This window comes from Suncus etruscus, chromosome 15, assembly GCF_024139225.1.
Source record: "Suncus etruscus isolate mSunEtr1 chromosome 15, mSunEtr1.pri.cur, whole genome shotgun sequence".
Taxonomy (NCBI): domain Eukaryota; kingdom Metazoa; phylum Chordata; class Mammalia; order Eulipotyphla; family Soricidae; genus Suncus; species Suncus etruscus.
Genome location: NC_064862.1, coordinates 20,638,090 through 20,918,754, shown reverse-complemented (window position 1 = coordinate 20,918,754; position 280,665 = coordinate 20,638,090). Strand labels below are relative to the sequence as shown.

Sequence of the window (280,665 nt, the reverse complement as noted above, 5' to 3'; positions counted from 1 at the left end):
AGGCAAACACCATACCTACATGCTATTTCTCTGGCCCCTATTTTTAAATTCCAGTTGAAAATCATTTTTATTTGGGGCTGAAGAGTTAGTTCATTGGACAGAATACTTGCTTTACACAAGGTTCTATTCTCAGCACCCCAGATGGTCACCCAGACCCTGCCAAGAGTGACCCCTGACCACATACCCAAGATTAAAGCCTGAGTATTGCAGAGTGTGGCCAAAAGACAAAAAGGAAAATTTTCTTAGGAAAAAAAAAGTGTAAAAAGGGGCCCGGAGAGATAGCACAGCGGTGTTTGCCTTGCAAGCAGCTGATCCAGGACCTAAGGTGGTTGGTTCAAATCCCGGCATCTCATATGGTCCCCCGTGCCTGCCAGGAGCTATTTCTGAGCAGACAGCCAGGAGTAACCCCTGAGCACCGCCGGGTGTGGCCCAAAAACCAAAAAAAAAAAGAAAAGTGTAAAAACAGGGGCCAGAGAGATAGCACAGTGGTAAGGCGTTTTGCCTTGCAAGCATGACCGAGGACCAAAAGTGGTTCAAATCCCAACATCCCATAGGTTCCCCACCCCACCCCCTCACCCCCTACCCTACCCCATGCTGTGCAGAGAGCCAGGATTAACCCCTATGAGCTGCCAGGTGTGACCCAAAAAACAAAAACAAAACAAAGGAGAGATAGCATGGGGGTAGGGCATTTGCCTTGCATGCAGAATTTTTTAAACACCGGAAACAAATACTCATATTTAATATTATTATTATATATACTTATATTTAATATTATTTAATATTAAAACTAGCAACTATTCTTTGCACCGCAATCAAATTTCACACATCACCTCAATATCACATTTTATTACTTCTCTGTGATCCCTGATCTGAGATAGTTCTTCAATCTGTTTTTAGATTTTTTTTTTGGTTTTTGGGCCACACACGGCAGTGCTCAGGAGTTACTCCTGGCAAACGCCGCTGTGCATGTTTAGATTAAGTTTTTTTTTTTTTTTTTTTTTATCTTTAGGGGTTTTTCTGTGTGTTTGGTGAGTGGGAGGCCAGAACTGGAGTGCTCAGGTACTGTTTCCAGTACCATAGACAGAAATCGGGGCCTCCTTGCATGCAAAGCTGGAGGGGACACCAGCCCTGAGTCACACCTCCAAAACCCTGGTCTTCCTACTTCCGAAGGCTGTTAAATACACTAGCTGCTTATTGCTTAGAAAACCCTTCATTTGTGTTTGTCTGAAGTTTTCTCGTGATTAATGTCTTTTTTGGTCTAAGTACCACAGGAATTTTGCACTCATCGCAGTGTATTACTAGAAAGAAGTGGTGTGGCTCCAAATACAACAATTAAAAAAAGAAAAATTCAAAAAAAAATAAAAAAAAAAAAAAAAAAAAAAGAAAAATTCTCATTCCAAGATGCAATAAGGATCTTCATGGGCCCTGGGTGATAGCACTCAGTAAGGCATCTGCCTTGCACACAGCCAACCTGGGACTGACCCCAGTTCGATTCCCGGAATCCCAACTTGCCAAGAGTGACTTTTGAGCAGAGTCATGTAGGGATAGCGGAAAATAAGCAAATAGGTCTTCTGGGTTTGATTCCCGGCATTCCATATGGTCCCCTGAATCTGCCAGAAGGGATTTCTGAGCGAAGAGGAAGAAGTAGCCCCTGAGCGTCCCCGGGTGTGACCCAAAAACAAAACAAAAAAACCTTGAGTTGAGCAGTCAGAAGAACAGGATAGCATGCAGGGTGCTCGGCTTCCACGTAGCTGACCTGAGTTCGATCCCAGTATCCCCTAAGACCTCCAGAGCCCTACCAAGGAAGTGATACCACAGAGCAGAGCCAAGAGTAAATAAGTATGCCCTGAGCAAAATCAGCGAGTGTGGCCCCCAAACAGAAAAAACAGAAAAGCACTGAGATGCTATTTACAGAAGATTCTGGCCCAGCAAGAGGTCAGAGGGCAGGCCACTGGGGGAAATTCCCCTTCCAACGGCCAGAGTCATGACTGATCCGAAAGGCGCACACACACACACAGAGAAAGGAGGACTTGCACACACACACAAAGGGAGGACTCCTACTCCAGACAGACAGACAGACACACACACACACACACACACACACACACACACACACACACACACACACACACACACACACACACACACACAGGACTCCTACTCCAGAGTCTCACCTACCTTGAAGCCGGAGGGAGGAGGGACACTGAACAACTCTGCAATTTCCACAGGGGCCGGAGAAGACAGGAGCTCGACGACTCCCACTAGCCAACACAGGACACACCTGCGGGGATGCCCAGAGGCGGTTGAAGCCAGTTGGAGATTGGAGGGGGACAGCAGCTCCGTGTTCTGGGGTTGGGTGTAGGGGGGACGGAGAAACGGGGCACAAGGGGTGTAGCAGGCAGGCCCAGGCCACTGGAGATCCTGCCCCCGAGTGCAACTGGGCGGAGCAAACCTAGGGGAGGCAACTGGGGTGACTTGGGACGTCCCAGAGCTGGCACCGGGTCAGAACCCGGAGTGGGGGAGCGGGGGAGTGGGAGAGTTGGAGTTCCAGCCCATCTGACCCCAAGGGTGCCAGGCGAGGAGGCCAGGCCTGGGTGCGGGAGCAGAGGGGGGAACTGTCAAAAGTGACAACGGCTGGTGGCTCGGCCCGGAGCCCCCGTGCCCGTTAGAGGCGGCGGGATGGGACCCCAGGGTGTGGGTGGACAGTTACCCGCTGGCATGGGCCGAGCCGGAGTCGCCTGGGCCGGGTGCTCCTTCTTCCCCTTCCCCGCAGGACGCAAGGCCTCCTTGGCCGGAGGAATCTTACGCCGCGACCCCAGGAGTCCCCCTCGGCACCCAAGAGGGTGGAAGAGGGCCCCCGGCTGACTGGCACCGACCGGCGAGACACTCACCTGGAAGCCAAAAAGGCGCACTGCGACCCGTGCCCACCCGCGCTCCAGCTTCACCGGAGCCTCCTCCCCACTTCCGACTAGCACCGAGGATCGCTCCGATTGGCCGAAGTGCCACCCGCCTCGTCTCTCTATTGCTGGTTCGGTTGTCACTCATATCGTCCCGCCCTCCAGCGCGCCGATTGGCTCCCGAGACCCGGGCGGGACCTGCTCCTTGAAGTCTCCGCCCTTACACCGCAGGCCGGAAAGTAAGGGAGCGTTGGCTGAGCTGCTCCCTCCTCCGCCCCGCCCTGCTTGCAGCCTCTGGTCGGGTTTGTGGGTGACTCTTGCACGGGCATTACTAATGCACCTAATATATTAAGATGCATAATAGCTTTTGTTCGTGATAGGAGCCATTAATACTTCTGAGTCATTCCCTTTGCTCTTAATATAAACTCAGGACTTAAGCCCATCTTGGAGCAAGTTTTTTTTTTCTGCAAGTGGACACAGTGCCCCAGGGGCAGGGTAAAGCTACAATTTCTTCCCTAGCTGCTTATATAGGTCCTCTGAGCTCTCCCCTCTCCCCACCCCCCAACGAATTAAAAGCACATGTATAGGTAGGGGGCCGGAGAGATAATAGCACAGTGGGTAGGGCTTTTGAGTTGTCCCGGGTTCGATTCCTAGCAGCATCCCCAGAGCCTACCAGGAGCGATTTCTGAGCGTAGAGCCAAGAGTAGTCCCTGAGGGACGCCGGGTGTAGCCTAAAAATCAAAACAAAATAAAGCACGTGTATATTTAAGTTTCACTGGGAACTATTTATGACAGCTACTTGAAATCTTGCAGGCAGGGAAATAAATCACAGGGCTGGAGCTCAGGCTTTGGAGAGCGACTATGTTTGATTCCCCTGACAAGATTAGCCCCTGAGGGACTGGGGCGACAGCACAGAGGGTAGGGCGTTTGCTGCCTTGCACACTGCTGACCTGAGTTCCATCTCCAATATCCCATTTGATCCCCCACCCAGCCTGCCAGGGGCGATTTCTGAGCCCAGAGCCAGGACTAACCCCTGAGTGCTGTCGGGTGTGGCCCAAAATGAAAACAAAACAAAACAAAAATTGGCCCCTGAGCACTTCAGTACTGGGGGCACAGTTGTACAGCTTGTACAGCTCACAGGAAAGAGAAAAATCTATGATTTTATTGCATATTATAATTACAAATAGTTCATGATATTGTGCTGAACAACAAAGACATTATATAGGCATTATAAATAACAAAATAAAGGCGCCAGATAGCACAGGGGCGTTTGCCTTGCAAGCAGCCGATCCAGGACCAAAGGTGGTTGGTTCGAATCCCGGTGTCCCATTTGGTCCCCCGTGCCTGCCAGGAGCTATTTCTGAGCAGACAGCCAGGAGTAACCCCTGAGCACCGCTGGGTGTGGCCCAAAAAAACAAACAAAAAACAAACAAATAACAAGATAAGGATGGAGTGAGGGTATGGAGATTGGAATCCCTGCATCCCATATGGGCTCCGAGCCTGCCAGGAGCGATTTCTGAGCATAGAACCATGAGAAACCCCAGAGCGCTGCCGGGTGTGACACAGAAATAAATAAATAAATAAATAAATAAATAAATAAATAAATAAATAAATAAATAAATAAGATAGGACTGGAGCAAAAGCACAGTGATAAGGTCCATTTGCCTTGCAAGAGGCCGACCCCAGATGGACCAGGTTTAATCCCCAGCATCCCATATGGTCCCCTGAGCCTGTCAGGAGTGATTTCTGAACGCAGAGCCAGGAGTAACCCTTGAGTTCCAACAGATGTGAGCCAAAAACAAAAAGACAAAAGAAAGAATAAAGATAGACTGGGGTTTGAGGGATTTGAGCTTTGCAGGCTGCAGTACTTGGTTGGATGCCCAGCATTGTAAGGCTCCATCATGACCCACACTGAAAAAGCCCCGGATATGTCCAAAAAAACGTAATGATGGGGCCGGGCGGTGGCGCTAGAAGTAAGGTGCCTGCCTTGCCTGCACTAGCCTAGGACGGACCGCGGTTCGATCCCCCAGCATCCCATATGGTCCCCCAAGCCAGGAGCGACTTCTGAGCGCATAGCCAGGAGTAAACCCTGAGTGTCACCAGGTGTGGCCCAGCAGGTATACCAGCAGGTATGGTGCTTGCTCTCACTCAGCCAATCTAGATTCAATCCCCAGGTTTGCACATAGTCCCCTGAACATGTCCAGTTGTAACCAAAGAAAAATATCCAAATAAATATAAAGAGTGATCTCTGAACACCATAGAGTGTGACCCATAAACAAAAACATATAAATAGGGACTGGAGCAATGGCGCAAGCGGTAGGCTAGCATGCGCTAACCTAGAATGGACCGCAGTTTGATCCCGTGGCGTCCCATACGGTCCCCCAAGCCAGGAGCGATTTTTGAGCTCATAGCCAGAAGTAACCCCTGAGAGTCACAGGGTGTGGCCCAAAAACAACAAACAAAATAAATAAATAAAACTAATCTGAGCGAAGTCAGAATAATAGTTCTATTTGAAGGGACTGCAAGGGAATATAAGAAAGGATCCTATGTTCCTGAAATATTTTGTATCCATTTGCAGCAGGTGAACTGGAAAGTGTTCAGTAGTCAGGTTGGATTGATGGGGCAGTGGGTAGAGCAGTGGTAGTGGCTTTGATCACTGACACCCATATTGCAGCGGCTCAAGGCTGCCAGGGTCAGGTACTTCAAGGATTGCAGGGGCCTGTGGGGCCCAGCTGCAGGGTGGGGCCAACATATAGCAACTGCCCACCTGGGAGTAAGTGAGTGAGTGAGGATGAGTGAGAGAGAGAGAGAGAGAGAGAGAGAGAGAAGAGATGAAACCAAGTATACTTTTTTTTGGGGGGGGCCACACCCAGTAACGCTCAGGGGTTACTCCTGGCTATGCGCTCAGAAGTTGCTCCTGGCTTGGGGGACCATATGGGACGCCGGGGGATCGAACCGTGGTCTGTCCAAGGCTAGCGCAGGCAAGGCAGGCACCTTACCTCTAGCGCCACCGCCCAGCCCCTATACTTTTTATTAGTCCTGGTATCTGAGGCCTGCCAATGAGGCCAGATAGTTTCAGAGAGAGGGAGAAAGAATTAGATAAAAATTCACCAGTTATGGGCCCGGAGAGATAGCACAGCGGTGTTTGCCTTGCAAGCAGCCGATCCAGGACCAAAGGTGGTTGGTTCGAATCCCGGTGTCCCATATGGTCCCCCGTGCCTGCCAGGAGCTATTTCTGAGCAGATAGGCAGGAGTAACCCCTGAGCACCGCTGGGTGTGGCCCAAAAACAAAAAAAAAAAAAATTCACCAGTTATGTCTACGGCTATACCACCCTGAACACACCCGATCTCATCTGATCTCGGAAGCTAAGCAGGGTCGGACCTGGTTAGTACTTGGATGGGAGACCGCCTGTGAATACTGGGTGCTGTGGGCTAAAAAAAAAAAAAATCACCAACTAGGGGCCGGAGCGGTGGTGCAAGTAGTATGGCATCTGCCTTGCCCACTCTAGCCTAGGACGGACTGTGGTTCGATTCCCCAATGACCCATATGGTTTCCCCAAGCCAACGGCGATTTCTGAGCACATAGCCAGGAGTAACCCCTGAGCGTCAAAACCAAAAACCAAAAAAAATTCATCGGCTAGAGGTGGCCAGGGTAGGCCTGGGTTCAGGTTCAAGGAAGAAAGAAAGGGAATAGACACAAAGCAGGCAGCATCTTTTCGATGCTATGGTCACTACTCTGATCCCTACCCCAACCCATCCTTCACTCCACAACAGTCCAAGTTTTTCTTTCTATACCTGGCATGTCAAGGGGCATGTCCAAGGGCTGTCTCCAGGTTCGACAGTCATTACTTGGGAGTATCCAAGGGGCATGTCCAAGTCCAACTATCTATACATGTGGTTCCCCAAACAAGCCAGGAGTGACTCTTCTAATTTGTTTGTTTGTTTTTGTATTATACCCAGCAGCGCTCAGGGTGCCTCCTGGCTTTACACTCAGAAATCGCTCCTGACAGGCTCGGGGGACCATAAGAGATGCTGGGATTCAAATCACCATCGTTCTGCATACAAGGCAAATGCCTTACCTCCATGCTATCTCTCCGGCCCCCAGGAGTGATTCTTTAGCACAACTGCATATGGCCTAAAATAAACAAACAAGCCACATTGCATGTAGCAAACCAGGATTCAATCCCCAACATCCCATATGGTCTACACTACACAGCCTGCCAGGAGTGATTTCTGAGTGCAGAGCCAATAGTAACCCCTAGCGCCACCTGGTGTGGCCCCAAGCCAACGACATTGCTGCATTGCTGATGTATATTTTTCTTTTATGTGTGTGTGGGGGGGGGGTTGTTTTAGGGCTATACCTGGAAGTGTTCAGGGATTACCCCGGCTTAGAAATCACTCCTGACAGGCTCGGGTAGGGGGAACCATGTGGGATGCTGGGTATTGAACTCAGATTGTCTGGATACAAGGCAAACACCCTTCTACAGTACTATTGCTCGCCCCTGATGTATATTTTTCTAGTGGAATTTTTTTTTGTTTTGTTTTTGGGCTGGTGATGCTCAGGCTATGAGCATCCTGTCTATGAGCTCAGAAATCGCTCCTGGCTTGGGGGACCATATGGGACTCCGGGAGATTGAACCACAGTTCATCCTAGGCTAGCGCTGACAAGACAGATGCCTTACTGCTCTGCGCCACTGCTCCGGCCCCTAGTGGAATTTTTTTGACAAGCAGAAAAAAAAAAAAAAGGTGAGTCAGTGAGTGACTACAGTGACTAAAGAAAGCCCCTGCCTGAGCCCAGGCTGCAGGGCTGAGTGATCTGGCAGGCAGGCTGTGTCAGATTCTCTCAGGAAGCACCACAACCAGCTGTGGGTAAGCATATCAGCTATAGCACCCTCCCCTGATAAACAAGCAAGCACCACAGAAAAGGCCAGAGAGGGTCCAGAACGATAGCATAGTGGTAGGGTGTTGCCTTGCACGTATCCAACCCCTGATGGACCTAGGTTCGATTCCCAGCATATCATATGGTCCCCCCAAGCCAGGAGAAATTTCTGAGCCAGGAGTAAGCTCTGAACATCCCAGGTGTGACCCAAAAACAAAGGGGGAAAAAAAAAAAAGACCAAAGTGGTAGTATAGGTGTGAAGGTTTTGCATGTAGCCGCCCCAGCTCAGTCCCCAGAACCATGTAGTACTTCTGAGCACTATCAGGAGTCACTGCTGAGCACAACAGGGCCAACAGGGCTAGCTCCTGAGCACCACCTGGTATGGCCTCAGAGAGAAACACTTAGGACGGGGGAGATGCTCCAAGGTGCCAAGGCATATGCAGCAAACTCAGTCACCAGGTTCTGTTCCCCAAAAGGTCCCCGCAGCACCCACGTGTAGCCCCCACAAGAGAAATGTTAAGGATTGAGGATGTACCGTATTTTCCGGCGTATAAGACGACCGGGCGTATAAGTCGACCCCCTAATTTTGCAGTTAAAACATAGCTTTATGGGCCCGGAGAGATAGCACAGCGGCGTTTGCCTTGCAAGCAGCCGATCCAGGACCAAAGGTGGTTGGTTCGAATCCCGGTGTCCCATATGGTCCCCCGTGCCTGCCAGGAGCTATTTCTGAGCAGAGAGCCAGGAGTAACCCCTGAGCACCGCCGGGTGTGGCCCAAAAACCAAAAAAAAAAAAAAAAAAAAACATAGCTTTAGGCCTATATTCGCTGTATCAAACAGAACGTTCCTGTGCTGCATGTGCTGCATGTGTTCCTGTGCTCATGTACCACAGTGAGCCAATCACAACAAGCAAAGGTTCAAAGGTTATACTGTAATAGACTTCCTCTCTGACTCTGGCCAATCTGAGCAGGCTTTTGACAGTGTAGATTCGGGTCCAGAACATTGTCTAATTTGCATGCATCGAAAGCCTGCTTGGATTTGGCTGAGTTAGAGAGGCGGTCCGAGCAGCCTGGCAGTGATTGGTGCAGGACTGAGTTGGAAAATTCGTTTTGTGGCAATATTCAGACAATTTTCATTTAGCGGCATATTGAAACATTTTTCGAGATATACTTGGCATATAAGACAACCTTTTTTTGGTTTCAAAAGTCTTATACGCTGGAAAATACGGTAGCTCAAAGGAGCACATGAGTTTGGTTTTCTTTTTTCTTTTTTCTCTTTTCGTTTTTTGGGCCACAGCATTTGATGCTCAGGGGTTACTCCTGGCTATGCGCTCAGAAATCGCCCCTGGCAGAGGGGGACCATATATAGGATGCCGGGGGATCAAACCGCACTTGCAAGGCAGACAGACGCCTTACCTCTAGCGCCACCTCTCCAGCCCCATGAGTTTGATCCCTCAACTAAGAAACACCAAAATATCATTATGATCCACTGTTGCATTAAGTTGCATCATTGTCTGGCTGATTTAATTATGTTTTATAGTTTTTCCTAATTAATATTTCCAATTACAGGGCTGGAAAGATAGCACAGCAATAGGGTGTTTGCCTTGCAAGCTGCCGACCAGGACCAATGGTGATTCGAATCCCGGCATCCCATATGGTGCCCCATGCCTACCAGGAGCAATTTCCGGATTTCTGAGCAAAGAGCCAGGAGAAACCCCTGAGTGCCATCGGGTATGACCCAAAAACCATATATAATATAATATATGTTAGAAATATATATATATTTAAAAAAATAGAAATATATTTATTTCTAATCGCATAATATTTTATGATGTATCTTAATGTAGTAGCAGCTGTTGGGACCTGAATTCTGAATAAGGAGGGATACCATTTTGTAAAAGCCACATGGCAGGTTTCTTCTTAGGTTCTGAGCAGGGAGAAACACCATTTTGTAAGGACCACATGGTGTGAGCCACATGCTAGGTAGGACTTCATAAGCCTATTTCCATAGATCCCACTTTAATCTACCTGGCCATACCAGGTTGCCTATCAGGGAAGGACAAGAGAGAAGTAGAAAGGTACCCTTAGACAAGAGCCATTTTTTTTTTTTTTTTTTTTGGTTTTTGGGCCACACCCGGCAGTGCTCAGGGGTTACTCCTGGCTGTCTGTTCAGAAATAGCTCCTGGCAGGCACGGGGGACCATATGGGGCACCGGGATTCGAACCAACCAACTTTTGGTTCTGGATCAGCTGCTTGCAAGGCAAACGCCGCTGTGCTATCTCTCCGGGCCCAAGAGCCAATTATTTTAAGGATCATCAGAAAGTTGAAACCTCCCTATATCCCTTCCCTATATAATCCTCAACATGACCTTGGGCGGGGCTCATCTCCTTCAGGGGATGGCCCCTGCTGGCCAGGCTGGGGAATCTTGTTAGCAGACGGATTAAAGCAGGGGTCTCGGGGCCGGAGAGATAGCATGGAGGTAGGGCGTTTGCCTTTCATGCAGAAGGTCATCGGTTCAAATCCCGGCGTCCCATATGGTCCCCTGTGCCTGCCAGGAGCAATTTCTGAGCATGGAGCCAGAAGTAACCCCTGAGCACTGCCGGGTGTGACCCAAAAGCCACAAAAAAAAAAAAAAAAAAAAAAAAAAAAAAAAAAAAAGCAGGGGTCTCAAACTCAATTTACCTGGGGGCCGCAGGAGGCAAAGTTGAGGTGAGGCAGGGCCCCATAAGGGATTTTGCTTACCGAATATTCGCAATAAAAAATCGCATTAATAGGGCCCGGGCGGTGGCGCTAAAGTTAAGGTACCTGCCTTGCCTGCGCTAGCCTTGGACGGACCGCGGTTCGATCCCCCGGTGTCCCATATGGTCCCCCAAGCCAGGAGCAACTTCTGAGCACATAGCCAGGAGTAACCCCTGAGCGTTACTGGGTGTGGCCCAAAAACCAAAAAAAAAAAAAATCGCATTAATAAGAAAAAAATCGCATTAAACATTTACATACCCCGAACGGAACTGCTCCAGGTATGCGAATGTTTAATGCGATTTTTTTTCTTACTAATGCGATTTTTATTGCGATTATTCAGTAAGCGAATAATCGCGAATACTGCAATATTTGAAGGCTGGCTGCGAGCCACAAAATGTACGGAGGTCCACAAACAGCCCGAGGGCCTCGAGTATGAGACCCCTGGATTAAAATGTTAAACTTAATTCCAGTTGTGTGGTCTCGTCCTACTCTGGAGCCCTACAGTAGCCTGTTTTCAAACTGTTTTTCTTGCAGAGATGTTCTTGTAATTTTGTTTAAGGAAGGTTAATAAAAGGAACTATGGATGTTCCAGTATAAAAGTGCTTGGTTAATGGGGCCGGAGAAATAGCATGGAGGTAGGGCACTTGCATGCAGAAGGACAGTGGTTCGAAACCCAGCCTCCCATATGGTCCCCTGAGCCTGACAGGAGCAATTTCTGAGTATAGAGCCAGGAGTAATACCTGAGCCTGCTGGGTGTGACCAAAAAAAAAAAAAAAAAGTGCTTGGTTAAATAGCATTATAAATTTTAAACAACAGGTGTATTTTGCAGAAAAGTTCTGTTTATGAAAAAGGCTGATATTATAATTATACACTTTAAACTTTGTTGCTATGGGGATTAGGTTCCCACCTTTGGCTAGCGGAGGCCAGGAGCAATTTTTGAGCTCAGAGCCAGTAGTAACCTCTGAACACGGCTGTGTGTGACCCCAAAACAAAACAAAAACGAAGAACTCGGGGCCAGCGAGGTGGCGCTAGAGGTAAGGTGTCTGCCTTGCAATCGCTAGCCAAGGAAGGATCGAGGTTCAATCCCCCAGCGTCCCATATGGTCCCCCCAAGCCAGGGGCAATTTCTGAGCGCTTAGCCTGGAGTAACCCCTGAGCATCAAACTCAGAGATGTTACGCTTTCTCCAACTTCTTGCCTATCTCTCCTGGGAAGACATAGCTCGGAGGGATCTGTGATTGGTAATTTAAGGGGTTGTCTGGGGTGTGGGGGAAAAGCCAGCGACTCAGCAAGAAAAGCAGCAGGAAGAGAGGCAGGGGGTAGAGAGAAATAAGAGATATCATGGATGCAGAGGAGCAAGAAAGAGGCTATTTAGCTTAGAAGCCATGTTGAGATATGTACATGACAGTTAGGGCCCTATAAATAGAGCTAGTGTCTCCTGAAATCTGACTGCTGTGGGTCATTTCCCCAACATCATCCTGATGCCTACAGATTTGTTAGGCCAGAGGGGCTGCAGGCACTAGATTGTACTGAAAAAGGCCTCAGTGAGCATCCACTTCATGCTCTACTAGGGCTTATGAGTCAGGCGGTCAGGGGTTCCTCCTGGCTCTACACTCAGACATAGCTGCTAGCAGGCTTGGGGAACCATATGGGATGCCAGGATTCAAACCACTGTCCTTCTGCATGCAAGGCAAAGGCCTTACCTCCATGCTACCTCTCCGGCCCCTCTGCTAGGGCTTTATAATTAATAATTAATACAACAATCCACAGGGGCCAGAGCAAAAGCACAGCAATTAGGGTGTTTGCCTTGCACATAGCCCACCTGGGTTCAATCCTTGGCATCCCATATGGGATCCTGAGGCTGCCAGCAATGATTACTGAGCCCAGAGCCAGGAGTAACCCCTGAGCATTGCTAGAAGCGGCCCAAAAAAAAAAAAAAAACATTGTGGCCCTTAGTTATTTGGCCTCAAATAGGGGCCAAAGCAATAGTTAGCAGTTAGGGTGCTTGCCTTGAAGGTGGCCAACCTGGGTTTGATTCTCCCCCACTCACCCCTACATCCCATATGGTTCCTCCCCACCCTACCCCCCAGCACCGCCAGGAGTAATTCCTGAGTATAGAATCAGCTTTGATCATAGCCAGGTGTGGCCCCAAAACAAAACTCAAAACAATAGAAAAAAGGGAGTAGTTCCTGAGTCAGGAGAAACCTGAGCATAGCTGGGTGTGGTCCCCCCCAAACCAAACTAACAGGACTGGAACAAGGATAGGGCTTTAGCCTTACATGCAGTTTACCAGGGTTCAATCCCTGGCATCCCATGTGATCCCCTAAGCCTATCAGGAGTGCCACTCATTTTCTTTTGGGGTTCTATTTGTTTAGGTTTTGGAATCACACTCTGTATCATTCAGGAGTTACTCTTTTTTTTTTTTGGTTCACACCCAGTAACGCTCAGGGGTTACTCCTGGCTATGTGCTCAGAAGTAGGAGTTACTCTTTATTCTTTTTTTTTTTTTTTTTTTTTTTTTTTTTTTTTGTTTTTAGTTTTTGGGTCACACCCGGCAGTGCTCAGGAGTTACTCCTGGCTGGCTGCTCAGATATAGCTCCTGGCAGGCACGGGGGACCATATGGGACACCGGGATTCGAACCAACCACCTTTGGTCTTGGATCGGCTGCTTGCAAGGCAAACGCCTCTGTGCTATCTCTCCGGGCCCATACTCTTTATTCTTAACTCAGGAATTAGTCCTAGGGCCAGAGCAATAGTGGTAGGGCATTTGCCTTGCATGCGGCCGACTCAGGACAGACCCAGGTTTGATCCTAAGCATCCCCTTGTGGTCCCCCGAGCTTGCCAGAAGTAACCCCTGAGCGCTGCCAGGTGTGGCCACAAAGCAAATAAACAATAAAACAAAGCAAAAAGGAATTAATCCTAGCAGGCTTGGGGACCATATAGGATGCTGGGAATTGAACCTGGGTTGGCCACATGCAAGGCAAACACCCTACTCTTACAGGGAGGAGCCTTACAGGTTCAATCCCCAGCACCACTGTAGGAAGTGACACCTGAGAACCCCACAGGGTACACACACACACACACACACACACACACACACTAAACTTTGAGAATAAATCTTCCCCATCCACACACTGGAGCCACAGCATAGAAAAAGAAAGGAGGGGCGGAGAGATAGCATGGAGGTAAGGCATTTGCCTTGCAAACAGAAGGACTGGGGTTCAATTCCTGGCATCCCATATGGTCTCCCAAGCCTACCAGGAGCGATTTCTGAGCATAGAGCCAGGAGTAACCCCTGAGTGCTGCCTGGTGTGACCTAAAAACGGAAGGAAGGAAGGAAGGAAGGAAGGGAGGGAGGAAGGGAGGGAGGGAGGGAGGGAGGGAGGGAGGGAGGAAGGAAGGAAGGAAGGAAGGAAGGAAGGAAGGAAGGAAGGAAGGAAGGAAGGAAGGAAGGAAGGAAGGAAGGAAGGAAGGAAGGAAGGAAGGAAGGAGAGAGAGAGAGAGAGAGAGAGAAAGAAAGAAAGAAAGAAAGAAAGAAAGAAAGGAAAGAAAGAAAGAAAGAAAGAAAGAAAGAAAGAAAGAAAGAAAGAAAGAAAGAAAGAAAGAAAGAAAGAGAAAGAAAGAAAGAAAGAAAGAAAGAAAGAAAGAAAGAAAGAAAGAAAGAAAGAAGAGAGGGGCCGGCGAGGTGGCGCTAGAGGTAAGGTGTCTGCCTTGCAAGCGCTAGCCAAGGAACGGACCACGGTTCGATCCCCCGGCGTCCCATATGGTCCCCCCAAGCCAGGGGCAATTTCTGAGCGCATAGCCAGGAGTAACCCCTGAGCATCACCGGGTGTGGCCCAAAAACCAAAAATAAAAAAAAAAAAAAAAAAAAAAAAAAAGAAAGAAAGAAGAGGGCCCGGAGAGATAGCACAGCGGCATTTGCCTTGCAAGCAGCCGATCCAGGACCAAAGGTGGTTGGTTCGAATCCCGGTGTCCCATATGGTCCCCCGTGCCTGCCAGGAGCTATTTCTGAGTAGACAGCCAGGAGTAACCCCTGAGCGCCGCTGGGTGTGGCCCAAAAACCAAAAAAAAAAAAAAGAAAGAAAGAAAGAAGAAAAAAGGAAAGGAAGGAAGGAAGGAAGGAAGGAAAGAAAGAAAGAAAGAAAGAAAGAAAGAAAGAAAGAAAGAAAGAAAGAAAGAAAGAAAGAAAGAAAGAAAGAAAGAAAGAAAGAAAGAAAGAAAGAAAGAAAGAAAGAAAGGAAAGAAAGAAAGGAAAGAAAGAAAGGAAAGAAAGAAAGAAAGAAAGAAAGAAAGAAAGAAAGAAAGAAAGAAAGAAAGAAAGAAAGAAAGAAAGAAAGAAGAAAGAAAGAAAGAAAGAAGAAAGGAAAGGAAGGAAAGAAAGAAAGAAAGAAAGAAAGAAAGAAAGAAAGAAAGAAAGAAAGAAAAGAAAGAAAGAAAGAAAGAAAGAAAGAAAGAAAGAAAGAAAGAAAGAAAGAAAGAAAGAAAGAAAGAAAGAAAGAAGGAAGGAAGGAAGAAGGAAAGAAAGAAAGAAAGAAAGAAGAAAAAAGAAAGAAAGAAAGAAAGAAAGAAAGAAAGAAAGAAAGAAAGAAAGAAAGAAAGAAAGAAAGAAAGAAAGAAAGAAAGAAAGAAAGAAGAAGAAAGAAAGAAGAAAGGAAAGAAAGAAAGAAAGAAAGAAAGAAAGAAAGAAAGAAAGAAAGAAAGAAAGAAAGAAAGAAAGAAAGAAAGAAAGAAAGAAAGAAAGAAAGAAAGAAAGAAAGAAAGAAAGAAAGAAAGAAAGAAAGAAAGAAAGAAAGAAAAGAAAGAAAGAAAAGAAGGAAATTATTTTTCACCTCCCTAAAACTGTGATTATGGGGACTGGAGAAAGAGCACAGCGGTAGGGAGTTTGCCTTGCCTTGTACACAGACGATTCAGTAAGGATGATGGTTCGAATTCTGGCATCCCATATGATCCCAGGTGCCTGTCAGGAGCGGTTTCTAAACACAGAGCCAGCAGTAACCCCTGAGTGCCACAGGGTGTGACTCAACACCCCCCCCCCCCAAAAAAATACCTGTGATTATGTCTTGAACAAAACAACTTGATCTAGAAACTTCTAGGAAACATCTTAAAGGATTCCTCATTCTATATAATTAGAAAGATGTTGATTACTGTCTGGAGTTGGATAAAAAAAAATAGCAATAAGATGAGACGCATTCATTATACTTCAATAGTACCACACAAGTGAAAAGAACAGGGCTTGTAGAGAAAGCAGGGGGGTTCAGGCACTCACCTTGTCTGTACTGACCCCAGTTTGCTGCCCACAACCACAATGTCCTCCAATGCTGCTTCTGAGCAATCCCTACAAATAATAAAGAAGCATGGAAGAGGGACCAAAACGATCATTCAACCCTGGTTCAGTCCCAGCATCCCATAAGGCCGGTCCCCTGAACCTGCCAAGAGTGATCCCTGAGTGTAGAGCAAGGAGTAACCCCTGAACATCACTAGGTGCAGTTTCCCAAAAGAGAGACATGCAAAAAAGATATTTTAAATATATATATATATATTAATTATTATTATTTTGAGCCACACCCAGTGATGCTCAGGGGTTCCTCCTGGCTCTGCACTCAGAAGTCGCTCCTGGCTTGGAGGACTATATGGGACGCCGGGGGATCAAACCGAGGTCTGTCCTGTATCAGCTGTGTACAGAGCAAATGCCCTACCACAGCGCCATTGCTCCAGCCCCTCAATTATATCTTTTGTGAAGAATATGAAAATAAAACACAACAACAAATATACTAATAAGATTCTGTATTTGTAAATGCAATATTCAAAATAACAGTGTCGAGGCCAGAGAGATAGCATGGAAGTAGGGCATTTGCCTTGCATACAGAAGGACGGTGGTTTGAATCCCGGCATCCCATATGGTCCCCCGACTCTGCCAGGAGTGATTTCTGAGCGTAGAACCAGGAGTAACCCCTGAGTGCTGCCAGGTGTGACCCAAAAAACAAAACTAAAAATCAGAACAAAAAAGAAAAAAACAGTGTAGAATTTAATGAGGTATGTATACATGTTAGGAGGTTTTGTTCATTAGTTTGTTGTTTAAGGGGCTACCCGCAGCAATGCTCGGGAATTACTCCTAGCCTTGTGCTCAAGGATCACTTGGCACGGCTCTGGAACCTAGATGGGGTGCTGGGGGTTGAATCCAGGTTGTCTGTGTTCGAGGCAAGTGCCCTCTCCACTGGATCCAGCTGTTCTATCTTGACATATACATGTTATTTTTCAATGATGCATGCCTGGAACTTACTTTGGTTTTTGGACCACATCTGGCTCTGCACTTAAGAATCACCCCTAGGGCTGGAGCAATAGCACAGTGGTAGGGCGTTCTTGGTAACCTGGGAAAGACCTGGGTTCAATTCCCAGTATCCCCCGAGCCTGCCAGGAGCAATTTTTGAGAGCAAAGCTAAAAGTAATCCCTGAGTGCTGCCAAGTGTGGCCCAAAAACAAAAACAAAAACAAAAAATTCACTCCTGGCTTTGCAAGGAACCATATGGGGGGCTGGAGCCAGAGAGTACTATCTGTCCGAAATCCCTCCTTTAACAAAACAAACTTTTGGTGGGAGAGTACACAATGGCCAGGTTCAGGGCTATGCCTGCCTCTGTGTTCAGAGAACACTCTCAGGGGCTCAGGAGACCACATGCGGTGCTGCTGGAAATAACTCTTGTACATAGCTGGGTGTGACTCAAAAACAAAGTTTTAAAATATTAAATTAATAGTAGTTAGATTTGGCTTTGGAATGAACTGGAAGAATATTTCATTTCAAGTGGTGACCTCAGAAAGACCGAGTTTCATAAGGACTTTCACATCTCAAATACAAATGGGCTAATTTTTGTTTATTTGTTTTTGGGCCACCTCCAGCTGGGTTCAGGGCTTATTCCTGGCTCTGCGTTCAGGGATCACTTCTGCTGGTACTCAGAGAACCGTATCACATGCCAGGAATGGAACCTAGGTAGGCTGCATGCCAGACAAATGTCTTTGCCACTGTATTACTTGTGAATAGGTTATTTTTATAAGCAAACGTGGGGGAGGAGTACCCATAGTTTTCCTCCTGATATGGACACAATGTATTGAGGGTACTGGGTACCTCCTACCAAAAAAAAAATTATTAAATGAGATAAATACATAAATCAATTATAAAACCTAAAATATTCCAGTCTTTAACCATGGCTTTTTTGTTTGTTTGTTTTGGCTTTGTTTGGAGGCTACACCCACTGGTGCTCAGGGCTGACTCCTGGTTCTCAGGAGTTATGACTCAGGAATTATTCCTGGCAGGCTCAGGGGACCACATGGGATGCTCAGAATCAAACCCAGGTCTGCTGTGTACAAGGCAAATGCCCTACTTGCTGTATTATCTCTGGCCCCTCCAACTAAGTTTTTAAAACAAAAACAAAGACATTTTATTTTATTGAAACCGTTGTGATTTACAAAGTCCTTCATAGTTGGGTTTCAGACATATAATAAATTAGGACTAATCCCATCAATAGTGTCAACCTCCCTCCACCAATGTTCCCATTCTACACCCCCTGCCCTCCAACCTGCCAGTATAATAAGGCCAATTTTAAGTTTAGATGATTAAAGTTTGGGTCTCTGTTTTTGGGTCACACCCGGTAGTGCTCAGAGGTTACTCCTGCTTGTTAAAATTTCTATATGCCGGGCCCGGAGAGATAGCACAGTGTTTGCCTTGCAAGCAGCCGATCCAGGACCAAAGGTGATTGGTTCGAATTCCGGTGTCCCATATGGTTCCCCCGTGCCTGCCAGGAGCTATTTCTGAGCAGACAGCCAGGAGTCACCCCTGAGCAACGCTGGGTGTGGCCCAAAAACCAAAAAAAAAAAAAAAAAAAAAAAAAAAATTCCTATATGCCAGATTAACAAGATTCTTAGATCAATATACAACATAAATTCTCTTAAGAAATTTTCAAGGTTGCATTATAAAGGAATTATAAAATTCAAGACATGACCTTCCTCACAATTCTAATTACTCTGTTCTCCTTAATAACTTAGAACACTATTCATGATAGTTCTTTTTCTGTAACTATTTCAGGCATATCAGTTAGCAGTTTTTTTTTTTAATTTTCCTCACCATCTCTTACTGCTTTATTACTAGTCATAAGTTTACTACAAAATAACTCTGTTGATTCTCTTTATTAATCCAAATGCCAAATTTATGACAGTACCCAGAACATTTATCTTAAATCCCAATTACCAAGTGATTTAGGCTTTGCAAGATTATACAGCTCTAGCGAATGAGAAATAAGTAATGTGTCATCAAGGATAACTATTTTTTTTTTTTTTTGGTTTTTGGGCCACACCCTGTGACGCTCAGGGGTTACTCCTGGCTATGCGCTCAGAAGTTGCTCCTGGCTTCTTGGGGGACCATATGGGACACTGGGGGATCGAACCGCGGTCCGTCCTAGGCTAGCGCAGGCAAGGCAGGCACCTTACCTCCAGCGCCACCGCCCGGCCCAAGGATAACTATTACTTTTAAATCCAAGCATGATAGTAACTTAAGTTGTAAAGTCTTAGAAATATAGAATAAGGGGCCGGGTGGTGGCGCTGGAGGTAAGGTGCCTGCCTTGCCTGCGCTAGCCTAGGACACGGACCGTGGTTCGATCCCCCGGCGTCCCATATGGTCCCCCAAGAAGCCAGGAGCAACTTCTGAGCGCATAGCCAGGAGTAACCCCTGAGCGTCACAGGGTGTGGCCCAAAAAACAAAAAAAAAAAAAAAAAAAAAAAAAAAAAAAAAGAAATATAGAATAAGACTAATTTTACTCCAATTTTAAAAGGTCTGCAATTTATACAAATACTTAAAACTCTTATTTCTTTTATTCCAATTAAAAAACAAACTGCTAGAATTATTTCCATCTGACAGGACCAAGTTCTCCTCTATTATACTTTTTTTTTTTTGTTTTGTTTTTCGGTCACACCCGGCAGTGCTCAGGGGTTATTCCTGGCTCCAGGCTCAGAAATTGCTCCTGGCAGGCACGGGGGACCATATGGGACTCCGGGATTCGAACCAATGACATCCTACATGAAAGGCAAAACGCCTTACCTCCATGCTATCTCTCCGGCCCCTGCTCCTCTATTATACTTCGTAAAGACAATTTAAGCATTTTCACATTAAGATCTTAAGACCACATTAAATTTCATATTGTTATCTAAATTTAGTTATCTCAACAATATTAAGCACTCACAAAATTAACAATATTATCAAAATGCTAACCGTAACATTTTCAACAGTTTAGGCCTCTAAAATGAATATGGGTTTTTGTTGTTGTTGTTGTTGTTGTTGTTGTTTTGGTTTTTGGGTCACACCCTACAGCGCTCAGGGGTCACTCCTGGCTGCAGGCTCAGAAATTGCTCCTAAAAAAAAAAAAAGAAATAAAGAAAAATAAAAATAAAGAAAAATAAATCGCTCCTGGCAGGCTTGGGGATGCCAGAATTAGAACCATCGACCTTCTGCATGCAAAGCAAACGACTTACCTCCATGCTCTCTCTCCAGCCCCAATATGAATTTTAATAGAAATATAAAGACTCATATTATACCTACATTACATGCTGTTGTAACCTTTTTTTTCTTTTTTTTTGGTGTTTGGGTCACACCCAGTGGTGCTCAGGGGTTACTCCTGGCTGTCTGCTCAGAAATAGCTCCTGGCAGGCACAGGGGACCATATGGGACACCGGAATTCGAACCAACCACCTTTGGTCCAAGATCGGCTGCTTGCAAGGCAAACGTCGCGGCTGTGCTATCTCTCCAGGCCCTGTAACCAGTTTATTTATTTATTTATTTGTTTGTTTATTTATTTATTTTTTAATTATGAGAACAAGGATGCAAAGAAAGAGGACAAAGTAAAGTTACAGTGGAAGGACAATCACCCATAACATAATTCTCAGATGTCCCCTTGCTGATATCTTAACTTTGAAATTTCAGCCAAAGAACATTAGGATAAATAAGACAGAATCCATGTACAATTACTTTGTCCCTCAAGTCCCCAGATTGTAACACATTATATTTCTTAACAACACACAAGACAATCTAAAGCCATAAAACTTACGTAACTCCTTAAACATTACAGGCATAGTATTTTTTTACATTTCCATATACATGCATATTAGCTTAAGTTAACCTCAAATTTTAAGTGGGTTCTTTTTTAGGATTAGAGTCAAAGGAGCACAGTAAAAATGGTGTTAGAGTGGCATTTGTTGTTTGCATAGGCCCACCAAAATATGAGGGACATGGAAAGAAATAACCTTGGCCTAAATACAAAGAGACCCGACCCCTGAAGTTTCCTGGCACAAGACCAACTCTAGGCTCCAGGCAAGCTAGATCGTCCAATCCAAGACATTGTCTGTAGTGCCAACACACTTTTATTTTTCAACACAGTCTCTGTTGTTGGTATCATGTTTCTGTATTAAAGATCCTGGAATCTGCATATCCTACACTGAAGTCAGGATGTGGAGCGTCCTCTCGTTTCACCTCACAATCAAAGGGCAATGCAGGGAGCCCTGTCCTGTAAGCAGGTCGTTGTTGTTGTTAATTCTTCTCAGTGTTAAGGGAAGTCTCTTTTGAGCAGGTCAATGTCTGAGCAGTGTAGGGTCTTTCGTGGTAGAGGATTGCTTCCAGGTGATGTTATAAACCAGCCTGGATGTTTCGTGGATGGCTTCCCTGGTTCCAGGGGTGAATGGAAAATGCCCTTTCTTCTGAGGTCTGTGCCAGGTCGTTATGTCAATGTTCAGGGTGTAAGGTCCCTTTGCACTACAAGATTTGTGTGTTCCAATCTCTATTAGATAGGATCTTATTTGTATGTATAGTTTTTTCCCATTTTAATGTGCCTATGCAAAAAAGGAGCAATGCCATGTGGCATTGGCGCATATGGGGGCCATAAAAACAATTCCAACGATTCCCATGACATGGTTCAATCATAAGCATTAAACTGGGGGACTCTTTCACCAAAATTCCTTGTTAAACAGCTCAAAAAGAGAAGATAAAAAGTGGTTAGAATCGTCACTGTATAAGACAACATTTAGTAAGAATTGTAGCTGTCAGAGAAAAAACCAGTTTTAAACTTGCAAAAGTTTCCTTTTTTTTTTCAACTGGTAATCCTCCCTCCCCAGGGATTACTTGGGTGGATGGCACTTTTCAGTGTCTATATTAGAACCCAACCAGAAAAGTTAATCATGATAATTTGCAACATTACCCATAAAGTTATTCATTCTAAGAAATTTTTTTTCTTTTTTCTTTTGTTTGTTTAAATATAATGAATTTATTTAAAAAATGTGGAAGGCTCGGGCCCGGAGAGATAGCACAGCGGTGTTTGCCTTGCAAACAGCCGATCCAGGACCAAAGGTGGTTGGTTCGAATCCCGGTGTCCCATATGGTCCCCCGTGCCTGCCAGGAGCTATTTCTGAGCAGATAGCCAGGAGTAACCCCTGAGCACCGCGGGGTGTGGCCCAAAAACCAAAAACAAACAAACAAAAAAAAATGTGGAAGGCTTCACGAATTTACGTGTCATCCTTGCGCAGGGGCCATGCTAATCTTCTCTGTATTGTTCCTGTTTTAGTATATGTGCTGCCAAAGCAAGCACTCTAAAAAATTTCTTTTTTTTTTTTTGGTTTTTGGGCCACACCCTGTGAGGCTCAGGGGTTACTCCTGGCTATGCGCTCAGAAGTTGCTCCTGGCTTCTTGGGGGACCATATGGGACGCCGGGGGATCGAACCGTGGTCCATCCTAGGCTAGCGCAGGCAAGGCAGGCACCTTACCTCCAGCGCCACCGCCCTGCCCCTCTAAAAAATTTCTAAGTCAAGGGCCAGAGAGATAGCATGGAGGTAAGGCGTTTGCCTCTCATGTAGAAGGTCAGTGGTTCGAATCCCAGCATCCCATATATCTCCTGAGCCTGCCAGGAGCGATTTCTGAGCGTAGAGCCAGGAGTAACCCCTGAGCGCTGCCGGGTGTGACCAAAAAGCAAAAGACAAAACAAAACAAAAAAATATAAAAACAACAACAACAATAATTTTTCCTCTGGGCTCCCAGCCACTATCAAAACAAAAGGCAGTTTGCTCCTTTTCCTTCGATATGTAAAGGGCTCACCTGGATGCCTCTGCCTACCCCCAACCCAAGCCAGGGGAGCCTGGGATTAGACAGGCTATAAATTCTGGGTGGAAGGAGGCTGGGTGAGTTTCCTTTTTCCAGAAGCTCAAACTGACAACTTTTTTTTCTTTACTCTCCAGCTGTTTTCCTCTTCAGCCGTTTTCCAGCCAAAGGCAGCAAGATTTAAAGGGACCATTTTTTTCTTTACTCTATCATAAATATGGCAAAAAGCACAATACATTTGAACACACAACTTAAACAAAGATAGAACACAGACTGACATACTGTCCCAGTATAAACAAAAACACAGAACACAAACTGACATACTGCAAGCAAAAAGTCTGTAATTACACAAATGTCCTCAGAAAAGGCACACACAGAGGTCTGCATGCTTCACATCACAAGCTCCACTATCACCTGAGGTCTTTTATCATACACACCAAAAACTTGACAATAAATTCTTCATGAATACTGAGTTGCTGGGTCCTTTTTGATTCTGCCTTTCGGCTGAGGTGTTAGATCACAGGGTCATACTTTCTCCTCTAGGACAATTTCATACTGCTGGCCAGTGAGGGGATCTGATTTTGTGACCCCCCTCCCATGCCGCTCTCTGTCTTCTCTAACAGAACAATCAGACTTGTAAAAATAAAGACATCTACAAAGCACCATTTGTTTTAAACGGTTTTTTTTTTGGGGGGGGGGGTTTACACCGGGCAGCGCTCAGGGGTTACTCCTGGCTCCATGCTCAGAAATCACTCCTGGCAGTCTTGGGGGAACATATGGGATGCTGGGATTTGAACCAATGACCTTCTGCATAAAAGGCAAACGCCTTACCTCCATGCAATCTCTCTGGCTCCCAAAGCACCATTTTTGCTGAATTCATTCAAGGCAAATTCTACCAACACTGGTAATAAATACAAAGGGCTCCAAAGAGAAGAATGACACACAAAGCACACAAAAGAATCAGACAAGAGGGCCACAAGGATGGACATGAACGAGGTGGACCAGTCCCACTCTCACATTCACACTTCTCTTTTACCTGAATAATCCTGAATGGGGTCCACTTACCCCAAATCCCTAAAAGGGCCCTTTCCCTCATCTGGAGCCAGATTATCCAGATAAAATATTCTATCCCAAACTTTTGGAGCCTCCTTTCCTTCAGAGGACTCCTCTAAATTTCCACTGGAGGAAGATCAACTCCAACATCCCCTGGAAGCCTCTTTCCTTCGGAGGACTCCCTCTGGCCAGAAAATCAGAAAACCGGTTTGAAAATAAAACCTTAGGCCTATGGAAAATGTCTTCAGGGCACCGGCTGCGATTGCTCAGAGAGTCACAGTCCTAACCTGGCCGTGGCCAATCTCGCTGGGGCCTCCAAATGTTGGAAGCAGGCAGCCCCTTGACCAAGGAAAAACCAGAAGACTCAGTGACTCAAGCAAGCAGACTTTATTATTAGCATGCTATGGCCAACTCCTTCCCTTAGGTTAGAGAGCCTTGACCCAAGCTTTCAAGCAGTTTATATACTCTTCAGATTATTCCATTACATCATTTGTCAGCTACACAAAACTTCATGAAAGTTACATTTCAAACATTCCACAGGTCAACATAAATTTTAGTTCACACCATTCAATAGAAAAAGAGACAATCCCCCAGACCCCCTTCCTGGCGCCACTTATCTCAGCTCACATTCCGGTGGTTTTTTGGTGGTCTTTCAGAGATATGGTCTGCATTCTCCAAAATTCACTTTCCATAATTTCATATTCCACAATTCTTATAGATTTTTATTCCTTCAGTGCTCAGAAGTTGTTCCTGGCAGGCACGGGGGACCATCCGGGATGCTGGGATTTGAACCACCATCTGTTCAAATCAGCTGCATGCAAGGCAAATGCCCTACTGCCATGCTATCTCTCCAGCCCCAAATTTGGGTCTCTTTGTTTTTTGTTTTTTTTTTTTTTTTTTTTTTGGTTTTTGGGCCACACCCAGTAACGCTCAGGGGTTACTCCTGGCTATGCGCTCAGAAGTTGCTCCTGGCTTGGGGGACCATATGGGACACCGGGGGATCGAACCGCGGTCCGTCCAAGGCTAGCGCTGGCAAGGCAGGCACCTTACCTTTAGCGCCACCGCCCGGTCCCAAATTTGGGTCTCTTGATTTCATTATTGTTACTTGGATATTTAGTTCTGTCCTTTTTTAAAAAAATATTTTTTGGGGCCGGAGAGATAGCATGGAGGTAAGGCATTTACCTTTCATGCAGAAGGTCATCGGTTCGAATCCCGGCGTCCCATATGGTCCCCCGTGCATGCCAGGAGCAATTTCTGAGCACGGAGCCAGGAAAAACCCCTGAGCACTGCCGGGTGTGACCCAAAAACGACAAAAAAAAAAATATATATATATATATATATATATTTTTTTTTTTTTTTGTGGGCCAGAGAGATAGCATGGAGGTAGAGCGTTTGCCTTTCTTTTCTTTTTTTGTTTTTTTTTTGGGGGGCCACACCCGGCGGTGCTCAGGGGTTACTCCTGGCTGTCTGCTCAGAAATAGCTCCTGGCAGGCACGGGGGACCATATGGGACACCGGGATTTGAACCAACCACCTTTGGTCCTGGATCCGCTGCTTGCAAGGCAAACGCCACTGTGCTATCTCTCCGGGCCCGAGCGTTTGTCTTTCATGCAGAAGGTCGGTGGTTCGAATCCTGGTATCCCATATGGTCCCCCGAGCCTGCCAGGAGCAATTTCTGAGCCTAGAGCCAGGAGTAATGCCTGAGTGCTGCTGGGTCTGACCCCCCCCCAAAACAAACAAACAAAAAATCAAAAAAAATGTTTTGAGGGGGCTGGAAAGATAGCATGGAGGTAAGGTGTTTGCCTTTCATGCAGAAAGTTGGTGGTTAAAATCCTGGCATCCCATATGGTTCCCAGGAGCCTGCCAGGAGCGATTTCTGAGCATAGAGCCAGGAGTAACCCCTGAGCGCTGCCGGGTGTGACCCAAAAACCAAAAAATAAAATAAAATAATTTTTATTTATTTGTTTTTGTTTGGTTTGGCTTTTTTTTCAGGCCACACCCATTTGATGCTCAGGGGTTATTTCTGGCTAAGCGCTCAGAAATTGCCCCTGGCTGGGGGGCGGGGACCATATGGGACACCGGGGGATCAAACCGTGGTCCTGATCCTTGGCTAGCGCTTGCAAGGCAGACACCTTACCTCTAGCGCCACCTCGCCGGCCCCCTTTTCTTTTTATTTATTTAAAGAAAATGCATCACATAGTTCATATAACTGATCATCATACATTTCTTTTAGGAAAACCAAAAGCAACGTGATTAAAAAAATAGAAAATTGAAAGAAAAACTAAGAGATGGAAGAGAAAGAAAAGAAGTTCAGGGGCCGGAGAGATAGCATGGAGGTAAGGCATTTGCGTTTCATGCCAAAGGTCGGTGGTTCAAATCCCGGCATCCCATATGGTCCCCTGAATCAGCCAGGAATAATTTCTGAGCATAGAGCTAGGAGTAACCCCTGAGCGCTGTCGGGTGTGACCCCCCCAAAAAAAAGTTCAGTAAAAAGTATATTTTTGAAAATTATTGACTCACCAATGAACTCAAAGTATTAGCAGAAAGTTTAATAAGCTCTTATTTTTTTTTTTTTGAGAAAGGATAAGAGTTAAAAAAAATACATTAAAGGGCCGGGTGGTGGCGCTAAAGGTAAGGTGCCTGCCTTGCCTGCGCTAACCTTGGACGGACCACGGTTGGATCCCCCGGTGTCCCATATGGTCCCCCAAGCCAGGAGCAACTTCTGAGCACATAGCCAGGAGTAACCCCTGAGCATTATCGGGTGTGGCCCAAAAACCAAAAAAAAAAAAAAAAAAAAATACATTAAAGGGGCCAGAGAGATAGCATGGAGGTAAGGTCTTTGTTTGCCTTTCATGCAGAAGGTCCCCCGAGCCTGCCAGGAGCGATTTCTGAAGGTGGAGCCAGGAGTAACTCCTGAGCGCTGCCGGGAATGACCCCCCCCAAAAAAAAATACAATAAAAACAGTGTGAGTGGCAATCGTTGTTTGTATATGCCCAGCAAAACTAGGGGGAAATGGAAAGGAAAAGCCTTACTCCTGACATTTTCTGGCATAAGACCGACTCCAGGCTCCAGGCATACTAGGCTGTCCCACTAGGCTGAGTCATTCTCTGTGGTACCAGTAAAAATTTTTCACACATTTGCTGTTCTTGATGTCAGGTTTTTGTAGTTAAAGATTCTGGTTTCTGTGCATTTTCTTCATCGAATTCAGAATGATGTCGAGCATCCTCTCCAACTAAGTACTTTTAAAATAAAAATTGTGATACAGGGGCTGGGCGGTGGCGCTAGAGGTAAGGTGCCTGCCTTGCCTGCGCTAGCCTTGGATGGACCGCAGTTCGATCCCCCGGCATCCCATATGGTCCCCCAAGCCAGGAGCAACTTCTGAGCGCATAGCCAGGAGTAACCCCTGATCGTTATCGGGTGTGGCCCAAAAACCAAAAAAAAAAAAAAAATTGTGATACAAAATACTTCATTTAAAAATATTTCTTGGGGCCCGGAGAGATAGCACATCGGCATTTGCCTTGCAAGCAGCCGATCCAGGACCAAAGGTGGTTGGTTCGAATCCCGGTGTCCCATATGGTCGGTCCCCTGTGCCTGCCAGGAGCTATTTCTGAGCAGACAGCCAGGAGTAACCCCTGAGCACCACCGGGTGTGACCCAAAAACCAAAAAAAAATTTTTTTTGTATCATCTCTATAAAAGAAACATGCTTTGACAAGTCAAAAGATCAGTAGGGCCGGAGAGATAGCATAGTGGTAGGGTGTTTGCCTTGCACATGGCTGACCCTAGATAGACCCAGGTTCAATTTCCTGCATCCATATGGTCCCCTGAACCAACTAGGAGTGATTTCTGAGTGCAGAGCCAGGAGTAATCTCTGAGCACTGCTGGGTATAACACAAAAAATAAAAATAAATAAAAAAATAAAAAAAGATTGTGTGAGGCTGGAAAGAGAACATGGTGGTAGGGTGTTTGCCTTGCATGCAGCTGATTCAAACAGATGGTGGTTCGAATCCCGGCATGCCATATGATCCTCCATGTCTGCCAGGAGCAACTTCTAAGCACAGAGCTAGGAGTAACCCTTGAGGGCTGCTGGGTGTGACCCCAAAATAAAAACAAAACAAAACAAAAGATTTGTGATAGGTTTTTTTTTTTTTTTTTTTTTTTTTGGTTTTTGGGTCACACCCGGTGGTGCTCAGGGGTTACTCCTGGCTGTCTGCTCAGAAATAGCTCCTGGCAGGCACAGGGGACCATATGGGACACCGGGATTCGAACCAACCACCTTAGGTCCTGGATTGGCTGCTTGCAAGGCAAACACCGCTGTGCTATCTCTCCGGGCCCTTGTAATAGGTTTTAACCCCAGACTGGAGCAATACCACAACAGGGAGGGCTTTTGCTTTGCAAATTCAATCCCCGGCATCCCATATTGGCCCCTGAGTCTGCCAGGAGTGATTTCCTTGCACAGAGATAGGACTAAACCCTGAGCACCGCCGGGTGGTCTAAAAACAAAAGCTTATAAATCAAATTAACATATTTAAGATTAATTCTTATTAAGTGGATCATTAAAATATCTGGTTATGTGTTAATTATAAAGTAGTCCATCAAAGCTCTTAGTAAAATTTTTATCCCACAAAATCTCTCTTTTTTTTTTTTGTTTTTGTTTTGTTTGGGAGGCACCATCCTGTGGTGGGTCTCAATTTAGAATAAAGGTCTCAGTCATTAATACTCCCAGTGTGGATAGTTCCTGGTGATGACAGAACATAGATGATAAGAGATAAAACTCAGGGGCTGGAGAGGTGGCACTAGAGGTAAGGCGTCTGTCTGCCTTGTAAGCGCTAGCCTAGGATGTACTGCGGTTCAATCCCCCAGCGTCCCATAGGTCCCCCAAGTCAGGGATGATTTCTGAGTGCATAGCCAGGATTAACCCCTGAGCGTCAAACAGGTGTGGCTCCCCCAAAAAACAAAATAAAACAAAAAGGCAGGAAGGGCCAAAGCCATAGCACAGCAGTAGAGCTTTTGCTTTGCATGTGGCCAGCCCATGACAGACCCCGGTTCAATTCCCGACATCCCATATGGTCCCCAGACCAGGAACTATTTCCACTATTTTTTTTGGGGGGGGCACACCCAATGAATCTCTGGGTTATTCCAGGCTCTATGCTCAGAAATCGCTCCTCGGGGTTGGAGAGATAGCATGGAGATAAGGTGTTTGCCTTGCATGCAGAAGGACGGTGGCTCGAATTCCGGCATCCCATATGGCGATGCTTGCTAGGAGAAATTTCTGAGCATAGAGCCAGAAGTGACCCCTGAGCACTGCCAGGTGTGACCCAAAAACCAAAAAAAAGAAATCACTCCTAGCTCGGGGGATCATATGAGACACGGGGTATCGAACCCATGTCTGTCCTGGATTAGCTGCATGCAAGGCAGATGTCCTACCACTGTGCTATAGCCCTGGCCCCACCAGGAGTGATTTCTGAGCACAGAGCGAGGAATAACCCCCTGAGCACCGCCAGCTGTGACTCAAACCCCCCCTCCAAAAATATGAAAAGAAAAACCAATCAGGAAGGCTGGAGTGATTGATAACATAGCACAGTGGCGTTTGCCTTGCAAGCAGCCGATCCAGGACCAAAGGTGGTTGGTTCGAATCCCGGTGTCCCATATGGTCCCCCATGCCTGCTAGGAGCTATTTCTGAGCAGACCACCAGGAGTAACCCCTGAGCACTGCCGGGTGTGGCCCAAAAACAAAAAAAAAAAAAAAGAAGGTCATTTGTGGTGCTGTGCAGGAAGTTTCAATTCCCAGCATCCCATATGGTCCCCAAGTACTACTAGAAGTAATCCCTGAGTGCAGAGCCAGGAGAAAGCTCTGAGTCTTGCTGGGTGTGGCCCCCAAACAAACAGACAAATAAGTTGATGAATAAACTGAGGGGAGTTAGAGTCTAGGTTCCAGAGGAAGGCAGGTTGTTTTCTCTCGGTCTCTTCCTTTCTCCCTTTCTCCCTCCTCATTTTCTCTCTCCCTCTTATATAGTCCTCTTTCTCCTTTTTCTCTTCCCTCTTCTTTTTTTCTAGATCTGGCTGCCAACCTCCTCCCTCACTCCTGCTTTGTTTGACTCACAAGCTGCTGCAGTCACATACTCCTGGCTCTGAGCCCAGTGTCGGTTCTGACACTTAGAAGCAGACCTGAGAGTGGTACCAGGGGGCACCAGCTGGTCACCTCTACTGCAAGGTCATGGCTGCCTCCTTTCAGGGCATCTTCCCGACACACAGTCTGAGTTGTGTGAGCCAGAGAAATAGCTCAGTGGGTTGAGCAACAGCTGGTGGCTTCATTGATTCGAAGGCACTGATTTCTTTCAGGTGCTTTTCTGTATTGGGGTGGCATTTGGACCACACCCAGCAGAGCTCCAGGGAGTACCCTGAAGTCAGATATGGAACTGGGGTTGGTTGCATCCAAGGTAATTCCTTCCTTCCTTCCCATGCTATTTCTGGCCCCTCAGAGGGATTCTAACCCTCTATGGCTGGAATTTCCAAAGGCAGCCATAAAGATGCAGGGAAGGGGCTGGAGTGGTGGCGCAAGCGGTAGGGTGTTTGCCTTGCACGCTCTAACTTAGGACGGACCGTGGTTCGAATCCCAGCATCCCATATGGTCCCCTGTGCTTGCCAGGAGCAATTTCTGAGCTTAGAGCCAGGAGTAAACCTTGAATGCCACTGGCTGTGACCCAAAACAAACAAATAAAAAAAAAGATGCAGGGAGGGGACCTTCACACACAAGTTCCCACGAGTCAGTCTTTGGGCTGGGCGTCCCTACCAGTGATTGCACTGGGGCTCCAAGTTCACCACATAGCAACTCACCCATGTCTTCCAGGCTAGAGAAACAAGCCCGCCTCGACATGCCAGGCCTGGGCATCCTTGAGGCTTCATTTTTGGCTTCACTTCCTGCATCCAAATCCCCCAAATCCCCTTCCCCAGAACCCTGGGAAGATGGTTCCCCCGTGCGTCCCACTGGCTGCTGTGGTGACCAGGCCTGAGCCCTTCTGCGCTGCAGCCTCTCCCGGCCTGAGCTGACCCTTTCTTTTTTTGTTGCAGCCAAATGATCCCAGTGAGCCTGGAGAGCCTGGGCTGGCAGTTTGCAGCGGGTGTGGCTGCTGCCGAGAACAGGGTGAGGTACACAGATACCCAGTGAATGTGTGGAAAGGGAACAGTAATCTCCCGTGAATGAAATCATTGTAGGGCCAGAGGGATAGCTCAGCAGGTCGAGCACTCGCTTGGTGTGCAAGAGCCCGGGGCTGCATCTCTGGCAACCCTCCCATGTGGTCCCCAGAGCTCCTCCAGGAGTGGTCCCTGAGCACAGAGCCAGGAGGCAGCAGGGTGGGCTATGATGTGGCCTGGAGGTCACTGGGGTGGCCACGCGTCAAACCAGGGTCGTCCTTCCCGGACAGCCCAGGCGCCCACCTTCGGGCCTCTGGTTTTGGGCCTTGGATTTGGGCCCATCACCATCATTCTCCTTTTTGGAAACTATTTGGCACTCTTTTGCCACCTCGTGGGCAGAGTTGGAAGTGCTGGTGCAGACAAAGGACGTAGGGAGAGAACTCAGTCCATTCTTCTTCTGTGCTTAACAAACAAACAAACTATTTATTAGTACTACTTTGGGGTGGGCTTGGGGGCATTCCTGGCTCTGTTCTCAGGAATTACTTCTGGAGGTGTTTAGGACACCAGGAATTGAACCGGGAGGTACCAGAAATTGAACTTGGGCCAGTTGCAAGCAAGGCAAGTGCCTTAATCTTAGACATTCCAGTCCCTAGTGTTTTATTTTGTTTGGTTTGGTTTATTTGTTTGTTTGTTTTGGAGCCACACCCGATGACGCTCAGGGGTTCCTAGTTATGTTCTCAGAAGTCGCTCCTGGCTTGGGGGAACCATATGGGGCACCAGGGATCGAATTGAGGTTTGTCCTGGGTCAGCTGCAAGCAAGGCAAACGCCCCACCGCTATGCTATGGCTCCGGCCCAAAGGCCCTAGTTTTATTATTAAAAAATAAAATACTGGGCCCGGAGAGATAGCACAGCGGCGTTTGCCTTGCAAGCAGCCAATCCAGGGCCAAAGGTGGTTGGTTCAAATCCCGGTGTCCCATATGGTCCCCTGTGCCTGCCAGGAGCTATTTCTGAGCAGACAGTCAGGAGTAACCCCTGAGCACCGCCGGGTGTGGCCCAAAAACCAAAATAAATAAATAAAATAAAACAAAATAAAATACTGGGGCTGGAAAGATAGCACAGCATGGAGGGCATTTGCCTTGCATATGGCCCCCAAGCACAGCCAGGAATTACCCCAGGAGTAATCCCTGAGCTGGGTGTGGCCCCAAACCCTAAATAAATAAAGGCAAAAGCTCTGCCTCTGTACTATAGCTCTGGGCCCCCCATTGTTAACCCTCCTGGGGCAAAATGCTAATCTGGGAGGGGTCCATGGAAGGTAACAAAGGGGTTGCTTGAGGGGTTTAAGAGAGATTCAGCAAGAAGCCTCAGAAGGAGGCAGGATGGAGAGAGCAGAGACAGGATAGATGCAGGGCAGTGGAAGGAGGCTGCTTAAAAGGTTAGATTAGAAGCCACGTAAGATATGCACATGAAAGGGGGCCGGGCGGTGGCGCTGGAGGTAAGGTGCCTGCCTTGCCTGCGCTAGCCTAGGACGGACCGCGGTTCGATCCCCCGGCGTCCCATATGGTCCCCCAAGAAGCCAGGGGGGGGTTACTCCTGAGCACATAGCCAGGAGTAACCCCTGAGCGTCACGGGATGTGGCCCAAAAACCAAAAAAAAAAAAAAAAGATATGCACATGGAGGTTTGGGCCTTGTAATAAAGCTTCATGTCTCCTGACTTCTACTGACTGTATCATTTCCTCGCCATTATTCTGAACCTGAACCTCCAAATCCACCAGGCCGAAGAAGCTGCAGGGCTCACTATTCATCCGCCATAATCCAACTCCATCAAGGACTTATATTAATTTTCTTTTTTTTTTTTTTTTTTTGGTGTTTGGGCCACACCCAGCGGTGCTCAGGGGTTACTCCTGGCTGTCTGCTCAGAAATAGCTCCTGGCAGGCACGGGGGACCATATGGGACACCGGGATTCGAACCAACCACCTTTGGTCCTGGATCGGCTGCTTGCAAGGCAAACGTCGCTGTGCTATCTCTCCGGGCCCGGACTTATATTAATTTAATTAATTCAACACCCTATCTTTTTCGTTTTGTTTTGTTTTTGTTTTTGGGCCACACCCGGCGGTGCTCAGGGGTTACTCCTGGCTGTCTGCTCAGAAATAGCTTCTGGCAGGCACTGGGGACCATAAGGGACACAGGGATTCGAACCAACCACCTTTGGTCCTGGATTGGCTGCTTGCAAGGCAAACGCCGCTGTGCTATCTCTCCGGGCCCAACACCCTATCTTTTTCTTTTTTCCCTTTTTCTTTCTTTCTTTTTTTTTTTAGATTTTGCGTTGCTCAGGGGTTACTCCTGGCTCTGTGTTCAGAAATCACTCCTGGCAGGCTCGGCGGATCACATGGGATGCTGGGAATGGAACCAACGTCCATTCTGAATGTGCTGCATGTAAGGCAAATGCCCTACCGCTGTGCTGTGCTATCACTTTGACCTATCCCCAGCTCTTCTGATAAGGAAAATTATGCTTCAGGTTACATGGTAAGTTACTGGAGAAACAAGAAAACATCCCTGGTTCACTCAAACAACTTTCTCTCAGTCTCTGTCTCTGTCTCTGTCTGTCTCTGTCTCTGTCTGTCTCTGTCTCTGTCTGTCTCTCTCTGTCTCTGTCTCTGTCTGTCTCTCTCTCTGTCTCTCTCTCTCTGTCTTTCTCTCTCTCTGTCTCTCTCTCTGTCTCTGTCTCTCTCTCTGTCTCTGTCTCTCTCTCTGTCTCTCTCTCTGTGGTACTGGGGACTGAGCCCAGGGCCCCACATACATAAGGCATATGCTATGCTCTAACCCTAGGCCCTCCCAAGCCTCTCAGTTCTTGCTCCTGTTACTCTGCTTTAGTCTCCTTCTGGGAGTCTTTTTGCACTATTACTTCCTATCTTAGGCTGAGGTTTCTGGGGGGGGGGGGTCCTACATCACTCATAACAGGCAACATGTTGGTCTAAGAGAAATTCTTTTTTTGGGGGGGGGTTATTGGGTCACACATGGCGGTGCTCAGGGATTACTCCTGGCTCTGCACTCAGAAATCGCTCCTGGCAGGCTTGGGGGATCATATGGGATGCTGGGATTCGAACCACCATCCATCCTTGGTCGGCCACTTGCAAGGCAAATGCTCTTCCTCTCCGGCCCTATCAAAGAAACTCTTTCCTTTGTCCCGAGCTCTTACAAGAGGTTTCTGCAAAGTTTCAGGAGAAGAAAATCGTCCTACTACTGTTAGGAAAAGGGCTGGGCATGTGGGGATGATAGCCTGTGGCCCTGGGTTAGGTGCCCAGCTGTGCTGAAAATTAGTCACATTGAAAAATAGACAGAATGGGGCCGGGTGGTGGCGCTGGAGGTAAGGTGCCTGCCTTGCCTGCGCTAGCCTAGGACGGACCGCGGTTCGATCCCCGGCATCCCATATGGTCCCCCAAGAAGCCAGGAGCAACTTCTGAGCGCATAGCCAGGAGTAACCCCTGAGCGTCACAGGGTGTGGCCCAAAAACCAAAAAAAAAAAAAAAAAGAAAAATAGACAGAATAAGAATACAAGATGTTGGGGCTGGAGAGATAGCATGGAGGTAATGTGTTTGCTTTGCATGCAGTAGGTCAGTGGTTCGAATCCCGGCATCCCATATGGTCCCCGAGCTTGCCAGGAACGATTTCTGAGCATAGAGCCAGGAGGAACCCCTGAGCACTGCTGGGTATGACCCAAATAAACAAACAAACAAAAAGAATACAAGATGTTGTTAGAGCACTCTTTATGATCATTGGTGTATTTTTGTTTGTTTTGGTTTTGGGCTACACCCAGCAATGCTCAGGGGTTACACCTGGCTTTGTGCTCAGAAATCACTCCTGACAGGCTCGGGGGACCATATGGGATGCTGGGGATCAAACTGGGGTCCGTCCTGTGTTGGCTGCATGCAAGGCAAATGCCCTACCACTATGCTTTCATTCCAGCCCAAGCCCATTGCTTTTCTCTTATTTTTGGGGTTTTGGGGAGGAAAACCTTGCAGTGCTTGGGGGACTACTGCCTGATTTGTGCTCAAGGGTCACTCCTGGCACTTTTGGAGCCATGGGGTATTCACTGAACCCAGAACCCCACCTCCTCAACCCCATGTCCTCCCCTTGGCATCATGTCCCTAAACAAGCACTTGGAAGCAGAGGCAGGCCCTTTCATTCTGACAGAAACTGGAGGTTCTGGGGAGACCAGGGACATATTTGGGATCACATTAGTAAAAAATGTTCAGATTTAGACCCAGAACTTTTTAAGTTTTTATTTTGGGGGGAGGGTATTTGTCACACCTAGCAATGCTCAGGGCTTACTCCTGGCTCTGCACTCAGGGACACTCCTGATGTGCGCGGGGGACCATATGAGGTGCCAGGGATCAAATCTCAACCGGCTACATGCAAGGCAAGTGCCTTACCCGCTGGACTGTTGTTCCAGCCCAAGCCCCAAGACTTTGAAGGAAGAGTCTCAAAGGCTTTGGAAAGTACTGGACATCAGGTCAGAGAGAACACAGTAGACCCAGCAAGGACTGAGCTTGCAGGAGACTTGGGTGTAATCCCAGCTACTATCTGATGCTCCCTAGCCTTGCCTCAGTGTGGCCCCATAGTGAAAGAAAAATTCAAGAAATCAGCCCAGGGGCCAGAGTGATAACACAGTGGTAGGGCGTTTGCCTTGCACATGGCCCACCTGGGACAGACCTGGGTTTGATCCCCAGCATCCCATATGGTCCCCCAAGCCTGCCAGGAGTGAGTTCTGAGCGCAGAGCCAGGAATAACCCCTGAGTGCCACTGGGTGTGGCCCAAAACACAAAAAAAAACAAAACAAAACAAAAAATCAGCCCTGACCAAGAACACAAATGGTTGCTCTTGTGTTGACTCTTGGAAGGATCAGAGGCTGGTAAGGAGCCACACCCATCAAGACAAAAAAGAGAAAGCCAGGGGTGCCCTCAATGGAGACACCCATTGAGTCTATTCCAAGTGGCCATGCCTGACTCTGTTTCCTTTGGCTCCCCAGACTGGTGCATCAGGGGCCTCTCTGCCTGTTAGAGGCACTTCTCAGCACAGCATGTCTGCAACAAGGGCACACTGAAGACAAAACAGAGGGTGTCTCTGCACCTCTTAAACAGGAGAGCCCAGTGGCCTCAGCCAAGTACCCACCCACAGTAGCTCTTGGTTCCGATTCTGAATTGTAAGGCAGGAAGGATGAACTTTGGAGGCCCTTGAGCTCTCCTCCTTTGTAAGCTGCAAAGATTCAGTCCTGCCAAAGGGTATGAGAGGTGCCACTCAGGTGGCAGGGTAGGGCAGGCCCAGAGCCAGGTCTGTGGGCTCAGAGGACCAGGGGAGGGAAAGGAAAAAGAAAAAGGCCAGTTCTTCTCCGTGGTGCCAAACAGGTTTTCAGGGTGCAGGAAAACTTACTCCAGTGAGAGCAGTGACTCAGGGATCTAGAGTCACTTTAGAGACCTTCAACCTGCGAGTGACCCTGGGGCCAGGCCAGCAAAGGTAACTTAAGAGCCAAGCTGAGTGAACACAGTTCTGGTCAAGAACCCCCTTTTAAAGTGCTTGTGTTTTTCCATTCGGGCAAATTTTTGAAAGCAGGTGACACAAATTCTTTCATTTTTGCCCAAGATCAACCTCTGGTCTCCTTCGTCTTCTCCCCTTTCAAGCCCAGTCTCAGCCAGGTCAGATCAGGGACCACAGACTCTCAGAACCATCTTGGGGCTCACTTTCCTGAGGCTCCTGCTTCTGTGGCCCTAGGCACAACTGGCAGCTTTCTCCAATGAAATTGAAATATTTGGACCTCAAATGATAATACAGTGGGCAGGACTTCTGCCTTGCACATGACCGACCTGGGTTCAATCCCCAGCATTCCATATGGTGCACACCCTTCATGTCACCAGGAGTGATTCCTGAGAGCAGAGCCAGGTTGTACCCTGAGTGCCACTAGGTATGGCCCAAAAGCCAAAAAAGAAAAAAAAAATCAATATTCTGGAGCCAGAGAGAGTAGTATGTGGTTAAGACATTTAATCTCACACATGGAGACCTCTGTTTGGTCCCTGATCCCTGGCACTGCCAGGAACAAGACCTGAGCTCAGAGCTAGGAGTAAGCCCGGAGCACCTTTTGGTGTGGCCCAACTCACTACCCGTGCCCTCCCAGCTCCCCAAAACAATGTAGAAAGAAAATACAAGTTAAATTCAGATGTCAAGGGTCTGGAGAGAGAATACAGCAAAATAGCAAGCTAGGGCTTGCTTTTCCCCTCACCGACCCGGGTTCAATCCCTGAGTGCAGAGCCAGGAGTAAGGGAGTAAGTCCCAAATAACATTAGATGTGTACCCAAAACAGAACAATTTGGGGGGGAGGAGTTGGACCACAACTGGAAGCACTCAGGAGTTACCTTTTGCAGGCTTGGGGGACCATATGGGATGTCAGGAATCAAACCCGAGTCAGTCCTGGATTGGCTGAGTACAAAGCAAACACGCTACCTGCTGTGCTATCGCTCCATTCTCCCCCCCCCCCAATTGTAATGTCAAGTAATGACTATTATTTTATAATACATCGATCCTACATTGTATTTTTCTCTGAGGGCTTGGGGGGGCCTCTCCCTGTTTAGTGCTGGGGCGATGTGAGGGGGGCTTTGCCAGTAGCAGTGCTTAGAGTACTATGCCCTGTTCTAGTCCTTTGAAGTATCACCTCAGCTCTTAACCTGGAAGTGTTTAAATTCCTCCCTAAAGCTTTTAAATTAGCTCCTGAGGGGCTGGAGAGATAAGACAGAGGGTAGGTGGTTTGTCTTGCACTGGGCTAAAACAGGATGGACCCTCATTCGATTCCCGACATCTCATTTGGTCCCCCGAGCCTGCCAGGAGCAACTTCTGAGTGCAGAGTCAGGAGTAACCCCTGAGTGTCACTAGGTGTGCCCCCCCCTCAAAAAAAATAACCAAAAACAAATAGCTAAATTAGCTCTGTAAAGCAGAGTTAGAAAAACTATCAGTGAAAGGCCAATTAGTGTCTGCCCCTGAGCCATCAAGATCTTGCTAGCAATCACTCATTCAGCCATTGCAGCCTGAAGCTACCAGACACTGTGATTACAGGCTTGTAACAATAGCTGACTTCCAGACTTTATTTGGGGATTGCACCCCTGCAGTGCTGAGGACTATTTCTGGCTGTGCTCAGGTGTAATCCCAGAAGGCTCTGGAGACCACGTGGTGCTGTGAGTTCAGTGCTGGCTTCTCCTACCTGTGGGGTCTGTGCCTTGACCCCAAAGCAATCATGGACTTTTGTTTACAGACACCAAATTGAACTTTTTTGTTTGTTTGTTTGTTTGTTTGTTTTTGGGCCATACCCAGCAGCAGCACTGAGAAATCACTCCAGGCAAGCTCGGGGGACCTTATGGGTGGGATGCCAGGATCGAACTAGGGTTGGTTGCATGCAAGGCAAACCCCCTACCCTGTGTGCTAACGCTATGCCTCCCACCCCCCATAGGTCATAATTTGCCCATTTCAAATTTGGAGCAGAACCAAACCTTTTTTTTTGTTTTTGTTTTTTGGGCCACACCCAGTGACACTCTCCTGGCTATGCGCTCAGAAATTGTTCCTGGCTAGGGGGATAGAACCATGGTCTGTCCTGGATCAGCTGCTTGCAAGGCAAATGCCCTACCGCTCCAGCCCCCAATTCTTTTATTATTTTTTTTTTTTTTGGGGTCAGGGACCATATGGGATGCCAGGACCCGAACCACCTTCCTTCTGTATGCAAGGCAAAAGCCCTACCTCCATGCTATCTCTATCTCTCCGGCACCCTCCCCACCCCCTTTTTTTTTTGTTTTTTTTTGAGTCACACCCGGCAGCACTCAGGGGTTACTCCTGGCTCTACGCTCAAAAATTGCACCTGGCAGGCTTGGCGGACCATATGGGATGCCGGGATTCGAACCACCATCCTTCTGTATGCAAGGCAAACACCCTGCCTCTATGTTATCTTTCCGGCACCAATCTTTTTTTTTTTTTTGGGGGGGGGTTTACACCCAGCAGTGCTCAGGGACTACTCCTGGCTCTACGCTCAGAAATCGCTCCTGGCAGGCTCAGGGGACCATATAGGATGCCGGGATTTGAATCACCGACCTTGTGCATGCAAGGCAAATGCCTTATTTCCATGCTATCTCTTGGGTCTCCCAACCTTTTTGTTTTTTAACCAAAATTTTTTTTTTTTTTTGGTTTTTGGGCCACACCCGGCGGAGCTCAGGGGTTACTCCTGGCTGTCTGCTCAGAAATAGCTCCTGGCAGGCACGGGGAACCATATGGGACACTGGGATTCGAACCAACCACCTTTGGTTCTGGATCGGCTGCTTGCAAGGCAAACACCGCTGTGCTATCTCTCCAGGCCCCTTTAACCAAAATTTTGCCTAACCCAAATCACAAGAAAAAAACACATATATGTGTATGTGTGTATATGTGTAGTGTATTTATATATATATTCCCACCCTGACTTTGGGTCACACCTGGCAGTGCTTGGGTTTTGGTCCTGAAGGTGTTTGGGTGACCATGTGGTGCCGAGAATGAAACCTGGGCCTGTTGCATATGCTCGGCCCTTTGAGCTACTTTCCCTACCTGTTGAGAGAGAGTTTGTTAACACACAGGTTGTGGGGCTGGAGAGAGGGCACAGGAGATAAGGTGCTTGCCTTGCCTGTGCATGACCCTGATCCCTTAGTATGGCCAAAATTGATTCCTGGGGCCGGAGAGATAGCACAATGGTAGGGCATTTACCTTGCATGCCACGGATCCAGGACAGATAGTTGTCCAAATCCCAACACCCATATGGTCCCCTGTGCCTGCCAGGAACGATTTCTGAGTGCAGAGCCAGCAGTAACCTGAGTGCCGCCGGGTGTGACCCAAAAAAGAAAAAGAAAAGTTGATCCCTGAGCATACAGCCAAGAGTAAGCTTTAGCATCACTTTTGTGGCAGCAGGAAAGACCTGGTTTGAATCACTAATAGCAGGTGTGGCCTTGTTCTTTTAAGCTTCACCTGTCTGCCAGGTTCCTTCTGCAGCATTTAAGTCTGATACATTTTTTGTTTATTTTTGGGCCACACCAGGTTGTACTCAGACTTTACTCTTGGCCTATGCTCTGGGATTACTTGTGGCAGAGATAGGAGTTTGTGGGGGAAACCATATATAGTATTGGGGATTGAACCTGGGTGGGCTGGCCCCTACCCTCAGTTCTCTTTGGCCTAAGGGCCTAAGTCTGGTAACTTCCTGGGACCCAAGAAATTGTACAGCAGGGAGAGCTGTACATATCTATATGTACCTTATATATGACCAACCCGGGTTCAATTCTCAGCATCCCATATTTGCCGATTCCTGCCAGGATTAATTCCTGAGTGCACAGCCAGGAGTAAGCCCTGAGCATCTTCGGTGAGGCCCCCAAACAAAACAAAAAGTCTGATGAAGGGATGGGTATTGGAACATTGTATGGCTGAAATTCGGTCATGAACAACTTTCTTTTTTTTTTTTTTTTTTTTGGTTTTTGGGCCACACCCGGTAACGCTCAGGGGTTACTCCTGGCTATGTGCTCAGAAGTTGCTCCTGGCTTGGGGGACCATATGGGACACCGGGGGATTGAACCGTGGTCCGCAGGCAAGGCAGGCACCTTACCTTTAGCACCACCGCCCGGCCCCATGAACAACTTTCTAACTAAGTATCTCACAGTCAGTAATTCAATTAAATAATTTACTTTTAAAATTGCACTTCCTTCCTCCTGCATCCCCAGGTGAGATAAAGAACTTCTATTTCGTGGGCCTATGCAAACAACAATTGCCACTCTAACACCATTTTTACTGTGCTCCTTTGACTCTAATCCTTAAAAAGAACTCACTTAAAATTTGAGGGTAACTTAAGCTAATATGCATGTATATGGAATTGTAAGAAAATACTATGCCTGTAATGTTTAAGGGGTTTCGTAAGTTTTATGGCTTTAGATTGCCTTGTGTACTGTTAAGAAATATTATAATGTGTTACAATCTGGGGACTTGAGGGACAAAGTAATTGTACATGGATTCTGTCTTATTTATCTTAATGTTCTTTGGCTGAAATTTCAAAGTTAAGATATCAGCAAGGGGACTTCTGAGAATTATGTTATGGGTGATTGTCCTTCCACTGTAACTTTACCTTGTCCTCTTTCTTTGCACCCTTGTTCTCATAATTAAAAATTAAAATTAAAAAAAAAAAGAACTTCTATTTCTCAAAAGTATGAAGAAGCATTTAAAAGACTTATTTACTAAACCACCATCTCCAGCACCATCCCAAATAAAGTCAACCTCAGTCCATTTTATTGCCTTCCTCTGTGTTTTATTTATTTTTTTTTAGTTTTGAATTAACATTTCTTTCTTTTTTAAAAATATTCTTTATGGAGACCATGTGAATGACAAGTCTTGCACAGTTATTGAGTTGACATTCTCATTAACTTCTAGACTAATGTATAAGCAAAGTCTTTGACAAACACGGTCAAAATTTTCTCCTGTGTTTTAAAACGACGTATGTCACTTAAGCATCCCCAGACGGTCGATGCCTAGATGCCCGGGTGCCAGGGGACTTGATCCATGTGTACCCACCCCCAGGGAAAAACTCGACGGATATCCTTCGGAACCGGTTCTAAAAGAACTTGCAAGGCGGTACTTAGGCCCACGGACACTCCCTTCCAGCCCTGCGTGCAGAGAGCTCGGATACAGGGACATTTTGGGGGGCCGGCCCCCATGCCCCCAGGATCTCCATTCAGCATCACTTTCCCTGGATGACTGCCACCCATCCAGACAGGCCCAACTGGTCTTTCTCGGGCTCAGAGGATAAAGGGGGGGGATCAGCAGGAGACGCCGAAGAGCACCCACCCAGATTCGGGTGATTCAGACGCCCTTTTATAAAAAGGGCACCCGCCACCCCTGGGCCCTTCAGTCTAGTCTGGTTCCCATCACCAGGTGCCGGAAGCAGGGCAAGCAGCTCTCGCTGAAGCCAGAGCGGAGCAGGAAGGGCAGCAGCGCCTGCGCAGGCGCGACCGGGGCCGACCCGCACGCACTGCGCAGGCGCGTCCGGTCGCCTTTCGTCCATTATTTAATCTCCCCCTCCGCTACTATCGCGATAGTCGAGAGCGAGATCAGCGCTGGCCCTTTAATTGCTCCTGCCCGGGGGCCGGCCCCGCGCGTGCGCACTGCGGTTCTGCGCTTGTCATCATGGCGACGCGGGGCCATGTGCAGGACCCTAACGACAGGCGCCTCCGGCCCATTTACGGTGAGTCCCCGCGGGCCGCCGCACCTCCGCGCCGTGACTTGCCGAATGCGGCCGAGGCGTTTCCGACCCCCGGAGCCGCAGGCCGAGGAAGCGGGGGAATGGAGGGACTCGGGCGCGCGGGCCTCGCGGGGCGACTAGGCCGCAGCCTCGGGCTCGCGTAGTGGCCAGCCCGGCTTCCCTGCAGGCTTTGCGGGCAGGAGGCTCGAGGCGCCGCGGGGTGCCACCAGGCCTCCGGGGGGAGACGTGCATGCTCTCGGGCGCCTGCTAAGGGACAGCCCGACTTCCCAGCAGGTGGACCCTGATCTTTTCCCCCAGGGGACCCACCTTGCCCACGACCCAGGCTAATTCAATGAAGGCTCGCCTGCACCAGACCTGGCTGGGGCGTGCCTGGTTGGCTCTTGTGGCCCGGGCACTGGGGGGAACCGGGTCCGAAGAGAATGAGGAGCCGAAGCAAGGTCACCTAGATGGAGAGGAACCGGCCGGAGACTCGAGGCCCCTAGTCCCCAGGGGGTGTCTTGGGTGCAGAAACGGACGCCCTGGGGCCTGCAAGGGGGTGCGGGCTTGGACCCCATTGGAGGGAGATTGCAGCAGCGCCGGGGTAGGGGGGTGTGCTGTGCTTTTTGCTTTTGTTTTTTGTGCTGCTGCGGATCCCCGATTTTTTTTTTCTGCCTGCAGTTTGTCCTCCTCGTGCTAAGGCAATGGGGGTTCTTTCACCACCCCAATCCCCGCGCTCAAAGCTTACTTCTGAAGCCTCCGCAGAGGCTTTTAGACTCGTCATACATTTATTTTTTTGCATTTTTATTTTTGTTGCAAAAAAATCACAGATTCGTGTCATGGGCTAACACCTTGTCAGTGGCAGAGATGTCTCGTGATGGGACCGTGATTCCTTCTTGCGGTTTTCTTTCTTTCCCCCAGTGACTGGACACGTTTGGGTTTTTATTCCGTTATCAAGGTCGTCTTTTTTTTGTTGTTGTTGTTTTGTTTTTTACCCTTTTATTTGCGTGCAAAATTAGGCAGGTTTCTAGCGGCACTGTTACTAAACGGAGGTTTCCTTGGAGAGATCATTGAATTTGTGTGTGTGTGTGTCTGTGTGTGTGTCTGTGTGAATGATCCATGTTTGCGTTGCAGTTATACTTGGAGAGATCATTTTGTGTGTGTGTGTGTGTGTGTGTGTGTGTGTGTGTGTGTGTGAATGATCCATGTTTGCGTTGCAGTTTCCCGAATCCCTTTTCAGTTCTGGTTAGCAACAGACCTGGGCAGTGGTAATGACAGCTAATTCCCTTTGACTCTGACCTGTGTCAGTCACTGTCCTTGGTTTTAGAGCAGGATTATAGAATTCACACGTTTTCCTGATGTGGGTAGGTTTTTTTTTTTTTTTTTTTTGGTTTTTGGGCTACACCCGGCGGTGCTTAGGGATTACTCCTGGCTGTCTGCTCAGAAATAGCTCCTGGCAGGCACGGGGATCCATATGGGACACCGGGATTCGAACCAACCACCTTAGGTCCTGGATCTGCTGCGCTGTGCTATCTCTCCGGGCCCGTGGGTAGGTTTTTTTTTGTTTTTTTTGTTTTTTTTTTTTTTTTTTGGTTTTTGGGCCACACTCTGTGACGCTCAGGGGTTACTCCTGGCTATGCGCTCAGAAGTTGCTCCTGGCTTCTTGGGGGACCATATGGGACGCGGGGATCGAACCGCGGTCCGTCCTAGGCTAGCGCAGGCAAGGCAGGCACCTTACCTCCAGCGCCACCGCCCGGCCCCGTGGGTAGGTTTTTTAATCCCTCACCCCCACCTGCCTCCTGGCCTTCTCATACTTGAGGAAACTGGGACTTTTAATAATGTGTGATTTGCAACCCACAGCTAAGGTTTGGATTACTATGAACTCTATAACAGACTCACTCTACAAACCATTTTAGATACCACCTCACTTGTATTATCATTATTATTATTTTTGTTTTTTTGGCCACATCCGGCGGCACTTGGGTTCCTTCTGGCTCTGCGCTCAGAAATCACTCTTGGCAGGTTTGGGGGATCACACGGGATGCCGGGGATTGAACCTGGTCTGATCTGTCCCAGTCTGCAGCGTGCAAGGTAAACGCCCTGCCACTGTGCTATCGCTCCAGCTCTACTTGTATTATTCTTTAATTTTTGTTTGTTTGTTTGTTTTAGGGCACACCCAACGGTGCTCAGGTCAGACCCCTGAGCATCTAATTTCTTTAGGTATTGTTCTCAGGGGTCACTCTCAGTGTACTCCAAGGACCACATAGATTGCAGGGATGGAGCCTAGTTGGCAAGGCAAGTGTCCTACCTGCTTCTCTCTCTGTTCCTCACCCTTTAAAAGAAGACATTGCCAAAGGTCACACAGCTGTTGAGAGGCAGAGAGAAGACTCTGATTTCAGTTTGGGGCAGGGCCTAGGCCTGAATTCTAAAGCCTTCCTATATGCTTTCATAGGCCACTAATGAAACAGACAGAATCTAGGTCTCAGCCTGTAATATATTCCAGCTCTCAACAGTAGGACTGGGGAGAAGGCTTAAAAGGCTCTGTGTATGACCCATGTTCAGTGCTGCCATTGGGTTCCCTTGGACACCTCTAGGTCTGGCCCCAAGTCCCCCAACAGAAATGAAGCCACTCTGCAGTAGTTGCCTACAGATCTTTTTCCCTTTTCTTGAAACTAAAATGAGCCAGTATTTTTAAGAATAATTGAATTTTCAGAATTGTTCTTGGAGACCAAAGAAAACGCCTTTACTGTCCCTGAGTCATTTGGTTTAGTACTGTTTGGGGGTTGGGGAGGTAGCTCCAGGGCTGAGTACACACATGTTTTGTGTGCAGGAAGCCCTTGTCCTGTTGTTGACTGGCATAGTAAGTCCCTGGAGCAACGTGGGTCATCCCCAGCAGTGCTGAGATTGTGGTGCCTGAGAGCAGGCACCAAGCCTGGAACTCCTAAGCACTGCCAGTTATCCCCCCACCCCACCTCCTGTTTGCCATTGTCCAATAAAAGAAAGCTTGTCTGTTTCATATTGTTGAGTATCGGAATATGTCAACCAAACACGATTTGTCATATTCTTCAAATGAAAACCAGAATTATGGAGAGCTTTTGTTAAAGTGTCACCAGAGGTTTTCTTTAGGAATTCCAAGACCATTAATATAAACTGGTAGGAGGACTAGAAAAGAAGGGTGCAGGCAGTGCTTTGACGTCCAGATTTGGGGACAGCCCCAGATTTTCTTGTTCAGACACATTAAAGCCTTGGAACTACAATGGCTGCTTGAATTCACTAGCTGGCAAAGGAGCCGGCACACCTGTGTGCATGTGCTGCTTGCCCACCCATTGCACTATCTTACCAGCTAGATATGGTTACTGTGGTTCTAGTAGTAAGCAGGGGCCAGAGATGCTCTGGCTGAAGGTACATCCGTGAGCTGGGGTTTTTACACAGGCATTCTCGCTCACAGCAACGACCAGCCCTTCATCCAGTTCACATTCAGCAGTGTCTTATCTTTCCTGAAAATCAGTATCTGCAGCATTTTTCGTACTTGCAAGATTTGAAGATTTTATAAGCAGTTAAAAAGGATGTGTGACTGCAGTTCTTGCTGAGTGAATTTTGTGATTTTTTTTTTTGTTTTTTGGGGCCACATCCAGTGATGATCAGGGGTTACTTCAGGCTCTGCTCAGAAATTGCTTCTGGCAGGCTCAGGGGACCGTATAGGACACAGGGAATCGAACCCAGGTCCTCCTGGGTCAGCCGTGTGCAAGGCAAATGCCCTACCATTGTGATACCACTCCGGCCCCAAGCGTGAATATTGTTGAGGTCTACATTTTGTCGACAGGGTAATTCACTGTGAAATTATGGTGGGTTCAGCTGAGGTGGCTGCAAGTTCTAGTGTGTGTGCGTGTGTGCCCCCTCTCGCCTGCGTACTTATATTCTTCTCATGAGATTATTATTCAGAGCCCAGTGGTTCTCAACAGATGTTTCTACTCTCTCTCTGTAGCTCAGGGCTACTCCTGGCTTTGTACTCAGGAATCACTCCTGATAATGCTTAGGGACCAAACGGGGTACCAGGGATTGAACCCAGGTCAGCCAGATGCAAGGCAAACTCCCTACCTGCTATATTTTCTCTCTAACTCCAGTGACTTTCTGTTTCCTAAAATTATAAAAAGGTTTTTCTTCTCATTTTGATTTTGATTTCTTCTCATCATTTGATTCTCATAGAATCAAAGGTCATAAAGCCAGGCTCAACCAACCTCTGGCTCTGAACTACCAAAATTGAATCACACACAGTTAGGACTTGTTTAGCTCCCATGCTTGCTTCTACCACGAGGACATGATGGTTATTTTTAGGGCCTGGGGTGGGAGTGTGGATGTGTTGGAGGGCTGTGTGTATGTGGTAGGGTGCTAAGGAAATTTGTAGAGTGTGCAAGAATTGCTAGAAGGTCAGAAGTTGCAGTAGAGACATTTCAAAAAGAAATACCCCCAGAGCCTTAGGACACACATAGGCACCTGCAGCAGGGCTCTCCTGGTGCAGTGCTCGGGGTCATCTGCAGGAGGAATTGCAGGGGCTTCTCACTGGAAAGCGAGTGCTCCTTTTGAGCTCAGCGCACCTCTTCGGCCAGGTCTCAGGTTTTTGCTGTAGACTAACGGACCGTTCACAGCCCTACTCGGTCAGGATCAGGCGGGCTGCAGCGTTTCCACTAATCACCTCGATAGGTAAATCGGGTCATTTCTTCTGTTATTACCTGGCCACACTCATACACCCCCAAGTCCTCAGTTTCCAGCCTTCACCCCAAAAACTTGGGTCAGAACTGTCCCTGCACCCCACCCCCACTTGTGATGATAGGTTGTTTTTGTTATTTTTAGTGGTTTTTTTTTTTGGGGGGGGAGGTACACCTGGCAGTGCTTAGGCCTGTCCCTGGCTCTCCTCAGGGGTCACTCCTGGTAAGGTTGGGGACCATATGGCGTGGCAGGGGTCAAACTCCAACCTCAGATTGGCTAGTGTAAGGCAGGCGTCCTCCCCACTGTCTGTCTTTGGGACCCCTCGAATCACACATCACAGTCAGGGAGCTCAGGCTGCATTTTGCTGAGCTTCTGCCTCTGGGTGTCTCATCTTGGATGCAGTGAGTGTTCTTCGGGTGCTCACCACAGTGGTGGATTCTGCAGTGCCCACTGGTTTATACTCTGTAGTGCTCCCCTGGGGTGCAGGGACAGGACAGAGCACTGCTGAGTGCTCCCATGCTGCTGTGGAGATCTAACACATTCTGCCCCCTCCTGGAGCCCTGCTCCTGCACATACACGCTGGAGCAGGGATCAGACTTGGCAGGTGCTTCAGCTGCTTGAGTCACGCCCAAGACCCAGAGAAGATGATTTTGCCTTTTTATAGAAAAATCACTTGGCAAGACTGGCACAATCTTGGCGCGTCTCCCTCTCCCTCTCTCTCCCTCTCCCTCTCTCTCTCTCTATTCCTCTCCCTTTCCCTCTCCCTCTCCCTCTCCCTCTCCCTCTCCCTCTCCCTCTCCTTCTCCCTCTCCCTCTCCATCTCCTTCTCCCTCTCCCTCTCCTTCTCCTTCTCCCTCTCCCTCTCCTTCTCCCTCTCCCTCTCCATCTCCCTCTCCCTCTCCCTCTTCCTCTCCCTCTCCCTCTCCCTCTCCCTCTCCCTCTCCCTCTCCCTCTCCCTCTCCTCTCCCCCCCTTTTCTCCTTTTTGACATGGTAGTTTGCACTGTTGTTAATGACAGGGTGCCATGCATGTCACTTTATCCCCATTCAGTCCCCAGTTCTTATCCAGAGCGATCAGTTCTAACTCTCATTGTCACAGTAGACCATTCACTACCCTAACTGCATTCAGCACTTTTTTTTTTTTTTTTTTGGTTTTTGGGCCACACCCTGTGACGCTTAGGGGTTACTCCTGGCTATGCGCTCAGAAGTTGCTCCTGGCTTGGGGGACCATATGGGACACCGGGGGGATCGAACCGTGGTCCGTCCTAGGCTAGCGCAGGCAAGGCAGGCACGTTACCTCCAGCACCACCGCCCGGCCCCGCATTCAGCACTTTTGTGCCAAGCTTCCTACCAGGGACTGGTCCTCCTGGTCCTCATCTCTATTGTTTCTGAATATTATCATCATAGTGGCTTATTTTTCTAAACATTTTTTTTTTCATTGTTTTTCGGCCACACCTGGCAGCGCTCAGGGATTACCCCTGGCTCTGTACTCAAATCATTCCTGGCAGGCTTGGGGGAACATAAGGGATGTCAAACCTGAGTAGGCTTTGTGTAAGGCAAAGTGTGCTATCACTTTGACCTCTATGTTATTTCCACAGATGAGTGAGATTATTCCATATTTCGGGCCGGGCGGTGGCGCTAGAGGTAAGGTGCCTGCCTTGCCTGAGCTAGCCTTGGATAGACCGCGGTTCGATCCCCCAGCGTCCCATATGGTCCCCCAAGCCAGGAGCAACTTCTGAGCGCATAGCCAGGAGTAACCCCTGAGCGTCACCGGGTGTGGCCCAAAAACCAAAAAAAAAAAAAAAAGAGATTATTCCATATTTAGGGAATCGAGCTTCGGCCAGCTGTATGCAAGGCAAATGCCCTACCTGCTTAAACTTCATGTTTGTGATTAAAAAATATTTAAAAACTAATAGTTAAATTTTTTTTGGGGGGGGGGCCACACCCGGCGGTGCTCAGGGGTTTACTCCTGGCTGTCTGCTCAGAAATAGCTCCTGGCAGGCACAGGGGACCATATGGGACACCAGGATTCGAACCAACCACCTTTGGTCTTGGATTGGCTGCTTGCAAGGCAAACGCCACTGTGCTATCTCTCCGGGCCCATAGTTAAATATTCTTAAAAATATAATTTAAGTGACTTGACCATACCGATAATTCGTTCTTCCAGTTGTGACCCCCTTGTATATATGTGGCTGTTCTTCTGATAAACTGCTTATTTCTGGAAACTCCCACCACAGTCAACTCATTTATAGGTTTCTTACTGATTTTGGTTTGTTTTAGCTTTGGGTTTGTTTGTTTGTTTGTTTGTTTGTTTTTTTAGGCCACACCGAGTGGTGCTCAGGGGTTGCTCCTGGCAGGTTCGGGGCCGTATGGGATGCTGGGGATGGAACCTGGGTCTGTCCAGGGTTGGCAACGTGCAAGACAAATGCCTTACCATTGTGCTCATTCTGGCCCCCAGCTATTGGTTTTGAGACAACACTTGGCATTGCTTGGAGGTTACTTTTGGCTGTTTTCAGGGATCACTCTCGACAGGCTTGGGGGACCATATGGGGTGCCAGGGATGGAACCTGGGTTGGCTGCATGCAAGGCAAGTGCCCTCCCCACTGTATCGTCTTTTTGACTCTTATGCATTCCTTTCTTTATTAAATTTATTTATTGAGAGCCTACTATGTGTCAGACACAGTATGAAAGCTGGGACAAACAGCTGGACCAAACAGCGCAGATGTGATTCCTACTCCCTCCTCTTCCTTCTCTTCCCCTCCCCTTCTCCCTTCCTTCCCTAACTCTAACCCTTTCCTTTCCCTCCTTCCTTTTCTTTTCCTTCCTCTTCCTTCTCCTCCCCTCACTTTCCATCTCTTTTCCTCCCTCTTTCTTCCCCTCCCCCTTTCTCTTTCTTCCCTTCCCACATCAGGTGGTATTGGGGCTACTCCTTTTTCTACTTAGGGGCTATTCTCTGTGCTCAGTTCTCCTTTTTTTTTTTTTTTTTTTTTTGGTTTTTGGTTTTTGGGTCACACCCAGCGGTTCTCAGGAGTTACTCCTGGCAGGCACGGGGGACCATATGGGACACCGGGATTCGAACCAACCACCTTTGGTCCTGGATTGGCTGCTTGCAAGGCAAACGCCACTGTGTTATCTCTCTGGGCCCTCAGTTCTCCTTCTATTCTGTGCATTGCTGGGTGTGTCCCCCAGAAAAAACCCAAATGAACTTTCTGGAGCCTACACTGGTGACTTCCAACTCAGCATGTGTATCGCTTTCCGCAATTTTCACAGCAGTTTTGGAGCTCCAGCTTACCAGGCAGAAACCTAATTGATATCCCTGTGGGCCAGTGTCCACCTGTTGTCCAATGTTACAGACATTGTCATCTGACTTGGGCAGAGGTAGAAGCTCTTGCAGAAGAGGGCATGTGTATGTGGGGTTCACATCAGTGGTGCTGGGGGGAACTGCCCTAGCCCAATGCTCAGGGACCAAATGGTGACGGATATTGACTACAGAGCTTCTACTTGCCAAGCATGTATTAGGGTTCTTTGAGTTGTGTCCCTGGCTTGGTGAATTTTCTTTTCCTTCTTTGGGTTTTGCACATACTTCGCAGTACTTGAAAGTTCTGGGCCTGATTCCTTTCAGAACAGGGTTTGAGCACAATGTGGTGCTTTCAATAGAACCCGGGCTCCTGGGGCTGGAGTGACAGCACAGCAGAAAGGGCACTTGCCTCTCTTGCGGCTGCCCTGGGTTCGATCTCTGGCATCCCATAGAATCCCCCTCTACACTCAACTGCTCCTGTGTGCAGAGACAGAAATAACCCCTGAGCTTGCCAGGTGTGGCCACCAAAAAAAAAGAAAAGAGAACTGGGGTTCTAGCATTCAAGCATGTGCCCCTCAGCCCTTTTGCTTTCTCCCCTGCCTTTTCTCCTCCTTTCCCCTTCCTTTTGTTGCATGATTGAAGTTTGCACATACTTGATTTCAAAGCTCACTTTAGTTGTGGTGCTTACACACATACACGGAGTTTGTACCTTTGAGCTCCTGGGGGTCCCAGGCAGCAGAGTTGGTGAGATTGCACTCACGTGTCGTGGGGCTGGCTCTGGGGCTGGGTCTTGTGCTGAATTTGAGGTCTTGCTGACATCAGGCTTGCCAGGCGCTTTGCCATTAAGATATTTTTGCTCCACCCAGATCTAGATCTGCTAGGACACACCTGAAACTAGCCTCATGCAGTTTTCATATTTGTTGTTGAAGGGATAGAATTGTCAGAGTTCCTGTTTTCATGGCTTGCTTCTTTTCTTTTTAATAGATTATCTTGATAATGGTAACAACAAAATGGCCATTCAACAAGCGGATAAATTGTTGAAGAAGCATAAAGATCTTCATTGTGCGAAGGTAACTTCATTTGCTCTTTGTGACTTACACTTGCTGAGTTACTTGTAGACGGTGTATTATCTTTAAAGAAGCAGGATAAGGCCAGGGAAGGCAGCCCATCACTTTGTTGCGTGTACTAAATCCTAGGCTGAGTCTCTGGCGCCATCTGGTGGGAGAAAGTAAAGTAAAGGGAAAATATATGAAATGAATCAATGGGCTCTGTGCACAGGGTTCACTCCTGGCACGGTGACCATATGTGGCTTAAACCTGGGTCAGCCATGTGTAAGGCAGATGCCTTAATGCTCAGGCTCCTTCTATGTTTTTTTTTTTGGTTTGTTTTCGTTTTTGGGTCACACCCGGCATCGTTCAGGGTTCCTCCTGGCTGTATGTTCAGAAATTGCTCCTGGCAGGCTCGGGGGACCGTATGAGATGCCGGGATTCGAACCACTGACCTTCTGCATGCAAGGCAAATGCCCTACCTCTATGCTATCTCTCTGGCCCCTCCTCCTGTGTTCTTTTTTTCCTGTTGTTGTTTTTTTGTTTTTTGGGTCACACCCAGCGGCACTCAGGGGTTACTCCTGGTTATATGCTCAGAAATCGCTCCTGGCAGGCTCGGGGACCATTTGGGATGCCAGGGTTCAAACCACTGTCCTTCTGCATGCAAGGCAAATACCTTACCTCCACCTTACCTCCATGCTATCTCTCTGACCCCTCCTTCTTTTTTTTTTTTTTTTGGTTTTTGGTTTTTGGGTCACACCCGACAGTGCTCAGGGGTTACTCCTGGCTTTATGCTCAGAAATTGCTCCTGGCAGGCTCGGGGGACCATATGGGATGCCGGGATTCGAACCACCGACTTTCTGCATGAAAGGCAAACGCCTTACCTCCATGCTATCTCTCCGGCCCCGGCCCCTCCTTTCAGGTGTTACTCCTGGCTGTCTGCTCAGAAATAGCTCCTGGCAGGCACGGGGGACCATATAGGACACTAGGATTCGAACCAATCACCTTTGGTCCTGGATCGGCTGCTTGCAAGGCAAACGACGCTGTGCTATCTCTTCGGCCCCTCCTTCTATGTTCTTTTTTTTTTAATTTGAGTACCATAAAAGTAGAGGGACCTTCCGGTGGAGAACAGAAGGCCTGCAGGACAAATTCTAAAAGAGCTGTAACAATACCTTCTATGTTCTTAATATGATGAAATAGGTACAGTTTGCTGGATTGAGGGGAGGTGGTGATGAAGGGCTCAGGTCTGGCACTGAGCTTGGGGACCATATGGAATGTCAGGGCTTGAATCCGGGTCCACCACTTGCAAGACAAACACCCTCCCTGCTGTGCTGCTGTTCTGAACCTATTGCTGAGATCTTTTCTTTCTTTTTTTGTTTTGTTTATATTTTGGAGCCACAGCTGGTGGTGCTCAGGGGTGACTCCTGGCTCTGTGCTCAGGAATGGCTCCTGGGAGGCCATTTGGAAGCCCAGGGATCAAACCTGGGCCATCTGCGTGAAGGCAGATGTGTTCAGACAAGCTAGAGCTCTGGCCCCTGATGTGATCTTTTTTTTTTTTTGGGGCCACACCCTGTGATGCTCAGGGGTTACTCTTGGCTATGCGCTCAGAAGTTGCTCCTGGCTTCTTGGGGGACCATATGGGACGCCGGGGGATCGAACCGCGGTCCGTCCTAGGCTAGCGCAGGCAAGGCAGGCACCTTACCTCCAGCGCCACCGCCCGGCCCCACCTGATGTGATCTTTTCAAAGAAGACAGTGTATGAGAATGTTGGCTTTCCGACTGCCTTGTGCTTTCCGAAATGGCTTTCTTTGCTTTCTCTTTTCTGTTCTTTTAAAGCTGTTTTCTTCTCTATAGGTTTTAAAGGCCATTGGCTTACAGAGAACTGGAAAGCAAGAGGAGGCCTTCACCTTGGCTCAGGAAGTGGCGGCCCTGGAGCCCACGGATGACAACTCACTGCAAGCACTGACGATCCTCTACAGGGAAATGCACCGACGTAGGCAACCTTCTCTTGTTCCCAATCTGAGCTTGTCTGTTGCTGTTTCTCTCTGAGTTCCCTAGTTGTCTATCAGTCATGGTTTGAGTAGATGGCATTAACCTTTTTTGTTGTTGTTGTTTTTTTTTTTTTTTTTTGGTTTTTGGGTCACACCTGGCAGCCTCAGGGACTACTCCTGACTCTACGCTCAGAAACCGCTTCTGGTAGGCTCAGGGGACCAAATGGGATGCCGGAATTCGAACCACTGACCTTCTGCATGCATGACAAATGCCTACTTCCTTGCTATCTCTCCGGCCCTTCTGTTTTGAGAAGACTGACAGAAAAATATTTTTTCATGTACTTGGCTTCTTGAATTGTAACAACTTTTTAAAAATTATTATTCAGTAGAACATCCTAGGGCTGCTGGGTGTACCAGGTATATATCCAGTGTTGTCTGGAGTTTGTTGGGTGCTGGAGGGGAGTGGGTTTCTGTAGGACAGATCAGAGTGAGCCCTCAGGGGTTTTAGTATAGAAACTGAATCAGTAAACCAGAGACTAGTTAGCTGCCATCAGATCTTTTTGCCCTGGGGTTACTCCGCCCCAAGAGGACTTTCAGCAATACTTAATACTCTACAGTAGTTGATTAATGTTCTGGTAATTTTCTGGGGCACTTTGGGCCATACCTGGCTGTGCTCGAGATTACTTCTTGCTCCTGCTTGGGAGTTGCTCCTGGCAGTGGGAGGGCAGTGTCAGGGCCGAGGGAATTACTGCAAAGATTAAGGAGAGCAGCGGGGATGGTTTTCAGCAAAGGGCTGGAGGGGAGCATGCCTTTGGGACTGGTCTGGAGTGGTAGTTGCTGAAGAGAGGAAGTGAGGATTAGGCAGACAGTCCCTGTCCTGAGGTCCCAAGCACGGAGATAACACAACCCTGCAAGGTGCAGATGATCAAAACAGAGGATCCAACGGCCATAGGGAGCCTTGTGGAACTAGGCTGGATCAGAATTGTGCTGGGGAAAGAATTGTGGAGAACACGGAGCTGCAACTGGTGCTGATCTCCTGTTCTGTCAGCTGAGGAGACAGTGAGACTTTCCCCGCTGTGCCTGAGTAACACCTAACTAGGACAAGGCTACGTGATCAGAAGTTGCAAAGTACACGCTCTCTCTTTTTCCTCTTTGTTTCTTTTAGGTAGCACCCAGTATTGTATGGAGTACTCCTCCCAGCTCAGTGCTGTGGGGTCTCCAGCCCCCAGTTTTCTTGTTTAATGTAGAAGGCATCTATTTGATTTCTTCCTGATAGAGAGAAGGAGTGGGGTTGAGATTTTATTTATTTATTTATTTATTTATTTATTTATTTATTTATTTATTTATTTATTTATTTATGGGGGGTCACACCCAGCAGCGCTCAGGGGTTACTCCTGGCTCTACGCTCAGAAATAGCTCCTGGCAGGCTCGGGGGACCATATGGGGTCCCGGGATTCGAACCACTGTCCTTCTGCATGCAAGACAAAAAACGCTTACCTCCATGCTATCTCTCCGGCCCAGGGTTGAGATTTTTTTTTTTTTTTTTTGGTTTTTCGGGCCACACCCGTTCAATGCTCGGGCTAAGCACTCAGAAATCGCCCCTGGCTTGGGGGGAGCATATGGGACACCGGGGGATCGAATCGGGGGATCGAATCGCGGTCCTGATCCTTGGCTAGCGCTTACAAGGCAGACACCTTACCTCTAGCGCCACCTTGCCGGCCCCAAGATTTTAATTCTGTGTTAGGAATTAAGAAAGTCTGATTTCTTTCTATCTTAGCGGAGCTAGTCACGAAACTTTATGAGGCAGCTGTGAAGAAAGTTCCCAACAGCGAGGAGTATCACTCTCACCTCTTCATGGCCTATGCCAGAGTTGGCGAGTACAAGAAAATGCAACAGGTAACAGGCTTACAGCTGTCTGGGCACTGGGTTGTCTACCAGAGGCAAAGCCTTTTTTTTTTATTTGGGTTTTTGGGTCACACCCGGCAGTGCTTAGGGGTTTCTCCTGGCTCTACACTCAGAAACCGCTCCTGGCTGGCTCGGGGGACCCTATGGGATGCCGGGATTCGAACCACCTTCCTTCTGCTTCATGCTATCTCTCCAGCTCCCCCCTTTTTATTTATTTTTTGAATAAAAATCCAATTTTATTACTACAACATTAATACTTTTAACTGTATAAAAGGAAAACAACTTTTTGTTTATAAGGAATTACACTAATCTGGAGAAACACTAATAATAACACTAATTACCTGATATAAAAATTAAAGCAATAGTTTTCCTATCAGCGTTTTTTAAGCTGTAACCCTTTTTTATTTTTTAAACTTTATTGCTTGATTGATTGGTTTTTGGGTCACACCCAGCGTGGCGCTCAGGTGTCAATCCTGGCTCTGCACTCAGAAATCGCCCCTGCAGGCTAGGGGCCCGGGCTCGGGGACCATATGGGATGCGGGGAATGGAAGCTTGTCCCTCTCGGGTATGCCCATGCAAGGCAAATAAATGCTCTTCTACTGTGCTTTATGACATGCAAGCACATTTCTTAACCATCTATAGTCTGTCTGGCCCTCCATCTGAAGGTGAAATGCTGTTCCTGATAGCTTTCCTGATTAGCTTTCCAATAGAGGATAGCCATCAAATCACTGAGCACTTAAAGAAACAGATATATTTTAGGTCAGAGGCATAGTACAGTGGGCAGGGCACTTGCCTTGCATGAAGCTGTCCCTTGTTTGATCCATCCCCAGCATCTTATCTAGTTCTCTGAACCTGCTAGGAGTGATTCCTGAGTGCAGAGCCAGTACTAAAACTGAGCACCCCTGGATGTGGTCCAGAAATAAAAAAGTAAGAAAAGAAACAGAAATATTTGTCATTGCTACTCTTTGGTGGTGGCTCTGAATAGAGGATGGGTGACACTGGATAGTGCTCTGTAACTGTGCAGGGCTGGATGTTCAAAGTTCCTGTCCCCTCCAGCCTGAACACTTTGCTGTTCTGTGAAAGAATTGACCTCTGTGTATGTGCTCTGTATTTTAGGCTGGCATGGCTCTCTATAAGATCGTTCCCAAAAACCCTTACTACTTTTGGTCTGTGATGAGCTTAATTATGCAGGTGAGTACAGTGTTCCAAACTGGATGAGCTTTCTTTTCTTTTCATTTGTTTCCTTATTTTGTTTTCTGAGTATGTTGTGCGTGGTATGTTGCACCATGTCCAACAAGACTTGACATTTTGAAATTTGACTTTTTGATTGAGTGATTGCAGAATTCATTGACTTGGGTATCAGTTTATTGGTGTAAAGCACATAGGATTTCACCTTAATTTATAGATCTACTTTTTTTTTTTGTTTGTTTGTTTTTGTTTTTTTGGGCCACACCCGGCGGTGCTCAGGGGTTCCTCCTGGCTGTCTGCTCAGAAATAGCTCCTGGCAGGCACGGGGGACCATATGGGACACCGGGATTTGAACCAACCACCTTTGGTCCTGGATCGGCTGCTTGCAAGGCAAACGCCGCTGTGCTATCTCTCCAGGCCCTTTTTTTTTTTTTTTTTTTTTGCCACACCTAGTGGTGCTTAGGCTCAGATGTCACTCCTGGGATGCCGGGGGATCAAAACTGCATCGCCAGGGCCTGAGAGATAGCACAGCGGGTCCCCGTGTGCCTGCCAGGAGTATTTCTGAGCAGACAGCCAGGAGTAACCCCTGAGCACCGCCGGGTATGGCCAAAAAACAAACAAAAAAAAAAACAAAAAAACAAACAAACAAAAAAAAAAACCTGCTCCGGGGCCGGGCCGTGGCGCTAAAAGTAAGGTGCCTGCCTTGACTGCGCTAGCCTCGGATGGACCGCGGTTCGATCCCCCGGCGTCCCATATGGTCCCCCAAGCCAGGAGCGACTTCTGAGCGCATAGCCAGGAGTAACCCCTGAGCGTCACCGGGTGTGGCCCAAAAACCAAAAAAAAAAAAAAAAAACCAAAAAAAACCCTGCTCCGTACTCCTGCCCCCTGCTATGCTATTATTCTAGCCCCTGTTTTTTTTTTTTTGGTTTTTGGGTCACACCCGGCGGTGCTCAGAGGTTACTCCTGGCTGTCTGCTCAGAAATAGCTCCTGGCAGGCACAGGGACCATATGGGACACCGGGATTCGAACCAACCACCTTTGGTCCTGGATCGGCTGCTTGCAAGGCAAACACCGCTGTGCTATCTCTCCGGGCCCTATTCTAGCCCCTGTTGATCCTTTTTTTTTTCCCTAGTTTTTGGGTCACACTTGGCAGCACTTGGGTTGCTCCTGGCTCTGCGTTCAGAAATCACCCCTGTGTGTAATGCCAGGGATTGAACCTGGGTCGCTTATGGGCAAGGCAAACACCCTACCTCTGTGCTATCGCTTCAGCTGCTCTGTGCTCAGAAATCACTCTGGGGACCATTTAGGATGCTAGGGATTAACCCTACGTCTGTCATGTGCCAGGCAAATGCCCTATCTACCCACTGTGCCCAGGTCTGACACTTTTTTTCCTTGTTTTTTTTTTTTTTTAATTTTTTTCTTTTTGTGTGTTTTTTTTTCCTTTGATTTTTGGGTCACACCCAACAGCACTCAGGAGTTACTCCTGGCTCTGTGCTCAGAAATCACCCCTGGCAGGCACGGGGGTCATATGGGATGCCCGGATTCGAACTACCATCCTTCTGCATGCAAGGCAAATGCCCTCCCTCCATGCTACCTCTCCGGCCCCAAGGTCTGACACTTTTTTTTAGTGGAGCCAGTCGTTCATTCTGGTTCTGGTTTAACAGAGGGGCCTCACAGAGGGGCTGGAGTCAGATAAATAGAGCAGAAAGTGTGATTTGAATGAAACATCAGGTGGTTTTTTTGTTTTTGTTTTTTATCTCCTTCAGTCCATATCAGCCCAGGATGAAAACCTCTCAAAAACCATGTTTCTCCCACTTGCCGAGAGAATGGTTGAGAAAATGGTGAAAGAAGATAAGATCGAAGCTGAGGCTGAGGTGAGTGACTGAAGCCAGTGTTGCTTTTGTATCAGTGCCATTGGACCTGGGTTGCCCTTTGCTGTTTGTTTTCTTCTCATTTGAAGACCATGTTCTTTTCCCACTGTATAGTATTGAGAAGTTTCAATGGTTGTGTGTTTTGTTGGTTTCTTCTGTAAGGTTGAACTTTATTATATGATCTTGGAACGTTTGGGAAAGTATCAAGAAGCCTTGGATGTCATTAGAGGAAAATTAGGAGGTAATTTTTACATTTCTTTTCTCCTATTTAATATGAAAAATGTACTAAAAAAGCTTTTTTTTTTTTTTGGTTTTTGGGCCACACCCGGCTATGCTCAGGGCTTACTCCTGGCTGTCTGTTCAGAAGTAGCTCCTGGCAGGCACAGGGGACTAGATGGGACACCAGGATTCGAACTAAAAAAGCTATTAATGAAAAATTTCTTTATAACAGCAATGGTAAATAAAGTTCTAAAGAGAAGCACTGTGACTATTTACTATTTGTCAGACATTTCTATTATGTTTATGATTTTTTGGTAATTTATTTTTTTAATGCATTACTTTAAGTGAAGTAAAGTAGTTTTATTTAGGAGATACAAGAAGAGAGAAAGATTTCTATCTTCTGACCCGAGAGAAAGATTTCTATAAAATAAAGATAAATTTTTGTTTGTTTTGTTTGGGCCACACCCAGTGGCGCACACTTGGGTTACTCTTGGCTCTAAGTTCAGAAATCCTTCCTGGCAAGTTCAGGGTACCCTATAAGAAGCTGGAGATCTGGGGCTGGCGAGGTGGCACTAGAGGTAAGGTGTCTGCCTTGTGTCCCATATGGTCCCCCCAAGCCAGGGGCAATTTCTGAGCGCTTAGCAAGGAGTAACCCCTGAGCATCAAATGGGTGTGGCCCAAAAAACAAACAAACAAAAAAGATTCTGGGGATCGAGCCTGGGTGGGACACGTGTAAGGCAAATGCCCTACCTGTTGTGCTTATTGCCATGGCCCCCAGAAGGATAATTTTGAAAGTTTAAGCTTGGAGTAGCCCTTGCCTTGATTATGTGAGGTCCTGGATTCTGTCTCTATCACTGAAAAAACACTAGCAATCTTTTTTTTTTTTTTTTTTTTTTTGGTTTTTTGGTTTTTGGGCCACACCCGGTAACGCTCAGGGGTTACTCCTGGCTATGTGCTCAGAAGTTGCTCCTGGCTTGGGGGACCATATGGGACACCGGGGGATCGAACCACGGTCCGTCCAAGGCTAGCACAGGCAAGGCAGGCACCTTACCTTTAGCGCCACCGCCTGGCCCCAACACTAGCAATCTTAATGGTAATGAAATAGGAATGGCAGTAAAGACTGGGAATGGCTTTAGGCAGGATTTCCCATCTAGCCATGAGCCTTCGCTGTTTACCTCCCTCCTGTGAAGGCCTCTGAGTGTGGGACTTTTTGCTCTTTGTGTTCCTGCACTCCTTTGCTCTTGTTCTTTTTGTCTTTGTTTCCCGGAGAACATTTGTGTGTAGGGGGTTTGATGACACAGCTCTTCGTGGTAGATGGCACCCTGCCACTGCCACCACTTACTCTCTTATCTTTTTTTTAAAATTTATTTATTTTTTGTTTTTTTGGGTCACACCCGGCAGCGCTCAGGGGTTCCTCCTGGCTCTATGCTCAGAAATCGCCCCTGGCTTGGGGGGACCATATGGGACGCCGGGGGAACCGCGGTCCTTCCTTGGCTAGCGCTTGCAAGGCAGACACCTTACCTCCAGCGCCACCTACCCGGCCCCTTATCTTTTTTTTTTTTTTTTTTTAATTTATTTATTTTTTGTTTTTTTGGGTCACACCCGGCAGCGCTCAGGGGTTCCTCCTGGCTCTATGCTCAGAAATTGCTCCTGGCAGGCCTGGGGAAACATATGGGATGTCGGGATTTGAACCACCGTCCTTCTGCATGGAAGGCAAATGCCTTACCTCCATGCTATCTCTCCGACCTCCTCTTTCTTTTTTTTTTTTTTTTTGTTTTGGTTTTTGGTTTTTGGGCCATACCCGGTGACACTCAGGGGTTACTCCTGGCTATGCGCTCAGAAGTTGCTCCTGGCTTCTTGGGGGACCATATGGGACGCCGGGGGATCGAACTGCGGTTCGTCCTAGGCTAGCGCAGGCAAGGCAGGCACCTTCTAGCGCCACCGCCCGGCCCCCCCGACCTCCTCTTTCTATTCCAAGGCCTCTGAGATGCGAGGCCTGGGATCCCACTGCTGCTCTGAGCTCCTTCTCTGACGTCTCTCAGATGACTTTTCAGATATGCCTGTAAAGTTTACCTCTTTCTGGGCTGTAGTGATAGCACAGTGGTAGAGCTTTTGCCTTGCATGTGGCTGACCCAGGATGGACCTGGGTTTGATTTCTGCCATCACATATGGTCCTCTGAGCTTGCCAGGAGCAATTTCTGAGTGCAGAGCCAGTAGTAACCCCTGATCATCACTGGGTTTGGCTCAGAAAATAAAAAAAAAAAGAGAGAGAGCGAGAGAGAAAGAAAACTTTCCTTTTAGATGGGGAATTAATTTGTAGAAACTTCATAGATAGTTTTAGCTCTTTTCCTGTTTGGGGGCAGTTAGGATTTTTGGCTCAGAATATTCATACATGCCTCATGGTTCCCTTAGGAAAAATATTTTCTTGTAAGTGCAATTAATGTTTGAATGAGCTGGGTTCATTCTTAATTGTACCTTTATAGTCATTGGGAAAAATTAGATCTCATTGACTGCAGTCATCAAAGCCAGTTTTGGCCAGGATGTGACTCAGTGGTAAAGCTCACACCTTTCTCAACTGTTCCCTGGCAAAAATGAAACACTTAACTGGTGATTATTTCGTAACACAAAATGTAGAAGCAACTTATGCTTATTTGGAGGTTATTTGGGGCACACCTGGTGGTGCTCAGGGCTTAGGTTCAGGGATCACTTCTGATGGGACTTGGGGGACCATTTGTAGTGCTGGGGATGGAACCTGGCTTGGCTACTTGCAAGGCAACCACTCAACTCCTCTACTGTCTCTCTGGCCCCAGAAGTTACTCCTGGCTCTGCACTCTGGGGTCATTCCTGTCGGTGCTTGGGACCCTATGGGATGCTGGAGATCGAACCTGGGTCAGTCACATGCAAGGCAAACTCCCTACCTGCTGTGATCTTTACTTTTTTTGTTTTTGTTTATATTTTTGGGTCACACCCAGCAGTGTTCAGTCCTGGGTCGGCCACGTGCAAGGCAATACCATACTGCTGTGCTATCACTCCGGTGACTGATCTTTACATTTTACAAGAAAAACAATTGAACAAGTTGATATCAGAAATGTGCTTCTTTTTGGCAGTACAATTTTTTTTTTTCTAATATAGAAGTGGGGGTGTGGCACACCTGCCTCATAAGCTCAGGGCTTCCTCCTGGCCCTCCTGAAGGTGCACAGGGGACCAACCCAAGTATGGTGCCAGGAATTGACTCGGAGTTAGCTACAGGCAAGGCAAGTGCCTTAACTCCTCTACTCTCTCTGCTGCCAGAAGAATCTCTGTTCAACATCTGAGATTGGAATCTGAAAGTGATCAGTCCCCTAATGAAGTGAATGAGGAAGACGTGCCCCTTTTTTTCTTCTTGTGCTCGAGCTTTGTTCTGATGTCCGAGCAAAGAATGGCGTCAGCTTAGCCTCTTGTGTGACTTTCCCTCTAGAGAAGCTGACCAGTGAGCTCCAGAGCCGGGAAAATAAGTGCATGGCCATGTACAAGAAGCTGAGCAGGTGGCCGGAGTGCAACGCCCTGTCCCGCCGCCTCTTGCTGAAAAAGTGAGTAGATGCGGCTTCGTCTCTTGAGCCTGGCCTTGGACTCTGGGGACTCAAGCCTGCTTCACTCTCTCTGATTTTGGAGATGGCTGAGCCGAAAATCAAAGCTTTGCCTAGTGTGTCCTGGATAATTCTCAAAGTTTTGATGCTCTTTCGTCTTTTAGTGAAGGTTTAAGTCTTACGCCTTTAGGATGTTTCTTGTTAGAAGGAAATTTGACAGTCTTGTGAAATTCAGTATTGTCTGAGTGTGATGCCTTTACCTTCTCTGTAGGAAGTGCGGGTGTGAGAGTTTTAGGAGTATTAGTTTTCTAGACCTGGTCACTTTATTGAAGGAAAGTGTAATCTCTTTATTGGGTTTCTTTTTATTCTTTTGGTTTTGGGGCCACAGCCAGCTGTTCTCAGGGATCACATTGGGGAGCAGTATGGGGTGTTGGGATTGGACCTGGGTTGGTAGCATGCAAGGCTAGTGCCCTGTCTGCTGTCTTGTCCTCCTGCCCCCTTATAATTGGTCATGCTTTGAAAATACCTCTGCAGTGCTGCCCTTTCAGCACTGCTGGGGAGGGGTGGGCCTCTCCTTGTAAAAATGGGTACATGAGGTAGAAACTGGGTTGAACATCATGGCCCCTGACGCAGACTTGTCACAACTCTGGTTTAATCTTGTTTGCACATTCAATCTGATTTTAGCTCAGATGACTGGCAGTTCTATCTGACTTATTTCGATTCTGTCTTTCGACTGATTGAAGAGGCCTGGACCCCTCCTGCTGCAGGCGAACAGTAAGTGTCTCTTTCCCTGAGCCTTCGGTGTCACTGTCCTTTCCACTCCATTCTCCTTCTCTGAGAATTACGTGGCACTCTACGCCACTTCATTTCGTTTTCTTTCCTGAGAGTTCATGGCACTCCACTCCACTCCACTCCACCCTTCTTCCTATGAGTCTGTTTGTATGTTTTTTAGAATAATTTTTTTGGCTATACCAGGCTATGCCTAGGGCCTACTCCTGTCTCTGCGCTCTTGGATCTCTCCTTTTATGTTTGGGGAGGGGGTCACGTGGGATACCGGGGATCAATCTGGGTCAGCTGTATACAAGGCAAGCACCCTACTCAATGAATTATGACGCTAGTGCCTTGAATTTAATTTATTTATTAAATTAAATTATAATTTAATTTATTGGGGTTGGGGCTGAAGTGATAGCACAGTGGGTAGGGCATTTGCCTTGCATATAGCTGACCCAGATTTGATCCCCAATATCTCATGTGGTCCCACGAGCCTGCCAGGAGTGATTTCTAAGTGCAGAGCCAGGAGTAAACCCCGAACGCCACCAGGTGTGACCCTTAAGAGACCCCCCCCCCCCAAATATTATTTTGAACAATAGAGTCACTATTATTTTGGTGTGTTCGTATCCAGTTCTTTAGAAGGAGAAGTACATTATTCAGCAGAAGAGGCGGTGAAGTTCATAGAAGATCGGATCACAGAAGAATCTAAGAGTTCTCGCCATCTCCGAGGTCCACATCTGGCTAAACTGGAGCTCATCAGACGGCTACGACGGCAGGGCTTCAACGACGAGTATAAACTGGGTAAGAACTTGTAGGATATTTGGGAACATTGGGGAAGACACAAGGACACCCTGTTATTCAAGTTGAACATTTACTTACAAAGCCTGTAATGCCAGAGACATTTGGTTTTGGACATGCTGGGCATTCTTACCCAGGCTCTGTCCCATCACTGAACCTCCTCTTACCTTCTTCCTCGAGACTTGTTTTGGAAGCAGATGTTTCTATAACTTGAAAATACTTGCTGATAAATGAGTCACATAAAGTTAGTTCTTAGTACTTTACTTAGTTTAGCTTAAGATTCACATGTCTTGGGGTTGGAGTGGTGGTGCAAGTGGTAGGGTGTTTCCCTTGTACACACTAACCTAGGACGGACCGCGGTTCGATCCCCCAGCGTCCCATATGGTCCCCCAAGCGAGGAGCGATTTATAAATGCATAGCCAGGAGTAACCCCTGAGCGTCACCGGGTGTGCCCCAAAAGCCAAAAAAAAGGAGAAAAATTCACATGTCTCCCATTTCCTACAGTCTTTGTCATGCACTTTTTCTTTTGGTTTTTGGGTCATACCCAGCAGTACTCAGGGATTTGAACCATTGTCCCTCCTTAATCGGCTGCGTGCAAGGCAAATGTTCCACCACTATGCTGTCTCTGGCCCCTGTCATGCACTTTTTGCCGATCCAATGGCTATGTCAAAATCATTTCCATGGGCCAGAGAGAGCATGGAGGTAAGGCGTTTGCCTTGCATGCTGAAGGATGGTGGTTCGAATCCCGGCATCCCATATGGTCCCCCTGAGCTTGCCAGGAGCAATTTCTGAGTGTAAAGCCAGGAGTAACGCCTGAGCGCTGCTGGGTGTGACACAATAACTAAAACAAAATCATTTCCAAAGTAAAATAGCCAGTTTTCAAAGTTTTAGAATTCCATGAAGTGGATAAAAGCTTTCTTGAAGATCTACTTCAAATACTTCCAAGTATTTATTGGTTGTGGTACATTTACACAGTGGAATACTATGCAGCCGTCAGGGGCCAGAGAGATAGTTGGAGGTAAGGCATTTGCCTTGCATACAGAAGGACGGTGGTTTGAATCCTGGCATCCCATATGGTTCCCCCAAGCCTGCCAGGAGCGATTTCTGAGTGTAGAGCAAGGAGTAACCCCTGAACGCTGCCGGGTATGTCCCTCCCCCCCAAAAAAAACCCAAAAAACTATGCAGCCATCAGAAAAATATGAAGTCTTGAAATTTTCCTATACATGGATGGATATGGAAACTATTTTTTTTTTTTGGGCCACACCCGGCGTTGCTCAGGGGTTACTCCTGGCTGTCTGCTCAGAAATAGCTCCTGGCAGGCACGGGGGACCATATGGGACACCGGGATTCGAACCAACCACCTTTAGTCCTGGATCGGCTGCTTGCAAGGCAAACGCCACTGTGCTATATCTCCGGGCCCGGATATGGAAACTATTATGCTGAGTGAAATAAGTCAGAGGCAGAGAGATAGACATAGAATAGTCTCACTCACCTATAGGTTTTAAGAAAAATAAAAGAGGGGCCTGGCGGTGGCGCTAGAGGTAAGGTGCCTGCCTTGCCTGCGCTAGCCTTGGACAGACCGCGGTTTGATCCCCCGGCGTCCCATATGGTCCCCCAAGCCAGGAGCGACTTCTGAGCGCATAGCCAGGAGTAACCCCTGAGCATCACTGGGTGTGGCCCAAAACCAAAAAAAAAAAAGAAAAAGAAAAGATATTATTGTAATCATGCCCAGAGACAATAGAGATGAGGGCTGGAAGGAGCAGCCTGGATACGAAGCTTACCACAAAGAGTGGTGAGTGCAGTTAGAGAAATAACTACACTAACAACTATCCTGACAATGGTAGTGAGTGAGAGGAGTAGAATGCCTGTCTTGAAGACAGGCAAGGGATGGGGAGGAGGGAAATGGGGGGCATTGGTGGTGAGAAGGTTGCATTGGTGAATGGGGAGGTGTTATTTTTTACGACTAAAATCAAATAAAAACCAACAGAACAAATGAAAAATGATTATTTGTGATACTGGAGGAAGGAGGTACAGGATAATAGGCATCGTATAGCCAGTAAAGCATTCAGAGGGCCTTCAGAATACTGGATGGAGCCCTGGTGTGCTCTTGAAAATGATTGTCCTGCCCTGCTCCAGCTGGGTACCATACCATGCTGTGCCAGTTCAGAATTTTGTTGGGGAAAATGACGTCCTCCCCACCACCAAGGTACTTGGTGCTTAACTCATACTAAGAATTCACTTATAGTTCTGTTTTTATTCTGTTAGGGGGGAAGTCTTGGACCCCTTGCAAAAAATACATGGCCTGCTGCTGCCTGAGCCAGTAACACTGACTGCCTGGACCGCTGTTGTCATACACATGTGAAATCATTTTACTTTTTCCTTTTACCTTTTCTGACTTAGCACAAGTACCCTTAGGGTTGTGAACTCTGACCCTCAGGTAATTTATATTAAACTCTGGCTAATAAAAATGGCAAGGTGGGCCTGGAGTGATAGCACAACCTGGTAGGCTGTTTGCCTTGCATGTGGCTGACCCAGGTTCTTTCTCCAGCATCACAAGGGGGTAAAGAGGGGAAGGGAATAGATTTGCGCCACATCCAGCGGTGCGTTCAGAAATCACTCCTGGCAGGCTCGGGGCCATATGGGAACAAAACCAGGTTGGCCATGTGCAAACTCCCTACCTGCTGTGCTATCATCGCTTGGCCTCTTTTCCCATGACTGTTTAATTTTTTGTATGAAACAGCAAGCCGAGACTCTCACAGACACTGCCCCACCCAGCTTTACTGGGGGTCAGGTGATGTTCCCTTGGATCTCTTCATCTTTGAGCTATCACCACAGTCCCTCTGATACATTTGTTTGAATTTGAGGGTTGTTCAGGGGCTATTCCTGGCACAGTGGTTGGGGCTGTTCTTGTAGTGCTCTAGGGATCAACCATGTGTATTGGGATCAAACCTTTTTGTTTTTATTTGCTTATATTTGGGCTATACCTGGCAGCTCAGGGCTTACTCCTGATTCTGCACTCAGAAATCACTCCTGTGGGGCTTGTAGCCCACAACTATTTTCTGTATCATTTTTTTGGGGGGGGAGGGGAGTCATACCCAGCAGCAGTGCTCAGGGGTTACTCCTGACTCTGAGTCCAGAAATCACTTATGGCAGGCACAGGGGACCATATGGGATGCCAGGGATCGAACTGGGTTGGTTGCATTCAGGGCAAATGCTTTCCCTGCTGTGTTACCAATCCAGCCCCTCTGTGTCATTCTTTTGTTTTTGTTTGTTTTGGGTCACACCCGGCAGCGCTCAGGGGCCACTCCTGGCTCTATGCTCAGAAATCGCTCCTGGCAGGCTTGGGGGACCATATGGGACGCCAGGATTGGAACCACCATCCTTCTTCATCTAAGGCAAACACTTTACCACTGTGCTGCCTCTCCAGTCCCTGGTGTCATTCTTATTCAAATAGTCAAGCAAAGTTTTAGCTTAATTGAAAATACTTTTCAGGGGAGGAAGGGAAAAAACAATAAAAAAAGAAATGCTTTTCACATATCTACCCCCATTATATCTTCTAAGTTAGAGATTGTTGTGGCTGGAGTAATAATACAGCAGGTAGGGCTCTTACTTTGTATGGGGCTGACTGGGCCTCAATACACAGCCACCCCATATGGTCTCAACTTCTCCAGGTGTGATCCTTGAGCACAGAGTCAGGAGGAAGTCTTGTGTCTCACTGGGTGTGCTCCCCCCCCCCCCCAACAGACAGACAAACAAGTGGTTGAGTGATTTGTTTTTCCTTCCAGGTGATCCAGAAGAATTAATGTTTCAGTATTTTAAAAAGTTCGGAGATAAACCTTGTTGTTTTACGGATCTCAAGGTGTTTGTTGATCTCTTGCCAGCTACACAATGTACAAAAGTAAGTCTGGTTGGGGCTGGGAAGGTGGCGCTAGAGGTAAGGTGTCTGTCTTGCAAGCGCTAGCATAGGATGGACTTCGGTTCGATCCCACGGCGTCCCATATGGTCCCCCAAGCTAGGGGCGATTTCTTTTTTTTTTTTCAGGAGTGATTTCTGAGCACATAGTAATCCCTGAGCGTCACTGGGTGTGGTCCAAAAACAAAAAAATATTAACGTATTAATGGTTTTGTTGATGCTGCATTTCATTCAGCCATCTTGTTTGAGCATTGAGACTAAGGGGGGACAGTGAGTCACGTCTTACTGTTCTGCCATCCTGTGAGTTGAAGGAGTCATGATGGGGCTGCAGGACCGGCACAGGCGCTCTGCCACTGAGTTGTACCCCTCTCCTGACACTGCGTGTCTTAAGTCTTCACGATCTGACTCCTACACCAGAGACTCTGTTTTTCTAGTTGTATTTGAAAAATCAGACATCACCTCATGTGACCCATGTGGTAATAATATGGTGAGAGATCATAGTTGTTTTCTTGTTAATAAAAGAGAATTTGAAGCTATTAGGATGAGTGTTGTAGGCCTGTAAAGAGTTTCTGTTGAGTTAAAGGGTCCCAAGCTTGTCTTAGTAGGAAATAGGCCACTTGATGGGGGTGGGGGGGATAGGACTGGGAGGGGTAGTCTGTGATGGAGTGAAGCCTTTGACTAGAGGAAATGGCAGTGCAGAACTATGATAAAGAATTTTTTTTTTTTTTTTTTGTGGTTTTTGGGTCACACCCGGCAGTGCTCAGGGGTTATTCCTGGCTCCAGGCTCAGAAATTGCTCCTGGCAGGCACGGGGGACCATATGGGGCGCCGGGATTCGAACCGATGACCTCCTGCATGAAAGGCAAACGCCTTACCTCCATGCTATCTCTCCGGCCCCTATGATAAAGAATTTATCTTTAGCATTCACTCAATGAAAGCATTAATAACACAATATCAACATAAACGATGGTTGAGGAGGGAAAGAACAGATGTAGGAACTAGGTATTAATCAGAATCATAGACCAACACTACTGCTGTTTTTTTTTTGGGGTCACACCAGTGATGCTCAGGGGTTACTCCTGGCTGTCTGCTCAGAAATAGCTCCTGGCAGGCATGGGGGACCATATGGGACACCGGGATTCGAACCAACCACCTTTGGTCCTGGATTGGCTGCTTGCAAGGCAAACGCCGCTGTGCTATCTCTCCGGGCCCTGCTGTTTCTTTTTGACAAATCTAGTCATAGATTAAAAATTTTAAAATCATACAGTTGGGGCCGGAGAGGTGGCACTAGAGGTAAGGCGTCTGCCTTGCAAGTGCTAGCCTAGGATGGACAGCGGTTTGATCTGGTGTCCTATATGGTCCCCTCCCAAGCCAGGGGCGATTTCTGAGCGCATAGCCAGGAGTAACCCCTGAGCGTCAAACAGGTGTGGCCCCAAAAAAACCAAAGGAAAAAAAATCATACAGTTGTATTAAAGTTGAAGCAAAATTATTAGATGTGAACTGCATGAGTGGGATTTTATTTAATTTGATCTTTATTTGTATCACAAAAGTTGTTTTGGGGGGGAGGGCCACACCCGGTGACGAACAGGGGTTATTGCTGGCTATGAACTCAGAAATTGCTCCTGGCGTGGGGAACCATATGAGACGCCCGGGGGTGGGGGGGATCGAACTGCAGTCCATCCTAGGTTAGCATGTGCAAGGCCCTACTACCTGCGCCACTGCTTCGAGCCAATACTTCAGCTTTTTTTTTTTAATTATGTTATCTGCCTTTTCTAGTCTTTTCAATTAAATTTTTCATAGAATCATTAGGTTGGTGTACCATCATTTATATAACATTTTTATAAGTTTTTGATTTTTAGTGGGTATGGCCCATGGTATTGCCAAGTACTTTTGTGACCAGTAATACATAAATGTGCCAGTTTCACAGGAGTTTTACCAGCACTGTTGCCTGTTTGGATCTTTCTGTTTTAGCTATTTTGGGAGCTATAAAATGACACTGGTAGGGGGATTTGAGTTTGTCTCGCTAGACCACTGTAGTCTCTCTCCGCTGTATTTAGTTTTATTTATTTTTCGAATCTTTATTTAAACTGTCCGCTACAAAGGCAGCTCAGTTCTCTCATGTGTGCTCCTCTCTTTCCACTTTGCAGTTTATTAATCAATTACTTGGAGTGGTTCCTTTGTCGACGCCAACAGAGGATAAGTTGGCACTACCTGCCGACATCCGAGCTCTCCAGCAGCATTTGTGTGTGGTGCAGCTGACGAGGCTGCTTGGCTTGTACCACACGATAAACAAAAATCAGAAACTGGACGTGGTCAGAGAATTGATGTTACGGTACCAGCACGGTCTGGAATTTGGTGAGCAACCAACCTTTCAAGGGATTCAGAGATTTATAAGACCGGTTTCTGTTACTCAGAATATGCTGTGTAGATGAGTTTGGCAAGGCACAGCCTATGTTTGGTTAACTGGGAAGGCTCTCCAGGTATACTAGGCAGACCTCTGTCCAGTTTGGAAGTTCAAAGAATTCTTTTCTTTTTGAGGGGGAACGATTTTTGGGTCACACCTGGTAATGCTCAGGGGTTCCTCCTGGCTATGCACTCAGAAATCGCTCTTGGCTTGGGGGACAATATGGGACGCTGGGGGATCGAACTGAGGTCTGTCCTAGACTAGTGTTGGCAAGGCTGACACCTTACCGCTTGCACCACTTCTCCGGCCCCCCAATAATTCTTTTTTATTTTGGTTTTTGCGTCATACCCTGCAGCGCTCGGGTTACTCCTGGTTCTGTGCTCAGGAATTGTTCCTGGCTGGCTTGGGGGACCATATGAGATGCTGGGATTCGAACCACCGTCCATCCTGGATCAGCCTCGTGCAAGGCAAACATCCTACTGCTGTGCTATCTCTCTTGCCCCGAGTTCAAAGAATTCTTGTTGGCTTCCCGTGTTCTATTTTCTTCTGTGGTCTGCTGGTTCAAATCATTGATTGATGCTCTTAGAAATTGCAGATTGCTTATAATTGTCACATTTTCTGCTTATCATCCCTTTTGGGGGGGTTGCCACATCCGGTGACAGTTCAGGGGTTACTCCTGGCTCTGTGCTCAGAAATCGCTCCTGGCTCAGGGGTCCATATGGGACTTCGGGGATTGATCCTAGGTCCATCCTGGGTCAGCCACGTGCAAGGGGTGCTATTGCTCTGGCCCCTGCTTATAATCCTTGGTGTTTAATAAATACAAACAGACTGTATAAGTAAAAAAAAAAGTAATGGACTATTCTAAACTGAAATAAATATTTAATTTTAAAGTCATCTTCTAAATGAAATGCTTGTATGAAGCATGTCATTAGATAGTCTCAGTGTTTCTTTTTTGTTTTGCTTTGTTTTTGTTTTTTGGGCCATATCTGGAGGCACATACGAGTGACTTCTGGCTCTGAACTCAGAAACCACACCTGGCATGCACAGGGGTCCATATGTTGGTCGTTGGGGATTGAACCTGGGTCAGCCGCTAGCAAGGCAAATGCCCTACCTGCTGTACTATCACTTCAGCCCATTTCAATGTTTCTTAGACTCGATCCTAAGAAGTCAGCTGGGGGTTTAGCTAAGGTGGGTGCTTTTCATGTATGCAGCTCTGAGTTTGATCCTTGCCTGTGTGTTCACACAAATCCAGAAAATAACAACTCAAATGAAATAATGAGCATAATATTTAGTTATATATGGTCTTTGACTTGTTTTTATTTTCATCTATAACCAAACTTAGCTGTTCTCCCAAAGGACCACTGTGGGTCTATCTTTCTGGAACCCCTGTCTGCTCTAGTCTTTGTTGTTGTTTTTTTTGTTTTGTTTTGGTTTTGGTTTTTGGGCCACACCCGGCGGTGCTCAGGGGTTACTCCTGGCTATCTGCTCAGAAATAGCTCCTGGCAGGCACGGGGGACCATATGGGACACTGGGATTTGAACCAACCACCTTTGGTCCTGGATCAGCTGCTTGCAAGGCAAACACCGTTGTGCTATTTCTCCGGGCCCTTGCTCTAGTCTTTCTGAAGCTCTGATTCATGGCTTAAGTATTTTTTCCTGTGTTTACTCCATCTCACTTTTTTCTCTCCTGTCAGTTTCCTGCTTTAAGAAACCTCATGGGGGTGGGGGGACTGGAGAGATAGCACAGTGGTAGGGCGTTTTCCTTGCACACAGCTGATTCAGGATGGACTATAGTTCAAATCCCGGCATAAGGTCTCCTGTGCCTTCCAGGAGTGACTTCTGAGCACAGAGCCAGGAGTAACTCTTGAGCGCCACCGATTGTGACACCCCCCCCCCAAAAAAAAAAAAAAAAAAGAGAAACTTTGGTGGGGTCATTCTGATTGAACAGATATTCTAAGGCAATGTTACTGTTTTATTTTATTTTTTTAATCTCTTTTAGGAAAATCCTGTTTGAAAACCGAATTGCAATTTTCAGACTATTACTGTCTCCTTGCTGTCCATGTACTTATTGATATATGGAGAGAAACAGGTAAGGAACAGTGATTACAATTTCATTTTGTTCTTTATTATAAATCCTGAGACTGTATAATCCCTAACTTGACTTATGCTTTGGGTTTTTCTTTCTCTAGGATATACTAGCAAAACCCAAGTCTCAGTTATTTCACTGAAATCAAGGTAGTTCTAATTATTGATGCCTATTTTTTAATATTTCCAGTCAGTGAGAACTGTTAGCTTCCAATTATGAAGCTATAATAAAAAAGACTGAAGTAGTTTAGTCTCAGACTGTGTGCTTTGCAAATGTGGGACCAGTGAGGCTCAGTTCAAGCTGGCTCAGGAATTCTTGACCTCAGTCATGCAGAGCAAATGCTTTGTCCCTGAGCCATTTCCATAGCCCCAATATTTCAGGCTGCTGCTATGTGTAGTGTAGCCTTTTAAATTTTGGTAGACCAGAAAAAGATTTGGCTTTTTAGGGTGATGATTAATGAATAACGTGGGGTTTAAATGGGGGACTTTTAGGTCACACCTTGTTCTGCTAAGGAGATCCTAGCTCTGCTCAGGAATGGCTCTGGGCAGTGTGTAAGGGACTGTGGGGTCCTGGGTTGAATCAGGTTACTATCTCTTCATTCCCTGAATGAGCAAGTTTCTTTCCAATATCTTTTTTGACAATCTGTTCCTAGAATTTCATATGGAAGGAAAAAAAAATGTTTTCTTTTGGGTTTTTGGATCACACCTGGCAGCATTCGGGTTACTTTTAGCTCTATGCTCAGAAATTGCTCCTGGCAGGCTCGGGGGGACCATATGGGATGCTAGGATTCGAATCACCGTCCTTCTGCATGCAAGGCAATTGCCCTACCTCCATGCTAGCCCTCTGGCCCCTGGAAGAAAAATTTTGTAAAGATTGAGAGTGCTAGAGAAAAATCTGCCCTGCGAAATTCAAGTCCATATTTTCCTTTCTTTTTTGGTGGAAGGTTGGGCCACACCTGGTGATGCTCGGGGGTTATTCCTGCCTATGCGCTCAAAGATTGTTCCTGGTTTGGGGACCATATGGGATGCTGGGAATTGAATCGAGGTTTGTTCTGGGTCAGCCGTGTGCAAGGCAAGCACCTAATACTGTGCTACCGCTCTGCCCCTCAAGTCCATGTTTTCTTTATAGAAACTACTAAGGTGTTCTCCCTGTTCGGGAAATCACCCCTCCTTTTTTTTTTTTTTTGGGTCACATCCAGCAGTGCTCAGGGGTACTTTGGCTCTGCACTCAGAAATTACTTCTGTCAGGCTCAGGGGACCATATGGCATTGCAGGAATTGAACCCTGATTGCCCGCATGTAAGGCAATGCCCTATCCACTGTGTTGTCAATCCAGCCTTGGTAATCCCGTTTTGTGTCACATCGTCTCTAAATTCACTTGTAGATTGCGGGGAGAGAATAGTGTCTGTAATTTTCTGGTGTTTGGTTCTGAGAAACCTCTGTTGAGACAACACACATATTTCGGTTCTAGGTGACGAGACTGCTGTGTGGCAGGCCCTGAATTTGCTGGAAGAGGGATTGACTCACAGCCCTTCTAATGCTCAGTTCAAATTGCTGCTTGTTCGAATCTACTGTATGCTGGGGGCTTTTGAGCCAGTGGTGGACCTCTACTCCAGCCTGGATGCCAAGCATATCCAGCACGACACCATTGGGTTGGTAGTATACACTCTGAATAACAAATGGCCTTCCACTCCCGACATTAGAACTCGAACTGTTAGATTTTAGCAGCCAAGTTGTTCCTGGTATTATGATTTTTAGACTAAAAAGTAGCAATTATCCTGTTGAGTGGCAGTTTTCAAATTTGCACAATTTAGAAATGGTTAAAGTGTTCAGCAGAGGTGCTAAGCAGCTGTACTCTTTTTCTTAGCACACATGGTTTTGAACCTGGCATTAAGGTTTACTTAATGTGCTTTACGTTCATTTTGTTTTTCGTTTTGTTTTGTTTTTAGGCCACACCCAGTGGTGTTCAGGGATTGTTCTTGGCTCTATGCTCAGAAATCACTCCTGGCAGGCTCAGAGGCCCATATGGGATACCAGGAATTGAACCTGGGTCCATTCCTTTTGGCCACATGCAAGGCAAATGCCCTACTGCTGCTGTGCTTTCGCGCCCCCACCCCCCTGTTTTTTAATGTGCTTTACTTTGACCTTAAATATTGTTTTTATATTTTTGGTTTTGGTTTTGCTTTTGGGCTCCACTCAGAGGTTCTCTGCTCTTTACTCAGGGGATTGAACTCCAGCCAGCTGCATGCAAGGCAAGCGACTTAGCCACTGCTACTACCTTCCCGCCCCATCAGAGATCCTTTTAAACAATGTATTTTTCCTTTTCATTTATAGTAGTAAGACAACAATACGTTGTGTGAGAATTTATATCCCACTATCAGCATTTAAGAATGTTTTTAAGGGCCGGGCGGTGGCGCTAGAGGTAAGGTGCCTGCCTTGCCTGCGCTAGCCTTGGACGGACCTCGGTTCGATCCCCCGGTGTCCCATATGGTCCCCCAAGCCAGGAGCAGCTTCTGAGCGTATAGCCAGGAGTAACCCCTGAGCGTCACCGGGTGTGGCCCAAAAACAAAGAATGTTTTTAAGAAGCGTTGAAGAAATACAGAACTTTGACTCCCATAAAACCAAGTTTGCTTGACATTTTCCTTTTTTAAGGGGAACTAGATCATTCTAAGATGTGGCAGGATATTTCTCACTTTTCTATGTGGCTAAGTCACTCCTCCACTATAGTAATTTGAAGTGTATTTATACCACAGGTTGCCATCTAATACTGTTTTTCCACCTTCTTTTCCCTCCTAGTTACCTTTTGACCCGATACGCGGAGTCCCTAGGTCAGTATGCTGCTGCAGCCCAGTCCTGTACCTTCGCTCTCAGGTTCTTCCACTCCAACCAGAAAGATGTAAGTAGGAAAAAAAAAAAGATTGATTTTGTGTTTGCTTTGGGGCCACATCTGCCGATGCTGAGGCAATATTCCCAGCAGTGCTTGGGGGGACCATGTGGTGCTGGGAAGCGGATCAGGCCTCTGACACAGCAAAGCATGTATTCAGCCTAGAGAACTGTCTCCTTGGTTGCCCCCAGAACCCCACTTTTAATATTTCTTTACTGTTAACTAAACACCATTCGGAGGGCATTGTCTCTGTCATCCCTCCGTGGGGCCCAAGGCTGTATTGTAGGTATCCTTGGATGGTTGCTGACTGGACCAGGGTCATGTTATTTGGAGTTGGGGGGGGGAGGGCTCAGGGGCCACACATGGTGGTGCTTCGGTGCTGCTGGTTGTTGCAGTACTTAAGGGTCACTCTGGCTGGTGTTCGGGGACCATGCAGTGCTATGGATTGTACCCAGGCCTCAGGCATGCAAAGCCTGAGCTCCAGCCCTTAGAACTCTCTTCCTGGCCTGGTTTCACTAGAGGGTAAGGAGTCATGTGGTCGTTATGATGAGTTTAGGAGTCATGCAAAGGTTCATGTCAAAATTGGACCAAGTAGTCTTGATGTCTCTTGGATGTGTAAGTCTAGTTTTCTCTCTCTTTTCTGTCCTCTCCTCTCATTTTTGTGCTTTGTGCTTGGGGTGAATTTTGGCATTGGTTCAGGGGACCATGCAGTGCCTGGGATCCTGCATGCAAAGCGTGCGTGTGCTCAGCCCTCTTTTTTTGGGGGGGGGTCACACCTGTTTGATGCTCAGGGGTTACTCCTGGCTAGGCGCTCAGAAATTGCCCCTTGTTTAGGGGGACCATATGGGACGCCGGGGGATCGATCCTCGGTCCTTCATTGGCTAGCGCTTGCAAGGCAGACACCTTACCTCTAGCACCTCGCCGGCCCCGCGCTTAGCCCTCTGAGCTTTTGCGCTTTTTCTCTCACCTCATCGAGTCTCTCTCTCTCTTTTTTTTTTTTTTTTTTTTGGTTTTTTGGGCCACACCCAGTGGCACTCAGGGGTTACTCCTGGCTGTCTGCTCAGAAATAGCTCCTGGCAGGCACGGGGGACCATATGGGACACCGGGATTCGAACCAACCACCTTTGGTCCTGGATTGACTGCTTGCAAGGCAAACGCCGCTGTGCTATCTCTCCGGGCCCAGCCGAGTCTCTTTTAAGAGACTTTTCCAGAGGCTCCGAGCGTAGTCTTTGAGAGTTTATGGCTGTCAGGAATCTTTGAAGGCTCTGTGACTTGACGGCTCTCTGATACCTTTACACTATTCTGCTGTTTATAATCATTCTCTTTGCCAGCAGTTAGTGAGTACATGTTTCCTTAGATTATCAAACTGACTGGTTGCCAGACATTTCAAGAAACATGACTTTGATTATTTTTTTTTTAAAGTAGCAATAAATAAGTAGCTTCTGTGTGCCATTTGCAAGGATAGGGATTTGCCCCATATTTTTCACTGCAGACTTATTTTTGCTTGTCGGCTAAATGGAATTTTTTGTGGGAAATTCATGATTGCTAGACCAGGACCATGCATGGAGAGAAGAAGGTGTTTCTCCAGGGTGGTCACCACCTGCATGATTCTCCTCTTGTCCTTTTAAGAGCTGTTGCTCAGAACCTTCCATTTTGATGATCTAAGAGCAGAGAAGGAACCTGGCGAAGAAGGTGCTTCTTCGTTTCTTTTTTTAAAAGAAATAAAGAAACCTCTTTATAACTCGGTGGTGGATAGTATTTATTTATATCTGTTTCATATCTTTTTAGTAGTTGTGCTCAGAGCTTCTGGCTTGGTGCTTGGGGTCCCTCCCGGTGATGCTTAGGTAACCGGATGTGCTGCACACTGGGCCTGGGTGTCCTGTGTGCACACTGGGCCTCTGAGCTGTCTCCCTGAATCTCTTCGTTCTTTAGTGCCATAAACCAGAAGTCTGGGCAGAGGCATCTCAGAACATCCATGGAGGGTTGTTCTCAGCAAACCTCAGGGGACAGTGAGCTGCTTCTGATCAAAGAGAGAAGGAAGTATAGACACATTCACCAGACAACACATCTCCCACAACACACTCACCCATGACACGCCTACTCACAGAACACACTTGCTGTCACCCACAGAACAGACTCACCCACATCAAAACAAACCAATCCTGTGTATTGTAATCAAGTAAGGAGACTCCCCAGAGCCACTTGGAGAGAAGCTTTTTCCCCAAGGGCTTTTGTATCTGCTGTATTTTACTCCTGGTTGGTTGTGATAGGGATTTATCTGAGTATATGTTAACTTTATAAGTTTGTAGTATTTCATTGATCTGAATTAGAACTTGTAAATTATTTGCTATTTACTTGTAAATTTGACATACCCAACTGTGCTTAGGACTTATTCTAGGTGCTGTGCTCAGGGATCAGTCCTGGTGGGGCTCAGATATAGAACCTAGGACAGCCATATGCAAGACAAGGGTCCTACCTCCTTTACTTTCTCTCTCGCTTTTATTTTTATTACCACTAAGAAGAGGACATAATTACAGTAAGTGATTTGTGGGGAGACAAAAGGAAATCATAGTACAGCAAGTAGACCCTTAGTCCACGGATGCTGGATCCCTTTGTAGGTGTGGACCATTTCTTAGCAGTGTGCAAATAATCCTGTGATAGTATTAGAAATCACTTCTCTGGAAAGTTCAAGTGCTGTGCTCTGTTATTTTTATCCTTGGTGATTTGGAGATCTCCAAATGTGTTTTTCTTCAGTGACTGATGTATTTCCGTTCTTAATGAGCTCTTTAAAAGAAGACTTTAGTGTACACTCTGGTTTGCTTTTGTAAAGCTTTGTTGAGTTGAAGATTATATGTGGAAGGTCTAAAGAGGTCTAAACAGGGATTTTTTTTTCTGGAAAGGTTAGTGTCTGATGTCATCTTACTTCTAGTAGCTTTTTATAAAATAAGAATTAGGGCTAGATTTTCATATTTCCAAAAGTGTCGTATGTCTGTGCTTTAAAAATTCCCCTAAAAGTTTTCCCTCTATTAGGCATTCATGGATTCATGATCATTACTTAGTGGCAGATGTCCATAAATTTTTGCAGTATCTGACAGTGACCAGGGTTCATTTCAGGAATCCAGATAGGATCTCAGTCATTTATTTCTTTATAGCATAAATGAGTAGAAATAAGTACAGACATTTTCTGGAACTTGATAATCTGTCAAGTGTCTATGGCTGCGAGTTTTGCCTGCAGTTCTACTGGGGTCTTGTTTCTCGAAACTCTGACACCCTTTTCGCTTTGATCTGATTCTATGGGTAGTGGTTTCGGCCTGTCTTTTCTGTCTGCAGTGACACTTCATTACAGCCCTAACGGAGGACTCTCTAACACTAGACACCGGCACCTACACTGAGCCTTTTCACTTGTGAAAGGACTCATTTGCCTCTCAGTTGCCCTGGATTTTTCCATTTTAAAAGTTGTTGCCTTTTTTCTACAGAGGTATTCCATGTGCTACTCAAAATCAAAAATTGCTTCTACTTGGTCCCACTGGGGTTTTTCCTTTAATTGTAGCATTTTTAAAAATTTATTAATTGTTTGATTGATTGATTTCTGAGCCACACCCAATGGCACTCAGGGTTTACTCTTGGCTCTGCACTCAGAAATTATCCCTGGCAGGCTGGGAGACCACATGGGATGCCAGGAATCAAACCCTCCCAGGTCGGCCGCATGCAAGGCAAATGCCCTACTGCTGTGCTATCTGTCTGGCCCCTAACTGTAGCCTATTTTGGAAGGGTAATTTATAAGTTTGATCTGAATCTCCAACATCATACTTTTCTCCTCATTAACTGCTGGATGTGGGTTCCTAACCAGCTGGTTCTTTTCAAGCTTTGACTTCTATTGCAAAGGCTCTCAGTAAAGTTAAGCCTTGAATTGACTGCTTTGAGCATCCTGGCCTCCCCCCATGGGGCCGTACCTTTGTCCTTTAAGCAAGCTAGAAGGTGACTTGAACTTTTTACAGGTAGTCCTTCTTTAAACCTGCAGGATCACAAGTAATCTTTTTAATTTTCTTGTGTCCGTCCGTCTTTAATTTCTCCAGATACTGCAGGCAAACAGCTCGCCGAGGTGTCCCATGGGGGTTTAAAAGCCGCTTCGAATGCAGTTGAATTAGCGCCCGTGGCGCAACCCCGCGGCCTGAAATGAACCCTGCGAGGCTGTGTATCCGAGGGTACGTTGTTGACTATCGGCCTATTTTCCTACTGCGAAAATCATTTGGACTTGACTCAGATGGGGGCCCCGGGACTGGCTTTAGGGCAGAACCAGCTCTCAGTTCAGCTCTGTCTTTGGTCCAGAGATGGGTCTGATCCTCATGGCTAGGTCCAAGTCCAGAGAATGGTCTTTTCTGAGGCTTCTCTGGAACAGAATTTCTCTTTCGAATGCTCTGTCTTGCCTCTGTTCCTAGCATTTAGCGTTCCATATGTATTTAGTAGTGAGTCTCATTTAAGCACACATGTTGAGTGTTCTCTCTGTTGTTGATGGAATTTGCCAGAGGTCTTAGGTAGTTTGGAAGGAAAAGTCATGGTGTTTGTGAAGTCTTTCTGTCCTCAGAACCATAGAAAGGTCCGCAGTTTTCATGGGTCTTCTGTTTGGTGTTTTTCCTCTGCCCTGTGGTTTTGTACTTTAGTGCCCCATGCTTGGGCATCAGTTTTGGAAACCCAGTCCAAGAGCAGCTGTGGTTTTCTCTGAAGGAGAGTGTGTGGTAGTGGGGTGTGTTTAGGTCATGCGAATGGTTTGGGGATCCTTATAGAAAACAGAACTTACTTGAGATGCAGAAAAACATGGAGTATATCCCTGCCATAATGGCACATACCAAATTTTGAACAATATGGTGCAATTAAACCTCTAGTCATCTTAAATCGAAAGACACAGCTGCTGGCCGGAATGGTGGTGGCAACAGCAGATGGGTGTACATGATAATAGGAGCAGTAAAAGTACTCCTGACTCTAAATAGGAATGAAGGAAAAATAGACTTAAAAATTATTATTTTGGGGCCGGCGAGATAGCATGGAGGTAGGGTGTTTGCCTTCCATGCAGAAGGATGGTGGTTCGAATCCTATATGGTCCCCTGAGCCTGCCAGGAGCGATTTCTGAGCGTAGAGCCAGGAGTGACCCCTGAACGCTGCTGGGTGTGACCCCCCCAAAAAAAAAAAAAAACAAAAATTATTATTTTGATTTTGGGCCATCTCACAGACAATCAGGAATTACTTCAGGAGGGCAGGGGTGGGGGTGGGGATAGGTATATGCTACCAGATATCAAGCCAGAGTCTGCCACTGTACTATCTCTCCCATTCTCAAAAGAGATGTTAGAATGTTTTGGATTTTTTTTGTGGGGAGGGGGGGTCATACCAAGTGGCACTCAGGATCTAGTCCTGGCTTTATGCTTAGAGATCACTCCTGGCTTGCTTTGGGGGACTATATGAAATGCTGAGGATTGAGCCTCATTTGGTCATGTGCAAGGCAAGCACCCTAACCCTGTGCTATTGCTCCAGCCTCCAAATTAGACTTTTTTTTTTTTGGTTTTTGGGCCACACCCGGTGATGCTCAGGGATTATTCCTGGCTCTTTGCTCAGAAATCACTACTGGCAGGCGCGGGGGACCATATGGGATGCCGGGACTCGAACCACTGGGTCAGCGCTTGCAAGGCAAACGCGCTACCGCTGTGCTATCTCTCCGGCCCCCAAAATAGACTTTTAATAGCTGATATATTACTGTTCATCAAGAATTTTAAGAGACTAGATTCTGTATTTTAATTTAATTTGAGTGTTTTGTCTTGGTTGTAAAGGTTTGCTTTCATTGTGAAATATTCATACCAAGGTGATGTCTTTCCTCCCCAGACCTCAGAATATATTATTCAAGCTTACAAATATGGTGCATTTGAGAAGATCCCAGAGTTTATCGCTTTTAGGAACAGGCTGAATAATTCTCTTCATTTTGCACAAGTCCGTACCGAGCGGATGTTACTAGACCTTTTACTTGAAGCAAACCTGTAAGTACTGCCCAAATGCTCCAGAGGCGCCCAGGGATTAGAGTGCGTGCTTAGAGCCATGGGGTGGAGTTAGGGGGCCTCAGTTTGGGGGGGGGGGGAGAGGGGAGGGGGCTGGAGGAGAAGCAGCAGGAGGGAATGGGGTACACGGGAGCGAGCCTGGTCTGGTCATGACACTGTTGACACCTCCTCAGATAGGCCCCATGAAGCCACTTGCTTTGAGCATTATCACCGTCCCTTATTGGGATCTTTTAGGATCAGCTCCTGCCGTATAGCAGCCTAGCATGATCCATGCTACCGTATTTTCTGGCGTATAAGATGACTTTTTTTTTTTTTTTTTTTTTTGGTATTTTGGGCCACACCGGTGACGCTCAGGGGTTACTATGGCTATGCGCTCAGAAGTCGCTCCTGGCTTGGGGGACCATATGGGACACCGGGGGGGATCGAACTGCAGTCGGTCTGTCCTAGGGTCCGTTCTAGGCTAGTGCAGGCAAGGCAGACACCTTACCTCTAGTGCCACCACACTGGCCCCATAAGACGACTTTTGAAACAAAAAAAAAGTCAACCGAAAATCGGGGGTCATCTTACATGCTGAGTATATCCCGAAAAATGTTTCAATATGCCGCTAAACAAAAATTGTCTGAATATTGCCACAAAACGAATTTTCCAACTCAGTCCTGCACCAATCACTGCCAGGCTGCTCGGACCGCCTCTCTAACTCAGCCAATCCAAGCAGGCTTTTTATGCATGCAAATTAGACAATGTTCTGGACCCGAATCTACACTGTCTAAAGCCTGCTCAGATTGGCCAGAGTCAGAGAGGAAGTCTATTACAGTATAACCTTTGAACCTTTGCTTGTTGTGACTGGCTCACTGTGGTACATGAGCACAGGAACACATGCCCCACATGCAACACAGGAACGTTCTGTCTGATACAGCGAATATAGGTCTAAACCTATATATATTTTTTTTTTTTTTTTTTTTTGGGTTTTTGGGCCACACCCTGTGACGCTCAGGGGTTACTCCTGGCTATGCGCTCAGAAGTTGCTCCTGGCTTCTTGGGGGACCATATGGGACGCCGGGGGATCGAACCGCGGTCCGTCCTAGGCTAGCGCAGGCAAGGCAGGCACCTTACCTCCAGCGCCACCGCCCGGCCTCTAAACCTATATTTTTACTGCAAAATTAGGGGGTTGTCTTACAGGCCCGGTCATCTTATATGCCGGAAAATATGGTAGTTCTTGTTGGAGGGCCTGATCCACCCCCAACAAATGTTGGAACAAAGCAAACCCAGGAGGAAAGGTTCAGAGGCAGGATTATCCAACATCTAATGAGTCTACTGACATTCAGAGAGAAGACAGATGCACATACACTTGCATACACGACAGTAGTCAGGCAAGCAAGGAGGTAGGCAAACTCTTTCCAGACTTGATTTGCAACAGCATCAGGTTGGCTGGTAGATAGGTAAGCTGGCCAGCAGTCTGGTAGGTCAGCTGGGCCCTTAGGTCAACAGGCAGACTTTCCTTAAAACTTCCCTGGGGGCCAGAGAGATAGCATGGAGGTAGGGTGTTTGCCTTGCATGCAGGAAGGTGGTTTGAATCCCGGCATCCCATATGGTTCCCCGAGCCTGCCAGGAGCGATTTCTGAGCAGTGAGCCAGGATTAACCCCAGAGCACAGCTGGGTATGACCCAAAAAAAACAAACAAAAAAAACCCTCCTCCTCCCGAACTCCCTTTTATATCCTTGGTCCAACTGTCAGGAAACTACAGTTCGCAATTAATTTTTTAAACTTTATTTATTGATTGATTAATTGTTGGGCCACACCCAGCAGAGCTCAGGGGTTACTCCTGGCTATGCACTCAGAAATCATCCCTGGCAGGCTGGGGGATATGGCTGCCAGGAATTGAACCAAGTCCTTCCCAGGTTGGTTGCATGCAAGACAAATGCCCTATCACTGCTATCTCCCCAGCCCATGCAGTTCATAATTAAAAGGGAAGTCTGTTAACTGATTTATTAAATCAGTTAAAAGGGAGAGAAAGGGCTTATGACAGCTCTAGCTCACATTTTAAGAGACTTGTTTGTTTTTGGTGGGGGGCACACTTGGTGGTGCTCAGGTGTTATCCCAGCTCTCTGATCAGGGGACCACGTGATCCTGGGTTCAAATCACCGCCTGTCCCACAACCAGAGCATGCGCTTAGCCATTTGAGCTGTCTCTCATCTCAACTTTTACTTGCTAATGGTAAAGTTTTTTCTTCTTTCAAGTAAAACAAAGTCATGGATAAAATGTGGTTCATTTCGTGGCTTTTTTTTTTTTTTGTGGTTTTTGGGTCCACCCGGCAGTGCTCAGGGGTTATTCCTGGCTCCATACTCAGAAATTGCTCCTGGCAGGCACAGGGGACCATATGGGACGCCGGGATTCGAACCGATGACCTTCTGCATGAAAGGCAAATGCCTTACCTCCATGCTATCTCTCCGGCCCCCATTTCGTGGCTTTTATTCCCATTGAAATAATGCACAAATAAATTTTCGACTTTACAGATCAACCAGCTTAGCAGAAAGTATAAAGTCAATGAATCTTCGGCCTGAAGAAGATGACATTCCATGGGAATTCTTGCGAGACAACAGGGACTTAAATGTTTTCTTTAGCTGGGATCCAAAAGACAGGTAACTGGAACTGAACCCCAAGCTATTTATTTGTACAGAATTGGGGTAAATTGAGATTCAACATACAACTCCTCATCCCCCACCACAAATGAATAATGTGTTTGCTGTAATAAACATAAACTGGTGGCTGTTCAGACGAAGACAGTAAAGCTCTTCCCTGTGCTGGAATTACTGGCGATGAATTCCATCCTCTTTCACAGTTGGTTTGAGCTCAGATTCTAGAGGGATCAGAGACCATGTGCCATACAAAAGGTCAGATCTAGGGGCCGAAGTCAACAAAACCAAGTTTGGAGCTCTGCACTGGTGACATTAAAGGACATGGGGATGGTAGACCATGCTGGAGGGACGCTGTTGCTTTGGGGGTGGGTGAGGGTGATAGTACACACACAGGTGAGAAACTACTCTTAAAACATAGTCTTGTGGGCCCGGAGAGATAGCACAGCGGTGTTTGCCTTGCAAGCAGCCGATCCAGGACCAAAGGTGGTTGGTTCGAATCCCGGTGTCCCATATGGTCCCCCGTGCCTGCCAGGAGCTATTTCTGAGCAGACAGCCAGGAGTAACCCCTGAGCACCGCCGGGTGTGACCCGAAAACCAAACCAAAACAAAACAAAACAAAACATAGTCTTGTGAATGGCAACTTTGCCTCAGAAAAAACTAAATTAAGAAAAAGATTGGGGGGGCCCTGGAGAGATGCATGGTGGTGGGGCGTTTACCTTGCGTGCAGAAGGACGGCGGTTCGAAATCCCGGCATCCCATATGGTCCCCTGAGCCTGCCAGGAGCAATTTCTGCGCATAGAGCCAGGAGTAACCCCTGAGCACTACCGGGTGTGACCCAAAAACCAAACAACAAAAAAAAAAGATTGGAGCCAGAGCGGTGGCACTAGAGTTAAGGCATCTGCCTTGTGCACGCTAGCCTAGGACAGACTGTGGTTTGATCCCCCGTTGTCCCATATGCTCCCTCCAAGCCAGGATCGATTTCTGAGTGCATAGCCAGGAGTAACCCCTGAGTGTCACTGGGTGTGGCTCCAAAAAACAAAAACAAAACAAAAAAGATTATAGGTAAGTGTGCTGCTGAGTGCAGTGTGTGGCCGGCCCCTGCTTTTTTCTTTGTTTCTGAGCCACACCTGGCAATGCTCAGGAATTGCTCCCTGGACAGTTTCTCAAGGAACCATATATGGGGTGCTGGGAGTCGAACTTGGTTTGGCTACGAACAAGGCAGATACCTCTCTCTGCTGTGCTATAGCTCTAGCCCCAGTATCTATCTCCTCTTTTGAGATGGGGACTTTCTTCCTTTCCTACTTTAATACTGGGATGTTACTGTGGTTTTCAACACTATGTAGAAGTCTATGTTCTCTCTTGAATCTCTCTTCCCTCTTCCCCTCTCTCTCCCCCCCTCTCTCTACTCTGTAGAAGTCTATGTTCTCTCTTGAATCTCTCTTCCCTCTCCCCTCTCTCTCCCCCTCTCTCTCTACTCTGTAGAAGTCTATGTTCTCTCTTGAAACTCTCTCCTCCGTCTCCCCTCTCTCTCCCTCTCTCCTTTCCCCTCTCTTTCCCCCCTCTCTTTCCCCCCTTTGTTTCTCTGTCTTTCTGTCTCTGTCTCTGTCTCTGTCTCTGTCTCTCTCTCTCTCTCACACACACACACACACACACACACACACACACACACACACACACACACACACACGGCTGTGAGAAGAGATTACTTCTGGCAAGGCTCAGGAACATATGGAATATTAGGGACCAAACACAGGTCAGTCACAGGCAAGGCAAGTACCCTATCTGCTGAATTATCCAGCACTTTTATTACTTAAACATAAATGATAAGGATATTTATATGTTCTATTGGAAAAATGTCTCCCGGGGCCGGAGAGAGAGCATGGAGGTAAGGCATTAGCCTTGCATGCAGAAGGACGGTGGTTTGAACCCCGACATCCCATATGGTTCCCCAAGCCTGCCAGAAGCGATTTCTGAGTGTAGAGCCAGGAGGAATGCCTGAGTGCTGCTGGGTATGACCCCAAAAACCAAAAAGAAAAAAGAAAAATGTTTCCCGTAGGACAAATGGTAGGTTATCATTTGCAGTTTTGTCCTCTGAGGCAGAGGGTCTCCCACAGGTGCTGTTCAGGTCTGTAGTGCTCAGGCCCTCCAGGGCACATCCAGTAGTGCTTAGGGGACTGTGGTGCTAGGACCGCATGTGGGTTGGACACTGCCAGGAAAGCTCCCTCACCCCTGGACTAGTCGTCCAGTCCTCCCTTCCATGTTTGGATGCCAAAACAGGCCTTGGTTGAATCAGGTCTGGGAAATGGAAAAGCAGGGACCACCTTAAGGTAATGACAGCCAACTCTAGGAAAGATTAGGGGGGGGCCGTCGGTTCCATTCTGATGGGTGTTTGGGAATGTTTTTCTTGTAGGGATGTTTCTGAAGAGCATAAGAGACTCTCTCTGGAAGAGGAAACCATGTGGTTGAGGATTCGCTCCTTAACGCTGAGGCTGCTCAGTGCACTGCCAAGTCTGGACCACCCCGTGGAGTCAAAGAACTCGGAGAAGACTACCGAGAACGGTGTGGCCTCTGGCATCGACATCCTCCGTCTGCTCCTGCAGCAGCTGGAGGCGGCGCTGGACAAAGGAAAGCGGTTTCTAGAGAGGGAAATCCAGGTACCCTTGATGTGCGAGCTGCAGGGAAAGGTGGTGACTTTAGAAATAGGAATTTGGGGCCCGGAGAGATAGCACAACGGTGTTTGCCTTGCAAGCAGCCGATCCAGGACCTAACGTGGTTGGTTCCAATACCGATGTCCCATATGATCCCCCGTGCCTGCCAGGAGCTATTTCTGAGCAGACAGCCAGGAGTAACCCCTGAGCACCGCCGGGTGTGGCCCAAAAACCAAAAACCAAAAAAAAAAAAAAAAAAAGAATTTGTGGGTATGTCACTTGCCTCCCATGATGACCTGGCTCCACTCCCCATGCTGTCTTCGCCCACTTCCCCACACTCCCTAGTGTGATCTCAGGACCCCCATTCTGGCACTTGGGTACCAAAATTAAAACAAAAAGACAAAAACAGGAATTTGTGGGGCTGGAGAGATAGCACTGCATTCAATCTACCTATGTTTGATTACTAGTATCCCATGTGGTTCTCTAAGCACCACCAGTATTGTTTCTGAGTGTAGAGCCAGAAGTACCCCTGAACATCACTGGGTGTGGCCTATCAAGAAGGAATCGGGGCTGGGAGTAGGGGAGTGGGGCACGTGTTGGGGCCATACCTAGTAAGCTCAATGAGGCTTACTCTTGGCAGACTGAGGGGATCATTTGGGATGGTGGAGATTGAACACACGTCAGCAACATGCAGAGCAAGCTCCCTCCCCGCTGTACTAACAACTCCTAATAACTCCATCCCCGAAATAGGAATTTGTGCAGGGTGAATAGTAAAACAATATACCCCTTTCTGGCATTTATAGGGCAAAGTATTTAGAGAGATTATAAATTGCACAAGCAGGGGCCGGCAAGGTAGCGCTAGAGGTAAGGTGTCTCCTTGCAAGCGCTAGCCAAGGAAAGATCGCGATCGCGTTTTGATCCCCCGGCGTCCCATATGGTCCCCCAAGCCAGGGGCAATTTCTGAGCTCTTAGCCAGGAGTAACCCCTGAGCATCAAATGGGTGTGGCCTGAAAAACAAAACAAAAAAACAAAACAAAAACAAATAAAAAATAAAGAAATTGCACAAGCATCCTCAGTAAGAAAGAATGGAAAAGCAGAATGATGTTCTTAATAACTATGAACAAATTAACAGTATATTTCAGTGTTTAGAATTTAGTTTTTAACTGACTACTAATTGATTATTAGCCTATTTTCTTATTTGGCCTGGTTTCAGGTAGACATAACACGTTTCTCTTTGTTTTTCCAGTATCCTTTCCTTGGCCCTGTACCTACCAGAATGGCTGGATTTTTCAGTTCTGGCTGTGCCCTCTGTCAGACCAGCTCTTTTTATCTCCTTAGTGATATTTATGAGCTGGATGCCAATGGCTTAGGTAAGTGCACATTTGCAGCAAGGTTTTAATCAAATCTTTGTCAGTGAGAGAGAGCTCATTAAGTGTGTCCAGATAAAGCCACTTTGCCCTGGAACACTTCGGAATGGAGTCCAGAGGCTGGACTTAATACAAGTGAAAGTACAAGCGCAGATTAAAAAAAATGCTGGAGGGGCCAGAGAGATAGCGTGGAGGTAAGGTGTTTGTCGTCCCCCAAGCCTGCCAGGAGCAATTTCTAAGTGTGGAGCCAGAAGTAACTCCTGAGCACTGCCGCTGTGACCCAAAAACCAAAAACCAAAAACAAACAAACAAAAAATGCCGGAAACCCTTAAGGAAATCCTTTTCCTTATGGAATATCACTTGTTAGGTCCAGAAGTTGAAGTGTTCATCGATTTGTTGAAGTATTGTTGGATTCGGATTTGATTCTTTACTTAAGGTGAATTCCTAAACTTCGTGGAAGCGAGTGATTTCCAAAAGCTGTCAAACCAGGAAGAATATATATATTTCCCCCCCCCCCCCCCCCCCCCCCGCCCGCACTCCTGTTACAAGCCAGCCGAAGAATATATCTTATTGGCCAGTATTTTTCATCTTGGGCCATGTTGTGGGCTCTTAAAATATTCCAAGAGGAGCATAGGTGAAAATCACCCAAATAGGGTCCACAGCATGAGACTAGTGGTTACAGGAAGGAAGTAAGGTAGGACAGGACGGGACTGGCATGGTGGTTTTAGGTTGAGGGACCTAGTCGGAGACTGGTCTGTTTTTGAGTGATAAGTCTTGGAGGGCAGCCAGCTGTCTTGGTCACTTAGAAATCCTAAGATTTCTCTCTCCTAGAGAATGTCAGCCAATGCTTTGGCCAGAAAGATAGCCAGCATATTTCTTCAGAAAATATCATAGTTCTTTCATCTTTCTGCCTCAGCAGTGGAGTCTAGGCCTTAGGGTCTTAAGAGGAAAGAGCATGTCTTTGTCCGAGTTGCTTCAAAGAGTGGAGCTTGTGTTCATCTCACTAAAAGCCTCCAAGGGCCATGTTCCATCGGGAAGCAGTGGCCAGGGCCCTCAGCACTCCTGGGAGGGTGCTGTACCCCTCCCCTGCTAAAAGATTTTATTTTAAGTGATATTTGAATCAAAAACTTTGTATTGTTATTTTATTCTAGAGGATACAACGGAGATCCAGGATCGAGTAGAAAATAGGCTAAAGTCTTTATTAGAACAATTAAAAGGTAAATCTTTATTCTCTGGATTCCATATTGTATCTGATTGTCTGATATTAATTCATTTAAAACTAAGAATTTACAAGGTGGGGTTGGGGGGGGGGAAGAGAGGGAGAAAACAGGAGGTGAAGTGCTTGCCTTTTATGTGCCCCGCACCATGCAGGAGGAGTTAGAACTAATCAAGTTTTAGCTTTTTGCTTGTGATTTTTGGTTTGGTTTGCTTTAGTTTTTTTTTTTTTTTTTTGGGGGGGGGCTACATTTGGTGGCGCTTCGGGGTTATTCCTGGTTGTGCTCAGAAGTCACTCCTGGCTGGCTGGGGGTGGGGCGGGGCCCATGGGATGCCAGGGATGGAGCCTGGGTTGGCTGGGTCCAAGGCAGTTGCCCTACCTTCCTGCTGTGCTATTGCTCCAGCCCTGGAAGGTGGTATATTATTGTGAAACAAACTTTGGTTCTTGCACATATTCAAGGCATAACGTCTTAACTCCTGAGCAAAGTCCTTAGCCCCATCATTTATATTTTAAAGATATCAGAGCTTTTTCAGTGTTATGAAAACACGTTTCTTTATTTTTGTTACTTAATAATCCCTAGTGATCAAACCTAGGAATTGTACTCGTCTCGCTTCTGCCCTTTAATGGGAGAGATCTCCGGCCAGCAGCTTTCTCTCAACCAGGACAGAAGGTAGAAGGCGAATACAAATAATTCGCAAGTGTTAAGCTCTTTTGTGAACACCTAGAAAATTAAGCCGTAGAAGTTAATAAAACGCTCAAGCTGAGTTCCTGTCAAGAGGCTTTAATGATGGAGCAAGCAGAGTTTTTATGCCCTGCTTCAGTGGGAGGAGCAAAAACATAGGATTGAAATTTAAACCAATCAGATTTGTACAGGTACAACGATTTTAACCAATGGGAGCAGACACATTTTGATGGCGGGAAGGATAAGGAGAAACCTGGCAGGATGGGGGGAGGGGAAGCAAATCCTTAATAGATCTTACAGTTTAAACCTTACAAAAACCTATCTATAATTGCGTGTATGAGAGCAGTTACAAAAAACAGGTTCCATGGAAAGATTTAAGGAATCTAGTTAAGCCAGATTCTCTGTGGTGAGCTAAATTTATTTGCAGGGTTCTTTTGGCTCAGGGCTATGCAAACTTATGGCTTGAATCAGGCAGCGGTGAAAAATCCATTGAATATGTGGGTGTACGGTCGCCCACAAGGAATCTCACATGGAAACCATTTATTCTATAACTGTCCAGCAATTGACCTTTAGCTGAAGCCCTTCCCAATACCTTTCTTTATTTCATTTTATTTTATTTTATTTTGGTTTTTGGGTCACACCTGGTGTAACTAGGGGTTATTTCTGGCTTTGCACTCAGAAATCGCCCCAGCAGGCTCAGCGGGGGCATATGGAATGCTGGGGATTGAATTGGTTTGGTCCTGTGTTGGCTACATGTAAGGCAAACATCCTACCACTGTACTAACCCTCTGGCTCCAATACCCATTTTTTTTAAAGGTCTTAAAATAGGGGCCGGGCGGTGGCGCTAAAGGTAAGGTGCCTGCCTTGCCTGCGCTAGCCTTGGACTGACTGCGGTTCGATCCCCCGGTGTCCCATATGGTCCCCCAAGCCAGGAGCAACTTCTGAGCACATAGCCAGGAGTAACCCCTGAGCATTACCGGGTGTGGCCCAAAAACCAAAAATAAATAAATAAATAAATAAATAAATAAATAAATAAATAAATAAATAAATAAATAAATAAAGGTCTTAAAATAGATATTCTTCTGGTGCTAGAGAGAATCCAAGGTTCATGCCTTGGATGTGGTCAGGTTTGATCCTCAGCACCCCATATGGTTCTCTGAGCACTGTTGGGAGTGATCCCTGAACATCGCTAGAAGTAAGCCCGAGCACAGCTGATGTGTCCTCCTTACCCCAAACCAAAAACCAAAACAAAACAAAACATTTTATTCAGGGAACTGACTAAGTGGTAGAATATTGGCTTTGCATGTGGGAGGCCCTGGGATTGATCCCTGACTGGACCAAAAAATATTTGGAAAAGATCCATTCTTTGCTGTTTGTTTCAGTGTGGGAGAATACAAGGGCTTCTCAATTAGTCTTGTAGTTTGCTTATTCTTTTTTAGAAAATATAACGGAACTTATATTTTTGTTTTCAGATGTCTTCACTAAGTGTAAAGGTGACCTTTTAGAAGTTAAAGATGGTACCTTGAAAACACACCCCGCGCTTCTAGAAAATCTAGTCTTCTTTGTTGAGGTGTGTTTTTTGTTTTCTTCCTTCAAATTTTTATTTTCCTTAATTGTATACGGGTTTTCTAAAATAAATACGTTGTTGAGGGGCTGGAGTGATAATAGTATAGCAGTTGGGGCACTTGTCTTGCAGCCAAACTGTGTTCACTCTCATTTCTTGGCTACCGATAGGGTCCTTCAAACCCACCAGGATTGATGAGTGAGCAAAAAGTCAGAAGTAAGCCCTGAGCACCACTGGGTGTGGCCCAGAAATAAGTAAAAAGAATTTTTGGATAGTATGCCTAGGAGTTTGTTAATTTCTTTCTTTGGTTGGATTTTAGTTTGTTTTGGGGCCACACCTGGCAGTGCTCAGTGACTACTCTTGGCTTTGTGCTAAAGAATCACTTTTGGCAGTGCTCAGTGGACCATACAGGGTGCTGGGGATCAAACCTAGGTGAGCTGTGTGCCAGGCAACTACCCTACTTGCTGTAATATTGCTCTGGCCTCTGACTAGGAGCCTGGGTCCTCTCCCCTCTTCCCTTTCCATTCCTTTCCTCTCCTCTCCCTCTCTTTTTACTCTCTTTCCCCCTTCTTCCTATCCTCCTTCCTTCTCGTTTCCTCTTTTCTCCTGCCCTACTTTCTGAATCACATCTGGAGGTGCTCAGGGGTCACTCCTTGGCAGTGCTCAGGAGACATTATCTTATCTTGTGCCAGGAATCAAACCCAGCTTAGCCTTATACAAGGCAAGCACTCTATCTGCTATACTGTATCTCTGTGGAAATGGAAAGGAAGGAAGTTGGCCAGGGATGTGAGTTGGTGGATGGTTTAAGACTGAAAGAGTCAAAACAAAACAAAACAAAAAGGGGCCCGGAGAGATAGCACAGCGCGTTTGCCTTGCAAGCAGCCAATCCAGGACCAAAGGTGGTTCGAATCCCGGTGTCCCATATGGTCCCCCGTGCCTGCCAGGAGCTATCTCTGAGCAGACAGCCAGGAGTAACTCCTGAGCACCGTGGGTGTGGCCCAAAAACCAAAAAAAAGAAAAAAGACTGAAAGAGTCAGAAGAGGATAAAGACAAGCCTGTTGTGATCATATTAGGAAGGTGTGGCTCATGTAAATTAAAGAGATTGGAGCCAGAGTGATAGCACAGTGGGGAGGGCATTTGCCTTGCACTAAACTACCCTGACCTGGGTTCCATCCCAGGATTCCTTTTGGTCCCCGAGCACTGCCAGGAGTGGTCCATACTGCTGGGTGTGGCCGAAAAAAAAAATTAATAGATGTGAAACTGAATGAATTTGCATAGAACTGTCAGAATTTCTTGCTTTAATCTATTACCTTTAACTGATCCCAGTAGTAGATATTTTGATTTATTTAGTCCTTATTGGTGAATTTGCAATTTTCTCTTTCAGACTATTTCTATTATCCTTTGGGTATCTAGTTACTGTGAGAGTGTCCTGCGACCGTATAAACTAAATCTACAGAAAAAGAAAAAGAAGAAAAAAGAAAGCAGCCTTGTCATGGTAATGAAATAAGACTGAGTAATGATTGTCTGTGTGCTGCTGTTTCTTTTCACTTTGTTGCCTGTTGCAAGACCCTATGCTCCACACCTGCTGTTTATCTTCATTTCTCATCCCCAAAGGCTGTGTTTGTCTTTGTGTTTTTGCTCACACCTGGCACTAGTTAGGTGGAGGACCATGGGGGACTGAGATTTAAATCTAGTTTTTCTACATGCAAAGCACATGCTCCAGCCTCTCTGAGCCTCTCTCTGCATTCTCATGCACCAGGTTGTCAGACACCTGCAGGTCTGGGGTACTTTTCCCCCCTGATTTATACTCACTGTGTGAGGATGTTGAACCTCTTGAGTAAGGTGCTCACCTCACTAGTTGATTGGCTAGATTTCCCCCCAGAGGTGGAGTCAAAGTCCTGGGGTGGAGAGCGCATGGGGAGGGGTTTGAATTATATAACTGGCCCACTAATATGATTTTGATTTAGTTTTTAGTCTTTCAGCTACACCCAGGGTTGTTCAGGCTTACTCCTATTCAGGGTCACTCTTGTTGGACTTTGGAGCCCAAGTGGGGTGCTTCAGATCAAAATCAGGTTGGCCGTATGCAAAGGCCTTATCTGCTGTGCAATTACTCTGGCCCAGCTGTTCCTATTTTATATTTCCTAAATAGCTAATTATCCCAGTAGCATTCATCTATTTGAAGCACTTTGAAATGCATCATTTAAACATCTTGATACACTTTATATTCAGTCTGCCTTGAGACTTGATTCTCACACATACAGTTTCTCTTTACTCCCAGAATTTTCGTATCTTGTCACCTGCTATGCTATTTTCCTTTTTTGTTTTCTCTTTTTTTTTTTTTTTTTTTTTTGATTTTTGGGCCACACCCGGTAACGCTCAGGGGTTACTCCTGGCTATGTGCTCAGAAGTTGCTCCTGGCTTGGGGGACCATATGGGACACCGGGGGATCGAACCGCGGTCCGTCCAAGGCTAGCGCAGGCAAGGCAGGCACCTTACCTTTAGCGCCACCGCCCGGCCCCTCCTTTTTTGTTTTGTTTTGGTTTTGGGTCACTCCTGGTGGCACTCAGGGGTTACTCCTGGCTTTATGTTCAGAAGTTGCTCCTTACCGGCTTGGGGGACCATATGGGATGCCGGGAATTGAACCAGGGTCAGTCCTGTGTTGGCTTCGTGCAAGGTGAACTTCCTACCGTTGTGCTGTCACTCCTGCCCTCACTGCTATTTTCCATCAGAACTTGACGATTGCATTTTTTGTTATTAATAATAGTCCCAAATGAAATAATAGTTCCATAATTTCTTTTTTTAGGGGGGGGGTTTGGGCCACACCCGGCAGTGCTCAGGGGTGACTCCTGGCTATCTGCTCAGAAATAGCTCCTGGCGGGCACGGGGGACCATATGGGACACCGGGATTCGAACCAACCACCTTTGGTCCTGGATCGGCTGCTTGCAAGGCAAACGCCGCTGTGCTATCTCTCCGGGCCCGTTCCATAATTTCTCACCTATTTTGTTTGGATTTGGTTTCTGGACCACGCCCAGCAGTGCTCTGGGGTTACTCCTGGTTCTGCACTCAGGGTTCACTTCTGGTGGTGCATGTGGGGACCATATTATAGGATGCTGAGAATCAAACCCGGGTCCACCAAATGCAAGGCAAACACCTTTTCCCCTCTCTGCCGTACTATTGCTGCAGCGTCCCCTTCTTTATTATTTAAAAGAACTACCACTCGGGGCCGGCGAGGTGGCGCTAGAGGTAAGGTGTCTGCCTTGCAAGCGCTAGCCAAAGAAGGACCACAGTTTGATCCCCCGGCATTCCATATGGTTCCCCCAAGCCAGGGGCAATTTCTGAGTGCTTAGCCAGGAGTAACCCCAGAGCATCAAACGGGTATGGCCCGAAAAACAAAACAAAAAAAAAAAACTACCACTCTTGAACCAACTGAAATATTTTCAGTTTGCTATTCTTCAATTTTCCAGAGTGAAATAAAAACATCATAGAAAAATTTTGTCATTGTTGAGGTTCGCATTTGGTGGCAATTAAATCACTTTGGTTTAGAGACCGTCTTAACATCTGGAACTATTTTGTTTCGTTTTGTTTTGTTTTGGGTTCATACCCAGTAGTGCTCAGGGGTTACTCCTGGCTCTGCATTCAGAAATCGCTCCTGGCAGGCTTGGGGGACCATATGGGATGCTGGAATTCGAACCACCATTCTTCTGCATGCAAGGCAAATGCCCTACCCCATGCTATCTCTCCAGCCCTGATCTAAAACTATTTTTTATTGATCCTTATTAACTGTGAATATGGCATCAAGTAACTTGTGACAGCATAGCGTTAGTGGCTTCTGTGATGATGCATGCATGGTACATACACCCAGTGCTCTCTCATCTGTCCAATCTTTTTTCCAGCCACCAGTCTTTACCAGTTTTCAAGACTATGTCACTGGGCTTCAGACTCTGATTTCCAATGTTGTGGATCATATTAAAGGGCTTGAAGCACATCTAATTGCACTTAAACTTGAAGAACTTATTTTAGAAGACTCTTCTCTCTCACAGGTAAGAGGATAAAGGGGATCCCCAGTGTTGAATGTAGATGCTCTTTTCATGATCACGAGTTTTCCGTTTGCCATTCTCTCTGTAGAGCTCTTCTGACCGAAAGTTGTGTATGATAGTTTTTTCTTGTCTTAGTAGCAGTTGGTGATGGGTTATTTCATTCTCTAGTATTTCATTTTGTTGGTTTTTTTTAAAGCCCTCTGTTGTCTTGGAAAATATAATTTGCACATGGAAAGAACATTCGAAGGGAGGCCAGAGCTATATCACAGTGGGGACGGCTTTTGTCTTGCATGCAGCCGACCTGGGTTGGATCCCAGGCACCTCATATGGTCCCCTGAGCCTCTCAATAATTTCTGAGCATATAACCAGGAGTAACCCCTGAGCACTGCTGGGTGTGGCTCTAAAACCAAAAAGAAAAGATAAAGAAGAATGAAACAATATACAGTAAAAATGCCCCCACTCTTTGTAACCCAGCTCCTCCTGGAGTTTCCAAGGCTTTGTGTGGTTTTGTCTGTTTGTTTATCATTCAAACCTAACAGAGTTCAGAAATTACTCTTGGCAATGCTCAGGGGATTATACGGGTTCTGGGGCATGAACTTGGGTCAGTCATGTGTAAGGTGTTGGCCCTTACATAATAGTGTTTCTGGGTGAGGTCATTTATCTTTTTCATACCCTACCCTTCACCATTTTGAGGGCTAATGGGGCGTGGTGCTCAGCTCTGATCTCTGGGGTTTGCTTCTGGCAGTGCTCAGGGACCATTGGTTCTGGTTATTGAACCCAGGACTCTTGCATGCAAACCTGCATTTGCTTTGCTGACCAACTCCCCTAGTCCTGCTCCCATAGTGACACAAATGACACGAGTTCGTCACTGTCGTGTACCGTCTTTGCCTTTTTGCACTTCCGATTCTAGGAGAATATGAATACTTAAGAATACTTAAGATCTCTTTATTTTCTTTCTTTTATTTTTGTGGGGGGGATTGGGTCACCACTGCCAGTACCCCAGGAATTACTCCTGGCTCTACTCTTAGAAATCACTGCTGAGGCTCAGGGGTTCATATGGGATGCTGGGGATTGATCTTGGGTCAGCAGCGTGCAAGGCAAAACCTATCTTCTGTGCTATCACTCCAGCCCTTCATTTTTATTTATTCCTTTGGTTTTAACTCCTGGAAGAGATAGGGGGAGCATCCTGGGTGCTGGGAATTGAACCCCATCAGCCACATGCAAAGCCGGCACCCTCCTATCTTTCAGGTTCCTGGGTCTAAGGTTTAGGCACCAAGAGCTGAGAAGGAGCTGGAGAGGAGAGGGCTGTGTTGAGTCCTGCAGATTCAGCGCCCAAGGCTGGGGATTGGTCTATAGGCCGGCAGAGTCCGCAGTACCCAGTGCCTGTGTGTGGGTGACCTGCACTGGGCAGTGAGGACTGGTATTTGGTGCTTCCTCGAGAGAAATGATATCCCTGTAGTGTTCTGAAGGCTTCTCCTTGACCTTCCTGCTCACACTTACATGTCTCTAGCACTGGCTCTGTCCTTTTCTGTTTGTTTGTTTGTTTGTTTGTTTTTGGGTCACACCCGGCAGTGTTCAGGGGTTATTCCTGGCTCCATGCTCAGAAATTGCTCCTTGGCAGGCACAGGGGACCATATGGGACGCCGGGATTCGAACTGATGACCTCCTGCATGAAAGGCAAACACCTTAACTCCATGCTATCTCTCCGGCCCTTTCTGTTTGTGTCTGTGTTCAGGGCTCACTCAGCGCTCTGTCTACTATACCCTCTCCCCGGCCATGTTTGTACACTCGCGATCTCTTTCCCCGCTCCTTTTCTCTACCTCTCCCCCTCTCCTCTGTCTCTCTTCTCCTACTGTACAGCTCTGACATCTGGTCATCAGGAGCACTTGCCCTTCTCTCACTGGTCTTTGCCCCTTCTGTTGTTCACACACCGGCTGCACTTAAGCCCTGCACCATACCCTGGTCCCTAGAAATAGTGACTTCGAACTTTCTCTGCCTTTTTTTTCCTTGAATGATAGCTAGTAACCAGGAATCTGGTTTTCTTCTTCATCACTTGTAACAAAAACTACTTGAAGGAATGATGCTAAAGCAAAAGGTTCTCAGGAGCAATTCGAGGTTTTTTTTTTTTTTTTTTGGATTACACCCAGCAGCGCTCAGGGGTTATTCCTGGTTCTATGCTCAGAAATCGTTCCTGGCACACTCAGAAATCGCTCCTGGCAGGCTCGGGGACCATATGGGATGCCGGGATTCAAACCACCGTCCTTCTGCATGCAAGGCAAATGCCTTACCTCCATGCTATGTCTCCAGCCCCGCAATTTAAGCTCTTACAAACATCTTAGGAGATGGAACATGTCTGTTCTGTAGCTTGCACTGAGACTAGATGATGGGCTTAACCTGTTATCTGAGGAACTAACCCAGGAATGTTTGTTCAGCCACACTAATTTTTGTTTCCTTTGTAGGAGGAGAAAAAATTTTCAAAGACTGTGCAAGGAAAGGTGCAGAGTAGTTATTTGCACTCACTTCTAGAAATTGGGGAACTGCTGAAAAAAAGACTTGAGACCACAAAGAAACTGAAAATTTAAGGAAGTATGAACTCCAGGCATTGATTTTACAACTGAAATGACATCATCTTCCCAGGCAAAAAGCTCCATCTGATTGACCATCATTTTAATCTAGAACTCCCTCATAAAATGCATGAAGGACTTTGATTGTGAATTACTTTTTTTAGGTATTAAATGTATACATCTGATTAAATTATTGTATATAAACCAGAAGCAGAACCCTCACTGGGGTTTGACCACTTTTTATACATGTTCATACGCATATGGCAGCCACAGAGAACCCCACTTTTCTCCTTCACCCCACTGCCAGAAGCTCTGGCTGGTGTGGGGGAGGTGTCCCAGAAAAGCAGAAAAGTTCCTAAACAAAAGCATCGACCTCAGAGCAGCTGAACGGCCTGGCCATTTCTCTTGCAGCAACAGGCATTCGACCAGGTCCAGGGACCTCAGAAGGCCAAAGTGGAGCAGCCCCTGGCTGGGAGCTGCTTTTTCCTCAGAGCAGCTGTTTTGAGGTTTCCTCAGCTGCTTGGTTCCTGCAGCACCCAAGGCAGTCGGTAGCCAGAGGGCCTCTGAGGCAATTGGGCTTAAGCATCAGCCACCACAGGCACTCCTGTGGAGGGCCAAGACCTTCCATCCTAGGTCCTGGGAGAGTTGGGTCGCAGGTGGCCTCTGTCATTTCAGCTCGCTGGAAGGGAGCAGTGCAGGCTACAGAGAAGCCTGTGAGGCTTCCTTGCCACCGTACACCCACATGAGGAAGATGGGAATCACTGTTTGAAAGGAGAGGTGTACATACTTGGTGCAGGCAACTCGAACACCGATGCCTGGTTTCGTGGGAGATATATATATATTATATAATATATGTGTGTATGTGCTTTTACATACATATTTTCAAGCATATGTGTGCTTGAAAATAAAGATTTAATACTTTAGCATTTTTTAAGGGGCGGGCTGGGAAGGAAGAAAATGTATAGTATGGACTGAACTTAGTTTTAGGCTGGCAAAAGGAATGTTGTCATCCATTGGGTTTTGAGGTTCAGTTGTAACTGAAGCATTCTATCAGGCGATTACATTGTTCATCTCCAGCTGCCCCAAAAGTACAGCTTTTTCCAGAGGTTGGTCTGACGAGAAAAAATAAGATGCTCTTGAATATATTCAACAACTTAAACAGTTGCTTTGATCATCCTTTTTGCGTTTGTTCTTTTGTTTTTGGACTCCGTTACTCAAGTAAAATTGAATGATTCTATAAGAGCACAGAAATGAGATGGAGGAGGCAAACCCGGAGGTTTATTTTTGAAGACCATAAGGCTCTCGCTAATTTACTCTACAATGAAATGTGATGCTTTTTTCCTTTTAAATGAAACAGAGTTCTGGAAAATCTATATGCAAATTTCACAAGTATTCACATTTTGTTCCTTCTCAACTTCCTACCAAACTTACATGACTTTTCAAATTAAGGCTACTTGGATCCTAGGGGACTGGGACACAGTGACAGTAGGTAGGACTCTTGCCTTGCACACAGCTGACCAGGGTTTGATTCCTGGCACCCAAAATGCCCCCCAAGCACTGCCAGGAACCCTGAGCAGCACCGAGTACAGCCCCAATACAAACACAAAGCCCAACTTGGATCTTAGACCAAGTCATTGCGAAATGTTATTTTTGATATAAAATGGTAGGGACAACGTGTCCACCCCATTCCAAAAAGAACTCCCTGAATGAGATGAATTGGAAAAACCTGGTTGATCCCGATCTAATTTCATACAACGTAGCATCTGTTTCTAAATCCATTGTTTATTTCGATGGAACTTTGTGATGGCATGTATTGTTGAAATGATGTTTCTTGGAATATTCAGAAATACTGTACATAGAAATAGAAATGCTCTTTGAAAAGTCTGTCTGCTGACTGTTCCATGTAGCATATGAGTGTGTGCCCCCCACTAGCCTTCACGCTCAGGTCCCTCCTGGACCTAGTCTCACTTAGAAGGCACCCAGAGACGCTTTTGTTTTTATTAGCAAACAGTTTTTGACATGGAGGTTATGCTTCATTTGTTCCTTGCTTATTGTCTCACGAACTGTTGCATTTCCTTTAGATCCAAACTCTTTGAGGTAACTGGGGTTTGATTTTTAGGGGTTTGGTTGGATTTTTCTGTTTTATTTTGGGGCCATACCTGCCAACATTTCTGGTTACTCCTGGCTCTGAACTCAGGAATTACTCCTAGTGGTGCTTGGGAATAAACGGGATGCTGGGGATCAAACCTGGGTTGGCTGTGTGCAAGGCAAGTGCCCTCCCTACTATATTATCGCTTCAGCCCCTCAAGAGAATTGTGTGTAAAAGATGAAATTATGCAGAAATGGCCAATATCGTTTATTGATCTTTTCTCTTGGCAACTGTCATGCACTATAAATTGTGTACAGTGGAATAATATACGTATATATGTATATATACATATATATATGAGTGAAAAAAATACCCTCTCTAGCAATTATATGTCATTGCTATTTGAAGAAAATTCCCAAATAACCCATTGCTGCTGCTCTTGTTTTGGTCTGTGTGGAAATTAGTATTTAAAGAAAAAAATACCTGACTACTGTTTACAGACTGAAGAAGTAATTGCTTTTTATACTACTGAGATCCTAAGTTAATATCTCCAAAGCAAACGTTTAGTTTAGATCATTTATCTGGTGTGGATAAAGGTAGAGGAATTTTTAGTGTTCTCCACATAATGGAAAATGTACAAATGCCTAGCTGTGTTCCCATCAATTTTGTATATTTTCATAATTTTAATGTTCAAAATTGCATTATATTTTGCAATCACTGTTCAATTTGGATGTCTTTCATTTTAACTTTTAATATAAAAGGGGTTTCAATGTATCTATGGCCTTTTTATTGAAACTCTTATATGGGAAGTATCTTAATTTTTCTTCAGAATTAAGCGAAGCTTATCAAACACTTTAAACTAGGTGGGTTATTTATATAAACACATTTAAGTCAGCATTTCTCCCTGGTTCTTTGGGGGGGGAAGGTTGGGCTGGGGCCACACCCAGTGAAGCTCAGGGCCTATATGGATCTGCACTGAGGGGTCTCCTGGTGGTGATTTGGGGACCATTTGAAATAGCAGGCATCTGACCTGGGTCAGCTGTGTGCAAGGCAAGTGCACTGTACTATCTTTTCCAGCTCCTGTGCCTGGTTCATTTTTGTTTGAATTCCTAGAAGGTTGTTTTTTTTGTTTGTTTGTTTGTTTGCTTTTTGGTCACACCAGTTGGCACTCAAGGGTTACTCCTGGTTCTGCACTCAGAAATCGCTCCTGACAGGAGTGTCCTGGGTTGGCTGCCTGCAAGGCAAATGCCCTACGCTGTGCTCTCTCTCCAGCCCCAGAAGTTGTGGGGTTTTTTTTGTTTGTTTGTTTTGTTTTTGGGCCACACCCGGTGATGCTCAGGGGTTACTTCTGGTTCTGCGCTCAGAAATCGCTCCTGGCTTAGGGGGACCATATGGTACACCTGGGGATCAAGCCATGCTCTATCTTGGGTCAGCCACATGCAAAGCAAACGCCCTACCACTGCACCACTGCTCCAGCCCCAAGAAGTTGTATTTTTTATTTATTTATTTATTTTTGGTTTTTGGCCCACACCCAGCTTTGCTCAGGGGTTACTCCTGGCTGTCAGCTCAGAAATAGCTCCTGGCAGCCAAGGGGGACCATATGGGACACCGGGATTTGAACCAACCAGCTTTGGTCTTGGATCGGCTGCTTGCAAGGCAAACACCGCTGTGCTATCTCTCCGGGCCCAGAAGTTGTATTTTTTTAAATGTATATTTCATCTCAGATTTGTTTTTTCTTTTGGTGCTAACCTGGCGGTTTCGAGGGTCGTGCTGAAGACTAAAGCTGCATTCAGCCCAACAACTTGCTTATTTCAGCTACCCAACGAAGTGATATTTGTGAAGTTTGAATTTTTATTATATGGCAAATTTTTTTTATTAGGGCAAGAGGTTTGGGCCCCACCCAGTGAAGCTCAGGATTATTCTTGTGCTCACTGGACCGTATGGGGTGTTGGGAACTGAAGCTAGCTGTGTAAGAGAGACACTGTACTTGTATTATCTATTATCTCTCAAGTCCTCCACCTTGGCACATCTTTTGTATAGTGCCTTGTGGGCCTAGTTACTGCACATACCTGATGTGGCTTGATCCTCAGTACCATGTCTCTGTCCCCAACACTATAAGGTCTAGCCCTATAGACCCTGGAGCACTCGGGTGTGGGCCTGGAGTGCCAGCAGTGATTGGTCTTAAAGGTTCCCTTCACGGGACCCCATGCAGCACTAAGTCCTGGGACAGTCACATCATCCTAATGTCCTAATTAAGAATTGCTCATTCTAGGAGTGGCTCTCGGGTCCCTGAGTAACACTTGAGAGGCTCCCCAAGCAGTGCCTTGTGTGTCAGCAAGGCATGTGTTCATCATGTATATTGGATGCTTATTTACATGTGCCAGATTCACTTCAGATTCTGTTGATATTATGAGGCCACTTAATGACTATAAATGAAACCACTATATCCTAGTCAGTGGCTGAGGTAAGGAAAGAGATAAAATAGTTTGTAATAAAGACCTATTAACTGTAGGATTTGTTGCTGTTAGTCTGGAGGGCTGTGATCAGATGCCCAGGCTCCATCCTAGCTTTTTTTTTTTTTTTTTTTTTTTGAGGGGGGGGGGGTGTGTTAGACCCGGCAGCGCTCAGGGTTACTCCTAGCTCTACGCTCAGAAATCATTCCTGGCAGGTATGGGGACCATATGGGATGCCGGGTGATCGAACCCGTCAGTCCTAAGCAATTGCCAGCTCCTCTTGCCAGGTATTTTTATTTATTTATTTTTTTTTTTTGGGAGGTATCAGGTTTATTCCCACAAATCACATGGAAGATGTTGATGCCTCCCCAGTAGCAGCCTGGGCCCCTGCTCTGGGAGAAGCGCTGAGCACTGAAGGGGGTACAACCAGCAAAATCGGCTAAGTCCAAAGTCCAGGAAGATTGGGGGGGTGAGGGGTGTTTGTTCTCAACCAGAGCAGCCACGGCAGCCACAGTGCGTGCATTCGATGATCCGGCCCACTTCCAGCTTGCTTTTGGGGACACGGCAAATGCAGTTGGTGCCAAAGTTGGTGTCACGGGTCTGGATGCAGCGTAGGCAGCAAAGGTTCTCATAGCCCTGCTTCTTCCATTTGGCAATGAGGTTCTTGTCCGCATAGCCTTCTTTGATGCAGTACTCGTACAGCTCTCTGCTAATGGCTTTCCGCTTATAGAAGAGGTCAAAAATGTAGCGGGTTTTCTGGTGGTGGATCCTGAAGATGGGCCAGAGGGACTCCACCTTCCTCTTTCCCTCATGAGGCTCTGTTTCAGCTTCTCTCATCTTCTGATCTAACTCGTCCAGAGTTGGTTCAATCAACTCCCAGCCATCTGGGGGTGCTTTTCTGCTTCTTTTGACTTTAGGCATTTCTTCCCTGAGAAGGAATCTTCAGGCTCTAAAAGGAGAGACGCAGACCTCAAAATCTGGCTCTGAGAGTCCAGCTGCAAGACCTCCGTCTTCTGTCACAAGCTTCCCGTTTCTCGTGCTTTCCCGGACTTCTTTTATAGTCCTGGGCCTCCTCATTCGTACATTCAGTCCCTCCCTGCCGGACAGCGTCTGTTTACAGTAAGGTTTACACCTTACTGTTTACAGGTGAAGGTTGTCACACAGCAGGAGTGAGCCTCGCTGAGATAAAATCGGGATGCAGGGCCCCGAACTTGCGAGAGAACTGATTCCGAGCACCTGACTCCCCAAAACTTCTGTGTATTTTATTTTCCTTGGGGTGGGGCACACCCGGTGATGCTCAGGTCGTACTACGGGCAATGCCGAGATGGATCCTAAAGGGACTCAGGGCACCATATAGGGTGCTGTCACTTTTTTCCTTTTTCCTTTTTGGGTCACACCCAGCTGCGCTCAGGAGTTACTCCTGACTTCTGTGCTCAGAAGTCGCTCCTGGCAGGCTAAGGGGACCACATGAGATGTCGGGATTGGAACCACTATTTGTCCAGTGTTGGCCTTGTGCAAGGCAAACGCCCTACCGCTGTGTCATCGCTCCGGCTATGTGTACCCTATATTGTATAGTGTACTCCCCACTCCCCCGCGTCCAATCACCGTTCTCCACGGAGATACAGCGGGATGGAATCCGGGGGGCGTGCCAGAGCGCACGATCAGGGAAGCCAGGTACAAGAGTGACCCCTTTTCTGGGACAAGGGTAAAAAAAAAAATCGAGAGTCCCGGTCCCGTCGAAAAATGTAGGGGTACAGAGGAGCCCGTGCAGGGGAGGCAGCCAGAACGGGCATTAAGAGACGGGGATGCGTGCACGGCAGGAGCGAGGGGGAAGGATCGGCATCAAGGCCGTGCTGGAAGGCCGGAGCGGTGGCGCAAGCGGGAGGGCGTTTGCCAAGGCGCTAAACTAGGACGGACCGCGGTTCGATCCCCCGGCGTCCCTTAGGGTCCCCCCCCCCCCCGAGCCTGTCAGGAGCGATTTCTGAGCGCAGAGCCAGGAGGATCCCCTGAGCGTCACCGGGTGTGGCCACAAATGCCAAAAAAGAAAAAAGTAAAGACCTTTCTAGAAAGGACAGAAAATCGTCCAGGCAGAGAAAACAAGGCGGGAGATCATGCAGAAAGCAGCCAGGAAACGGCGAATCCCCAGGGCGGTAAGAGCCATCTCCACCAGGAAACCTCACTCACTCACTTACTCACTCCGGGCCCGTCCCCGTCCGACGGTCCAGCTTGGTCAACTACTGGCCAGCAAGTCGTAACCAAGGCAGAGAGAGGGGGGGAAAAAAAACACAGCGACTTCCTTCCAGGACCGGGAAGCGTCGCGATCAATCAAGGACCCCCGCCAGGTATTTTTTTAAGACAAGGTTTGACTTTTTTACCTAGTTTGCATGGTCAGCCTTAGCGATCACAAATCTTTGTTCTATCCAATTCAATACAGGGTTTTCTTTTTTTTTTTTTTTTTTTTTTTGGTTTTTGGGCCACACCCGGCAGTGCTCAGGGGTTACTCCTGGCTGTCTGCTCAGAAATAGCTCCTCGCAGGCACGGGGGACCATATGGGACACCGGGATTTGAACCAACCACCTTTGGTCCTGGATCGGCTGCTTGCAAGGCAAACGCCGCTGTGCTATCTCTCCGGGCCCTAATACAGGGTTCTCACGCCTTTATTTGGGGAGCAAGGGGGAAGCAACAGTGCATGCAAGGAAGGTACTCTGGCTGGACAATGTACCCAGTCCCTACTCAGTCATTCCCAGTGATTCCTAATCTGGCAGACAATAATTTCAAAGTTTTATATACCAACTCTTCAAACATTTTTTGTGTAGGTGCCATCATTTCAGAAGCTGTGATTTTGTATTTTCTGTTTTGGAGCCACTCCTGCTTGGGGGACCATATGGGATGCCAGGAATTGAACTGAGGTCCATCCTGGGTCAGCCACGTGCAAGGCAAATGCCCTATCACTGCGCTATTGCTCTAGTCCCAGGTGGCTTGGTATTTTTAAAGTTAAATCTGGAAGTGGGCTTGTTATGATGAAACTTACCACTGAAAATTGCTCACCATGCTCAAAAGATGTGTCAGTTCAATGCTATCTGAACTCTTTAAAAACTGGAAACTGGCAGTAACAAATTCGATAGAAAACATCCCTTCCCACCCTTTTTGTTTTTGGGCCACACCTGGCTGTGCTCAGAAATTGCTCCCAGCATGCTTGGGAGCATAAGGGATGCCAGAGATTGAACCCAGGTTTGTCCCGAGTCAATCACATGCAAGGCAAACGACCTACTGCTGTGCTATCGCTCTGGTCCTCCACCGTCCTTTTAGACTTCCCGACTGGGCTCAATCATACCATTCACTTTACTAAATCCCATTTCCTCCCTTTCCCTAAATCCTAGAAGCTGGGGACACAGCTTACCTGTGTCCACACGCTAACCTGATTAAAAAAAAAATTTTTTTTTTTTTTGGTTTTTGGGTCACACCCGGCAGTGCTCAGGGGTTATTCCTGGCTCTATGCTCAGAAATCATACTGGCAGGCTCGGGGACCATATGGGATGCCGGGATTTGAACCATTGTCCTTCTGCATGAAAGGCAAACGCCTTAGCGCTGTGCTATCTCCCCAGCCTCTAACCTGATTAAATTAATAAAATAAAATTTACTATATTCAGCTCATTAAGTCTGAAATATAAATGATTTTTGGGGGGTGCCAGAGAACAAATTTAGGGCCTCATACATGCAAGCTAAGTGCTCTACTACTGAATTCCATTCTTGCCCTCGTACAAAAATGGACAATGTGGGGCCAGAGTGATAGCACAGCGGTCGGGTATTTGCCTTGCACGCAGCCGATACAGGAAGGACAGTGGTTGGAATCCGGGTGTCCCATATGGTCCCCCAAGCCAGGAGCAATTTCTGAGTGCAGACCCAGGAGTAACTCCTGAGCATCACCCGGTGTGACCCAAAACAAATAAAATGGACAATGCATTTGTCCAATTAGTATGGTTTATTTTGGGGCCACACCCAGCAATGCACAGGGGTTACTCCTGACTCTGCATTCAGAAATCACTCTTGGCAGGCTAGGGGACCAAATGGGATGCCAAGGATCAAACCTGAGTCTGCTGTGTGCAAGGCAAATGCCCTACCTGCTGTGCTATTGTTCCGGCCCCTGTCCACTTCAGACGAATGCTAGTGGAGAAACAAACTTTCAACGGGGACCAGTTTTCAGAGTGTTCCCAGGATCATACATTGCCCTGGGAAAGTGCCATCCATACCACCTTAGAATGATTCATCAATTCAAACAAGGAAGTCCATTATAGGCCCGGTTTGTAAGAAAATGGAATTGCTTCCAGTTCACTTAACAAAATGGTGAAACTTTAATAGAATCAGAACCACAGTGAACCACAGTGTCAAAGACCTGGACTGTACACTCATCTTAATAGCACCAATTCCTTCTGAGTGCAGGGGGAGCGAGGAGTCCACAAGTGAACTGATTTTAGTGTCCAGCCATGCCAACCTGTTCCAGGGACATCTGCCCTGAATGTGATCACGTCACAGCAAATGGCTGGGCAGAGTTCTGTGCCCCTTCTACCACTCCCAGAACACAGGAGGGCCTCACAGCTAACAGGTCACTTCCCCCCACCCCCACAACACCCCATCAAACTGGAAACTTTGGGACGCCTTTATAGTTCCTCCTTCTCGGCCCCCTTCTTCTGAAAGGCGGTCAAGATGTTTAGGCTCTTCTGGAGCTCTTCCTTCTTCCCGTCGCTCATCTTGTTCTTCTCGATCAGCTTGGTGATCCGGGTCATCTCAGAGGCTGGGAAGTCCTCCCCTTGGTCTAAGATCTTCCCCATGATCTTCAGGTACTGCTCTGCCCACTTCTTCTCTGTCTCCTTTACACTGGCAAGGTTGTCCTGGCCTTGCTTCAAGAGGGCCTGGCGGGCCTCCTTACCAGAGGCCTTGATGAACTCACCAGCAAGTCCGTCATATACAGGCAAGCAGCCGGGCATGCCGAGGTAGACGCCCTGCCCCTTGAGCCAGCGCTGGATGGCTCCAACCTTAACGGCCCCGCTATATACGGTAGGGTGCTCAAAGTCCCCGTCCCGGAAGAGATAAAAGACCGGGTAGTCCTCTTTATCCAGTTTATATTTCTCACTCAGCTCCATATTCAGCTTGTCACCGTAATCTGTGAATAGAAAACAGACATGAGGGGCAAAACAGACCATAGGGAGCGTAGGACAGGTGGCTGCTATGACGCCTGAGTGGAGGGGAAGAGTGGCAGCTCCCCTGCCGGGTGCACTGTGCATGTAACTTCTGAACTTTCGCTTCCTCATGGAAGGGTTTATACTAGATACCCACTCTGTGCAGGCAATGTGCTAAGTGCTGGGGGGGATACTTGTCGTTAAAAATATCAAGCTCTGGGGCCGGGCGGTGGCGCTGGAGGTAAGGTGCCTGCCTTGCCTGCGCTAGCCTAGGACGGACCGCGGTTCGATCCCCCGGTGTCCCATATGGTCCCCCAAGAAGCCAGGAGCAACTTCTGAGCGCATAGCCAGGAGTAACCCCTGAGCGGCACAGGGTGTGGCCCAAAAACCAAAAAAAAAAAAAAAAAAAAAATCAAGCTCTGGGCCCGGAGAGATAGCACAGCGGCGTTTGCCTTGCAAGCAGCCAATCCAGGACCTAAGGTGGTTGGTTTGAATCCCGGTGTCCCATATGGTCCCCCATGCCTGCCAGGAGCTATTTCTGAGCAGACAGCCAGGGAGTAACCCCTGAGCACTGCTGGGTGTGGCCCAAAAACCAAAAAAAAAAAAAAAAAAAAAAAAAATCAAACTCTCTGGCCACTAAAAGCTTCATCTAATGGTGAGAAAGGAGATAACAGATGGATATCAATGAGCAGACCATGATGAAAATTAAAAAACTGGGTGAGTGGAGAAGGCACCCCAGTTCAGGTGGTCACAGAAGGGCGTGGAGAACTTAAGAGTGGAAGAAGGTAAAAAGGACTGTCAAGTACAAAAGGACCCCTGCTCTAAGGCATCAAGCTAGTTGGGTGCATTTGTGAGCTAAAAGGTCAATTGTGTGTTGCTTAGTGCGAGACTGTGATAGGGAACAGAGACAAAAATGAAGGCACTTAGAAGTATGCAATGAAGGGATGTGCTTTTAACCTGGTACATTTAAGTGTAACACATGATACCCCGGGGCACAGATGGACTCTGTATATCAGTCTTGCTTGCCTTGCATGTGTAAGGTCCTGGGTTCAATCCCTGGCACCAAGAGGAAAAAAACAAAAGTGATAGCTTCTCATATCTGCTGTGATGGTTAATGGTGTCCAATATACTGCAAGGATGATGAGACAAGCCTATTACTGGGTATAGCAATCCCAGTTCTGCTGCTGAACTAGCTAATCCCTCAATGGAAAAATGGAGGTCACCGGGGCCAGAGTGACAGACAGCACAGTAGGTAAGACATTGTTTGCCTTGTTCACGGCCGATCTGGGTTTGATCCCTGAGTGCAGAGACAGGAGTAACCCCGAGTGCTCCAGGTATGGCCTGGTCAAAGCACAAGAGAAACATTTGATAAACATCAGTAGTAATTATCATAATTATTATTAGTATAATATATATAATATAAAATAGTATATATATATATATAATATAAAATTCCCCCAATTGATAGCAGAACAGATTCACACTCTGGAGAAGCACGCCAGCTCACTCTAACAAAAGAGACCAGTGTGTTCACTGTGGAACAAACATGTTTGTAGGAGACCATTTATTTCTTCGTTTGGGGCCATACTGAGCAGCACTCAGGAGTTATTCCTGGCTCTGCATTCAGAAATTACTCCTGGGGCCGGAAAGATAGCATGGAGGTAAGGCATTTGCCTTGCATGCAGAAGGACGGTGTTTCGAATCCCAGCATCCCGTATGGTTTCCCTGAGCCTGCCAGGAGTGATTTCTGAACGTAGAGCCAGGAGTAACCTCTGAGCTCTGCTGGGTGTGACCCAAAAAGTAAACCCCCCCCCCAAAAAAATCACTCCTGGCAGGGTTGGGGGAACTGTATGGGATCCCAGGGATCAAACCCAGGTCTGCTGGCAGTATGCAAAGCAAATACCTGGGGCCGGGAAGGTGGCGCTAGAGGTAAGGTGTCTGCCTTGCAAGCACTAGCATAGGATGGACCGAAGTTCAATCCCCCGGCGTCCCATATGGTCCCCCAAGCCAGGAGTGATTTCGGAGCGCATAGCCAGGAGTAACCCCTGAGAATCAAACGGGTGTGGCCCCAAAACAAAACAAAAAGCAAAGCAAATACCCTCCCGTTGTGATTGCTATGGCCCCAGGGACCATTTATTTATTCCCAAATAAATGCTAAGAGAATTCTCAAAGAGCCACCTCTCTTACTTAGTTCAAGTGAAGACAAGTTCAGAGATTATTCCTGGTGGTCCTTGAAGATCAAACCAAGGTCAGCCAAAGGCAAAGTAAGCACCTTAATCCCTGTATTAGGTCTCTGGTTCCTTTTGTGGGGGGTTTGGGACCACTCCCAGGTAGTGCTTGGGATCCAACTGGGGCTACACATACAATTCACATGCTCTAGACCTCTGAGTTTCAGTATGGGAGCAATTCTTTTTTTTTTTTTTTGGTTTTTGGGTCACACCCGGGAGTGCTCAGTGGCTCTATGCTCAGAAATCGCTCCTTGGCAGGCTTGGGGGACCATATGGGTTGCCAGGATTCGAACCACCATCCTTCTGCATGCAAGGCAAATGCCTTACCTCCATGCTATCTCTTCGGCCCATGGGAACTATTCTTTTTTTTGGGGGGGGGTTGGGTCATACTTGGCAGCGCTCAGGGGTTACTCCTGGCTCTACACTCAGAAATCGCACCTAGCAGGCACAGGGGACTATATGGGATGTCGGGATTTGAACCATCATCCTTCTGCATGCAAGGCAAACGCCTTACCTCCATGCTATTTCTCCGGCCCATGGGAACTATTCTTAAAGCTGCCTCAGTGTTCTTAGAGCTAGTCTTGGTTCAGCCCTCTCCAGGATCCCTCCTAGGAGAACCCCTGATCTCTCACAGAAGTCTGACTACAGTGTGGGGTGGCAGGTAGTGACCAGCAGTGCCGCTGAGCAGAGGTTTGGGGGCCACGAAATCTACTCAATCTAAGCTAATCAAAAGTACTGGTTCCTGGGAAGGTCAGAGTCCATTTATACCCCTGCTCTGTGGCCCAGAGGCATTGGGTAATGCTTTACCTTGCAGATGCAGAGGGAATTCCTAGCGTCCCCCCACTCTGCCCTCCCCAGTTGTCCTGGACTTGTTCATACCTGAGATCCCCACCTCTGCCACCAAGAGATCATCGCTGGAGGCCGAGTTTTCAGCCAGACGCTTGAACTCATCCTGCTTCTCACCGTAGGGGTACTGGGTGTCGAACTTCACCAAGACGAACTTGCTTTTGGGAATGACCTGAGGGCGTATAGAGCTGAGCAAGTGGGGGTTCCAGGGAAACTTGAGGGGCTTAATTCCCCTTCCCAAAGGGCCCTTGTTTAATAAAGTGGAAACCAAGCCCGCAAAGACAAGCTCTAACAGACTAATACTCATTCATTCATCCACTGACTCATTTCATAGCCTGGAGGGGCTTCTCACATGTTGACTACCCCATTTGGAACTTGCGCCCAATCATAGAAGACCAACTCTGCCAATACTAATCAGCTAGAGGCCTGTTTCTTATGTAGTACTAAGGCCTACTTAGTTCTGTTTCTTCTGAAGTACTAAGGCCTACTTCTCTGATGGTTCCGCTGAAACAAGGGAGATCCCGAGTACCAATCATGGTGGCCCATCACACTCTCATCCGAGGGAGCCTTTCTTAGCAAACTTGAGTGTGAAATATGACATGGGCTGGTTATCTCAAAGAGCCACCACTTAGGAGAGTATTGGTTAGTTCAGAGTTTGCACTCTGCCATTTCAGGGCTCATATGGAATTGCTGAGAAGGCAGGAAGGGGACAAATCTCTCTAGTTTCCTCTGCTTAGATCTCCCAGGTCCTAAACCATCAGGGCCTAGTTTCTAATAGTGATAAAAATTCACCATATTACAGCGCACACTTGGGGGGGGGGGCTTTGTATGTTAATGTTCCACAAATATCTAAAAAGCACGCAGACCACCAGACATTTCCTAATCCTCCCTCTGCCTAGGCGCTGGCATCCACTACTGCTACAAAATGTGCTCTCTCTCAGCTTTGCTAGATGGACCAACACAAGATGTAGTCTTAAACCAGTTTCTATACTAAGTATGTCTTTAGGATTCTTTCATATTGTAGTGGGTGCCAGCACTTCACTCCTTTTCAGGTCAAATTCCACTGGAGGGACTGACCACAACGATCTATGCATTGATTCATAAACACATGAGCTCTTCCTTTTGTAATCTTTTGGCAACTTGTGAATAATATAGCTGTGAACATTAATGTGTAAGGTCTTGTTGGGACACTCCATTTCTCTGGGGTATATGCCTTTGAGGGAACTACAAGATCACATGATAATTCCAGGTTTTATTTACTGAGGAATCCCAGGACTTTCTTTTGATTTCTCCTAGTACATAGGTTTGGTTTGGTTCTTTGGTCACAGCCGTGCTCAGGGGTTATTTGGCTCTGCACTCAGGAATCACACCTGACAGGCTCAGGGAACCATACGAATGCTGGGAACCAAACCCAGATTGGCCACATGCAAGGCAAATACCCTACCTGCCGTGATATTGCTCTGGACCCAAAGTTTTTTTTTGGTGGGGGGCTGGGCCACACCCAGTGGCACTCAAAGGTATCTCCTGGCTCTGTATTCAGAAATCGCTCCTGGTAGGCTCGGGAGATCATATGGGATGTTGAGGATCAAATCCAGTCAGTTGGTCCTGGTTTGGCCATATTCAAGGCAAACACCCAACCCATTGTGCTATCTCTGGCCCCCATACACAGGTTTTTATCCAACAACATTAGTCTGTAATACATTCTTTTCTTTCTTTTTTTTTTTTTTTTTTTTGGTTTTTGGGTCACACCCGGCCATTGCTCAGGGGTTACTCCTGGCTGTCTGCTCAGAAATAGCTCCTGGCAGGCACGGGGGACCATATGGGACACCGGGATTTGAACCAACCACCTTTGGTCCTGGATCGGCCGTTTGCAAGGCAAACGCCGCTGTGCTATCTCTCCGGGCCCACATTCTTTTCTTTCTAAAATATTTCTTTTATTTATTTTCTTTTTGGTTTTTGGGCTATACCTGTGCGCTCAGAAATTGCTCCTGGCTTGGGGGACCATATGGGACACAGGGGGATCTAACTGGGTCCGTCCTAGGTTAGCGTGTGCAAGGCAAATGCCTTACTGCTTGCACCACGCTCCAGCCCCTGAAATATTTCTAATCAGTGTCCACTGCTGGTCAGTTTTTTTTTTTTTTTTTTTTTTTTTTTTTTTTGGTTTTTGGTTTTTGGGCCACACCCGGCGGTGCTCAGGGCTTACTCCTGGCTGTCTGCTCAGAAATAGCTCCTGGCAGGCATGGGGGACCATATGGGACACCGGGATTCGAACCAACCACCTTTGGTCCTGGATCGGCTGCTTGCAAAGCAAACACCGTTGTGCTATCTCTCCGGGCCCTTTTTTTTTTGGTTTTTGGATCACATTCGGCAGTGCTCAGGGGTTACTCCTGGCTCTATGCTCAGAAATCAGTCCTGGCAGGCTCAGGAGACCATATGGGATGCCAGGATTCAAACCACCGTTCTTCTACATGCAAGGCCTACCTCCAGGCTCTCTCTCTGGTCCCTCTGGTCTTTCTGATCAGTTTTATATCAGAGGTTATTACTGTCCTTAGGCAGACACAAGTTTTTGATAGTCCTTATTTTTTATTGTGTTGATTTTATATAAGCCAAATTGATAATAATAAAAAAACACAACCCAAAACAAACAACACTGCCTAGAGGCCAAAGAGAAAGAATTACCAGAACAGGTAATCTTCAAGTGGTCATTGACCTCAAAAAGTCTGAGCGCTGGAGACATTTAAAAATCAGGGAAGACTTAAAAATATAAATCAGATCATATCCCTATGGCCCAGCTGGCCTTATTTCAGCTCAACACATCACACTTGTTCCCACTATTGGCACTTTTTATTTGCTATCCAGTTGCTGGAATGCCCTTCCCATGGTCCTTTAAGCTTGGTTTCACCTTTCTAAGGGAAAGGCCTCTTCTACCCTGGATTCTCTATTGCATTATCCAACTCTTTCTTTACTACACTAATTACTTCACTAATCACTGCGAAATTCTCATTTGCCGGTTTGGTGTCCAACTCTTCACTGAACGTATGTTATAAGGTCTCTGATCCTGTTTTCTTACATAGGCCCAGTGCCGACTAGCATGTGGCAAATGCTCCAAATTCATCCAGTAAATGAACAAAATTAGGGCAGGCTTTGGTAGCAGATGCTACATGTCAGGGATGGAAATGGCTTATGGGGAGAACACTGCGCTTGAACCCCGGGAGTGTCAAATCAAATGCAAAGTATTCTGGAACATTATAATCACACAGTGGCCTAACATTGGAACACAATGAAGGTGTCCTTTTGACGTTCTTATCCATCATCAGCCAGCTTTGAATCATCAAACAATTGTATAATGAACTGTTTCTTGATCTGTTTGTACTGCTTTAGAATCTTTGTGGGGAATTAGTTCCCTCATCACAAACATTTGTGGAATTTGCTTCCTTTTTTTTTCCTTCTTGGGCCAGCCACGGAGGAGCTTAAAGAAATAAGTGGTGCTGGTGCTGGGCATTGAACCCAGGGCTCCCACATGCAAAACATGTGCTCCAGCCCTTGAGTTCTTTCCCTGGCTCTGGAAACTTCTTCAATGTCCAGATGAATTCATTATTCATTCAGCTACTAACTTGGGGGGGGGGGAAATAGTAGGCTAAGGTGGGTAGAGTGTTTGCCTTACAAGTGGCCAATCTGAGTTCAACACCTGGCACCCAAGCACTGCCAGTAGTGGTTCTGAGTGCAGAGCCAGGAGTAAACCCTAAAAATTGCTGGGTGTGAAACACCCTGTCCCACCCCCAAAATGGACACTCAACAGTCCATTACCTGCCAAGCACTGTTGTAAAGAAATTCAAGTGGCTGGAGAGATAGCACAGCAGTAAGGCATTTTGCCTTGCACGAGGCCAACACAGGACAGACTCCGGTTCAAATCCCGGCATCCCATATGGTCCCCGAGCCTGCCAGGAACGACTTCTGAGTGCAGAGCCAGGAATAACTCCTAAGCGCTGCTGGGTGTCCCCCCCCCCAAAAAAAAATCAAACAAACAAAAAAGAAATTTAACAATTAAGAAAACAGGTTCTAGTTAGGGAGAAAAGATAAAAAACAAATGACACCCAAAACACATTAGAGATCACTGAAAGCAAAGGAGGGAATAAGGACTTTAGGAGGAAGATGCTCCACTTCTGTTGGGAGGGAGTGAAAAGAGATTTAGAAGGGAGCTGCAGGAGAGATTTCTTCATTCACAAACCCTGTCCCTAAGTGACAGACGTGCTGTCAGCAACAGGCTGTGAACAGACAAGGCAATTTTCCACAGGTTTATAATATTTAGTGTGGGAGAGAGGAAAAGGGAAATCTGTAATGAGCACTGTACAGTGAAAATTGAAGGGAAATATGACTGCCATTTTGGATTGGGGGAGTTGTCATCAGGATGGGGAGATAGCCAGCAAGTAATTAGGGAGTTATTGGCTTTCCTCCCCACACCCCTGCCTCCCAGACAGCATGACTCTCGCTATTAGATGAAAGGTTTCTGGACATGCTTTCCAGTTAGGGGCCACATCCAATGATGCTGCCAAGTGGGGGCAAGGCTGAGAAAGGTTCAAGCCTGCAAGATGCATCCTGAAGCCCTCGTATTGTCCCCCTAGCACCAAAAACCTGCCACCCTGCCAATCAACAGTTTCCCATCAAGTCATCCAGAGTCTCTCCCCTCCCCTCCCCAGTTCCTGCCGCTCCCAGGGCGGCTAGGCAGGGAAGCCACTTCGCCAGTAACGGTCCAAAAAGACAACAGGTGCTGGTGAGTGTGAGGCAGAGCCGGGCCTCCACCCAACCAGCCATACTGACACCTCTAAAAAAAAAAAAAAAAAATCCTGGAGACTTGTGCCTCAAAGTGAAACGAGTGTCCAATTCATAGGAAAGCCGTTAAAGAGAGGCAAGGTTCCCCTTCTTGAGCTCGATTTAGAGCCCCGCTTTTCTGGTTTCATTTCCCAGAAAGATAAAAATGTTCTGTAAAAAGAACAGTTTCGCCCATCTGCTGGGGGGGAGCCAACGGCCGGCAGAAGGCAGAAGGGGGCTGGGACTGCACTGGGCCAGCCAACATTTCCAACGTCCGTCCATTCAATCGGGCAGGGATCAAGGACATCCGCCCCCCAATTCTGAAAACAGGAATTTGGGGTATATGTGTGTGTGTGTGGGGGGGAATAGGGGCTGAAATCCTTCCAGGGTCTTGCTCTGGATTCTGTCTGGGCCCAGGATACTTGCGTCGGGCTTCTTAACGTCCAAGAGGCATCAACCCCGGGTCTCCCACTCCCACTTGGGGACTCAAAGATACGGGGGATCGTGGGGTACCTACCTCCTTGCTCTCTCCCTGGGGGGGACTCTGGGCGCACCCAGTCTCCCATCAGGCCTAGAAGAAATGCTGGAGACCCGTCATCAGAGACGATCGTGCGGGCTTCGGATCCCCGGGGACCCCCAACCTGGGTCCACTGGGCCCTGTGCCCCAGGCAGGTCTGTCTCCCTCCCCCAGCCCCGTTACCTTGTAGAAAGTGACCGTATCCAGGGGGAGGGCGCCCTTGGTGTGCAGGCTGCTGCCGCCCGGAGGCGCGGAGAGGAGCAGGAGCCCCAGGAGGGGGACCAGCGGAGCCAGGAAGGCGACGCTAGGCATGGCGGCCGCCTTAACGCCGGATTCCGCGAGCACCAAGCGGAGGCGGCGCCCGGACTGGCCGGCGCGAGCGAGGCAGGCAGTCACGTGACTGGCGGCGGCTGTCCGTCACGTGACGACTCTGGACGCCGGCTCGGGAGCGCGCACGTAGAGAGACACCGCCCCCGGAAGCTCACGTCCAGCCTCGAGGGAGTGGAGGGGGAGATAAAGGGGAAGTGGGAGGAGCTACGGAGGGAAAAGTGGCGGGAAGTGGCGTGCTGCGCCTGCGCAGTTTTTTTTTTAATTCGTGCGTGCGCGCGCTGCTGAGGGAAGGGGCGGAGCCTCGAGAAGGGGGCGGGGAAAGAGCGCGTGACTGGCCGCGCAGGCGCACTCGCAGGCGCACGGCCTGAGGCGCGCTCTGTGTTCTTGTGGCGGTGCTGCTGCTGCCTTTGCTTGTGGAAGATGAGGCGCGAGGCGAGGCGAGGCGGGCGTCTTCGCTTCTCTCAGGCCCGCCTGGCTGTGTGTGGGACCCTCTGCGGCCACACAGACTAACAAGATCTTTTGTTTTGTTTTTTTTGGGGGTCACACCCCATGGTGCTCAGGGGTTCCTCCTGGCTCTGTGCTCAGAAATCGCTCCTGGCAGGCTCTGGGGACCATATGGGATGCCAGGAGTTGAATCGCCGTCCTTCTGCATGCAAGGCAAAGGCCTTACCGTTGTGCTATTGTTGGGACCTGAATTCTGAATAAGGAGGGACGCCATTTTGTAAAAGCCACATGGCAGGCTTCTTCTTAGGTTCTGAGAAGGGAGAAGCACCATTTTGTAAGGACCACATGATGTGAGCCACACGCTGGGGCTTCAGAAGCCTATTTCCATAGACCCCGCCTCAGTCTACCTGGCCATACCAGGTATCCTATCAGGGAAGGACAAGGGAGCAGTAGGAAGGTACCTAGACAAGAGCGAATCATTTTAAGGATCATCAGAAAGCTGGAAACTCCCTATATCCCTTCCCTACATTATCCTCATCATGACCTTGGACGGGGCTCATGGCCCCTGGCTGGCCAGGTTGGGGAATCTTGTTGGCAGACGGATTAAAGTGTTAAACTTTATTCCAGTTGTGTGGTCTAGTCCTTCTACTCTGGAACCCTACATTATCACTTCGACCCCAACGAAGAAGGCCTCAAACTACATCTCAGATTTGTGGTGTGTGAGGCGATTCGGGATGCCTGGTGCTTCTGTGGAAAAAGATTATTTCTGGAAGCGGGACCCGCAGCCTACTGGGTACTAGATGTTCCTGACGTGAAAACAAAATGACAGACACCAAAGCCGACCACACTGTGCTCAGAACACAGTTGTCCGCACAACCCACCTCGCCTGAATCTGTGTTGGCCAGGCTCTGACAGACCGTCCGTCTGTCCAGGCCTGTTCTGGAGAGTCAAGGATGTAGAAGACGGAAGACTTGGGAGTGGTCAGGGACAAAAACATGCCAAAATGCCAAAGGAGAGAGATGTGGAGCCAAGTGGGGAGCTCCATGGCGCCTGTGAGGCTGAACAGGCCTTTTCTGTCTTGTTTTGGGGGCCAGACCCGGGAGTGCCCAGGAAGCTCTCCTGACTGGGCTCAGAGATCATTAAATCCCTGGAACACGCGAGAGTTTTTTTGCCCAGATTCTCTGCTAGTCAGGAATGGAGAGGACAGATGGAAGGGGAGAAGGAACCGACTGCTAACAGGTTTATTTATGAGTGCTACTTTATTTAGTGCTTTACTGATGTGACTTGTTTCACTCTAAGGCGTGGGTTCGTCCTGTCAGGTGGCTGAGTCTGTCGTGTGACTCGTCTAGGTGACTACACACAGAAGATAGACAGTTTCTGGTGCATGTAGGACACAGTCCGGGAAACCATTCCGGGAAATACCTCAACAGTCAAGCTAATCACAAATGGGCACCTGAAGTCGCCTGACTGACTTCCTCCTCCGACATTTCTAGCAGTTGGCTTATGTCTGGCTGATGCCATTCGCAGAAGGAGCTATAGACTCATGGAAATCCCCTAATTCCCTAAACTGCAAGCCCATTAAGGGGTCGCCACCTTGTAAGAGGTGTGTGGCCTCTGCTTGCTGATATCAATAAACTCCTATGCTCTTGCATTGCTGAACATCTAGTGGTTTCTAGGTCCGATCTCGAATCCATAGTTGACACAGGGCTGAAGGCAAGGACACCCAGTTAAATTTCTATCACAATGATCACAATTTCTATCACAATTAGGGAAGAGGGTACCATCCTTCCATGAAGTGTAGAATCATGTAGAATGGCTGTTTTAGATTTCTCGAAATCCCTCTTGTCCTGAGAAACTTTTACTAGCAATCCTAGACATAGAAGGATTCCAGGGCCAGAAAGTCTTTTGCCACGTAAGTAGCCAGCTAGGTTCTATCCCTGGCACTACAAAAGTTCCCCCTCCCACCCCCACCACGAATGATCCAAGTGTAACATTCCTGCACCTTGTCCTCAGTTTCCCACCACTACCAAGCTTACCCCCTTGCCAGGCACAAAATAATTTCCTATAAATTGTTTGTTGCAATTAAATGGTAATGGAGAGCAGTGGCACAGGTAGTAGGGTTTTTGCCTTGCACGCACTAACCTAGGACAGACCACAGCACAGTTCCATCCCCAAGCGTCCCATATAATCCCCCAAGCCAGGAGTGATTTCTGAGTGCATAGCTGGAGTAACCCCTGAGAGTTACTGGATGTGGCCCCAAAACAAAACAAAACAAAACAAAAAACAACAAAATAATGGTAATGGAATTACCGAAAAAAACTTAAGAAATAGGAAGTTTGTGAAAATTTTAGCTACTATGAGTCATTAAACCTTTTTTTGTTTTGTTTTGTTTTGGGACCATGCCAAGCGATACTCAAGTTACTCTTTGCTCAGTGCTCAGGAATCACTTCTGGTGACTCCAGGGACCATATGGGATGTCCGGGATCGAGCCCAAGTTGGCTATATGCCTTAACTACTGTCCAATTGCTTCAGTCCCCAATTAAATCTTTTTTTGTTTTGTTTTGTTTTGTTTTGTTTTGGTTTTGGTTTTGGTTTCTGGGTCAGACCCAGCAGTGCCCACGGATTACTCCTGGCTCCACGCTCAGAAATCGCTCCTGGCAGGATCGGGGGACCATGTGGGATGCCAGGATTCGAACCATGCAAGGCAAACGCCTTACCTCCATGTGATCTCTCCGGCCCCTAAATCTTTTTTTTTTTTTTTTTTGGTTTTTGGGCCACACCCGGTGTTGCTCAGGGGTTACTCCTGGCTGTCTGCTCAGAAATAGCTCCTGGCAGGCACGGGGGACCATATGGGACACTGGGATTCAAACCAACCACCTTTGGTCCTGGATCGGCTGCTTGCAAGGCAAACGCCGCTGTGCTATCTCTTTGGGCCCCTAAATCATTTTCTTAAATGTTTACTAAGCTCTTTGTTGCTAGTTGTGCATTCTGTGTTATTATTTTTGTTTATTGAACATAGGAGGCATATATGTTACTTTCAGATCTAATTTTGGTGTGTTCCTATTGGGGTATCACTAATTTGGTGTATTCCTATTGTGATGCCAGTATTGAGGAGTTTAGAGATGGTCCACAGCTGCATATGAAGCCACATCCTCCAGAAATTCCAGAATCTGTGGAGCTGGGTTTAGAGTCTACATGGGAATGGGATGCTGTGGGATGTGGTTGTGGCTGCTTGGACTTCAGGAACTGTAAAGGAACTTGGGGAGACTGCCAGCCCAAATTTGAGTAGACTGAAGAGTTTAGGTAAGAGACATTTAAAGAAAATGAAAGCTGGAGATTAGTTCGCAAATTGGAGAGCAGGCTTCGTGTGCAGAATATTCAGGTTATAATCCTGGCACCACATGATCCTAGGAGCAATTGTAGAGTACAGAGTTGAGAGTAGCCCCCGAGAACTGCTAGGTGTGTCCCAAAATCAAAGAGGGGAAAGAGAGTGAGAGAGGATTGGAAAAGTAAATTGCTAAATGTTGATCAAGAGGAACAGACTGATTTAGCTTGCCAGTTCTCTGGACAATCTGGTATTTGTTATTGACTGAGACAAGGGTCCTTTGTCCAAAAGCATTCTCTTATCACTTTGTGAGGTTCTCCTCAGTCCTCTCATTCTTATTAAATAGTCTGGAAGATCTTAATGGTAGCCGTTTCTGATCTAGAAATTTCTTGATATTTTTATCTGAGAAGCAAAATCACTGTAACCTACCTCTAACAATGTTCCATATTCTAGGGTTTTTTTTTCTTTTTTTTTGGTTTTTTGGGCCACACCCGTTTGATGCTCAGGGGTTACTCCTGGCTAAGCGCTCAGAAATTGCCCCTGTCTTGGGGGACCATATGAGACGCTGGGGGATCGAACCGCGGTCCTTTCTTGGCTAGCGCCACCTCACCGGCCCCCTTTTCATTTTTTTCTATTACCAAAATTTATTGATTGTATTGGTTGAAAGAATATTGAAAATTCCCAGTGTAAAATTCTGTCCCTAAACAGAAATCAATTTTAAGCGTATTTTCCTTTTCTCCGTTTTTCTGTTCCACTTCTCTCATGTAGCTCATTTTATCTTTTCATTATGACTCAATCTTTTTATTATTTCTTCCTCTTACCACTTCTTATGCTGCTCAATGCTTTTTTTTTTTTTTTGAACTGGTTTCCTAGTCACCTGCTCCTTCTACTCTCTCCCCCCCCCCCCCCCACTGCTTAGTTTTTCTCTCACGTCACCACCTTCTCTCCTTGCCCTCAAGGTACAGGGTAGGATCAAGTAGGGCGGTGCCTAACGGAACTAGGGGTGGAGTTACCTGTTCATTGCAAGGGAATTCGGAATCTGAAGAATTGAACTGTTTGAGTGAGCTAGCAGTGAACTCCTTATGGCCTTCCTACAAGAGATTAACATTTTGGCAAACAATTGGGACTTGGTAAGATTGATTAGAAACTGACTTTCTTTTTCTCACCTTTCTCCTTTTTTGCTTTCCCTTTCTTTCTGTTCTGTATTTTTTTGAGGATTGTGGTGGTGGTGCTGGTGCCGGCCGCTCCAGGTGGTGCTCAGATGCCCATGTGGTGCCAGGATCAGTTTATATTATCCACTCACATTACCTCTCAATGTACTGTTAGCTTTCATTCTAATTTCTCTCTTGCTCTAATGCCTGTTATTCTATTTTTTCTGTTTGGCTTTCTATCAGTCAAGTGTATTGCTTGCTTTTCCTGTTAACCTGTTCTTTCCACACCCTGCCGATTCTCTCTCAAAACCTAATCTTTTTACATCTTCTTCTTTTATTATTCTCATTATTAATTTTTTATTCAGCTCTCATATTTGATTTATTTTCTTTCCTCTCTCTATTTCTTTTTTAGTCAAATAGTTTACCCAGATATGTAGTGACAATAAGGAAGGACCCTTCTTTTCAGGGGCCTACCTACTCAGCCTTTAAACTCATTCTCAGTCTTGTAGTTTGTTTTGATTTGCCACTGAGGAAGAATTTATGTTGCACAGGTAGTTAATATAACACTGAAATTGGAGCAAGGTTGAATATTCAATGTGAAATATTTAATATTATTCTCTTGTTTTATTTAGTTTTTTCCTGCAATAGAGTGGATACAATTTGTAATGGCTACTCTGAGGTAAGCTAATTAAATCTCATGTAAATTGCCTAACCTAATGAATAAAATTTTAAAATTCTAAAGTTTTCTATATTCCCTATATCCCCAGAATAGAATTTTGCTTTTAGTTTTAGTTAGAGATAATGCTATTCTTTACATGTTGGTCTTTTATGATTAATGAAATGTAACAACATTAATAATAATCAGAAAAATAGATTAAGAGGTTATATCTTAAAATCTAATGACAACTTGTTCAACAGAATTAATTTGCAAAATGTCTACTTTAATGAAAAGTAAAGAAAAAAGGACAACACACAAATTCATGAAATATTTTATGTTTTAAAATATACAAATAGCAAAAATATATATACAAATAGCTTATTTGACATTAGTTATATGTCAGCAAAGCTATAATAAAAGTAAAATTAGGGCTGAAGCAATGGCGCAATGGAAGGGTATTTGCCTTGCATGTGACTGATCCAGGATAGACCTCAGTTCGATCCCCGGTGTCCCATATGGGGATCGCCAGAAGCGATTTCTGAGCATCACTGTGTGTGCCCCTCCAAAAAAATCAAAATAAAAAAGTAAAATTAATATAATAAATGAAGGATCCCATATTGTCATGTTTTGATAATCATCTTTTCATCTTTGTCAGTATTATAGGGTCAAGTTCACTTATTGCTTATACTATATTCCAGAATATACAGAAATCTCTAGAGGTAAGCAAACTCTTTTTGTTAGATTTAGACCTTTTTAAAAGTAATTTCAAAATTGATTTTTAGTGGTGCTTTGGAGTCATTTCAAGTGGTGCCTGTTGTGGTACAGGAGAATAGACCTAGAGTTCTTCTTTTGGGGGGGGGTTGGGTCACACCCAGCATTACTTCTGGCTCTACACTCAAAAATCGCTCCTGGCAGACTTGGGGGGGGGTACCATATGGGATGCCAGGGCTCAAACCTAGCTCCTTTCCAGGTTCATCCATGCAAGGCAAATGCCCTACTACTGTGCTATCACTCTAGCCCTTCCCCCCACCAGTGATATACTTCCCAATAAGTTAGGAAAAATCTTAACTGCTGTTCTCAGGCTAAATGGTAAAAAATTATGTAAAATATAGCTCAGATAATGTATGAGTTTTATCATATGGAAAAATATCATTTTTGGGTAGAGATGCAGGGATTAGAAACATAGCCTAATGCAAGGCAAGTCCTCTACCATTGAACTGTCTCCTGACTTTCATTGTGTTTTATTGGGCCCACTTTAATAGCAAAAGTAGCTTTGTATGTCATACAGTTACTGTTTTTAAACTATGCTGCATGCTTTATATACTTTACCATTTGTCCTCATAACTTTTTTTTTTTTTTTTGGCAGCGGGCCATACAAAGAGGTGCTCAGGAGACCTGGAGGTTGATGGGTTAATGCCAGGGCCTAAGAATATGGTGGTGTTTGGACTTAACAGGTTCTGGGAGTTATCAGGGTCATCCAGGAAGTACTGGGGGGCCTCCAAGGCCCCCTGTGCTAATCACTCTTCTCTGGAAAGAATAGTGTTAGCTCCATTGTATAGATGATGAAGGGCCAGAGCAATAGTACAGTGGGTAGGGCACTTGCCTTGCACATAGCTGATCCCACAGAGTCAGATCCCACAGGTCTAACCCCCACAGATCCAGAAGAAAACCCTAAGCAGGGCCAGGTGTGGTTCCAAAATATATAGATAATGACCTTTAGAGTTGCAAAATAACTTGTTAATACTTGAAGTAGCAGAGCAGGTATATTAAAAAGTCTACCTTGTTTTTAAAATATAAAATGGTTTATTTAAAGACCACCTATCACAGAGTTGGCATAGTTGATCATAAAAAAGATAATAGTTGGGTCGGAGTGGTGGTGCAAATGGTAGGGCATTTGCCTTGCGCACACCGACCTAGGATGGACCACAATTTGATCCCCCGGAGTCCCATATGGTCCCCCAAGCCAGGAATGATTTCTGAGCGCATAGCCAGGAGTAACCCCTGAACATCACAGGGTGTGGCCCATAAAACAAAACCAAAACCAAAAGATAATAGTTTTGTTTCTAGGTAAGTGGAAGAAAAATTATTAAAAAAAGAGAAAAGGGCCGGGCGGTGGCGCTAAAGGTAAGGTGCCTGCCTTACCTGTGCTAGCCTAGGACGGACTGCGGTTCGATCCCCCGGCGTCCCATATGGTCCCCCAAGCCAGGAGCGACTTCTGAGCACATAGCCAGGAGTAACCCCTGAGCATCACCGGGTGTGGCCCAAAAACCAAAAAAAAAAAAAAAAAAAAAAGAGAAAAGAGTGCTCGCTTCGGCAGCACATATACTAAAATTGGAACGATACAGAGAAGATTAGCATGGCCCCTGCGCAAGGATGACACGCAAATTTGTGAAGCGTTCCATACTTAAAAAAAAAAAAGAGAGAGAGAGAAAAGAAAGAATAAGAGTGTTATAACAATAAGAAAATTTGTGAAAATTATTGTAATTCATAATGAGGTCATTAAGTCATTGTCAGACAGCTTAGCAAGCTCTCTTTGATAGTTGATCATTCTGCTACTTCTTTTGTTTGTTTCTGGACATTAGGTGGCTTCAGATACACACTGGCATCTAAACTGGTGTGCTCCCAGTGGTAAGGCATTTGCCTTACATGCAGACCTGGGACAGACCGATTGATCCCTAACTATCCGTATGGTCCCCCAACCCTGCCAGGAGCAATTTCTGAGTGAAGAACCAGGAGTAACTCCTAAGAGCTTCCAGCTGTGGCCCAAAAACCAAAATAAAAAATTATTTTTGGTGTGTCCCTATGGGGGGGGATGATAGTATTTAAAAAAAAAAATTGAAACTGTTGCGTGACTGCAAATGTGGCCACAAGTCCAGGAGTTCAAAGCACTATTGCTGATACTGCAGTTTTTATGGGCCTGGTTTTGGCTGCCAGGGTTTCCAGAAGTATAAAAAGGGGAGGGGATGGTACCTGCCCTCACTCCTGGTGATGCCAGTCCAAATACTTGCATGCCTGGAGTTTTAGTCAGATTGGTGTCTTTGTAGAAAGCAGTAAATGAATGGTGAAGCATGGCCATTGGTAAAACTGAGATTGTGGGTGATGAGTACAGCAGGCATGGCTTCAGCAGGGCAAGGACTTGGTTCGCCCTCTCCTCCCAAGATCACCAGCTTTCAGCGACATGACCAGTGCACCCATAATTTTTCACAACTTGGTTTGCATCTCCTTTGAGAACAAAGTGAATCTATGGCGCTACCTGGATGTATGTTAGTATTATTTTGTTATTGTTCACATCCGATGGTGCTCAGGGGTTACTCCTGACTCTGCTCGCAGAAATTGCTCCTGGTAAGCCCAGGACCATGTGGGATGCCAGGATTTGAATCACCGTCTGTCCTGAATTGGCTGTGTGCAAGGCAAACACCCTACTGCTGTGCTATCTCTTCGGCTTCAACCTGTTAGTGTATCTTTTTTTTGTTTGTTTGTTTTTTGGGTCACACCCAGCAGCGCTCAGGGGTTACTCCGGCTCTACTAGAGCTCAGAAATCACTCCTGGCAGGCTCGGGGAACCATATGGGATGCCGGGATTTGAACCACCGTCCTTTCGCATGCAAGGCAAAATGCCTTACCTCCATGCTATCTCTCTGGCCCTGACCTGTTAGTATTTTTATATTATTTTTATGTGTTTATGTTTTAAATATATCTGTATTAATCCTTAATGCTAATCTGTGAAGTAGATATTACTAGTTTTATGTTATAAATGAGGAAATGGAATCCTATTAAATTTGAAGGATTTCTTTTTTTGATTTTTGGGTCACATCTGGTGGTGCTCAGGGGTCACTCCTGGCTCTGTGCTCAGAAATTGCCCCTGGCAAGCTTGGGGGACTATATGAGATGTCACCATCTGTACTGGGTCGGGTTGCATGCAAGGCAAATGCCCTACTGCTGTGCTCTCTCTCAGGCCAATTTGAAGGATTTCTAAGGTTATAGTTAGTATTACAATAGAATTTTGTGTCTGATTCCAATGATTTTCCCCCAAAATGCTTTAAAAACACTTTCAGGCCAGGGAAGTATCTCAAAGGGCTTGAACACATACCTGGCATGTGAAGGTCTGAGTTTAAAGATTTCAAGCACTACATGGCCTCTGAATACTGGGCTAACCCTAGTGAACCTCAAAACTGCTAGGCTCGGGCAATACAGGCCAAATATTGCTGAGAGTGCCCCCTGGGTTCCTTGAGTAATGTCTGGCAAATCCCCATTAGAATTTTTATTTTTAGGGGCCAGAGAAATAGCACAGTGGTAGGGCGTTTGCTTTGCATGTGGCCGACCCAGGACAGACCTGGGTTGGATCTCCAGCATCCTATATGGTCCCCCGAGTCTGCCAGGAGCGATTTCTGAACGCAGTCAGGAGTAACCCCTGAGCGCCACTGGGTGTGGCGCAAAAACCAAAAAAAAAATTTTAGGGGTCAGAGTGATAGTACAGTGGGTAAGGCACTTGTTTTGTACTCATCTGACTGGGGTTTGATGCCCAACATTACATATGGTCCCTCAAGCCCATCAGGAGTAGTTCCTGAGTACAGAGCCTTATATGTTGTATTATCTCTCCAAACCAGTCTTTGTGAATTTAGAAATCTTTTATAGTTGTCAAATTTTCCAAGTCTCCCATATTCAGTTACAGTACAATACATTTAGAATTGGGGATTCAGGGGGCCGGAGCAATAGCACAGCAGTTATGATATTGGCCTTGCACTCGACCCACCCAGGATTGACCCGGGTTCAATCCCCAGCATCCCTTAAAGTTCCCCAAGCCTGCCAGGAGGGATTTCTGAGTGCAGAGCTAGGAGTAACCCCTGAGTGCCACCAGCTGTGTCCCCAAAACCAACCCCCCCCAAACAAAACAAAACTAAAACTAAAAAAATTAGAGGGAGAAGAAGAATCGGGGGGCTGGAGCGATAATACAACATGTTGGGTATTTGCCTTGCACGCTGCTGACCTGGATTCAATCCTCAACATCCAGATAACCTCAAGCCTGCCAGGAATCATTCCTGAGTACCACTGGGGCACACACACACATGTTACACACACACACGTTACACACATACACACGTTACACACAACACACACACACGTTAAAAATCTAAAGGATTATTTAGTCAAAAGCTACCTGATTAGCTAGCAAAGATTATATTAGTACGCTCTAAATGAAGTTCAAGTGAAGAAGGGGAGGTGTAGTTATTTGTCCAATTTGATAACTTATTACTAAATTACTCTTTATCTTTTCATCGCTCTTTTAAATAATAACATTTTAAAGTATTTGTATCACCTTAAATTTTGCATATTTAATCATTGTGACAAACATTTAGATGATATTATTGTAATACATTTAATTAGTTTTTAGGCCTACTCAGTGGTACTCAGGGGCTACTCCCAACTTTACAATTGGGGTTTGACCCCATGGTGTTCAGGGAATCATGTTCTGCCAGAAGTAAAACTGGGGTTGAGGTGTTAGAGAGACAGTATGAAAGGTAAAGTGGTTTGATCCCCAGAATCTTTTTGTTGTTGTTTTGTTTAGTTTTTGGGTTACATCCGATGGCGCTCAGGGGTACTCCTGGCTCTGTACTCAGAAGTTGCTCCTGCCAGGCTTAGGGGATCATCTCTGATGCTGGGATTCGAACTGGGGTCTGCCCTGTATTGGCCTTGTGCGAGGCAAATGCCTTAACGCTGTGCTATCGCTCTAGCCCCGATTCCCAGAATCTTACACTTGTGGCAAGCTTCCATGGACTGGTCCACCTGGCCCTCCACTATATTGTCTTTGAATATTATTACCATCCTATCTTTTATCTTTCTTATATCCCATAAATGAGATTATTCTATATCTATCTCTCTCCGACTCATTTCACTCAGCATAATACTCTTCATATACATTCATGTATAAATTTCATGACTTCATTTTTCCTAACAGCTGCATAATATTCCATTGGTAGATATACCATAGTTTCTGTAGCCACTTATCTGTTCTCGGGCACTAAGGTGTTTCTAGATTCTAGCTATTGTAAATAGTGCTGCAAAAACAAGAGTGCAGAGAGGGCTTTTTTGTATTGCGTTTTTATATTCCTACTATATATCCCTAGGAGTTGTATTGCTGGATCACATGGGCTTACTCTATTTTTATAGTTGAGAAACTCCAAATATCTATGTTTATCATTTTGAATATAAATATACTATAAAATTAAAATAATATAAATACCTTTTTTTTTTTTTTTTGGTTTTTCGGGCCACACCCGTTTGATGCTCAGGGATTACTCCTGGCTAAGGGCTCAAAAATTGCCCCTGGCTTGGTGGACCATATGGGACGCTGGGGGATCAAACCTCGGTCGCCATCTTTCCTTGGCTAGCGCTTGCAAGGCAGACACCTTACCTCTAGCGCCCCCTCGCCAGCCCCATAAATATCTTTCTTAATCTTTTTTTTTTTTTGGGCCACACCCTGTGACGCTCAGGGGTTACTCCTGGCTATGCGCTCAGAAGTTGCTCCTGGCTTCTTGGGGGACCATATGGGGCGCCGGGGGATCAAACCGCGGTCCGTCCTAGGCTAGCGCAGGCAAGGCAGGCACCTTACCTCCAGCGCCACCGCCCGGCCCCTCTTAATCTTAATTTAAAAATAGTTTTGTAGTACCAGAAAGATAATAGAATGTAGGGTGTGTTTTCCTTGTAGGTGACTGATCCAAATTGCCATCCTAGCACCACACATAGTTCCCATGGCACCACCAGAAGCAATCTCTGATAACAAAGCTGAGAGTAATCGTTGCACACCACTGGGTATGATCCCAAAATCAAAGTAAGTTGTGCAATGTACTTATGTCAACGAAGCCTGAAATTTAAATTATAAATGCAAAAGTAAAGTATATTAAAAATTTCCAAATGCCTGTTACCATTTTACTGCTTTTGTTTGTCTATTTGAAGTACTGAGAATTGAGTCTAGGTCTCATATATACAAAATGTGTTCTTTTTTACTGAGTCATATCCCTCTCTCCCATTACCATTTTAAATTCTCCCCCAAACACTCACATAGACAGTATCATTTTGTGTTTCAATTTTTAATTCATTTCATGTTTTTGGTCACACCTGGTGATACTCAGGGGTTAGCCTTGGTTCTATGCCCAGGAAATATTCCTGACGAACTTGGGAACCATGCAGGGTGCTGGGGATTGAACTCAGGTCAGTCGCATGCCAGCTAAGGCCCTACCTACTATACTAGTTCTCCAACCCTAATTTTGTGTTTTTGTAAGATGTTGACTGTTCAGCTAGTGAATTTTCATGATCCTTTTTGTGGTATGTCTTCATCATAAAGTCTCTCACCACTTTATTCTTTATTTTTTAAATTTTTGTTAAACACAATGATTCATCAAAGTGATTTCATTTCAATCATTTCAGGTATTCAAACACTAATTTTATCACCAGTGTGCTTTCCCTTCACCAGTGTTCTGAATTTCCCACCTACCACCCTAGCCTTCCCCCTTGTAGGCACAAACTTATTTCTTTTTATATGTTACAACACAAAGACAAATGGAATTATCAAAATTTAATCAAATAAGAGTCAATTTGAAATGCTTGTTATATTTCTCCACGATATTACTAAATGAATGTCTAAAGATTTACTAGGCTGTGGTTCATATCAGTTGAGTATTCTTTGCAACTATTTAGGTTCACTGAGCTTGGGATATTTCTATATAACTTTCATATAATATAATTATGTATTATATCATATTATAATACATTATAATGTTATATATTTTTTTTCTTTTTTGAGTCACACCCGGCAGCGCTCAGGGGTTATTCCTGGCTCTAAGCTCAGAAATCGCTCCTGGCAGGCTCGGGGGACCATATGGGATGCCAGGATTCGAACCAATGACCTTCTGCATGAAAGGCAAATGCCTTACCTCCATGCTATTTCTCTGGCCCTTGTATTATATTTTATAATATTTTATTCCTGTGAGATTACTAGGCTGACAATGATAAAACATAAAGTTTTGTGGGGTCAGTGGCTATGGGATCTAGGATCTATAGATCTGAAACAAATATTCACCACTTCATTCTTTCTTTAATTTTTGTACCTGAGAAGATTTTCTCTTTAGAAAAAAGGTCTGATGCTAATTCATCCATAATTATGTTGAACCCAGAACAGTTCATATAGTTGTTGTTACAGATTCCATACAGCCTGGAATATATATTGGTTTTTGGTTTTTGGGCCACACTCGTTTGATGTTCAGGAGTTACTCCTGGCTATGCACTCAGAAATTGTCCCTGGCTTGGGGGGAACACTGGGAGATCAAACCGCGGTCCGTCCTACACTAGCACTTGCAAGGCAGACAACTTACCTCTAGCGCCACCTCTATGGCCCCAAGTCTGTAATATTATTTTACATTCCACATAGTTACCTAGTGGTAGAATTACCATATAAATTATGCCAAGTTTTCTACTAGAAAAGTAAAACACAAAAATTGACTGTTACATTGTCCTTCATACATCATTTATGAAATGAGATTTTTGTTGCTTTGACAGATAAAGTCACTCTTTTATCTGAGCTGCTCAGACCTCCTCCTGGGAATATACAGGCTCATTGAAGTGCTTCTCCATGGAACTTTGAAAGCCAATAAGGACATTGTCTGCTATAACCTGCAATCAGTTGGTCAGGTGAGTTCTACTAGATTGTGATTGTACCTTGCACACAACTGACATCTAAATAGCAAAGATAAACCATTATGGAATGTAGGACCTTTTCTGTTTTTGTCATATCTTGAAATAATAGGCTTTATTTTTATATAAATTAATATTACTAGTTTATTATTAAAAATAGCTATTGTTGGGGCCAGAGAAATAGCATGGAAGTAAAGCATTTGTCTTGCATGCATAAGGACAGTGGTTTGAATCCCGGCATCCCATATGGTCCCCCAAGCCTGCCAGAAGCGATTTCCTCTCAGGAGGAACCCCTGAGAGCTGCCAGGTGTGACCCAAAAAACAAAAAAGAGATGGCTATTGTTATAGGCACTGCTGATTTTTGGACCCGATATATAAAAGAATTCCCTTGGAGACAGCTGCAAGAATCAAGATTTTTTTTCTTTTGGTTTTTGGGTCACATCAGTAGCGCTTAGGGGGTACTCCTGGCTCTGTGCTCAGAAATAGCTCCTGGCAGGGTCAGGGGACCATATGAGATGCTTGAAATCAAACAGGGTCTGTCCTGGGTTGGCCACATGGAAGGCAAACATCCTACCACTGTGCTATTGCTCCAACCCCAGAATCAAGATTTTTAGATAGCATGTAATCTCCTTTCTGGGTAGCAAGCTCTAGTGGGGCCAAAGATGAAAACAAAGATAATATTCCTTAGTCTATTTTTTCTTTTCTTTTTTTGTTTTTGTTCTTGTTTTTTGGGGTCACACCCGGCAGCTCTCAGGGGTTACTCCTAGCTCTATGCTCAAAAATTTCTCCTGGCAGGCTCAGGGACCATATGGGATGCTGGGATTCAAACCATCGTTCTTCTGCATGTAAGGCAAACGCCCTACACCCATGTTATCTCTCTAGCCCCTAGTCTACTTTTCTCTAAGAAAAGACTTTTCTCGTCTTCAACAGGGCCACTACCTACTGCATGTATGTGCTAATCATGCTGTGCTCAGCAGGGCCCCAGTGATATAGTGGAGACAGCAATGGCAAGTCCACCAGTTCTAGGAAGATGGGGCAAGTGCAAAATAGCACTACTAGGCTCCAGTTCCAGTAATGTAGAGTGAAATGAATAAAAAAATGGTATTTTATAGTGTGTAGAGAAAGTTTGAACAGACACTTGCCCCTATGGATGAATTAATAATAGCAATGGGTCTTTTTTTCATGTGTGAATTTTTGCACCTTTTAAATATCTAGGTTTATGTTGGGTCCTGGGTAAATAAGTCTACACATGCTCTTTCAGAGCAGACTTTCCATTCCCTACCACATTTTGTAGCCTACTGGTAAGTCCCACTGATTTTATTATTATTATTATTATTATTATTATTATTATTATTATTATTATTATTATTATTATGGTTTTTTGGACACACCTGATGGCGCTCAGGAGTTACTCCTGGCTCTGCACTCAAAAGTCACTCCTGGCAGGCTGGGGGACTATATATAATGCTGGGATTTGAACCGGGGTCTGTCCTGTGTTGGCTGTGTGCAAGGCAAACGCCTTACCGCTGTACTATCACTCCAGATGTCCCACTGATTTTTAAAGCTACACATTTTTTGTATGTGTGTGTGTGTGTGTGTGTATGCATGCGTGTCCCCTGTCACTGTGGGGACTCCCCAGAAGATTTTGTTAAGTGCAGAATATAAGGGTGTTGATGTCAGTGTAGGGGTGGAATGTGGAGGAAAACATAATGAAAGAGCTATTCTCCCTCTACCCAGCTCTAGATAGGAAGATTCTCAGTTGATCTTGAGAGTTTCCCAGTGAGAATGGAAACATACAGGGAAGATTTCTTGGAGATAATAGAAACAATCTAAGGAAGGAGAGGACATTATATTTTTATTTTACTTTATTTTGGGGGCCATTCCCGGTTGTGCTCAGGGCTTACTTCTGACTCTGTGCTCAGAATGACACCTGGTAGACTCAGGGTGCCAGGGATCGAACCTGTGTTGTTTTTGTTTTTTGGGGTCACACCCGGCAGCTCTCAGGGGTTAGTTACTCCTGGATCTATGCTCAAAAATATTTCGAACCTGCAAGGCAAGTGCTTTATCTGCTGTTGTATTCCTCTGGCTCTGAGAAGAACATTATCCTTTGTTCTTCATGCCGTCACAGCTATTTGATTTACCTTTGCCTTGCATAGGTTCCTTTTGACAAGTGACAAATCATGGTACAGTGGAGAAGCCTATCACTGCTAGCTAGCTTAGCTTGTTCAACTGGTTTCACTAGCTCAGTTAATTTTTGCTAGCCTGCTTTAGTAAGTATGCAGCTTTAATCCATATTTCTAACCCTGTCCCCATGAGTGTTTTCTTTGCAATTGATTTTCATTATGCACAAGCACTCAAAGAACTTGCAGCATTAGAGGCACAAACCCCGCTCTCCTCAGGAAAAGGCCCTTCCTGATTGTGGGTTGAAACTCGGGTGAAGTTTCTTGGACAGACCCAGTCTGCATCTCCTGCCATTCTAATGCAGTCTTTTTGTCCCAGAGGGAGCTGTTCCACGCACACTCTCAGCTTTTTTTTTTTTTAGAGAGGGTTGTTTCATATGTAAGTAAGTTTGATGTGATTATGGGAAAAATGAATTTCACATATTGGTATGCTCTTCATTATGAACTTGACTGAGTACCCTAAAGTGTGTGTGTATGTGTGTTTGTGTGTGATTGTGTGTATCTGTAATGTCTGTTCTTTTTTGGTTTTGGGCTTTTTTGGTTTTGGGATCACACTCCCTGGTGCTCAGAACTTATTCCTGGCTCGGGGCTCAGGGGACCGTATGGGTGCCAAGTATCGAACCCAAGTCAGCCACATGTAAAGCAAGCACCTTACTGACTGTACTATATCTCAGGTCCCTATGTTTTTGTTGATGGTGGTTTTTTAAATTGGGTGTGGGGTCAGGTAGGGCACTTGTCTTACATATAGCTGACCTAGGTTCTATCCCATAAGGTTCACCAAGTTCCCTCCAGGACAGATCTCCAAGTGCAGAGCCAGGAGTAAGGCCTGAATACTATTAGATGTGACCTCCCGCCAAAAAATATTTTTTGTTCTAGTGTAGGTAATATGACTTTGATTATGTGGTGAGAGACTTAAGTGAGTGGGGGAAAACAAGTGATAGCCTCAAGAGGGAAGTCTGCTGCTTTCTTCTCTTCCTACCTTGGTCACAGTCACCTGGGAAGGCACCAGACTGCGTTTGGACTTGTAAAGTTGGCTACAAGTATCTATATGGCATGGTAGATATCATCCCACCAGTCCCACAAGGCAGCTGACAAGCTGTACCTAAATTCCACTTGGCTATCCACTGAGTGAAAAAATGGCTCAGACCTACTCTACTCAGGTATTCCAGGAGCATCAACATCCCTCAGAAAAAAGAATTTCATGAGGATAGGAATAGTGAAGTAAAATGGGTTTATTTGGGAGCTTTGGGGAAGGAGAATCTACATCCCATATGGATCTGCAGTGAATCCCCTAGATGGAGAGAATACATGCCAGAGCTTAGTTAGGTTCAATCCCAGAATGTACCTCTTTTATCTACCAGGTTAGTTCACATACAGTTTTTCCTAACCTGCAGCCCCATGTCTGTTGCTAGAGTGGTTGCCAAGGCAGAGTTTGGAGCTGTTGATCATCTTCTGTGATAATTTAAGCATAGCCTTGGCCTCTTCTCCCAGCGGGTCCAACCATGTTCTCTGGTCCTGAAATTCTACATCTCAAAGGTGGGCTCTTCATGTGGGTTTTGTGCCTCAGAGACTTTTTTGCTTTAGGGCTAGTAAAATTTCTCAATAGTGTTTTTCCTTCAATGTACATTACCAAGGCATCCCTAACTTTGCCTATAACACTAATGTCAATATAATGTTTGAAACTTTAGCTCCAAGTGAAATAATGTAAATAATCCAGGTCCTCAAATTACATGGTTTTCTTTTTTTTTTTTTCTTTCTTTTTTTTTTTTTTTTTTTGGTTTTTGGGTCACACCCGGCAATGCTCAGGGGTTATTCCTGGCTCCACACTCAGAAATTGCTCCTGGCAGGCACGGGGGACCATGTGGGACGCCAGGATTCGAACCGATGACCTCCTGCATGAAAGGCAAACGCCTTACCTCCATGCTATCTCTCCGGCCCCGGTTTTCTTTAAAATCAACAAGATTTTATTAACATTATAACAAAACCATGTTGAATTAAGCACATTTTTGAGGCTTTCTATATTTTGACTGACTAAACACCTTACCAGTGAATTTATACTGGTTTTCATCATCATTAGCATAATCTTGAAGAGAATTCTCTTTTTGCTTTGATACAAGGCAAGTGTCCATGATGCAACCTTTTGCAATCTTTTGTTCAGCTTAAAGTTTTTTTGTTTTTTTTTCATTGCTGTTGCAGTAAAACATCTGTGAGTGGCACATTTGATTGTGGTGCATTGAAGGGCACAGTTGGTGAGATTGGGCAGTTATGGCAATCAGAAACAGGAACTCATGCATATAAGGCAAGTTCTGTATCGCTGAGACACATTCCCAAGTATCAGGAAATGTCTTTACATCTTTTCTTTGAAGGGAAGCATTTTTGAGAAAAGCATACTCAGTTGATAGGTTTTTTTTTTTTATCTTCAGTGCTTTGTCTACTGTTTTGTTCTCTCCTGACATATAAGTATTTTGCTAAAAACCCTCTTTTGGCCTCTTATGGCTTAATGACAGTTCCATTATAAGTTATGTGTCTTGTTTGGGAAAGTTCAAGGAATCAGGATTGCAGCCCAAGGAGGGTGGAAGAGAAAGGAATTTATTCTTGTGGACCTAGAGTTCAGGTATCTCTACCAACTCTCAGCCCTGAGCCAAAGGTCCACTCCTATTTTATGTCTTCAGATGCAGAAGCAAGTGAACGAGCAAGAAAATAGACTTATATAAGCTGAATTGTGCTTAAAGCTTCTGTAACTCTGAAGAATAACTCACAGAACTATTTTTCCAAAGCTGTTTTGGTCTGGTGACATGGATACTTGGGGGACTATATAGGATACCGGGGATCAGTCCTGGGTCGATTGCATGAAAGGCAAGTGCCCTACCTGCTATACTACTTTCCAGTCCCCAGTTTTTGGATTTTGACAATTTGATTATAATGTGTTTTAGTGAAATTTTGTTTAGGTTGCATTTCGAAACCTTTAAGTTTCATGTCTGGAGATTCATATATCTCCTCAGATTTGGAGCATTTTTTTTTTTTTTTTGGTTTTTGGGTCACACTCATTTGATGCTCAAGGGTTACTCCTGGCTATGCGCTCAGAAATCGCCCCTGGCTTGAGGGGACCATATGGGACACCGGGGATTGAACCTCGGTCCGTCCTAGGCTAGCGCAGGCAAGGCAGGCACCTTACCTCTAGCGCCACCTTCCCGGCCCCAGATTTGGAGCATTTTTTTTTTTTTTTTTTTTTGGTTTTTGGGCCACACCCATTTGACGCTCAGGGGTTACTCCTGGCTATGTGCTCAGAAATCGCCCCTGGCTTGGGGGGACCATATGGGACGCCGGGGGATCGAACCGCGGTCCTTCCTTGGCTAGCGCTTGCAAGGCAGACACCTTACCTCCAGCGCCACCTACCCGGCCCCAGATTTGGAGCATTTTTAACCATTATTTCTTAGATCTTTTTTTTTTTTCTCTTTTGGGTGGGGTGGTGAGGGTGGTGGTGGTGTCAGAAGTCAAATTCAAGGCTGCATATATGTACTGTAAGTATTCTACCATTCTCTAACCCAGCAATAATAATTCCTTCTCCTCCTCCTTCTCCTGCTGCTCCTCCTCCTCCTCCTCCTTCTTCTTCCCAAGCGGCGCTCAGGGGTTACTCCTGGCTCTGTGCTCAGAAATCACTCCTGGCGGCTTGGGGGACGCCGGGATTTGAACCACCATCTGTCCTGGATCTGCTGCATGCAAGGCAAACACCCTACCACTGTGCTATTTCTCTGGCCTCAGCAAATACATATATTTGGTTTTTGGGTCACACCCGGCAGCGCTCAGGGGTTACTCCTGGCTCTATGCTCAGAAATCATTCCTGGCAGGCTCGGGGTACCATATGGAATGCCAGGATTTAAAACACTGTCCTTCTGCCTTACCTCCTTGCTATCTCTCCAGCCCTCAAGCAAAAAAAATTTTAATAGCTTGTTGTAGTTTGGCATTTTTTGAGCAAAACCAATGGTTTTTAGGGTTTGCTCCTGGCTCTATACTCAGGGATCATTCCTGACGGGGCTCCAAGACAATTTGGGGTATTAGAGATTTAAACCTGCCTGAGTCAGCCATGTCCAAGCACTTATCTATTAACTATCTCTTTATCCCTAAATAACGTTTTTTTTTCTTGTCCCTAAATAACTTTTTAGTTTTTGTTTTTGGGCCATACTGAACAATTGTCAAGGCTTATTCCTGGCTCTACATTCAGAAATCATTTATGGGGCTTCAAGATCCATATGGAATGCTGAAGATTGAACCCAGATCTGCTGCAGGCAAGGCTTCGTGCCTACCTGCACTATTACCATTTCAGCCCCTACAAGCTCCTGTAGCCTTAAATAAATGCTTACCCTTTTCTTTCCCTTCGCCTCTTGAAACTCTCATGATGCAAATGTAACTCTTGTGTTGTTATATAAATTCCATAGATTTCCTTCTTTTATTCTTTTGTCTCCTCTGAACTTTTTTTTTTGGGGGGGGGGAGTTTATTGGGTCACACCGGGAGCGCTCAAGGGTTACTCCTGACTTTGCACTCAGAAATCGCCCCTGGCAGGCATGGGGGACCATATGGGATACTGGGATTCGAACCACCGTCCTTCTGCATGCTAGGCAAATGCCTCACCTCCATGCTATCTCTCTGGCCCCATCCTCTGGATTTGTTTGTTTGTTTTGGGGCCACATCCTGTTGCACTCAGGGATCACTCCTGGCTCAGTACCCAGAAATCGCTTTTGGCAGGCTCAGTGGACCATGTGGTATGCTGGATATTAAACCCGGGTCTGACCCAAGTCAGCAGCTTGCAAGGCAAACACTCTCTCCACTATGCTATCACTCTGGCCCCTACAGATTTATTTTCTACTTAAAAATATAATATTGAGGGGCCCGGAGAGATAGCACAGCGGCGTTTGCCTTGCAAGTAGCCGATCCAGGACCAAAGGTGGTTGGTTCGAATCCCGGTGTCCCATATGGTCCCCCGTGCCTGTCAGGAGCTATTTCTGAGCAGACAGCCAGGAGTAACCCCTGAGCACCGCCGGGTGTGACCCAAAAACCAAAATATATAAATATATATATTTATATATATATAATATTGATTATCCCTTTTGCATGTCTCCATCTCATTTATATATATTAAACACCAAATCCAAAGACAATGACAACAGAATCGATACTAATCTACAACAAGCTAGACACAGAGGGGACCACTTATACTAGCAGCTTGGGGGGTAAGGGAGGGAGATATGGGAAGCATGGTGGGAACAGGTGGTGGAGGGAGGACAACTTTGGTGGTGGGAATTCCCCTGATTCAATGTCAGTATGTACCTAAAATATTACTCTGAAAGATATGCAATCCACTTTAGTCAAAATAAAAATTATTATTATAAAAATATGTATATATATGTATATATACTGGAAAACTATGCAGCCATCAGGAAAATGAAGTCATGAAATTTTCCTATATCTGGATGAACATGGAAACTACTGTGCTGAGTAAAATAAGTCAGAGGGAGAGAGATAGAAATAGAATAGTGTCACTCATCTGTGGAATTTAAGAAAAATAAAAGAATAATACCCAGGGCCCGGAGAGATAGCACAGCGGCGTTTGCCTTGCAAGCAGCCGATCCAGGACCAAAGGTGGTTGGTTCGAATCCCGGTGTCCCATATGGTCCCCCGTGCCTGCCAGGAGCTATTTCTGAGCAGACAGCCAGGAGTAACCCCTGAGCACCGCCGGGTGTGACCCCCCAAAAAACAAAAACAAACAAACAAACAAACAAAAAGAATAATACCCAGACACAGTAGAGATGAGGACTGGAAGGACCAGCCCATTATATGAAGCTAACCACAAAGAATGGTGAATGCAGTTAGAGAAATAACTACACTAACAACTATCATGGCAATAGTAGTGAGTGAGAGAAATAAAATGTTTGTCTCAAAGACAGGCAGAGGGTGGGGGAGGAGGGAGATGAAGTGTATTGATGATGGGAAGGTTGCAGTGATGAAGGGAAGGTGTACTTTTTATGACTGAAACACAAACACAAACATGTTTGTAATCATAATGCTTAAAGATACTACAAAAATATAAAAAAAATGTCTCCAGGCTTTTTTACTTTCATATTTATTTTAAAAAATATGGGGCCGGCGAGGTGGCACTAGAGGTAGAGCCTTGCAAGCGCTAGCCAAGGAAGGACCGCGGTTCCATCCCTCGGCGTCCCATATGGTCCCCCCAAGCCAGGGGCAATTTCTGAGTGCTTAGCCAGGAGTAACCCCTGAGAATCAAATGGGTGTGGCCCGAAAAAGCAAAAAAAAAAAAAAAAAAATAGGGGCTGGAGTGATAGCACAGTGGTAGGGCATTTCTTTGCACACAGCCAATCTGAGACAGACCCGGTTCAACCCCCAACTTCCCATATGGTCCTCTGAGCCTGCCAGGAGCAATTTCTGAGCACAGAACTCAGGAGCATGAGCACTACCAGGTGTGGCCCCAAAACTATAATAGGTATGATTCTTATTGTAGGAAACAATTAAATAAATTGAAGAAACATCTGGGTGGGATAGTTATTAGTTGTTTTGATTTTTTCTTAGGTATTCTACATTTCTTCATTTTTCTACACCACTAATTATATTTGGTATCTATGCAAAGAAATGTGGTTGAAACATAAACAAAATGGACAGATCAGAACTCCATTGGTAAGTTTTATGTCAGAGCTAATAGGTAAGACCAATATGTCATGGGACTGGAGCGATAACACAGCAGGTAGGGTATTTGCCTTGCATGTGGCTGACCGAGGTTCAATCCCTGATATCCCACATGGTCTCCTCAGCCTACCAGGAGTGATTTCTGAATGCAGAGCCAGGAATAGCACCTGAGTGCCTGCCAGGTGTGGCCCAAAAACAAACAAACAAATAGAACCATATGTCAATAGCTAACATTTTACTCAGTGTTAAAAAACTAAAAAATGTTGTTCTACTAAGATTAGAGACCTACTCTTATCATTATTGTTTAACCTAGTACTAGAAATCCTAGCCAGAACAATTATACAAGAAAAATAAATAAAAGGGATTCAAACTTGAAAAGAAGAGATAACAATTGTCACTGTTGTGACTTGCACAATATTATCTATAGAAAACCTTAAGGCTCACCAAAAACTATTAGGAAATAATAAGCAGATATAGTAAAGTTACAGGCTACTATCTATTGTATTTATATATACAATAATATAGCAGAGAGAGAGAAACCAAAAAATTATATTGGACCAGATATGTAGATGAAATGGTAGAGCACATGCCTACAAGTGGTTCCAGGCAACTGCACATTGCCAGATAGGACCCTTAATTTTTTTTTTAAAGAAAGAGATACTGGGGCCAGAGAGATAGCAAAAAAAAAAAAAAAGAAGGAAGGAAGGAAGGAAGGAAGGAAGGAAGGAAGGAAGGAAGGAAGGAAGGAAGGAAGGAAGGAAGGAAGGAAGGAAGGAAGGAAGGAAGGAAGGAAGGAAGGAAGGAAGGAAGGAAGGAAGGAAGGAAGGAAGAGATACCATTCAGAATTTTATTAAAAGGAATATGGTGCCAGGATCAGATCCAAGTTAGCCCCATGCAAGGTTAAGTGCCCTATCTACTATACTGTTGTTCTGTCCCAAGTTGTTCCCCCCCCCCATATTTTAGGCTATACCCAATGATGCTCAGGGGTTACTTCTAGCTCTGCATTCAGGAATTACTCCTAGTAGTGCTCAGGGGGCCATATTGGAATGAACCCAGGTCAGCACATATAAGGCCTGTACTCTATTCATTGTACTATCACTCCAGCCCACCACCCCCACAAGTATTTCTTTCTGTGTGTGTGTGTGTGTGTGTGTGTGTGTGGTTTTTGGGTCACACCCGGCAGTGCTCAGGGGTTATTCATGGCTCCAGGCTCAGAAATTGCTCCTGGCAGGCACAAGGGACCATATGGGACGCCGGGATTCGAACCGATGACCTCCTGCACGAAAGGCAAACGCTCTACCTCCATGCTATCTCTCCGGCCCCACAAATATTTCTTGACAGACCAAACTGTGTGTTGGAATTTTTTGCCTATCCTAGTATTATATTTTGGTTGTCAATACGCTCAGGACATTAATCACAAGTATTCTTTTCATAGATTATAAATTATACTTGTCAGATTGGTCAAATAACCTTCATTTTGTCCAGGTAAGTTTGTAAATATTCATTTATTTCTCTGGGGGTGGTTCAGGTGGGCGCAAGCAAGAGGAAAGGGTTTCTTTGTTTTGTTTTGGTTTTGGGGCCACACCTGGTCATGTTTAGGAGTTACTCCTTGTGGTGGGCTCTGGGCTTAACTTCATGGGATGTCAGAATCAAACCTAGATAGGCTGCATGCAAGGCAAGTATGATACTGTATGATGGCTCCAGTTCCAGAAGAAAATTTTTTTTATTATTTTTTAATTTTTTTTTTTTTTTTTTTTTGGTTTTTGGGCCACACCCGGCGGTGCTCAGGGGTTACTCCTGGCTGTCTGCTCAGAAATAGCTCCTGGCTGGCACGGGGGACCATATGGGACACCGGGATTCGAACCAACCACCTTTGGTCCTGGATCGGCTGCTTGCAAGGCAAAAGCCGCTGTGCTATCTCTCCGGGCCCTATTTTTTAATTTTTATTGTGACCAAAGTGCATTACAAATCTTTCATTGCATCATTTATGGTACATAGTGACAATGAATGAGGGGCATTCCCACCACCAGTGCTGTCCTCCCTCCGCCCCTGTTCCCAGTATGCATCCCATATCTCCCTCCTTTACCCCCCAGAATGCTAGTGCAACTGGTCTCCACTTTACAGCTTGTTGTAGATTGAGCATCCATTCCACTGTCATTGGAGATAAAAAGGATAAGAAAAAAGGGAGAAAAAAAATTTGGTGACAACTACCAAAAAAAGAAAGAAGAGAGAGAAAGAGAGAGAGAGAGAGAGAGAGAGAGAGAGAGAGAGAGAGAGAGAGAGAAAACAAGAAAAGAAAAATGGAAGAAAAAAGAAAAATAATGGACCCGGCCAATAAAAATAAAAATAAATCTCTAAATAATAACCACAAGAGTGAAAAAGAAAGAGAAAAGTGGAAGAAAAAAGAGAAGGAAAATAGTCAAAAACTAACAAATCAAAACAAAACAAGAAAAAGTGTGGGTGCTGGAGTGGCAGGGTTTGGCGTTCCCCCCACTTTTTTTTTTTTTTTTTGCATAGGCACAGTAAGCATTGGGGAAGAAAGGAAATTCCCATGACCTAAGAGATTCAGGGTTTCTCCATCCTTGAAGCATACCATCATGGGATCAACTCCTGGCTCCATATATACTCATTACCCCATCCCAAAGGCTTTTTTGTGATGCCAGGAAAGTTTCCTCTCAGTTGTGTGTGAGAAAATCAAGCCACTGTAGCTAGCGATCTTGGTATTTACTTATCTTCATTGAGTCCATCATACCTAGATAGATGCTCACGGAGCCTTACTGAATAGGGAGCGATGAATATGTGATAATTGGTTCCACTGGTTATAAATTAGGCAAGTAATGTGAAGATACAGATTTTTTAGTTTAGGCCCAATTCTGTCATGAACTTTTTGTGACCTTCAATGAATACTAGGATTCTAAGTTTTTGGCCTCTAATTAATTTTCTTGAACCACAAGATGCTACATGAAAATAGACCTGTGAAAATGGGCACAGAGCTCCTTGGAAAGATCTTTCCTCTCACACTGACTGCATTTTCCATTTCCTCTTCCCTTCCTTCTGTTGATGTGCTAGGGTGGGTTGATAGCGCAGATGCTTGTGTAACACTTGCATATTTAGCTGCGTGCTTGTCAGGAGTTACACTCCTTTAGTTAGTGCTTGGACATAAGCTTTCTCATTTAAATTATGGTGTTCTTACCAAGATCACTCTAGTGTTCACGCCTATGTTCTTCAGGGGTCATACTGGCTGTAGAGCTCAAATGTCTTTTTTTGGTTTGTTTGTTGTTGTTGTGGGGCTGGGGGCACATCCAGCAGTGCTCAGGAGTTACTCCTGTATCTGCACTAAGGAATCACTCCTGGAAGTGCTCAAGGGGCCATACGGGGTGCTGGAAGTTAAACCCATGCCAGCTGTATGCAAGCAAGTGCCTTACATGCTGTACTATTACTCTAGTCCCTCAAATATCTTTTAACTTCCTTCCTTCCTTCCTTCCTTCCTTCCTTCCTTCCTTCCTTCCTTCCTTCCTTCCTTCCTTCCTTCCTTCCTTCCTTCCTTCCTTCCTTCCTCCCTCCCTCCCTCCCTCCCTCCCTCCCTTCTTTCCTTCCTTCCTTCCTTCCTTCCTTCCTTCCTTCCTTCCTTCCTTCCTTCCTTCCTTCCTTCCTTCCTTCCTTCCTTCCTTCCTTCCTTCCTTCCTTCCTTCCTTCCTTCCTTCCTTCCTTCCTTTTTTGTTTTTGGGCCACACCCGGTGATTTCCAGTGCTCACTGTGCATCATACCTTTTATTTTCAGTGCCTGTGTAAACACTGACTGTGTTGCAACTAGAAATCACTAGTTGTTCTAGGGATCACGGACATGAGAGTTTCCAGGTTCAAATGACGGAACCACCAGGATTGGGCTTGGTATCTGTACCAGCACCAGGATGAAGCATGTAGCCTTGAGCTTACAAGACAAGCTCTATGGGGCCAGGCGGTGGCGCTGGAGGTAAGGTGCCTGCCTTGCCTGCGCTAGCCTAGGACGGACCGTGGTTCGATCCCCCGGCGTCCCATATGGTCCCCCAAGAAGCCAGGAGCAACTTCTGAGCGCATAGCCAGGAGTAACCCCTGAGCGTCACAGGGTGTGGCCCAAAAACCAAAAAAAAAAAAAGACAAGCTCTAGGATTTTTTGTTTGTTTATTTTGTTTTGTGGGTTTTTTGTTCTTTTTTTTTTTTTCCATATCCAGTGATATACAGGACTTTTTCCTCACTCTGCTTTCAGGAATTATTACTACCAATGTTTCCAGCAACCATATAGGATGCTGGGGTTCGAACCCATCAGCTGAATGCATAGCAAGTGCTATCTCTCCAAGCCTTAAGTTTTTTTAAATGTCTCTAGCTTTAACTGTCTACCCGTGTTTATGGAGGCAAAGGTTAAAGTTATTTTATTCTCCTCTGCCCCCACCTCCTTCTCCTTTTTCAATGGCAAAAACCTTTCCTTCCTTCCTTCCTTCCTTCCTTCCTTCCTTCCTTCCTTCCTTCCTTCCTTCCTTCCTTCCTTCCTTCCTTCCTTCCTTCCTCCCTCCCTCCCTCCCTCCCTCCCTCCTCCCTCCCTCCCTCCCTCCTTCCTCCTTCCTTCCTTCCTTCCTCCCTCCCTCCCTCCCTCCCTCCCTCCCTTCCTTCCTTCCTTCCTCCCTCCCTCCCTCCCTCCCCCCCTCCCTCCCTCCCTCCTTCCTTCCTTCCTTCCTTCCTTCCTTCCTTCCTTCCTCCCTTCCTTCCTTCCTTCCTCCCTCCCTCCCTCCTCCCTCCCTCCCTCTCTCCCTCCTCCCTCCCTCCCTCCCTCCCTCCCTCCCTCCCTCCTTCCTCCCTTCCTGCCTGCCTGCCTTCCTTCCTTCCTTCCTTCCTTCCTTCCTTCCTTCCTCCCTCCCTCCCTCCCTCCCTCCCTCTTTCTCTCTCTCATCCTCCTTCCTTCCTTCCTTCCTTCCTTCCTTCCTTCCTTCCTTCCTTCCTTCCTTCCTTCCTTCCTTCCTTCCTTCCTTCCTTCTTTCTTTTTTTTCTTTTTGTCTTTGGGCCACACCCGGTGATGCTCAGGGGTTGGCTAGGCGCTCAGAAATCTTTCAGGCTTGGGAGACCATATGGGACGCCGGGAATCTAACTGAGGCCTGTCCTGAGTCAGCCACGTGCAAGGCAAATGCCCACTGCTGCGCTATCGCTCCAGCCCCTATTAATGGCTTTTAAGAAATTTTTCTTGGGGCCGGGCGGTGGCGCTAGAGGTAAGGTGCCTGCCTTGCCTGCGCTAGCCTTGGATGGACCACGGTTCGATCCCCCGGTGTCCCATATGGTCCCTCAAGCCAGGAGCGACTTCTGAGTGCAATAGCCAGGAGTAACCCCTGAGCGTCACCGGGTGTGACCCAAAAACCAAAAAAAAAAAAAAAAAAAGAAATTTTTCTTGGAGAAATTAGATGTTTATATATTTGTGGAGAATGGAGTTGGGAGAACAGGAAATTATTCTTCAAAGGCATAAAAATGACTAAACCAGATATTTTTCTTCCTTCATCATACGTTTTATTTTCTCCTAGCCTGATACCTGTACTATTGATGACACCTGTGTTCTCTCTGGGCAATGTGAGTGAATGTTACTTCAACTTCAGTCAGAGCCACAGGTGACTAAAGACCAAGTATATCATTCACATGGTAGATCATATTTATTTTATTCTACATAAATTGAAATACCTATACATGTATTATGACCAAAGTATTTTATTAAAAATTAAGTATGGAACAAAAGTAGTCAAAGTTAAAACAGACACCAAGTAACTAATAAATATTGTACCTAGGAAAGAAACAACAAGGTGCTATGAGCAAGAAGTAACAAAAAGAAAAGTAAAATTTCATACTTTGATTTTTAATCATATAAAACGAGCATTTCTGTAGTATTTTATCTATAGCAGTACTTGTCCATTCTATTCCTAGATGTATCCTGGTGCCATCACCATTAGCCATGAGTGAACTACTGCCCTCAGCCAACTCATCAGCCTGTGGCACCCTACATATTTATAAAGTTTCCATTTTCCTGGCCAGTTTTCTACTCAGCCTCATCCTAATTGTGGTATGTAGTTGCTACCTGCATTTTGGGAGAGAGGGAAGATTGGAAGGGATAGAGCATTATTCCCAAAGCCTAGGAAAGATGAGGTGGCTAAGAGATCTTGACAATTTGAGCATCACCTTGGTCTTTTTGACTTCACAATCAATTTGACGGAAAGACCTGTGATTATTTTTTTGTTTTTGTTTTTGTTTTTCAACTTTTTGGGCCACACCCGGCGGTGCTCAGGGGTTACTCCTGGCCATCTGCTCAGAAATAGCTCCTGGCAGGCATGGGGGACCATATGGGACACCGGGATTCGAACCAACCACCTTTGGTCCTGGATTGGCTGCTTGCAAGGCAAACGCCGCTGTGCTATCTCTCCGATCCGGGCCCTATTTTTTGAGAATTATACTAGCTCTGTATCTAAAGGATGACATTTCAAAACATAAAATATATACTTTAATTTTCCGAAAATGAACCTTGCATTTATACTATCCCTAACTGGGATTAATGTAAGTAGTGCAGAGATTTATTTAATTTATTTTAATTAATTTAATTTTAATTTATTTTTTTAATTTTGGGTCTCCCAAGCAATCAATATTCAGGAGGCACAGGGGCCCCATCCTGGCAATTCTCAATCACCTGAGTTAGTGATTCATTCGAGGGCCCAAGAATGCAATGTTGCTGGGACGCTGTGGTGCTGGAGATTCCCTGAGCCATCCCAGAGGGACCTAGAAGCTCCCAGGGCCACACATGTTGGTACTAAAGGGTCTCTAGGGGAGTTATGTGCTAGGGATCAACTTAGCAATACTATATGTTTAAGCCTGTACTATTTCTCCAGCTGCTGTAGAGAATTAAATATTCATTTGATACCATCAAATTATTATACAATTGTTGAACAATCATCCTCAGGGCAATATATTATCCATACATAAATAGACAAAATCAGCAAGCAAATATGTCTTTTTCTTTTCTTTTTTTGGTTTTTGGGTCACACCTGGCAGCACTCAGGTGGCTCTATGTTCAGAAATTGCTCCTGGAAGGCTCAGGGGACCATATGGGATGCTGGGATTCAAACCACCATCCTTCTGCATGCAAGGCAAACGCCTTACCTCCATGCTATCTCTCCGGCCCCATTCTATATATACTTTTTTTTTTTTTTTGGGCCACACCTGGTGACGCTCAGGGGTTACTCCTGGCTATGCACTCAGAAGTCGCTCCTGGCTTGGGGGACCATATGGGACACCGGGGGATCGAACTGCAGTCCATCCTAGGCTAGTGCAGGCAAGGCAGGCACCTTAAATCTAGCGTCACCACGCCGGCCCTATATATACTTTTTAAAAAAGTTTTGGCTACCCCTGGTTGTGTTGGGATTACTCTTGGTTCTGCACTTAAGAATCACTCCTGGCAAGTGCTCAGGAGACTATGTAGGATGCTGGGGATCAAACCTGGGTCGGTTGTGTGTATGCTTATACTTATCATATGCTAGTTCAGAGACTGAAAGATATCTTCTTTTTTTTTTTTTTTTTTTTTGTTTTTGTTTTTGGGTCACACCAGGCGGTGCTCAGGGATTACTCCTGGCTGTCTGCTCAAAAATAGCTCCTGGCAGGCACGGGGGACCATATGGGACACCGGGATTCGAACCAACCACCTTTGGTCCTGGATCGGCTGCTTGCAAGGCAAACGCCGCTATGCTATCTCTCTGGGCCCTGAAAGATATCTTCTATCAGATGCAATTTATCTCACAAGTATGTTTGGTTTTGTTAGCACATGACAACCAAATATAATTTAGAGAATTTCCTTTGACAATTAAAACTTATATAAATACTACTTATCTGGCAAGAGAGATACCATGGTTATGAAGGTAGTTTTCCCAGGGCGAGGCTTATCCATTGCACTTGGATGTGCTGACCTCTGTGACTTCCCCAAATATGGGAAAATCAACTGCATAATTTGTGGTAGTGGGGACTGTGTTCATGGTCTCCCCTGTAAAAAAATATATAAATATATGTATATATATACATACATACCTATCTTAATTCAATCAATAGCTTCTAAAGAGAGAACAATGACTAGTTTATATTAAAATGAATTTGTGGGCTGGAGTGATAGCACAGTGGGTAGGGCATTTGCTTACCTTGCCCGAAGCCAACTTGGGATAAATACCTGGCATCCCATATGGTCCCCTGAGCCCACCAGGAGTGATTCCTGAACACAAAGCCAGGAGTAACCCACAAGCACTGCCTAGAGTAACCTCCTGAGTACCCTCCATTAAAGAAAATGAATTTGATGGTTTATATTTAGAACTGATGAAAGAGACAAATTTGCCAAAACCTATCACTGGGCCTGGAGAGATAGCACAGCTTGTCTGCTTGTCTTGCAAGCAGCCGATCCAGGACCAAAGGTGGTTGGTTCGAATCCCGGTGTCCCATATGGTCCCCCGGTCCTGCCAGGAGCTATTTCTGAGCAGACAGCCAGGAGTAACCCGGAGCAATGCCGGGTATGGCTCAAAAAACAAACAAACAAACAAAAACTATCACCATGGAAATTTTTATTTGTTTCTTCAGAGTAACCCAGATGGGGTCTTGCACCCAAGCATCAATATAAATTCAGAATTGACATCTGATCCTTTTTTTTTCTGATCCTTTTGTGGCCAGCAGGTGATTAATTGCTATTACTAGACATAAAATTCTCAAATTAGTTAAAGTCCCCTTTTGATTCTTGTATCTGTGGGGAAAGGAAACTACATGGATACATTTAATTAAATAATTAGATATTAAAATGTATTTTTTTTGCCCACACCCAGGAGTGACCAGGTGTTACAGCTGGCTCCACGCACAGGAATTAGGCTCAGGGGACCTTGTGGGGTGCCAGGAATAGGATCTAGGTTGGCTATAGACAAGGCAAGCACCCTACAACTGTCCTCTCTCTCCAGCCCAAATGATTAGCTTCTTAACTTTGAGAGCAGAACTTAAATACTAGGGTAATTTTCAAATATGGTCATATTTGTTACCAAGAATATTAACTAAAAATGCATTTTGAACTTCTGAACTGAGGTATGGTTGCTTCATTAGCTAAACCTTATTCAGATACTACCAAAAGAAAGGAAAAATCAATATCATGCATCTAAGTGCAAGAAGACACTGTAAATTTTTTAAATTAATTTTTGCTTAGAATTGGTAACAGGCTGTCAGAGTGCAAATAAAAGGAATAATCCCGGTGCCAGAGAGATAGCACAGCAGTAGGGTGTTTGCCTTGCATGCAGCCAGCCCAGGACAGATCTGGGATCGAATCCCGATGTCCCATATGGTCCCCGAGCAGGGAGCAATTTCTGACCACAAAGCCAGGAGTAACCACTGAGCGCAGCAAGGTGTGCTCCTTCCCACAAAACAAAACAAACACTCTTTATTGGGTGGGGTGGGACATTTGAGACACACTTGGCGGTGCTCAGGGCTTACTTCTGGTTCTGTGCTCAGAGATCACTCAGCAGTGCTTAACCATACATGGTACCAATTGCCATGTACAAGGAAAGTGTCTTATCCCCTAGACACTCTCTCTAGTTCCAAGTAGCCCACTGTTATCCAAAGGGCTTGGATCCTAAGAGCCCCAGTGCATTTTGTTTTGACTTTTGACTTTTGGGTCACAATAGGCTGTGCTCTGTTCTCAGTCCTGACTCAGGCTCAGGGAACAATATGTAGTGCTGGCAATTAAACCTGGTTAGGGGCATGCACAGCAAATGCCATACCCACTCTCTCTATGATCTCTCCAGCCCTCCAGTATATGCTTGAAACCATTATTAGTATCAAGCCCTATATACACAATGTTTTTTCTATGTATGTATGTATACCTATGATAAATTTGTTTTGTTTTGTTTTGTTTTTGAGTCACACCGGGCAGCGCTCAGGGATTACTCCTGGCTCTATGCTCAGAAATCACCCCTGGCAGGCACAGGGTACCATATGGGATGCCGGGATTCGAACCACCATTCTTCTGCATGAAAGGCAAATGCCTTACCTCCATGCTATCTCTCCGGCCCCATCCTATGATAAAGTTTAATGCATCCAGTAGTAGTAAGAGATTATTTTATTATTTTTGGGACACACCGGCAGCACTCAATGGTCACTTCTGGCTCTGGGCTCAGAAATTGCCCCTGGCAGGCTCAGAGGACCATAGGGGATGCCAGGGATCAAACCCAGGTCTGTCCCAGGTTGGCCGCATGCAAGGCAAATGCCATACCACTGCACTATCACTCTGATCCCATGGTAGTAAGAGAATAACACAAAATAATAGTGCAGTAGAAAATTTGTTCCAAATTTTCATAAAATTTAAGTGATTGTGAATCACTCTCAAAATATCTTTTTGTATACAATATCTTCATGCCATACTTGACCACTGGTAATTGAGGACAACCAAATTGAAACCACAGATAAAGGGGAACTTCCTTGAAATATTTATTTCAAGGGTATTAATTATAGGCTACTTCCAATATAATCTCTAGTGAGACTTAATTTTTTGTTTTGTTTTGGGGTCACATCTAGCAATCTCCAGGGCTTACTCCTGGCTCTGTGCATAGGGAACAAGTATGGGATACAGAGGGTTGAACCTGGGTCAGCTGCATGCAAGGTAAACACCTTACCCACTGGACTTACTATCTCTCTGTTCACTCTAGTGACAGAGACTTTAAAAGCGGGTCTTGGTAGACTTTTTTTTCTTATTTTTAACTTTTTGGTTTGGGGCCACACTGGGTGATGCCCAGGACTTACTCTTATCTGTGTTCACAGAACAGAGGAAATACTGGGGACTGAATCTAGTTAGATCTTAATTTTAATTTTTGTGCATCTTACAAGTGAGGAAAAGACGTGAGATTATTGACTTAAGTTTCACTTATTAGTTTGGTTCATATCTGTGCATTTCCCCTACCAAGCAAAAATTCACTCTCAAGAAAACTTTCACTCATGAAAGCTTGATTTTCTATTCTCTGGGAGAATGGTCCTGCTGTGTGATCCTAAGAAACAATCCCTCTAAAATGGTAAGGGGCCTGGGGGGTAAGTCATAGAGCTGGAGCATCTATCTCATGTGAATAAAGCCTCAGGTTTATCTTTGGTATCATATGGACCTCTTCGGACCTTAGCACTGCGCAACACAAGCAGAATCTAATAGGCTGAGCTCTCAGACTGTACTATGGGGATCCAAGAACCCATAGGGAGGTAGCTAAGAAAGTAAGTCAACCAACCAACCAGCCAATCAACAAAAGAAAGGAGGAATAACCTGGGAGGTCTTACTTAGCCTTAAACAAATTACTCACTCTCATATCCCTATTTAGGTCTTATTCATCCAAACCCAAGTTTTATATAAGACACTGGTGAAATCAGCTAGTTTTCTGGGGAATGAACAGTGGGCAGTTATTCAAATCATGGAGGAGCGACTGTGCTTCTATTCAATAGCTTTCTTTTGCTGCTGGCTCCCAGGTAAGTACCTTAATGGAAAGAGCTAGTAATGAGGACAACTATTGTTGCTGTTTCTCTAGCAAAGTGGTCTTCAAAAAGGATGATGGCAAATTCCTGTCCAAATTGTATATTTTACTTTGGTCTTACCTATAATCCCAGTGTTTTCTAACTTCCTTAACTTATGGGGTTGTTTTTGTTTTTTGGGTTACACTCAGCAGCACTCAGGGGTTACTCCTGGCTCTGTGCTCAGAAATTGCTCTTGGCTGGCTTGGGGGACCATAAGGGATGCCAGGATTCAAACCACCATCTGTTCTGAGTCAGCTGCTTGCAAGGCAAACACCCTACCTCTGTACTATCTCTCCGGCCCCCCTCCTTAACTTTTTTTTTCTTATGTTTTAGAAGTTAATAATTTAATGTAATAAACTACCTTATAAAATGAGAAAAGTCCTGATAAAACTTAGAGATATTAACATCTATCTTTCCTATTCCATCACATTGCAGTAAGAACCAGATTAGATAATGTTTATGCAGCCAGAACGATAGCACAGCAGTGGTAAGGCATTTGTCTTATTTGTAGCCAACACAGTATGGACCCAGGTTCAATTCCCAACATCCCATATGGTCCTCCGAGCCTGCCAGGAGTGATTTCTGAGTGCAGAGCCAGGATATCCCCTGAGGACTGCTGGGCATGGCCCCCTCAAAAAAAAAAAACACAAAGAAAAGATAATGTTTATGCAAAGCTTGGTATACTATTAAAAGCTACATTAATTTTTTCCTATATTATACCTTGCCACCACTGTTAAATTAATACTTGGTGACTTGGGGCCCGAGGGATAGCATGGTGGTAGGGTGTTTGCCTTGCACGTAGCCAATACATGATGGACCAGGGTTCAATCCACGGCGTCCCCTATGGCCCTCCGAGCTTGCCAGGAGTGATTCTGAGCATAGAACCAGGAGTAACTCCTGAGCACTGCCAGATGTGGCCAAAAAAACCCCAAAACAATACAGAAAAACTTTGTAACAATTAGGAGCCAGAGAGATAGTACAGTAGGCTTGCTTTGCATGTAATCAATCTGGGTTCAATCATTGGCTTCCCATAAGAAGCCCAGAGCACCACGAGGAGTAATTCCTGAGCACAAAGTTATCCCTAAGAATCTCCTGGTGTCATCCAAAAACTTAAAAAACAACAACCTAGAACAAAGCAATATGTATAGCAGGTAGGGAATTTGCCTTGCACATGGGTGATTCAATTCCCATGTAGTTCCCCGAGCCTGCCAGGAGTGATTCCTGAGCACAGAGCCAGGAGTAACCCCTGAGCACTGCCAGGTGTGGGCCAAAAAACAAAACCAAATCCAAAACAAAAACCTCAACCAACTTTGTGACATTTAAACAATAATAAGTAGGTTGTAGATGTGTTGCTTCTATGATTGGTTAATTTCCTTATTCTCTTTACTATATATAGTTTTCATTTTCACAGTATGTAGGCTTATGTACTGAAGATTATTTAGCCAGGGTTGAAATTTATAAAGTTGGGTGGGGGAAGTTTTTGGGGAGACCACACTTGGTAGAGCTCAGGGGTCACTCCTGGCAGGGCTTAGAGGACTATATCAAACCCAAGTCAGCCACATGAAGGAAAACACCCTACCTGTTGTACTGGTCCCTTGGGATTTAGAACATATATAATTTATAAATTATAAATGTAATTTTGATTTGTTTAGCAATACAAATTATACTTTACATTTTTATAGGTGTCATTCTGATGATTACAAAGCTGACTGAGCAACAGGACACCAAGCTTCACCTGGCCCTCTATGTTCTTCAGGTAGTACCTTCAGGATCTCTGTTCTCATTCCCCTTAACCTATTCTTTTGCTTTATCATTACTTAGTAAGTACATTTTCCCTCCTCGGGGCATCATTCTTTACATTGGAAAATAAAAAAATCTATCTTTGGGGGTCTGCCAGGCAGTCCTCAGGTTCTCCAGTCTACCCCAGTGGTACTAAGTCTAGCTCTGCAGGCCCAAAGGCTAGTACTCAGGCCCAGAGACTCATACTGGGGGCCATCTTAGCCACCTCATCAGTGCTCAGGGCCCACTAGGCCCACCCAAATGCTGTTGGAGACTCTGTGATGATAAGGATTCAATTTAGGAACTCAGAGTACAAGGCAAGTTCTTGAGTTCTTGCAACTATCTTCCCAAGCTCAAAATGTAAACATTTATTTATTTATTTGGAGCCACACCCATCTTTGCTCAGGACTTACTCTAGTCTGTACTGAGGGATCACTCCTGGCAGGATTTGGGGGACCATATAGAGTATTAGAGATTGAACTGCAGTTGGCTGCGTTAAACTCTATGCTTTCTCTCCTCACAGAATGTACATCTTCTTTATATTCAGTTGTGAAGAATGGGTCGCTTCCCTAACAGATGAGATAGATACTTTTGAGAAAGTTTTTCCATGCAGTCCAGAGCATATGTTCCTTCGGTTAACTTCACCTTAATGATGTGATTTTAAAGAATGGGTAACAAAAGACAAGAACTACTAAATAGGGGCCGGGCGGTGGCGCTGGAGGTAAGGTGCCTGCCTTACCTGCGCTAGCCTAGGAGACGGACCGCGGTTCGATCCCCCGGCGTCCCATATGGTCCCCCAAGCCAGGAGCGACTTCTGAGCGCATAGCCAGGAGTAACCCCTGAGCGTTACCGGGTGTGGCCCAAAAACCAAAAAAAAAAAAAAAAAAAAAAAAGAACTACTAAATAATATTATTTTAAAAATAAATAGAAAGGTTTATTGGAAAATAAAAGAAAAAGAAATTCTCCAGGGGTGGGCCAGAGATGGCAGAGAGGTAGGGTGTTTGCCTTGCATGCAGAAGGATGGTGGTTCAAATCCTGGCATCCCATATGGTCCCCTGACCGTGCCAGGAGCGATTTCTGAGCGTAGAGCCAGGAGTAACCCCTGAGCGCTGCTGGATGTGACCCAAAAATCAAAAACCAAAAAAAAAAAAAAAAAAAAATTAAAAGAAGAAATTCTCCAGGGAAGAACTTAGTATGGATGAAGTTCCCAAATAACATTCTTTTATTATTTGGGGGGGGGGTTGGGACACATCCGGCAGCACTCAAGGGTTGGCTCCAGGCTCTGCACTCAGAAATCGCTCCTGGCAGGCTCAGGGGACCATATGGGATGCTGAAAATCAAACCGGGGTCCTTTTTGGGCTGCATGCAAGGCAAATGCCCTGCCACAGTTCTATTGCTCTGAGCCCCCAAATAACATTATGAAACACTGATAGCAAGGTGATTTTATCTTACCCAGCTAGGGTGTATTGAATAAGATAAATTAGTTCTAGGGGCCAGAGAAATAGCACAGGGGTAGGCGTTTGTTTGCCTTGCAAGCGGCTGACCAGGACCTATGTTGGTTTGAATCCCGGTATCCCATATGGTCCCCTGTGCCTGCCAGGAGCAATTTCTGAGCTCAGAGCCAGGAGTCACCCCAAGCACTGCCAGCAGTGACCCCAAAACCAAAAACCAAAAAAAAAAAAAAAAAAAAAGGATAAATTAGTTCTAGTTTATATAAAATTGGAGATAAATGAAATTACTTTCCACCCAAGTCAGATTAGATGGCTTTCGGCCTTCCTGATTATGCTGACAGAGTAGTCTCAGTAAGGCTACCTCAGAAATTGGGCAATAAGTAGGGGCATTGGACCAGAGAGATAGCATGGAGGTAGGGAGTTTGCCTTGCATGCAGGACAGTGGTTTGAATCCTGGCATTCCATATGGTTCCCCGAGCCTGCCAGGAGTGATTTCTGAGCATAGAGTCACAAGTAACCTTTGAGCGCTGCCAGGTTTGACCCCCCCCCCAAAATATGTAGGGGCATTGGAGGTGTTTTGTCATCTTTATGTATATGCTCAGAATCATTCATGGATCTAGTCCAATGTGGAGTGAAGAATAAATAGTACAGCAAGAGCTAGAAAAATAATTAAAACCTTGTGCCAGATCTTGGTATTTGAGATAGAGGAAATAAAACACTAGCTAATCACTAAGGGACATGAGGCCCATTCTATGAATCTCTGCATACCTAAAGAATGGGTATATTCATTCCCTCCAGGCTTTTTCTGCATCATCCCAGGGTCTACTCAACTGTGGGGCGTATGGCTGGACCCAATACAAGTTCTACCAACTAAAGCAAGACACACGGCGTGATGCAGACACCCAGACACCATTGTTATGCTCACAGAAGAGAATCTATAACAGAGGCCTAGAGCCCCTGGAGTCCGCTCTTGCTTTTCCTACAAACACCTCCACCGTTCTTTGAAACAACAATACTGGACTATCTAGAAACTAAGTTTATTCCATGCTAATGGACTGGGAAGAGTGTTGGGGACCAATAATCTGGTTTCTTTTCTTTTTTAATTTTGGAACCAAGGAATTAAACCCAACTTGGCCATGTGCAAGGCATTAAATGCCTTACCTGCTCCAGCCTCTCACTCTTTATTATTTACCCTTATCGGATCAGATCCAATGGTGCTCAGGATTTATTCCAGGCTCTGCACTTGGAGATCATTCCTGGCAGGACTGAGGGATCATATGGTGATCGACCTCATGCAAGGCAAGCATCTTATCCCTATATTGTCTCTCATACCCCTTGTCTTTATTTTACCTATGCCATAAATTTTGAAAGTGAAAGTAGATATTCTATGTGAATTGGACAAATTCCTCTAATATTACTTCCTTCAAGTCTTTGTACAGGGAGAAGCAAACACTTTCCATTAAAAATAGATGAGGGCGGAGAGATAGCACAACGGTAGGGCGTTGTTTGCCTTGCAAGTGGCCAACCCAGGTTGGTTCGAATCCCAGCATCCCATATGGTCCCCTGTGCCTGCCAGAAGTGATTTCTGAGCACAGAGCCAGGAGTAAACCGAGCGCTGCCAGTTGTGACCTAAAAACCAAAATAATAATAAACGAGGGGCTGGAGAGATATAGTACAGTGGTAGGGCATTTGCCTTGCATGCGGCTGACCCAGGACTGACAGTGGTTTGATTCCCAGAACCCCATATGGTCCCCTGAGCCTTCCAGGAGTAATCCCTGAGCACTGCCAGGTGTGACCCAACCCCCCCCCCAAAAAAAAAAGAGACTCATGTTGGGGCCGTAGCAATAGTCTAGTGAAGGTGTGCCTTGTACGAGGCCAACCCAAGTTTGATCTCCAGAACCACATATGAGCCCTCACTTCTTGCCAGGAGTCATCATTGAGCATAAGTCCAGTAGTAAACCCTAAGCACCAGTGCCAGCTGTGCCCTTGAAAAAACTAAAATAAAAACCTCACAGAATATTAGATTTGTCTGAGTTTCTTCTAGAAAAAAATTTTTGTTAGTTACATGTGCCTTTTCCAGGTTCTCTACTTCATGACTGGGGAGTAGTCAGGGTGTTATGTAAGTTTATCAGATCTTCCCATTACTATACCACTGAGGTTGAGCAAAGAATGTTCTGGGTTTCTGTTCCTTGAAAAGACTTGGGAACTCCGAAAAAGCAAATACAGCTGTCAAATAATGATCCCAAAACCACATCCTAGTCTCTATGTGTTAAGTTCTACTCCGGGACTAGCAAAATTTATTTCAAGAACTGGAGAGAGAGACAGCAGGTAGGACACTAGCCTTGAAGTCATTCCTGCCTGCAGAGCCAGAAGTAAGCTTTGAGCACAGATGAATATGGCCAACAACAACAATTTTTTTCTACTTTGTGGGGTTTTTTTTTCGGGGGGGGGGAGGGCACACCTGGTGACACCCAGAGGTTACTCCTGGCTATGCACTCAGAAATCATTGCTCCTGGCTTGGGGGACCATATGGGACACTGGGGGATCGAACCCAGTGGTTCGTCCTAGGTTAGTGCGTGCAAGGCAAACACCCTACCACTTGCACCACTGCTGCAGCCCCTCTATTTTGTGTTTTGAGAACAGGGATGTTTATTCTAGAAATACAGGATTAATCCTCTGAAGTTACAGAGGTAAGTTTAAGAGAAATCAAGGCTAAAAGAAACAGAAGTAAAAAAAATCCTCAAATTTTATTTACACATAGCAGTCCTATTTATATTTCATAATACCTAGATATAGAATTAGGTTGCACTATATACATTTACCTTTATTGTTGATGTTGTTTTTGTTTTGGCGGCCACACCAGCAAATGCAGTTTTACTTCTGGCCATGCTCAGGAGTAAGTGATGCTTGGGAATTCCATATATTTAGTCCAAGTAGATTCAGTTATTTGCAAGGCAAGTGCTTATATTCCTGCACTATTTCCCTGGCCCAGACTTTACAATTTTTGTAAATAAAATGTTATAATGTAGGGGCCAGAGAAATAGCACAACGGCATTTGCCTAGCAAGCAGCCGATCCAGGACCTAAGGTGGTGGTTCGAATCCCAGCGTCCCGTATGGTCCCCCGTGCCTGCCAGGGGCTATTTCTGAGCAGATAGCCAGGAGTAACCTCTGTGTGGCCCAAAAAAACAAAAAACAACAACAAAAAAAAAGTTATAATGTAATCAGCTTTATATAGTTCAACCTAATAGTAAATGCTAAATACATGTGTTGTTTGTTTGTTGGTTTGGTTTTTGGTGTTTGGTGTTTGGGCCACACCCAGCAGCTCTCAGGGGTTACTCCTGGCTCTTTGCTAAGAAATCACTTCTGGCAGGCTCGGGACCATATGGGATGCTGGGGATTGAATCCGGGTCTATCCTGGGTTGGCAGCATGCAATGCAAATGCCCTACCACTGTGCTGTCACTACAGCCCCCTACATGTTTATAGAATAAATGAATAAGTGTGTGAGTAACTAAAAGGTAAAGTTGTTTTTTTTTGTTTTGTTTTGTTTTGGTTTTGGGGTCACACCCAGCAGCACTCGGGTTACTCCTGGCTCTACGCTCAGAAATCACTCCTGGCAGGCTTGGGAGGACCATATGGGATGCCGGGATTTGAACCGCCATCCTTCGTCCTTCTGCATGCAAGGCAAATGCCTTACCTCCATGCTATCTCTTGCTATCTCTTTGACCCCTAAAAGGTAGAGTTTTAACTTTTTGGGAAAGATCTCAAGTTGCAGAGTCTTACAGGAAGAAATGCCTGTTAAATCTGTTTATTTCTCTTTACTCACATAAAAAGTGATGTTTAGAGGTCAGAGAGATAGTATAGGAGTAAAAATGGCCAACCCCAGTTTAATTCCTGGTACTACATATTGTCCCTCAAGTATTGCCAGGAGTGATCCCTGATAATAAAGCCAGAAGTAATCCCTGAGCACAGCTAGCTGTGACCTCCCCAAAAATAAAACAAAAGTGGCTTTTAGTTTCTCACATTATGAACAAATAATCTCATTACCAGGGAATCCAATACTTTAATATCAAGGAGACTCAAATGTTCAAAGACACTGAAATGATAATCCAATAAAACACCTGGAACTAATGTCTCCCCTAATAAATTTCAAGGTAAAGAATTTTATTTTTGGACTGGTCCTAGTGGGCTCCGGGTGCCAGGGGTCAAACTCAGGTCTGCCACATAATAGACAAGCACCCTAACTGTGGTTCCAGCCTAAGGAAAAAATATTTTTCAAAAATTTCATTTCCTGGGGCCGGAACAATAGCACAGTGAGTAAGGCATTTAACTTGCAACTGGCCAACTGGGTTCGATCCCCAGCATCCCATATGATCTTCCGAGCCTGTCAGGAGTAATTTCTTTTTTTTTTTTTTTTTTTTTTTTTGGTTTTTGGGCCACACCCGGCGGTGCTCAGGGGTCACTCCTGGCTGTCTGCTCAGAAATAGCTCCTGGCAGGCACAGGGGACCATATGGGACACCGGGATTCGAACCAACCACCTTAGGTCCTGGATCGGCTGCTTGCAAGGCAAACACCGCTGTGCTATCTCTCCGGGCCCAAGAGTAATTTCTTAGCTTAAAGCTAGGAGTAACCCCTGAGAGCTGCTGGGTGTGGCCCCCTGCCAAAGACAAAAATGTACCCCCCGCACGTGCTATATTGATAGTATTCTATGTATATATTTTACATATGCATAATATCCATCTTGTATTGTGCCCTTGACACTGCCCTACAAAGCTCATTTCTAGTCCTTTACTGCCTCAATCCCAACCATTATTTCCCCCCCCATTTACCCTTTTTACCTTCAATACCATACAGGTCAAATCACAGACCAAAGTGGTCCATTGAATTTAACATTCCACCCACTATTTCAAAATTTCCTCTCTATGTATTTGTTTTGTCTGTCCTTCTCTTTGTTATCTGTTTAATAAGGAAGTCTGTAGAAGTGTCCCTCCATTTAAAGTTTATGTTAGAACCAAGTCAAGGGGATTGTTGGACTTGTTGTAGAGCCCCATAGGTACCAATCACACCATGTGGCATTGTTCTTCCTTTGCATAGGCACATTAAAATGGGAAATTACTACATATACAAACATGTTCTTAACTAATAGAGATGGGAACACACAAATCTTGTAATGCCGTGGGACCTTACACCCTAAACATTGTCATAATGACCTGGCTCAGGTCTCAGAAGAACGGGCATTGTCCATTTACCCCTGAACCAGGAATGCCATCCACAAAACAACCACAGTTGTGTACAACATCACCTGAAAGCAATCCTCTACCAGGGAAGACCCTACCACTGCTCTGGCATAAACCTACTCAACAGAGACTTGCCTTAACACACAGAGACTTAACAACAACAACGACCTGCTTTCAGGACTGAGTTCTCTGCATCACCCTCTAATTGTGAGGTGAAATTACAGGACGCTCCACATCATCCTGACTTTGATGTAGGATATGGACATATTCCAGGATCCTTAGCTACAGAAACCTGACACCAACAACAGTGACTGTGTGGAAAAAGTGTATTGGCACTACAGACAATGACTTGGATTGGACAACCTCGTATGTCTGGAGCCTAGAGTTGGTCTTATGCCAGCAAACTTCAGGGGTTAGGTCTCCTTGTATTTAGGCCAAGGCTTTTCCTTTCCATATCCCCTATATTTTGCTGGGACTTTGCAAACAATTGCCGCTCTAACACCTTCTTTGCTGTGCTCCTTTGACTCATCCTTAATGAAATAAATGTATTATGATCAACTGTGTCAACAATACTATAGCCTTAATGTTAAAGGAGTTACATAAATTGTGTGGGTTTAGATTGCTTTGTGTACTGCTAAGAAATGTTATAATGTACTACAATCTGGGGACTTGAGTGACAAAGTAATGTGCATGTGTTTTGTTTTATTTCTCTTAATGTTTTTTGGCTGAAAATTTAAAAGAGAATTCTGTTTATGGGTGATTGTCTTCCCACTGTAACTTCACCTTGTCCTCTTTCTTTGCATCTTTGTCTTCATAAAGTAAAAGAAAAAGAAAAAAAAAAGCCAGAAGCACAAGTTTATAATTTTTGTGATTTATTTTTATAAAAAAAATAAAAAAATAAACCGTCATTTTCAAAATGGGCAATCTCACCATCTGGGAGGCCACTGGCACAATTCAAGGGTTTATTGTTAATCTGAAATCTGGGAAGAGTGCTGTCTGTTTGTTCTCTTAAAGAAAATAGGTTTCGGGGCCGGGCGGTGGCGCTAAAGGTAAGGTGCCTGCCTTGCCTGCGCTAGCCTTGGACGGACCGAGGTTCGATTCCCCGGTGTCCCATATGGTCCCCCAAGCCAGGAGCAACTTCTGAGCACATAGCCAGGAGTAACCCCTGAGCGTTACCGGGTGTGGCCCAAAAAACCAAAAAAAAAAAAAAAAAAAAAAAAAAGAAAATAGGTTTCCAGGGAGGTACTGAGTAATTTTCTTAAAATGGGTTGGTAGGCCAAATAAATTTGGGAATCTCCAGGTTAGAGAAAATACAGTAAATAATAATAAGGGAACACACAAAATGCACTGAAAATAAGTTTCATTGATTTCTTTTACAAGTATTCTCTGTAGAAATGATAGGAACCTTCATAATGGTGCTTTAGATTTTAGGCCTAAAACTCCCGGCTATGGAAGGTCATCTTCCAGCTTCTGTCAATACCACATTTGAAGATCTCTTTGCCCCCAGGGCTCCAGAGAAGCAATTTCTGGAAGGCCCAGAAAATGAAAGTTTGCCACAACTAAGGAGACAAACTTTTTTCATTTGCTTTTAAGAATCACCCCTGGAAGAATTGGGGGACCATATAGGATGCTGGGGATTGAACCCTTGACAGAAGCATATAAAGCAAGTACCCTTTTCACTGTACTATCATTTTGGCCCCTAAGGAAAAAAAAACATTTTTTTGAAAATAATTTTTACTATCAATTCGCTATCAATATAAAGTTTTGAGGAATTCCAGGAGATTATGTCTATAGGTATATAGGTGTTACCACTTCCACAATGAAATGTAGAGACAGGGAGAGGGAGAGATCTCCCAACAAATGGTCAAAGTCACGAGAACTGAAGATATTGTCTATAGAAATTAACTTGCATGGGGGTGGGTTGGAGGGGGTTCTTGGGATGTTGGTGGAGGGAAGCAGATTTTCTGGTAGTGGGTGTGACAGTAAGATGATATATGCATGAAAAGTATGATTAATACAATCCTAGCACCTCAATAAAAAGTCAATAAAAAGGAATTGTGCCTTTTGGAATAACATGAATAGACGTTAGGGTAATTATCCCAATGAAATTCGTAAAAGACAATATTTTCACTCATAAGTAATACTAAAGCAAACAAAGTGGCAAATAAACCGAAGTAACTCCTAGACTTGAAGCAAAGTACTTTGGTATCTGGAGGACCAAGGGAAGAAAGGTAGGAGGGCTGGATGGAGGGATCTTTCTTGTGGTGAAATGATATTAAAACTTCAGTGGTGTGGTGGTGGTATGGTGGATCCTATACACACTATACCTGTGTTAACTATACCCCTGAAGTTCCAAAATATTATAAACCTATTAAAAAATTAAAAAGATGGAAAATAGGGGGTCAGAGAGAGTACAGTGGATAGGACATTTGCCTTGCACACAACTGATCCAGGTTTGATTTCTGTCATCCTCTGTGGTACCCCAGCCCTTCCAGGAGAGAACCCTGAGCACAGAGCAAGGAGTAGGCCTTAAGCAATGCAGACTCTGGCCAGAAACAAAAAAGAAAAAAAAGAAATAAAAAAAGAAAGTAATTTACCTGTAAATGCAGAATTCCCCCTGATGCCAGTCAACAGCTTATTAATTTCAATATGAAGAACAAAGAAATTAGTTTCATTTGCATACTCAGCACAATAGTACAGTCATAAAATCAGTATAAATGCATTTCTTTTTCTCTCTTTTTTTTTAATAAATGCATTTGTTTTCTTTTTTTTTTAATAAATGCATCTTTTTTTTTTTTTTTTTTTGGTTTTTGGGTTATACGCAGCGGTGCTCAGGGGTTACTCCTGGCTGTCTGCTCAGAAATAGCTCCTGGCAGGCATGGGGGACCATATGGGACATCGGGATTCGAACCAACCACCTTAGGTCCTGGATCAGCTGCTTGCAAGGCAAACGCCGCTGTGCTATCTCTCCGGGCCCAATAAATGCATTTCTTAACTTAAGTGACATTCATCAGACAAAATAATCTGGAAGTGTGAAATTCTATTTCCTTTTTTTGGGGGTGGGTCATACTCAGCAGCGCTCAGGAGTTACTCCTGGCTCTACGATCAGGGGTCTCTCCTGGCAGGCTAGGCTTGGGGGACCATATGGGATGCTGGGATTCGAACCATCATCCTTCTGCATGCAAGGCAAACGCCCTACCTCTATGCTATCTCTCCGACTTTTGAAATTCTATTTCTAAGGAAAACTATTACAAAAAGGGTTATGAAAGCTGGACCATAAAATGAAATATTTTAGGAAAAAAGTATAACAGAGAGACAAGATAGTCTATTGGACTTCCTTGCACATCACGGACCCAAGGTCACTCCTCAGTATCCCATATAGTCCCCCAAGCACTGCTAGGAGAGATCCCTGAGTACAGAGCCAGGAGTAAGCCCCAAGCACAGCTGAATGTAACCCCACAATAAACCCCAAAAAGTGTGATGAGGAGGAACTGAAAATTTTTAGGAAGTAGTAAATTGAATATATCTACATATTAAACCTTTATCATATTTGAAAAAGTGATGATTTCAGAATAGCTCTTGATCTGAGCCAACAGGATTTTCTGCCTTAACAGACACTAATCTGAGGAACAGATTAGTTCCTCAGAACAACAGCAGCAAAAAAAAAAAAACCCACATGAAATCTGATCATGTGAATGGGGTTGTTTCCTTTTTTTTTATTTAAGAACTCCACATTTCATGAATGCACATTCATACATCAAATTAGAACAATTAGTCATGTTGGCAAATATCCTCATAATATCACATAATGGTAGATGTTACTTGAAATAAAAATCTGAGAATAATAAGTTCAGATCGCGGTGGGTTGAACTTAGATGAAAAATGAAATAGCTTTAAAGTTTCCAACGACTGACAATTCTGGTCTAAGATGAGAGCATTCATACGAAAGATGTTTGTGAAGAGTTTAAAAGAAATGTGGAAAGGCAAGATGCAGTAAAACATTAATATATTGATAAATACAACCTTAAATACTACCATGAGTAATAAAAAGATGAGGACCCCTCCTCACGCGTTGGTAGGTTTTGAGACTAACAGCCACCAGAGCTGCTGATTCTCCTTCACCTTTGCTTCATTGAGGCTCGGTGCTTCAGGTGTGGTAGATATATGGCTGATCCTCCACCATTTTCTTATGGTTCCTCCTCTCCCTCTTCCTCCTCTGCTTCTTCTGCTTCTTCTTCTTCTGCTTCTTCTGGTTCTTCTGCTTCTTCTTCTGCTTCTTCTTCTGGTTCTTCTTCTGGTTCTTCTTCTACCTCTTCTTCCTCTTCTTCCTCCAGCACTTCAGCCGCTTCTGAGGGTGGTGGACGAGGTTCGCCACGTTTAGAGAAGCAGATGACACAAATAATTATGATTAGAATCAGCAAAAGCAAAAGGATGATGGCACTCAGGACTGTCAAATTCCACCCTTGATCCTCCAGGTCGGGTTGTTTAGTAGGTAGCTGTGGATTTACAGGACTGGGTTCTGTTGCGGCTGGGGAACCGCCGTCCAGACTGCCACCGTTTCCTGGGTTTGTGCAGTTAGGGGGTGCAAAGCCTGGGGAACAGTGACACTTATTTAAGTTGTTACAGACGCCATTCGAATGACACTTTTCTATGCCACAGTCTGAGGTTGCTCTGGAAGGACTGCAGAGGAAGTTTTTACAGGCTTTATTTTTGGCACAACCAATATCTTCCATCACATCTCCCTTATCAGGGATATCAGTATCCGTGAAGGCATCTATGGTCCAGCAGTAGCTGTTTTCATGCCAGATACTACTCACTGTATAATGCTCCTTGATGTCTGGCAGCTTATTAGTAGTGCATACAACTTTCCCACAAAAGATGCTTTCCCCTGAACACTTAGCATAGCTCGTGTCGGCTGAGGTAGGCCGGCCACAGTTCCCAAACCTGTTCCCGAGGGTGTTAACTTTGGTAAAACAGTCATCTCCAGCACGCTGAGCAGAACTGCCAAACAATTCCCTGCACTGCGTCCCGTGGCTCATGCATTTCCTGTCAGAACAGACATACATTCCTTCACACATAGTGCCATCCAGCTTGTAGAGGTCTTGGGGACACTCAGCGCTGACTCCGTCACAGTACTCGGGGAGGTCACAATCTGACTCTTCAGGGCGGCACCTGTACCCTTTGCTTTGAATCTGACAGTTGCTGCTACAACACTTCCCCTGCGCACACTTGGCCTGGGCCGAGAGTTTACAACTGGTGTCACAGCATTTGGTACTGTCACACTGATTACCACAGTCACACTCCTCAGTCCCCTCCCGCACCCCATTTCCACACTGGGCTTGCCGACGCCCCCGGCTTTGGCTTTGTGGCTTGTTGAACAGGCACTCCCCTTTGTGCTCCTGGAGGAAACGGGAATAGTAGTAGGAGCTACAGTTGCTGAAGGCTGTGTCTTTGGAGATATTTTGATGCATGAGGCAGGAGTGTTTCTTCTGACAGATGCAGGCCGTGTGGTCGTGCTGCATTCCCAAGTTGTGCCCAAGCTCATGGACCATAAGCACTGAGAACAAGAGAATGTCTTCATGTTGAAAGGACTCAACCGCTGCTGCAAACTCACCTGAACAGGCCCCATTGAGAAACGCCTGTCCCGTGTCCCCTCCAGGACGGTGCCCCACAATGAGGTGGGCCACGTCATGCTTTGCACGGTGGAAGAGCTTCTGTTGTCTCCAGGTGTTGAAATTGTGCAGCGTTTCCTGCAGGTCTGCCAGGACCTCGACGAGGTTGCCCTCAGTCCAAACCTCTATTCCAGTCAGCACCACCTCTGTGTTTATTCCCTTCGTGAAGCTGTTGGCCAGGGCAATAATGTCCATTACTTTTCGGACTGTCTCACTGACGTCACTGTGCCACATCTGGAACCGCTGGTGGCTGACCACAATAAACATCTCCACGTACTTGGGGTGTGACCACAGGTCAGCCTGCACCTGGGCACTGCCGGGCTTCCTGTCCCCCTCCTGCACACTGCCAGCCTCCTCTCGGATGCTCTCACCATCTTGGTCGTGGGAAGTGCTGCTACAAGAGATCTGAGTTTGCTGGGCCACGGGGTACAGCACATGTTCTAGTCCTTCCGAAGGATCTACAGGCTCAATGCCATAGGATTTTCCCTCTTTGATCAGGATGCCTCTCAGGCCAGAGCAGGTGTTGACAGAAATGAAAGAATCTGGGTCTCCTACTAAGTAGCCTTCAAAGTAACAGTTGTCTGGAACGAGAGGCAGTTCTTGCTGCAAAATGCCTCTCTGGTAGACAAAGACTGGGAAATCATTCACAAAATAATCCCTCTTCACTTCCAAATGAACGAGCTGCTTCTGGCCATGCAGGAATAGCTCATAGGATGCCTTACCCACTGGGTCTTCGCTAGCATTAACTGTCAGTATTCTGGGAATGACTTTTTCATAGGCATCTGGGGCTGATCGCAGGTCACAGGACAAGCATGGCAGGAAAATCAGCATAACCCATGCCAGCATGATCCCCATCCCGATACACGAAGGTCCCAGCGCTGCCTACTCTAGTCTCCAGCCCTTCATCCAGGTGGTACAAGCCTGAAGCACTCGGCCCAGACTCACACAAACATACTTGATGTTTCTGAAGAGAAAGCAGGAGGCTGCCACTGCCGTGCCAGGCCTACTCCCAAGGATCAGCTCCGAGACTGTGCCAGCCTGACTGCCGCCTACCTCAACACCGCAGCCTCTTGAGTGATTTCTCCTGGCACTCCCTTCCACTCCTCAGCTCCAGAGCTCTTCCTAAGGGCCTCTTGACATCACAGAGTGGGGTGACCTGGAAGAACTGAAGATGCCATATTTCCTGCTATAGTTCCTGGAGAAATCAAATCTCTGAGCCCTTTTCAACTGTGCCACATGACACCCCTCCCCCGCCTCCCGTCTGTTGTCAGTTGATCTGAATATTCCACAGAAGGGCTCAGTGCACTGGGCTGGATGCTCTCGGAAGCCTTTTCCCCTTTTCTCCTTTGTGGTTTTTTTTCTCTTTTTTTTTTGGCCACATCTGGGTCACTCAGGGTTACTCCCAGCTCTGCACTCAGTAATCATTCCTGGAGGGCTTGGGGGATCTTATGGGATGCTGGAGATCAAACTCAGGTCAGCTGCTGCATGCAAGGCAAGCACCCCACCCACTGTGCTATCTATCACTCTGGCTCCTTTCTCTTCTTCCTTTCTAAAATTTAAACACTGTAATGTATAAGATTGCCAATAATGGGTTTTCCTCCACTTCCTCCAAGACATTCCAGCACCACCCCAAGCCCTCCACCGGAACAACTAACTACCCCTTCCCTCCACCATTGTCCATAGTCCCAGCCCTCTCCCCCCACAAGCTTCTTAGTAAAGGTCCATTCTCAGTTTCTGTTACCTTTGCACATGTTATTCCCTTACTGGGTCTCTGTTTGAGATCATTCTGTGTCTGTCCCTCTTAGACAAAGCAGCAAATTGCATGATTTCATCATTTTGGGCCAAACTAGGCAATGTTCAGGGGAACTCCTGGCTCTGCTCAGAAACTACTCCTGGGTGCTGGAGCGATAGAATAGAGGGTAGGGTGTTTGCCTTGCACACTACACCTGGGTTTAATCCCAGACAAGCCAAATTGGCCCCCCAAGTACCACTAGGAATGTTCTGAGTGGAGTAACCCAAGCACTGCTGGGTGGGGCTTGAAACTAAAATAAGAAAAAAAAAAAAAGAAATATTCCTGACAAACTTGGGGACCATATGGGAAGCTGGGATTAAACTGGGCTGGCTGCATGCAAGGCAAATGCCCTCCCTGCTGTGCTACCACTTTAGCCCTTATTTTTTTTGTTGTTGTTGTTTTTTGGGCCACACCAGACAGTGCTCAGTTACTCCTGGCTCTGCCCTCAGAAATTGCTTCTGGCAGGCTTGTGAAACTATATGGGATGCTGGGGATCAAATCCAGGTATGTTTCGGGTCAGCCGTGTGCAAGGCAAAATGCCCTACCACTGTATTATTGCTCTGCCCCCCCCCCCCCCGTTTGTTTTTATTTTGTTTTGGGGTCACACCCAGCGATGCTCACGTGTTACTCCTGGCTCTGCGCTCAAAAATCACCTCCGGCAGGCTCAGGAAACCATATGGGATATTGGGAAATGAACCACCATTGTTTTTGGGGGTTGGCCACATGAAAGGCAAATGCCCTACTGCTGTGCTATTGCTCTAGGCCCCCCACTTTTTTGTTTTGGGGCCACACCTGGTGATGTTCAAGGAATACTCGGCTATGCGCTCAGAAATCGCTCCTGGCTTGGGGTAACCATATGGGACGCAGGGGGATCCAACCGCCGTCTGTCCTAGACTAGTGCTTGCAAGGCAGACGCCTTACCTCTAGCGCCACCGCTGTGCCACCCTCCCCCACTCCACCCCCGACCCTGTTTGTTTTTAATCGTCTTCTATTGCTTCAGATTTTGGCTATCATGAATATGCTCCAGTGGGGGTATAGGAGCACAAATGTCTTTTCTTGATCTCTTTCTAAATAAGTTTCAGAAAAAACTGTCTTGCTACACACACACAGTCAAGAATTCTTTCTTTACACACACACACACACACACACACACACACAAACCACACACACACACACACACACACACACACACACACACACACACACACACACAGAGTCAAGAATTCCCTTTCTTTCCCTCATCAGCCCGAGAGGGAAAACACATGTCTGATTTCTTTGGGCAGGAGGAGGGAGGAAGGGAGGAGGGGAGCTATACCTTTATTTAAAGAACTCTTGGCATTTTCTTTAGGGAATCGGAGTTAAAAGCTGCCCTTGCCTCCTCCAGCACAGCAACTGATTCCCTGTGAGTTAGTTCCAGCAGTCTGCAACATAAATCCACAGAATCTGCATGGCACCACAGCTAATCTACATTTAGTGCAGAAAGCAAATGACAGGGTGAGTGAAAACACATTCTGCAATACTTAATTCAAATGCTCACAGTGGAAAGTCAGTAGAGTTGGTCTTTTGTCAACTACTGGCACATCATTTTTGTATACTTTATTGCAAATAAAGCAATTTTGCTAAATAATACCATCTGTCATCTTACAAATATATGACTAAAACAGTCCTAAGGTAATAAATAGTATAACTCTAGGAACTGAACTTTTCTTTAAAACACACAAACTATACTATGAGTAAATCCTGTATCTAAATGTATACAGCATCTTTAAACAGTGTGGAAATGAAATTAGGATTTATTCATTTACATAAAAATTACTTTATACATTAAAGAATAATTTTTCAAATTGTTAAAAAACAAAGTCTGATTTCTCATCATTGGGATTCGTGGGATGTGGTCTGTTCTTCTATCACTTGCTTCACAATTTCTGCCAGCTTTAGCCGATCAACTTTGTCTGTGAATCCACGACCTGAAATCCAAGAAAGAAAATTGTCAGTTTTCACCCCATTTGGGTTCCAGACTCCCGACAGAGACCACAGTTCAATCCCCAGCATCCCATATGATACCGAGTCCTGCCAGAAGTGATTTGAGTGCAGAGTTGGGAGTTAGATTACATTTCTGTATTGCTACCTCAGCTCCTTCTTTAATTTTATAGTTTTGAGGTCACACCCAGCAATGCTCAAGACTTACTCCTGGGCCCGGAGAGATAGCATAGCGGTGTTTGCCTTGCAAGCAGCCGATCCAGGACCTAAGGTGGTTGGTTCGAATCCCGGTGTCCCATATGGTCCCCCGTGCCTGCCAGGAGCTATTTCTGAGCAGACAGCCAGGAGTAACCCCTGAGCACCGCCAGGTGTGGCCCAAAAACCAAAAAAAAAAAAAAAAAAAGACTTACTCCTGGATATGTGCTCAGGGATCTCTCCTCGTGGGGCTCAGAGGGAGCAAGTGGGGTGCCAGGGATAAAGCCCAGGCAAGCATCCTTGTACTATCCTTCAACATCTTTTTGAAATCTCAGGAAAGTGAATCTACACAGGAAAGGTCAACTAGGACTTTCAATTTCTCATGTTCAAGAACCATTCCAGAGAGTGAAGTCCAACTGTTTGTTTTCTCTAAGATGCCACAGTTTAAGTGGGTTATAATGTCTGCAGAATCAGAAACTACAGCAAAGCAGTTCAGGCTGGGGGCCACCTCTGCCCTCCTCCAGACTAAGTAGATCAGTCAACTCCCTGGTCCTCTGTTCCCGAGCACCCTGTGCCTCAATAACAGGTGAGCAGCATAGCTACAGTAAAGACACTTAGATCTCAGGGACTTCTGCTGCTATTTTAACAGAGGTGCCACTGGAGGGCTCGGGAGAAGGGGTGGACATAGTAGAAAGAGCCAGGCCCTCCAGCATTCCACTCCCAACTCTGTTCTCAAGGGACTGAGACTAAGTGGAATGAGAGAGGTTATCCAGTGCTGAACACACAACACACAATTTTTGGAACTCCAAAAGAAAAACAAAGGACCAGAAGGCTATAGGGCCAGAGCAGTGGTTCAAGCAGCAGAGCTTTTGCCTTGCACATGCTAATCTAAGATGGATCGTAGTTCGATGCCCCAGCATCCTGTATGGTCCCCCAAGCCAGGAGTGATTTCTGAGTGCATAGCTAGGAGTAACCCCTGAGTGTCACTGGTGTGGCCCAAAAACAATCAAACAAACAAATAATAATAAAGGACCAGAAGGCCAGCTATGTCTGGGTAGTTACTGGAGATTAATCATCTGCTCTGCTCACTCTTCACAGGTATTTCACCTTAACCAAGCCGCAGCTCTGGCCCCAGAGATCCTGCATATTCTGGTTTGTTTTTGGTTGTTTGGTGTTTCGGTCACACATGACGGTGCTCAGGGGTTACTCCTGGCTGAACTCAGAAATCACTCTTGGCAGGGTACGGGGATCATATGGAAACTAAATCCATGTCAGCTGTGTGCAACGCAAGCTCCCCACCCGCTGTGCTATGGTTCTAGTCCCAACCCTGCAGTTTCTGAGCCTAGTAAGTTCTCTGCATTCTGTAAAAAGACACGAGCAGGTGCTTACCATTCCAGCTGAAGCTCTGCAGAGTATCTCTTAGAAGTTTGCACTCCCGGTTATACTTCCAAGCCTCCTGCATCACTTCATTCAGTTTCTCGTCTTCATTCTCTCCTATAGGCAAAGGTGAGGAAGATATTTTACTTGCCAGCCCCTATTTCTCTCTGAACTTCACTACTCTGCCAGCTTTATGTGGACCCAGTCTCAGCTCTGTAGAATGTTAGGTGTTATTTATTACTCAGCAAATGAAGAGGCTAACCTAAAAGACCAAGAAAGGGAAGAAGAGAACAAGGTTCATTGTGTTGCCTTCTTTCACCAAAGCTTAGCTTCTCCTCTGAAGGCTGCCTGTGGCATGGGAGCTCGCCTGAAAGCCAAGGGGCCCAGGGTGAAGGGAGTCGATGTTGGCTGACTGGGTATGAACATCCTGAATTTATCTGCTGAGGAAACCCCAACACATCTCTCTGAGTGGAGAGTGGGAAGAAGTTCTCATTGCAAAGAACCCTGGGCCACTCACACTTGGGCCTTTAGTGAGCAGGAGCAGGGGTCACTGCTGACCCATGGAGGCATTCTCTTTAAAGGCGCAAATGAACGGCACTCCGGCCATCAAAGGTTCTGGAAATTTATTTCACAGCCTAAAACCACATCCTGTCTGTATTTATTCCCCACCTTCAAAAGAAAGCACCAAATGGCATGTGTACTTGTGGGAAATCTGAATGAAAAATTTCATAAAATTCAAAGGGCAGAACTTCTTGTAAACTCCCTCTCCAGTCTTTTCAAGGCACAGATTCAGTTCTATGATACCAGAATTTTCTTAGAACACAATGACAAACCAAACAACCCAACGCAAAGCTTTCAAGCAGGCGCGCACACACGCATACACACACAGAGGCACACACAAAAGAGTTCATAAGCGGTGTGACCTTTACCAGCCTGTGGGAGTATACATTGAGCGATCACATCTCGGAGCTTTTCCAAGGCAACATTGGAATCCTCAGCTCCATTTTCACGGTCATGGATGTACACACCATCCTTTGGCTTGGTGCTTTGAAAGTTTGGGGGAGAGGGAACAAGGTCAGACCCCAAAACTCAACTTTTGACAGATGTTAACTCTAGACAACGTGGGCCAGAGAGACAGTAAAGGGCTTGCCTGGCAAGTGTCCAACCCCAATCCGGGCTCAATTCCCAGGACCCCAGAGCACCCTGAGCCCACTAGAATTAATCCCTGAATGAAGAGCCAGGAGTAAGAAAGCTCTTTGTACCACCCAGAGTAGCTCCCCTGAGAAAAACCTCAAGGTAACGGACTTTTCAGATAAGTAACTATAGAATCAAATGGTTCCTGATGTTGTTCCTCATCCACTCCCCCCTTAAGCAGCAGGAGCAGGGCAGACCCCTAGCTGACCTTTGAGAACTCTGCACTCAGCCAGATCAGCCATGAAAGAGAGTGATGAAAGCTCAGTTACCCGAGTAGTTTCCTCTTTCTCAGAATAGGGTTGTTCACAGAGTGCAAGGGTTTGAGGCTGACTTTCGGGTCCTGGATTCGCATGTTGGCCAACTGCTCAGCGTGAGCCTGCTGGATTCCGGCAACCACTGCCTGCATGTAAACATGGTGTCAGTCTCCAGACATTTCTGGGCCCCCTGACAGCCCATCTCAGAGAGTGGAGAGAAAAAGCTAAAAGAATGAAGGGTCACTTCATGCTTATAATGGCACTATGCAAATTGGGGCTGGAGGGTGGTAAAGTGAGGACTGGGCCACATCCGAAGATGCTCTGGGGTTACTCCTGGCAGTGCTTGGGAGACCCTAGGGGATGCCAGGATTGAACCCATGTCCATGCCCTCCCAGATGCACTATGGCTCCAGCCCTGGAAGTCTGGAAAGCTCCAGGCTCAGCACTTGCAAGAGCTCAGGAACTGCCCACAGTGGTTAGGGAAGGGTTTATCTTCAGGCTTACCTTCTTTTAGGAACCTAATTACGACTTTCAAATATGTTCTCCTGGGGTTGGAGCAATAGTACAGTGGGGAGGGTGTTTGTCTTGCATGCAGCTGACCATAGTTCATTCCCAGCACCCCAAGCCTGCCAGGAGTAATTTCTGAGTGGAGGCAAGAGTAGCATTGGTCGTGGCCCCAAAATCAAGTTCTCTTTGTTCTGAATTCTTACCACATTTAAAGCTAATGTGGGTGCAAAGCTGTCTGAATGCTCTCCCTTTGGCATTTCTGTCTTTTCAGTCTCTCCACTTATGGAGGAGGGACGGAGGGTATTATTCTGGTCTGTGTCCTTAGTCTACTAATCACAAGGGGAGACATTCATGAGTATTTCCTTCGTGTGAATGAACAGAGCCTGGATCTAGGCTGTAGAAAAAACAGCTCTTTATTTCTTTTTTTTTTTTTTTTTTTTTGGTTTTTGGGCCACACCCGGCAGTGCTCAGGGGTTACTCCTGGCAGGCACGGGGGACCATATGGGACACCGGGATTCGAACCAAACACCTTTGGTCCTGGATCGGCTGCTTGCAAGGCAAACACCGCTGTGCTATCTCTCCGGGCCCTAGCTCTTTATTTCTGACCATGAAATTTTAGTATATCAGCCGTTCGTTTTCAGGGAAAGCCCATGTGCTCTGCAATGTCTTGCCTTTAACCCTCCTAGGATGGAGTCCCAATCTTTCCTTCCCCACACAGCCTTTTCAGTCAGCAAAATCAGCATTGTTCTACACCTTATCCATCATCAGCTGAGCAGAAGGGAGCACATTGTCCAAGGCCTCGGTGGAGTTGAGCCAAGGGTGGTCCAACACTCCCTCGATGGTCAGCCTTTCCTCGGGCTTCACCTTCAAGAGCCTGTGGAAGAAAAGGTCAAAGGGCCGTGGTTACACTCTGGTGGGCCCAGAGGTCTAAGGGGCCCAGATTCTAAAGGCATCAGTTTTTGTTTTTGTTTTCGTTTTGGTTTTTGGGCCACACCCGGCGGTGCTCAGGGGTTACTCCTGGCTGTCTGCTCAGAAATAGCTCCTGGGACCATATGGGACACCGGGATTCGAACCAACCACCTTTGGTCCTGGATCGGCTGCTTGCAAGGCAAACGCCGCTGTGCTATCTCTCCAGGCCCAAGGCATCAGTTTTCACTTTGGACTTTCCATCAGCTCCACTATGCCTAGGCCTTCCACCTGCGAAGCGGCTATGGGTTCCGACCCTAACCACTTGCTAGAGGGCCCTGTGAGCTTGGGTGGCCTGTTCAATATTACAAAGACCAATGAGCTTTCTGTCATAATGACACTTTAAGGTAGCTCCTACCTTGGAATAGGGTGGCCCTACGCAGAGTTCATGGTAGTGATGTTCTGTGAACAGTGGCTCTAATTCCCAAAGGGAACTTGAAGCACCCCTCTGGCAGGGAGAGATTATAGAATTAGTTGAGGGGCTTGTTCAGTTCTGGAAACCCAGGTTGAAACTTCTGATGACATTCTTAAGATGTCACCAAATGGCAGAATATGAACCCTTTCCTTTATTTCCAAGACATTCATAAGCTGAAAATCCAACTCCTTGAGGAAGGGGGTGGTGTTTCCTCCTGAGGCCTGTAGGGAACTGTGCTTCTCTTTGCCATCTGCTTTTTTGATCACGCTGCTTTGCATCTTATCTCCTCTTGCTGGTAGAACTCCTAGCTCACCTCAGCATGTCCCCTCAGCTTTTTCTAGCACCTCCTTGCAAATGTCTGTCAGTCAGGACAGCTCGTCTACTTGCTCTTTCAGGTTCTCAACACCAACAGCTTCAAATTCTAAAGAACTATTTAGAAAAGAATCCAAAAGCTCAAAGAAGATAACCAACGCTGCTCTAGGGACAGGTTATAATTGTACACTACAAAGATCCACATATAAAGGCACTGGTGGCTTTGGTTGAGCAGCTAGGAAGATAGCACAGAAACAGTAGGGGCATCTTCCTGAAACAAATGATGGTTCAGTACTGCCCAAGTACTGCCACCACCCCAAGTTCTGGTACTTCAGACTTCAGAAACCTGTTCCTTTTTATTTACGCAGACCTCTAGGCCACAATATAAGCTCGCCTTTGAATCGTACTCACTTCCAAAGACATACTGTACTATCAAGAGCTACATTTCCAAATATTGCCCCTTTGATAATCGTTTTCATTCCTGTTATGCTTGGAGAATACTTAGTAGTGGGACTTGTAGGGATAGTGTACAAGTCTCAGGTGGCGAAGCCTTCACACAGGAGAAGAAAAAGCAGAAATGCCTCACATTTAAAGATTTCCTATGCAGTCTGCCTTCTATCTGCTGAGTGACCTCACTGGTAGTGGAATGGCTAGAGGACTGACAATGCACATTGACACACACCCACAGCAAAGAACTGAATAGGCCACCAGCAGCCACCCTAGTATCCCAGTTCAGTTTCTGGAGCCAAAACTGGTTGGATATAGGGACAGGACACACCAGAGGTGACCGTTCCAGGACCTGGGCCTGGGTTCCCAACTCCAGAAACACTCTAAGGACTCAACAAGAGGAAGCAAAGCCCTGTATCACTGTGGGCTTTGTGGGCTTTGGTGCTCTCACAACAAGAAACCATCTCCCTTTGAAGGCTAATGTTTCCAAGCTATGAAAGAGGAAGTAGAGAGCCTAGGAAACCAGAAACTTCTCTGCCCACAGCCTGGGCACCTTGGTCTCCTGTTCTCGGACTTACTTCCGCACAACATCCTTGGCCATCTCTGAGATCTGGCTCCATTCCTCCTCCGGGAACTCAAAGCTGCCCGTCATGATCTTTTTCCGCATGTCCTTGGGGATAGTCCGGCTGTGGTGTTTGGAGTAAAAGGGTGGATATCCACATAACATCACATAGATAATCACCCCGAGGGACCACAAATCACAGCTCTGAAAAAAGAAAAAAAGAAAACTGTCACTCATGGCTGAGACAGTCCCCAAATCAAAGCCTTGGGGACTGCCCCAAATGGACACTGACTTAAAACTCCCAGACACTGAGTGGAGACAAGAAGAGCCACATGTATAAGAGAACAGTGTATCTTGCCATATTTTTTTTTCTTTTTTGGTTTTTTGGGCCACACCCAATGATGTTCAGGGATTACTCCTAGCTCTGCGCTCAGAAATCACTCCTGGCTTGGGGGACCATATGGGACTTGGGGATTGAACCCAGGTCCATCCTGTGTCAGCCATGTGCAAGGCAAATGCCCTACCATTGCGCTATTGCTCCAGCCCCTCTTTCTGTATTTCTAATATGCCACTAATTCCAAATAAACATACATAATATCTCGTAGACATACCTAAATTAAAAAATAAATATAACACACCCATAGCCACATCCCATTTGAGGCCATCTGAGATTAAAGAGTCATTTTCATTCGTACTACTTAGGCTAAAGCTCTCCAGAAATGTCATTCCCAACCAGAGAAATAACAAATGAAATGGCTTCCATCTGGATGGGAGACAAGTACTCTTATTAAACTGGGCAGGACTAAGGATTAGGAAGAAAGCAACTCAGCCAAATAGGCTGGCCCTGGATTAACAGCACAAGCCATTTCATGAAGACCTGACCAAAGCGGTCTAGCAGAGATCAAGGACTGGCCTGTAGGTTGGAACAGGAGGTGTGAGAGCATCGATTTGTCCGACAAGAACCCACGCCACCTGCAAGGCCAGGCCTCATTCTTGGGAAGAAATTTTGACAAGAAAAAGACTGTCCCAATTATGCCAGCAGGCACTGAAATGACACTGTATAATTAAAGGCAGAATGACTAATCAAGTCCCCACCCCCCGTTTTAGTCAAATATGGTCCTCTCAGCCTCAGAAACTGGCCTCATTTCTGATTTCTCCTGAACTGTGGACAATAGCAGTATCTGCCCCAGAAGGGTGCTTCCCTGCACTTCAACAGCTGAGAGACTCAGAGAAAGGCCTAGAGGGTGGAGGGTCTCAGGCATATGCTCCCTGGTTTGACACACGATGGCAGACTCTTTCAGCTAACATGGGTTCTGCTGAGACATGATCATACAATTACAGAGCTGGAAAGGAATCTTCAAGATGGGGCAGGGGGACCAGAGAGGAAAGTACAGCAGGTAGGTCACTTGCCTTGAATACCCTGACCCAGGTTCAATCTCTGGCACCGCAATGGATTCCCTGAGTACTGCCAGAAATGGTCCTTCTGCACAGTACCAAGAATTCAACACTTAAGTACCTCTTGGGATTACCAAGGTGGGAGGGGACAGCAGAAAGCAAGCACAGGGATTAAGTCGCTTGCTTTTGCCTGTGGTATGCCAGGGTTCAAATCTGTGAACTATCCTGGTCCCATTAATACCACCAGGGGTCACTTCTGAGCACAGAAATAAGAATAGTCCAGGAAAGGCTCAAACATTCCTCACCCCCAAATTTCAGAACAAAGGCTAGGGAGACGGCTCAGGAGAGCTGAACAGAAGAAGGCAGTGGTGGGATACGGTGACAAACTCAATGAAATGAATGCTTGCCTAGAATACTTGCTTGCCCAGCCAGACTCACTTTCAGGTTTGAAGAAGTATAAATAGCTTCATTGATAAACAGCAGCTCTGAAACTTTAGACTCAAAACTAGCCTTAAAAAGAAAACCTGAAAGACGGACCAGGGGCCGGAGAGATAGCATGGAGGTAAGGCACTTGCCTTGCATGCAGAAGGTCATTGGTTCGAATCCCGGCATCCCATATGGTCTCCTGTGCCTGCCAGGAGTGATTTCTGAGCGTGGAGCCAGGAGTAACCCCTGAGTGCTGCCGATGTGAAACCCACCCCACCCCCCCAAAAAAAAGACAAGACAGACCAATAGACACACCAAACATCAACACAAAGATGGCACTAAATCCTATGACAATTATCTCTCAACGTCAATGAGCTAAATATACCAATTAAGAGACACAGAATGGCAAAATGGATTAAAAAGCTGAAACCAACATTCTGCTGTCTACAAGAAATACACCTGAATACTCAGAGCAAACACAAACTCAAAATCCTTGGAAGAAAATCATCTAAGCAAAAAACTCTCTTAAAAAAGCTGGAGTGGCCATATTAATATCAGATGACATAAACTTTAGACCTCAGAGGGGCCAGAGTGATAGCATAGCAATAGGGCATTTCCTTGCATGCAGACGACCTGGATTCAACCCCCAGTTCAATTCCACATGGTCCCCCAAGCCTGCCAGGAGCAATTTCTGAGTGCAGTTGTCAGGAGTAACCCCTGAGTGCTGCCAGGTATGGCCTCCCACAAAAAACTTTAGACTCAGAAAAGTTATAAAGGACAAAGATGGACATTTCAAATAATCAAGGAGTATGTACAAAAGAAAAAAAATCACACTCCTAAACATATATGCACCCAATGACAAACCAGCAAAATATTTAATATAACTGTGACAAATCTGAAAGAAGGACATCAATAACAACACAATAATATTGGTAGACTTCAACACTGCCCTGTTACCCTGTGATAGGTTAACCAGGCTGAAACCCAACAAGAATAACTAGCTCTGAAAAAAGAAATGGAAGATAGTGGATATATATGGCACTCCATCCCTAGAACCTGGATACATTCTTCTCCAATGTACATGGGTCATTCTCTAGAACAGACCCACATGCTGGCACATAAAACATACCTCCATAAAATCAAGAGGGATAGAAATGTTGCAGACTACCTTTCCATATCACAAGGCAAAGAAATAGAGAGATAGCATGAAAGTAAGGCATTTGCCTTACATGCAGAAGGACGGTGGTTCAAATCCCATCATCCTATATGGTCCCCGAGCTGCCAGGAGCAGTTTCTGAGCGTAGAGACAGGAGTAACCCCAGAGTGCTGCCAGGTGTGACCCAAAATATCACAAAATCCCAAAAACCAAAAACCAAAAAAAAAAAAAAGAAGTGAAACATACAAAGGGACACAGAAGAAAACTTTAACACCTGGAAGTTTAAACAGTTCATTACTGAACAAACCAGTGGGTCTAAGATGAAATCAAAGAGGAAATCAAAAGATTCCTGGAAACAAACACGAATGAAAACGCAAATTATCAAAATTTGTGGAGCACAGCAAAAGAGGTACTAAGAGGAAAATGTAAAGCTTTAGAGGCACACGTCAGGAAGGAAGAAGGTACATACATAAATAGCTTAATGATACAGCTTATAAAATTAGAAAATGATCAACGAGGGGCTGGAGCAATAGCACAGTGGTGGGGCATTTGCCTTGCACGTGGCTGACCCAGGATGGGCCTGGGGTTTCCCAGCATTCCATATGGTTCCCCAAGCCAGGGGCGATTTCTGAGTGCAGAGCCCGGAGTAACCCCTGAGTGGGTTTGGGCCAAAACCAAAAAAAATAAAAAGAAAAAAATAATCAACAAAATGAACTCAAAATAAGTAGGCAGAAGAAAATAACAAAGCTTAGAGCAGAAATGAATGAAGTTGAAACCCAAAAAACAATCCACAAAATCATAGAAAGCAAAAGTTGGTTCTTTAAAACAATAAAAAAGACTGATAAACCACTAGCAAAAGTCAGAAAGAAAGGGAGCAAAACTTAATAAACTGATTAGAAATGAAAAGGAGGGGACCAGAACAGATAGCACAGCAGTAGGGCATTTGCCTTGCACACAGCTGATCCAGGACGGAGGGTGGTTCGAATCCTGGCATCCCATATGGTCCCCAGTGCCTGCCAAGAGTGATTTCTGAGTGCAGAGCCAGGAGTAACTCCGGAGTGCCACTGGGTGTGACCCAAAGAAATAAAAAAAAGAAAAAAAAAAGAAAAAAAGGAAAGAAATGAAAAAGGGGAGATCACTACAGAGAATACAGAGACCCAAAGGGTAATCAGAAACCAACTTGAGATACTCTGTGCCATGTCTGAAATGTGTTCAACACTGCAAACTGTTGCAAACTTAAATTGGAAAGCTTATTTCATGTCATCAGATAAGAAATTGAATTCCAGGGCCAGAGAAATATCATGGAGGTAGGGCATTTGCCTTGCATGCAGAAGGACGGTGGTTCGAATCCCGGTATCTCATATTGTCCCCCAAACCTGCCAGGGGCAATTTCTGAGCATAGAGCCAGGAGTAACCCGAGTGCTGCTGGGTGTGACCCCCCAAAAAAAAAACAAACAAAAAAAAAGAAACTGAATTCCAAAAACTCCATTGAATGTGTGGTTGCTTCCAGCCTTTTGAGCAAAAACTTTTAAGAATAAATTGGTCGCCTGGAGCAGGATTTTTAGCCGGCACGGGCGGGCAACTGGCAGACCTCCGCATGTGCCAGGGGCCTCTTGGCCCGGCCTAGGGTAGGGGGGCCCGGACCTGGGTCACCCAACTCCCCTCTCCCCCTTTCCTCCGGATCTCCAGGTGGGTTCCTGGGAGGAGCTGATGGGGCACCCTGGGTTTTCCCCACTCCCAGGCCAGGTCCAGAGGTTGGCTTAGGGGGTGGAGTTTGATCTGGGGGGTGGCAGATAGCTGCTCAGCTATACTCAGGCTGTCACTGGCAATTTCATACCAGTCTACATTTTGCCCCCGCGCGAACATATACTCCTCCCAACCATCAGTATCCCAGATTTACCCTTCTTAACTTCAGTAACACATAGTTCTAATCTCTGACCAAAGACATACAGTAGATCTAACAAATCCCAGAACTATTTAGAGGGACACAAATTGAACACATATTGAACACATATATCTTTTGAATATTTTATGGGTATTTTCTTTAACTGCTGTAACTCTCTAAATATTCTTCTACCATGATGTTTCTATCCACTTTTCATCTTGTCTTTTCTTTGTAAGCTGTTCAGTAAGGATTGTTGGTGGAACTGTCCCTCAGTTTGATGCCTATGATTGAACTATGTCATGGAAATTGCTGGTCTTGTTCCTATTGCCTCCAGATGCACCAATAACGCTTCATGGCATTGATCCTTGTTTGCATAGACACATTAAAATGGGAAAACATTATACATACAGATAAGTTCTTATCTAATAAATCTCAGTACAATGTACCTTACACCCTGAACATTGATATAATGACCTGGCACAGGCCTCAGAAGAATGGGCATCCTCCATTCACGCCGGAACCAGGCAAGCTATCTACGAAACATCCAAGGTCTTTTATAGCAACAGCTGGAAGCAGTCCTCTACCAGGAAAGACACTACCAAGGGTCTGACATCAACCTCCTAAAAAGAGACTTCCGTTTACACTGAGAAGACTTGACAACAACAATGACCTGCTCTACAGGACATGGTTCTCTCTAGTGCCCCTTAAGTGTGAGGTGAAACGAGAGGATTCTCTGCACCATCCTGACTGCAATATGGGATATGCAGACTCCAGGATCTTTAATACAGAAGCATGATACCAACAACAGAGACTATGTGAGGAATGGAGGTGTACTGCCACTACAGACGATGACTTGAATTGGACAAACTAGTTTGCCTGAAGTCTAGAGTCAGTCCTGTGCCAGGAAACTTCAGGGGTAGGGTCTCCTTGTATTTAGACCATAATTTTTCTTTCCATGTCCCTTATATTTTGGTGGGCCTATGCAAACAAATGCCACTTTAACACCGTTTTTTACTATGTTCCCTTGACTCCAATCCTTAAGAAAAACAACCCACTAAAACTTTTGAGGTTAACTTAAACTAGTAAGCATGTGCATGGAACTAGATAAATGTACTTTGCCCTCAATGTTTAAGGAGTTACATAAGTCTAATGTCTTTAGATTATATTGTGTGCTGCTAAGAAATAGTATGTACTACAACTAGGGATTTGAGGGACAAAGTAATTGTATTGTACATGGGTTCAGTTTTGTTTTTCTTAATGTTCTTTGGCTGAAACTTCAAGGCTGGGATATCATCGATGGGACTACGGAGAATTCTGTTTATGGGTGATTGGGCTTCCACTGTAACTTTACCCTGTCCTCTTTCTTTGCATCTTTGTTGTCATAATTAAAATTAAAAAAAAATAAAAAAAAAAGAATAAATTGGTCACAGTGCAGAGGGACTCTACAGCAGATAAGTCCATTGCCTAGCATGAGACTAACCCAGGTTCGACCCATTCAGTCCCCTGAGCACTGAAGATGTGGCCCAAAACCAAAAACAGGAGAGTGACTTGGTCCCATCCCAGGGGACCATAGCCTCCACCCAGAGGAGGGGCTTTGCCTACCTTATTATAAGTATAGGGTGTGGGCGAGGTAGGTATGACGCCAGATCTCTCCTTTTGATGCCGTCTTTGTGCCTCCAAAACCTGTGAGAATCAGAAAGAATCAAAGAGGACAAACTGCTGAAGACCACACTGCCGCCCCCCACCCAGGGAGCAGGGATCGATAGAAGGCAGAGACCACCATCCTGCCACTCCCTATCTGCACGACAAGTTGCTGCTTATGCTAAGCTCACAGGCAGTGTGGTGTTGCAGCCTGACAGAAATGGCAAAAGCTCACCTGAGGTGCTACATAATAAGGGGTGAACTGGGGTGTCATCAAGTCTCCTTGGTCAATTTTGGCAAACCCAAAGTCACACAACTTCACTGGGGCATCCTAAAGGGAAATAGAGGAGAAATAGAGGAGAGTTATTTTTGCAGTTCTCAGTCAATATATACTAGAAATGCAAGTGCAGGAAGGTCCCTTAAGCTCTCTCTGGGTTCTAGCTATGATCTGAGCCCACAGATCATGTCTCTGGGTCTGGAGACAATGATTCCTACCAGAAACTGGTTCCAGGGAAGAGAGAGGTAGGAACTCTTCTCACTCACAACTCACCTTTCCTTGGAGAGAGAAATCTTTCTCAGAACACTCCTTTCTTGGAGTTCTGGAGGCCACTCTAGGTAGTTCTTGGAGAACCACGTGGTGCTGGAGATTGAACCCAGGATCCCTCACATGCAAATCATTATTGAGCTGCATCCATAGACTTTCTTTTGTCTTGTTCTTTTTATCCCTTTGTTTCATTTTGGGCCATACCCAGTGGTCCTCAGGGCCTACTCCCAGCTCTGTACTATCGAGTACTCACTCCTGGCTGTGCTCAGGGTACTCTGCAGGAGGGACTGCCCAGGCTTTCTGCATGCAAAGCATGTACTCCATCATCTTTCTGAGCTATCCAGCCAGCTCAAGAACTTAATCTTCTACTTTAAAATTTTCTGATTACAGAAGCTGGAACGGTGGCGCATGCAGTAAGGCTTCTGCCTTGCGCACTAACCTAGGACGGACCGTGGTTCGATCCCCCAGTATCCCATATGGTCACCAGACCTGATTTCATAGTGCATAGCCAGGAGTAACCCCTGAGCATCACCGGGCGTGGCCCAAAAACCAAAAAAAATAAAATAAAATTTTCTAGGGCCGGAGAGATAGCAAGGAGGTTGGGCGTTTGCCTCGCATACAGAAGGATGATGGTTCGAACCCCGACATCCCATAGGGTCCCCCGAGCCTGCCAGGAGCGATTTCTGAGTGTAGAGCCAGGAGTGACCCCTGAGCGCCGCTGGGTGTGACCCAAAAAATAAAATAAAATAAAATAAAATTAAATTTTCTAATTACAGAAGCTGAAGCAATAGCATAGCACGTGGCTGACCCGATTCAATCCCTAGCATCCCATATGGCCACTTGAGCCCTGCAGAAGTGATCTCTGAGCACAGAGCCAGGAGTAACAATTGAGTACTGCTGGATATGATTTATCACCAATAAACAGTTGTTGCTCTAATTACATCCACATGACTAGTAAAGCAACACTAAAATCAAAACTAACCAAATGTCCCAACTCTTGGTCACCATATCCCAGCCTTTTAGGAGGCTGCTTCTCTCTAAACATCAGCCTCATGGTAACCAGAGCAAAACAGTTGTGGACATGGTACTTAGGAGTCAAAACTGGGTAGAACAATGTACCTTACCAATGCTCACAACAAATCTTACTATTAAGGTGTTTTGTTTTTTGTTTTGTTTTGGTTTGGTTTGGTTTTGTGGCAACACCCAGTGGCACTCAGGGGTTACTCTAGGCCAGTGATGGCTAACCTTTTGAGCCCGAGTGCCCAAACTGCCGCACAATGCCCGGTCCTCCCAATGGCCAGTCCGGCCCTGTTGCCAGCTGAGCTGCAAAGCAGATACCGGCACACTCGCCTCCAGCCACACCGCATATCTTAACGGCGGACCTTTCCGTGTGCCACCGCTGGCACACATGCCATAGGTTCGCCATCGAGGCTCTAGGCTCTGTGCTCAGAAATCACTCCTGGCAGGCGAGGGAACCTATATGGGATGTCAGGAACTGACCCTAGGTCTATCCTGGGATGGACATGTGCAAGGCAAACACCCTACCACTGTGCTATCTCTCGGGCCCTTCACTATTAAGTTTTAAATACATAACAGCATTTAGGTTCCTGATCTTCCCAAGGGATAGTAACTTCCTCTAAATAATATCCAAAATATCGGGTCTTACAAATACATACAAGGTGTATCCCAAATAAACAACAACAGGGCTGCACTGCAACTTCCCTGAGACCAAGCCAAAGAGAAGTGAGAAAGAGAAGTGTTCGAAGCACCCCAGCCTATACTGCGTTAGGGGCTCAAGAGGATTCACCCATGCCTGCTCGTTCCTCAAAGAAATTCGGGGTGGCAGCACCACAATGCAGTGCCGATCTCCTTACCAAAGAATTATCCTTGAAGAGCAGATTTTCCGGCTTGAGGTCTCTGTGCGCAATGTTTAAGGAGTGACAGTGCTGCAGAGCCAGAGCTATCTGTAAAGGACATAAGGGCAGGGTGTGTCTCAGAGGAGGGAACTCCACGGCCAGAATTTCCACACTGTAGGGCTGTCCTGAATCAGTCAACCCAGGCTGTGGCTGGCTTGCGGTTGGCACTTTGCATTTGTGCTTTTCATAGGCCTAGCCCACTGAGAGATCTCTCCAGCTCCCTGGTTTTCCATTTTAAGGAGAAATTAAGCCTTTGACGGTCAAGATAGAAGTGAGAACAAGCAGAAGTGAGAATATTTATGTTTTTTATGAAACACAAAGGAAAATGTGACAATAAGTCAAGTCCTCATCAGAATCAGGAACAGGGAAATTCAATGTTCCCACTGGAATGTATGTATCTGAACCCTTGACAAGCGTGAGAGGCCAGCACTGTCTCTGATCCATGATGAGCTCAAGAAGCAAGCACTGCATCTGACTTGTGATGAGTAACAGGTGAGCACCACATCTGGCTGTGATGGACACCAGAAGAAAACATACTCTGGGGAGCGCAACTTCCAGCTCTGCCTTCAGAAAAAGTTGAGAGTTTTGCACCTGCTGTTCCAGTTTTTCATCCTGGAAATGCTGCTGAATAGGTAAACCTGAAGGTTGTGTTACTTCGGGAGAAAATGGGGTGTGGGACACACCAGGTAGTTGTAAGGGCTCACTACTGGCTCTATGCTCAGGGATTACTCCTGGTAGCCTTTAGAGGATGATAGTGATGGGGGGGGGGCACGATTTGAATCCAGGTTAGTTCACCATGTGCAAGGCAAGTATCCTTCCCACTGTACTATTACTCTGGCCAAAGAGTTTGTATTTTGTTTTTTGGAGGGTGGGCTATACTCAGCATTAATTAGGGGTTACTCCAGGCTTTGTAGACTCTGAAATCACTCTTGGCATTGCTTAGGGACCATACGGGATGCTGGAGATCGAGAATTCATGTTGGCCATATAAGACAAATGTCACACCAGCTATGCTATTTCAGTGATCCCCCAAAGGGCTTATTCTAAAGATTCTCAGATCATCCTTTAATATCATAAAAAAGGGGATCCAGAAGCCGGAGCGGTAAGGCATCTGCCTTGTCAGCGCTAGCCTAGGACGGATCGAAGTTCCATCCCCTGGTATCCCATATGGTCCCCCAGGCTAGGAGCAATTTCTGAGTGAAGAGCCAGGAGTAATCCCTGAGCGTCACCGGGTGTGGCCAAAAACCCAAAAATAATGGGTGGGGGGATTCCAAAGAGATAGTAGAATGCATAAGGTATTTTTGCCTTGCATACGGCAGACCCAAGGTTTTTTTGATTGTTTTATTTTTTTTTTTTGGATTTTGGGCCACACCCAGTGACACTCAGGGGTTACTCCCGCTATGCACTCAGAAATTGCTCCAGGCTTAGGGGACCATATGGGACGCCAGGTATAGAACCATGGTCCATCCTAGGTTAGCACATGTAAGGTAGGTGCCCAACTGCTTGCACCACCACTCTGGCCCCAGACCCAAGTTTAATCCCTGGCATCCCACGTATAGTCCCCAAGCCAGACAGAAGTGATTTCTGAACACAGAGCCAAGAGAAACAAGTGAGCACTACCAGGTGAGACCAAAAGCAACAAAATAAAACAAATCCATAAAACCTAAGTGAAATAAGTTTTACCTCTTCTTCAGCTCTCTCAGTGTGGAATTGATGTCACATTCCAAATCTCAAAAAATGCTTAAAACTCAAGGAAAATTCCTTCCTACTACTTTCCTTCCTTTTCTGTGTGTGTGTGTGTGTGTGTGTGTGTGTGTGTGTGAGAGAGAGAGAGAGAGAGAGAGAGAGAGAGAGAGAGAGAGGACAGAGAGAGAGGAAGAGGGAGAGAGGAGAGAGAAAAAGAGGAAGAGAGAGGAAGAGGGAGAGAGAGGAAGAGAGGGAGAGAGAAGAAAGAAGAGAAAAAAGAAATAGAGAAGGGAGAGGAGAGAGGAGGAACGAGCGAGCGAGCGACTTCAGGGCCAACCTGGCCCTGAAGAAGTGAAGAAAGAATAACTGGGACCATACCCAGTGGTGCTGCAAGAAGGTCACTCTGAGATTAAGAGCCAATCCAGGGGCCAGAGAGATAGTACAGTGGGTAGGCACTTACTTGGCACATCACCAATTTCAGTTCAGGACCCAGCACCCGTCTGGTTTCCTGAGCACTGTGGGAGTGATCCCTACGCAGAGACCCAGGAGTAAGCCCTGAGCACTGCTGGATATGGCCCCCAAAATAAATAGAAACAAAGAATTGACTGAGTAACATTTCCTGTTTGTCTCTGACTTGCTTATTTATAGCCTGAACACAAGTTGTTAAATTTTTTTTATTTTTTTTGGGTCACACTTTGTGGCACACAGGGGTCACTCCTGGTGGAACCAGAGAGAGCATGGAAGTAAAGTGTTTGCCATGGGCCTGGAGAGATAGCACAGTGGCGTTTGCCTTGCAAGCAGCCGATCCAGGACCAAAGGTGGTTGGTTCGAATCCCGGCGTCCCATATGGTCCCTGAGCTTGCCAGGAGCTACTTCTGAGTGTAGAGCCAGGAGTAACTCCCGAGCACTGCCGGGTGTGACCCAAAAACAAAACAAAACAAAAAAAAAGAAGTCACTCCTCGCAGGCACGGGAGACCATATGGGATGCTGGAATTCAAACCACCATCTGTTCAAATCAGCTGTGTGCAAGGCAAACACCCTACCGCTGTGCTGTCTCTTCGGCCCCTGTTAAATTCTTTTTTTTTTTTTTTTTTTTTTTTTTTTTTTTTTTTTTTTTTTTTTTTGGCCACACCCGGTGACGCTCAGGGGTTACTCCTGGCTATGCGCTCAGAAGTCGCTCCTGGCTTGGGGGACCATATGGGACGCCGGGGGATCGAACCGCGGTCCGTCTCCTAGGCTAGCGCAGGTAAGGCAGGCACCTTACCTCCAGCGCCACCGCCCGGCCCCCCTGTTAAATTCTTTATCTAGTAATAAAATGTGATGTCAAATTGGAAAAAAATATACTCAGAAAATACTCAGAATCGCAAATATCTCAGAATATTATAATCTTTAGGAATGCAAGAAAAGTAAGTCACAAATTAAAGTATCTTAGGCACAATTATTTCAAAACATGCTTTTACACCACATGATCTTTCAGGTGAAATAGGCATTTTACCTCAAATAGTTCTTGGAAGTTCTAAGATATCTACAACCTAACTACAAACTGTTTGTAATCATGGTGCTTAAATAAAGATATTTAAAAATAAATAAATAAATAATATATCTACAGTCCACGAAGGAGCTCAGATTATCTTTCTTCCACATTTCATTAAAAAAAAAAATGGGGGGGGGGCATACCTGATAATGGTCAGGGATTGCTCCTGGTAGGTTCTGGGACCACATGGGGTGCCAGGGATCAAACCCAAGCCAGCCATGTGCAAGGCAGATATCCCACCTGCTGCATATACTGTGGCTCCAACCCCCACTTTTATTTAAATCCCCCAGGGGCCTGAAAGCCATTTCAGAGCACAGTTCATACCCTGCCCCGAGCAGAAAGGTAGGGTTTTCTCCTGTCAGCATCTTTTCTGATCGCATAACAAAGCAGGCAATGAGAGATCAAATAGAGCTTTCTAGTAAGCTTTCTTTTATTCCCCCAAATGAAATTGTGCTGGTTAACCAACACAGTTGGCAGCTTGGTTGGTACCCGGGGTGAACTTGCCTGCTTTGTTACTTGGCTGGCTTGCTTCTCTGTAAAGTGCCGGTGCTGGCTGATTCTGTGAAATAGCTCTCCCCCTTCCATCATCTCCATTACAATTAAGAGTCGAGCCCTGTTTGAAAGCATTTGATTTCGTTAAGTTTTAAAAAAAAATCTTTTTAAAACCAACCCCAAGCAGTAAGTAGCTAATCCAAAGGTATCCCCAACAGTGTATAACTAGTGCACAGTCTGGCCCTCCAAAGCCTTCTCAGAGTTCGAACACCAAGTAATTAATTACCAATGGGGCACTAGGGATAAAGAAAAGCCATAACCTAAGCCCTTTGATGAAACTGCAGTTGGAACAGAAAAATGAGCTCTGAACAGTGATTCCTTCCTCTGAAGACTCTCAACTTACTAGATGCTCAGGTGGTGGTGCTCTTGTAAGTGCAGTGTTGTTTCGTATTTGTCAGTCAAAAGACTGACAATACAGTATGTTTCTCTTTGTGTAGAAGTGAACTCCATGTCACCTGGCCATGTGCTATACACTGTTTTGGTCAATTACTCGTCCACTATGTCTCTGTACTCCCCCACAACACAAGTTTTCAACGTGGCCCATAAAATGCCCAGCAAGAACTAGAGAGGGTTACACAATTACTAACAGAAAAACTTCTCATAGTCTAAAAAGAAAAAGAAAAAAAAAAAAAGCTGTATTTGGTTACCATTCTTTGATATAAACGTTTCCAGCTTCCATCCAAATGCTTTCACCAACAGAGCAGTTACCAGAAATAATCATTTGATTTCCCATTGTTTTTACAAATCCACCTTCTTTCGTCCACCTAGAAAACTAACAGCTCTCTTTAAGTCCTTGCACCCTCATAGGGCTACGAGGACACATCAGCTCCACAGCCCAGAGCTAGTAGCTCCCTTCCTCCTGCCGATGCCAAAGTCCTTTATAAAGGTTCTCCTTGGGGTCTACACTGGTATTTTGGGTCAAAGTTTATTTACCCTCTCAGTCTCCCCAAATGCCATCATCAGGGCTTGCCAGACATTTTCTGCTGTTTCGTTTGTTTGAGGGGGCCGACATCCAACAGTGCTCAGGAAGCTACTCTTGGCTCTATGCTCAGGGGACCTATATGTGGTACCAGGGATCAAACCTGGGTGGGCTACAAGTAAGGAAAGAGCCTTCCTCCTATATTATCTCTCCAGCACTGATTTCTTCTTTCAAAGGAAGAAATATGGGCTCCTTGTCACAATACTCTCTCAGACTTTGCCTAGAATAATATTTGGTCTCCTTTCACTGATTTGAAATAGAATGTGCTTTAATTCCACACTGAATGCGTTTAAAGAAGACAGAGTGGTCACAATAATCACGAGGACTAGAAGCACAAATAGGGCATAGCTGAAATAATACTGGCAATGAATGGCTTAACTGTTGAGACTGAGTGCTGGCTACCTGGGGAGTCATTATTTATTCTGCTGGTACAAATGTTTGGAATTTTCCAAAAAGTAGAGGAAAGAGAACAGGCAAAGTAGGTAGTAGAGAGATCGAGAGAAGGCGAGCAGAGGAAGAGTGAGAGCAGTTATAGGGGAGACAGGTAGAACTTTCCACTCAGCACCAGACAGCATGTGGGGAAAGGGACATATGTCAATGCCTAAAGGACCTTACCTGGGGCTGGACTCATGAGGAAACTGTACGCTGTTAGCAAAGACTTCAATAATTTGAACAATATTCGGGTGTGAGGCACACATCATGTGAAGGCGAACCTTTAAAAGAACAGAGGGCATTTCTGTGAGGAGAACATCGGCATTATTTCCCCAGACCCTACCCCAAAGCTGAAGGGTACTATGCTGAAGGGTAAATACCTCTTACTAGAAAAACCCTATCATATTGAGGAATTGAAAAAAAAAGTTAAGGGGCCAAAGTGATAGCACAACAGGTAGGGCATTTTCCTTGCATGTGGCCAACCCAAGTTTTGATCCCCAGCATCCCAGATGGTCCCCCAAGCCTGCCAGGAGTAATTTCTGAGAACAGAACCAGGAGGAACCCCTAAGAGCTGCTGGGTGTGTGTGGTCCAAACACCCAAATATTAAAAGTTTTGACAAATGATTTACTTAATTTCTGCTCTTCATAAATAAAACTTCCCAACAGATTTACTTTACATTCTCATTAGTAAAATTAAAAAAATGTCAATAATCCATTCTATTTCAAAAATGATTGCTTCCTCTTGGCAAAAGACTACATTTTTCGCTGTGCATGCTATTAATACAGCACAACCAGGTAACTTAAAACAAAGGCTTCCTACTACACATTTTCAAGGCTTTGCTCACTGCTCTCTTCCCTGCATTCTTGTCTCTAGCCCTGCAGGACCTTTTCCAACAATCAAAAGTGGAAATGAGCCTGAATATTTCAAGATACAAGATCATGTTGACTGAAAAGCATAAAAAGCAGCAAAAGGAATCAAGAGAGATGAAAGAATGCTTCATACAGAATACCAACACGAATAAGGAAGAATAGTTAAATGTGGGGACAAAAATCCTGTGTGTGTCTGTATCCTCCCCAGGAAGCTGCCTTGCTGGTGAAAAGAAGAATTCATAGGCACTTCAAATATTTATGCAGCTAGGCAAAGAAGGGTCATACCTCATTTCTAGCTTTTGGACGATCAAGAAGAATTTTTAGAGCAAACCGTTCTTGGGTAGATTTCTTCACACAGACTCTAGAATTGGAGAAAAAAATTCAATCAGCCATCATTTAGGTCACAGTAAAAGCTGATTTAAAAGCTTTTCCTGTAAGTAAGGAACCATGCCTGCATGTGACCTTGCAAGCATACAGTGATGAGCTCAAGTCCCTGGTGTTCCTTTTGCACCTGGGGAAATTCTGGCAGCTCTGCCACAAAAGCAACCAAGTAGAAATAAGGAAGAAGAAAGGAGGAGGCGAAATAAGAGAAGGGCAAGAGGTGGCAGAGAACATTTTGGTGCATAGGAACAAACAGACCTCCAAGTGTGGAGCAGAGGCAGAGAAAACTCAAAACTGGCCGCAAAGAGGGAGGGGTCTGTTCTGTCTACAGGCGACTGAGTGACTCCACCGCCTCAATAACTTTTATTCTATTGTAGACAGCGTAACATGGATGCTTTTAGTTCTTATTTAAGACACATTTCAGGGTCAGGGAGCTCTATCAAGCAGTAGAGTACATGCCTAGCTCATTCAATTCCTAGCTCCAAATAGTTCCCAACAAGGCCAGGTGTAGCTCTGGTGGCCTCCGCAGTAGCAGTGGGCCTGAGAATTAAAAGGGGAGGCCATGTGACCCCTCTCTACATGTGCCTTATATTCATATACATGTCTCATATGCACTGACCCTTCTCAGGCTAATTCCATCAGAGCACAATGGTATCTTCTGCGGGGAGGGAGAGGCAGAAACGGCCAGGCTCAGAGGTTACTACTGCCCTTGCTGCACTCAGGAATCAATCCTGGCAGGCTCAAGGGACCATATGGGATGCCACGATCGAACCCGGTCAGCCGCATGCAAGGCAAGCGCCCTCCCCGCTGTATTGTCACTCCAAGTTATCTTACCTGACTGGCCCACTAATTCCAGCTCCCAGCTTCTGAGTCCAATTGATACTGTATTCCTCTAAAATGGAGGTTTCCTATTCAAATGAAAGGAGAGGAAAGATAATGAAATTCATCTACTGTAAGATAACAGAGAATCTAGAGTTGCTATCTCATCTATTGAGAGAACCTGCTAATTAAGCAGTTTGTGTTATATAAGGCTTGCAATTAGACTTTTTTCCTACAATTATAAAATTTATGTCTGATGGACTTCATTTTTTCATAGATACAAAGTTGCTTGTGATTAATTTTCAGTCACACAACACACAACACCCTTCACAAGTGCACATTTAATATCACCAAAGTCCCCAGAGTCCCTCCTGCATCACATAATGAAGACATTTTTGTCTGAATGACAAAGTTAGTCATTCTTTTTCCAGGACACACCTGGTGGTACTCGGGGCTTGCTCCTGGCTCTGTGCTCAGGGATCACTCCTGGTGGGCTTGGGAGACAGTGTGGGATACCAGAGATTGATCCTGAGTCAGCTATAGGCAAGGCAAATGCCCTACCTGCTGTACTAGCTCTCCAGCCCATAGTTAGGCTTTTTCTTTAACAAAGAGAAAGCAAGGGGCCGAAGCGCAGCGGTAAGGCGTTTGCCTTGCACATGGCCAACATAGGACAGACCCCGGTTCGAATCCTGACATCCTATATGGTCCCCTGAGCCTACAAGGAGCAACTTCTGAGCGCAGAGTCAGGAGCAACTCCAGCTGTGACCCACACCAAAAAAAGAGAGAAAGCAAAAAAAAAAAAAAAAAAAACCACTTCAGGATAAAGAAGAATTGCAGTTCATCTATGAGGTCCATTTACATAGGAAGTTTTTTGGGGGTAGGGCAAAGAGGAAGATAAGCTGTTTGGGGGACTGAAACTGGGTGGACTGCATCCAAGGCAAGTGTCTTATCTCTGAGGCAACCAGTTAATCAATTCTTGACAAAGATTCTTATCATATAACAAATGTTCAGTGACTAGAAAGGCAAACTAAAGTGCAATGACAGATAACTGACTTGGAAAGAGCCAGCAAACTTACACAACTATCCTCCTGACAACCAGTACAGTGAATTCATAGGGGTTCCTCCTGGCTCTATGCTCAGAAAGCATCCCTGGCAGGCTGGGGGACCATCTGGGATGCCGGGATTCAAACCACCGTCCTTCTGCATACAAGGCAAACACCCTACCTCCATGCTATCTCTCCAGCCCCAAGGATCACCATGAACTTGAACGATACAAAATCTATGGCTCTGGCCCTTTGTGCAACACAATATAGAGTCCAGCATAAAATTAGGGAACTATCAGGAGTTCCTGTCTCTTAACTCAAACACTTCCTAAAACATTTCAAAGGCTCCACTGTCCAGTCTGTCTCTGTCATCTTTCCACTATACAGCTTGCGAGATTGACAAGCTTCTGAGAAGAGGGGCAGGACTACGAAAGGAAGTTTGAGCAGAGCCCAATAGTCACAGTAGAGAGGGAACATCTGCAAACCTCTCCTGTCTTCCGAATGAAGAGACACTCATGGAAGAATAGACATTTGTTCCACCATAATCCAGGTACCATCCATGCCCTTGGGATGTAAAAATAATCTTAGAACAAATTCTTCACCATACAGCATGACCCAGGCTCAATCCCCAGCATTCCATATGGACCCCCCAACCACCACCAGGAGTTTTTTCTGAGCCACAAATAACATCTAAGCATCACCAAGTGTGGCCACAAAACAAAACAAAACATCACAGGTTTGAAGCCAGAGCAATCTTATACAGGAAAAGTACTTGCTTTACACAGGCCGACCCAGTTTTCAATCCCTGGCATCCCATAAGATCCCCCGAGCACTTCCAGGAGTAATTCCAGTGAGAGGAATAAGCACTGAGCATCACCAAGCATGACCCTCCTCCCCCCAAAAAAAACCAAAAAAATAATAAATGAATAAAATTAAAAGAAATGAAAGTGCCTGCTATGCAGAGGGCCAATATCCTGCAATACACAGCCTCTCAACCACTTTGGGGTACAGCCCTGGTGGACCCCAGCACCACGGGCAGGTCCCCCAAAACAAAACAAAACATGGACCATCATTCATGAGCCAATAACCTAAAACAACAGAACTCAGACCGAAGTGATAGGACAGCGGGTAGGACATTAGCCTTGCCAGGTTGGTTTCAATTCCTAGCTCATATGGTCTCCCAAGCATAGCTAGGAGTAGTTTTGAGTGCAGAGCTAGGAGTAACCCCAGAGTTCCACAGGGTGTGGCCCCCAAATAAAACTAAAATGAAAAAAACTCTTAGAGGAAAGCACAATAGAAAATTCACAGTATTTATGGGAACGGAGAGATAGCATGAAGGTAAGACATTTGCCTTTCATGCAGAAGGTCAGTGGTTCAAATCCCGGCATCCCATATGGTCCCCTGGGCCTGCCAAGAGTGATTTCTGAGCATAACTCTGAAGTAATCCCCCCAAAATTCACAGTATTTGAATTGGCAAAGAGTGAATACGGCATGAAAAGCTCAGGAAATAAAAGACATGCAAAAATGAGTGTCATTTAAAATGTAAAGTGTTTGTTTTTTCATTTAAAAACACTACCACTGAGTAAAAAAGGCAACCCTCAGAAAGGAAGCAAAAGTTGTATTCTGAAAATGATTTAATATTCACAACATAGAGAACTTGGATAATTCTACCACAGAAACCCAAACAAAACTCAGCTAAGGTTTCAGATAGAAGTTCCTACAAAGATACACAAATGGTTCAGTTCAATAAGTACTTGGGAAAATATTCAGGAGTAACACAAAAACAAAAAAACCCATAACAAGACAATGAGATACAAGCATACAACCAAGAAGATGACTACTATTTTTTTGTTTGTGGAGCCACTCCTGGCAGTCTCAGAGGACCGTACACCAGGTAAGAAGCTTTCCTGGCACACAGCCAAACCAGGTTCAATTCCTGGCACTACTAGGAGTGATCCCTGAGCAGAATTAGGAATAAGGCCTGAGCACCACTGGGTATAGCCCCACACCCAAATAAATTAATTATATCTCAAATCTGAATAAACCTACAAAGTGTTATACTAAGTAAAATAACTCAAACACATATGATTTTATGTTATGATTAAGAGGCCAGAGAGAGTACAGGTAGGGTGCTTACTTTGCATGCAGCTCCAGGTTCAATCCTCAGCATCCACATGAGTCCCTGGAGCCTGCCAGGAATGATTCCTGAGTGCCAAGTCAGGAATAACCCCTGAGCACCACCAGGTGTGGCCCAATAAGACAAAACCTATATATATATATATATATATATATATATATATATATATATATATATATATATATATATATATGTTGGGGCTGGGGCAGTGGCGCAAGTGGTAAGGCATCTGCCAGTGCTAGCCTAGGACTAACCACGGTTCTATACCCCAGCATCCCATATGGTCCCCCAAGCCAGGAGCGATTTCTGAGCACAGAGCCAGGAGTAACCCGAGCCCCACTGGGTGTGGTCCAAACCCCCCCCCCAAAGTGTGTGCGTATGTGTGTGTGTGTGTGTGTGCTTGCGCGCATGTGTGCTGTATAAATCAGAAATCCCAAGGGAAGACAGAAAGCTGAGCAGAATCTGAGATGGGGATACTGAAGCTAATGCTAGAAATGGTCTGAGGGTATGTAGGTACAATAAGGGGGGCACTTGCTTTGTACGCAGACACAGCCAACCTGGGTTCAATCCCCAGCATCCCAAATGTACCCTAGCCTGCCAGAAACAATGTCTCAAAGAAAAAAAAATTCACTGGATGGAATTCTTTGGGTCAAAAAAGTGCCACAGAAGGTGAAGCAGGGAGCTGGGGAAGCAGAGGCCAGACTGAAGCCAGCACGTACTGGGGATCCTCTCTCCTGGCACTTCTGCCAAGAGCACTCAACTAGGCGGATGCAGTCCAAGTGCGATGGACAGAGACCAGGAAAACGGACTTTCCATTTGAACTCTGGACGACTCCGTTGCAACATGTAAGGAGCAGCCTCAAAAACTAAAAACAATGGGGCCAGAGAGATAGAACAGCGGTAGGGCGTTTGCCTTGCACGCAGCTGATCTAGGATGGAGTGGTTTGATTCCCGGCATTTGCACGTGGTCGCCCGAGCCTGCCAGGAGCAATTTCTATGCGCAGAGCCAGGAGTGACCCAAAAAACAAAACAAAAAAAAATGAAAACAATGATTCTAATACAATACTACAGATCAAAAGCTTTATATGGGATGCTGGCTTGCTTCAGAGCCAGTACTGCCCGTCAGTACAAATATTTCCCAATCCACGGACGTGTACTGCTTCTGGAGAACCCGAATCAGTAGGGAGAGTCAACGAATGGCCTGCCAAGTATGTGAAGAAAAACTAACATAATTTTAAGACAATTAGATTGGGAAGTGGTGGTCAAGTAAACTAGTTATTCTGCAACAATATACTTTTTTTTAACCAAATGTTAGTATCCTAGAGTAGTTAGCTAAGCCTTTGTCCTTCGTCATCCCCAGGATTTGCAACACCAAATCCGCAGATGCCAAAGTCCCTTATATGAAACAGATTACTTCTAAGATTATTTAGAATTCTACATTACTTCTAAGGTGAATACCTTGCAAATGTCATATAGCTGTTATACCCATTGTACTATCTCTCCAGCTCATAAGTCTTTTCAGTATGTGGATAACCCGTAGATGAGAAAAAATGACTGTATTTGCTCTTTACTATTTTTCTGGTTTATGGGCCACACCTGGTGGTGCTCAGGGGTTACTCCTGGCTCTTCGCTCAGTAATCACACTTGGTAGGCACAGGGGACCATATGGGATGCCAGGAATCGAAAACAGGTCTGTCCTGTGTCGGCCACGTACAAGGCAAATGCACTACTGCTGTGCAAATGCTCTGGCCCCTGTTCATTAATTCTGGGTTTTTGGGGCCACATCTGGTGATGTTCAGGCGTTACTCCTGGCTAGGCGCTCAAAAATCGCTCCTGGCTTGGGGGACCATATGGGACCCCAGAGATCAAACCCAGGTCTGTCCTGGGTCGGTCCCATGCAAAGCAAAGGCCCTATCACTATGCTATAGCTCCAGCCCCCTGTTCATTAATTCTTAAATAAAATTAAAATAAATTGGAGTATTTTGGTAGGTGGAAAAGGCCACACCAAGTGTACTCAGAGAACACTCCTGGTGGTGCTGAGGGCATGTGGTACCAGGACCAAACCAGGGTCAAAAGCATGAGTAGCTCCAGGTCTTGGATGACTCTCCCTGAAAAGGGGTCTGTTCCTTTAAGCACGGAGAAATCTCTGGAAGAGACCCCTAGGGGTAACTAATTGAGAAACAGTTGGGGGGAGGATAAGCCTCAGCTGTAGAGCAGAGGAGGACTGGTGGTTGCTGGTTGGTTAATTGGCTGATGCTGGTGGTTGCTGGTTGGTTAGTTGGCTGATGCTGGTGGTAATGGCTGCGGCTTCTGACATTTACTTGTTTCTCTTGGCTGCAAGCTGGATTTCCCAAGACTTTTCTTGTGATTTCGGCTAAAAGGATTCTGGCTTCTCTATCTTGCCTATTCCCTATTAAACCCCGTACCAAGGAAAAGAGATAGCACAGCGGTGGGGCATTTGCCTTGCACATAATCAACCCAGGACGGGCGGTGGTTCGAATCCTGGCTTCCCATATGACCCCCCCCCCCCCCCCCGTGCCTCCCAGGAGTGATTTCTGAACAGAGCCAGGTGTGACCAACACAAAACAAAACAAAACAAAACCCTGGACAATTAGGAGTAAGCCCTGAGGACAACAAAGTGCGGCCCAAACAAAACTAGTTTTCCACATTTGTTGTAAGCAAGCAAGTGAGTGTATGTCTTCAGTCTGTTCCTCACAACTGTGCTTCTTGGGCTAGAGAGGTACAGTACAAGGAAAAGCACTTGCCTTGCATGTAAGTCAATGAGGCCCAATCCCAACATTACCTTTATTGTAGTCCTACCAGAGGTAAACCCAGAACATTGGTTTTGTGTGGCCCCAAACAAACACAAAAGAAAATCAAGTGCTTCTTACCAGTCCCCCTTGCCTCCCAAGGGTCTGTCTAGGTCTTTAACTGAATCTGGCTGTTTTTTACATAGATTGGCTTGGTTTTGAGTTTGGTTGTTTGATATTGTTTTTGTTTACAGGCACATAGAGCTGAGGGTTTACTCCAGGCTGTGCCCAAAGATAATTCTGGGTAGTACTGGGGGGAGGAAACACATGATACTGGGGATCAAACCAGGCTCAGCAGTATGCAAGGCCAGTTTAATCACTGTACCATTTCAGACCTGATGTTGAAGCAAATACTGAGGTTGGGAAATAAACAATGCCCTTCCTGAAACCCTCCAGGATATTCTGGGTCTAATTATGTCCTCTCAACCTTTAAGAAGAGAGAACGGCAGGTTCTTTTTTTTTTTTTTTTTTGGTTTTTGGGCCACACCCGGCAGTGCTCAGGGGTCACACCTGGCTGTCTGCTCAGAAATAGCTCCTGGCAGGCACGGGGGACCATATGGGACACTGGGATTCGAACCAACCACCTTTGATCCTGGATCGGCTGCTTGCTGTGCTATCTCTCCGGGCCGGATGGCAGGTTCTTTTGTTGTTTTGCTTTGGGGGACCACACTCAACAATGTTCAAGGTTTACTCCGGGTTCTATACTTTGGGAAAACTGGGCATAGATGGTTCTGGGTGAGCCAGTGAAAGGCAAGGTCCCAGCAAAGGCCCACCCTGATGCACTCTCTGGCCCCATAGGCCCTCAGGAAACTTAGACAGATGTGTCATCATGCAGATGTCCAAAGCAATATGTCATCCTCCAAGGATTCTTTCAACACTGACATGGGTGTCTGCAGACATGCTCAGGATCACAGGATCTATTTGTTTGTTTGTTGTTTTGGGGTCACACCCGGCGGTGCTCAGGGTGTGGCTCTGCACTCAGAAATCACTCCTGGCAAGTAAGGGGACCATATGGGATGCCGGGATTGGAACCACCATGGGTCCTGGGTAGGCCACTTGCAAGGCAAAAGCCCTACTGCTACGCTATCTCTCCGGCCCCAGGGTCTTCTTACTTTCCCTGTCAGTCCACCACATCCCATTCCGGGCTTGAGTCCATGAGCCTGAACATCTTCTCGCATTGCTGGTGCCTGAATCAACTTTCCTCACCATCTCGGAAGCAGCAGGTGGAGCAGAGATTTGGGCACCAGAACTTGGGATCAACCACATGCCAAGCCTTAGGCTAGTCATATGTATAGTATTAGAGCAGTACTTTGTCACTCACAGTGCAGCCATCCACAACGTGCATGTCTGCTTTTGATACCTCCACTGTTACAACTTTTGTTAAGGTGAAGGTAGAGGAGAGATCCTAGATGTCACATGTGAGGCATATACCACTGAGCCACACTTGCAGCACATTTTTTTGTTTTTTTTTTTTTGGGTCACACCCGGCAGTGCTCAGGGGTTCCTCCTGGTTCTATGCTCAGAACTCGATCCTGGCAGGCTCGGAGGACCATATGGGATGCTGGGATTCCATCCTTCTCCATGCAAGGCAAATGCCTTAATTCCATGCTATCTCTCCAGCCCCCTGCAGTACTAGTTTGACTCCTTCTTCAAATAGGAGAGAATACAGGGTTTAAGACCTTGCAGGAGGCCAACTCTACTCATCTCAGGGCACCCAGCATCCCCCAGAACTTATGGGCTTAATCCCTGAGAACAGGCCAGAAGTAGACTCCAAGGGTTGGGTACTGGGCCAGAGAGATAGCATAGCACTGCAGGCAGAGCGCTTACTTTCATGTGGCTAACAGGGTTTGATTTCAACACCACATATGGTCCCTTTAGTGCCACCAGGAGTGACTGCTGAGCATAGAGCAAGGTTAAAGCCCTGGGCAGTGCTAAATGTGTACAGCCAGGTGTGACCCAAACCATTTCTCAACAAAAAAATTTTTAAAGACATTTCTCTGGCCTGACAATTTCTACAAATTCCCTAGCTCAAAAAGACTGTCAGACTGTAAGATTCTGGGAAGTACATTTCTGGTTTTTGTCTCCCAACCAGTGCTCAGGGGCTCCAGCACTAGTCAGAAACCAGTTTCAATGCTATGGTGAGATTAGGCCAAGCCCAGGGGTGTGGGGGGGCCTCCAAGCCACCCCCACCCCCCATTATACTAGAACTATATATACCTGGATCCTTACCTCTTAAGCTCTCACCCTCCCTGCTAGAAATCTAAAGTGTTTACCATTTTGTGTGTCTGTGCCACACCTGACTGACTCAGGGATATTGGCTCTGTACTCAGGGATCATTTCTAGTGGGACTTGAGGGACCTTATAGGATGTCAGGAATCGAACCCTAGTTGGCTACCTGGAAGGCAGGGGTCTTATCCACTATATCACCTCTCCAGCCCCAGAGACTGAAATTTTTAGTTACTGTTTATTAGTGAAGTTGTCTTTAAAGGAAATAACCTTTATTTCTGGGTGCAAGATGACACCCAGCTATTAATCCAAAACAAACAAACAAACAAAAAAACATTCCCCCCTCTTCCTCTTTCCTTTAAACCTATCCCTTTGATATGTAAAAGCCCACCTGGATGACACAACTTTGGCCCTCCTGGTGGAATCTGTACTGGGAGACTAAAGAAAGGTCAGTTTGGCTTGGTGCAGAAAGGGACCACGAGGTGAGAAGCAAACTCACTCCATGATTCTTTCCTGACAGTCTCGGTTTATTCATCCTTCATGGCTACCCGTCCACCTGAAGTTGGAAATGAGGTGTGTGTGTGGGGGGGTGATTTCACAACGTGCAGATTTATTTATTTTACAACCTCAAATTGCTAAAGGATGCCACAAAGGATTTGAGAAAATGACCTTCTCTGTGTTTTCTGCCAGCTGTGAAGTCTTTCAAAGCTGTGTGCGCAGTACCAAACTTTCTGCTTGGATGTCCAACCCCACATGGAATGTCGGGAGTGACAGCCAGCTAGTTCGCTTGTTGCTTTAAGTGCCTCACCGTCTGGCCTGATGTCTTTTTCTGTTTTTTAAAAGCAAAAGCAAAAAAAAAAGAGGGATGTGGGTTTGGGGGAAAACGTACATCATACATGCTTATGGGTGTCCATTCCGAACAACACACGACGGACTTCCTTGAAACTTTTGTGAATCCAAAAAAATTGAGAGGAGAGCAACATGGAAGGACAGGCTCCCTGAAATCCACTCAAGGATCAGAGAGAGGCCAGTGGGACAGGGACTGGGACCTAGCGGGATGAGGAGAGGAGCCCCATAGCACCACCTCCATTAGGAACTGCAGATTCCCAGGGTTGGGGGTCCCAGGCGTGACGTGTGTGTGTGTGTGTGTAGTCAGTGACGTGTGTGTGTAGTCAGTGACCCTCACATCCAGTGTGTGTGTGTGTGTGTAGCCAGTGACCCTCACATCGTGTGTGTGTGTGTGTGTGTGTGTGTGTGTGTGTGTGTGTGTGTGTGTGTGTGTGTGTGTGTGTGTGTAGCCAGTGACCCTCACATCCAAACTCCAGAAGTGCTCACCACAGATCTCCCAGAAGCCAACACTGGGGCAGCACTTGGGGGCAGCCCCCGAAAGTGGGGTTTTCTTGGCCGGAAGCATATGGAGCCTATCCCAGGCCCCTTCCCATTTGCTCGGGGTGCAATGCAAAGCCACTCCCCGCTTTGCTTTTTTTCTTTTTTAGTTTTTGGGTCACCCCTGGCGGCGCTCAGGGGGTTCCTCCTGGCTCTACACTCAGGAGTCGCTCCTGGCAGGTTCAAAGGGGGGACCCTAGGATTCGAACCACCGTCCTTCTGCATGCAAGGCAATCGCCCTACCTCCGTGCATCTCTCCGGCCCCGCTTGGCTTTTTCTGGCCGTGCCAGGAGGGGGCCGGGCGCCCCAAGACCTCAGGAGCGACCGGGCGGAGAGAGCCGGGGGGGGGGGCCTGCCCCTGCTTACCCTGATGGCTTTCTCCATGTCGCTCTCGCCCGGAGCCGGCCGCGGCCGCGAGGAGTGCCCGGGGGGGCTGGCGGCGCGGGCGGGCGGCTCGGCGGGCTGGGCGTGAGCGGGCGGCTCTAGGGCCGAGCCGGGCTGCGGGGCCCCGCGAGGAGGAGGCGGCGGCCGCCCGGCCTCATCCCCGGCCGGAGCAGCGGCTTCCCGGGGCAGGGCGAGTCGCGGAGGGGCCCTGCCGGGGACGCCGGGCCGGGGCCTCGCAGGGCCGCCGCCGCCAAAGCCTGGGCTCGCCAGAGCCGGAGCCGGAGCCTTGTCGAGGCCGAGTCGCTCGCTCCCACTCCCACTCCCGCTCTCGCTCCCTCTCCCGCCGCCGCCGCTCCTCCAGCGCCGTACATCGCCGGGGCAGCCGCGCCGGGGCAGCCCCACCGACCGCCTGTCGCCTTGCGATTCCGAAGCCCCGAGCCGCCCTAATCGTCGCCCGCTTCCGAGTCCCCATGACCCCACGCGCCCCGCGCCGCGATCCGCTGGAATTTCCGAGCCGTCCCCGACCCACAGGCTACGTGGACAGGCGTTCGCCAGGACTGCCCTCGACTGCGCCGAGACCAGAAAAGGACCCCCACTCGGGAGCGGGGCCTTCCGTGATGCGGGCGCGGCGGTGATGACGTCTTCGGTGGTGGGCGGGACTACGCGTGCGCGTTGGGTGAGTGGCTGGCTGGCTTAGTTGAGCGCCGCCCCCTTTTCTTCCTTTCTGGCTTAGGGGACTCTATGGGACGCCCGGGGATCGAACCGCGGTTCGTCCTAGGTTAACGCGTGCAAGACTGACGCCCCACCGCTTGCACCACCTCCCTTCCTTCCTTCCTTCCTTCCTTCCTTCCTTCCTTCCTTCCTTCCTTCCTTCCTTCCTTCCTTCCTTCCTTCCTTCCTTCCTTCCTTCTTTCCTTCTCTTCCTCCCTCCCTCCCTCCCTCCTTCCTTCCCTCCCTCCTTCCTTGCTCCCTCCTTCCCTCCTTCTCTCCTTCTGTCTGTCCCTCCCTCCCTCCCTTTCGGACCACACCTGGTAATGTTCAGGGGTTACTCCTGGTTATGCTTAGGGGTTACTCCTGGCTATGCTCTCAGAAATCGCCCTTGGCTTAGGGGACCATATGGGATGCCGGGGGATAGAACTGCAGCCTATCCTAGGCTAGTGCGTGCAAGGCAAATGCCCTACCGCTTGCGCCAACGCTCTTTTTCTTTTTGAAGCTGCGGAAAGACTCACTCCCCCCCCACACACCCCATCTTTAGAAAAAACCTGGGGGGCCGGAGAGATAGCATGGAGGTAAGGCGTTTGCCTTTCATGCAGGAGGTCATAGGTTCGAATCCCGGCGCCCCATATGGTCCCCTGTGCCTGCCAGGAGCAATTTCTGAGCCTGGAGCCAGAAATAACCCCTGAGCACTGCCGGGTGTGACCCAAAAATCACAAAAAAAAAAAAAAGAAAGAAAGAAGGAAGGAAGGAAGGAAGGAAGGAAGGAAGGAAGGAAGGAAGGAAGGAAGGAAGGAAGAAAGAAAAGAAAAAACCTGGAGGCGTTGACTAATGATAGAGGGAGGAAATACTAACACACCAGTATTCATGCTAGAGATATTTCTTTGTACAAAATAAGCATATGGCACCAGAGGTTAATTAAGTATATTCTCATCCCCCACGTACCGGTTGGAAACAGGCTCTGTGAGCCCAACTCACATGCGAAAAGTTGACCCGTGGCCAAGGCAGAATTGGAGCCTAGGTTGGTAGGACTCCTCACTATTTGTCCAAAGCTGTTTATTTTCACAACTATTTACTGAGCACTCATTAATAGACAGTGTTAATAGACATTGGGGAAATAGTCCAAACAAACAAGACAGTACTTCTTCGAGGATCTTCACTTTTAGGAAAGCAGGAAGTAAACACGGAGAAGCAGTTTGTATGCATTTCTACAAAAGAGAGTGCAGGATGCCAGAGCGATAACAGGGTAGAGTTTTACCTTGCACACAGCCAACTGGACTTTGATCTTTCACTATCCCATATGGTTCCCCAGCACCGCCAAGAGTGATGCCTGACCACAGACCCAAGAGTAAGGCCCTGAGCATTGCCAGGTGTGGCCCAAAAGCCACCAAAAAAGAAATGGTCAGGAGGTGGCAGTGAATGCAGTGAGGATGGGGAGTCCAGAGTTCTTCCTTGCAAGGATAATTTGAGGTTCTTGTGCAGTAGGACCAAAAGAGAAGTCAACTGGGGCCGGGCGGTGGCGCTGGAGGTAAGGTGCCTGCCTTGCCTGCGCTAGCCTAGGACGGACCGTGGTTCGATCCCCCGGCGTCCCATATGGTCCCCCAAGAAGCCAGGAGCAACTTCTGAGCGCATAGCCAGGAGTAACCCTGAGCGTCACAGGGTGTGGCCCAAAAACCAAAAAAAAAAAAAAAAAAGAGAAGTCAACTATGATGAGAAATTATGATGATGGCTCAGTTGCCCCAAAAGGTTATTGTCTTTGTTGCCTGTACACCTAAAAGAATGTCAGCCCCTGGATTAAGGATCACCATGCACCCATGCTCTCTCCAGAGGAAAGTGAGAAGAGGTTTATAATTTCCCAGAAAATCTTCCCTTGTGTTCTGGTCTTCCAACTGGAAGTTAATGACCAGGTCCTAGAAGAAGCAATGCTTCAAGAAGGAAGGTTTCTGGGTGGAAGTAAACTGGCCTTTTGGAGTAACAAGTCATCTAGAACTTGTTAGATGCAGAAAACTTATAATAAATGAGCTGCTATTATGTTGACTTTTAGATGTTTGAGTCTTTTTGTTGTAGTAGTTCTGCCTATGAACTTCAGGAGAAAACTGGAAAAAGGAAGGAACCAGCGTTCTCCTAAGAATTTTAGAAATAGGGCCTGGAGAGATAGCACAGCGGCGTTTGCCTTGCAAGCAGCCGATCCAGGACCTAAGGTGGTTGGTTCAAATCCCGGTGTCCCATATGGTCCCTCGTGCCTGCCAGGAGCTATTTCTGAGCAGACAGCCAGGAGTAACCCCTGAGCACCGCCGGGTGTGGCCCAAAAACCAAAAACCAAAAAAAAAAAAAAAAAAAAAAAAAAAAACCAAAAAAAACTTTTAGAAATAGAAGGTGCTTTGACATCATTCCTCCTTCCTCCAGCAATGGGTTGGGTCATTCTATTGGCCATGTGGCAGCGAATGGAGATGCCTGTTCTCCAATTTTCCTCCAATAAACTCACTAGCAGATCAAAGGGAGGGCATTGCTGTGCCCTCCAAAGAATTCCACCCACTAGATACAAATAAAATCAGTTGGCCTGGGGCCAAAGCGCTGGTGCAAGCGGTAGGGCATCTGCGTTGCATGTGCTAACCTAAGACGGACTGCGATTCAATCCCCGGGCATCCCTTATGGTCCCCCAAGCCAGGAGCAATTTCTGAGTACATAGACAGGAGTAACACCTGAGCATCATCAGGTGTGCCCCCCCCCCCCCAAATCAATTGGCCTGATGATTTGTTGTTTTTTGTTTGGTTGGTTGGTTGGTTTTTGGGTCACACCCGGCAGCGCTCAGGGGTTACTCCCAGCTGTATGCTCAGAAATGGCTCCCGGCAGACTCAGGGGACCATATGGGATGCCGGGATTCGAACCACCGTCCTTCTGCATGCAAGGCAAATGCCTTACCTCCATGCTATCTTTCCGGCCCCAATTTCTGTTTTTCAAATAACATTATATTATACTAAAATTAGGAAATTGGGGAATGTTGAGTCTTTACATTTGCCAGACTTAACTGTTCACTCATTCAGGTCTTCGGAAATGCTCTAAAGGGAAACATGTGCTCTATGTATGGGGGAGGCCAGTGTTTGGTTCCTATGCTGCCTGGTCCCCCAAACACTTTAAACAGGAATAGTCTTTTTTTGTTTGTTTGTTTTGGTTTTTGGGTCACACCAGGCAGCACTCGGGTCACTCCTGGCTCTGTGTTCAGAAATCACTACTAGCAGGCTATGGAGACCATATGGGATGTCGGAGATCAAAACCAGGTTCATTCCAGGTCTGCTGCATACAAGGCAAATGCCCTATCACTGTGCTATCACTCTAGCCCCAGGAGTAGCCTTAAGAACTTCTGGTGTTGGGGCAAAATTGTCAAGCAGAGTTGGTTGAAGAAGGTAACTAAGAGAGCTCCAGAAATGTACTGGTGAAAGGCCATGCCTGGGTCAGTCTATCAGCTGAGCACGTGTTTAAAAGGAGGCATTTCAGGGGCTGTAGAGATGGTAAGGCAGGCCAATGCACCGGGCAACCTGGATTCAATTTCTGGCATCCCGTATGGTCCCTTGAGCACAGAGCCAGGAGTAATCCCTGAGCACTGCCAGTGTGGCCCATAACACAAAAAGAAACAATAAATAAAACAAATTATCTGGACTTCCAGCTCAGACCTCCAGAATCCAAATCTACATTTGAACATCCCCAGACTTATGACACAGTAAAGTTTTATGTTAGATGAGAAGACGTGCTATCAGATCATCAGGCCAGGGTCCGGAGAGATAGCATGGAGGTAAGGCATTTCATGCAGAAGGATGGTGGTTGGAATCCAGGCATCCCATATGGTCCCCCATGCCTGCCAGGGGCGATTTCTGAGCATGGAGCCAGGAGGAACCCCTGAGTGCTGCTGGGTGTGACCCAAAAAACAAAACAAAACAAAAAAATTATAAGTTAAAAATTTTAAGTACTGGGACTGGATAGATAGGTAAAGTGCATGCCTTGCATACAGCTTACCTAACTTAAATCTCAGGACCCAGGAGCCAGAGCGATAGCACAGCAGCAGGGCGTTTGTCTTGCACATGGCCAACACAGGACTGACCCAGGTTCAATTCCTGGCATCCCATATGGTCTCCCAAGGCTGCCAGGAACAATTTCTGAGCTCAGATCTAGGAGTAACCCCTGAATGCCACAAGGTGTGGACCCAAAACCAAAAATAAATAAGTAAATAAATAAATTCCAGGACCCCATATGGTCCCAGAACTACCTAGGAGGGATCCCTTAACACAGAACCAAGAGTACTGAGCACCGCTCAATATGGTTCCCTCCAAAAAAATGGGTCCGGAGAGATAGCACAGAGGCGTTTGCCTTGCAAGCAGCTGATCCAGGACCAAAGGTGGTTGGTTCGAATCCCGGTGTCCCATATGGTCCCCCGCCCCCCCGCCCCCACCTCTCCCCCGTGCCTGCCAGGAGCTATTTCTGAGCAGACAGCCAGGAGTAACCCCTGAGCACCGCCGGGTGTGACCCAAAAACAAAAAAACAAAAAAAATTTAATAAAAAGGAGAATTAGGAACTGGAGTGATGGTGCAGGCGGTAGGGCATTTGCCTTTCATGCACTAATCTAGGACGGATCGAGGTTCGATCCCCTGGCATCCCATATGGTCCCCCAAGCCAGGAGCAATTTCTAAGCACATAGCCAGGAGTAACCCCTGAGTGTCACCGGGTGTGGTCCAAAAATAATAAACAAACAAAAAAAAAAGAGGATTAAGGACTGGAGAAATATTACTGGGATTAAGGTGCTTGTCTTGCTCAGTCATAGCTGACCCGGGTCAGTCCCCAAGTGACTCAGGAGTGACCCCTGAGCACAGAGCCAAGCTGAGCCCTCAAGAGCTGCTGGGTGTGGCCAGAGGATGGGACTCACCAAGGTTGGGTCTGACTGCACAGATATTGGCCATACTGGATGCTTGTTTGTTTTTTTGTTCTTTGTTTATTCACCTTACTTTTTTGAAAGATCGCAGGGCAGGGAGAATTTGACGTCTTAGCTCCTGGAGAGGGTCACGCTGCAGATCTAGTTAATGACCACGAGATGGCACCTACACTTAGAAAATGCACCACCACCACCCCTAAGCCTGTTGGGCAAAGGGCATAAAGTTTCTTTTGTTTTTTATTCAGCATAAAAAAAAAAAAAGCAGAGCACTTTCCCTCGGACTCTTGGCAAAGCTAAAGGCCCAAAACAGCAATTCTACATTCAATACCCCTGTGACTGACCCACATCCATGTACCCAGAGAGATTAGGTTGTCCATAACCTGAGAACTTTGTTATTGCTCCAGCCAGCTAATTGAGATTCTAAATGGTTCCCGCTTTACCTAATTAAGATTAATAAGTGTCTAGGATGTTGTAATCAACATTGTAATCATTTCCTCTACCTTATACTGCCTTTGTTATTCGTTGTCTACATACCAGCTTCTCTTTGTTAGTGACGTGTGGATCTATGAACCAGAAAATTGACATTTCTCAATATTTTTTTTCCAACTCCCCCGCCTGAAGTGGTTTTGGAGTATTAAAATGTCAGTAATAACACACTAGGGAACTTTTCCATTTCCTCTATGTCCTCAACTCAGGCAAGAACTTTAATTTATTTTGTTTGTTTTCGGGCCACACCTGGCTGTGCTTAGGGCTTATTTCTGACTCTGCGCTTGGAAGTTACTCCCAGTGGTGCTTGGAGGACCCTACACAGTACAAGGGCTTGAATAGCAACATGTAAAGCAAGTACCTTAATCCCTGCAGAACTGTCTGGTCTGGGAACCCTAATTGTCCTGGGGGACCTGCCTCTTCCACAATCATAATCCAAGTGGACTTGAGCTGGCACTGTTAGCTTCCTCCGAGGGTGGATGGACTGGACTCTAGCCCCAATGACTCAGCACACCTGTTGGTAGATGGGATGGAAAGCAAGTCGAATCCACTGGAACTGTCACCAGGAACCTCAAGGTCATGGCCAAACTAGCCAGAAGGGACTTTCTCCTCACCAGGGTACTTGAACTTGGTACTCTGTGTGAGTTGTTTTGATTTTTGGGTTTTGGTGGGCAAGGTTCTTCCCAAACAGTACCCAGGAGCCCCTCCTAGCAGTCATAAATGGTAGACCTGAGGATGGGGAGGTGCTTGGGTTTTGGGGTCCCAAGTGGCACAGGCTAACGGACCATGTGGTACAGAGGATTGAGTGGGATCAGCACCCCCTCTGATCTCTCTCCAGACTTTTTTGTTTGTTTAATTTTTTATTTTATTTTATTTTATTTTTGGTTTTGGGCTACACACAATGGTACTCAGGGCTTACTCCTGGCTCTATGCTCAGGGATCACACGAGGGACCATATGGACCGAACCCAGGTTGGCTGCATGCACGGCAAGGGAGCATGCTCATCCTGTACTATCGCTTCAGCCCCAAGGGATTGTTCTTCTTTTATTTAATTAGTCAGCGTGAAATTACAAGGGTATTCATTATTGGGTTTCAGAGATAATATTTCAACACCAATCCCTTCATCAGTGCCAAGGACTGGAGTTGTCAGGTCACTTATCTCTTCTAAGAATCCAGACATGCTAGAACCAAAATGGAGATAGTCTGAAAATGAAGCCAAGATGTAAGACTGGAATCGAGAGAGAAACAGTGAACTTTTTTTTTTTTTTGGTTTTTGGGTCACACCCAGCAGCACTCGGGTTCCTCCTGGCTCTACACTCAGAAATCGTTCCTGGCAGGCTCGGGGGACCATATCGGATGCCGGAATTTGAACCACCATCCATTTGTATGTAAGGCAAATGTCCTACCTCCATGCTATCTCTCTGGGCCCTGAATTTTTGAATTAAAACATGATCAGAGAAACTGGAGAGAAAGCACAGTGGGTAAGGCACTTGCTTTGCACTCTTGTAACCTGGCTTTACTCCCCGACATCGCATATGGTCCCCTGAGCACCACCAGTCGTGATTCTTGAGTGTAGAGTATTCCCTGAGTGCCAGGAGTCATCCCTGAGCACCACAAGGTATGACCCAAAACCTAAATATAAATAAATGAACCAAATCCGAATAAAGTCCCTGATTTGGCAGTACCAACCTTTGGGTACCAAGCTTTTTACACAAAGCAATAGCACAGCAGGGAGGGTCATGCATGTATGTAGTCAACCTGGTTTTGATTCCCAGCATCTCATAAGGTTCCCAGAGCCTGCCTGGAGTGATTTTTGAGCACAGAGCCAAAAGTAACCCCTGAACGCTATTGGGTGTGGACCAAAACCCAGAAAAAATATTTTAACAAGGCAAGTAGAATATCACAAAGCATCATCTCAAAGACCATCAAGTTGGTGCTTCAAGCTCCCTTTTTCTGAGAAAAGAAGGTCCACCTTAACCAGGCCCTTGAGCACAGCCTGAAGACCAACTGCTTATCCTTTGAACTAAATGGGACCATGCCTCTAAACAATGTTTGAAATAAGTCTAGGGGCCAGAGAAATAGCATGAATGTTGATAAGGTCGGGAACTCCACACGCACCCACCCCTCTAATGACTCCAAGAGGCAGAGACCATGCAAAAACTAGGGGTTTTATTTATTTACAAGCATGCAGGGGCTCCCCCAGAGGACCAGAGAGCCCGGAACCAGCCTTTATATAGCTTTTACAGTAGGGTGGTTCATTTGACATTTGCTCAGTTACGTTTTTGCAAGATTTAGATAACCACAAGTCATAAGGTTTGCAACAGTCAAAATGTCAAGGGCAAATTTTTGGGTTTAAGGAAGGGGTGGGGTCCTCATGAAGCTCAACAGTTAAAATGTATTTTTTGGTCAAGGGCGAGTCCTCAGAGAAGCTGCAGAGAAATTCTTTTACCTTACAATGTGAGGCGTTTGCCTTGCATGCAGAAGGTCAGTGGTTCGAATCCCGACATGCCATATGGTCCCCTGAGCCTGTCAGAAGCGATTTCTGAGCGTAGAGCCAGGAGTAACTCCTGAGTGATGCCAGGTGTGACCCAACCCCCCCCCCAAAAAAAAGGGAAAGAAATCAAGTGTCCAGACACTTGTCTTAGTGGGGAGCAGTCTCATTCCTGCTCTTCACCCCTGCAATCAGAATGTTGATGTGGTGGCAGAAATGTGACCATCCTGGGATGAACTAACAGCTGTTGGGATTACAATTTGTTTTATCCAAAAAAAAAGGCCCTCCCAGGCTTCTTGCCCTTCTCTCTATTTTTTTTTTTTTAAGTTTGATACATTTTACTTGCAACTTAGAAACTTGTTTCAGTACAACGAAGTGCAAAAACATTTCAGGGGCCCCACCTGAGATAGGGCAAGTTTAGACCCCCCCCCCACTTAGGTTATCCCAGCCCCCACATGCTTTGCATGCAAACAAGGGGGGTAGGAGCAATGCCTGGGGGATTCCACCTACAACGCAGCCTCACGCAGGATTCTTGCCCTTCTCTTATCTTTTATCCTTTTATCTTTACTTTTTACATGTGAAAGGAATACCTCTTGGGAAATAGCTCAAGATTAGTCTTTTGTCTGCAGTCTAACAAGACAAGCCCAGTTGTGATTGAGAAACTCAATAAAGGTTTGAGGGCCCAAGTGATGGCGCTGTGGTAAGGCACTTGCCTTGCACAGGGCTGACCCAGGATGGACCTTGGTTCAATCCCTCTGCATCCCATGTAGTCTCCGAAACCAGGAATAATTTCTGAGTGCATAGCAAGGAGTAACACCTGAGTACCACCGGGTGCTGCCCAAAACAAAACAAAACAAAAGGTTGTTGGGGCCAGAGAGATAGCATGGAGATAGGGTATTTATTTACCTTGCATTCAGAAGGATGATGATTGGAATCCCGGCATCCCATATGGTCCCCAGAGCCTGCCAGGAGTGATTTCTGAGCATAGAGCCAGGAGTAAACCCTTGAGCGATGCCAGGTATGGTCCAAAAACCAAAACCAAAACAAACCAAAACAAACAAAAAAAGGTTGTTGGTTTGGGCCACCAGAAGAACCATGAGGTTGAAAACTCCCAAACCTCTCTCTTTGCTGGCAGTTTGGTCTGGTTTATATCCCACAATGACCCTGTTCCAGATGCATTTTCCCCGGAGTTTGGATTATGACATGCATAGCCCACAAACGATGAAACTGGATAAACCAAATTCTTAGCGACTTCAGTCGCTTTCACAGTCAAGGACTGCCAGCTGCTGAGAAAGAAGCTTTTAGCTTTCTTTTAACTATAGATAGTTTATTGGGGGAGTTCATAATCAGAGGTGTTCAGGGAATTATGCAGTGCTGGGGATGGAACCCCATACGGAGCCTTTGCTTCAGCCCTTTGAGTCATTGTTAGGGTTTGAGTTGACAGCCTAGATGGCACTGAGAGTCAAAGACGACCTCTGATAATGCAAGATGCAAAAGGGAGTTTATTTGGCTAGCCGAGGTCCAAGTCTCATCCAACCAAGAGAGTCTTGACAAGAACCCCGAAGCAAATCTTAGCCAGTTTATATAGACACCACAGCATTAACAATATAAGTATTTCATTGGTTTATACAAATAGTTTAACGTTTATAGCATACATGATTGGCCTATCTCTTTCATCACATACATGATTGGCTTATATCATTTTGCGCACAAAGCATATTATTTCTTAGCATTGATGTTTCAACTTATCTCTGACTCATCTGACTCAACTTTGGCTGTTACGGGGCCTTGTCAGGTGGAACATTCCGGACCCACCTAGTCCCTGGATCTTAACAGAATAGGGAGGATCTTGACATCCTTGCATTCCTTCTGTGGCTTTATTTCTGAGTTAACTCCCTCTGTTTTAGCTAAGAGTGGAAAAGTACTAAACTTTTAACCTGTCTCAAGAAAAACTACTTTTACTAGGGTTTGGGCTCATCTTAGTCGAGGGCCATTATCTTGAACCCAGAGGATCTTGGTTCTTATATCATCTTCCCAACTTTTAATACAGTGCTTGTCAGATACTCTTAGGGGCCAGAAAAAAATAAGCAGGGTGGAACAGTGGTCAGTACCACCAGCTTTATGTTGGGTGAGGGAGACATACCCATGCTCAGGGGTTACTTCTGATGAGGAAAATTTCTTAAATGTTTTTAGGTCTTATATATATTTTAAACTTCTCTTTTTCAAAAACTGCCCCATTTTAGAATTCTAGCCTGCAAACAGAAACCCCTGCCAAAAGAGCAGGGAGCCGCAGAGACAAAGAGGCCTCAGACAGTTAGAAAAAGGCCTCAGACAGTTAGCTCGAGTTACGATAAGCAAGTTCTGCTCTCACAGCTCCCAAGGACAGCAAGCCTGGGAGATAAAGACTTAGGCATGTGGGATCAAGGCCCGTTTATACTTATTATTATGTTATAGCTGCCACTTTAAGTGAGTTTTAAGTTTTATAGGATATATGTATATCAATAAGTTAAGTTAACCGTTAAGTATTCTTATATTATTGCTAATAATTATAAGCCTAGAGTGATTTCAGCAGTACCAACTAGAGGGGGTTCTCGGTGCCAGAAAGCCCAACTCCCATGCTTCTGAGGCTGACATATGTGCCACTCTGTGCAAAGGAATCTAACAATTAGCTACATTTGAACCTTAAGGTTTTTTTTTTGTTTGTTTGTTTGTTTTTTGGTTTTTGGGTCACACCCGGCAATGCTCAGGGGTTACTCCTGGCTGTCTGCTCAGAAATAGCTCCTGGCAGGCACGGAGGAGCATATGGGACACCGGGATTCGAACCAACCACCTTTGGTCCTGGATCAGCTGCTTGCAAGGCAAACGCCGCTGTGCTATCTCTCCGGGCCCTGAACCTTAAGTTTTAATGATCCCCTTTCTTCTCTGTAACTAACAAGGCCAGGTTGTTCCCATCCTGGCCCACTGTGATAAGCTGACATCTACAATATGTAACACTGGGGTTGATAAGTTTTAATGACCTCTTTGTTCATTGAAGATATTTATTTCTTCTGGCTAAGTTATGATGTAAAAATGCACAAATTGTGCCTGTAAGAAATGATGACACTGTTCCTTAAGAAATGATCTATAGGGGTCAAAGAGATAGCACAGTGGCGTTTGCCTTTGCAAGCAGCCGATCCAGGACCTAAGATGGTTGGTTCGAATCCTGGTGTCCCATATGGTCCCCCGTGCCTGCCAGGAGCCATTTCTTTTTTTTTTTTTTTTTTTTTTGTGGTTTTTGGGTCACACCCGGCAGTGCTCAGGGGTTATTCCTGGCTCCAGGCTCAGAAATTGCTCCTGGCAGGCACGGGAGGACCATATATGGGATGCCGGGATTCGAACCGATGACCTCCTGCATGAGAGGCAAACGCCTTACCTCCATGCTATCTCTCCGGCCCCTAGGAGCCATTTCTGAGCAGACAGCCAGGAGTAACCCCTGAGCACTGCTGGGTGTGGCCCAAAAACCAAAACAAACAAACAAACCCCCCCCCAAAAAAAAAAGAAATGATCTATATAAACCTTGCTCAGACAAAGCTTGAGGTCTTTGCTTTGGGATTTATCCCAGGGCACTGACCCGGATCCAGAATAAAATCTCATCTGTGCTCTTGCATGGTCTCTAAGTCATTCCTTGGCACTCTCGGGGTGCCCTGAGGATGGGGATTTTTCCCAGACCCTAATACTTCTGGCTCTCAACCAGAAATTACTCCTGTCAGTGCTCAGGGGACCATATGAAATATTAGGGTGTTAGCCCATCCCCCATTCTTTCTGTGTGACCTTACCTGCTGTTAAGACCTGCCCATTTCTGGGAGGAGTCTGTGGGAGGTATCAATAGGAATACTTGAGGGGCAGGAAGGGGATGGATTGGGGGATTGAGAGAGATGCAGCAAGGGAGAAGCAGCAGGAGAGATGGCTGAAAGAGGCTGGATGCAGGGCTGATGATATCCAACATAAAAGGTTATGAGAGAAGCCACACCTGTTGGCTAGAGCCTTGAATAAAGCTGATATCTCCTGGAACCTGACTGCATGTGTTTTCTCCCTATCCTGAACCCTCAGACCTGCCGGCTGAAGGAGGCTGCACACAGATGGCCTGGGCTGGAGGAGAAAGGCCTCTCACCCTCCATCTCCATCCACTTCCATCCAGCCCATCCAAGGAATGTTATTCTGCATTAGGGATTCAAGTGCAAGACAAGTGCTCTACCTGCTGTGTTGCACTGGCCCTGATCTACCAGCTTTGGGAAATACTAGTTTAGAGTATGAAGGATGGTATTTTTGGTCCTACAGCATAATAAACCCCAAAACCAGGCTGTTTAATCATTTTAACCTGACCCTCTCCTTGGTTTTTATTTTGTTTTTGTTTTTTTGTTTTAGGGCCATAACTGGCATATTCAGGAGTTACTCCTGGATCTGAGCTCTGAAATCACAGTTGGGGGACCTTATGGGATGCCAGGGATTGAACCCAGATGGGCCACACGCAAAGCAAACACCCTACCTGCTGTGCTATTGCTCCAGCCTTACTGCCATGGCTTGTTTCCTCATCTTCCTGGCTAGACTGTAGGCCTTGGGGCTGGACAGGAACCAGCTCGCTCTTGGAGGAAGCAGTTCGTTACCTGGCATGGCAGCTGACTGATGGGCAGATATGGGCCACTCAATTCTCACCAAGATGAAAAGAGGTGAATGAGATCTTCAGAATTGCCAAGTTAAAAGACATTTAAATGAAAGTAATGATGAATGGGAATATCAAAACTGAAAATAAATCAGGAGAAATCATCAGGATGACTTGTTGAACCTTGTTGCCAAGAGATGCTTAACTCAAACTGCAGACCAAAAAAGCCTGGGTGGCATCACAGGCTTTCCAGAGGGCACCACGGGTTATAAACTGATTCCACCTTAGCAGAAGGACTCTTGGAATCAATAAACCCAATAACCCTGTTTTCCCCAGTAAGCCTCAGAGGGGTAAACTGGAATAATTTTAGGCAGTGTAATGACATGATTTTTCTTAACTGTGGTATCATAAATTATTCCAAACCTAAAGATGGCCAAGATCATTATACAAAGCAGGGTTGAAGGGGTCCTCTCATTCTATAAAGCAGGTCACTACACTATGGGCAGGAGTCCAATTGTGTGTGTGTGTGTGTGTGTGTGTGTGTGTGTGTGTGTGTGTGTGTGTGGGTGTGTGTGTGTGAAGCAAAGTCGTTTTTTTGCTTTGATTTTTGGGCAACACCTGGCAGTACTCAGGGGATACTTCTGGCTCTGCACTCAAAAATTAGTCCTGGCAGGGGCTGGAGCAATAGCACAGCAGGTAGGGCATATTCCTTGCATGCAGCCAGTGAATCTGGTATCCCATATGGTCCTCTGAGCTTGTCAGAAGTGATTTCTGAGTGCAGAGCCAAGAAAGAAAGGAGAGGAGAGGAAAGGAGAGGAGAGGAGAGGGAGGGAAAGCAAGCAAGAAAAGACAGAGAAAAGAGAAAAGGAAAGAAGGAATAAAGGGAAAGAAATGAAAGAAGAAAGGAAGGGAAAGAGAAAAAGAAAGGAAAAGGAAGGAAGGAGATAAAGAAAGGAAGAGAAAAAGAAGAAAAGAAAGAAAAAAAAGAAAAGACAAGAAGAGAAGAGAAATTACTTCTGGCAGGCTCAGAGGACCATAAGAGCTGCCACAGATCCAACTGGGGTCAGCTGCATACAAGGCAAATGCCCTAACTGCTGTGCTATCATTCTGGCCCCTAAGCAAGGTGATTTTTTTTTAATTGAAACTTGTTTAGAAAGATGGAGGGGAGGGGCTGGAGAGATAGCATGGAGGTAAGGCGTTTGCCTTTCATGCAAGAGGTCATCGGTTCGAATCCCAGCGTCCCATATGGTCCCCCGTGCCTGCCAGGAGCAATTTCTGAGCATGGAGCCAGGAGTAACCCCTGAGCACTGCCGGGTGTGACCCAAAAACCACAAAAAAAAAAAAAAAAAAAAAAAAAAGAAAGAAAGATGGAGGGGAGAGTAAAGGAGAAGTGTATGTTTGAGAGATAACACAGGCTCCTCCAGAGTGGAAACAGGAAAGGACATATACACACAAGCAATGGAAAAGAGAAACCAAAACCAAAGCAGGATATGATAAAGCCCCAAGATCATCTGCAAGGGCTGTTCTAGTATGATCTTGACCTTTGACATGCCAATGCCTAATAGCAACTGTCAAGACTTTGGAGTTTGAACTTGCTATCCCTAACCTGGGCGCACCCTCAAAATGACATGTCATCTGCAGGCTCATATCCAGTGGAGCAGCAAATGAGCCTCTTCAGTGACATCAAAGTCATGGTTCCTGTGTCCTGTTTTTCAGGACATCCTCAGTTTGGCTGGTTTGTTTTGTTTTGGGGCCACACCTGTCTGTGTTTATTAGGGCTCACTCCTGGCAGTGGTCAGGGAGCCAAGTGGAGTGCTGGGGATCAAACCTAGGTTGGCCACATACAACACAAGTAAGCACCTTTAACCCCTGGGCTATCTCTTCAGGCTGTCATGAGTCATGTTTTTAACTTTTGAAAGGTAGCCTTTGAAATGTATTTATTATTGCTTAGGGCAAATATTAAACACATAATAAATTTTTTCTTTTTTCTTTTCTTTTGTTTTGTTTTTGGGTCACACCCGGCAGCACTCAGGAGTTACTCCTGATTCTACTCTCAGAAATCACTCCTGGCAGGCTCGGGGGACCATATGGGATGCTGGGATTCAAACCACAGTCCTTCTGCACGCAAGGCAAACGCCCTACCTCCATGCTATCTCTACGGCCCCATAAACAGATAATAATTTGTATACATCACATGTCATAGGATTTTATTTTTGATTTGGGGGCCACACCCAGCCATGCTCAGGGCTCACTCCTGGCTCTGTGCTCATGAATCACTCCTGGCAGGTGCAGGGGAATCAAATGTGGTTCTGTGGGTCAAATTTGGGTGGGCCAGTTGTAAGGCAAGTGCCCTCCCCATTGTCTTATCTTTCTGACCCTATATGATAGGGTTTTTAGAACGATAACCCTAGTTCAAATCTTCAGGAATTGAATATCCGATGAATAGCCTGAAAATCAGTAAAATACACTGAGTGCTTCTCATATTGTGTCCCTTGGCACTGCACCCAGAGGCTGGCACTGCTCCTTGAAAGGAGCTTTCTCCACTGGTGGCCTTAGTGGGGGGCCTGTGTCTTCTCTTTTTTAGTCCCTAGCACTGAGAACGATTCCAGCAAGTGACTGGCATATGGAGGAGCCCCAGTGCTGCCCTGCTGTCATCTCTACTCAGGACACCTTCATGCCCTCTGCCTGCAGTGCTGGGAAGGCAGGACATGCTTGACCTGGTCCTCTAGATGCCCAAGTATGCAGGGGGCAGCCAGGGAAGGTCTGGGGGAAGAGAGTGGGATGGGTTCAAGGCTTGGCTGGTACCCCCAAGTTCACACATCAGCACAGTGTTGATTTTGGTACCAAGGGAAATTGCGGTTAAAGTGTAGTGGGTCCAGCAACCCAGGTTCGATTCCCCAGCACTACATAGGTCTCTTGAGCCCTGTAGCCCTGAAAGGGTTGACCACTAATCGAAGAGCCAGGAGTAAGCCCTGAGCACTACCAGGTGTGGCCCCAAGAAAAAACTAATGCGTCCATTTCATGGTACTTGGCTTGTCCCTCTGGCCTCCAAATCCCTGTCTCCTCGAGACACACTTCTTTCAGGTAGGAACACAAAAACAGCTGTAGAGAGGTTTACACGTGTGACTGCAATGTATACATAGAATATGCATGGTTAAGTAAGAAAAATAATATGTCAAACCCAGGGTTTCACACATGCAAGGAAAGAACTCTACAACCGAGGTATAGCCCCTCAGCATACAATTTTTTTTTCCCTTCCCCAACTTGTGCATATATTTCCTCTAAAGGTTTAGGTTACCAGAAGCTGAGTGAAAGCACATGGAGAGGGCGTTTGTCTCGTACACAGCCAACCTGGGTTAGATCCCCAGCATCCTATACAGTCCCCTGAGCCTGTCTTGAACACTTGAGCACTGTTGGGTGTGAATAAAAACAAAACAAAATTAAAAAAAAAAAAAAAGGGCCCGGAGAGATAGCACAGCGGTGTTTGCCTAGCAAGCAGCCGATCTAGGACCAAAGGTGGTTGGTTCGAATCCCGGTGTCCCATATGGTCCCCCGTGCCTGCCAGGAGCTATTTCTGAGCAGACAGCCAGGAGTAACCCCTGAGCACCGCCGGGTGTGGCCCAAAAACCAAAAAAAAAAAAAAAAAAAAACCAAAAAAAAAAAAAAATTAAAAAAAGGGTTTAGGTTACCTTGTATTTTGTTACTAAATGTAGTAACATTTAGTAGCAATCATCTTTCTTATTATGCCTCAAATTGCTGTCAATAAAATGCTAATTAAGTTTTTGACTTTTTTTTTTTTTGGTTTTTGGGTCACACCCAGCGGTGCTCAGGGGTTACTCCTGGCTGTCTGCTCAGAAATAGCTCCTGGCAGGTACAGGGGACCATATGGGACACCAGGATTCGAACCAACCACCTTTGGTCCTGGATTGGCTGCTTGCAAGGGAAATGCCGCTGTGCTATCTCTCCGGGCCCGACTTTTTTTTTTGTTTTTGGTTTTGTTTTTGGGTCACACCCGGCAGCGTTCAGGGGTTCCTCCTGGCTCTACGCTCAGAAATCACCCCTGGCAGGCACGGGGGACCATATGGGATGCCGGGATTCGAACCACTGTCCTTCTGTGTGTAAGGCAAACACCCTACCTCTGTGCTATCTCTCTGGCCCCATTGACATTTTTTTTAATTGTGTGAAAGATGTCATGTGGGGACCACACCCAGAATTACTGAAGGACCAATTTCTCCCTATGGTGCTCAGGTGTGAACTCCATCTTCCTGCTGGCCAACCTTGCACTCTGGCCAAGTCATTTCCACAGTCTCACAATTTATTTTTTTAAATCTAAAACATTTATGTCTGTTAGTATATCTGAAACACAAATGTGATGTATGTCTGAGTAATCTAAAGGAGTCTTTAAGGGATAAACTATCAAGATCTTAGCCTTGTCGAAGATCTAGGGCCAATCAATTGCATTTCACCACACCCCAACATTCTCGGCAAAAGTTATACCAAAGGATCAAACTTGTCCTCAAATCCTTAAAGAATGAGGGTCTCATACCTGATTGCAAATTTCTTTAGTAATTCTACTCTTTTGTCCCATTTTTTTTGTTTGTTTGTTTGCTTATTGGTAAAACCTAGCGTGCTCAAGGGTTACTCCTGGCTCTGCACTCAGGAATCATTCCTGGCGGGCTTGGGGGACCATATGGGATGCCGGGCATTAAGCCATTGTCGGCCACTACAAGGCAATCATCTTACCAGCTTTACTATAGCTTGGATCTCATGCCTCCATTCTTTCCTTTATATTTTTGGGTCACACCTGGCAGCACTTAGGGGTTACTACTACTCCTAGCTGTGCTCAGAAATCATTCCTGGCAGGCACAGGGAACCATATGAGATGCTGGGATTTGAACCACAGTCTGTCCTGGATTGGCTGTGTGCAAGGCAAACACTCAAGAATCATTTTGATGGGACCAGAGTAGGGTATTTGCCTTGCACGTGACCAACTGGTTTTGATCCCTGGCATCCCATATTGTTGGTATAACTAATCTTTGCCCTATTCAGTATAACTCTTTGCTGGTGCAATCTCTGGCAGCACCCTTGGATTGAAACATCCTTTGTATTGGTCTCTTACCCTCCAGGTTCTCCATCCAGGGTGTGGTCTTGTTTTGCCAGTAAAGACCCAGGGTCTCAGGGAAATTTTTCCACAGCTGAGCTATCTGCTTCTTAGGAGCTTAGGAAGTCTTGCAAAAGTGTGGAAGTTCCCAAACCTGTTTTATCCCCTTAATCATGTGTGGATTATTTCCTATGTCAGCATTTGCTTCCAGACCCATGTTCTCGAATCTCCTGGATTTGGGGCATAAGGTTTCTGCTTCACCATATGGTACCCGAGCCTGCCAGAAGTAATTTCTGAGCTTAGAGCTAGGAGTAATCCCTGAGGGCCACTGAATGTGGACCCAAAACAAAAACAAAAGAACCATTCTGAGCCCTAAGTGACTGTTATTTTGATACTAATGAAATCTTCTGATAGAAAGGGGACCGGAGATGCTGACAGTATGGCTCTCAGCATGCTAAGATCCAACCTGCAGCATTTAAGCCTGGTTTACCTACCGATTTTGCCAAGGGCAAAAGGTGACAACCTCTTGCCTGAAACACTGTTTTCCAACAGTAGACAAGCAGATATGTATTCATAAACCACAAGAAACATTCTCTATTTTTTCCCCACCAGCAAGAAGAGGGTGGCTTTTGGTGGTTTTGGTACTGCCTCTGGCAGCAGTGGTAGTGTATTGAGTTGAAGAAAGAGACCAGAAAAAGGGTGGTGGTGGTGGGACAAACAGCAGTGTTTTTATTGCATTTCAGGACACAATACAAAAGCAAGGAGCTAGCAAGCTTGGCGTCTCAGGGTAAGTGCAGTGGCTAACAATGGCCTTTCCTCCAGTCTCCAGAGACATTTCCTATCATATCACCCATACTTGAACCCTCAGAGCTACTAGTTTTATTGTCACAAGGTCCACAAGGTTTTTCCCTGCCCCCACCCACACAACAAAACCTGCCTATTTCTTCATTCAGATTATGGGACATCCTTGATCCAAGGGTATTTGTGGAAGATTTTTTTCTTAAGACTCTGTGTGTAAGGGCAAATTTTCCTGGTTTGGCTGCTGATCCCCTAGAACTCTCAACGGCTGAGTTTGGGAGCCTGCATCATTCTTTACGAGTTCTTCTGAGGAACCTTGACTGTGACCTGTAAGAGAGATGTAGAGAAGCTGGTAAGTACCTAGGTCTCAGCTGGGCATGACACAATTAAGAATAAAGGGGCTGGAGTGATAAACAGTGGTAACGAGTTTGCCTTGCACGCAGCTGACTTGGGATGGACCCAGGTTCAATCCCCGGCATCTCATATGGTCTCCCGATCCTGCCAGGAGATATTCCTGAGCACAGAGCCAGGAGTAACCCCTGAGCACTGCTGGGTGTGACCCCCCCAAAAAAATCCCCAAAATATTATATTCAGTATAACTCTGATTTTTTGTTTGTTTGTTTGTTTGTTTGTTTTTTGGCCACACCTGGTGACGCTCAGGGATTACTCCTGGCTTCCGGCTCAGAAATTGCTCCTGGCTTGGGGTACCATATGGGACGTCGAAGGATCAAACCTTGGTCCATCCTAGGCTAGCGTGCTCAAGGTTCAAGCCTTATGCCCTGGGCCACTCCGGGCCCCAACTCTGATTTTTTTTTTTTTTTGGTTTTTGGGCCACACCCGGTGACACTCAGGGGTTACTCCTGGCTACGCGCTCAGAAGTCGCTCCTGGCTTGGGGGACCATATGGGACGACGGGGGATGGAACCTCGGTCCGTCCTAGGCTAGCGCAGGCAAGGCAGGCACCTTACATCTAGCGCCACCGCCCGGCCCCAACTCTGATTTTTTTTTAATTACTGTATTTTTCACTCTATATGATGCACCTGACTAAAACGAACATAGGTTTTAGCCCAAAGATGTTGTGGTCCCAAAACAAACAAACAACACTCCCCCCCCAAAAAAAAAAAAAACCCAAGTAAGAATAGAAATGCTTTCCTGACTGCCACACCCACCGTGCTCAAGGCTTACTGTTGGCTTTGTGCTTAGGAATCACTCCTGGTAGGCTTGGGGGACCATATGGAGTGCCAGATATGGAACTCAGGTTGGCAGAATGCAAGGAAAGTACCCTACCCACTGTACTATCTCTCCAGCTTTTTTGGGGGAAGGGGGAGGCCATACCTGGCAGCCCTCAGGGTTACTCCTGGCTCTGTGCTCAAGAAATTACTCCTGGGGCCGGGCGGTGGCGCTGGAGGTAAGGTGCCTGCCTTACCTGCGCTAGCCTAGGAGACGGACCGCGGTTCGATCCCCCGGCGTCCCATATGGTCCCCCAAGCCAGGAGCGACTTCTGAGCGCATAGCCAGGAGTAACCCCTGAGCGTCACCGGGTGTGGCCCAAAAACCAAAAAAAAAAAAAAAAAAAAAAGAAATTACTCCTGGCAGGCTTGGGGGACGATATGGGATGCCAGGGATTGAACCTGGATCAGCCACATGCAAAGCAAACGTCCTACCTGCTGTGCTATTGCTCGGCTCCACCAGCTTCTTTTTTTTTTTTTTTTTTTTTTTTTGGCTCACACCCGGCGGCGCTCAGGGATTACTCCTGGCTCTGTGCTCAGAAATTGCTCCTAGCAGGCACAGATTTGAACCATCATCTGTCCTGTCCTGGATCGGCTGCATGCAAGGCATTTGCCCTACTGTTGTGCTATCTCTCCAGCCTGTTCTGTTTTGTATTGAAGCCACACCTGGCAGCACTTAGAACTTATTCTTGATTTTGTGCTCTGAGATCATTCTTGGCCATGCTTTAGGGATTATATGGGGTACTGGGGCTTGAATGCAGTTGGCAACATGCAAGGCAAGTAGCCTAACCTCTTGTCTGGAAAACCTTCTCTCTCTTTTTTATTTTGGTTTTGGGCCACACCCAGCAGCACTCAGGGGTTCCTCCTGGCTCTGCGCTCAGAAATCCCCTGGAGGGCTCAGATGACCATATGGGATGTCAGGGATCAAACCCGGGTCCATCCCGGGCTGGCAGCCTGCAAGGCAAAAGCTCTACTGCTGTGCTATCACTCAGGTTTCACAATATCTTTTTGGTTAGTTTCCTGGCTATCATCCCCTGGCAGGTGTTGATTTGAAGTTGCTCCTGGCCCCTCACACCTGTATCCTGGCCTTGCCTCTTCCTTCTCTCTTGCTCCCTAGCAGCTGAGGAACTGAGGCCTGGATACTGAGCCTGCATACTGCACTAGATTTCTTGCTTCTCGCAGCAACCCAACCCTCACTCCCACCATGCTGGGGAGTAGATCTCATCTCCAACTCCTTTTAGTGCCCAGCCAATGGTTCAGCATGTCAGCTGCTGGATCTAGCCCCTCGTCTGGACTCTTAAGTTCCCGAAGAACAAAAACCAAATAAACATATTTATTTTACTTTGTGGGCTGCAGGAGATCAGAGTCTTCTTGGTAGTGACTGTGCCTGTCCCATGTCCCTGTTCCCCTGAGTATTTTTCTTGTGGAGGGACCCCCAGACTGGAAGTGCCTGGGATCCCCCAGCATAGTGCTTAGAGGCAGTCCCTGGTGATGACTGAAGGAACCAATCAGTGTCAGATGTGGTCCGGGGCAGGAGCGATAGCATAGTGTCGAGGACACTTGCCTGCATGAAGATAACTCTGGTTTGTTCCCAGCATTCCATGTGATCCCCTGAACACAGCCAAGAGTGATTCCTTTTTTTTTTGGTTTTTGGGTCACACCCAGCAGCACTCAGGGGTTACTCCTGGCTCTATGCTCAGAAATCGCCCCTGGCAGGCACGGGGGATGCCGGGATTCGAACCACCATCCATCCTAGGTCGGCTGCATGCAAGGCAAACGCCCTACCACTGTGCTCTCTCTCCGGCCCCATGGAGTGATTCTTTTTTTTTTTTTTTTTTTTTTTTTTGGTTTTTGGGCCACACCCGGCGGTGCTCAGGGGTTACTCCTGGCCATCTGCTCAGAAATAGCTCCTGGCAGGCATGGGGGACCATATGGGACACCGGGATTCGAACCAACCACCTTTGGTCCTGGATCGGCTGCTTGCAAGGCAAACGCCGCTGTGCTATCTCTCCGGGCCCTGGAGTGATTCTTGACTGCAGAGTTGTTCCCAGTTGCCAGCTGCCAGTGTCTCGAATTGCACCATTTGCTTTAGAATATTATTTTTTCTTGTTTTCCTCATCTAAAACTGATGTTTGTTTTACGATCAGGTGCATCTTATAGAGTGAAACATGAAGGTAGTTTAAAAAAAAATCAGAGTTATACTGAATGTATTATTTTGTATCCTGCTTCTTTTTTTTTTTTTTTACTTTAAATGATTTGTGCTTTCCATGCACGTTGTATACAAAAACGGCTTGATGGTTATTCAACACTTGGAAGCTTTCAGAGCTGGAGAGATGGTATAGCAGGCAGGGCTCTTGCCTCACATGCAGCCAACCAACCTTTGTTCAATCTCCATCACTCCGTATGGTTCCCCCACTCTGCCAGGAATGATTTCTGAGCACAAAGCCAGAAATAAGCCCTGAGCACTGCCAATTCGGGGCCCCCTCCCCCCCAAAAAAAGAAAAAAAAGACTTTTATTTTATTTTTTGGTTTTTCGGCCACACCCGTTTGAGGCTCAGGGGTTACTCCTGGCTAAGGGCTCAGAAATTGCCCCCGGTTTGGGGGACCATATGGGACGCCGGGGGATCGAACCGAGGTCCTTCCTTGGCTAGCGCTTGCAAGGCAGACACCTTACCTCTAACGCCACCTCACCGGCCCCAAAAGACTTCCTTTTATTCCCTCTAGACACAAACTCAACCACTGAGCTACTTCCCCCAGGCCTGATTTAGTCTTCTTGTCTCTGACCAGTTGTTCCAGGTTTCCTCCTATAACTGAAACTACAAATATTTTATTTTTTATTTATTTTTGGGGGGAGTTTGGGCCACACTCAGAAGTGCTCAGGAGTTACTCCTGGCAGGCTTGGGGACCACATAGGTTGGAACCTGCATGCAAGAAAAATGCCTTAGGGCCCGGTTAGCACAGCGGCGTTTGCCTTGCAAGCAGCCGACCCAGGACCAAAGGTGGTTGGTTCGAATCCCGGTGTCCCATACGGTCCCCCGTGCCTGCCAGGAGCTATTTCTGAGCAGACAGCCAGGAGTAACCCCTGAGCACCGCCGGGTGTGGCCCAAAAACCAAAAAATAAAATAAAAAAAAAATGCCCTATTATCGCTGTGCTACAGCTCTGCTCCCTCCTCCAACTGCAAATATTTTAAAGGCAATAAAGGGCCAAACAAAGCACATACTTTGTATGCAGCACCCCTAGGTTGGCTCCTTGATCTACACAGTTTCCTAGCATAGCATTTTACTCTTCTTTCAAGTCTTTCCTGGCTGCTCATTTCCTCTCTCAGGCTTAATGGAGCATGTGTGAGACCAGGAGGTGATCAAGCCCCCAGTTATTTCTCAGGAGACAGCAGAGATGGGAGTGGTAGAAAGCCATTGGTGAGAATTGACACTGGTGGATGCCAGGAGAGGTCATACTCACAGTCTTCACTTCCGTGTATGCCTGAAGCCCGTACTCGCCCAGCTCCCGGCCGTTACCAGACATCTTATAGCCCCCAAAGGGAGACTGAGCTCCAAATACATCATAGCAGTTGACCCTGTATTTAGAAACCAAGATTTTAGAAGCAACTCCAAGAGGTCTTTGACATGGCCCTCAGGCCTCCTAGCTTAGCCTGTCCTCCCTGTGTACTAAAGGGAAAATAGAGGGGTCAATCCTTTGCAATAATCTTCCACCAGGAAAGGGAAGGAAGCAACAGGAAATGAAGTCTTGGTCTGGCCCTCCTCACTGAGGGAGGCCATGTCAGGCCACACGGGGACAGAAGGATGTTGTCGATAGGACTCAGGGCAGGGCCTAGCTCAGAGGGCATGCACCTTGCTTTACATGTGGGAGGCCCTGGGTTTGATTCTCGTGGGGTGGAGGTGAGGATAAAGGTCCCAACAAGAGGATATTTCATATTAGTGGGGAATTCTTACTAATAGGTGCTATAGTTTTTTACAGTTGATAAAGAAAAGAATGACTAGGGTCTGAGTACATGTTTTGCATGTACGAGTCCCAGGTTTGATCCTTGGCACTGCGTGGTTCTCCAAGCACTATAGGGTGTGGGTACCACATCCCCCCCAAAAAAAGCTATCTATTCCGATTTATTTTGGGGCTATGCCCTGCTTGGTGTTAAGGGAAAACACATATTCTAGTCCTCTCAGTTACCCCCAAACCTCACCATTCACTTTCTGAAGAATATTTAGGCTGTTTCCTACCTATTAGCTATGGTGAGGATTTGCCACACATTCAGGATTACTTGTTTGTTGTTCTGGATCGATCCCTGGTAATGCGCAGGGGATATTCCTGGCTCTGCACTCAGGAATTACTTCTGGCAGTGCTCAGGGGGATCATATGAGATACTGGGGATCAAACCTGGTCGGCCTCATACAAGGCAAGCAACCTACCTGCTATCCTACTGCTCTGGCCCCTAAACCTTATTTTTCATCCCTATTCTCTCTCAGTAGCATCCCAGCTAATGGTTATTTTGTTTTGGTTTGTTTTGTTTTTATTTGGGGGGGCACACCTGGTGATGCTCAGGCTTGCTTACTCCTGGCTATGAGCTCAGAAATTGCTCCTGGCTTGGGGAATCATATGGGACGCCAGGGATCGAACCGCGGTCCATCCTACCGGCTAATGGTTATTGTGAAGACAGAGTAAGTAGACATATGACGGTGCTTGAGGCGTTCCCAGATATGTACATAGAATCTTAGAAAACCCTGGCTTTGGGGATCCCTTCCTGTGTTGTGAGGGACAACCAGGAAACTCACCACACAGTGCCGGCCTGGAGGGCCTGGGACAGATAATTGGCCTTATCCAAGTCCTTGGTGAAGACAGCTGCAGCCAGCCCGTACGTGGAATCATTGGCTCTCCCCACCACTTCCTCAATGGTCTTGAACTTCAGAATCTGCATCACTGGCCCAAAGATCTGGGGTGAGAGAGAGCCAAATGAAGACCACAGGGGCCAGATTGATAGGACAGTGGGGAAGGCGCATGCCTTGCATGTGGCCAGCTCATGCTGAGCCCAGAGCTAGGATTAACCCCTGAGCACAGCCGGATGAGGTTCCCCCCAAAGAGAAGACTACAAGGAGCTGAAGGGGGCTGAACTAAGTCCTTCTTGGGCTCGTGGTTCCCAGAAACTAGAACACAATGAGCAGCTTGTAGGCGCTGCCAGAGAATGACTTCCCCCCAGACAATGAATGCCTGAAAGAAACATACAGAGATTACATGGGAATTATAAATAGTTTGTCCCGAGCAGAGAGCCAGAATTTGGCCCAGACCCAACTGCCGGGTCACTGAGTTAAGATGCTGGAACGAACTGTCCACTTCTCCCCTGGATACAGGCTCCACACTGACCTCCTCCTTTGCAATGGTCATGCCGTCCTGTACGTCTCCAAACACTGTGGGCTGGATGAAGTAGCCCCGGTCAGCAGCGGCTCCTCCCCCACACAGCAGCTTCGCCCCTTCTTCCTTCCCGGACTTGATGTACCCCAGGACCTTCTTAAACTGTGTCTCGTCCACCTACGGGAAGGCACAATGTTCCCCAGTCAGAGTCAGCCGCACCCAGCTGTGGGCCCAGAACCACACAGGTGCCAAACAACAAGAAAAACAGGGGATAAAAGATAAGAGGCTCAAGCAACCTCTCCAGGCCTCTTAAGAAAGACACATCGGGGCCGGAGAGATAGCGTGGAGGTAAGGCATTTGCCTTGCATGCAGAATGATGATGGTTCGAATCCCGGCATCCCATATGGTCCCCTGAGCCTGCCAGGAGTGATTTCTGAGTGTAGAGCCAGGAGGAACCCCTGAGCACTGACGGGTGTGACCCAAAAACCAAAAAAAAAAAAAAAAAAAAAAAAGAGAGAAAGACACATCCAACCCCATCCTTAATTTTCTATTTGCAGCTCCTCATATAATAGAAATGTTTTGTTTCTTTGTTTTTGGGCCACACCTGGCAGCGCTCAGGGATTACTCTTGGCTCTGTATTCAGAAATTACTCCTGGCAGGCTCAGGAGACCATATAGAATGTGGGGGATTGAACTGGCATCGACGGCGTGCAAGACAAATACCCTCCCACCATACTATCACCCTGCCCCAAGAGTGCACACTGCCAACCCGGATTCAATCCCTAGGGTCCCTCAAGCCCCACCATGATAAGTCCCTGAGCACAGAGCCATTAACAAGACCTGAGCACAGTTGAATGTGATCCAAAACCTTACAAATAAAAGGCAAAATAAAATTAATTGGTGATCAAAGTCTATTATGTATATATACAATATATATGTATATAGAGTAATAAGGACTGGTTCATATGTCAACTAGGAAATCAAAACATTTTTGTGAAATGTTTCACTGAAATGTCACTGTACCGCCAAAGTTTTGAGATGAGCCCACAATATGAACCACTGTCCTTCTCCATACAAGGCAAATGCCTTACCTCCATGCTATCTCTCAGGCCCCAGGCCTCTACAGTTTTTTTGTTTTGTTTTGTTTTTTTGGGCCACACCCGGCGGTGCTCAGGGGTTACTCCTCTGTCTGCTCAGAAATAGCTCCTGACAGGCACGGGAGGACCATATGGGACACCGGGGATTCGAACCAACCACCTTTGGTCCTGGATCGGCTCCTTTCAAGGCAAAGGCCGCTGTGCTATCTCTCCGGCCCCGCCTCTACAGTTTTAATGAATAAAATGAATATCTGGGGGCTGGAGAGATAGCACAGCGGTACGGCATTTGCCTTGCATGCAGCCGACCCAGGACAGATGGTGGTTCGAATCCCGGCATCCCATTTGGTTCCCTATTGCCTGCTAGGAGTGATTTCTGAGCGCAGAGCCAGGAGTAACCCCTGAGTGCTGCCAGGTATGGCCATAAAATCAAAAAAAAATAATAAAATAAAATAAAATATAGTATCTGCTAATGGGGAAAATAAAAATCAAAGCAAACCACTCTGTACAGTAAGAAGTGAAATGAAGCCCTTTCTCACCTGTGGCCATCCAACCACATGCCAGCGAGAATTATGGATGTAATTATCATTATCTGTCCTTTTGGGATAGAAAAGCACCGGGACCAGAGAGATAGCATGGAGGTAAGGAGTTTGCCTTTCATGCAGAAGGTCATTGGTTCGAATCCCGGCATCCCATATGGTCCCCCGTGCCTGCCAGGAGCAATTTCTGAGCATGGAGACAGGAATAACCCCTGAGCACTGCCGGGTGTGACCCAAAAGCCACACCAAAAAAAGAAAAGAAAAGAAAAGAAAAGAAAAGAAAAGCATTGTTTGCTTTACTTTGTTTTGGGGCCATATCTAGCAGTGCTAGACAAGTAAAAAGCATTCAGGGTCCAGAGTGGTGGCACAAGCGGTAGGGCGTTTGCCTTGTGCGTGCTAGCTTAGGACGGACCGTGGTTCGATCCCCCAGTGTTCCATATGGTCCCCCAAGCCAGGAGCGATTTGTGAGTGCATAGCCAGGAATAACCCTTGAGCATCACTGAGTGTGGTCCAAAGATAAAAACAAAACAAAAACAAAAAGCATTTTTACAGAGACCCATGGTCCAGGACCAAACTTTCCCTTCTGCCCAGACACTTGGTATAAGTGATGTGTCTATAAACTGGCAAAGTGCTATCTGCTATCAGCTCGAAGGAGCGAGGACAGGTGCCCTCAGGTTGGGACAGAGGCTCTGAGAGCAGGTGACTTCTCCAGGACACACAGTGGGAACACAGCAGAGTCCAGACTCGAAGCCCAGCCTGCCTGGCCCTGAGCCTATGTCAGTGTTGGGTCACACGCACCTACAAACGCCGATCTTACCTGCGGGCCCTGCTCGGTTCTGCTGTCAAAGGGGTTTCCCACCACACGGGACTTGGCCCGGGCCACGCTCCGCTCCACGAACTCATTATAGACGTCTTCCTGCACGAAGGTCCTGGAGCCTGCACAGCAGCACTGGCCCTGGTTGAAGAACAGCGCGAAGTGCGCCTGCTCCACGGCCCAGTCCACTAGAGAAGGCAGAGAGGAAGCTGTGAGGTGAGGGCAGCTTCCCTGGTGCCAGTTAAGTGCTTAGAGTGGAGAACAAGTGCACCCAACCCACGTAATATGAGTGGGGCTGGTGGGCCACGAGGTAGAGACCTTGTGGGGCCACTCTGAGCCCTTCTCAGCTGGACCAGGATAAAGGAAGTGATGGGGAGAGAGGACATGAGGCAGCACGGGGGTACAAGTGGGATGATACAGAGAAGCCAGGGCAGAGGGCCTCAGGACCAGGCTAGGGTCCAGCCTTTGGCCCGAGGTCAGCCCAGGAAGCTGAGGATCACAGAAGTGAGAACCGCAGTGGGACGCCCAGCCCCTTCCCCAAGCCAGGCCCCCTCCCCGACTCCCTCGGCAACTCACTATCAGCATCTGACATAATGATGTTGGGGCTCTTTCCCCCCAGTTCTAGGGTGACTCTCTTGAGGTTGCTGCTCCCTGCAGCAACCTGGATGAGGCTGCCAACCTGTAAGGGAGGAGGTGGGAGATAGGAGACAGGAGACAGAGAAGTGGGGAGAAGGAGAAGAAAGGGAGAGGAGAGGAAAGAGGAGAAAGAGGGATAGGAGAAAGAGGGAAAGGAGAAAGAGGGAGAGGAGAGAGAGGAAAGAGAGAAGAGAGAGGAAAGAAAGAGAAGAGAGGAGAGTGAGAAGCAAGATGGAGAGAGGAGGGAGAGAAGAGAGAGAGAAGAAGGGAGAGAGGAGAGAAAGAAAGAGAGAGGTATTTCAGCCAAAGATGCACATAGGCCCCAAACAGGATCCCGAAACTTCTGTAAATCAGGCCTCACATGTTGTGAGCACCAGAACTACAACAAGCCCACCGGGCTAGGTATCCTGTGGAGTCTACATGCACTATGGGCCCCAAAACCTAAAACGCAAAACAAAATAAGGAACTTTGAAGGTCCCAGAGGCTTAGACTTGGGGCAGGTGGTCAGTTTAGGGCTTTGTAAAGTCCAGTCAGTTGCAGTCTCTTTAGTCCACAGAAGTTGCCTCCTGCCCCACAGCAGCTGGAATGTCACCCAACCCCAAATAATCTAAGCAAGCCCATGGGGCCCTCATTGGAACTCCTGGTGATAGCCCAGGGCAGAGTAGAGCAGAGAGAGCAGCAGACCTCCTCCTCCTCTGCTTTCTCCACCTCCTCCTCCTCCTCCTCCTCCTCCTCATATCCTAGAGCTCAAGGGTACAGGAGCATCTTACCTCAGTGGAGCCTGTGAAAGCCACTTTGTCCACGTCCTTGTGGGAGGCTATAGCAGCTCCAGCCGTGGGGCCAAATCCGGGGATGATGTTTACAACACCTGGCGGGAACCCAGCCTGGGGACGAGTGATCAAAAAGGACAGGGTCTTTCAGCTGCTGCCCCCAGGACAGGCAGCTGCCCAGGCAGAGTGGAGCAGAAACTCTGAAATTCCAGACGGCATAGCAGGAGCCTGTTCTGTGGGGTTTCCTGAGAGCAGGCTGCTCCCCTTTATAAGGAAACAGAGACTCTTCTGGTCCCTGGTCGGCCAGCCATAAGTGGGCTACTGTCCCTTTAAGGGTGAAGATGTCAGTTATCAGATGCCTGCCCCTTGTAACTGCAACTGGAGGGCAGCTGGCCTGGAAATATAAAACTTGGGGCTGAAGTGCTAGGGATCATTGCCTGCCCTTGCCCTCTGTCAGATGGCTGCCACCCTATGCCAAGGCCAGATTGCTTCTGTTGGATGGTCTCTGCCGAATTGCTGGAGAGATTGCTTGCCAGACTACCTCCTTCTGTTGCCTTTTGCTTCCTCTGCTACTATTTTCCTTTGTTTGGTCCTTTTCCTGGCTGACTCCTTGCCTTGATCCCAACCTTTGCCCTCTCTCTCCCTCTCTTAGAGGGGCTGGCTATAAGGCCCTTGGCCTCCCTCTTTGCCTTTTTCTCAATTAAACCCTGTTTTTAACCCTCTCTTGTTGGGGTTTTGCTTGGCCCTGACACCCCTTCCATGTCATTGAAATAGAATGATTTTCATTCTTTAATGGGGGGCCTTGTAAGGAAGCTCACAGAGGAAATGAGAAGAAGGGCAACTTCAGCAGAAGTACAATGAAGGGCATAATCCCTGCTCTAGAAATACCCGACCCAAAACTGGGGCTCCTCCCTGAACATTTGGCGCAAACTTATGTCAGGGTGTTTTTGAGATAAGGATGGTAAAGCCACGCACCTCCTTGATCAAGTTGGCCACATAGAGGGCAGTGAGTGGGGTCTGCTCAGCCACTTTCATTACCACCACATTTCCGGTCGCCAGAGCAGGGCCCAGTTTCCAAGCTTGCATCAGGAGCGGGAAATTCCACTGCAACAAACAGCTAGTCTCAAAACCCAAACCAAGAGCCACAGCAGGCAACAGAAAAGGTACCCCAGGGTTGGAGTGATAGCACAGCAGTAGGGTGTTTGCCTTGCACACAGCTGACCTAGGAGAGACTGGTGTTCGATCCCTGCATCCCATATGGTCCCCCGAATCAGCCAGGAGCAATTTCTGAGCACAGAGCCAAGGGTAACCCCTGAGCGCTGCTGGATATGGACCGAAAACCAAATATAAAAGGTACCCCAAGAGAAGCAACAGCACCAGATTCTTGAATCCCCCAAACTTTCCATCATGCCAATGTAGGCTGTTTTTGTGGAGGGCCCATAACTGGTGGAGTTAGGAGTTTACTCCTGGCTCTTTGTTCAGAGATTAGCCCTAATGGGACTTAGAAGATCCTATGTGGTGCCTGAAATCAATCATAATTGACCACATGGAAGGCAAGGCATGTGGAAGGCCACATGGAAGGTATTGTACACACATAAAACTACCCACTGTACTATCTGGGGCCCCCTATAGGCATAAGACTAGTAGACAGGGCAGGTGAAGACAGTGTGCCTCACATTTAGCAGAGATTTTTATGCATCAAGCTTAGCTCCCATTCATGGCTCCCTTCCACCCTACTCAGAGGCTGCATTCTACTCTTCTGGGCAAGGGAAAAGAAAGGAAGGAAGACAAAGCAGCAGCTTGCCCAGAGTGACAAGAGTTCACTGGAACTTGAACTTGAATCTCTGCACAGGCAGTTCAAAGGCTACCCCTGGAATCTCTCACTTCTGCCAGGAACCAGTTCCCCCGCCTTGACCTCGTCTCAGCACCAGACTGGATGTGGCCTGTCTGACTTACTCACCGGGATGATCTGTCCACACACGCCAACAGGCTCATGGCGAGTGTAGCTAAAGAAGTCACCATCAATGGGGATGGTTTTCCCATGGTACTTATCGGCCCAGCCAGCATAATACCTTAAAATAAAAAAGGGGTGGTGATAAACTGTCAGGTGCGGAAGATTCCCACGTGCTTTGCATGGGTAGCCCCAACTAGGATCCTGGCACCACATTGTCTCCCCAAGCAAGTGCTGCTGGGAACAGCTACCAAACATGGCTTGATATGGAGACTAAAAAAGTTCTAGACACTTGTAAGGTAGCACCCAACTATTAACCCAAAACAAAGGCATTCCCTATCTTCCTCTTTCTGTTAAATCTCCTTTGATTTTTTTTTTTTTGCGTCACACCTAGTGAGACTCAGGGGTTAGTGCTGGCTATGTGCTCAAAAATCATTCCAGGCTTGGGGGACCATATGGGTCTCTGGGGAATCAAACCACAGTCTGTCCTAGGTTAGCATGTGCAAAGAAAATGCCCTACCGCTTATGCCACAGCTCTGGCCCCTAAAGCTCCTTTGATATGTAAAAGCCCACCTGGGTCACTCTGCCCTGCCCCACACTGGTGGATTTTGTTCTGGGATAATTAAAGTCAGTTTTGACCTGGCTCTCGGAGATGACACCATGAGGGAGAAGCCACTTACCCCGTGACTCTCCTAGTTTTGGTTTATTAATCCTTTGCTGCTTCCCTGCTCCTTCAGACCTATCTGCCTATGGTAGGAGATACGGTATGTTGGGTGATCTTACAACTCGTAGATTTTATTTTACAGGCGCTGACCACCAAATTGCAGGCACCTACTACCAACTTACTCTTACTGGCAATCTGAGGCTGGTGACTGGCCTGGTCACTATAATTTTATGAGGATTCAGATTTATTCAACAGTGACTGCTGCTGGTCAGACTCAAAAGCAGCTAATCAGTGATTGAGTGTGGCAGTGGGACTCTGGGAGCTGACAGGAATTTGGTGTGGGACTTAAAGATTACAGCTGGAAGGAAGTTTGGGTCTGAGTTGCCGCCAGGTTCCGAAAGGCAGATGGATCTGAGCAGAGGCCAGAGGATGATGAAACAAGGTGGTGGGCTGGGCATAATCCAGATCCGGGCTCTTTTGAGGGTAGACCACAAAACTCTCACTGCACAGTGGCCATCTTGGGCTGAGTGAGATTTTTGTTTTGCTTTGGGGTTTGGGGGGGGCAAACAGAGCTGTTGAAGGGCTATTCCTGACTCTGTGTTCAAGAGTGACTCTTGGCAGTGTTCAGGGGACCCTATGAAATGTGAGAATCCAATGGTAGTTGGCTGCACTACAAGACCTTACCCACACTACTAACTCTCCAGCCCTTAGGCGGAGTTTCTTTTACCTGTAATAAAGGCCTCTGACAAAGCTCTTATTCCTCATCTTGTATTTCTTGGCAATAAAAATGCTTTTGATTGTGGTATGGCCACAAAATGGACACAGATATGGCCCCAAAACAAAAATACTGATGAGCAAGCTAAAACCAAATCTTGCAAGATATAAGAAATAAAAATAGGGGCTGGAGAGGTGGCGCTAGAGGTAAGGTGTCTGCCTTGCAAGTACTAGTGTTGGATGCACTGTGGTTCGATCCCCCGGCGTCCCATATGGTCCCCCCAAGCCAGGAGCAATTTCTGAGTGCATAATCAGGAGTAACCCCTGAGTGTCAAATGGGTGTGGCCCAAAAACCAAAAAAATAAAATAAAATAAAATAAAATAAAATAAAATAAAATAAAAATAGGGCCAGAGAGATAGCACAGTGGTGTTTGCCTTGCAAGCAATCATTCTAGGACGTAAGGTGGTTGGTTCGAATTCCGGCATCCCATATGGTCCCCCATGCCTGCCAGGAGCTATTTCTGAGCAGATAGCCAGGAGTAACCCCTGAGCACCGCCAGGTGTGGCCCAAAAACAAAAAACAAAAAAAAATGAAGGAAAAGAAATAAAAATATAACAGAGAGGGGCTGAAGCAATGGTGCAAGCAGTAGGGTGTTTGCCTTGCACACGCTAACCTATGACGGACCATGGTTCAATCCAATGGTGTCCCATATAGTCCCCAAGCCAGGAGCAATTTCTGAGCGCATAGCCAGGAGTAACCCCTGAGCATCACCAGGTGTAGCCCAAAACTCAAAAAAAAAAAAAAAAAAAAAAAAAAAAAAAAAAAAAAAAAAAAAAGAACAGAGAGAGATAGAATGGAGAATTACAAACAAAAAGAAGGGCTAGAGAGATAGTACAATAAATAGAACATAAGACGCTTGCCTTGCATGTGACCAACCTGGGTTCAATTCCCAATATCCTATATAGTCTCCCAAGGCTCACTGGGAATAATCCTTGAGTGCAGAGCCAGGAAAAAACACTGATCACCACTGGTTGTGCCCCCTATCCCCATAAAAAAACAATCAACAAGGGGCCGGAGCAATAGTACAGTGGGTAGGGTGTTGGCCTTGCATGCAGTTAACCTGGGTTCGATCCCCGGCATCCCATATGGTTCCCTGAGCCCGCCAGGCGTAGAGCAGAGATAGGCATAACCCCTGAGTACCACCAGTTGTGACCCCAAAACCAAAATAAATAATAAAAAGAATAAAAAAAAAAAAAGAATCAAGAAAACCAAAAGTTATTTCTCTGAAAACAGTCGCAGAATCAACAAACCATTAGTTTGACTAAGAAGAAAAAAAGATGACAGAATAGAAATTGAAGTGGAGGGCCTGGAGAGATAGCACAGCGGCGTTTGCCTTGCAAGCAGCTGATCCAGGACCAAAGGTGGTTGGTTCGAATCCCAGTGTCCCATATGGTCCCCCGTGCCTGCCAGGAGCTATTTCTGAGCAGACAGCCAAGAGTGACCCCTGAGCACTGCCGGGTGTGTCCCAAAAACCAAAAAAAAAAAAAAAAAGAAATTGAAGTGGAGAGATTATGAATGATATAAGAGGGATTAAAAGGGACAACAGTAGAAAAGAGCGCACCTGACACATTATATAACCTAGATTCTGACTTCTAGGTAAATGATTAAAAGATTTAAGAAGAATTAAGTTGATGGCTAAATTGCAGTTGTGATATTAAGGGATCATTTCTGCCAGACAGAATCTAAACAGCAGACAAATTTCTCCACCTCCTGCAAATAAATTCCACATGGTTCTATTTCTGCCCCTCCTGTTGCTCCCAGCCCTTCAGGAACAAAAGTATCATACCGGAGGCATTTGAGGACCATGTCCAGATCCACCAGGTAAGAAATGACATAAGGTTTGCCATTGTCAAGTGTCTCCAAGGCCTAAGAAAAGAGAAGATCAGCACAGATTTATCAGTGACAGAATGACCCACAACACTGGGGTGGTTTGCAGTTTGTGGGTTCAGCCTGAATTGTCAAGGGCCACCAAAATTCATGGCATTTCAGAGCCCACTGTTCCTCCCTCTTCAAAATAGAAGAGCAACCATGCACCCACTTCTCATTCAGTCATTTCCCAGGATTTTTGAGAGGCTAAAATGGGAAGGCAATGTCAGAGGTACCTGGGCAAAGAGGAGGGGCATCCAGGAAACAGAGCACCTTCCTCCCCCAAACCTGAACTGTGTGCCAGACCAGCATGGATTGGAAGACAGATACAGGTTGAAGGAAATCAGGTTTGATTCGAAGGATACAGGATACTACAGACAGATTCAAGAATTCTTGAGTGATCTGATCTGCCATCTAGAAAGTTTACTCTAGTTGCTCTCTCCAAAAAGACTGAGGTTATGGAAAAGGGTTCCCTCCTAGCTTCCTGGCCTCTGGCAGTCAGGAAGAAGATACCTCATAGCACAGGGAGGGGCCAGAGGGAGATGTCCCTTCCCTAGGAAGGCTCTTCTTGCTTCTCCCATCAGCCTCCTTTCTTAGCCCAAACTATAGAACCAAGGAGAAGCCATGTTGGCTGGTGTAAGCAAATTCCTTGTAGGGGAGTGGCTCAGTCCTTTCTGACAGTTCCTTGTGAGCAGTGTGTGATGCTCCAACCCATTGGCTAGGAGGACAAAGAAGGGAGGACTCACGGCCAGGTAGGTCCGGTCCCTCTCGATCAGATCAGCCAGGCGGTAGAGTAGGCGGCCCCTGGCAGAGGCATCCATGCGGCGCCAGGGTGAGCCCAGCTGGAAGGCAGCCCGGGCAGCCTTCACTGCCTTGTCCACATCTGCCTGGAAGACACACACCGAGGAGTCCGCTCAGTTCAGTCTTGTTCAGCAGCAAGTGATCCTGAGACCACCCACCCCCCCAGTGGCACAGCACACTTGGGGGGCTTTCATGCCTGCTGGAAATGGGCCCCTCCAAGTCCTGCCTGACCAGGTTGGGAATTGAACAACAGTGCACTTTGTAAGGAGCTCCACTACGGACTGGGGAGCAGAACAGTTTCCATTTCTGCATTTTCATTTCAAAATCTGCCCCAAGAGAGAAGAACCTGAGGTCAGCACCTATAAATCTGACGGCTTCTGGGGCTGGAGCCATAGCACAGTAGGGGAAGGTATTTGCCTTGCTCGTGGCTGACCCAGGTTCAAATCCCGGCATCATAGGGCCGGGGAGAAAGCACAGCAGTAGAGCGTTTGCCTTGCATGCAGCTAATCCAGGACAGACGGTGGTTCAAATCTCGGCATCCCATAGGGTCCCCGAGCTTGCCATCAGCAATTTCTGAGCACAGAGTCAGAAGTAACCCCTGAGTGCCACCAGGTATGACCACCCCCCCCCAAAAAAAAAAAAAAGACAAAAGAAATCCTGGCATCCCATAGGGTCCCCAGAGCACCGCCAGGAATGATTCCTGAGCACAAAGCCAGGAATAGAAGATTCTGACCAGTTTCTCCTCTTTTTGGAACAGTCTCGGGGAGCTAACATTCCCAACATGTGCAGGTTTAACCAGCTCCCTTTGGTGTGGGGAAGTAGAAAAAAATCAACACACCAAGAAGTTATGTGCAGGAGGTTGGATCTGATTAATTTTAAGTGCATTTACCATCTGACTATGGTACTTCCTTTGCTTGTGTTTTGTTTTTGTGTTGGGACCAACCCTAGTGGTGCCGGGGGTGGGAGGACACACCATATAGGATGCTGGGGATCCAACCAGGATCAGATGCATGTAAGATAAGTGTCTTACCCACTGTACTATCTCTTCGGCCCTGACTGTGATATTTCTTTGCTACATCAGAAGTATTCATAGATAAGTAAGGCTTTCTACAATCGAGGGTCTGGGACCAGGGAACTCAATCAAGGGACTAAAGGGCTTTACTTATTTATTTATTTTTTTTGCAATCTTTTTTTTTTTTTTTTTGTGACTGAAGTTCATTTACATAGAATTATTTATGATACATAGTGACAATGAATGAAGGGCATTCCCACCACCAATGTTATCCTCCCTCCACTCGTTCCCAGCATGTCTCCCACATCTCACTCCTTTACCCCCCCCCCCAAAGGACTTTACTTATTAAAAAAAAAAAACATTTAAGTATTTTTGAGCAGAAAGTTAGGAGAGGAAGAAAAAATATTATACTGGCTCTAACTTCTAAAAACTATTACCACTATTCCTTCATTATAACAAATATGTAAAACTCAAACAAAAGGGGCCAGAGCAATAGTGCAGTGGTAGGGCATTTGCCTTGTGTGTGCTAGCCTAGGATGGACTGTGGTATATGGTCCCCCATGCCAGGAGCAATTTCTGAGCACATAGCCAGGAGTAACCCCTGAGTGTCACCGGGTGTGACGCCAAAAGCAAAAAAAAAAAGTAGCACATGAGACTACCCCTTTGTGCCCTGCCCAGCTCTGTATCCCCAAGTAAGCAGCTCTCACCTTGTCCCCCTCGGCGACCTGACAGATAACTTCCCCCGTGGACGGGTTGACGGTGGGGAATGTCTTCTTGCTGACGGCATCATGCCACTCATTGTTGATGAAGATCTGTGAGGAAAAGGAACAGAACAGAGTGCTCAGGACCAGCTCTCAGGGTGATGCTGATTCGCAAGGCAAGAGAAGAGACAGGAGAGACAGTACAGCGAGGAAGGGGCTTACTTCGAATGCAGCCACCAGGATTCAATCCCCAACAACCCAAACCCCACCAGGAGAGATCCCTGAGCACTGCCCGGTGTGGCTTCCAACACATCAAACAAACTAAAATATCTAAATTTTATTTTAATTTTTTGGTTCTTGGGCTACACCCAGCAGTATGCAGGGGTTACACCTAGCTGTGCACTCAGAAATCGCTCCTGGCAGACTCGGGGGACCATATGGGATTCCGGGGATAGAACCCGGATTTGTCCCAGGTTGGCCGCGTGCAAAGTGAACGCCCTACCACTGTGCTATCACTCTTCCCCCTAAAAGATTGACATTTTAGAAGTCACATGAGATGAGAGAGCAACAGGACAGTGGAGAAGGCATTTGCCTTGCACACAGTTGATCCCGGATAGATCCCTGGCACCCCATATGGTTCCCCTGAGCCCGCCAGGTGTAATTCCTGAGTGGAGAGCCAGGAGGAACTGAGCATTTCTTATGGTCTAAAACCAACCAAATAAACAAAAAAGGGTTAAATCTCTTGGTCAAGATCACCGAGCAGTGAGGGTGCAGCCAGGATTTGAACCCTATCTTTGTGCTCTCTGCCCATTTCTTGCTCCAATCCAGCTCCAGTTAGGGGCCCAGGCTCCAGGCAGAGCAACACTTGACCCCCTGTGTTACATCCCATCTAAGGAAAGCTCGCACCAGACGTGGTCTTTTCCTTCCCTGGTGCAGGGCTTTCCTCTTCTAAAAGAATTATTTGCCAAAAGGCCCGCTTAGCGAAGTCAATCATTTGACCTTTTGCTTGGATCATTGGCGATAATTCCAACATGGCTGTAACATTACATCCTTCTCTATTTGGCCACTATAGAAATCCAGCCTCAGCTCTCCTACAGACAAAGAAATGTCAGTACCAAAGCCCACCAAAAGTCTCCTGCTGAGCTCTTTCCTGATCTCTCTCTCTCCCCCCATTTCCTTATAGGTATCTGGTTTCTCTTTACCTGTCTCTTCATATGCTAATTCAAGCTCTGATCTCATTGGTTCATCCCCTTTTCTTTTCTCCCTGGCTACGCCCCAAAAATCCGTCTATATAAGTCCCGATTCAAGAAATAAACTCTCTGGCCTCTCCCTCGCCACTTGTTTTCACCATGTAATTCTGTGTGGTTTCATTTATTTCATATTTCATAATTCATATTTCATATTCGTCCGCTCGTGCATCCGCTTGATTCCCAGTGGAAAAATAAACCCACTAAGGTTTACTTCAGGGACTTTTATCTAATTATGGTGAACCTGCCCTCTCTGTACTTTGACTTTTGTTTGTATTTTTCTTCTAGGTGCAAAAACAAGTGCCAACCATCCGTTAGGATAAACTTACCTTTTCCTCTTTTCAGAGGGCAGAAAGAATATAATAGGAGTGCACATAAATTGTGATTAATATTACATGGTCAGGGTATTAATATTAATATTAATATTACATGGTCAGAGCCTGATTGCTCCTGTCTGATTCAAAAAGCAAAAACAGGTGCCGGAGAGATAGCATGAGGTAAAGCGTTTGCCTTGTATGCAGAAGGTTGGTGGTTCGAATCCCGGCATCCCATATGGTTCCCTGAACCTGCCAGAAGTGATTTCTGAGCATAGAGCCAGGAGTAACCCCTGAGCGCTGCCAGGTGTGAACCCCAAAACCAAATAAAGAAAGAAAGGAAGGAAGGAAGGAAGGAAGGAAGGAAGGAAGGAAGGAAGGAAGGAAGGAAGGAAGGAAGGAAGGAAGGAAGGGAAAGGAAAGGAAAGGAAAGGAAAGGAAAGGAAAGGAAAGGAAAGGAAAGGAAAGGAAAGGAAAGGAAAGGAAAGGAAAGGAAAGGAAAGGAAAGGAAAGGAAAGGAAAGGAAAGCAAAAACAACCACTAAAATAAAACTGAATAAAATAAGGCTGGAGCGATAATACAGCGGTAGGGCATTTGCCTTGCACGCAGCTGACTTGGGACAGATCAGGTTTTGATTCCTTGCATCCCATAACCCATATCCCATCCCTTATCCCCTGAGCCTGTCAAGAGTGATTTCTGAGCGAAGAGCCAGGAGTAACCCTTGAGTGTAGCCAGGTGGGGCCCCAAAACAAAACAAACAAACAAACAAACCTCTAAACCAACTTCTAAATGAGACAGAGCTAAGTTCGGACCCTGACATTGCTTGTCTTTGGGTGTTCGCAGGTTCCTGGGCCAGACTAAAGTGAGGATGGAAGCAATTGGGAATCCAAGTTCCCATGTTGAGACTGGCTCAATGTGGAGGCTACAGGTCCAGTCAACTCTGCATCCTAGAGCTTTCAGGTTAAATGTTTGGTGGACCAGAGGCCAGCCTGGGCTGCAGGACCTCCTTCTATTGCTCCTGCACATCCACAATAAATCTATTTGTCCTGACAAGGTTCTTTATTTTGGGGGGATCATACCTTGTGGCACACAGGGGGCTACACCTGGCTCTGCACTCAAATCACTCCTCACGAACTTAGAGACCATATGGGATGCCAGGGATCAAACCCGGGTCTGTCCTGGGTCAGCTGTGTTCAAGGCAAACGCTCTACCACTGTGCTATCACTCCAATATACATTTGGAAGGTGGTTAGGCCATACCCCACCACGCTCAGGGATTACTCCTGGCTCTGCACTCAGAAGTTGCTCCTGGCAGACTAGGGAACCATATGGGATGCTGGGAACCAAACCCGGGTCCATCCTGGGTCAGCCACATGTAAAGCAAATGCCTTGGCACTGTGCTATCTCTAGTCCCCAAAAGTGGTATTTTATTATTTTTTAATTTTATTTTTGTTTTGGGGCCACACCCAGCCACGCTTAGGGGTTACTCCTGCCTCTATGCTCAAAAGTCGCTCCTGGCAGGCTTGGGGGACCATATGGGATGCCGAGATTAGAACCATCTTCGGACTTGGGACATTGGTGATGGGAATGTTGCACTGGTGATGGGTGGTGTTCTTTACATGACTGAAACCCAAACACAATCATGTATGTAATTAAGGTGTTTAAATAAATTTAAAAAAATGTTAAAAGAAAAATAAATAAATAAATAAATAAATAAATAAATAAATAAATAAAAAAAGAAGAAGCCAAAAGGAGGTGAGTGGGGCTTGATTCTAAGTTAGGGTCTTCAAGGAGTCAAGGTATGGAAAGGATATGGATTTTGTACTGTACTGATCTGAATGATCATTGATACTTTATACCACAGAATTGTCACACTCTGTTTTTAAGTAATAGTGGCACAATTAAAAAAGGATCACACTAGACTGCAGATACAGTACAGGGGTCAAAGACTGGTTTGCTTGAGGTGAAGCCTGGTTTGATTCCATAGTACTGCAATTTTGGTGGGGGGGTGTTGGGAGCCTCATATGGAAGTGCTCAGGGTTTTCTCCTAGTTTCAGGAGAGTCCAGTGATTCCAGGAATCACTCCTGGTGGTGCTTAGGGGACCATATGTGATATTGGGGATTAAACCTGGTTTGGTCGTGTTCAAGGCAGCATCTTTATCCTCTGTGCTATCTCTCTAACACATCATGCTAATATGCTTTGTATTATTGTGTCATTGATCTCTCTCATTAATTTGAGTACCTTTTCTTTGTTTTTTTTTTTTGTTTTCTGATAAATTATATCATTATTCTCTGTAAAAAATAATAAAATAGTAATAAATTAAAAAAAAAAAAGAACCATCTTCGGTCCTGAATCAGCTGCGTGCAAGGCAAACGCCCTACCGTGGTGCTATCTAAAATACCATTTTTTTTTTTTTTTGGTTTTTGGGCCACACCTTGTGACGCTCAGGGGTTACTCCTGGCTATGCGCTCAGAAGTTGCTCCTGGCTTCTTGGGGGGCCATATGGGACGCCGGGGGATCGAACCGCGGTCCGTCCTAGGCTAGCGCAGGCAAGGCAGGCACCTTACCTCCAGCGCCACCGCCCGGCCCCCTAAAATACCTATTTTTAAAGGGTTGTTATGATGGTAAGTTCAGGGGTTACTCTTGGCTCTGCTCTCTGAAATCACTCCAGGCAGCTGGAGGACCATATGGGAATGCCCAGATCAAACCTGAGTCTGCGGCATGCAAGGCAAATGCCCTATTTGCAGTGCTATCATTCTGGCCATTCCAGACAAGGTTCTAACTGCTACAGGCAGAAATTGGGAAGCCTCAGCAGAATGGGGGGGGGAAGCCAGGCTAAAATCCTACTCACTCACCACTTCCTCCTTTCACAGGGCCAAGGGGCCTGACCTCAGGGAAGTTCTCTCCCAGGTATTTGTTAGTCTTGAAAGCCCTCAATTTGCTGAATCACTCTGGGTTGCAGAATTTTCAACAATTCCTCCCCTTTTTTAATTGGCAAGAAAAGATAAGCTGATCTGCAGAAGGGAGGGAAGGAGCCTTCAGCAGGCCCAGAGGTCCATTTCCCTTCACCTCTTTCAGTCTCCCTAGGGGGGCTGGAAGCCTAGTTCTCACTCCAGACTTGGAAGAAATTTCTTTTTTGAGTAAGAATAGTTGCAGTGTTTTCTAAAACCAACACTAGCACAGACATTGGGCCAAATATTTCAATAACTCCTGGCCTGAAATCCAAAGCCTGACTTACACAACATGCTTAACTTGGCCACCCCACAGTGGGTGCGTGGAGGGGGGGGGGGGCATCTTTATAGCTCATATTTCCTTATCAAGAGCCAACCTGTGGACTAGTCAATGCAAAACCCACATAGCTTTTGCATGGAAACATTCTTTCCATTTGCACGTTTTTTGTGTTTTTTTTTTGTTTGTTTTGTTTTGTTTTCTTTTGTTTTGGGGCCATACTGGGGTTACTCCTGGCTCTGCACTCCAAAATTGCTCCTGGCAGGCTCGGTGGGATCCATATGAGATGCCAGGGATCGAACCTGGATTGGTCTCAGGTTGGCCGCTTGCAAGGCACTCGTTCTACCGCTGTTATCGCTCCAGTCCCAACATTCATCCTTTACCCCACATTTCCCATCACCAATGTCCCCTGTTGCTCACCTGTGTCTCCTCTGACATTTTTCTTCTCTGTCTTTCTCCCTTCCTCTTTCCCTACCTCTTAGGCACTCTAGTTTATAATCTTGTTACTGAAGGGTGTATCATTCATAGCACTTTACCTCCTTTCAGCACCCAGTTCTTGTCCAAAGTGATTATTTTCAAATTTCACCGTATGGTTTTATTTGTTTGTTTATTTTGGGGCCACACCTGGTGGTACACTGGCTTTATGAACAGGAATCACTCCTAGCAGGCTCTGGGAATCACACAGGATGCCAGAAACTGAACCTGGGTCAGCTGTGTGCAAGGGAAACGCCCTATTCACTATACTATCACTCCAGCCTTATCACCATATGTTCTAACTAAGGGCCCAGGCCTGAGTGCCGTGGCTGGACAGCCCTGGCTGGACATACAGTCTTGGGGAAGAGAGATGCAGAAGGACCAGGAGCAGGGAAGAGACCTGGTAGCTGTGGGGGTCCTAACAGCTACAGAGTGAAGGTCAGGGAGAGTTCTGGGGGTGGGAGGCTCTGGATTCCATTCCTCCTCTGTGCTGAGTGCCATGCTCAGGTTCTGGGGGAAAACAACATTCAGGGGTGCCTCTCCCAAGGAGCAAGGACTTCCTACTTCATAGCTTGCTTTCCTCAGTCATAGTTTATCTTGGCCACTGTTCTGAGTGATATTGAGGCCGCAGAGTCCAGTAGATAAGGAGTTTACTTCCCACACAGCCAACCCTGGTTCATGGTCCCCAGGACCTTTAAGGAATGATCCCTGAGCACAGAGCAGGAGTAAATCCTAAACCTGTTGGGTGTGGCTCTAAAACAAACACAAAAACTATTCCAAGACAAGTGACCATGTTTTCCAACACCTAGAAAGAAACAAGTATGTACAATTCCTAACAGCTGCTGTGGCAAGGAGCCTCTGATGTCTGCCAACTTGAGGCCCAGTGCCACATACAATTGAGAATTGCTGGGGCCAGAGCGATAGCACAGCGGGTAGAGCATTTGCCTTGCACACAACCAACCTGGGTTTGATTCCTGGCATCGCATTATGATCCCCCGAGCATTCCTGGAGAAATTTCTGAGTACAGAGCCAGAAATGACCTGTAAGCACCTCAAAGATTTTGGTGACCCAAAAACAAAAACAAAAACAAAAATAGGGTTAGAGTGGTGGTGCAGCAGTAGGGTGTTTGCCTTGCACATGGCTGACCTAGGACAGATCTTGATTCGATCCCTCATTGTCCCATATGATCCCCCAAGCCAGGAGCGATTTCTTGAGCGCAGAGCCAGGAGTAACTCCTGAGCGTCACTGGGTGTGGCCCTAAAACCAAAAAATAATATTGCTGGGGCCCGAAGACAAGACAGTGAGTGGTTAGGCAGCAAGCCTGCATGCACCTGACCTATGTTTGATTCCTGGATCACATGGTCCCCCCAAACACCACTGGGTGTAGCCCTGGCCTCCCTACCCAGCACCATCACAGTAGCCTTAGTAAACCCTGGCATTTCAGGGTTCATAGCAACTAAACCAATGGCTCCTACATTAAACCACCAGCCCCGGTAGCCAAGAATCACCCCTGAGCAGCTCCTAGAGGCTGCCACCCCCCTATAAAAACTGGAGTTTTACTTACTGGGGCCTGGAAGTTTGCTCAAGTGAGAGAGCACAAGCTTCATCTATGCAAGGCCAAGTTCAATCTCTGGCCCCCCAGGTCCCCAGAGCACCACCCCCTGGCACTGTTTACCCCAAACACCAGATGGCCCCTATTTGAAGGGCAGAATTAGAATCGTTACATCAGCAGAAAGCATGTCAAGCAGCCTCAGTTATCCTGTTTTCCAGGCCCAGCAGATTATAAACTGCAAACGGAAACTGAGGGAAAGGATGGGAGCCAACTTAGAAGCTGGGGCACAGTAAACAGAACTGTGAGCAAGACAGGAGAAGCTTCACCAGGGCAAGGACAAAGCAATATCCCAGTCAGTGCCAACTCTGCCCCAGGGCAACGGACTTGCAAAAAAATCTCCCCCAAGGTCTCCAATGAGAAGGGGCCAAAGTAATAGTATAGTGGGTAGAGGGCTTGCCTTGCATGCGAGTTGGATCCGGGACACCACATATGGTCACTTTAGACCCACCAGGAGTGACCCCAGAGTACAGAGCCAGCAATAAGTGATGAACACCACTGGAAGGGGTTCCCTGGCAAATAAAAAAAACAAAGTCTCGGGCCCGGAGAGATAGCACAGCGGTGTTTGCCTTGCAAGCAGCCGATCCAGGACCAAAGGTGGTTGGTTCAAATCCCGGCGTCCCATATGGTCCCCTGTGCCTGCCAGGAGCTATTTCTGAGCAGACAGCCAGGAGTATCCCCTGAGCACCGCCGGGTGTGGCCCAAAAACCAAAAAACCAAAAAAAAAAAAAAAAAAAACAAAGTCTCCAAGCAGAGGCTAAAAGACATTCTGTAGATTTACAGAATCATTCAAGGAAGATTTTTTTAGTTCAAGTTTTGAAACACAGAAGAATGGTGTATGTATATGTGTGTGTGTGTGTGTGTGTGTGTGTGTGTGTGTGTGTGTGTTGGTGTGTTATGCCCCTAGTATGTTGTTTTCCCAAAGGGTAAGTGAGCAAGTGATTCGAGGATTCCAACAGGACCAGTATCTGTGCCAGCCAATGCGAGATCCGCAGAGAAAATGTTCTGAAGATACACAAATGCTACACAGATTCCTCCATACCATCATCTTGAAACTGCAGGCAAGTTTAGGGTTCAGGGCTATCTCTTCCCCAGACTGGCCAGAGACTCTGATCTCTGACCCCTGTGCCCCAGGCTTTCCATCTTGCATTCCTCGATCTTCACCACCCCAGGGTAAGTGTGACTGTGTCGCCTGGACCATGGAGAATTTCCCAGGCAGGCACTTCACTTCCATCTGTTGATATGCCCAGTGACTAAGAGCCTGGCAGTCCTTGCCTACTGTCAGCTTCCCTTGGCCAAATGTCAGCATTCATTCCCTGCCTTCACACTAACTCCCAAATTCTTGGCAAAATAGAATGGCCCTTCTCTGTGGAATTACTGGGTTCCAATTCCTTGCTGCAGAGGACAAAATTGTAAACATATTTTCTACACCAGCCATTCATGCCTTCCATAAATATTTACAGACTGGCCATTATATTCCAATCTTGGTACTGGGAATACTGATGTAAATACAAAATCCAGCTCCTCCCTCTGAAGTCAAATATTTGATTTAACTCTCTATTAAATAAATATTAAATAGTTACACCCCTCATAGACCTTAGGGCTGGGCTTTAGGCAACACAGAGTGGCTAAGAGCGAGCTAAGTTTGAATTCTGGTTTCCAAGTGCACTCAACAAGCTAACTTGACCTGCCTCAGGCTTGGTTTCCTTCTTGGGACCAGGAGGCAATACTAATCGTTGGCTCAGTGAGCTGTTGATAAAATAAAATGTGAAAATGCTAGTATGAATCCACAAGTACTTAATAATTGTGATTAGGGAACAAACACACAGACATACATCATGTCTCAACTTGCTCAAATTACCACATTCTTATAGCCCCATCAGTTGTAAGGCAGCAAGTTTTCACACTCTGGAAAAGGCAGGAGAGCAAACATTGTATTCCCTCGAGTTGTGAGCAGCAGAAGTAACCAAGATGAGGCCAGGATTCTCAGATTCTTGGTTACCTCAATTTATTACCCCTACAAAGGATTTTAAAAATCCTGTTGTCCCATATGGTCCCCCGTGCCTGCCAGGAGCTATTTCTGAGCAGACAGCCAAGAGTAACCCCTGAGCAACGCCGGGTGTGGCCCAAAAACAAAAACAAAAACAAAAACAAAAAATTCCTGGTGTGTGTGTGTGCGCGCGCGCTCTCGTGCATGCGTGTGTGTGTGTGTGTGTGTGTGTGTGTGTGTGTGTGTGTGTGTGTGTGTGTGTGTATGTTTGGTTTAGGTTTGGGCCACACCTGGTAGTACTCAGGAATTACTTCCTGGCTCTGTGTGCTCAGAAATCTCTTCTGACAGGTTTGAGGGACCATATGGGTTGCTGGGGATTAAACCCCCATAGGGATCGAACCCAGGTCAGCATACAGGGACACCTCATCAGATCCCTAGTACTTCAATCTACTTCTCCTGCCTTGAAAAAGGAGAAAATAGGGCCCGGAGAGATAGCACAGTGGCGTTTGCCTTGCAAGCAGCCGATCCAGGACCAAAGGGGGTTGGTTCGAATCCCGGTGTCCCATATGGTCCCCCGTGCCTGCCAGGAGCTATTTCTGAGCAGACAGCCAGGAGTAAACTCTGAGCATCGCAGGGTGTGGCCCAAAAACAAACAAACAAACAAACAAACAAAAAGAAAAGAAAAAGGAGAAAGTAGGCGGGAGAAGCCCCAGCAGAATTGAAGCTGCTTCTTTGTGGTTTTTTTTTTTTTTTTGGTTTTGTTTTTTGGGCCACACCCGGCGTTGCTCAGGGTTTACTCCTGGCTGTCAGCTCAGAAATAGCTCCTGGCAGGCACGGGGACCAAACCAACCACCTTTGGTCCTGGATCGACTGCTTGCAAGGCAAACGCCGCTGTGCTATCTCTCCGGGCCCTTGTATTTTTTTTTATAATTATCTTTACTTAAACACCGTGATTACAAATATGATTATAGTTGTATGATTATAGTCATGTAAAGAGAAGCTGCTTCTTTTTTTTTTTTTTTGGTTTTTGGGCCACACCCGCCAGTGTTCAGGGGCTACTCCTGGCTGTCTGCTCAGAAATAGCTCCAGGCAGGCACAGGGGACCATATGGGACACCGGGATTCGAACCAACCACCTTTGGTCCTGGATCGGCTGCTTGCAAGGCAAACACCACTGTGCTATCTCTCCGGGCCCAGAAGCTGCTTCTTTGAATTTGCAATTCAATATGATCTTTCACCACAGGACTTAACTGGTAAAAAGAGGATTTACACCTCTGTCTTTAGATTTACCATCTAATGCTTGTCTCAGCTATTTTACCCCTTACCAGAAAGCCACCAGAAGTACCCTCCAGACATGCAAAAGTAAACAAAAGCCAAACTGGCCAGGATGTAGCTTAGCAGCAGAGCACTGGTCCTGCATGTAAAAAGACCTACCGGAACACTAAGCCAGGAAAAAAAAAATCCCACAATTCTAAATAATTATCCCAGTATACTCGTGTGTGGGGATTTCCCAGCACTCATTCACCCAAGTTTGATCCAACAGGCTTTGGATAATCCCAGAAGAATCTCCCTTGGGGCCAAGGAGAGAGAGCTCCAAGGACTGCTGATTAGCATGATTTGCACGCGGGAGGTCTGGGTTCAATCCCTGGCACCATATCAGGAGTAGCTCTCAAGCACAAAGCAGGAAGTCAGGGCTAGGCACAGGGCTCCACCTCCCTCCAAATTTCCTCAGACAGACCACTGCATGTGCTAAGCCCTGGCGCCCTTCTCCACAGCATCATCAGGTGTGACCCTGATAGTACTCTGGCCAGGCAAGTGCAGGCGGGGAGGTGGCCCCTATATTAAAAATACCCCCTAAAATCATCTACCTTTAGGGTTGGAGAGATACTACAGTGGGTAGGGTGTTTGCCTTGCACCTCAGTTCAATTCCTGAGCCCTGCAAGGAGTGACCCTGAGCAGAGCCAGGAGTAAGTCCTGAGCACTTATTGTGGTCCCAACCCCACTTCCCCATAAAAAGAAAGAAAACTCAAATAGAAAGTTCTTTCTTTTCACTTTCCTCTTTTCACAGCTGGCGGTGCTCCAGGGTCACTCCTGGTGGTCTCAAGGGACCATATAGAATGCAGAAGGATTGAACCCAGATTGGCCACCGGATTGGCAAACAAAGCAAGTGCCCTTCCTGTTATACTATCTCTGGCCACATTTCTATTTTTTTTTTCCTTTGGGCCATATTTCTTTATGTGTTTTCTTTCTTTGTTTTGGTTTTGGGCAAGTCCCGGTGGTGTTCAGGATTTATTCCTGGTTCTGTGCTCAGGGATGACTCCTGAAGGGGGTTGGAGGACCATACTGGGTGCGGAGGATAGAATCTAAGTTGACCACGTGCAAAGCAAGAGCCTGCATAATAATATCTCTGAGTTGGGGAGATTCTTTCTTAATTGCCTACTGTTTTTTTGTTTTGTTTTTGTTTTTGTTTTTGGGCCACACCCGGCAGCGCTCAGAGGTTACTCCTGGCTCTGCGCTTCTGGCAGATTCAGGGGATATAAGGGAACCTGGGATCAAACCTGGGTCTGCAAGGCAAACTAATGCCTTACAACTGTGCTATCACTCCAGCCACTTAATTGCCTTTTTGACAATACACTCTTTTTTTTTTGTTTTGTTTTGTTTTGTTTTTGGGCCACACCCGGCAGTGCTCAGGGGTTACTCCTGGCTGTCTGCTCAGAAATAGCTCCTGGCAGGCACGGGGGACCATGTGGGACACCAGGATTCGGGATTCGAACCAACCACCTTAGGTCCTGGATCGGCTGCTTGCAAGGCAAACGCCGCTGTCTCTCCGGGCCCGACAATACACTCTTATGTTCCTAAACATTGTGGTCAAGAAGATAAGAAGAGGGATCATGTTGATCAACCTCAAACACTCACTCAACTTTACAACTACCTAGCTCACTCCTTCAGGAAATAAATGACACCCGTGTCCATACAAGCTCAGATCCATCACTGCTGTCAGCTTAGCAGAGGTGCTGCCTGCTGCTGTCCCAGCTTTTACTACTGCATTCAGTTTACAGCCAGGTGTGCTAAGGGCTAGAAGGAGGTGAACACACTTTCCTGGCCAGCACCCCTTGGGCTGTAGGTGGGGTTTCTGCTCCATTTTACAGAAGTAGCATCTGGGAGCAAAATGTTGTCTAGCAACTTTCTCATAGTTATTAGCATAGCTCCAAAGGAATTGGTGAGGCTGAAGATGAAAACATTAGTCATACCCAACTCAGCGATTCATTGTGGAAACCAGCCCCTTGGGTTTTTCTTAGTTTCGTTCCTTTTTTTGGAGGGGTGTGCTCAGAGCTTTCTCCGGGTTTTGCACTCAGGGATCACTCTTGGCAGGGCTCAGGAGACAATATGGGACGCTGGGGATTGAACCTAGGTTGGCAGCAGTGACATGCAACACCCTACTCCTTTCTGAGTTGTTTTTTCAAATAGTAGTTTCTTTTTTCTTTTTTTTTTTGGGGGGGGGGTTTGGGTCACACCCGGCGGTGCTCAGGGGTTACTCCTGGCTGTCTGCTCAGAAATAGCTCCTGCAGGCACGGGGGACCATATGGGACACCGGGATTCGAACCAACCACCTTTGGTCCTGGATCGGCTGCTTGCAAGGCAAACGCCGCTGTGCTATCTCTCCAGGCCCAAATAGTAGTTTCTTTCCAAAGAACAGAGAATTAAAAACAAGTTCCTCCCCTGAGCACTGCCAGGAGTGATTCCTGAATGCAGAGCCAAGAGTAATCCTTGTGCATCGCTGAGTGTGGCCCAAAATTAAACAACAACAACAACAAAAATTATATTTGGGAGTTGATCCCAACCATCAGCACTTCCCTCAATAGTTCTGTTGGGGAGGGAGGCAAAGAACTCATCTTAAAATCCCTTTAGCTAGCAGTGTGCTTGCCTTGCACATGGCTGACCCAGGACAGAAGGTAGTGCGAATCCTAGTCCCATATGGTTCCCCGAGACTGCCAGGAGCAATTTCTGAGCGTATAGTCAGGAGTAACCCGAGTGTCACTGGTGAGGTGAGAGTATAGCCTGAGTGTCACCGGGTGTGGCCCAAAGACAAAAACAAAAGAAATGGGTGTTAGAGTCACTGAAAAGGAAGGAGGCAGTAGAGGTGGAGGAGAAAACAACTTTACCCATAGCCCATATTTCTTCTAAACACCTGTAAAGAGGAGTAACCCCTGAGCACCGGCTGGTGTGACCCAAAAACCAAAACAAACAAAAAAAAACCCCTCTCTAGCCAAGAACCGTATCTTTACACTCCCACCCAACAAGGAGAGGCAGGAGGGCCGCAGGAAGTGGATGATGAAACCCCCCTTCCTCTGGAGGTGAGACTGGAGGGAGAAGGCGGCCACTGCTTGCCTTATCTATGCCCCTCCTGACAAGCTAGAAAGACCTTTGCCCAAAAGCCCCAACTCTCCCAAATGCTCCCTCATAAGAAAGAAAACCCAGTGTTTTGGGGCTGGAGCAACAGTACAGCAAGCAGGTAGGATGCTTGCCCTGCAGTCAACCTGGATTTTATCCCCAGCATCCCATATGGTTCCCCCAAGCACCACCAGGAGTGATTCCTGAGTGTAGAGTCAGGAATTATCCCTGAGCATTGCCAGGTGTGACCACAAAAAAAAAAAAAAAAAAAAAAAAATCCAACAAATAAAACAGTGCCAGGGTTAGAACGGTGCCAGAAAGTTGGGGCCTTGCCAGTATTCAATCCACAGCACCCTTTATGATATTCCAAATCTGTCAAGAATGATCCCTGAATGATCCCTGAGCACATAGCCAGCTTTGACCACAGCTGGGTATGAGTGAAAAATAAACAACAAAAATCCCCAGAAAATCCTGTTCCTAGCGAAGCTTCTGGAAGGTCTATGCAAACAGCTCTTTTTAGGGAAATAAGAATTCAGAACAGTTCATTGAACTCAAAAAAATTAATCACCCTTAGGGAAATGTCTCTGATCTAGTTTGTACCTGGTTAAAAAAAAAAAAAAACTCAACATTTTAGCATTAGGTTCTATTACTTTTGTCAGTGACATCACTGAAGGAAATAAAAATAATCAGCATGGTTACTTTGGTAACCACATTACATGTGGTCCCCTGAGCACAGTCAAGGGTCCCCCTGAACACAGAGTTAAAAAACAGCCTGTTTACTGCTGAGAGTGGCCAAACTCTATCAGCCTCAAAAAAAAAAAAAAAACAGTTCAAGGAGTTTGAGGATTCCAGCCGGCAGAATGCTTTATAACCCTCAGAAGAATAAACTAAGATCTGAATGTTCTGGCATAGAAAACTCAAAATACAATGTCAATGACGCAGAACTTCAGAACAAGAAGTTCTAAGCTGAGGGCTCTGATGAGCTGAGCTGCCTTCTAGACTAGCAGGTGTGGATCTTACCTGTGTGAATGGCACATGTACACACATGGCAAGACTTGTCTGCACAGTCACACACCCACCTGTGGGCCTGTTCCTGGGGAACACGGTGCTGTGGGATTTGGGATTTGGGTGACATTCACAGCAGCCTGCATGCATTTTCATACTGTGAGCAAGTGTGACTTGGGTGCTCTCCTTCAAGAAAAAGCAGTTGTTGGGGCCAGAGAAATAGTACAGCGGTTAGGGCACTTGCCAACCAGGGTTTCATTCCCAGCATCTCATATGATATGGTCCCCCGAGTCCACCAGGAGTGATTTCTAAGCATAGAGCCAGGAGTAACCCGAGTGTTATTGGATATGCCCCCCCCAAAAAAAAAAGTAAAGAAGAACAGTTGTTAAGGCCAGATTCTACAGTAGGTAGGACATTTGCCAAGCACACAGCCAACCTGGGTTCAATCGTTGGCATCCCATATAGGTCCCTGAGTACTGCCAGGAATAATTCCTAAGCACAGACCTTTGAGCAGCACCGAATGTGGCCCCCAAACCAAACAACAACAAAAAACAGCAACTGAGAGAAATATGCCCCTAAGAAAGGAAGAGAGGTTGACTCCCAGGCTTGGGAGAAGGATCATAAGTAGACTTTGAGGCTCTGGGAAGTTAAATCAGGGCAATGATGGTAGCTGCAGCCCCTGCAAAAACAAGTGCCTTTATGTCCATTTTATTTTTTTTTTTTTTATTTTTATTTCTTTTGGTTTTTGGGCCACACCCGGTACGCTCAGGAGTTACTCCTGGCTATGCGCTCAGAAGTCGCTCCTGGCTTGGGGGACCATATGGGACACCGGGGATCGAACTGCGGTCCATCCAAGGCTAGCGCAGGCAAGGCAGGCACCTTACCTCTAGCGCCACCGCCCGGCCCCTTATTTTTTATTTTTATTTTTACTTTATTTTCTGGTGTTTGGGCCACACCTGGCAATACTCAGGAATGGTGTTCAGGACATCAAATATGGTGCCAGGGATTGAACTCAGGTCAACTGTGTCCAGTGGATTTTTTGTTTGTTTTGGGTTCACATCTGGTGCCACTCGGGTTTCTCCTGGCTCTGTGCTCAGAACTCGTTCCTGGCAGGCTCTTGGGACCATATAGGATGCCAGGATTCGAACCACCTTCAGTTCATGTTCAGAAATTGCTCCTGGCAGGCTTGGGGGGGCCATATGGATACCATCCTTCGGTGTCTAAGGCAAACACCCTACCGCCGTGCTATATCTCTGGCCCCTCACAGTTATATTTAAGTGACAGCAATCTGCTGAATTATTTTTAAATCACTTCCCCCACAGCTAGATCTTTTGATGCTCAAGTCTTCAATGCGTGAATGCTCAGCTAAGCAGATTACCAAGGGAGTTAAAAGTCAGTGTACTGGGCTGTCCGTGCTAGATGGACCATGGTTCGATCCCCCGGCATCCCATATGGTCCCCCAAGCCAGGAGAAACTTCTGGGTGCATAGCCAGGAATAACCCCGGAGCATCACTAGGTGTGCCCCACCCCCCGAAAAAAAAAAAAGTCAGTGTACTTCTGGTTCATGTTAGCCAAAAGAGAGTATCTCCTTTGTTCTCAATCTCTAGTAAATGGCCATTCGCAAAATTCTTTTTTTTTTTTTTTTTTTTTGGTTTTTGGGCCACACCCGGTAACGCTCAGGGGTTACTCCTGGCTATGCGCTCAGAAGTCGCTCCTGGCTTGGGGGACCATATGGGACGCCGGGGGATCGAACCGCGGTCCGTCTCCTAGGCTAGGGCAGGTAAGGCAGGCACCTTACCTCCAGCGCCACCGCCCGGCCCTCGCAAAATTCTTAAAGTCACACATGGTTGCACCTTTACTCATCACTTAAGGGCAGATCTGCAGCCAAGTCCTGGGTCAAACAAGCAGGTTGATTGCCAAGAGTCCTTTGGTAGGGGACAGCTCCAAGGGTCAGAATTTAGTGTTGTGTTCCTTTTTTCTACTTCCCTTCCTCTGAGTAACACCCAGAGTACTAGAAAGATAGTCCTGTGGGTATGAGGCATTTGCCTTACAATCAGCTAGCATAGATTGGATATGGGGTATCCTAGATGATCTCCTGAGCCCCAAAAGGAGTGATGCCTGAGCTCAGAACTAGGAGTAAGCCCACTGTTCCATTAGGTATGGCCCCAAAACAAAACAAAACAAAAAACCCTGGAGGGGCTGGAGATATAATGAAACAGTAAGACATCTGCCTTGTAAGCAGCTGACAGATCCCCGGTATTCGATCCCCGGCATCCCATATGGTTCCCCTTACTCCAGCCCTGCCAGTAATAAATCGTGAGAGCAGATCCAGTAGTATTCCCTGAGCACCTCCAGATGTGGCCACCTTCCAAAAATGATACCATGGAGCTGTTTAGACAATTCCCGCTTTGTAAAAGGTTTCATTCTGTCTGCAAATCACTACACGCTTTGTAACTCGGTCTGTTCATTTGTAAAATGGACATGTAAGATGTGCCACGGTCACACACCGTATCAGCCAGCTGTGAGGCTGGTGAAAGATCAAACAGAAAAACGGGGAACTCCGTTTAAGGTAGTTTGGGGTGCAAGGGGACAGCCTGGAGACCAGCAGCCAGGAGGGGATGGCCTACCCAGCCGGGCGGAGGGCCTGGCCTCTGAACCCCCTTTCTGCTTGCCAGAGCAGAAGAGCAGCAACTCCACTTGTTGCACAAACGGAGACGCTGTGCTTTCATAACTACTTCACCCTAACTCTAGCAAGCACCCAAAGGGGGGAAAAAAAAAACTATTCCAAAGTCCCAATTGAGCAAGAAGCGGGGGTGAGGGTCGGGACTCTGCGGAGGGAAAGGAAAAAAACCTCTTAGATTTGATGGGAGCACTCCAGCCAGCCGGGTGTCCTTTGAAGCAAAAGGTCCCCTTCACCATTCCCAAGTTCCCTCTTGGGGAAACAGTGTGCCAAGGGGCCTTGGCATCGCCAAGGGGGGGTGGGGGACCGGCTGCCTGGAACCCAGAGTGACCCAGGCGGTCTCTGCTTTCTTTGTGGACTTTGCTGGGGGTGAAAGAGATTGGGGGGAGGGACAAAAATATCTGGCACAGAGAGACTCAGCTGGCTGAACCTGCCCTGGGATGGGTGGGTGGCCAGGACCTGCGCGCACAGGGGCAGGACAATGGGCATCGGGGCTGGTGGGATGCTGGTAGGGAAGAGCCCCGTTGGGTAAACTGAGGCCCAGGCTCTCTCTCTGGGGGGGGGGGGGATAAGGCGGGGGCCTTACCTGGTTGCAGAAGACCTCGGGCTGCTGGTTGGGGGCCGGCACGGCCTGGGCGGCGGCGGCGGACAGCAGGCGGCGGCCCAGGCGGGGCCCGAGGCCCGCAGCGGCGAGGGACGCGGCACGCAACATGCTGCTGGGACGCGGGACTGCGGGGCGCCGGGGCCGGGGTCACCGCTCGCCCCGACCTCTCCCCGCCCCTGGACACGGCCGCCAATGGGCAGGCGTGGGGCGGGGCCCCCGGGATGATGCGGGCCGGCCCCTCCGCTCCCCGCCCCGCCCCGCGCCCCTGTGGAACAGGGACCCCGCAGCCCCGCACCGCGCGTCCCCGGCTCCTCCGGAGCGCCCCGGTGCGCGCGGCGAGAGCGCAGTGGACCGCCCCGGCTGGCTAAGCGCGCAGCGGTGCCTGCACCCCTGAACGGGCGCCTGAGCCCCTGAATTTGTGTCTGAATCCTGAATGGGTGCCTGAACCTCTGAATAAATGCCTGAACCCCTGAATGGGCACCTGAGCCCCTGAATTTGTGTCTGAACCTCTAAATAAATAACTGAACCCCTGAATGGGTGTCTGAACCCCTGAACGTGTGCCTGGACCCCTGAATAAATGCCTGAACCCGTGCCTGAATCCCTGAATTTGTTCCTGAACCCCTGAATAAATGCCTGAACCCCTGAACGGGCCACCCTGACCGGGTGCCTGAACCCCTGAATTTGTGTCTGAACCCCTGAATAAATGCCTGAATCTCTGAATGAGTAACTGAATCCCTGAAGGGGTGCCTGAACCCCTGAACGGGTGCCTGAATCCCTGAATAAATGCCTGAACCCCTGAATGGGTCCGGGACAATCGCCCATTGCCCCTGCACCCCTGACTTAGATTTAGAGCGGATTTAGAGCCCGACCCTGGAGCAAACTGGAGGTGATTTCCAGGGGGATGTGCCGAGTTGGAGAAGTGGCCGGGAAGGAAGGTGGAGGAGGGCGCCGCTTTGAAATCCCAGGGTCAGGAAAAAAAAAAAAAAAAAGAATGATAACGGTGTAGGGATGTTAGAGTAGCAATGAGTTTTTGAAATTTTTTACATTTTTGTGTTTTAGGTATTGTGGTAATGGTAGGGTTTCCAGCACCATACCCTCCACCACTGCCCCAGTCCCTCCCCCCACATTGCCCTCCAAGAACCATGAGGAGTCTCTGTCTCTGTCTGTCTCTGTCTCTCTGTCTCTCTCTGTCTCTCTCTCTGTCTCTCTCTGTCTCTCTGTCTCTCTCTCTCTCTCTCTCTCTCTCTCTCTCTCTCTCTCTCTCTCACACACACACACACACACACACACACACTCACACACACACACACACACACATCCCACATGGGACGTGGCCGTCAAAAAAGTCTGTTTCAAGAGTCCAGTGAGTAGGGTGTTTGCCTGGCATGTAGCAGACCTGGGTTCCATCTTCAGCGTCTCATTGGGTCTGCGGGGCCAGCCAGGAGAGATCCCTGAGCACAGAGCCAGGAGTAACCCCTGAGCAGCTGGGTGTGTGTCTCAAACACCTTCCCCCAAAAAGTGCATCGGCCCCTTTTCCTGTGCAGTCCCTCTACACTTATTCCGACACAGGTTCATTCATGCTTATGAGGACGCACTTAGTTTGCATGTAAATAGCGCCGCATGTAATACGGGCGGGAGTGCAGACATCTTTATGAGTTAGCATTTCCATTACCTTTGGATTTATTCCCAGAAAAGGGCTAGTGAATTGCATTGCATTATGGTTCTAATTTTAACTCCTCAGGGCAGGGGAGTGGGGGCATCCGGTGATGCTCAGGAGTTACTAGGTAGTAACTCAGAAATTATTGGTTCTGCACTCAGAAATTACTTAATCCTGGTGGTGCTGGGGAATTATAGGAGATGCCAGAGATGGAACCTGGGTTGGCTTCCATCCTCTTAACACTGTTTTCCATGGTGGCTGGTTGCCCCACCAATAATACGCAAGACTTTCCTTTTCTCTAAGGTATCACTTACATTCCTGAGGTTTGCATTTTTACTGACAGGAGCTAATAAGCTATTTAGTTTCCCACTGAGTATATGGAGACTTTTTCTTTCATGAATTTACTAGGGATGGACATTTAAATTTATTCCAAGCTTGGATTTTTTTTTTTTTTGAGGGAGGGACACAGGGGTTGCTCAGTGGTTACATCTGGCTTTGCATTCAGGAATCACTCACTACTCCTGAGGGCTCAAGGGACCATACAGGAAGCTGGAGATGAACTATAAACCGGGTTTGCCCTGTGCAAGACAGTCTACCTGCTGTGATAGAGATAGCAGTGGTACGGCAGTTGCCTTGCATGCAGCCAATCCAGGACAGACCTGGGTTGATCCCAGCATTCCATATGGTCCCCAGGAGCCTATCATGAGCAATTTCTGAATATAGAACCAGGAACAACTGCTGAGCACCACTGGGTGTGGCCAAAAACCCAAAACAAACAAAACCAAATCAACCACTGCATCACTATATATCCTTGGCTTTCTTGAGTAACTCATATAAATGAAAGTCAAAGGCTATTTGCAATTTAAATATAGATACGGTGAGGCCATAGTAATAATACAGCAGTAGGGCATTTGCCTTGCATGTGCCTGACCCGGGAGGGACCCAGTTTGATTCCCAGCATCTCATATGGTCCTCCAGCCTGCCACGGGTGATATCTGAGTGCAGAGCCAGGAGTAATCCCTGAACACTGCTGGCTGTGGCCCAGAAATCAAACAATCAATCAATAGTTAAAAAAAAATAAATATAGATACAGCAAGCCTAGAGAGATAGTGGTACTATGTATAGGGTGCTTCCTTTGCTGCAACTAACCCAGGTTCAATCCCCAACATCCCATATGCATCCCCAAGGACTGCCTGACTAATTCCTAAAGAGCCAGGAGTAATTACTAAGCATCAGCAGTGTTTGGTACATCTGCATCTCTCAAGATATGGTGCTGAGGTACCAAGGTTGGTGCCTGGCACTGCAGAGGCCAAGCAGCACCGCATCCTCAGGCCCTTCTATTGAACCCACTGATTGGCTAAGTTTCATTGGGATTGGCTCTTGGGTATCCTGAACACACTAGGGTCCCTCTCTACCCCCCACCCAGCTCAATGAGATGGAAAATGACTGCTCCAAGTGACCCTCCGGTCTGTCATGGAACCTGGACTGAAACCAGGTCCTGGGAGTCCAGAATGTGGGCTATAGACATTCCTTCCAATCAAATCCAGATGAGGCTACTTCTAGCCAGGACTCAACCTTGGCCTATAAAAAAAAATATGCTGATTCATAGAACATATGATTCAGTCCACCCTCCAGCCCCCACCATTATATAAAAAGCAGATTGGACATCAACATAGTTTCAAATAGTTCAAGGATAACTTTGACTCTTATGAAAGTGTTTTGCCTAAGAAAACTCAAGGTTGGGGCCGAAGAGATAGCATGAAGGTAAGGCGTTTGCCTTTCATGCAGAAGGTCATTGGTTAGAATCCCGGCATCCCATATGGTCCCCTGTGCTTGCCAGGAGCAATTTCTGAGCATGGAGCCAGGAGTAACCCCTGAGCACTGGTGGGTGTGACCCAAAAACCACAAAAAAAAAAAAAAAAAAAAAAAGAAAAGAAAACTCAAGGTTGTGCTGGAAGAGATAGTTATATAGTGGGGAGGGTGCTACTTTGCACTGCACACAACTGACCTACATTCAATATCCAGCAACCCATATTGTCCCCCAAGTCTTCCAGGAGTGATTTTTTTAATATAATTTTTATTTTGATCATAGTGTCTTACATATTGTTGACAATAACATTTTAGGTACATATTTATATAAAATCAGGGGGGATTCCCATCACCAAATTGTCCTCCCTACACCTCCGTTTTTGTCCTACCTCCCATTTCCTCTTCCCTCACCCCCAGGGCGGCTAGAATATGTGGTCCCCTCTGTATCCAACCCACTACTTAGTAGTCTTGCACCTGTTTGGTCTTGATGCCTCCCTTATCTCCCCCTCTAACTGTAGGCAGGACTAGCTAGTTCAAGTTGCATGGTTTTGCCTGAAGAAGAGAAGATAAATAAACTGGGGTAAGAGTCTAATACCCCAAAAATGGGTGGAATCCTTCTAGAGGCTCTCATCATCGATTTGGGAGATGAAGGAGAAAAAGAAGGTGAGGGGCCGGGCGGTGGCGCTCGAGGTAAGGTGCCTGCCTTACCTGCGCTAGCCTAGGAGACGGACCGCGGTTCGATCCCCCGGCGTCCCATATGGTCCCCCAAGCCAGGAGCGACTTCTGAGCGCATAGCCAGGAGTAACCCCTGAGCGTCACCGGGTGTGGCCCAAAAACCAAAAAAAAAAAAAAAAAAGAGAGAGAAAAAGAAGGTGAAACACTCCACCAGTACCAAAAAAAGTGTCAATTATCCAGTGAGGACTCCAGCTATATCGATAAGCACCACAAAAAAACAGGCGAAAAACAAAACAAAACAAACAAAAAACAAACAAAAACAAACAAACAAACCAAAAACACGCCATGGTCTTGAAATAAGGAACATGGCATAGCACATAACAAAAGAAAAGAAAAGAAGAGAAAAAAATAAGTATAATTGGGGACAACGATTTCAATAATCACACCCAAACAGAGAAATCGACCAAAATAGATAGGTAAATAAAAAAAATAATAACAATAATAAATGAAGGTAAAAAATATATGTATATGTATATATAAAATAACCAAGGTTTTGTGCTTTTTGTATTTTTGTTTTTTCCCCTCCTGCCCTGGCACAGTAAATATTGGGGTCATTCGAAAAGGAATTCACTTGGCCTAAGAAATATGGGGTTTCCCAGGAGTGATTTCTGAGTACAGAGCCAGAAGTAACCCCCCTGAGCATTGCCGGTTGTGCACCCATTTCCCCACTGGTTTGGAAGTCTCCGAGTCCAACTTGGATAAAGATCAGTCAGTAAGCCCAAAGGGGTTGCATCCTCAAACCCTTCTCACTTTTCATCACATTAGCTGGAAATCCCTTTCTCTGGTCTCTGCCTCTCTCCTCTCTGTTCTCTCTTTCTTCCTTTAAAATGCCTTCTGCAGAGAAATAAGTTGAGGTCAGTTCATGGGGGCCTCTTCCCTGATGTAATAGTTTTACTACTGATTAGTATCTGTCTTACCACTTCTTTTTCTTTTTGGTTTTGAACAACCTCTGGCTATGCGAAAGGCTTACTCCTGGCTCTGTGCTCAGGGATCATTCCTGGCTGTGCTTGGGAGACCTTACATAGTGCCAGGACTAATCTAGGATCAGCTGTATGCAAGGCACATGCCTTCCTCACTGTATTCTCAGAGCCCATGACTTTTAAAAATATGTATCAGCAGGGCCAGAGTGATATAGCACAGTGGTAGGGCGTTTGCCTTGCACCTTGCCAACTCAGGGCAAACCTAGGTTCGACCCCGGCATCCATTTTGGTCCCCTGAGCCTGCCAGGGGTGATTTCTAAGCACAGAGCCAGGAGTAAACCCTGAGCACTACCAGGTGTGGCTCAAAAACTAAATAAGGGGCCGGGCGGTGGCGCTAAAGGTAAAGTGCCTGCCTTGCCTGCGCTAACCTTGGACGGACCGCGGTTCGATCCCCCGGTGTCCCATATGGTCCCCCAAGCCAGGAGCAACTTCTGAGCACATAGCCAGGAGTAACCCCTGAGCGTTACCGGGTGTGGCCCAAAAACCAAAAAAAAAAAAAAAAAAAAAAAAAACTAAATAAAATAAAATAAAATGTGTATCAGCTGGGCCCGGAGAGATAGCACAGCTTACCTTGCAAGCAGCCGATCCAGGACCAAAGGTGATTGGTTCGAATCCCGGTGTCCCATATGGTTCCCCGTGCTTGCCAGAAGCTATTTCTGAGCAGACAGCCAGGAGTAACCCCTGAGCAACGCTGTGTGTGGCCCAAAAACCAATATATATATATATATATATATATATATATATATATATATATATATATATACGTATGTATGTATGTATCAGCTATGTGGGGATTAGGGAAGTACTTGTTCTACTCCTGGGCCTGTACTTAAGTCACTCCTAGTGGTGCTCAGGGACATCATATGCTGTGCTAAGAGATCAAGAAAAGGTCAGTGACATGCAAGGCAAGCGCCTGGCCAACTTCCCATTTAGCCTAGCTTCTTAGCCCATACTGGGCTGACAGGAAGTTCCCTCAAGCCATGTCTCAGCTGTCTTGATGAAAAGAAACTTTGCTCTTTGAGGACCTGGCTAGTTGGCATCGCAGGTCTGGACGCTAGGTAGCTGTGGCCTAGGACATGGTCTCCTGCCGGCCCTTATGTTCAGATGCAATAAGGTCCACAGTGAGGGATCATCTGGAGTCACCTGGCACCAGAGAGGGCAAATAAACACCAGCCCAGATGGTTCAGAAATGTTCCAGCACCGTGAGTCTTGGCCCTGCTCTGTAACTAACAGTAACAGCTGAGCCAGCTACCCCAAGACCTCACTCTGAAGCCCTGTGTGGCCACCAACGAAGGCAAGTGCTGGGATTTTTAGCTGGCATTCTGGAAGGTTCCAGAGTGTCCTGGGGTTCAGCTCTTTCTATTGAATTGCTCTGCAGTGATCTGGAAGTATCTGCGATCAGAATCAGGTCTGGGGCCAGGGAGAGGTGGTAGATGCCAAGAGGGCAAATTGCTGCAAGGAGAATGAGGAAGAGGAGGGCTGGGAAGGTATGAAAGCTCCTTCCCACTCAGCCACCATCCTGGATGGGCTTATGGCTGCTCAGTGATTGCTGGACGAACTCAGCCCTACAGAAATGTAGTTCCCTACTGTAGCATGAAATAATTAAGGATGGGGCTGGATGGCGATGGATGGAGGCCTTTGTGCTTAGGCCCCAGCCACATGGCTTCATCCCCCATGCAGCCAGCGAGTCCCAGGCCCAGGTGAAACGTGAAATCACTCACTCACAGGCAGGCTTCAGGAAGAATCATCTTTATTTAGGCCCTAGCTACCACGTGTGTGTGGCCTATTTCATAACCTTTTAAGCATTTGGCCATTCTTAGCCCTGCATCTTATAATTCAGTCATCTTCCTCCGAGAGCCCAGCAGGGCCAAAAGGCAAAAGCCTTTAATCCCCTCGCTTCCGGGTTTATCTACCTATTCCAAGACCCCTCCCAGGAATGGGCCGGGTCTTGGAAGTAAGGTCACACCTATTATCCGGTTCCCAAGACCCCTCCCAGAAATGGGTGGGTCTCAGATAGGTATCCTACACCCTACCAAGAAAGAGATAAGACTGAAGTGGTTGTACAGCAATAAGGTGTTTGCACTTGGACAAACCCGGGTTCAATCCTCGGCATCTCATATGGTCCTCTGAACCTGCCAGGAGTGATTTCTGAGCTCAGAGTCAGGAGTAACCCCTGAGCACCACTGGATCTGGCCCCAAAACAAAAAACAAACATAAAAAGGAAGTAGAGAAACGTGGGATTAGTTGCCTTGTGAAAGAATAAACTGTAAGAAAGGAGCTATTAACATTTATGACCACATTTTTCCCCTTTCCCAAGACAGGTCTGGCCATTTAGAAGTGGTGGTAAGCTGCTAAGGACCTCACAGATCAAACTAGCCAACTGATTGTTACCAAACCCAGATGATCATGCCCAAGCAAGTGCTCACAACCACACAACTACCTTCCACGCCAGAGCAGTCATTCTGGGACAGTGCCACAGGAGTTAGCAAATGCGGCACTAAGAAATGTGGTTATCTGTTGAAGATAGGGGAATATGAGTGCTCCTATGGATCCTTTGGATTGGTCATTTTTTTTTATTTTATTTTATTTTATTTTTTTTGGTTTTTGGCCCACACCAGTAGCACTCAGGGGTTACTGCTGGCTCTGCACTCAGAAATTGCTCCTGGCAGACACAGGGGACCACATGGGTTGCCGGGAATCAAACCCAGATCCGTCCTGGTTCAGCAGCCTGCAACGCAAAAGCCCTACTATTAGGCTATCACTCTGGCCCTTTTAGATTTCTTTTGTTTGTTTGTTTGCTTGGAGGCCACAGCCTGTGCTGGGGGTGACACCTGCCTCTGATCTCAGGAACTCAGGTGTACTATAAGCAGGGCAAGTGCCCTATGCTGTATTATAACCCTGGCTCCTGTTTAGATATTCTGGAGATCATGTCTCTCCTAATTGTTTTTGGGTGTTGTAATTTTTTTTTGGCGGCGGGGGGGGGGGGGGGAGTTCAAGGGACTGAACCCAGGGCCTCACACTTGCAAGGCAAGTGCTCTACTGCTGAGCTGTAGCCCAGTCTGACCCCCAGAAGTACTCAAGGCCAGGCTTGGAGCTCCAGCAGTTCCGTGCAGGGTCTGAACCCAGGACTCAGTGTGCAAAGCCTGCTCCAGTCCTTTGCATCATCTTTCCTGCCCTATGATCTGTTTAAAACTCCAGCCACGGAAAAAAAAAAAAATAAAACTCCAGCCACGGAGCTGAAAAGAGATGACAGAGGGCACTTGCCTTGCATACGGCCAGCCAGACTTGGATCCCCAGTATCCCATATGGCACTTACTATTCTTCAGGAGTAATACTGAGCAAAGCCAGGAGTAAACACTAAGCACTGCCAGTATGGCTCCAAAACAAAACAAACATAACAGCAAAACTCTCCAGTCTTGGGATGTCTCCCCACCAGGTAAACTCGCCACTTGGTCACCTTTAGAAGCAAGTGGCCTCACCACTTTTGGGCTTTCTGGCTAAGACCCAGCACAGGCTCAACACCAACTCCTGAGAACACCCTGAAATCACTCGCACTTCCTGCCCTCTGCTCCTTTCCCAAGCCCCTCTGAAGTTGCTCCCAGGGGTTTCTGCTTTGCTCCTTCCTCTGAAAGCCCCCTTGGCCCTTCTGGCCATTCAGCTCAGGCTCTGGTCATCTGGTGCCTCCTCTTCTAGAACCCTTCCTGCTCAGGGCTCAGGCTGCCCCTCTGAACTGGGAGCCCCGTGAGAACAAGCTCCTTGAGAGTAAGGTGAGCTGTTTTGTTTTCCAGTATGTTCCCCAAGGCCATGCCCTGGGCAGGCCCGGGGAGAGCTGCAGAGTGGCCCACAGTGGAGGGGAGGAGGGGAAGAATCACTCGCAGAGCGCCAGCCCGGGGAGCTGCAGCTGTGCTGTGTTTTGCCCTGGCAGCAGAGTGTCTGAGTGGGCTCACGGGGTTGCCCCACAACCCTAACTTGTATTCTGAGCCTGCACCTGCTCCCCCTAGCTGCCACATTAATCACAGGGACCACAGAGAAATTCCACGGGGGCACAGATGGGCCGGACCACGCACCAAGACTTGTACCATGAAAACACGCCTCCTTGGCTGCCATCACCATGAAAGCTCAGGTTGCTGGTTCAGCTGCTTGTCTGGGATGCCAGAGCCATGAGCACAACTTAATTGGGGGCCTAAAGGCAGGATGGGCACCCTGGCTGCATTGAGGTGGGGCTTCTCCTCAGGAGAGCGGGTATGCTGGGTGCAGCCCACTGGCCGGCTCGATAGGGGGCAGCTCTTGGCCATGGCAAGGCCAAGTGCAGGAGTAGCAGTGTGGCCTAACCGACAGCAACTTCTCTGCACTTGGGCTCGAGGGTCCATTCTCTTTTCTCAAGAATTGAGACCTCGGTAAAAAGTATGTTTACATCTGTCCACTTTCCTCTGAGAGGCCAGGATATGCTAATGACCATGGCCATCCCCTTTCCTATCTCTCCTGTGCTATCAAGCAGCTGGGGAAATATGGGGATGATGGGGATCCCTTCAGAAGAACCCGAATACTTTGGTGATATTTGTATGCTCAGTGCTGAGGCAGTTGATTGCAAACTACCAGTGGCCAAGGTGTCTGCAGCCCTAGACATGTCCAGACCAATGCACTGGGCAGAATCCTGCAGAAATTCAGTTCTGAGGGCCAGAGGACAGCCAGAGTGATAGCACAGTGGGAAGAGCACTAGTTTTACAGGAGGCCAAACCAGGTTTGATGCCCAGTACCCTACATTGTCCCCGGAGCACGGCCAGAAGTGATTCTGAGAGCCAGAGTCAGGAGTAACTTCTGAGCACCATCGGGTGAGACCCCAAAACTAAACAAAAGAAAACTCCAGGGCCCGGAGAGATAGAACAGCGGTGTTTGCCTTGTAAGCAGCCGACCAAGGACCAAAGGTGGTTGGTTCGAATCAAATCCCAGTGTCCCATATGGTCCCCCGTGCCTGCCAGGAGCTATTTCTGAGCAGACAGCCAGGAGTAACCCCTGAGCACCGCTGGGTGTGACCCAAAAACCAAAAAGAAAACTCCAGCTGTAAGGGGTCTGGGCACTGAGACTGGCAAGTGGAAGAGCAGGACCTTAACCCTCAACTCCTGGGTCATGCTCAAGTTTCTTTTCAGGCCCCTCCCTAGCGGCCCCTTTCCCAAAAAAGTTTTTGGTTTTGTTTGTTTGTTTTTTTTTCTTTTTTTTTTCTGTTGATTTAATTTGTAATTTCCCCTAATAACATCTTTATTAGTGTTCTGGTTCGAGGAAAAATCAGAATCATCGATCTCAACTTTATGGCTTCAGTTTATTTCCTGAGGAGTCCTGGACTTTAGGCCACAGCCCGCACTGGCTGCCTCTGCTTCTAGGAGTGGCTTTAGGAGACAGTGGCAAGAATCGAAGACCCTGGGCCTTTCAAATCTTGTCACCGGAAGTTTGGGGCACAGTCCAGCAGGGGTGCGGGGTTCACACCGCACACAGATTTACACCTATGGTTACACAGAGGGCTTCAACTCCAGCTTGGCCACAGTTGTCCGGTGCACCTCATTGGGACCATCAGCAATGTGCAGAACTCGGGCCCAGGTAAAGAACTAGGCCAGTGGGTAGTCACTGCTCAGCCCTGCTGCTCCGAAGGCCTGCCACACACGGGTGGGTGAGAAGAGGAGGCCCCTGGTGAGCCTTGGGTCAAGGGCCGGCCCAGAAGTCTCCAGAATGGTTCGGGGATTTACCCCCCATCCCCCAAGCTGGCAGTGTTAAGATGTGGGACACCTCACATGGTGCCATACTAGACTTCAAGCTGCCTCGTCAAGTGGACTTCTGCTACCAGGCAATTTCCATGCTGGGGACCCACTGAGAAGTCTTGGGAGCAAAGCACCCAAACTAAATTGCTAAGTTAGTTTTGTTCAGGGGTGACACCCTGCAGTGCTCAGTACTTAGTCCTGATTCTGCATTCAGAAATTACTCCTGGCAGGCTCAGGGATCTATATGGGGTGCCAGGGATTGAGCCTAGATAGGCCACATGCAAGGCAAGTGCCCTATCCTCTGTAGTATTGCTCCAGTCCCATACCCTACTTGGTCAGAGGGTTGGGCACTGGCATGAAGTGAACCTTCAGTCCCACAAATCCAGGTAAGATGAGTGACCTCGGACAAGTCCCTTAACTTTTCTGCACCTATGTTGACTTGAAGTCAATGTAGGGGTGGGACCAGGCTGTCATTCCCTCCATCCACCCCCAAAGCTGCTCCGAGGAGGAAAAGGGAAATTGTGTTGCAGTAAGAGTGAATTATGAGGATTGCTATGATGATGGGAGCCGGGACAGTGGGATGCCAGGAGTCAGTCTGGCGGATTGTGAAAAGCAGCTAGCAGGCTAGTCGGTCTCACCTGAATAGCTCGGTCAATGGCACGATACACCATGGATGGGACCACAGTTTAATCATGGCGATTTCTAAAGCAGCAGCCTGTGAGGAAGAGGGAGAAGAGATGTCGCTGTGGAAGGGCAGCTGGGCAGAGCTGAGGCCCCGCCTGGTCATAAGCACAGGGGTGGAGGCTGTCAGCAGCTGGGAGGACAAGGCCTGACTCGGGAATATCCCGCAGCCAGTGGGCAGCACTGCGGATGCACAGGGAAGACAGACTTGGAGCTGTTGTGCTCATTCTCTGACCTGAGAAGAACCCAAGGCCTGCCAGGCCCCTGGGGGGCCTAGTCGAGCCCTAAGCTGGCACTTGAATCCAAAAATCAGGAAGTTGAGCCCAGGCACCCCTATCACTGAGGTCCCTGGGCAAAGACCCTGTTCCTGTTAGGAACGATGTGGAAATAGTTTCTCTTCAGCCACTCTCCCAGCTCCCACGTTGTTCTCTGGCTGAAGTTAGGCCCGAGCAGCTGAGGTCAGGGGAATGTGTGACCACGCCCAAGCCCCCCCACTTGAGGCCCAGCTGTGGACCCGAAGTTCACCCAATTAGTAGACAGAAAGTTCCACTCTCATTTATTTCTGACAGACTGACAAATCCATCCACATAGAGTCGTTGAACCTGTGGGGAGGCCAGCCGCCTTTCCCAGGCTTGGTGAGGGCTGAGGTTCCTGCTTCGCCTCTTACCTTATTTCCAGCCACGTCCACGAGGTGAGCCGCTTTGAGCACCAGTAGCCGGGCCTCTCCACACGCGACTGGGCGATGTCGGCCAGGATTGTTCCGTGCTTGATCAGGGGCTTCCCGAAGGCCACTTGGGACTTGGCCTGTGGAGGTGGAGCAGAAGAAAATGGGGAAGGATTTGGGAAAGCGGGGTGGGTGGCCCCTCTGCCTGCCTGCCGGCTCCCCAGCCACTGCCAGTTCCCATTGGGCAGTTCCAGGTCAGCGCTAACAATTCTTTCCTGGACTCCCTGGCCTGAGAACTCGATGGATTTGAATCAGCATCTGGCTAGTGACATCTGGCTCCTGGCACAGGTAGGCGAGGGTGCCCTCTGCTGACCGAGGCCCAGCATCGCACCCTGGGGACCCTCAAAGTCCTTGAACCAGAGACTTTTGATTTTGTTTTAGTTTTTGGGGGGTTACTCCTAGCTCTGCGCTCAGAAATAGCTCCTGGCAGGCTTGGGGGACCAAATGGGATGCCGGGATTCGAACCACCTTCTGTCCTGGTTTGGCTGCGTGCAAGCAAACGCCCTACCACTGTGCTAGTTCTCCAGCACGAGACTTTATTTTTTATTTTATTTAAATACCTTGATTACATAACATGATTGTGTTTGGGTTTCAGTCATGTAAAGAACACCACCCATCACCAGTGCAACATTCCCATCACCAATGTCCCAAGTCTCCCTCCTCCCCACCCGACCCCCCCCTGTACTCTAAACAGGCTCTCCATTTCCCTCATACATTCTCATTATTAGGACAGTTCAAAATGTAGTTATTTCTCTAACTAAACTCATCACTCTGTGTGGTGAGCTTCCTGAGGTGAGCTGGAACTTCCAGCTCTTTTCTCTTTTGTGTCTGAAAATTATTATTGCAAGAATGTCTTTCATTTTTCTTAAAACCCATAGATGAGTGAGACCATTCTGCGTTTTTCTCTCTCTCTCTGTGACTTATTTCACTCAGCATAATAGATTCCGTATACATCCATGTATAGGAAAATTTCATGACTTCATCTCCAGCACGAGACTTTGTTTTTTTGTATCTGGTACATAGCACCAAGATACCAGAACTTTTTTTGGCTTTTAGGCCACATGCGGTGACGCTCAGAGGTTACTCCTGGCTATGCTCCTGGCTTGGGGGACCATATGGGAAGCCAGGGAATTGAACCATGGTCCATTCTAGGCTAGCAAGCACAAGGCAGACACCTTACAGCTTGCGCCACTGCTCTGCGCCCCCAGCCCTTTTTTTTTTTTTACTCTCTAATACGTTTTATTTATTTTTGTTTTGTTTATTAATATCTTCATTTAAGCAAAACCAGACTTCTTGTGAGCACTTCTACAGCATTGGGGCCTCTGCCTAGAGGTAAACCCAAAAGAGTCATTGTGCTTTCTTCTTGCTGCTGCTAGTACAAAAATGCATTATCTCATGGTGTGAAAGTCAATTCTCAGATGGAAAAAAATAACCCACAAAACCTTGAGCTAGTCACTTATAGAATAAACTTCGAGTCTTCTTTTATGCATATATACAATAGATGTGTTTTCTGGTTGTTTTTTTTTTTTTTTTTTTTTTTTTAGGGGGGTGGGATGGGCAAGACCCAGAAGTGCTCTGGGCTGATTCCTGATTCTGTACATGGGAATCACACCTGGCAGTGTGCTTGGGAGACCACATGGAATGTGTATTCCACTAGTATTCTGGCTTCCTACATATATTTTCCAGAAAGAATCTGATATTTTAGCTGCTTTTTTTCCATTGAAAAGTCCACAATCAGCATCTGTGTGTTTAATTAAGAAACAGAGTCTGGAACCAAAGTGATAGCACAGCGGGTAAGGTGCTCGCACATGGCCAACCCACCTTTGATCTTCAGCATCCCATGTGGGCTCCCTAGCACCACCAGTGCAGAGACACTGGTGGCTGGTCCACCACTGTGGCATGTGATCAAGGCTGCAGGGCTGCTCAGAGGACGCAACCTCTCCCTGATGGCTCCTTTTCTTTTTTCCCTTCACAGTTGTGACTATGCTGCAATGACTGAGTAACATGCATGCCTGCCAGTGGTGCTTGCAGGGGGCCACTCTTCCTGGCCAGGGCTCTCACACACGTCCGAGTGGCTGTGCTCACTGAGGGATGGGGCAGCGTGTCCACTTGCTCGGAGCTCACTCATCTGGTCGTGGCACTGCAAAAACTGCATCACCAGGACCCCCGGGGACCAGAGTTGCCAGATCATTCCGGTGCATGGCCTAGGCTCAAGTCTCTTGTGAAGTGGGGAGGTGGTCTCTCAGACAGTGCTCAAGAAGCCTGATGCTCCTCAGAGTGATGGTGTTGGTGTCAACGCTAGGCCTGAGGATATGGTGCAGCTCCTGTCCTGCTCTGCTGGCTGTGACCTGAAGGACCCAGGCTGCCCTGACAGAGCTCTCTGGCCTCCAGGGCTGCAGCCAGCCATGCTGGGGGAAACTGTGTGGTGACAGGTGTTGTATTAAATAATTAAGTATGGGGCTGGATGGCGGTGGATTTCTTTCCGTGCCATCCCAGTCCACGTGGCTCTGCAACCTCCATGCAGTCGGCGAGTCCCAGGCCCAGGTGAAATCACTCACTCACAGTCAGGCGTCAGGAAGCAACAACTTTATTCAAGCCCTAGCCACCACGTGTGTGTGGCCTATTCATAACCTTTCAAGCACAGCAATATTTTGCTAGCCCTGCATCTTATTTCCTGTTAGCCATCTTCCCTTTGGGCTCCATGCTGGCCAAAGACCAGAACACAGAAACCCAGAAGCCAGAGCGCACAGCAGCGCAGAAAGGACAAAGAGCCAAAAGGGCCGAATTCCCTTGGTCCAAGCCTTATCTAACTTTTCCAAGACCCCTCCCAGGAATGGGAGGGTCTCGCAGGTAAGGTTACACCTACTATTCGGTTCCCAAGACCCCTCCCAGAAATGGGTGGGTCTCAGGGTCTCAAATAGGTACACCCACATTTCCTCCTTTTCTTAATATTTTTATGCATCAACGTAATAGAGTGAAAATTAATATACCAGCCCTTTTCAAAAACATATTTTTGCAAAATATACTTTACACCTGTAACCTAAAATTCTATTAATGCTTTTTTACCAAGCATTATTCCGGAACTTTTATGTTCCTATACTTTTAAACTATATTGGGGGAACTTCCTGTTCCTATAAACCTTTTCTATACACAAGTACTACAGCATAGATGCATAACATACATTTTAAAAACAGGCTAAGTACAATTAAAATACACACAGTAAAACATTTTGCAATTGAAAATATTAACTATGAAAGACAACAAAACACATTTAAATTATAAAGAAAATGACTAAGACAAAGATGCAGGTGGTTAGAAATCAGATGTTTAAATGGGCTAATCTGTATTACCTCCCTTTTATTTTTATTTTTTAACCACTAACTAACTAAAACTTATTCCATTACCAACTATGAGTAAACTATAAGACTACCCGCTTAGTACCTATACCTAAAATCATAGTTCAAATGATTAATTTGTTGCACGCTGATTTCACCATGTGGCTTCTGTAAACTTGCTGGTTTGTCCCACGCTGATCTCACCACGTGGCTTCCTTTCAGTTTCAGGCCCCGTAGACGGTTCTGTTGACCATGAGGTTGTAGGTTTCCAGGCTTGCCGCGGAGCAAAGGTGAGCTGAGGCGTTTTTGCTTCTGGGCTGATAACTTTTCGCCGCTTTTCCCCTCCGGGCAGCACTTAGCAAGCCAGTTTTCGGCCACAGCTTTTTTGCAGAGGGCTTTTGGATGTTCAAAGTTCAAAGTTACTTAAACTAAAAGTTCAGTCCGAAATTTTCAAAGTCGAAATCCAAATTCAAGCTGCAGGTCATTTTCAGGAAATCAGTCCACTTTAAATACAGTCTTTTTTCTCCTCCGTTTCCAATTTAAGCTTTTAATCAGTTTTTGTACAGGCCGAGGTTTTTGTTTCTTGTAACAAAGTCTTATTTCTGGGCCTGGGCCTGGGCTGGAGGTGATGCAAGCTTCCACCTCTCTTGTTTCAATGGCCTTTGAGCCCCCAGATGGGGTGTTGGCCATTTTTGAAAATTGTTGCACGTGGCCCAGGGTTTTGGGCTCAGTGCACCTGAACAGAGCGAAAATGAAACAGAAGAGCAGAAATCTCACCATATTCGCTGTTTTCTTGGGTACAGGATTCAGGTCAAAGTTCGGAGCGCCATTTGTTGTATTAAATAATTAACGATGGGGCTGGATGGCGGTGGATTTTTCTCCGTGCCATCCCAGTCCACGTGGCTCTGCAACCTCCATGCAGTCGGCGAGTCCCAGGCCCAGGTGAAATCACTCACTCACAGTCAGGCGTCAGGAAGCAACAACTTTATTCAAGCCCTAGCCACCACATGTGTGTGGCCTATTCATAACCTTTCAAGCACAGCAATATTTTGCTAGCCCTGCATCTTATTTCCTGTTAGCCATCTTCCCTTTGGGCTCCATGCTGGTCAAAGACCAGAACACAGAAACCCAGAAGCCAGAGCGCACAGCAGCGCAGAAAGGACAAAGAGCCAAAAGGGCCGAATTCCCTTGGTCCAAGCCTTATCTAACTTTTCCAAGACCCCTCCCAGGAATGGGAGGGTCTCGCAGGTAAGGTTACACCTACTATTCGGTTCCCAAGACCCCTCCCAGAAATGGGTGGGTCTCAGGGTCTCAAATAGGTACACCCACAACAGGTATCAGATATGTTGCCAGCATTTCTCTTTCTCTCTCTCTCTCTCTCTCTCTCTCTCTCTCTCTCTCTCTCTCTCTCTCTCTCTCTCTCTCTCTCTCTCTCTCTCTCTCTCTCTCTCTCTCTCTCTCTCTCTCTCTCTCTCTCTCTCTCTCTCTCTCTCTCTCTCTCTCTCTCTCTCTCTCTCTCTCTCTCTCTCTCTCTCTCTCTCTCTCTCTCTCTCTCTCTCGCCCCCTCGGATCAAGTCTTGAGAGGATTCCTAATTTCTCCCTCAGGACCAAGGCCTCTGAGTCAACTGCCACATCTATGCTCACACCTTTATGAAGACTTTGGCAGGAACAGTCAGAGGAGCCAAGCTTCGCCACAGCGCAGGGTTGACGTACTTGAGCCCTGAGAAAAGCATTTGATTTTCAAACAATAAGAACAAGGCTGGATGGGGCCGGGCGGTGGCGCTAAAGGTAAGGTGCCTGCCTTGCCTGCGCTAACCTTGGACGGACCGCGGTTCGATCCCCCGGTGTCCCATATGGTCCCCCAAGCCAGGAGCAACTTCTGAGCACATAGCCAGGAGTAACCCCTGAGTGTTACTGGGTGTGGCCCAAAAACCAAAAAAAAAAAAAAAAAAAAAGAACAAGGCTGGAGGGGCTGGGAAGGTGGCGCTAGAGGTAAGGTGTCTACCTTGCAAGCACTAGCGTAGGACAGACCTTGGTTCGATCCCCCAGCGTCCCATATGGTCCCCCCAAACCAGGGGCGATTTCTGAGCGCATAGCCAGGAGTAACCCCTGAGCGTCAAACGGGTGTGGCCCAAAACCAAAAAAAATAAATAAGAGGTTGGAAACTTCGAACTAGCCTCTCACAGCTGGCTCTGCTTTATGCCCAGAGGTGACAAACATGCTGGTCTTGGGTCCAAATGCCAGAACCCTGAACTCTGCTCCAGCCCACTCCTCTGTAAGATGGAGGTGACATCCGTAACACTCAGGGAGTAAGGCTCTCACACAGCTCGTGTGAGGGGCAGCAGGATTTTCACCAGCACGTCTGAGGCATTAGGTGAAGTCACCGAGGACGAGACCTTCTGCTTCTCCACGGGAAGGTGCCCAGAGAGTAGGGTAGGAGAGAGTAGGGTAGGGCGAGGGGCAGGGGGCCAGAGACTCAGACATCAGCTACCTGAGATCCACCACTTTCGACCATTGATCACGAACGAGTTGCCCTCCTCTCTGATGGAAGACTGGATGTTGGTGGTGTCCGAGGAGGCGACCTGGAAGAGAGTGAGCGTGTGCTGGTCAGAGTGGACAGGAGGCCCCGGAGGAGGGATGAGCGCTTTAGGGAGGTACCTGGGGCTCAGTCATAGCAAAGCAGGAGTGGGCCTTGCCATCCCGCTCTTCCACTCCTGTGAGACATTCTCATATTCTCTTCTCTTCTCTTCTCTTCTCTTCTCTTCTCTTCTCTTCTCTTCTCTTCTCTTCTCTTCTCTTCTCTTCTCTTCTCTTCTCTTCTCTTCTCTTCTCTTCTCTCTCCTCTCTCTCTCATCTCTCTCTCTTCTCTCTCTGTCTCTCTCTGTCTCTCTGTCTCTCTCTCTCCTCTCTCTCTGTCTCTGTCTCTCTGTCTCTCTGTCTCTGTCTCTCTCTCTGTCTCTGTCTCTCTGTCTCTCTGTCTCTCTGTCTGTCTGTCTCTCTCTCTCTTTCTCTCTCTCAACACCCAGCAGTGTTCAGGAGTTACTCCTGGCTCTGCACTCAGAAATCGCTCCTGGCAGGCTGGGGGGGCAGGGGACGACCATATCGGATGCTGGAAATTGACCCTTGTCCGTCCTAGGCTGACTGCATTTAAGGCAAACACCTTACCACTGTGCTATCACTCCTGCCCTGAATAAGCAAGTCTTTTTATTTTTTATAATAATATCTTTATTTAAGCATCTTTTTTTGTTGTTTTTGGGTCACACCCAGCAACACTCAGGGGTTACTCCTAGCTTTATGCTCAGAAATCACCCCTGGCAGGCACAGGGGACCATATGGGATGTCACCGTCCTTCTGCATGTAAGGCAAACGCCTTACCTCCATGCTATCTCTCCAGCCCCTATTTAAGCATCTTGATTACAGACATGATTGTAGTTGGGTTTCAGTCATATGAATGAGCATGTCTTTACCATGTGAGGGACAGCTACTCCTGAGGAAGTACAGAGAGGAAGCAGAGTGGATGAGAAAAGCACTGGAACCTTCTGGAAAAGAAAAGGAAAAATCCTTCAAAGGAGGTCAGACAGAGCTTGGCATGAGAATGAAGGGCAAGTGCCCTTGCCAATGAGGCAGGAAGTCTGTCCTGGCACAATGGGTGTCCAGCCAGAGGTGCAGACACTTTCTAATCTGTAGATGGTTGGCAAGTGACTACAAACTAGAAGCGACTATAGGCTGGAAGTAGCCATGGGGGTACCATGCCCCTCCTCTGCTGGTGGGGCTCCTGTGAGGCTGGGAATCAGCTCCTCAGGCCCCAGAGAAGCATCATCTGTGCCAGTGACCCCCCCAACATGATGTGCTGGTGCGTTCAGAACCCTGTAAATAGGTTTTGCTTTTTCTCACAGACTTTGTTTTGTTTTGTTTTGTTTTTGTTTTTGGGCCACACCCGGCGGTGCTCAGGGGTTACTCCTGGCTGTCTGCTCAGAAATAGCTCCTGGCAGGCATGGGGCATATGGGACACCGGGATTCAAACCAACCGCTGTGCTATCTCTCCAGGCCCACAGACTTTTACTTGGCCCTCGAACACAAATAACACTGGAAATGCTAAGCAGCCTCTTTTTTTATTTTTTTCCTTCCTTCCTTCCTTCCTTCCTTCCTTCCTTCCTTCCTTCCTTCCTTCCTTCCTTCCTTCCTTCCTTTCTTTTTTCTTTTTGCGCCATACCCTGCAGCACTCAGAAGTTACTCCTGGCTCTGTGCTCAGAATAAATTGTTTCTAGTAGACTCGGGACCATATGGGATGCTGGGGATCAAACCCTGTTCTGTCCCAGGTTGGCAGCATGCAAGGCAAATACCTTACCACTATACTATCACTCCAGACCCTTTAACTTTCGTTAATTGTTGGTGTGAGACCCTGGATTTGGTGTAGATACCTAAGACCCACCCATTTCTGGGAGGGGTCTTGGGAACCGGCTATTAGGTGTGACCTTACCTGCAAGACCCGGCCCATTCCTGGGAGGGGTCTTGGAAAAGTTAGATAAGCCTTGAACCAAGGGAATTCAGCCCCTTTCTGCGCTGCTGGGCGTTCTGGCTTTTGGGCCTCTGTGTTCTGGTTTTTGACCAGCATGGAGCCCAAAGGGAAGATGGCTGAAAGGGTTAAGAGGCAGGGCTAGCCTAGAATGGCTGAATGCTTGAAAGATTATGAGATAGGCCACACACATGTGGTGAATAGGGAATGAATAAAGCTGATGCTTCCTGAAGCCTGCCTGTGAGTGAGTTTTCATTACGCCGATCACCTGGGCCTGGGACCCGCCGGCTGGATGGGGGATGAAGCCACGTGGCTGGGGCCTAAGCACAAAGGCCTCCATCCATCGCCATCCAGCCCAATCCTTAATTATTTGATACTACAGTTAATTATTTAACACAACAAATGGCGCTCGAACTGTGATTTGAATCCTGGACCTAACAAAACAGCGATGATGGTGAGATTTCTGCTTTTCAGTTTCATTTTGGCTCTTTTCGGATGCACTGAGCCCAAAACCTTGGGCTACCACGTGAAGCCATTTTCAAATATGGCCAACACCCCTTCTGGGGGCAGAAGGGCAACTGAAACAAGGGAGGTGGAAGCTTGCATCACCTCCATCCCAGGCCCAGGCCCAGAACTGAGACTTTGTTACAATAAACAAAAACCTCGGCCTCCTCAAAGACTGATTAAAAGTCTAAATTGGAAACGAAGGAGAAAAAAGACTATTGAAAGTGGACTGATTTTCTGAGAATGACCTTCGGCTTGAATTTGGATTTTGACTTTGGAAATTTCGGACTGGACTTTTAGTTTAAACTCAACATCCAGACATGCCCTGTGAAAAAAAGCTGCAAACAAGTTGCGTTGCGGCAGCGGTGATCAGCCAAGAGTGCTCGTCTGCTGCAAAGAAATGGTGAAAAGCCCCTAATTAACCCAGAAGCGGCAACGCCTGCGGCTCGGCTCAGCTCAACTCTGCTCCAGAAAAGTGGCAAGCCTGGAATCCGCCCTCCAAATCAGAAAGGTAAAATAGCGCGATCGGACTGGCTGCGGACCTGGAACCACATGGTCAACAACAGCAAGAGCAAACCGTCTGCGGGGCCTGGGACTATGGAAGGAAGCCACGTGGTGAGATCAGCGTGGGACAAACCAGCATCTGGACTTACGGTTTTAGGTGTAGGGACTAAGCGGGTAGTCATATATTTTACTCATAGTTGGTGATGGGATAAGTTTTAGTTAGTTAGTGGTTTAAAAAAAAGGGAGTAGGGCCCGGAGAGATAGCACAGCGGAGTTTGCCTTGCAAGCAGCCGATCCAGGACCAAAGGTGGCTGGTTCGAATCCCGGTGTCCCATGTGGTTCCCCGTGCCTGCCAGGAGTGACCCCTGAGCACTGCCGGATATGGCCCAAAAACCAAAAAAAGAAAAAAAAAAGGGAGTAATAACAGCTTAGCCCATTTAAAGATCTGATTTCTAACCGCCTGCATCTTTGTCTTGTTTTAGTCATTTTCTTTATAATTTAAATGTGTTTTGTTTCCAGTTAATATTTTCAATTGTAAAATGTTTTACTGTGTGTATTTTAATGTACTTAGCCTCTTTTTTAAATGCATGTTATGCATTTATGCTGTAGTACTTGTGTGTAGGGAAGGTTAATAGGAACAGAAAGTTCCCCCAATATAGTTTAAAAGTATAGGAACATGAAAGTTCCGGAATAGTGCTTGGTAGAAAAGCATTAAGAGGGGGCCGGAGAGATAGCATGGAGGTAAGGCGTTTGCCTTTCATGCATGAGGTCATCAGTTCAAATCCCGGCGTCCCATATGGTCCCCTGTGCCTGCCAGGAGCAATTTCTGAGCGTGGAGCCAGGAATAACCCCTGAGCAGTGCCGTGTGTGACCCAAAAAAAAAAAAAAAAGAAAAGCATTAAGAGAATTTTAAGTTACAGGTGTATAGTATATTTTGCAGAAATATTACGTTTTTGAAAAGGGCTGGTATGTTAATTTTCACTTTATTACGTTGTTGTATGAAAATATTAACCCACCTTTGGCTAAAGGTGGAGTCAGAATTACAAAAGGGTCTTTATATTTCAGAGAAGGGGGAAATGTAACTCCCACCCTGGATTTAGGTGTACATACCTGAGACCTGCCCTTTTCTGGGAGGGGTCTTGGAAACTGGATATTAGGTGTAACCTTACCTGCAAGACCCCTTCCATTCCGGGGAGTGGTCATGGAAGGTTATGTAAAGCCTTTGTCCCAGGGGATTAGGGTCTTTGCCCTTTTGGCTTTAGGCTGGGTCTCTGCCTTTTGGTCTTTGACCAGCATGGAGGTCAAAGGGAAAATGGCTGGAAGGAGTTAAGATGCAGGGCTAGATAAGAATGGCTGAATGCTTAAAAGGTTATGAGAGAGGCCACACGTGGTGAATAGGGCATGAATAAAGTTGATGCTTCCTGATGCCTGCCTGTGAGTGAGTTCAATACCCGTCGCTTTCCTGGACCCCAGACCTGCCGATAGATGGGGGATGAAGCCACGTGGCCAGGGCCTAAGGATAAAGGCCTCCATCCACCTCCATCCTTCACTATCCATTGCCATCCACCACAATTCTTAATTATTTAATTCAACAGGGGCTACACCTGGCAATGCAAGAGCTCACTGTTGACAGGACTTGGGATTTTTTTTGATAAATATATGGGTTTGAGACCGGAGAACTAGCACAGCAGTAGGGTGTTTGCCTTGCACACAGCCGATTCAGGACAGATGGTGGTTTGAATCTTAGCATCCTATATGGTCCCCTGAGCCTTCCAGGAGCAATTTCTGAGTGCAGAGCCAGGAGTAAACCCTGAGCACCACTGGGTATGGTCCAAAAACCTATAATATATATGTAAATACATCTCTATACACACATATATGGCTTTAATAATACACTGCTGTTCATACCTTAAACTATAATTCAGACATTTACAACCATGGACACTAAATAAACTAAAATAAACTGGTCTCTTATAACTACCCTGTCAATGCAATTCTTCTATCCAAAATGAGTTTGTCTCACGTGAGAACAGTTATTGCCAGGGAACCAGATATCTGCCTATGTGGTGAAAGTAAAAAAAAAAAATCAGCTGTGACTGGAAGGAGGAGACCACTGTGCTGCTTTGATCTTCTTACACTTGCTCTTTCCATCCCTTTCTTTCAGACCATCATGTTAGCTCTCAATAGGTTTCAATAAGCCACTTGAAACTTATACACTTCTTTGGAGCTCACCACTGGGCAGATCTTCAGGATTCCTGTCTGCGGCTCTTAACAGATACTGTTGTTTGTGGCTCAAATCCCTCCAGGGAACCCTTTCTCAGGATGGACTTGGTGCAACCATCATAGTTCTTCAGGGTAATGAAAACACTGCTGTTGTGTATGTAAATATTTTATGGGATTATTATGTTACTGACCCTACCCTGATCGGTGATTGTGCCCTACCCTAGGGTGTGACCTGGCATTCTGCCCCCACCCTAGTGTGGTACCTGATTCTGCTTCCACCATTGGGTGGTATTTGATCCCACCATTGGGTGGTACCTGATTCTGGAGGATAAAAACAAGGGTCTGTGGAAGGCGAGAGGCTTTTGGCTGGAACTAAGGCTGAGACTTTGGACTTCAGTCTTGTCCACCGAATAAAGCTAATATTTCCACAAGCCTGACTGTCTGCGAGCTGTTTACCCACCGTTTCACCTCAGAACTGTTGGCTGGATGGGGTGGCAGACGCGTGCTTCAAGCTGGAGGGGAAAGACCTCATCCATCCCTCCATCAGTTAACCTCTTTAGGGGCCGACTTGCAACACACTGCCTGACAGCCGGCACTTCTGGAAGAGCCTGGTCAATTCCACTAGGAACTGCTCACTCCCTTCATAGCGGCATTGCTGACTCACTTAGTTAGCACATGTCCCCTAAAGTTTGTTTTCATTTGAATGTTAACCTATTTAAAACTTTGATTGTTCTTAAGGTGTACTGGGAATCCTCTGACATAAAATTCATGTCCATTTCTAACTAGGTAAGCCCTGACAAGATCACAATTGGTATTTAGCTTATTACCTTGAGCAAGTGACTTGCTCAAGGCCCTGTGGTGTCAACTTCAAGGTCAAAGCTTAAGGGCCAAGCACAGTTTAACCCTTCCTCAAAATTGAACCTGTCCTCAGGATTCCCTTCAATCATGCATTTATGAATTTATGTTTATGTATAGCTAGCTTGAGTGTTGGAGAGACGGATGTGGAGAAAGGCTAAAAGAGATTTATTTTTTCTTCTCTTTAGGGGTCAAATGAATGTCCATCACTTATAGTCATTAACAGAGACAGCACCTTTGGCACAAGCTATGAAAAATGGCAATGCTCATGGACCCATGGGCACCAGGAGAACAAATTTGCACTGATTTTTACCTGTTAGCTGTAGAGCCAATCATTCAATGTTTCTGAAAATACCAAGGTTTTAATCGAGAAGCTATTTTTTTTTGGGGCCACACCCGGCTATGCTCAGGGGTTACTCCTGGCTGTCTGCTCAGAAATAGCTCCTGGCAGGCACGGGGGACCATATGAGACACCGGGATTCGAACCAACCACCTTTGGTCCGGGATAGGCTGTTTGCAAGG

General features: G+C 46.5%; 7 protein-coding genes, 1 long non-coding RNA gene, 5 other non-coding genes and 1 pseudogene across 14 annotated transcripts; 6 read left to right on the top strand and 8 right to left on the bottom strand.

The window, feature by feature from the left end:
- Positions 1-6,212: 6,212 nt before the first annotated feature.
- Positions 6,213-6,331, top strand: LOC126031694 (5S ribosomal RNA). Its single transcript, XR_007503526.1, has one exon. It is a non-coding gene; the product is annotated as a 5S ribosomal RNA (ribosomal RNA).
- A 15,685-nt stretch (positions 6,332-22,016) lies between these two features.
- On the bottom strand, positions 22,017-22,123 carry LOC126031597 (U6 spliceosomal RNA). Its single transcript, XR_007503429.1, has one exon. It is a non-coding gene; the product is annotated as a U6 spliceosomal RNA (small nuclear RNA).
- Positions 22,124-42,029: 19,906 nt separating this feature from the next.
- NAA25 (N-alpha-acetyltransferase 25, NatB auxiliary subunit) lies at positions 42,030-100,342 on the top strand. Its single transcript, XM_049789333.1, has 24 exons — positions 42,030-42,090; positions 51,072-51,157; positions 52,987-53,125; positions 54,901-55,019; positions 56,145-56,219; positions 57,983-58,090; positions 58,250-58,328; positions 61,764-61,875; positions 62,557-62,646; positions 63,275-63,444; positions 67,227-67,339; positions 69,500-69,707; positions 71,755-71,844; positions 73,311-73,491; positions 74,636-74,735; positions 80,595-80,746; positions 83,278-83,403; positions 85,811-86,054; positions 87,295-87,418; positions 88,567-88,632; positions 90,786-90,883; positions 92,262-92,372; positions 94,772-94,918; positions 97,375-100,342. Exons 1-24 carry the CDS (start codon positions 42,033-42,035, stop codon positions 97,495-97,497), a joined length of 2,919 nt encoding a protein of 972 aa, XP_049645290.1. The 5' UTR covers positions 42,030-42,032; the 3' UTR covers positions 97,498-100,342.
- On the bottom strand, positions 52,243-52,304 carry LOC126031869 (U7 small nuclear RNA). The gene has a single exon (XR_007503681.1). It is a non-coding gene; the product is annotated as a U7 small nuclear RNA (small nuclear RNA).
- Positions 100,343-102,311: 1,969 nt separating the features above from the next.
- Positions 102,312-103,089, bottom strand: LOC126031101 (protein BUD31 homolog). The gene has a single exon (XM_049789381.1). The coding sequence runs from the start codon at positions 102,940-102,942 to the stop codon at positions 102,508-102,510; it is 435 nt and encodes a 144-aa protein (XP_049645338.1). The 5' UTR covers positions 102,943-103,089; the 3' UTR covers positions 102,312-102,507.
- A 3,260-nt stretch (positions 103,090-106,349) lies between these two features.
- On the bottom strand, positions 106,350-116,010 carry ERP29 (endoplasmic reticulum protein 29). Its single transcript, XM_049789374.1, has 3 exons — positions 115,782-116,010; positions 110,306-110,444; positions 106,350-107,182 (listed from the first exon to the last, which is right to left on the bottom strand). Exons 1-3 carry the CDS (start codon positions 115,908-115,910, stop codon positions 106,680-106,682), a joined length of 771 nt encoding a protein of 256 aa, XP_049645331.1. The 5' UTR covers positions 115,911-116,010; the 3' UTR covers positions 106,350-106,679.
- Positions 116,011-121,513: 5,503 nt separating this feature from the next.
- TMEM116 (transmembrane protein 116) lies at positions 121,514-154,866 on the top strand. Of its 2 annotated transcripts, XM_049789368.1 has the most exons (10): positions 121,514-121,527; positions 122,162-122,225; positions 130,059-130,190; positions 138,957-139,061; positions 140,506-140,555; positions 144,613-144,696; positions 145,007-145,142; positions 150,442-150,586; positions 152,314-152,387; positions 154,660-154,866. In XM_049789368.1, exons 1-10 carry the CDS (start codon positions 121,514-121,516, stop codon positions 154,864-154,866), a joined length of 1,011 nt encoding a protein of 336 aa, XP_049645325.1. The 2 variants fall into 2 exon arrangements, with proteins under 2 accessions (XP_049645325.1, XP_049645326.1); XM_049789369.1 differs by lacking the exon at positions 138,957-139,061.
- On the top strand, positions 123,808-123,914 carry LOC126031578 (U6 spliceosomal RNA). Its single transcript, XR_007503411.1, has one exon. It is a non-coding gene; the product is annotated as a U6 spliceosomal RNA (small nuclear RNA).
- LOC126031462 (U1 spliceosomal RNA) lies at positions 146,946-147,106 on the top strand. Its single transcript, XR_007503333.1, has one exon. It is a non-coding gene; the product is annotated as a U1 spliceosomal RNA (small nuclear RNA).
- Positions 154,867-160,531: 5,665 nt separating the features above from the next.
- On the bottom strand, positions 160,532-165,625 carry LOC126029499 (disintegrin and metalloproteinase domain-containing protein 1a-like). The gene is made up of 2 exons (XM_049787770.1): positions 163,409-165,625; positions 160,532-160,624 (listed from the first exon to the last, which is right to left on the bottom strand). Exons 1-2 carry the CDS (start codon positions 165,623-165,625, stop codon positions 160,532-160,534), a joined length of 2,310 nt encoding a protein of 769 aa, XP_049643727.1.
- Positions 165,626-168,337: 2,712 nt separating this feature from the next.
- MAPKAPK5 (MAPK activated protein kinase 5) lies at positions 168,338-206,633 on the bottom strand. Its single transcript, XM_049787769.1, has 14 exons — positions 206,600-206,633; positions 200,953-201,629; positions 191,001-191,074; positions 190,071-190,146; positions 189,099-189,196; positions 187,457-187,565; positions 181,509-181,604; positions 181,235-181,315; positions 174,787-174,974; positions 172,822-172,942; positions 171,578-171,708; positions 171,044-171,159; positions 170,127-170,231; positions 168,338-168,529 (listed from the first exon to the last, which is right to left on the bottom strand). The coding sequence occupies exons 1-14, from the start codon at positions 206,631-206,633 to the stop codon at positions 168,435-168,437; spliced, it is 2,001 nt and encodes a 666-aa protein (XP_049643726.1). The 3' UTR covers positions 168,338-168,434.
- A 9,124-nt stretch (positions 206,634-215,757) lies between these two features.
- On the bottom strand, positions 215,758-216,560 carry LOC126031118 (uncharacterized). Its single transcript, XR_007503237.1, has 2 exons — positions 216,416-216,560; positions 215,758-216,209 (listed from the first exon to the last, which is right to left on the bottom strand). It is a non-coding gene; the product is annotated as an uncharacterized LOC126031118 (long non-coding RNA).
- A 3,468-nt stretch (positions 216,561-220,028) lies between these two features.
- On the bottom strand, positions 220,029-255,995 carry ALDH2 (aldehyde dehydrogenase 2 family member). Its single transcript, XM_049789345.1, has 13 exons — positions 255,853-255,995; positions 238,335-238,439; positions 236,561-236,701; positions 235,735-235,814; positions 232,519-232,630; positions 231,534-231,662; positions 230,559-230,672; positions 229,729-229,831; positions 229,156-229,340; positions 226,719-226,883; positions 226,133-226,290; positions 224,808-224,922; positions 220,029-220,447 (listed from the first exon to the last, which is right to left on the bottom strand). The coding sequence occupies exons 1-13, from the start codon at positions 255,976-255,978 to the stop codon at positions 220,415-220,417; spliced, it is 1,566 nt and encodes a 521-aa protein (XP_049645302.1). The 5' UTR covers positions 255,979-255,995; the 3' UTR covers positions 220,029-220,414.
- LOC126031875 (uncharacterized) lies at positions 239,883-240,034 on the top strand (annotated as a pseudogene).
- Positions 255,996-280,665: the final 24,670 nt, after the last annotated feature.

Excerpts from the sequence above, each read along its gene's own strand:
- NAA25 (XM_049789333.1), top strand. The coding sequence starts at position 42,033 with ATGGCGACGCGGGGCCATGTGCAGGACCCTAACGACAGGCGCCTCCGG. Across the intron at positions 67,340-69,499 it reads CAGCTACACAATGTACAAAA|TTTATTAATCAATTACTTGG; the intron begins GTAAGTCTGGTT and ends TCCACTTTGCAG. Across the intron at positions 92,373-94,771 it reads AAGAAAGCAGCCTTGTCATG|CCACCAGTCTTTACCAGTTT; the intron begins GTAATGAAATAA and ends TCTTTTTTCCAG.
- LOC126031101 (XM_049789381.1), bottom strand. The coding sequence starts at position 102,942 with ATGCCTAAAGTCAAAAGAAGCAGAAAAGCACCCCCAGATGGCTGGGAG.
- ERP29 (XM_049789374.1), bottom strand. The coding sequence starts at position 115,910 with ATGCCTAGCGTCGCCTTCCTGGCTCCGCTGGTCCCCCTCCTGGGGCTC. Across the intron at positions 110,445-115,781 it reads ATACGGTCACTTTCTACAAG|GTCATTCCCAAAAGCAAGTT; the intron begins GTAACGGGGCTG and ends ATACGCCCTCAG. Across the intron at positions 107,183-110,305 it reads GGCAGAGGTGGGGATCTCAG|ATTACGGTGACAAGCTGAAT; the intron begins GTATGAACAAGT and ends TTCTATTCACAG.
- TMEM116 (XM_049789368.1), top strand. Across the intron at positions 140,556-144,612 it reads ATAACCTTCATTTTGTCCAG|CCTGATACCTGTACTATTGA; the intron begins GTAAGTTTGTAA and ends ATTTTCTCCTAG. Across the intron at positions 150,587-152,313 it reads CTTTTGCTGCTGGCTCCCAG|GTGTCATTCTGATGATTACA; the intron begins GTAAGTACCTTA and ends ACATTTTTATAG.
- LOC126029499 (XM_049787770.1), bottom strand. The coding sequence starts at position 165,625 with ATGGGGATCATGCTGGCATGGGTTATGCTGATTTTCCTGCCATGCTTG. Across the intron at positions 160,625-163,408 it reads AGGAAGAAGAGGAAGAAGAG|AAATTGCTTCTCTGGAGCCC; the intron begins GTAGAAGAAGAA and ends TGGGCCTTCCAG.
- MAPKAPK5 (XM_049787769.1), bottom strand. The coding sequence starts at position 206,633 with ATGGCCAATATCTGTGCAGTCAGACCCAACCTTG. Across the intron at positions 181,605-187,456 it reads CCAGCCAAGTAACAAAGCAG|GATGCCCCAGTGAAGTTGTG; the intron begins GCAAGTTCACCC and ends ATTTCCCTTTAG. Across the intron at positions 172,943-174,786 it reads GCCAAGGATGTTGTGCGGAA|GCTCTTGAAGGTGAAGCCCG; the intron begins GTAAGTCCGAGA and ends TTTCTTCCACAG.
- ALDH2 (XM_049789345.1), bottom strand. The coding sequence starts at position 255,978 with ATGTTGCGTGCCGCGTCCCTCGCCGCTGCGGGCCTCGGGCCCCGCCTG. Across the intron at positions 235,815-236,560 it reads GGGACCGGACCTACCTGGCC|GCCTTGGAGACACTTGACAA; the intron begins GTGAGTCCTCCC and ends CTCTTTTCTTAG. Across the intron at positions 229,341-229,728 it reads CATTATGTCAGATGCTGATA|TGGACTGGGCCGTGGAGCAG; the intron begins GTGAGTTGCCGA and ends TGCCTTCTCTAG.